At 44.8% G+C, this 288,358-nt stretch overlaps 4 protein-coding genes, 1 long non-coding RNA gene and 1 pseudogene across 12 annotated transcripts in view; 1 reads left to right on the forward strand and 5 right to left on the reverse strand.

The window, feature by feature from the left end:
* The window catches only part of LOC145360870 (uridine-cytidine kinase 2-A-like), an 8,633-nt gene extending 6,123 nt beyond the window's left edge, over nucleotides 1–2,510 (reverse strand). For both annotated transcript variants that reach the window (XM_080216367.1, XM_080216365.1), the window contains exons 1-2: nucleotides 2,346–2,510; nucleotides 56–215 (exon numbers count right to left, since the gene is read on the reverse strand). In XM_080216367.1, the coding sequence (XP_080072493.1) occupies nucleotides 56–215; nucleotides 2,346–2,441 (256 nt within the window). In that variant the 5' untranslated portion in view covers nucleotides 2,442–2,510. The remainder of the gene's footprint in view (nucleotides 1–55; nucleotides 216–2,345) is intronic.
* A 6,009-nt stretch (nucleotides 2,511–8,519) lies between these two features.
* qtrt1 (queuine tRNA-ribosyltransferase 1) lies at nucleotides 8,520–33,114 on the forward strand. The gene is made up of 10 exons (XM_080216695.1): nucleotides 8,520–8,735; nucleotides 14,615–14,683; nucleotides 26,159–26,297; nucleotides 27,815–27,893; nucleotides 28,015–28,130; nucleotides 28,727–28,865; nucleotides 29,102–29,177; nucleotides 29,587–29,696; nucleotides 30,294–30,378; nucleotides 32,086–33,114. Exons 1-10 carry the CDS (start codon nucleotides 8,523–8,525, stop codon nucleotides 32,236–32,238), a joined length of 1,179 nt encoding a protein of 392 aa, XP_080072821.1. The 5' UTR covers nucleotides 8,520–8,522; the 3' UTR covers nucleotides 32,239–33,114.
* Nucleotides 33,115–34,428: 1,314 nt separating this feature from the next.
* ilf3b (interleukin enhancer binding factor 3b) lies at nucleotides 34,429–106,051 on the reverse strand. 5 transcript variants are annotated; one of them, XM_080216688.1, is made up of 22 exons: nucleotides 105,948–106,037; nucleotides 94,807–94,973; nucleotides 92,946–93,108; nucleotides 82,438–82,664; nucleotides 78,931–78,957; nucleotides 77,360–77,543; nucleotides 76,588–76,735; nucleotides 71,904–71,995; nucleotides 71,361–71,456; nucleotides 69,567–69,678; nucleotides 68,894–68,991; nucleotides 68,695–68,806; nucleotides 58,643–58,750; nucleotides 53,693–53,895; nucleotides 51,370–51,510; nucleotides 51,050–51,187; nucleotides 50,811–50,948; nucleotides 48,283–48,445; nucleotides 47,051–47,161; nucleotides 39,027–39,383; nucleotides 35,894–36,004; nucleotides 34,429–35,467 (listed from the first exon to the last, which is right to left on the reverse strand). In XM_080216688.1, exons 2-22 carry the CDS (start codon nucleotides 94,968–94,970, stop codon nucleotides 35,337–35,339), a joined length of 3,024 nt encoding a protein of 1,007 aa, XP_080072814.1. In that variant the 5' UTR covers nucleotides 94,971–94,973; nucleotides 105,948–106,037; the 3' UTR covers nucleotides 34,429–35,336. The 5 variants fall into 5 exon arrangements, with proteins under 5 accessions (XP_080072814.1, XP_080072812.1, XP_080072813.1 ...); XM_080216686.1 differs by having other exon boundaries at nucleotides 53,693–53,898; nucleotides 105,948–106,032; XM_080216687.1 differs by having other exon boundaries at nucleotides 53,693–53,898; nucleotides 106,002–106,027.
* A 2,835-nt stretch (nucleotides 106,052–108,886) lies between these two features.
* Nucleotides 108,887–214,983, reverse strand: LOC145361103 (choline transporter-like protein 2). Of its 3 annotated transcripts, none has more exons than XM_080216693.1 (22): nucleotides 214,902–214,983; nucleotides 170,415–170,463; nucleotides 168,969–169,042; nucleotides 164,455–164,539; nucleotides 163,711–163,795; nucleotides 160,411–160,539; nucleotides 156,354–156,414; nucleotides 154,223–154,346; nucleotides 151,726–151,809; nucleotides 150,834–150,946; nucleotides 147,740–147,871; nucleotides 140,810–140,909; nucleotides 134,391–134,483; nucleotides 133,513–133,600; nucleotides 131,332–131,594; nucleotides 127,465–127,559; nucleotides 125,546–125,649; nucleotides 123,055–123,128; nucleotides 122,024–122,094; nucleotides 117,420–117,508; nucleotides 116,107–116,191; nucleotides 108,887–110,586 (listed from the first exon to the last, which is right to left on the reverse strand). In XM_080216693.1, the coding sequence occupies exons 1-22, from the start codon at nucleotides 214,930–214,932 to the stop codon at nucleotides 110,495–110,497; spliced, it is 2,121 nt and encodes a 706-aa protein (XP_080072819.1). In that variant the 5' UTR covers nucleotides 214,933–214,983; the 3' UTR covers nucleotides 108,887–110,494. The 3 variants fall into 3 exon arrangements, with proteins under 3 accessions (XP_080072819.1, XP_080072818.1, XP_080072820.1); XM_080216692.1 differs by lacking the exon at nucleotides 214,902–214,983 and adding an exon at nucleotides 188,702–188,866; XM_080216694.1 differs by lacking the exons at nucleotides 108,887–110,586; nucleotides 214,902–214,983 and adding exons at nucleotides 110,604–111,461; nucleotides 188,702–188,868.
* On the reverse strand, nucleotides 203,581–203,761 carry LOC145361143 (U2 spliceosomal RNA; annotated as a pseudogene).
* Nucleotides 214,984–239,485: 24,502 nt separating the features above from the next.
* On the reverse strand, nucleotides 239,486–255,360 carry LOC145361011 (uncharacterized). The gene is made up of 4 exons (XR_013889792.1): nucleotides 255,267–255,360; nucleotides 249,865–249,952; nucleotides 244,211–244,240; nucleotides 239,486–239,583 (listed from the first exon to the last, which is right to left on the reverse strand). It is a non-coding gene; the product is annotated as an uncharacterized LOC145361011 (long non-coding RNA).
* Nucleotides 255,361–288,358: the final 32,998 nt, after the last annotated feature.

Below are 288,358 nucleotides of genomic sequence, written 5' to 3' on the forward strand. Positions count from 1 at the left end.
CATCTCTCCCTTTGCACACCCCAATGCCCCTACTACCCATAATGCATGGAGATACCTGGATGATCGAAGTTATACTGTCCTTTACTAGCCTTGGCTTTTTGTTCTGTGGTCAAGACCTTGTAGAAACTGTCCTGGCTGAGGATCACCACCTGTCTCTGCTGCTGGTCCACTTTATTCTGTCCCAGCAGATCAACGATTTTCTGGCACACTGAAGACTGTGACAAAAAACCCCAGATGATTAAAGGATATCTTCAATATTTAATATTGCAGAATTCACCCATTTGTCAAGGGGCAAAAAGGCAAATTTGGCACAGCAGACACAAGCTTCACAACAGGGTTATGAATTGAAGGCATGTCAGCAAATTGCTCATTGTACTTTCACATACAAAGTGATGGGCAGTGGTGTCCTGATATCCCATCCCCCCACCAACTGGGAATCACATTAGACAAACACATTTCGGTCTGTACATTGCAAAATGCTGCATATTGTTCAAAAAAGGAAAAGGAGGGAAAGGCGAGGGCATGCCAAGAGGCAGTGAGGAAGATACTAAGCAGGGCTCCAGAGCTCCCGTTGCAGTTGTAGACTGACCAATCTGTGCTCCTTTTATCTGAAACATAGTTGTATTTCCAAGAATGTAATCGGGAGCAGAAAGGTACGTTACTAAACTAAATTAGATCACCCAAAGAAAATTAAATTGCATCTGCTACATTTTATGTATGAGGTTATCCACATTGGAACATCATTTTCAAAATGATAAGTCAGGAAGTGTGAAGCAAGAAATACAGTTACAGAAATCAAAAGTGATTGACAATTGGGCATCACAGCAGTTAGCGCTGCTGCCTCACAGCACCAGGGATCTGGGTTTGATTTCAGTCTTGGGTCACTATGGAGTTTGCACATTCTCCCCGTGTCTGCATGGGTTTCCTCCAGATGCTCCAGTTTCCTTCTATAGTCCAAAGATGAGCATGTTATGTAAATAGGCTATACTAATAGCTCCAGGATACGTAGGTTAGAGGGATTAGTGGGGTAAATATGTGGAGTTACAGAGATAGGGCCTGGGTGGGACTGTTATTGGTGCAAACTCAATGGGCCAAATCCAGTGTACGGAGCCTATGATTCTAAGTACAAAATATTTTCAAAGGCTAGACTAAAGAATAATGGCCTTTACTTCAAAGCTATTGAAACCACTGGAAAGACAGTGATTTGTGCAGCAAGGAGACACCAAGCATTGTAACTAATGTTACTGTTAATTTGGACAGATAAAAAAAGAGACACATTGGAGGATTCCAAATGGCTTCGATGCCATTTTGAGGACTGCATTCATGTCTGGTCACAGCAACCGAAAGGATGTGTCATCCTGGCGAGGGGCACAATACCAATTCATCAGAATGATACTGGAACAAAAAAGTTAAAATAAGATGACAGATTGGGCAAATACTACTCCCTAGAGTAATGAGGGTAAAGGTTGATCTAATTGGGATGCTAGTTATCAAAACAATCCTTCATACAAAAGGGTAGTCACAAATTGGATCAATTGCTGTCCCAAGACAGAAAAACAAAACTGCTGAATTTTTCCAATATTTAAGACAGTATTAGAATCATAGAATCCCTACAGTGCAGAAGACCATTCAGCCCACCAAGCATCCCTCCCAGGTCCTAACCCCATGTATTTACCCTGACACTAAGGGGCAATTTAGCTTGGCCAATCAGCCTAACCTGCATACCTCTGGAACGTGGGAAGAAACCCACACAGACACAGGAAGAATGTGCAGACTCCACACAGGCATCTATGGCCAGAATTGAACCCAGGTCCCTAGCACTAACCATAATACCATTCAAAGAAGTGAAACAAAACTTAACATTCTGGGTTAGTAACATTCAGCATAACCAAAACGTTTGCCATTCCCCCATGAACAGAGGGAGAGCCAAGGTGGGGAAATGGAGCCCAATCCAAGAGATCAGTAGTTGAAAGGTAGGACAGGCTAGAAGGGCCAAATGGCCTTTTCAGCCGGTATAGTTGGTATTTAAAGCTGGAATAAATAAGTTATCTTTTTAAAGGACAAATATTCTTCAATGGGTATTATATACTTATAATGACAGGCCCTAGAAGTGTTGAGTACAGCATTGCGCATGCACTAGCCCAACCACCCACACTTCGCCTGCGCGCTAGCCCGACCGAATAGTACTGCGCCTGCGCGCTCCGCCCACTCCCCACGAACCGCACCGCGCTTGCGCGCTTCCTGCCATGCGGCTCCTTCTCCTACTCCGGGGAAACGGTCGTTGCCCTTAGGCCGTCCGGCTACACACCAGCGCTGAAGTCACCACCAGCGGCACGGCCACCTACTTTTCCGCTAGCCGTCCCGCCGCTGACGGCGATCAAGAAGGGCCGGTGCTGCGCCTTTCGCTCAAGTAGCACATCATCCGCCATCAGCGCCGACATTGTTGGTACGATCGGCGCATGCGCCGCTTTATATAATGACGGCGGACGGACCCTCTTCTAAGACGCACCGTGATTGGCCGGTCTCGGCAGGGTGGGACTACCGCGTGTTCCCGTTGGTTAAGGTGAACGCCAATCAAACCGGAGCCCCGCCCCTTTTCACTTCATCATTCGGACTGTCCGGACCCCAACATGGCGGATATCCAGAGAGTCTGAGCAACGTGGGCCTGGTGAAGCGCGCCATTTACAGGTCCAGGCAGTGGGCGATCGACGGGGCCGGCCATCCTGACTGTCTGCCCCTCTACCGTGGCTACATTCACAGCCAGGTGTCCCTGGAGAGGGAGCATGCGGTGTCCACGTGTACAGCTGACGTTGGGCACCACAGGGGCTGGGGTGCGTTATAAACCCTAATAATCACATTTTAATGTTTTTAAGTTTCCTTTGTACTTTGATTTTTGTTCACGCTGTTCCCCTTCCTTTTGTGGAGCTGCCCCTTTTACTTTGTCCGTGTTTAACTTGAGTTTGTTTATTTGGTTTGACCTTAAAAGAGGCCAAAGAGTCTGAGCGGCCAGGACAGCCCCTAGACACTGGAGGAGTGAGTAACTATGGTCAAATAACAACTGGGAGCGACACCTCCTCATCATGGGTAAGTACTTGGTCACCCAGAGGTGTGAATCACCCTTGGGTGCCGCAGGTCTGAGTCCCCCCTCAGGGGTGTGAACCACTCTTGGGTGCTGCAGGTCTGAGTCCCCCCTCAGGGGTGTGAACCACTCTCGGGTGCTGCAGGTCTGGCCCATTCCTCAAGACAGATCTAACACACCCTCACCCTTGGTTTCTGGCAGTATCAAGCTGTGTATCGATTCTTGGTACACACTTGCCGGGGTGCTACCTGACCCTGGTTTTATGATGGCTGGATCTATGCACACTGGTGCAGGACCTTGCCATATTACCTGTACTTAGTGGAAGGATTTACAAGAGGAACACCTCTGACTAGAGGTCCATCATGTGGAGATGCCAGCGTTGGACTGGAGTAAGCATAGTTATAAGTCTCACCAAACCAGGTTACAGTCCAACCGTTTTATTTGTGATTTTATTTTACAGATAATAACTCGCATTCCAACCATTAGCTTTAAATTGAGTTTGTGTTTTTATATGCCCTATTTCTGAACGTGATTCCCACTCACCTGATGAAGAAGCAGCACTCCGAACGCTTGTAACTTGTGCTACCAAATACACCTGTTGGGCTTTAACCTGGCATGTTGTGAGGTCCATCAGGCAGTGGTCAGCACGTAATGCCCTAGAGGCCCTACAGGAAAAGGAGATGGTGGATCCTGTAAGTCCTTTTCCATGAGCAAAACTTCACACCCGTTTGTCAGAATGCCCCATCACCAGAACTTCCAAACAAGCACCATGATGAACCTTGGATGGCAGTGAGAAAGCCCCTGCCTGTTAGATCCTTCCTACACACCTGGAGTCCCAATCCCTCTGCACATTGCCCTGGTGGTGACAGTGGTGAGGAGGAGACTGTTGTCCACCTCCTTTATGAAGTCTGGAGAGAGATGAGGTGGTATTTGTTGACATTCATCCCAAGCAGTTCCATGAAGCAGGACTCTGTGCTGTATGGGCAGTTCCCAGGGACACAGAACTCTGCACTCTACAGGCTGTTCCCAGGGACGGGGACTTTGTGCTCTAAGAGCTGTTCCCAGGGATGGGGACTCTGCGCTCGATGAGCTGTTCCCAGGAACACAGGACTCTGTGCTCTACGGGTTGTTCCCAGGGACGCAGGACTCTGCGCTCTACGAGCTGTTCCCAGGGATAGGGACTCTGTGCTCTACGGGCCGTTCCCAGGGACACAGAACTCTGTGCTCTACGGGCTGTTCCCAGGGACGCACACCAACACAAACATCAGCTAGTGCTGGAGGGTCATCAACTCAGTGAAAGATGCTCTTTGATCTGCCCAAAACTTTTTGATCTTCTAGAGCAAACAGTTGTCCCTGATTGAGTGTTGCAGACTGGCACATTCCAAAGCCCAGGAATATGTGCTGAGGGAGGCACTTAAACTTAGAGCTGCCACTGCAGAGGCGCGATGGAGGAAGGTCACTGTCTAAAATCTTGCTTGATGTGGAGATGCCGGCGTTGGACTGGGTTAAACACAGTAAGAAGTCAACACCAGTGTCCGCGGGCACACTTGAGACCTTCCGTGCCTGTTGGGCACCGCAGGGGCTGAGGGGCCTTATAGACCCCGATAGTCACATTTTGATTTGACTCGTCTTAAGTTTCCTTTGTACTTTTTGTTTCCGTTCGGGCCGTTCCCCCTCCTTTTGGGGAGCCGCCCCCTTTTTCTTTGTCCGAACGTAATTTAAGTTTGTTTACTTGGTTCGACCCGCAAGAATTAAAAAAAAGACACAAACTCAATTTACAAAATAATGGTTAGAATGCGAGTCCTCACAGGTAATCAAGTCTTAAAGGTACAGACCATGTGAATGGAGAGAGGGTTAAACACAGGTTAAAGAGATGCGTATTGTCTCCAGACAGGACAGTTAGTGAGATTTTGCAAGCCCAGGCAAGTCTTGGGGGTTATAGGTAGTGTGACATGAACCCAAGATCCCGGTTGAGGCCATCCTCATGTGTGTGGAACTTGGCTATCAGTCTCTGCTCAGCGACTCTGTGCTGACATATGTCATGAAGGCCGCCTTGGAGAACGCTTACCCGAAGATCAGAGGCTGAATACCTGTGAATGCTGAAGTGTTCCCACAGGAAGAGAACACTCTTGCCTGGTGATTGTCAAGTGGTGTTCATTCATCTGTTATGGTAGCGTTTGCATGGTCTCCCCAATGTCCCATACCTCGGGACATCCTTTCTTGCAGCGTATCAGGTAGACAACGTTGGCTGAGTTGCAAGTGTATGTATCGTGTACCTGGTGGATGGTGTTCTCACGTGAGATGATGGCAGCTGTGTCGATGATCTGGCACGTCTTGCAGAGGTTGCTGTGGCAGGGTTGTGTGGTGTCATAGTCACTGTTTTTCTGAAGGCTGGGTAGTTTGCTGCGGAAAATGGTCTGTTTGATGTTGTGCGGTTGTTTGAAGGCAAGAGGTGGGAGTGTGGGGATGGTCTTGGTGAGATGTTCGTCTTCATCAGTGACACGTTGAAGGCTCGGAAAAGATGTCATAGCTTCTCCGCTTCAGGGAAGTATTGGATGACGAAGGGTATTCTGTCCGCTGCATCCCGTGTTTGTCTTCTGAGTGGGTTGGTGCGGTTTTTTGCTGTGGCATGTCGGAACTGTTGATCAATGAGTCGAGCGCCATATTCTGTTCTTTCGGTGTCTGGAGGTGTCTGTTGCGATCCTCCTCATTTGAGCAGATCCTGTGTATACGGAGGGCTTATCCATAGAGGATGTCTCCTTTAACGTGTTTAGGGTGAAAGCTGGAGAGGTGGAGCATCGTGAGGTTATCTGTGGGCTTGTGATACAGTGAAGTGCTGAGGTGACCGTCCTTGATGGAGATGTGTGTGTCCAAGAATGCAACTGATTCTGGAGAGTAGTCCATGGTGAGGGGGATGGAAGTTTTTGATGTCATCGTATAGTTGTTTCAGTGATTGTTCACCGTGAGTCCAAAGGAAGAAAATGTCATCGATGTATCTAGTGTATAGCAACGGTTGAAGGTCCTGTGCAGTGAAAAAGTCTTCGATCGTGTGCATGAAGATGTTGACATATTGAGGTGCAAATTTGGTCCCCATGGCTGTTCAGTGTGTCTGGATGAAGGTTGTTGAAGGTGAAGACATTGTGGTCCAGGATGAAGCGGATGAGTTGTAAAATTGCATCTGGAGACTGGCAGTTGTTGGCGTTGAATACTGAGGCAGTTGCAGCAATGCCATCGTCGTGGGGGATGCTGGCGTAGAGCACCGAGACATCCATTGTGACGAGGAGTGCCCCTGGATCAACTGCTCCATGTGTGCTGAGTTTCTGTAAAAAGTCCATAGTGTCGTGACAAAAGCTGGGGGTTCTTTGTACAAATGGGTTTCAGGATGCCCTTAATGTAGCCGGAGAGGTTCTCGCACAGGGTCCCGTTGCTCAATAGGATCGGACGGCTAGTTGTGTTTCCTCGTGTATCTTCGGGGGGCAGTCGAGATCTCCAACGCGAGGAATACGTGGGATGAGAGCACGGAGGGTGCTCTGAATGTTCGGATCAAAGGTCTTGATCAGTCTGTTGAGTTGACGGGTGTGTTCTTTGGTCAGATCTGTGGGTAACTGTAGTGTCCCTCATTGTTCAATCGTCAGTACATTTCTTTGTGGTAATCTGTTCAGTATGAATAGAAGCGCTCCGAAAGCTAGTGGCTTGTGCAATCAAATAAATCTGTTGGTCTTTAACCTGGTGTTCTGAGACTTACAAAAGTCTTTCAGCCAGAGAGAACGGAGGGACATGGAATTGTATAGACCCCCTTGGCCTGGATAGCTCATATTGATTGTACACAGTGAATATTACATGTATCACAATTGTATTTAAACACCTCAGTGCAACTTGATCAATGTAGAAAATGTAGTTATCATTGCTCTTCCTGTGATGGCCACTTTGTGATGTAATTATTTTAGATGTTTTATAAATAAAGTATATTTTTGCAAAAGAATTCAGAGTCGTGATCTCATCAAAATCATTAACACATGAATCCCACCCTCCACACTGACCCCCTCAAACACTAACCCTCCTCACACATACTGAACCCCACACTTTGATCCCCATACTCACTCCTCCTTACACATTGACCACCTATGTTATCCCCACAGTCACCCCTTCACTTTGACCACCTCCACAGTGAATCCCCCCTCACACTGATCACCCAACTGAGTTTCTCTCACAATGACTACCTCTTCTCACTCTGAACCCTTCCTGCTACCCGACTGACCTCCAGTTCACACTGCTATCAGTCCAGCAAAGTGAGTTGCTTGTGTTCCTCTAGATTCAGTCCGATTCTACTCCCTGACTAATGGAGTTGTGACCAGAGATTCCCAAATTCTTCAGAGGGTTAAATAAATCAATGGACCGTGAATGTATGTTTGGAATTTGGATACGAGATGGATGAGAGCAGGATTGCTAGGATCTTGCTCTGAGGATATTTGCCCCATCTCCAGATGGGAAAGTTACAGATTGACACCCACTGATGCAGTGTGTCATTGTGGCATGCTGGGCAACAATGTTCAATTTGATGCCTTTCCTTTAGATGGGAAAGGGGTGGGGGTAACAGTGGTGTTCTAATTAATGCTTAAGAGAGCAGAAATTGTAGAATCTTACAGCTGTCAAAGTTTGTCCAGGATGAGACAGACCATTGCGGGATAATGACCCAAGGTCAAGCATGTTTGGAGTTGGAATAGGATAAGACATGCTGGGAACTCTGTTTTGAGCCTTGAGTTCACTATCTCACTGGTGTGAGCTCTGCATTAGTTTGTATCACTTGCTCCTCAGTCAGAAGGTGATGGCTTTAAGTCCTGCTGCAGGATCTTCAACATAAAATCAACGCTGACACTCCCAATGCACGGTGCTAAGGGAGCATGGTGTATTCAAAAGGTCAGTCACTGAGGGATCACCACGCCATTGGAGAGTCAATATTGAGGGAGAGCTACACTTTTAGAGGGTCAGTACTGAATGGTTGCTGCACTTTGTGGGATCTTGCTGTGCACAAATTAACTATTGCGCATCTGACACTGCTTTTAATGTCTTGATGCGGTGAAAGGTGGCATTTATCCCATATTATCCTTAGGATGGTGGTGAAATGTGGTCCACACATAGAATCCCTACAGTGCAGAAAGAGGCCATTCGGCCCACGGAGCCTACACCGACCACAATCCCCGTAGCCCCATGCATTTACCCTGCTAGTGCCCCTAAGGGGTAATTTAGCACAGCTCATCCATATAACCCACGCAGACACGGGGAGAATGTGCGGACTGGGCACAGACAGTCCTGGGGGAGGGGGGGAGGCGGCGGCACTGACCGCTGGGACCTCCCCTGGCCGCGTGAAAGGTGGTTTATATCATCCAGGGGAGGATGGTTGCTGTTGTTTCCGGTTCCGGTCGTGCAGTTTCCGGTTCCGGTCATGGCCGCCCCGCTGCGCACGCTGAGCCGCACCGACTGCCCCGTCACTCGGGCCCGGCGCTGCCGCCTGCAGCTCCCGCACGGCACCGTGGACACCCCGGTCTTCATGCCGGTCGGAACCCAGGGAACCCTGAAGGGAATCGCGGGGCCGCAGCTGGAGGCGCTGGGATGTGAAATCTGCCTGGGGAACACCTACCACCTGGGCATGAGGCCGGTGAGGGGGCGGGGGGGGGGGGGTAGTGTGGGGATGGCCGGTGAGGGGGCGGAGGGGGGTAGTGTGGGGATGGCCGGTGAGGGGGCGGAGGGGGGTAGTGTGGGGATGGCCGGTGAGGGGGCGGAGGGGGGTAGTGTGGGGATGGCGGGTGAGGGGGCGGGGAGGGGTAGTGTGGGGATGGCCGGTGAGGGGGCGGAGGGGGGTAGTGTGGGGATGGCGGGTGAGAGGAGGGGGAACACCAGAAGGAAGGGGGATGGGAGGGAAGAAGAGGAGGTGGAGGAAGCAAACATGGGGTGAAGAACCAGGACTAGGTCATTCAGCTCCTGAAACCTGCTCCATTGTTTAATATAAGAACATAAGAAATAGGAGCAGGAGTAGGCCAACTAGCCCTTCGAGCCTGCCCCGCCATTCAATAAGATCATGGCTGATCTGTCGCTGCTCAGTTCCACATTCCCGCCCTCTCCCCATAACCCTTAATCCCCTCTCTTATCAAAAACCCATCAACCCGCGTCTTAAAAATATTTAGCGAGGCAGCCTCCACCACTTCAACGGGCAGAAAATTCCAGAGATTCACCACCCTTTGAGTGAAGAAGTTCCTCCTCAACTCCATTCTAAACCGCCCCCCCTTTATCTTGAGGCTGTGCCCCCTAGTCCTCCTGTTTTTTGAGCGGGAAGAGTCTCTCCACCTCTATCTTATCCATCCCATTCATCATCTTATACGTCTCAATGAGATCTCCCCTCATTCTTCTAAACTCTAACGAGTACAAGCCTAGTATATTCAGCCTCTCCTCATAGCTCAACCCCCTCAACTCCGGCATCAGCCTAGTAAACCTCCTCTGCACTCCCTCCAAGGCCAAAATATCTTTGCGCAGGTGCGGCGCCCAAAACTGCACACAGTACTCCAGCTGCGGCCTCACCAATGCCCTATACAGCCGCAGCAAGACCTCCCTACTTTTATATTCAATCCCCCTCGCTATGAAGGCCAGCATCCCATTCGCCTTCCTGACCACCTGCTGCACCTGCAAGCTGGGTTTTTGCGACTCATGCACAAGGACCCCGAGGTCCCTCTGCACCGTCGCCTGCTGCAGTTTTTCGCCATGTAAGTAATAGTCCTTCCTACCATTATTCCTACCAAAGTGGACCACCTCGCACTTGCCAACATTAAATTCCATTTGCCATTTCCTGGCCCATTCTCCCAGCCTATCTAGATCCTTCTGCAGACTCTCCACACCCTCCGCACAATTTGCCGTTCCCCCAATCTTGGTGTCATCAGCAAATTTCGACACCCTACACTCAGTTCACTCCTCCAGATCATCTATATAAATGGTAAAAAGCTGAGGCCCCAGCACCGACCCCTGGGGCACTCCACTAGTCACCATCCGCCAATCCGAATAGCACCCGTTGACCCCCACTCTCTGCCTCCTATTTGACAACCAATCCTCTATCCACGCTAACACCCTACCCCCAACTCCATGTCCCCTGACCTTCTGCAATAACCTCTTGTGAGGTACCTTGTCAAACGCCTTCTGAAAATCTAGAAAGACCACATCCACCGGCTCTCCTCTATCCACCGCCCTAGACACATCCTCATAGAACTCCAGTAAATTTGTCAGTCACGACTTCCCTTTAAGGAAACCGTGCTGCGTCTGCTCTATCAAGCAGTTCCCCTCAAGATGCCTCGCTATTTCCTCCTTGATGACGGATTCTAACATCTTACCTACCACAGGCGTTAAACTAACCGGCCTATAATTCCCCGCCTTTTGCCTGGCACCCTTCTTAAACAACGGCGTAACATTAGCCATTTTCCAATCCTCCGGCACTTTCCCCGGAATCCAGCGACATCTGGAAAATAACCACCAAGGCATCCACCATCACCTCCGCCATTTCTTTCAGAACCCTCGGATGCATTCCATCCGGTCCTGGGGACTTGTCCACAATCAGCCCCTCCAGTCTGTCGAGCACCGCCTCTCTAGTAACAGTAATGTCGTTAAGACCCTCCAGTCCTACCACCTTTCCATCTCTAACACCCGGCAAATTATTCACGTCCTCCTCCGTGAAGACAGAAACAAAAAAGTTATTCAATACCTTAGCCATATCCCCATCCCCTACCACTAGGTCCCCTTTCTCATCCTCTAAGGGACCAACGTTCACCCTAGCCAGCCTCTTCCTTTTTATATATTTATAAAAACTCTTGCTATCCTTTTTTATATTAAGCGCTAGCCCAGCTTCATAGTTTCTCCTACCCTTCTTTATCAACTTCTTTGTCAATCTTTGTTGACATTTAAACCTCTCCCAATCCTCTTCTCGCCCACTACTCTTAGCTACTCTAAACGCCTCCGCTTTTAATTTAATCATGGCTGATAACCTCAAATCACCATCCTGCCCTCCCCCCCCCCCCGTCACCCTCAAATCACCATCCTGCCCTCCCCCCCCGTCACCCTCAAATCACCATCCTGCCCTCCCCCCCCCGTCACCCTCAAATCACCATCCTGCCCTCCCCCCCCCGTCACCCTCAAATCACCATCCTGCCCTCCCCCCCCGTCACCCTCAAATCACCATCCTGCCCTCCCCCCCCCATCACCCTCAAATCACCATCCTGCCCTCCCCCCCCCCCCCCCCCCCCCCCGTCACCCTCAAATCGCCATCCTGCCCTCCCCCCCCCCCCCCCCGTCACCTTCAAATCACCATCCTGCCCCCCCCGTCACCCTCAAATCACCATCCTGCCCTCCCCCCCCGTCACCCTCTTGTCAATCAAGAATCAATCAAATTCTGCCTCAAAAATATTCACAGGCTCTGCTTCCACCACTTCTGCAGGAACAGAGTTCTAAAGGCTAAGCACCCTCTGAGTGAAGACATTTTTCCTCATCTCCATTTTAATTGGGCAACCCACTACTTTTAAACAGTGATTCCCTAGCTTTAGATTCTCCCACAAGTGGAAATATCTTCAAGATGGCAAGATCTTTCAGGATTGCCCCTTGCTCTTCTAAACTCCAACCTTTCCTCATGACTACCCACCCATTGCTGGTGTTAATCTAGTAACCCTTCATAGGAGAGCATCATTCAGTGCAGAAGATTCCCTTCAGCCCCAATTTGCCCGAATTCCCACCTAATCCATCTACTATTGCTGGGCCCTTAGCCCTCAATGTTATGATGTGTTAAGTGCTCTCATCCAGGTGCTTTTTAAAGGTGGTGATGTAATTCACCTCTACCACCCTCCCAGGCAGTGCATTCCAGTCTGTCGTCACTCCCTGGGTACAAAGCTTTTCCTCACATCTGCCTCCTAAACTTCACCTTGAACTCGCTGCTGCTTCCCAATGTATTTACATCCTTAAAGAAGGTAACATTACCTCAAAGGATATTTTTGCCATAGAGGGAGAGCAGCAAAGGTTCACCAGACTTGTTCCAGAGGTGGAGGCACTGTCTTAGAGAGATTGGACAAACTGGGCCTGTATTCTCTAGAGTTTTGAATGAAGGGAGATGATCTCATTGAAACCTGCAGAATACTTAAAGGAATAGATAGGGTAGATGTGGGTAAGATGTTTCCCCTGGCTGGGCAGTCCAGTACCAGGGGCACAATTTTAGAAGAAGAGGAATGCCACTGAGAACGGAGATGAGAAGTTTTTTTTTACTCAGAGGGTTTTAAATCTTTGGAATTCTGTATCCCAGAAAGCAGTGGAAACTCAGTCAGTGAGACTGTTCACAGCAGAGATTGACAGATTTCTGATTAACAAATAATAAGTTACGGAGATAGTGGGTGTAAAATGCATTGAAGCCATAATATTGAATGGCCAAGCAGACTTGGTGGGCTGAATGGCTGACTCCTGTTACTATGTTCTTATATCTTACACAGTGTTGACATGGGGCTGTGGATAACAATATGACTAAAATAATTCTGTATGACTGAAACATAACTTCCTACTTTTGAATTCAGTTACACTCACAATAAATGGTAACATTCTAATTACTTGCTGTACCTGCATACTAGTCTTTTGTGATTCATGCACTAAGACACCCAAATTGCTCTGTACCTCAGCAGTCTCATACGATTTAGATGATAAGGCTTTTTGTTCTGAACAAAATGGACAATTTCACACTTTCCTAGATTATACTGTATGCCAAATCAAAGATTTTATAGCAAAACCCTTGGTAAACAGTGACAGGATTGGATAGAGTCAGCATGGATTTATGAAAGGGAAATCATGCTTGACAAATCTACTGGAATTTTTCAAGGATGTAACTAATAGAGTTGATGAGAGGGAGTCAGTGAATAAGACTTTCAGAAGGCCTTTGACAAAGTCCCATGTAGGAGATCAGCATGTAAAATTAGGGGTGGCTTATTGAGATGGAGAGAAAACTGGTTGGCAGACAGGAAACAGAGTAGGAATAAATGGGTCTTTTTCCATATGGCAGGCAGTGACTAGTGGGGTACCGCAGTGATAAATGCTGGGACCCCAGCTATTTGCTATATATAAATAATTTAGATGACGAAGAGTGAGCTATGAGGAGGATGCAGTGTGATTTGGACAGGCTGAGTGAGTGGGTAAATGCTTGGCAGATGCAGTGTAATGTGGATAAATGTGAGGTTATCCACTTTGGTGGATAATCTGAAACAAAACCAGGAAAACAGATTATTAACTGTCTATAAATTGAGGGAATGTGCAACGAGACATGGGGTGTCCTCATACACCAGTTGCTGAAGGTAAGCATGCAGGTGTGGCAGGCAAATAGTATGTTGGCCTTTGTAGTGAGAGGATTTTTTGTTTCTTAACTTAAGTATAGGAGCAGGGATGTCTTGCTGCAATTATACAGCACCTTGGTGAGGCCACATCTGGAATAATGTGTACAGTTTTGGTCTCCTTATCTGAGGAAGGATATTCCTGCTCTAGAGTGGGTGCAGTGAAGCTTTACCAACCTGATTCCTAGGATGGTGGAACTGAAGCGTGTGGAGACTTTGACTCAGTCAGGATTGTTGTCGCTGGTGAATAATGGGGGATCTGATAGAAACCTATAAAATTCTAACCAGACTGGACGGGATAGATACAGAAAGGATGTTCCTGATGGTCGGGGAGTCCAGAATCAGGAACCACAGTCTGACAATACAGGGTGAATCTTTTAAGACTAAGATGAGGAGAAGTTTCTTACCCAGAGAGTGGTCAGCCTGTGGAATTTGCTACCGTAGAAGTTCGTTCAGGCCAAAGCATTGAATGTTTTCAAGAAACAGTTAGATATAGCACTTGAGGCGAAGCGGATCAAAGAATATGAGAGGTAGGAGGGATCAGGATATTGAGTTGGGTAATTAGCCCCGTTCATAACGAATGCTGGAGCAGGTTAGAAGGGCTGAATGGCCGCCTCCTCTTTCCTATTTCACAATTTCACAACACGTACCTTTGCATCATCGGTAAATTTGGCAACTCCTTATCGAGCCCTTGATATAAGTTCTAAACAATTGAGATCCCGGCACCATGATACTCATTACATCTCACCAACCTGAAAAAGGCCCATTTATGCCTACTCTCGACTTTCAGTTAGCTAGCCAATCTTCTTTCCAAGTCAATATGATATCCATTACACGTGAGCTTCTATTTTCCACCACAACATTTTGACGTGGCACTTTATCAAATGCCATTTGAAGGAGGGAGGAAGGGAGGGACGGGAGGAGAAGGTGGTGGTGGGAGGAGGGGACACAGAGGGGAGGAGGGTGGGGAGAAAAAGAAGGGGTGTGGTGGACTGTGCTGATGAGGAATGGGAGGAGAGATGACTGTGGGAGGGGTGGGAAGGACATAGTGCAGTGGCTGGAATCATGCTGTTCCATGTTTCAGTACCACATGGAGCTAGGCACAGTGTAGAGCACAAACAGCTGCTTTCCTCTCTCACTCCAGGGACCAGAACTTATCAAAAAGGCAAATGGGCTGCATGGTTTCATGAACTGGAAGAGAGCATTGCTAACGGTGAGTGTTTAACACAAATTCTTAACAACAGGAATAACTGGTGCTTTAGGGAATCCAGACTGAGATATTTCTCGACTGTTAACATCTTGTCTTTATATCATAGGAGCAGCTAGCTGCACAGACCCTAGTCAATACAGTCCCTCTTTCACCATCCTGCATTTTACAATGTCTAACCATCAGGGTCAGCTCTGTTAATGAGTTTACGACACACCAAAACATGAGCTGGGAAAACCCTGTGCTGGAGAGATTGGGGAACCAAAGGTCCTGAAAGCACTCCATTTGATATTGTCATGTCTGAATAAACTGATATGCCCTGGGTAATATCTCTCTAACACCAAAATGTATCAGTACTATCTAATACTCTCTGGGGGATATCTCTCTTAACACTGAAATGTACCAGTATTAACTGATACTCCCTGGGGGATATCTCTCTAACACTGAAATGTATCAGTACTAACTAATACTCTCTGGGGAAATCTCTCTAACACCGAAATGTATCAGTACTAACAGCTCCCAGTGTTTTCTCTGGAGCCCCGCATCCTCAATCTGAGATATTGTGTCCACAGATTTGTTTAGAATTTTGTCCCTATTTTCTCAGGTTCATCTGTCCTGTTCTAGGTTGAGCTGTTTGTCATAGTTGATGTTATCTCATCCCTCTACATTCCTAAAACCAGCAATCGTACCTTTCAATCTTTTTCCAGTGGAAACTTGCCCAAGTTACTGAATCACTGCATAATCCATAATTCTTCGCTTGAATTCTGCTGTCTGCTTTTCTCTGTATCCCTTCAATAGTTGTAGTCTGGTGGCCTGGACAGTATGTGGAGATGCCAGCATTGGACTGGGGTAAACACAGTAAGAAGTCTCACAACACCAGGCTAATGTCCAACAGGTTTATTTGGTAGCACAAGCTACTAGCATTCAGAGATCTGGACAGTACGCAGTGTAAAGTGGCTTTTGCTACCAAATAAACCTGTTGGACTTTAACCTGGTGTTATGAGACGACTTCTTATGTTTACCCCAGTCCAATGCCAGCAACTCCACGTCAGTACACGGTGTACCAGGTCTGTTTGCACCAATGATTTTGGAAGTATTAAGATTCTCCACTATTAGAGTTATCCGTGTATCTGACTTGTGTTACTGTCACTGAGCATCATGGCAGTAGCTTCATTTAATTCTCATTTAGGCCTTGAAAGCAAATCTAGCTGATCTAACACATGTACATTGTGGGATACCCAATGATTCTGTTGATTGTCACATTCAGCCTGGATATTTGGTAGGTTTGGTCTTTGTAGAAATATAAATCTATAAGCCCAGCAAAGACACTGGAATAGCCAAGCCTGAATATACCAACAGAATGCGTATCATTCTGAATAATAGGTCTGAATCCATTGGCCATGCCACTGAATATGATTGCACAGCTCTGCTCAAAAACAAATTACAAAAATGCTTATTGGGTTCTTGCAAGAGTAACAGGCTGCCTGGTGGTGTATACCAATGGGTTGGTCCTCACCAAACACTGCGTCCATGTATGAATGGGCTGCCCAGGACACACACAGTGAAGTCTCCTTTGACCCTATCTTACCTGTGACTAGTTCTGCACAATGTGAATTGGCTGAATGGTTAGAGGAGTTGCACTGGTGAGGCCGCAGCTGGAGTACTGTGTGCAGTTTTGGTCGCCGCACTTGCACAAGGATATTTTGGCCTTGGAGGGAGTGCAGAGGAGGTTCACTAGGCTGATATGGGAGTTGAGGGGGTTGAACTATGAAGAGAGACTAAATAGACTGGGTCTGTACTCATTGGAGTTTAGAAGGATGAGGGGAGATCTCATTGAGACATATAAGATGATGAATGGGATGGATAGGATAGAGGTGGAGAGGCTCTTCCCACTCAGAAAGGACAGTAGGACTAGAGGGCACAGCCTCAAGATAAGGGGGGGCGCAGTTTAGAACAGAGTTGAGGAGGAACTTCTTCACTCAAAGGGTGGTGAGTCTCTGGAATTCTCTGCCCGTTGAAGTGGTGGAGACTACCTCGCTAAATATATTTAAGTCACGGGTAAATAGGTTTTTGGTAGGCAAGGGAATTAAGGGTTATCAGGAGAAAGCGGGAAAGTGGAACTGATCCACTTCAGATCAGCCATGATCTTATTGAATGGTGGGGCAGGCTCGAAGGGCTAGATGGCCGACTCCTGCTCCTATTTCTTATGTTCTCAGGAGTTGCTGCAACCAGTCCTGGGCAAGTTTTCCACATAGACAGTGAAGATTCCTTCATCTTTACAAAGACCAAACAGGACTTGGCCTATTGATAGCAATACCATGTCCATGGGCCCATTCTATATCATTCCCAATTCACCAGTGTACTGCTCAGACCATAGGCATTTGTGCCATAACACGGCGATTTAGATAGAATCCCTTCTGTGCAGAAGGAGGCCATTCACCAGTTTGTTGCCTGGTCCCCGGGGTATTGGCTATGAGAAGAGGTTGAATAAACAAGGATTGTTTTCACTGGAAAGACAGAGGGTGATGGGAGGTCTACAGAATTACAAAAGGCATAGTCAGGGTGGGTGGTCAGAGGCTTTTTCCCAGGGTGGAAGTGTCAATTACAAGGGGGCACACGTTCAAGGTGAGAGGGGGAAAGTTTAAGGGAGATGTGTGGGGCAAGTTTTTCACGCAGAGAGTGGAGGGTGCCTGGAACGCACTGCCAGAGGAGGTGGTGAAGCAGGCACATTAACAACATTTAACAGGCATCTGATGAGTACATGAAAAAGGAGGGAATAGAGGAATACAATCCAAGAAAAGACAGAAGGGTTTTTTTTAAGTTTAGTTAGGGCATCATGATCGGCACAGGTTTGGAGGGCCGAAGGGCCTGTTCTTTGATCTTTGTATTCAGCCTACTGAGCCTGCATCAACAACAATCCCACCCAGGCCTTATTCCCGTAACCTCATGTAATTACCCCACTAATTTAGGACTGAGCTGAGGGAGAACTTCTTCACACAGAGGATTGTGAATCTGAGGAATTCCTTGCCCAGTGAAGTAGTTGAGGCTCCCTCATCGAATGTTTTTAAGGCAAGGATAGATAAATTTTTGAACAGTAAAGGATTAAAGGTTATAAGAACATAAGAAATAGGAGCAGGAGTAGGCCATCTAGCCCTTCGAGCCTGCCCCACCATTCAATAAGATCAAGGCTGATCTGTCCTGGCTCAGTTCCACATTCCCGCCCTCTCCCCATAACCCTTAATCCCCTCTCTTATCAAAAACCCATCAACCCGCGTCTTAAAAATATTTAGCGAGGCAGCCTCCACCACTTCAACGGGCAGAGAATTCCAGAGATTCACCACCCTTTGAGTGAAGAAGTTCCTCCTCAACTCCGTTCTAAACCGCCCCCCCTTTATCTTGAGGCTGTGCCCCCTAGTCCTCCTGTCTTTCTGAGCGGGAAGAGTCTCTCCACCTCTATCCTATCCGTCCCATTCATCATCTTATACGTCTCAATGAGATCTCCCCTCATTTTTCTAAACTCTAACGAGTACAAGCCTAGTTTATTCAGTCTCTCCTCATAGCTCAACCCCCTCAACTCCGGTATCAGCCTAGTAAACCTCCTCTGCACTCCCTCCAAGGCCAAAATATCCTTGCGTAAGTACGGCGCCCAAAACTGCACACAGTACTCCAGCTGCGGCCTCACCAGTGCCCTATACAGCTGTAGCAAGACCTCCCTACTTTTATATTCAATCCCCCTCGCTATGAAGGCCAGCATCCCATTCGCCTTCCTGACCACCTGCAAGCTGGGTTTTTGCGACTCATGCACAAGGACCCCGAGGTCCCTCTGAACCGTCGCCTGCTGCAGTTTTTCGCCACGTAAGTAATAATCCTTCCTACCATTATTCCTACCAAAGTGGACCACCTCGCACTTGCCAATGTTAAATTCTATTTGCCAGTTCCTGGCCCATTCGCCCAGCCTATCTAGATCCTTCTGTAGATTCTCCACACCCTCCGCACAATTTGCCGTTCCACCAATCTTGGTGTCATCAGCAAATTTCGACACCCTACACTCGGTTCCCTCCTCCAGATCATCTATATAAATGGTAAATAGCTGAGGCCCCAGCACCGATCCCTGGGGCACTCCACTAGTCACCATCCGCCAATCCGAATAGCACCCATTGACCCCCACTCTCTGCCTCCTATTTGACAGCCAATCCTCTATCCACGCTAACACCCTACCCCCAACTCCATGTCCCCTTACTTTCTGCAAGAGTCCACGAAAAGATCAGCCATGATCTTATTGAATGGTGGGGCAGGCTCGAGGGGCCAGATGGCCCACTCCTGCTCCTATTTCTTATGTTCTTATGTAATCCCTGTGACTTGAAGGGACAATTTAGATGACCAATCAACCTAAGCTGCACGTCTTTAGAGTGTGGGAGGGAAGCGGAGCACCTGACAGAAACCCACGCAGACACGGGGAGAAGGTGCAAACTCCACACAGACAGTGACCTAAGATTGGAATTGAACCCAGGTCCCTGGCGTTGAGAGGCAGCAGTACTAACCACTCTGCCACCATGCTGCCATTTTCTGAATCTACATTCATTAAATTTACAAACTCAGCAACTTGCACTGTTCACACAAAGAGACGATGTTGCCGTGGGATCCTGTCTAAGCCCAGGGTCTCTCAAACACTTTATCAATTTCCACAATGACCCCTAACCTCCTCGCCCTTACGTATTTCCCAAATGTTTACTATAATTGAATCCACGCGAACCTTAATGTGTTCCATCTTGTGCTCAAATTCACTAAATTCATAGAACAGCCAGTTGCGTTTCCTTGAAACTAATTAAGAAATCTGCTGAAGGGCTCTCTCCTTCTGCCTGCCACAAGCCCATTTTCATTGGCTAATATAGGCACTGAGATTCCTCCAGTTCTACCTGCTTTATCCCGTCCGTAGGGCCTGAGCCATTTGTTCACCATGCAGAACCTGCTGCTGTAATAAGATGCAGGATAATGGCCATGCTGCATTTCACCCAGTTTTCATGACTGGACCCAAGGCTGTTACTTTCAGGCCTGACAAGTATCCAGTCTATCTCAGGAGGCTGATTGGAGCCACAGGTTTTACGCTTTTGCTATGCAGTAACGACATGAGTAATATCCTCCAATAACAGGATGTTGCCATTAACCAAAAAAATGTTCTGTCTACCATACAAATGAGTAATGTGGTACATGAATTTTAGTGCTGGTATGTTGCTAGATACAGTGGCTAAAACTCCCCACGACGGGCGGATCATATCAAACTGCATGTACCTTCAGCTGTTTGCAACAGACAAACTACTGATCATACCCAACCAGCCGTGCTCACTAAACTCAAAACATTCACAACATAGAAACAGAAGATAGGAAGAGGCCATTTGGCCCTTTGAGCTTGCCCAGTAATTCATTATGATCAAAGCTGATCATCCAGCTCAATAGTCTAATCCTGCTTTCTCCCCATAACCTTTGATCCCATTCGCCCCATGTGCTATATCCAGCCATCTGTTGAATACGTTCAATGTTTTGGCATCAGCTACTTCCTGTGGGAATGAATTCCACAGGCTCACCACTCTTTGGGTGAAGAAATGTCTCCTCACCTCCGTCTACCCTGAATCCTCAGACTGTGACCCCTGGTTCTGGACTCCCCTGCCATTGGGAATAGCCTCCCTGCATCTACCCTGTCCTGTTAGAATTTTATAAGTCTCTATGAAATCCCCCTCATTTGTCTGAACTCCAGTGAAAACAGTCCTAACCTGGTCAATCTGTCCTCATACATCAGTCCCGCCATCCCCGGAATCAGCCTGGTAAACCTTCACTGCACTCCCTTGAGAGCAAAAACATCCTTCCTCAGAAAAGGAGACTAAAACTGCACACAATACTCTAGGTGTGGTCTCACCAAGTCCCTGTATAATTGCAACAACACATCCCTGCCCCTGTACTCAAAACCTCTCGCAATGAAGGCCAACATACCATTTGCCTTCTTTATCCCCTGCTGCACCTGCATGCTTACCTTCAGTGACTGGTGCACAAGGACACCCAGGTCCCTCTGTACATTCCCCTCTCCCAATTTACACCCATTCAGGTAGTAAGCTGCCACCTTGTTTTTGCTTCCAAAGTGAATATTACAAACAATCCTGACTGTGCTGAGACTTACACCAACAGCCAATTTAATGTTATCAGTTAGGCTTGTAGTGTGGCTCACTCATGCTAGAAAAGCTACAAATAGTCACATTCACAGGTCTGACCTTGGAAAATAGGAAAAAGCGTCCATGTCTTGCAACTTTTTCAACTAAACAAAAAGGGGATGGCAGTTTCCTGGCTTATTGCCTGGTAATGCCTTGACCAATCAGAGCCAACCTGCCTGGTTTGAATTTAAATAAAAGATTGGCAGTTAACTGTTCCCTGGTGCATTCTCCATGACAATGTCTCTGCCAATCAGTCTTTTTGAGATTTGGTATTCTTGTGGATATGTCCTGTTGGGTGCAAGACAAAAAGCTTCAACATGCCTTTTTCAGCAATGTGTGAGTTCCAGACGACCATAATTAGTAGTATAATTATAAAAAGTTTACATCGCAGAAGGAGTCCATTTGGCCCATCACATCCATACAGATCCCTGTGTCACCTAATGACACACTCCCTGCAGCCTGGCACAGTTTTGTTGCTCCATAATCCTCTAATTCCCTTCTGAATGCCCTGATGGAGCCTGTCTCCTGCACACTCTCAGGCTGCGCACTCTTGATCCAAACCACTCATTTCTTCTGACCTTCGAATCTGTGCCCTCTGATTTCTGATCTCCCCACCAATGGGAGTAGCTTTTCCCAATCTACTCCGTTCAGAGCCTCGTTACTTCTAATATCTTGATCAAATCTCCTCTCAACCTTTTATATTCCAAGGAGAACCATCCAACTTCTCCCATTAATCGATGTAGCTACATTTCTTGCACCCTTCCCCCATGTTCCCTCATTTCTCATTCTCTTACATAAGAACATAAGAAATAGGAGCAGGAGTAGGCCATCTAGCCCTTCGAGCCTGCCCCGCCATTCAATAAGATCATGGCTGATCTGTCGTGGCTCAGTTCCACATTCCCGCCCTCTCCCCATAACCCTTAATCCCCCCTCTTATCAAAAACCCATCAACCCGCGTCTTAAAAATATTTAGCGAGGTAGCCTCCACCACTTCAACGGGCAGAGAATTCCAGAGATTCACCACCCTTTGAGTGAAGAAGTTCCTCCTCAACTCCGTTCTAAACCGCCCCCCCTTTATCTTGAGGCTGTGCCCCCTAGTCCTACTGTCCTTTCTGAGCGGGAAGAGTCTCTCCACCTCTATCTTATCCATCCCATTCATCATCTTATACGTCTCAATGAGATCTCCCCTCATTCTTCTAAACTCTAACGAGTACAAGCCTAGTTTATTCAGCCTCTCCTCATAGCTCAACCCCCTCAACTCCGGCATCAGCCTCGTAAACCTCCTCTGCACTCCCTCCAAGGCTAAAATATCCTTGCGTAAGTACGGTGACCAAAACTGCACACAGTACTCCAGCTGTGGCCTCACCAATGCCCTATACAGCCGCAGCAAGACCTCCCTACTTTTATATTCAATTCCCCTCGCTATGAAGGCCAGCATCCCATTCGCCTTCCTGACCACCTGCTGCACCTGCAAGCTGGGTTTTTGTGACTCATGCACAAGGACCCCGAGGTCCCTCTGCACCGTCGCCTGCTGCAGTTTTTTGCCATGTAAGTAATAATCCTTCCTACCATTATTCCTACCAAAGTGGACCACCTCGCACTTGCCAACATTAAATTCCATTTGCCATTTCCTGGCCCATTCGCCCAGCGTATCTAGATCCTTCTGCAGACCCTCCACACCCTCCGCACAATTTGCCGTTCCACCAATCTTGGTGTCATCAGCAAATTTCGACACCATACACTCGGTTCCCTCCTCCAGATCATCTATATAAATGGTAAATAGCTGAGGCCCCAGCACCGACCCGTGGGGCACTCCACTAGTCACCAACCGCCAATCCGAATAGCACCCGTTGACCCCCACTCTCTGCCTCCTATTTGACAACCAATCCTCTATCCATGCTAACACCCTACCCCCAACTCCATGTCCCCTGACCTTCTGCAATAACCTCTTGTGAGGTACCTTGTCAAACGCCTTCTGAAAATCAAGAAAGACCACATCCACCGGCTCTCCTCTATCCACCGCCCTAGACACATCCTCATAGAACTCCAGTAAATTTGTCAGACACGACTTCCCTTTAACGAAACCGTGCTGTGTCTGCTCTATCAAGCAATTCCCCTCAAGATGCCTCGCTATTTCCTCCTTGATGACGGATTCTAACATTTTACCCACAACAGACATTAAACTAACCGGCCTATAATTCCCTGCTTTTTGCCTGGCACCCTTCTTAAACAACGGCGTAACATTAGCCGTTTTCCAATCTTCCGGCACTTCCCTGGAATCCAGCGACGTCTGGAAAATAACCACCAAGGCATCCACTATCACCTCCGCCATTTCTTTCAGGACCCTCGGATGCATTCCATCCGGTCCTGGGGACTTGTCCACAATCAGCCCCTCCAGTCTGTCGAGCACCGCCTCTCTAGTAACAGTAATGTCATTAAGACCCTCCAGTCCTACCACCTTTCCATTTCTAACACCCGGCAAATTATTCACGTCCTCTTCCGTGAAGACAGAAACAAAAAAGTTATTCAATACCTTAGCCATATCCCCATCCCCTACCACTAAGTCCCCCTTCTCATCCTCTAAGGGACCAACGTTCACCCTAGCCAGCCTCTTCCTTTTTATATATTTATAAAAACTCTTGCTATCCTTTTTTATATTAAGCGCTAGCCCAGCTTCATAGTTTCTCCTACCCTTCTTTATCAACTTCTTTGTCAATCTTTGTTGACATTTAAACCTCTCCCAATCCTCTTCTCGCCCACTACTCTTAGCTACTCTAAACGCCTCCGCTTTTAATTTAACACTTTCCTTCACCTCCTTCGTTATCCACGGCTTATTACCTCTCCTCCTACGGTCCTTTTTGACCATCGGAATAAATTTCTGTTGAGCACCAAGAAAGATCTCCTTAAAGATCCTCCACTGCTCCTCAGCAGACCTACCTTCCAAATCCCTGGCCTCAGTTGTTTCTATCTGTGTCACCTTCTCCAGCCCTCAGATACCTGTGGTCCTCAAACCCTGACAATTTTAATTACTCCATCATTGCTGGTATTCCCTCTGCCAAACTCTTTGCCTCATTTCTCCAAAACCTCACTCTGATGAAGCTTCTGGTCACAGCCTCGTGTGTTTGTGTGAACTGCTCATGTATGTTACATAAGAACATAAGAAATAGGAGCAGGAGTCGGCCATCTAGCCCTTCGAGCCTGCCCCGCTATTCAATAAGATCATGGCTGATCTGAAGTGGATCAGTTCCACTTTCCCGCTCTCTCCCCATAACCCTTAATTCCCTTGTCTGTCAAAAACCTATCTACCCGTGACTTAAATATATTTAGCGAGGCAGCCTCCACCACTTCAACGGGCAGAGAATTCCAGAGATTCACCACCCTTTGAGTGAAGAAGTTCCTCCTCAACTCTGTTCTAAACCGCCCCCCCTTTATCTTGAGGCTGTGCCCTCTAGTCCTGCTGTCCTTTCTGAGCGGGAAGAGCCTTTCCACCTCTGTCCTATCCATCCCTTTCATTACCTTATACGTCTCTATAAGATCCCCCCTCTCATCCTTCTAAACTCCAACGAGTACAGACCCAGTCTATTTAGTCTCTCTTCATAGTCCAACCCCCTCATCTCTGGTATCAGCCTAGTGAACCTTCTCTGCACTCCCTCCAAGGCCAATATATTCTTCCACAAGTGCGGCGACCAAAACTGCACATAGTACTCCAGCTGCGGCCTCACGAGTGCCCTGTACAGTTGCAGCAAGACCTCCCTACTTTTATATTCTGTTCCCCTCGCTATAAAGGCCAGCATCCCATTTGCCTTCTTGATCACCTGCTGTACCTGCAGACTGGGTTTTTGCAACTCATGCACAAGGACCCCCAGGTACCTCTGCACCGTAGCATGCTGCAGCTTTTGCCCTTTAAATAGTAATCCCTCCTACTATTATTTCTACCAAAGTGGATAACCTCACACTTGCTAACATTATACTCCATCTGCCAGGTCCTCGCCCACTCGCTCAGCCTATCCAGATGCCTCTGCAGACTTTCCACACCCTCTGCACAGTTTGCTTTTCCACTCATCTTCGTGTCATCAGCAAATTTCATTACCCTACACTCAGCTCCTCCTCGAGATCATCTATATAAATGGTAAATAGTTGAGGCCCCAGCACCGATACCTGGGGCACTCCACTCGTCACCAACCGCCAATCAGAATAGCACCCATTGACACCCACTCTCTGCCTCCTATTAGACAACCAATCCTCTATCCACGCTAACACCTTACCCCCAACTCCATGCCCCCTAACCTTCTGAAGCAACCTTTTGTGTGGCACCTTATCAAACGCCTTTTGAAAATCAAGAAACACCGCATCCACCGGTTCCCCTCTGTCTACTGCACTAGTCACATCCTCATAAAAATCCAATAAATTCGTCAAACACGACTTCCTCTTAATGAATCCGTGCTGCGTCTGCTCTATCAAACCATTCCTTTCCAGGTGCCTCGCTATTTCTTCTTTGACGGATTCAAGCATTTTTCCAACTACAGACGTTAAACTAACCGGCCTGTAATTCCCTGCCTTTTGCCTGCCACCTTTTTTAAACAGCGGTGTAACATTAGCCGTTTTCCAATCTTCTGGCACTTCCCCGGAATCCAGCAAATTTTGGTAAATAATCACTAAGGCATCTACTATCACCTCTGCCATTTCCTTCAGAACCCTGGGATGCATTCCATCAGGTCCTGGGGAATTGTCCACCATCAGTCCCGTTAGTCTATCAAGCAGTGCCTCTCTAAGTGACAGTAATCGTATTCAGGTCCTCAACTCATACCATCCTTCTATCTTTAATATCCGGCAAACTATTTGCGTCCTCCTCCGTGAAGACTGAGGCAAAAAACTTATTTAAGACCTCAGCCATTTCCTCATCTGCCACCACTAAATCCCCCCTCTCATCCTCTAAGGGTCCAACATTCAATGTTTATTGACAAAGAGACATTGAGATTTGAAATATTGGTTCTATTCTCTGTCCACAGATACTGTCAGACCAGCTGAGATTTCCCAGCATTTTTGGTTTTTGTTTCAGATTCCAGCATCTGCAGTCATTTATCTTTAATGTTTATTCTGATACAGCTGCTACCGTGTGGAGTCACTTGTGCTTTAACTACTGTTTCCTGGACAATTCCTCGTCCCTAAATAAGAGAAAATCAAACTAGGGAAGTCCCTACATGCACTATGTGGATGTCAGCCTGATGTGGTTGTGGCTGTTTTGAGTTTTTCTCTCCTTTTCCGTCCCGTTTCCCTGCAGGACAGTGGTGGATTTCAGATGGTGTCTTTAGTAGAATTGTCAGAAGTGACGGAAGAAGGGGTACGATTCCGCTCTCCTTACGACGGGAAGGAAATTCTTCTCTCGCCTGAAAAATCCATTGAAATACAGAACGCTCTCGGTATTTCTTAGAGGCGGGGAGGGGGGCTGGACGGGAGGGGGTCGGGTTTGGGTTAGGAGCGGGTGTAGGTGGGGGTTGGGTTGGGGGGGGGGGCTCAGTTGGGTGCAGCATGGTTTTGCGGTTTGGGGAGCAGTTTGGGTGCAGTGTGGTTTTATGTTGGGCCGGGTTTGGGGAGTTGTGGGGTGGGGGGGGGTGTCGGTAGTCGGGTTTGAGTTTGGGTGCAGTGTGGTTTTATGTTGGGCCGGGTTTGGGGAGTTGTTACAGAAGGTGGTAGGGTTTGGGGTTGGTGCAGTGTAGTTTTATGTTGAGTTGGATTGGGGGGTTATGGGGGAGTGGGTTTGGTGGGGTGCAGTATGGGTATGTGTTGGGTTGGGTTGGAGGGCTATGGGGGTGGGTTTGGTTGGATGCAGTATGGGTCTGGGTTGGGTTAGGGGGTGTGGAGGGTTGGGGAGTGGGGGAGCTCAGTTGAGTGCAATATGGTTCTGCGTTGGGTTGGTGGGGTGTGGGGGGGGGGGGACCTCGGTTGGGTGCTGTATGGGTCTGTGTTGGGTTGGGTTTGAGGGGTGTGGGGTGGGCTCGGTTGGGTGCAGTGTGGGTCTGTGGGGGGTGGGGGGGGGCTCGGTTGGGTGCTGGTTGGGTCTGTGGGGTGAGGGGGGGGCTTAGTTGGGTGCAGTGTGGGTCTGTGGGGTGGGGTGGGCTCGGTTGGGTGCAGTGTGGGTCTGTGGGGGGTGGGGGGGGCTCGGTTGGGTGCAGTGTGGGTCTGTGGGGTGGGGTGGGCTCGGTTGGGTGCAGTGTGGGTCTGTGGGGTGGGGTGGGCTCGGTTGGGTGCAGTGTGGGTCTGTGGGGTGAGGGGGGGGCTCGGTTGGGTGCAGTGTGGGTTTGAGGGGTGTGGGGGGGGGCTCGGTTGGGTGCAGTGTGGGTCTGTGGGGTGGGGGTGGGCTCGGTTGGGTGCAGTGTGGGTCTGTGGGGGGTGGGGGTGGGCTCGGTTGGGTGCAGTGTGGGTCTGTGGGGGGTGGGGGGGGGCTCGGTTGGGTGCAGTGTGGGTCTGTGGGGGGTGGGGGGGGCTCGGTTGGGTGCAGTGTGGGTCTGTGGGGGGTGGGGGGGGGCTCGGTTGGGTGCAGTGTGGGTCTGTGGGGTGGGGGTGGGCTCGGTTGGGTGCAGTGTGGGTTTGAGGGGTGTGGGGGGGGCTCGGTTGGGTGCAGTGTGGGGTCTGTGGGGGGGGCTCGGTTGGGTGCAGTGTGGGTCTGTGGGGTGAGGGGGGGGCTCGGTTGGGTGCAGTGTGGGTCTGTGGGGTGAGGGGGGGGCTCGGTTGGGTGCAGTGTGGGTCTGTGGGGGGTGGGGGGGGCTCGGTTGGGTGCAGTGTGGGTCTGTGGGGGGGGCTCGGTTGGGTGCAGTGTGGGTCTGTGGGGTGGGGTGGGCTCGGTTGGGTGCAGTGTGGGTCTGTGGGGGGTGTGGGGGGGGCTTGGTTGGTTCCGTTGTTTCGGAATTGCTCCTGCTTTCTCTCCTGCCGGTTGCAGGGTCAGACATTATGATGCAGCTGGATGATGTTGTGAGCAGCACCGTCTCGGGGCCGAGAGTGGAGGAAGCCATGTACAGGTCTGGGAAAACTAACTCATTGTGTTCAGCGCTCTCGAAGCATCAACACGATTTCACGCTAATGCTATCTACCTGTGTCCCTCCGCCTCCCCCCAGTATGAATTCTGTGTGTGTTTGTCAGGTCTGTCCGCTGGTTGGATCGCTGCATTGCAGCCAACAGGAATCCTGAGCAGCAGAATCTGTTTGCCATCATTCAGGGTGGTCTGGATGCTGAACTGCGTCAGAAATGTCTGACAGGTGAGACTTTCACCTCAACGTTTCTACTATTCTTTGATTCTGGAGTCTCTGCCCCTCTCCGTCTGTCTCTGCCCCCCCCACCGCCACCTGCCCCCCCCCCCCCCCCCCACCGCCGCCTGCCTCCGCTGCCCCCACACCCCCCCCCCACCGTTGCCTGCCTGTGCCCTCCCTCACCCTCCCCCACCGCTGCCTGCCTCTACCCCCCCCCCCCCACCCCCAACTCCCAGCACCACTGCTGCCTCTACCTCTGCCCCCGCTCCCGCCTCTCTTCCCCTCTCTGTCTGCCTGAGCAAAGGAGCCAGTATAATTAAGGGCCTCACACACCCCGGACATTCTCTCTTCCACCTTCTTATTTTGGGGAAAAAAATACAAAAGTCTGAGGTCACGTACTAACTGACACAAGAACAGCATTAAGTTGATCTTTCTCTATACCCTCGCTATGACTAACACTACATTCTGCACTCCTTTCCTTCTCTATGAACGGTATGCTTTGTATAGTACGCGAGAAACAATACTTTTCACTGTATGTTAATACATGTGACAATAATAAATCAAATCAAAATTTCTCTCAATTCCTGTTTCTTTTATCATTGCAGAGATGATTAAACGGGACGTTCCGGGTTTTGCTATTGGAGGATTGAGTGGAGGCGAGGAAAAAGATCATTTCTGGAGAATGGTGAAACTCAGCACTGAGCATCTCCCACCTGAGAAACCTCGTTACCTCATGGGAGTGGGGTACGAGACTGTCCATGTATGCAGTGTGCCCCCTGTCCCCGCGGGGCCCCCCGTCCCACCTGTGCATGAGTTTGGTTGGGGGGGAGGGGGAACGTCCCCAGTGGGGATATCTCAAGGGGCCATCGCACCTCCTTCTCAGCCACAGTGTAATTATTGGCAGTTTTACACTTTAATTACTGAAAGTTGTGCACAGTTTATTTAGCGTCTCTGTTTTTCTCTCTCTCTCTCTCCCCCAGGTATGCAACTGATCTGGTTGTGTGTGTGGCTCTGGGCTGTGACATGTTTGACTGTGTGTTTCCCACAAGGACAGCGGTAAGAATCCCTTTGTTTGTAACATTGAGAAACACAGCTGGTTGGCCAGGAGAAGCTGGGATCTGAGTCAGTGATAGCCCCAGATGTGAACAATGACACCAGATGTGGTGCAGGATTTGCCAGAGCACCAATCCCCAGTCCGATCACAGACTGCAAGGTGTGACAGAGGGTTTAGCCAGTGGCTGCTGGGCCTGACTTTGAGCAGAGTGACAATCAAACCCGGAGTTAGGGATTCATTTTCTGGGCCGCTGCTTTGATCATTGAGGAACATACGGTTGTTTTACAGCCAGGTCGTAGGGTGTTGGTGAAACCAAGCTCAGGAATTCCATGGATCAGAGCTGTGGCTGCCTGAAGCTGCTGTTAGACGCCAGCTTTCCCTGTGCTCTGATCTCTCGCTCTGATTTTCCAGCGCTTTGGGTCTGCACTCGTTCCCTGGGGGTCTCTGCAGCTGAAACACAGGCAATTTGCCAAGGATTTCAGGCCCATCGATGAGGATTGTGACTGCCCCACTTGTAAAAGGTAAGCAAGGCCCCGCGACCGCCTCGGCTCCGGCCCCGCGTCTGCCTCGGCTCCGACCCCATTTAAAGGGTTCTGGAGGCGAAAACTCTTTCTGCTGTGTGAGGGAGAGGTTCAGACCCTCTGACCCATGACAAAAGTGCTGTTCTCAGCTGCTTTTCAGCATAACCCTGGCACCCAGAGGGGAAAATTACGCAGTGAGCTCTGCTCACTGTGTGGGGGTACAGCTGGCACTGTATCATAGAACCCTACAGTGCAGAAAGAGGCCATTCAGCCCATTGAGTCTGCACCGACCACAATCCCACTAAGGCCCTATCCCCATTTCCCTACATATTTTACCCACTAATCTCTCTAACCTACGCATCCCGGGACACTAAGGGGCAATTTTAGCATGGCCAATCAACTTAACCCGCACATCTTTGGATTGTGGGAGGAAATCGAAGCAGCCAGAGTGGGGGTGGTGGGACTGTTGGGGAAGGGGGCTGTTGGTGAGGGGCTTTCAGGTGAGGCAGGACAGAATTCTGCAGAAAGCCAGAAATATTAAGGTCTGATGAGCTTCTGGCCATTTGTCTGTCTGAACTGCTGTCCCATATTTGGCAGGTACACCCGAGCGTATCTTCACGCTTTGTTCAGGAGTGACACTGCAGCCCTTCATCACATCACCATCCACAACATTGCCTACCAGGTAAGATGCACTGTATCTAATCCTGTGCTGTACCTGCCCTGGGAGTGTTTGATGGGGGGGACAGTGTAGAGGGAGCTTTACTCTGTATCTAACCCTGTGCTGTACCTGTCCTGGCAGTGTTTGATGGGGACAATGTAGAAGGAGCTTTACTCTGTATCTAACCCCGTGCTGTACCTGTCCTGGGAGTGTTTGATGGCGGGACAGTGTAGAGGGAGCTTTACTCTGTATCTAACCCTGTGCTGTACCTGTCCTGGGAGTGTTTGATGGGGACAATGTAGAAGGAGCTTTACTCTGTATCTAACCCTGTGCTGTACCTGTCCTGGGGAGTGTTTGATGGGGGGACAGTGTAGAGGGAGCTTTACTCTGTATCTAACCCCATGCTGTACCTGTCCTGGGAGTGTTTGATGGGGACAGTGTAGAGGGAGCTTTACTCTGTATCTAATCCCATGCTGTACCTGTCCTGGGAGTGTTTGATGGGGGACAGTGTAGAGGGAGCTTTACTCTGTATCTAACCCCATGCTGTACCTGTCCTGGGAGTGTTTGATGGGGACAGTGTAGAGGGAGCTTTACTCTGTATCTAACCCCATGCTGTACCTGTCCTGGGAGTGTTTGATGGGGACAGTGTAGAGGGAGCTTTACTCTGTATCTAACCCAGTGCTGTATCTGTCCTGGGAGTGTTTGATGGGGACAGTGTAGAGGGAGCTTTACTTTAAAAAGCGTGTGTGAAGTACAGAGGGATCTAGGTGTTCTAGTGCACGAATCACAAAAAGCTAGCAGGCAGGTTCAACTAGTAATTAAGAAGGCAATTGACATTTTGGCCTTTATTACAAAGGTCAACCCTTTGTATTAAAAATAGGGATGTTTTGTTGCAGTTGTACAGGGTATTGATGAGGCCTCACCCAGAATGCTGCATACAGTTTTGATTCCCTTACCTAAAAAATAACATAGTGATATTGGAGACAGTCCAAAGGAGATTCACCAGGCTAAATCTTGGGATGATCGGGTTGTCCTATCAAGAGAGACTAAGTAGTCTGGGCCTGTATTCCTTGGAGTTTAGAAGAGTGAGGGGTGACTTCATTCAATCATTAAGATTCTGAAGAGGCTTGACAGGGTAGAAGGTGAGATGTTTTCATTAGTGGGAGAGTCTCGAACAAGGGTCACAGCTACAAGATAAAGAGCCGGTCATTTAAAACTGAGATGTGTAGAAATTTCTTCGCACAGAGTGATGAATCTCTGGAATTCCCTGCCTCAAAGGGTGGTGGAGACTGGATCATTCGGAGTATTTAAAGTGGAAGTGGATAAATATTTGATTGATTGAGGAATAGAGGGCTATGGGGAAATGGCACAGAAAAGGAGTTGCGGCTGGCATAGATCAACCATATTTGTATTGAATGGTGGGGCAGGCTTGAAGGTCCTGATGGCCTACTCCTGCTACTATTTCTTGTGTTCTTGTGTGCTGTTAACATGTAGTAGCTGTGCTATTCAGTGCATGTGTGCTGTTTGGCATGCACATTTAATAAGAATCTGTGAATGTGAGGGGCTATTTTTCTATGAAGGACATTTATTCTCTTGGATGGCTATATGTTTTGGTGGTGTGATAGATTATCTGCTTCCCTTTCCAGGTATTGTTAATGTCAGTGCTCTAATTTTTCTGAGCTTGGAGAGTCTTTTGGTTTTGTCGTTAAGGAGCTGGTTAATGTTTTTCAGCTGAACCTGATGCGCTTTATTCGTGAGAGTATTCAGCAGGGACAATTCCCAGCATTCATTCAGCAGTTTATGAAGCGGATGTACAGGAGTGTGGAGCAGTACCCACGCTGGGCAGTTGAAGCACTGAACTCTGTCAATGTTAAACTGGAATAGAGTGACTGCAACCAGGAAAGGTTCGTATTTTCAGCACCAATTACCGTGTGAAAATGTGGGATCCACTCAGGGCACCCAGGAATGAGACAATTTCCGTTGCCGAGTCTGTGATCTTTGGAATGGTTGCACCCACCCATGTGTTGCTGTAATATTTGTTCCAAAAATAAAAGTAATTTTTCAGAAATGCTTCATCAATCTACAATACATGTGCAATACATGGCATGACTTGTCCTGTTACATGTCACAGGATCCACTGCAGGAATGTGCTGGTCCTGACTAGGAGGAGGGGATGTGAGCTGATGATTCTCTCATTCAGCCTCCCTCCAAATCTGCACCTCCTCTGCCTGACATGAAAGATCATTTGCTTGAGGTGCTGAGGAATTGTGTGATAGCTTGTTACCTGGGTGACACAATGGATAGCACTGCTGCCTCACAGCTCCAGGGACCTGGGTTCAATTCCCAGCTTTGGTCACTCTCGGGGCCAAGTCTACATGTTCTTCCTGTGGGTTTCCTCTGGGTGCTCTGGTTTCTTCCCACAGTCCAAAAGCTATGGGGGTTAGGGTGATTGGCCTTGCTAAATTCTCCCTTAATGTACCTGGACAGGTGCTGGAGTGTGGTGACTAAGAGATTTTCACAAGATGGCATCAATGTGAGGTGACTTTGTGAGCTGTGCTCAGCATATCCTCTAATTCCATCTTTCCCTCTTGTTTTGTTTCTAAAACTTCATTGTAATATTTTTAAAGTCTCTAACAATCTCTAATTCAATCTTTCTCTACATCCTAGCTATGACTGTAACACTACATTCTGCACTCATTTCTTTCTCTATGAACAGTATGCTTTGTATAGTGTGCAAGAAGCAATACCTGTATATTAATACATGACAATAAATCAGATCAAATTATTGCAATATTAACATAAGCATACTTTGTGACATTAAAATAAACTAACACTAAACTACCTGAAGAGCAGTGATAGCAAGCTGCAAAATGCTGTTGGTTTGACATTGGTACAGCCAAGATGGTCATGGTAATAAACTGCATCAAAAAGGGTCACAGCTCAAATCTCCTTGTCCCATCAGCTCAGCTCAGCTTCAGCCCTCCCTCAAACACTCACTCACCAGAGTGGTCATTCTTCATATATGAGCTTCTGTAACTGTGTATAAACTTGGCAGTCTATCTCAGCAAATACCTAGAGGGAGAGCAGCTGTGTCCTGTAGCCAGTTAATGGCTCAAGTTTCTGACCAGAAGGAGCAGAGCGTTCTCATCAGCTTGTTAACAATTACCAACCGTGTTCTGTCAGTGATTCTCAGCAGTTGCAGTATAAACAGCTCCACTAGATGGTGCCGTTGGTGCAGTGAGGAAAATGCTGAACCATCTCTAAGGCTGGCAGCTACGTGAGGTGGGGAGGAAGGGGGAGAGGGGGGGAGGTGGGTGGGTAGGAAGGGGGAGAGGGGGAGGAGTGTGGGGGGGGGTGGGTGGGGAGGAAGGGGGAGGAGTGTGGGGGGGGTGGGGGGGGGAGGAGTGTGGGGGGGGTGGGGGGGGGGGGGGAGGAGTGGGGGGGTGGGTGGGGAGGAAGGGGGAGAGGGAGAGGAGTGGGGGGGGTGGGTGGGTGGGGAGGAAGGGGGAGAGGGAGAGGAGTGGGGGGGGTGGGGGAGGAGATGGGGTAGGGAGGGGAAAGGAGAGAGAGAGAGAGAGAGAGAGGGAGGGGAGGGGAAAGGAGAGAGAGAGAGAGAGAGAGAGAGGGGGGAGGGGAAAGGAGAGAGAGAGAGAGAGAGGGGGGAAGGGGAAGGAGGGAGGGGGAAAATCCATTTCGTTCCAGTATAAACAGAAATTTGGACCATACAGCTGCCAGGTGTGTGTGTGTCTGTGTTTGACCAACAATCTACTCCACAGACAGAGTTGTTTTCAGAGATGAGAAAGTAAACTTTGGTCTATAATTCATTAAGGCACATCATCTCTCCTTAGTGATCTCTACACTGCAATGGCCAGAGTCATAGGAACACCAAATGTCATTCAGTTACTGTTCCGAGCAGCTTTACCACGGTTACCCACACCCCCGGCCTGTTGTTGCATTTCAGTCAGTTATTCTTGCATACAATCACCTTCAATAAAAGTGTAAAAACCTCCTGAAGACGTGAGCGTCAAGTAAAACATTTTCAAGACAATCCAGTGAATGATGGCATGACATTAGTTTCACTTTATAAACACATTTTATTCAACCACTTTGAGAGGAAGATCAACTGCAATACTGTCCAACTAATACAGAAAAAAAAGTACAAAACATGGTATCTTAAAATAATTCACACAATTATATAAAACTAAACTGGGAAAAGCAGAAATACATTTTAGAACAAAGCTTCACTGCTAAACAACTCTGCAAAAAAAATCTTCAGAGATTATACATTACAGATAGAGAATGGAAAGCATTCACAACTGCCAGGCAAAAATGACATCAAAGTGGACTGTAGGAACCAGATCGTGTTACAGGTTGATTTCGGCACACTTTTACAGAACCGTTGAAGGCATCGAAAACGGGGATTAACCCTCCCCCTCTGGTTAAAAAGAAGTGCTGCCAAAATGATGAAATGAATGGGAAAGGAGAGAAACAGAAACCATTTCAAGCCAACACCAAGTTGCTCTGTTGTAATCTTGTCAATACAGCCACCATCTTACCCAGTGCAGGGCTCTTTATTTGGTCAGTTGTGAGGACATTACTATCAAGGGCTCTGTCCACTACCATGGAGTCACAAGCGTAATAACTTAACATTTTTATACAATTATGACTATGCAGAATGATCTGAACCGGGCTCTCTGTCAAAAGCCACCAAGATTATTCTGGCTAGAAGGCAGCCTGTGCCTCTTAGTGGGTGGTGTTGGAATTCCAAGTCTGGATCCTGAATGTCACATTGAAGCATCACACACCACAGCACTACTTACTACAGGAATGCCACTGAATGCGACCTTAAAAGTACGCAGTGCTAGTGGAAAGTGGTCACACAAGATTTTTTTAAATTTGTCCGCAGTATTTAAGAAAAATAGATACAGCAGTTAGAAAAAAAACACAGAAGGGGATGTAAATTCTTCTGTAACAGAGGCTGTTTATCTGTACTGGTAGGTATTCATGCTGTGATCTCCTCGGCCGTAACCCCCACCTGGGCTTGAATAGGATGACTGACTGGATCCATATCCCCCAGATGTTGATGCGCTGTAGCCACTCTGGGAAGGGTACCCTGTGAACAATAAAGACAGGTATATGCATCGGTGGTGGAGGGAATGAACATGTAAGAGACTGTTCCAAGTCTGAATTCTGGCTACTGGTTCTATCCAATTTTCTCAGTATCAGAATTCTGTCAACAACCATTAGTCAGAATAAGAATGGTGCAGGAAGACTGTGGTCAGAAGAGAGTTTTCAACAGTGCAAGGGCGAGACAAAAAGCAGCTTGAAGGATGCAGGAGGGATATGGTTTGAGCTGAATCTCTGTCCAGAGATTATTCCAAATATTTATAAATAGATGTTGTAGCTGTCCTCCTAATAACCATTTTCCTAAAATGGTTCAGCATAAAAACGCAACCTGTAGCTCATTAAATTTACATAAGGGAAGATTTTATTCTGTAACTAAAGAGCAAGATCAGTTCAAGACATTTTCAGAGCTTACCAGAATATGAACCACCAGCACCTCCACCTCCACCTCCTCCTCCGTAACCTCCCGATGTGTTGGAAGAATAGGAACTACCTCCACCAGAACCATAAGATGAACTACTGTATCCTACAAAAGACATCGCAAAATATTTCACAGTTAGTAGACATAGAACACAGACAAAGAACATTACAGCACAGTACAGGTCTCAATGTTGTGCCGAGCTATGTCCAATCCCAAGATCAAGCTATTCCCCTCCCTATCATTCTGGTGTGCTCCATGTGCCTATCCAATAACCGCTTGGAAGTTCCTAAAGTGTCCAACTCCACTATCACAGCAGGCAGTGCATTCCACACCCCAACCACTCTCTGAGTAAAGAATCTACCTCGGACATCCCTCCTATATCTCCCACCATGAACCTTATAGTTATGCCCTAGTAACAGCTACATCCACCCGAGGAAATAGTCTCTGCATGTCCACTCTCTCTCATCTTATAAACCTCTATTAAGTAGCCAAGAAAACGTTTATAAATCACTGAACCCATATCATGTCAATTAAGCCAAACCTAAATAAGAACATTCTAACTCCATGTCATCCTCCACATGTTGATATCCAATCCCAAATATACATTCTCAGAAACATGGGAGCAGGAATAGGCCACTCAGTTCTTCAAGTCTGTTCCACCATTTAACAAGATCATGGCTGATCTGGTTGTGGTCTCAACTCCACTTTCCTTAGGATGGCACAGTGGTTAGCACTGCTGTCTCACAGTGCCAGGAAGCCGGGATCGATTCTGGCTTGGATCAATGTCTGCACATGACATTACTGTTACTAGAGAGGTGGTCCTCGACAGACTGGAGGGGCTGATTGTGGACAAGTCCCCAGGACCGGATGGAATGCATCCGAGGGTCCTGAAAGAAATGGCGGAGGTGATAGTGGATGCCTTGGTGGTTATTTTCCAGACGTCGCTGGATTCCGGGGAAGTGTCGGAAGATTGGAAAACAGCTAATGTTACGCCGTTGTTTAAGAAGGGTGCCAGGCAAAAGGCGGGGAATTATAGGCCTGTTAGTTTAACGTCTGTCGTAGGTAAAATGTTAGAATCCGTCATTAAGGAGGAAATAGCGAGGCATCTTGAGGGGAACTGCTTGATAGAGCAGACGCAGCACGGTTTCCTTAAAGGGAAGTCGTGTCTGACAAATTTACTGGAGTTCTATGAGGATGTGTCTAGGGCGGTGGATAGAGGAGAGCCGGTGGATGTGGTCTTTCTTGATTTTCAGAAGGCGTTTGACAAGGTACCTCACAAGAGATTATTGCAGAAGGTAACGGGGCATGGAGTTGGGGGTAGGGTATTAGCGTGGATAGAGGACTGGTTGTCAAATAGGAGGCAGAGAGTGGGGGTCAATAGGTGCTATTCGGATTGGCGGTTGGTGACTAGTGGAGTGCCCCACGGGTCGGTGCTGGGGCCTCAGCTATTTACCATTTATATAGATGATCTGGAGGAGGGAACCGAGTGTATGGTGTTGAAATTTGCTGATGACACCAAGATTGGTGGAAAGGCAAATTGTGCGGAGGGTGGTGAGAGTCTGCAGAAGGATCTAGATAGGCTGGGCGAATGGGCCAGGAAATGGCAAATGGAATTTAATGTTGGCAAGTGCGAGGTGGTCCACTTTGGTAGGAATAATGGTAGGAAGGATTATTACTTACGTGGAGAAAAACTGCAGCAGGCGACAGTGCAGAGGGACCTCGGGGTCCTTGTGCATGAGTCGCAAAAACCCAGCCTGCAGGTGCAGCAGGTGGTCAGGAAGGCGAATGGGATGCTGGCCTTCATCGCGAGGGGGATTGAATATAAAAGTAGGGAGGTCTTGCTGCGGCTGTATAGGGCATTGGTGAGGCCGCAGCTGGAGTACTGTGTGCAGTTTTGGGCGCTGTACTTACGCAAGGATATTTTGGCCTTGGAGGGAGTGCAGAGGAGGTTTACTAGGCTGATGCCGGAGTTGAGGGGGTTGAGCTATGAGGAGAGGCTGACTAAATTAGGCTTGTACTCGTTAGAGTTTAGAAGAATGAGGGGAGATCTCATTGAGACGTATAAGATGATGAATGGGATGGATAGGATAGAGGTGGAGAGACTCTTCCCGCTCAGAAAGGACAGTAGGACTAGGGGGCACAGCCTCAAGATAAAGGGGGGGCGGTTTAGAACGGAGTTGAGGAGGAACTTCTTCACTCAAAGGGTGGTGAATCTCTGGAATTCTCTGCCCGTTGAAGTGGTGGAGGCTACCTTGCTAAATATTTTTAAGAAGCGGGTTGATGGGTTTTTGATAAGAGAGGGGATTAAGGGTTATGGGGAGAGGGCGGGAATGTGGAACTGAGCCAAGACAGATCAGCCATGATCTTATTGAATGGCGGGGCAGGCTCGAAGGGCTAGTTGGCCTACTCCTGCTCCTATTTCTTATGTTCTATTCTCCCCACGTCTCCATGAGCTCTCTGAGTGCTCTGGTTTCCTCCTACACTCCAAAGACATACAGGTTAGGTGGATTGGCCATGCTAAATTACCCTTTAAGTATCAGACGGATTAGCAGGGTAAATGCATGGGTTACAGGGATATGGGGCTGGATGGGATTGTGGTCAGTGCAGACCTGATAGGCCGAATGGCCTCCTTATGCACTGTAGGGGTTTTATGATTCTTGTCTGTCCCCATCCAGTCTCTGTAGCAATCTGGGGAAGAGAATTCTTCTGGAAAAAAATCCTCATTTCCATGAGAGAGCTCTTATTTTAAAACTGTGGCTCCCCTAGCTCTTGTCTCAACAGGAAAGATTCCCCCTGGTATCCACCTGAGCCCCCTCTGGATCCTCTTTTCCACTAAGACTCAAATATGACCTTTCTCAGGACAGATGTTACAGTCCTTCCACCCAAACACTGGAAACTCCAAGCTTGGCACAATTATTCCTAATTTCCCACATCATTTATGGATTTTGGAAAGCTGGGGCGGGGGGATGTTTTCCAGTCATTAACAAAATTAGGCAATTTTGCATCTCTGGCCTTAGGCTTCACTCTGCTCCTTCTCAAAAGAAAAGGTTCTGCTATCTAATAAACTCTATGTAGGTTGATTCACCAGATATCCAAAGTTACTCAAAGATAAAATTCACATACGTACCACCTTTACGTTCATAATCCACATTAGTGCCAACACTCTGTCCAGGGTAGGAACTACTGTAGGAGGAGCCGGAATAGGAATAGTTCTGGCTGCTGTAGACTTTCTGTTTTGCTGGGGCTGGAAGTGAGGTTTGGCTGTAGCTACTGTATTGATTCTGGCTGTATGAAGATGGTGGAGGCTGGTAGCTACCCACACCGCCACCTCCACCTCCTCCACCTCCAACATACGATGGCTTCTGCAGGGGAGGTTGTGGCTTGATGGGTTTCTTTGGTGGTGGAGTGTAACCATCATTCTGACTGTAGGAGTATCCCCCTGAGGCACCTGGGCTAGAGTAGCCAGCACTGTTGTAGTAGTTACCTGTAGGATGAAGAATGAAACATTCAACCACGTCCTGTCACTTTATCCAAACTCTTCTGGACTCTTAAGCTCATTTGGACTAGATCCTTAAAACAAGAACTCAATTCATCTGAAGAGACCCCTAAATTCGGGTAAACTTTATGATGGTATTGCCTCGTGCCTGTCTGCTATGGCAGTCCAAGAGACCTCAGATTCCATCTTCAGTTTACACTTCAAGTAGCTGCCATGTGTCCTCTGTGCAGTTGGACTAAGGAAGGAAACTACAAGCCAGTCTCCAATGGCAGCATTGGTATGGATTTGTGATTACTTAATAGTAATGGAGCAAGCAAGATTCTGTTTTCTTTACATTGGATTCTTCACCTATATTTTGGGTTATTACTTCCACATTTTTTTATTGATGAAATCCACAGTGATCTTGGACTTGAGGTAATGTCAAGGTGAGGACAGTCTCAATGTTAAAATACACCAGAATCGCATCAACAGCATTGAGGGACAGTGAAAATTACATTTTGTTCTGATCCGTGGAGCTTAAATGACAACATGAAAAGTTTCAAGAAAACGGAGGATTACACACATGACTGCTTCAGATTAGGCTATTCTGATTAAAAGGTAAACTGGAACCTGTGCCCGTAACAACCATCACAGGTCAACAGTCTAGGGTTAACAGTGCTGACAGTAGGATTTCAGTACAATGCCACATCAACAGAAAAGTATCAATTATAGCCTAGGGAAAAACCTGGATATTGAGGTGTATTGCACTAGGATGAAGTACTGGGTCAGTCAACAGACTGATTTAAAGAAATATATTGAGCTTCAGAAATCAGACCACAATTTGTGAGCGTCTGTAGGAGATGACGATCAGTTTAATTATGGGCATTTATCTTTCAAATAGAAAAATGGTCATGGATTCACACAGATTTAATTAGACAAAATATGACACTGAAGGAAGGAAAATAGGTTCAGTAACCAAACCTTGGTCATCAAGATTGTGTTTAAGGAAGGGACCGAGGTTAAGATATTGAGATTGTTGGGATATTGGTAGTTACAAATGCAGCCAATGACAAGGCAAAAGGAGGGACGTATGACAGGGAACCGGGGTTGGCCATGACCATGTCTAGGGTTGGAGAAGATTGGGCAAACAGGAAATAGCAAGACCACAAAAGGGGGATGGAATTGGTGGCAACAATACAGAGTTAACGGTAGGGGATTAATGACAATGGATTCAGTCTTTACAGTGTTTAACTGGAGCTCATCCACTAGTGGTGTCAGATAAGCGGTATGACAGAGGCAGTGAAGGTCAGCAGATGTTGAAACTAACTCAGTGCTTTTAGATGATGCCACCAAGTGGCAGCAAAGAGAATAAATCCCACTGGAATTCCTGGGGGGAAGGGGGTCACGGGGGGAAGAAGAGAGAACATCAGGTTCCCAGGAGCCAGGTAGGAAGGGTTAACACATTTTTAATATTTTTAAATCTATTTAACTTTACAGGTTATGAATATTAATTATACCTACTTGCACTTCATTGTATTTTTCTGATAGATGCGATCCTACAGAACCAGCTCCAGCTTGTGTGTGAATATCATGGGAAAATCTGATTTGTTGAAAGTTGCACTGTTGAGCAGTGCAACTTTTAAATGAGCAATGACTGTATTCAATGGGTAACTACTGCACTTTATTCAAAATCCCAAAGTGGTCATTGTCAACGTGACATATTTACTCAAAACAACTGAATCAGAATAAAATGCCAGCAGCAGCACAGTGCCACCCCATTCCTGGTTAAAGCCATTTTCACTCACAGCTTGATTTTATTCCTTAGAAACCTTTATTGAACTTGAATAAAACAAATCGGACACCAGTCCTGCTCAGGATGCAATACATTTGTTCTCTTGTAGAAAAAAAAGTTACAACACAAAACACAGCATTAAAATGTTAACCGACAGGGAGGCACAATAAAATAGGTCAGACATTAAATCTCATCAGTAAGTGCAACCCCACTGCTTTACCTGGAACCTGTATTTGCTTTGATGGGGTAGGGCCAGTACATCACTAAGTTTCAGATTACCTAAACTAGGAAACCCTCATTGGCTCAAAATCACATTAAAATCAGGCCCAGCAAAATCAATGGAATCTGTAATGTTGCCACACAAGTTAGCATGTTGTATTTTGCCACAGCTAATTTTAAACACTAACTTTGGAAGAATATAGTCCATTAAAATAACTTCATGTTGCTGCAGCCTGTTAGATCCAGTGCTGTTTATTGCAACACATTGTGAACCATAACCAGCAGTCAATTGTGAGGGCACTGCCTACTGCTGAACATTACTGAAATACTCTAAAGGAAAAATAACCTTCAGAAAATCATCTTCCACAGATGCTGCAGTTATGTTTTCACATATGAAAACCTTACAATTCCTGAATCAAATTGTACACAGTGTATAACATCCAGAGCCACATACACACCTGGCTCAATAGGAAGAAACTGAATTAATTTATTCTAGCATAACGTGGCCGGTGAAGGCTCAAACAATAGGATAAACTAAAACTCGGTTGAACAGTTCAGAAAGGAAGTCAGGCACACCCACAGGAAGTACAGCTTGTTGATAACCACCAGAACAGCAAAACAGTTGAATTTCTGCATAGAGCAGGGATTGAGGTCGAGAGTAATTTAGGTGGAAAGGTTTATTTATTAAAACAGACTTGCAAAAGGCCTTTTCCGCTCTGAGAAATGCTGTCCTGATTTCACATTACAGTTATGACACTAGAACCTTCCATGTACGAGCAGATAAAACACTACATTTATATTTGAATTGACAGATTCATGGGCATAGCTCAAGATAATAGGGTGGAGAGGGGTTTAGGGCAGTGGGTGGAAGTCTGACCATTCGAGTTCAACATCAAATAGAATTCAGCTCCCTGAATCGTACTGAGGTTGTTTCTGGCTGTGACAAGGAAGTTACAACTGCCATGTGGCGATTCAATTCCAGTTCTCTATTTCTAAATCCAACACTAAAACAGAATATAACACTAACAGATCATTCTGGGAGAGGGTGGGATGTGTCATGTAGATAAAGAAGCATTTAAGCATCTTATTAACTAGTCAGAATCAAAGTTTTTAATCTACAACACCTTCCATAAATGATATGCCTCTTCCTGCTGATGTCAACTGAATTAGACACAAGATATGAAACCACAAACAGCTGCATCATTAAAACACTTTGATGCAATATTTTGAGTGAAGCACTACAATCCCAGGTTTAAACAATCTGACTTGGAGAGATCAGGTCCCAAGTCCTGTCTCTGTACACTGTTAGTATGCAAATGTAGAATTGGCCTGATTATTTCTGGGAAACTCTAGTAGGGGAATCAGAATTGCTTCTTTGGACAGTGATATATATCCTTTTGCTTCTCCATTGTTTTAACACAGATTTATTGCTTTTCAGTTGCTGTGGTCTTGTAGAAGCCTCCTCCCCAAACTCCGTCAATACAAAGGTGACAAATGCTGCAGACAAGACACTTCTCTGATGGATGTCAGAATTCGGAGTCAAAAAACCAGTGGGTATTTGCCATTTGAGTGGGCACAAAATATCAGAGTCCAGATGAAGCAGCACAGTCCAGCATGTGTCTGCAGACTTTGGGCGTCAACAGTTCAAATGAATTAGACCAAAATGGGAGGGGCAGGTTTTTGTATGAATTTTCACCCTCTAGCCAGAGGGAAAATCTTGGAAGCTGTCTTTGAAAAAGTCACCTGCAGCTGGGAGACAGAGCAGAGAAAAAAAAATTAGGCGTGCTTGGTAAAAAAGGTTGAATGCCAATTTTTTTTTAGATTTCTCTGCTCCCGTCACCTCGTGCATGTGGCTTTTCTCAGGCAAGCTGCTTGTGTGTGCAGATTTCAGTTTGTTGATAAATATAGTTTGCTTCGTGTGGCTTACAAAGCAGAGAAATATAAAATGTGCCAGCTATAATTCAGCAATAAGCAGCATGTATAACTGCAAATCTAAAAATTACAGACTGGAAGAGTCCTCTGGCATTATCACCGGCACCGCTCGGAGCCAGTGACCAGCCTGTGCTTAGTTAGGTCCCAGATGTTTCTTTTGGGTTTGATTTCATTATCACTCCTCTCCCCAACATTAAGATTGATATTAACCACAGAGGACAACCAGCATTTAATTCCCAGCTGGACAATGGAAGCTACAACCTAGATACACAAGCTACTTGACCTAACCAGTCAATAAAGGCATTTACCCCACTACACAAGCATGAGATACAAGAAAATTCTTGAAATTTGTAGGACCTGCCAGCAGCTCCTCAGAACATCAGTCTCTGAAAGTATGTATAATCCAAATAGAAGGCCAAAGAGAATTGAAGCTTGATCTAATCTGCTTGCAGTTTTATACTGCCAGTTTTGGACATGGGAAACTTTGAGAATTGAGTCCATGCCAGCTCTCAGAACAACAATCCAAAGTCCAAAGATGTGCGGGTTAAGTTAATTGGCCATGACACGAAGATGAGTGGAAAAGCAAATTGCGTGGAGGCGTGGAAAGTCTGCAGAGAGATCTGGATAGACTGAGGGAGTGGGCGAGGACCTGGCAGATGGAGTATAATGTTAGCAAATATGAGGTTATCCACTTTGGTAGAAATAATAGTAGGAGGGACTATTATTTAAAAGGCGAAAAGCTGCAGCATGCCACGGTGCAGAGGGACCTGGGGGTCCTTGTGCACGAATCGCAAAAACCCAGCCTGTAGTTGCAGCAGGTGATCAGGAAGGCGAATGGGATGCTGGCCTTTATAGCGAGGGGGATAGAATATAAAAGCAGGGAGGTCTTGCTGCAACTGCACAGGGTACTGGTGAGGCCGCAGCTGGAGTACTGTGTGCAGTTTTGGTCACCGCACTTATGGAAGGATATATTGGCCTTGTAGGGAGTGCAGAGGAGGTTCACTAGGCTGATACCGGAGATGAGGGGGTTAGCCTACGAAGAGAGATTGAAAGACTGGGTCTGTACTCAGAGTTTAGAAGGCTGAGGGGGAATCTTATAGGGACATATAAGATAATGAAGAGAACGAAGGGGATAGATAGGGTAGAGGTAGAGAGATTCTTCCCGCTTAGAAAGGATAGCAGGACTAGAGGGCACAGCCTCAAAATGAGGCGGGGGGGGGGTGCAGTTTAGATCAGAGCTGAGGAGGAACTTCTTCAAAGGGTGGTGAATCTCTGGAATTCTCTGCCCGTTGAAGTGGTGGAGGCTACCTCGCTAAATATATTTAAGTCACGGATAGATAGATTTCTGATAGGGGAATTAAGGGTTTGGGGAGAAAGCGGGAAAGTGGAACTGATCCACTTCAGATCAGCCATGATCTTATTGAATGGCAGGGCAGGCTCGAAGGGCTAGATGGCCTACTCCTGCTCCTATTTCTTATGTTCTTATGCCATGCTAAAAATTGCCCTTAGTGTCCTGAGATGCATAGGTTAGAGGTATTAGTGGATAAATACGTACGGATATGGGGGTTGGGCTTGGGTGGGATTGTGGTTGGTGCAGACTCAATGGGCCGAATGGCCTCTTTCTGCACTGTAGGGTTTCTATATATAAAAAAACCCAATCAGTCTCACTTTGCAACTCTACAGCTCTGCACAGTTAGTTCCCTAAGTACCCATCCAATTTTCACTTAAAATCACCTATCACCTCTATAGGCGCTAGTTCCAGTTTGGGACCATTTGCTGTTTTAAAACATTCACATCCTCAAATCTATGTACCAAGTCTATATACCATCAGCTCATAGTAGCAGCTTTTCATTGTCTACCTCATCTAAACCTGTCAAACTCAATCTCCCTTGCTCCATGGAGAACAAAGCCAGCCTCTCCAAATTAACCCTGTAGTTGAATGAATTATTCCCTCAACATGCCCTGCTACCATTAATACTTTGTGCATACAAATCCTTAAGCGCCTCTCTCCATGCATACTCTTAAGAACAGCATCATTCCACTTATATTGCCTCTCACTGTTGTCTGTATTACAATTCCAGCTGCCACCAATTATTCTGTTAGACTATACCCTGTCGCAGTTGCTTTTCATCATCCTGAGGCACCTCTAGCATTGGTACTTCACAAATTGTGAAAGGATGTTGTATTCTTAGCGATTGATGTAAAAAGCAGTGGTCCTAGCACTGACCCCTGGGGAATACCACTGTTTTAACCACCCTTCAGTCTGAGAAACATTTATCACTCTTGCTGTTTCGTGTCCTTAAGATGACTTTTACCCAAAGTGAGACTAACCCACCTTTTCCACAAGTCTCACTTGTCTTTTATGTGGGATTTTTCCACTGTATCTCCTTCATCGATCTTCTGTCACTTCACCAAAAGATACAATTCGATTGGTCAAGCACTGTCTGCTTTAATCAAATCAAACTTCTCCAACCGCCTGTTAGTTTTCCCCTGATATATTTCTTCTTCACTTACCCTCCCTGGTAAGTGAATTTAGCCTGATAAGTGCTTGAAAAATTCCCTTGACACACACATATACTTTTTAAAATTTCTTTATATTTGCCATCATGCAACCAGCTTCAGTTCCCCTGCCTTTTCCTCCTGTTGGGATGTACCTAGCCTCAGATCACTCACTGTTCCATTCCCGTTTTACCTCAATATTTGGTTCCAATTCATTCTGGCTAGCCTTCTTCCATGTGAGAGCCTCCACTTTAAATTACGTCTCTCTCTTCCCCATTACGAATGAAATCATACACCATAATGGTCATTCTTACCCAATATCCCCCAGGCACACACTTATTTAGTGCCAGAAGTAGGCTTACATTAACACTGCAATGAAGTTACTGTGAAAATCCCCTAGTCATCACACTCTGGCGCCTGTTCAGGTACACTGGGGGAGAATTTAGCATGGCCAATGCACCTAATCAGCATGTCTTTTGGACTGTGGGAGGAAGCCAGAGGACACCCATGCAGATATGGGGAGAACATACAGACTCACACAGACAGTGACCCAAGCCGGGAATCAAACTCAGGTCCCAGGCGCTGACACACAGCAGGGCTAACCACTGTGCCAATTCATTCCCCAGCACCAGATCCAGCAATGCCCCCTGCCTAGCTGAACCAAGGACATAAATGGCCAAGGAAGGTGTTCTGAACACATTCAGAAATTCCTCCCCTTCTCACATTATCCCATTCAATATTTCGAGTAATTAAGTTCCACAATGTCACCAATCTATAGTTCTTGCATATCTCCGTTTTCCTTGCAGATCAGCAAACTAGTTTGTTCTTACAATCTTTGGTACCACTTACCAGCTCACTCAAAGCAAATAGCTAAATAATCAAGGCCAGTAACTATTTCAGTGGGATACGGGAAATTGTAACTCATGTTTTGGGGACTATATGCTTCTTGTTTTTAAACGTAGCTTCACACATGATATACAGGACTTTATAAATCTTTATCACTTTTTTGTCATATTTAGTCAAATCAAAGTTGAAGCATGCTGCCAGGTTTACAAATTTAAGCTGAAGGCCAATGCCTTTTTAGGGAACAGGTACAGGCAGTTTATTCAGTTTCATTATTCTCCTCTCAAACACACGGGCCCCTAAAGGAATCGTAGTAACTTGCTCAAGAATAATATTTAGTATATAATCCTACAATATTGTCAGCAATATCTACTTTCCAATTAAATCTTACCGTATCCACCAGAAGAATTAGAGGATCCATAACCATAGTTGGCACCAGCCCCTCCTCCTCCACCTCCACTGCCACCACCATATCCATAGTTTCCTCCGCCATAGCCAGTCCCTAGGAAGGGAAGAACACTTGTCACACAAAGGTCCCATCCTGTATGCGATTGATAAGGTACAGTACTTCAAGGCCATTTCTGTGCTCCAGTAATCTACAGCAAATTTTGATGACTGTCCCCAAGGCACTTGAACAGCATTTTTTTTTGATCCAATAACAGAGGAGAAAAGGCAACATATTTCCCAGTCAGGATGGTATATGGCTTGGAGGGGAACTTGTAGATAAAGGTGTTCCCATGATATATTAGCAAATCCACCAATTACACAGGCACTAATCCTGACAACATAAACCGGAGTGTCAACATTCCTTCACAGGGGGTGGCACGGAGGTTAGCCCTACTGCCTCACAATGCCAGGGATGCAGGATCGATTCCTGGCTTGGGTCACTGTCTGTATTGAGTTTGCACATTCTCCCCGTGTCTGCGTGGGTTTCTTCCAGGTACTCCGGTTTCCTCCCAGCATTCAAAGATGTGCAGGTTAGGTTGATTGGCCATGCTAAATTGCTCCTAGTTTCAGGGAGATTAACAGGGTAAATATGTGGGGTTAGGGGATAGGGTGGATTTGTTGTCAGTGTAGGTTCGATGGACCAAATGGCCTCCTTCTGTACTGGAAGGATTCTATGATTCTAACAGACAACACTCAACATTCATTCTATCAGAATTAAACATTTAGAAACCCAGATGCAAGGCCAAAACTATCATTTTTATAAACATTTCACTAGGGACTAAGAAGCAAAGGCAGAATGAAGATCACGTGAATTACAAATCCTCTTTACATCGCCTTGTCAGTGTTGGCTCCTCATTTTACTGTTGAACTGACAGGGAATGAGGCTGCTCATTCTCTTCTGGTCTCCAGTTGGCATAAAACTGCCATCAATGTAACCATGTGAAGAATACCACAAGATGGCTGCTGTCGGGGGAGAGTTTCAGGATTTCAAATGATCATTCTCAAAAAGGTACGTGGAGGCGAACTATTGGCCGGCTAGGGTACACAGCCAGGAAGACACGATGTAATGTGGCATGGTCTCAGAAGGAAGCGCAGGATGTTTGGAGGCACAAGATACAGTGCATGCACACAAAGTTAATGAATAGAAAAATGAAAAGGAAAATCAAAAACTCTTACCAGAAGACAAGTAACCAGAATTGTTGGATGCGTTGAAACCACCTCTGCCAGCTCTGCCACGACCTCGGCCTCTACCTCTCTGCACAGGAGGACCTGCAGGGGGACCAGTAGAGAGCACTCCCATTCCCATACCACCACTAAATCCCATGTTGTGCTGCTGAGGCTGTTTGGAGAGATATATGCATTACTTTGTATCTCAGTGCTGCAAGTTTTAATTACGTCAATATAAGCGAACGTCCTTCCTGGAATAAGCTTGCAGTTGCATGAAAAAAAAAGTGGATCTATTCAAATCAAATATTCCTCATTGCAGAAGCTAAGTCCTAAATATCTACACTTGGTTTGGTTTCACAAAGCACAGTCCAGGCACAGTGGTTAGACCCTGATCTTATTTTTGCTATTTAAAAGGTTCCTTTAAAGGCTAACAACTCAAAGTTACACCAACTGTAAACTGGCCAATCTTTTAGCACTTCACTGAAATTTTATACCAATTAAATATTGGGTTAAGGATATCTTGGAGCGGCTGCAGAACATTCTGAAGGGGGGAGGGTGAGCAGCCAGAAGTCATTATACATGTTGGCGTAAATGACGTAAATAGAAATAGGGATGAGATCCTGAGGAGTGTTCGGAGAGAACTAGAAAAAAAAAAGGTTAAAAAGCGGGATTTCGAGGGTGGTAATCTCTGGGTCACTTCTAGTGCCACGTGCTAGAGAGAGTAAAAACAGGAGAACATGGCAGATGAATGCACGGCTAAAGAATTGGTGCAGGGATTCAGATTCTTGATCTTTTCTGGGGCAGAGGTGACCTGTTTAAGAGGAATGGGTTGAATCTGGAGGGAGACCAATATCCCAGGGGGACAAATTGGCTAGTACTACAAGGGAGGGTTCAAACTAGATTGGCAGAGGAATGGGATCCTCAGCAGCAGGGGAGCAAATGAGGGGCTGAAAGGAGATGCAGTTCTCAGCAACAACAAGCTGAATAGATGATAGGCAGGAGCATGGCAGGGAGTGGGGAAATATTCAGGGAGATTGGAGAGACCTGCAGGAGTAATAGGGTTGTCATTGTAGGGAATTTTAATTTTCCTAACACAGACGTAGGAGACTGAGGGGTGATCTTATAGAGATGTATAAGATCATGAGAGGCATGGATAGAGCAAATGCATTGTCTTTTTCCCACGGTTGAGGAATCGAGAACTAGAGGGCCTTGGTTTAAGAGGAGAAAGAATTAATGGGAACCTGAGGAGCAAAGCTTTTTTTTTTATACAGAGGGTGGTAAGAATGTGGAATGAGCTGCTGGAGGAAGTGGTTGAGGCAGGGACATTGACAACATTTCAAAGGCATTTGGACAGATACATGGATAGGAAAGGTTTAGAGGGATATGGGCCAAATGCAGTCAAATAGGGTCAGCTTAGATGGGCTTTTTGGTCAGACCAGTGTCTCCATGCCATAGATTCTATAAGGTGATATGACCCAGCCAGTCTTATCCTCCAGAAGCAGCAACTCTAAATCTGAGCTTCTACTCTCTCCCAATTCTGTTCCTTTAAGAACATAAGAACGTAAGAAATAGGAGCAGGAGTAGGCCATCTAGCCCCTCGAGCCTGCCCCGCTTTACCCAACTACTGCAAGGCCTCACTTCAACCTCTCACTCTGCCTTACATCTCTTATATTGTTTCATCTTACATCACCTTGCTTGAGGTTCTTAACCATTGGAAAAGTCTATTATTGTCTATTTGTTCCCCTTCTTTTATAACTGTTAACAATAAAACACTAATCTTCTCAACCCTTTGCATTTAAATTTCCTCAGCATCCTAATGAATCTGAGTTTCACCCAGTCTACAACCTTAAACGTCTTGCCCATGTTGTGTACCTAAACCCGCATGGTGCACCGAACTGTATCCTTCTATAAAGCGATGCACAATTGTATCTCCACTTTTATATTCTATACATCTTGCAAAACAAAAGTATTCTACTCGTTCTTTTGTCTTCCCATTATACCTTTTGTCCCTTGTGCATTTTCCTGATGGTGATAGTTCAATCTCCTTTTAATGGATATTAACTCATGAAGGAGCCTAGATCAACAAGCATCAGGTAGTTATTTGATCACAAGGCCATTGATGGGAATCTAATCCCAATTTATCTCAGTAGAGGTTAACAAGTGAGGAGGAATTATCACCCAGATTAAGGTGACCACAGCTTGGTGATCAGACCAGGAACCTCATGGGTATGGTTAGCTTTGGGGTGAAAAAAAAAGGTGGTTGACTTTCTGCTTTGGAACACAATACCATTAACTATTTTAGGAATACAGCGATAAGCAAAGCTGGGTGCAGTTACATGCTCTCCTGTGGTCACCTGGTCTAAGCTCAGGTGAGCACAAAATTATTATCCCAACAAAAGAGCAAAGACAAGTTAGGACAAATCCATGATGATGAAGGTTGTATATTGTCTCTTGGAAGGACGAAGTTGACACTGCCAGCCTGTTCTTAGTCCACATTTGCATTGACGATAAAGACAGAATCTTAAAAGAGGACCTACCTGAACAATTCTCTTTTTCTTGACTTCTACAGGAGGTTGGTGGGGAAAAAGTTTTTCCAGAGCAGCCAGTGCAGCGTGTGCTTTAGCTACTTTCTTATTGGAGCCTGACCCAGTGAATTTCTGTCCATCAACTTCAACCTGAGGAAAAGAAATAAAATAAATTAATTAGATTTAAACAACTCTCAGAAACATTTTACATGTCCCAAAGAACAGCATAGCTCATACAAGTCAATCCATACCTCCATAACAAAACGTTTATCATGGCTGCCTCCAGTCTCAGATATTAATTCATACTTCAGTCCCCTTCGCTTCTCATTCAGCTCCATAACTGGATTCTTTCCTTGTTTGGTTAAAATTGGACCTTGCTGCCGTGTACTCTGAATGGACAAAACAGGAATATACTCAGTCAAATGAAGAATTCAGTAGTTATTCATCTCTGGTGAGTCTGGCTCCCCATCATTTGTACAAATGAGTGAATTGTACTCCCGAAAGCGAACCTTTACCGCTACTGAAAACTGTATCACATGGAGCTTATGTTAAAGCTGTTGCCATACAGTACCTCAGCCTCTGGAGTTACAGCTACTGCCTTGACAGTCACTGCTGCGGGAGCTGGTGCAACTGGCTTGGGTTCAATCTTAACTACAGCTTCTTCAACTTTCTCAGGTTCCACTCCAGTTGGGAGTCCCTTATCCTGCAAAACCTGTCCGAAAACAAGTGGGTTAATTGACAGTTTTAAATGGAACAGGTGGAAAAATGGAAAGTATCATATCCAGTAATTTAATTCTTTGCCAAAACAAGAACAACATATTTCTTTTTGTTCTGTAGATGGGTCACATGGACACAAAATGTTAACTGTGTTTCTCTCGCCACAGACGCTGCCAGACCTGCTGAGTTTATCCAGCTTCCACATTTGCTTTGCGAGTTTTCTATTTATCAGCTTTAACCAATCAAATGTCCATTAGCAGATCCTTCTCACTAGTAAGGCAGACAGCTGCGGCGAGACAATATTTATAGATATCAATTTAGTAAAATGAAATATTGCTCTCATGGCTGTAACTTCCATATTAATGCAATCTCACAACTGTCATACAGCTTTACAGCATGGAAACAGGCCCTTTGGCCCAATATGTCCATGCTACCCTTATTTTTAAAATCCCTAAGCTAATCCCAATAGCCTGCATTTGGCCCATATCTCTCTATACCCATCACACCCATGTAACTATCTAAATGCTTTTAAAAAGATAAAATTGTACCCGCCTCTACTACTACCTCTGGCAGCTTGATCCAGACATCACCATCCTCTGAAAAACTTGTCCCTCTAGAACCTTTTGTATCTCTTACTTTAAACCCATGCCCTCTAGTTTTAGACTCCCCTACCTTTGGGAAAAAATATTGACTGTCCAGCTGGTCTGTGCCTCTCATTATTTTATAGAGCTGTCAGCCTTCTACCCTCCAGTGAAAAAAAGTCCCAGTCTATTCAGCCTCTCCTTATAACTCAATCTATTAAGTCCCGGTAGCATCCTAGTAAATCTCTTCTGCACTCTTTCTAGTTTAATAATATCCTTTCTATAATAGGATGATCAGAATTGCACACAGCATTCCACGTGTGGCCTTACCCATGTTTCGTACATCTTTAACAAGACGTCCCAACTTCTGTATTCAATGTTCTGACCGATGAAACCAAGCATGCTGAATGCCTTCTTCACCACTCTGTCCACCTGTGACCCCACTTTCAAGGAGCTATGAACATGTACCCCTAGATCTCTTTGTTCTGTAACTCTCTCCAATGCTCTACCATTAACTGATTAAGTCCTGCCCTGGTTCAATCTACCAAAATGCATTACATCGCATTTGTCTAAATTAACCTCCATTTGCCATTCGCCAGCCCAATGGCCCAACTGATCAAGATTGGAGATAACCTTCCTCATTGTTCACCATGCCACTAATTTTGGTGTAAGTTTGCAAACTTACTAATCATGCTCCCTATATTCTTACCCAAATCATTAATATAAATGACAAATAACAGTGGACCCAGCACTGATCCCTCAGGCACACCGCTGGTCACAGGCCTCCAGTTTGGAAAACAACCCTCTGGCTTCTGTCAAGAAGTCAATTTTGTATCCATTTAGAAACCTCACCCTGGATCCCATGAGCTTTAACTTTATGCAACCGTTTATTTAAAAACTGTTTAATGACCTCACTTCATTGGAACGTGCACGGAGGACTAATTCTGCATTGTGTTCTGAATCCTGTGATCAAATATGAATAATGAAATATACCCTTCCATTTCACAAACTGACACTTGAATGAGAGCTGAAACGCTCATCAACTTGGCCTGAAATCTTTATCAAACGTCCAGTCATTCAGTGCAAATTGAAGAGCCACCTACACAATACATCTGACGCAGAGAAACTTTTTAAAAAGTGCTCTTTAAAAGAGGAGCAAATGAGTCTGGAGAAAAGGGTGTCAAGGTTTGCCATGTTGTGGAGATGCTGGCGTTGGACTGGGATAAGCACAGTAAGAAGTCTCACAACACCAGGTTAAAGTCCAACAGGTTTATTTGCCAGCATTCCGAAAGCTTGTGGCTTGTGCCACCAAATTAACCTGTTGGACTTGAACCTGGTGTTGAGACACTTCTACTGTCCTGAAGGTTTGCCCAGAGTTGAGTTCTCAGTAGGTTTTAGAAAAGGTAGAAAAAAAGCAAAGTGGTGAAGGTGGCTAGCAAGGAGTGACGGGAGTGCTCCTGCTCTGTTTGGCATGGGGGGGGCGGGGGGCGGGGAAGAGAGAGAGAGAGAGAGAGAGAGAGAGAGAGGACAACAGCCGAGGTAAATAGACATTTACAATTTAACATCCTTGCCCTAAATAAAACAAAGGTATCATACCTTGACTGCTACATGCAGCTTGGCAGTTTTTTTAGATGGCCCCGATGCTTCATAGCTCTTTCCATCTACTTCCACAGACATGGTGAATACAGGAGCATGGACAGGGCCCGTCTGGGATATTAACTTGTATTGAAGACCAGGTCGCAGTTGGTTAAGTCTCATTAATGCATTCATTGCTTGGGCAGGTTCGACCTTTTCCTCTGCTGCTGTCAGTCACAAACCAAGTTTAAGGCATAATCCAAAGCTTGTAGACAAATCCAACATCCCTTTTATAAATGGTTCTTACAGGCAATAGTCCTTAGATATACCCTCCTCCATTAATGATACTAAGCTTGCTCTATGGCAAGTTGTTTGAACAAGGCCAGCATAACCTGGAACAGTTAACTGCAGCAATTCTTTGGCTAGGGAACAAAAAACAGCAAGCTATCTATTCAAAATCACAACCCAATATCAAAACCAGCTACCAACTAAAGGCATTCTCAGGGCCTGGTTGCAATGACCCCACTCCAACAAAATAGTCTGAAGACACCAATGAAGACTTGAATGGTCACACGAGCAAAGTATACCGGACTGCTGGGTTCAATAGGACCATAGCTCGACAACCAGTAACACTAAGAACATAAGAAATAGGAGCAGGAGTAGGCCATCTAGCCCTTCGAGCCTGCCCCGCCATTCAATAAGAGCATGGCTGATCTGTCGTGGCTCAGTTCCACTTTCCCGCCCTCTCCCCATAACCCTTAATCCCCTCTCTTATCAAGAACCCATCAACCCGCTTCTTAAAAATATTTAGCGAGGCAGCCTCCACCACTTCAACGGGCAGAGAATTCCAGAGATTCACCACCCTTTGAGTGAAGAAGTTCCTCCTCAACTCCGTTCTAAACCGCCTCCCCTTTATCTTGAGGCTGTGCCCCCTAGTCCTACTGTCTTTTTTGAGCGGGAAGAGTCTCTCCACCTCTATCCTATCCATCCCATTCATCATCTTATATGTCTCAATGAGATCTCCCCTCATTCTTCTAAACTCTAACGAGTACAAGCCTAGTTTATTCAGCCTCTCCTCATAGCTCAATCCCCTCAACTCCGGTATCAGCCTAGTAAACCTCCTCTGTACTCCCTCCAAGGCCAAAATATCCTTGCGCAGAAGTGGAAACATATTAAAATTAACTTAATTGCATAAATAAGTATGGAACAAATCTTTTCTCTTTTGAGTTCCATGTAATGGCTGAAAGGCCTCCAAATTTACAACAGCAATCAGACTCCCAGCAGTGCCAATCAAATGGAATATGAAGCAACAGGCATATAATGTCACTATCATTTTATGTGGACAGCATCTCAAAATCATTTGTTCCTAAAAGGGTTCAGTAGAGATCAACATGTTTTCAACAGAACATTATTACAGAACTATTAGATTGCAGTAGGAGGCTGTCTGACCCATCATGTCTTCATCAGCTCTCTAAATGACCATTTCACCTAGTACTTTTTTCTGCCTTTTTCCCCATGACCTTGCAATACTTCTTTTAGAATAATAATTTAATTTCTGCTTGAATGCCTCGAATGAGCCTGCCACCGCCAGATTGTGAGGCAGTGCATTCCAGACCCAAACCATTTGCTGCGTGAAAGTTTCTTCTCATATTGCTTTTGCTCCTTTTACCAATTACCGTAAAGCAGGGCTGCCTGGTTCTCGATCCTTCCTCCAACGGGAATAGCTTCCCCCCATTTGCTCTGTCAAGCCTCTCATGATTTTAAAGTACCAAATCTTTCAGCCTGCTTTTCTCCAACAAAAAAAATCTCCAACTTCTCCAATCTGTCGTAACTGAAATGTCTCACCGCTGCAACTACTCTTGTAAATCTCTTCTGCATTCTCTCAATGCCTTCACATCCTTCCCCAAATTTGGCACCCAGAAGGTTCAACTTGTGTCTCATAAAAGCTCAATATAACCTCTTGGTTCTTGTACTTGATGTCCCTATTAATGAAGCTTTATTATCTGCCTTCTCAACCTGTCCTGCCACCTTTAACAACTGATAAGACATGCAGGCCCAGGTCTCTGTCCTGCACTCCCTTCACTTCATATCATTTCCCCATATTCTTCTAACAAAATGTTTCACCTCACAATTCTCTGCACTGAACTTCATCTGCCACTCACCTTCAATTTACCAACTTGTCTAGATAGGCTGGGCGAATGGGCCAGGAAATGGCAAATGGAATTTAATGTTGGCAAGTGTGAGGTGGTCCACTTTGGTAGGAAGAATGGTAGGAAGGACTATTACTTACGTGGCGAAAAACTGCAGCAGGCGACGGTGCAGAGGGACCTCGGGGTCCTTGTGCATGAGTCACAAAAACCCAGCCTGCAGGTGCAGCAGGTGGTCAGGAAGGCAAATGGGATGCTGGCCTTCATAGCGAGGGGGATTGAATATAAAAGTAGGGAGGTCTTGCTGCAGCTGTATAGGGCAGTGGTGAGGCCGCATCTGGAGTACTGTGTGCAGTTTTGGGCGCCGCACCTGCGCAAGGATATTTTGGCCCTGGAGGGAGTGCAGAGGAGGTTTACTAGGCTGATACCGGAGTTGAGGGGATTGAGCTATGAGGAGAGGCTGAATAAACTAGGCTTGTACTCGTTAGAGTTTAGAGGAATGAGGGGAGATCTCATTGAGACGTATAAGATGATGAATGGGATGGATAGGATAGAGGTGGAGAGACTCTTCCCGCTCAAAAAAGACAGTAGGACTAGGGGGCACAGCCTCAAGATAAAGGGGAGGCGGTTTAGAACGGAGTTGAGGAGGAACTTCTTCACTCAAAGGGTGGTGAATCTCTGGAATTCTCTGCCCGTTGAAGTGGTGGAGGCTGCCTCGCTAAATATTTTTAAGAAGCGGGTTGATGGGTTCTTGATAAGAGAGGGGATTAAGGGTTATGGGGAGAGGGCGGGAAAGTGGAACTGAGCCACGACAGATCAGCCATGCTCTTATTGAATGGCGGGGCAGGCTCGAAGGGCTAGATGGCCTACTCCTGCTCCTATTTCTTATGTTCTTTTGAAGTTCTACACTGGCCCCCTCACAGTTTACAATAATTTCAAGTTTGGTATTGTGTGCAAATTTGAAATTGCTTCCTGTACACCAGATTTAGATAATTGACATACATCAGGAAATGCAAGAATCCCAATACCAACCATAGGGAACTCCACTACAAACTTTCCTCTAGCCTCAAAAACATTCACTGACCATTACTATCTGTTTCCTATCACTCAGCTAGTTTTGTATCTATGTTGCCACTGTCCCTTTTAGTGCATGAGCTATAACTTTGCTCACAATACCTACTGTTCAGTGCTGTGTCAAATGCCTTTTGGAAATCTACATACACTGCATCAGCAATCCTACCCTTATCAACTGCCTTGGTTACCTCTTCAAAAAAAAACTCCAGCAAGTTAGTTAAACACAATTTTCCCTAAAAGAAAATCAATGCTGGCTCTCCTGTTTGTCCATATATTAATTCGGTCTTGAATTATAATTTCTAGAACTTTCCCCAACAAAGTTAAACTGACTACTCTAATTACTAGGCTTGTTCAGAAAAGGGTGCCAGGATAAGGGTGCAATGTTTGCAATTTTATCATTCCCCTCAATATCATTAGATGCATTTTATCCAGTCCTGTTGTCAGCTTACAGCACAGTTAGCCTATCTAATACAATCTCCTTAGCAATTTTAAACCTTTCTCATGACTGAATTCCCTGCTTTCACCATGGACAAATGGTAAGGACAAATGCAAAGTATTCACTATCTCTCCGTGTACATTTCATTTTTGGTCCCTAATTGGCCCTACCCCACATTTTACCATGTGCCTCTAATTCATAAATAGATGGTTTTGGAATTCCCTTTTGTGTTAGCTGTTGGTCTCTTCATACTTAGTTCTCTTTTTGCTGTTTCACCTTCCTTTTGCATTCAGCGTGGTTCACAATTGCACTGCAATAGGCACATTTTCTCTTTATTATCTTAATTTCTACCTACTTGATATCCAGGGGGCTCTGGAGTTATTTACCCTACCTTTCCCTTTTGAGTGAACATACTCTGACTGTGTCCAAACTTCTTTGAAAGTGGCCCATCATTCTGCTACCTTTTCACATGCCAACTTTTGGCTCCAATTTATTCTGGCAGATGTCTTGCCCCACTGAGGTTGGCTTTCTCCTGGTTAATTATTCACATTGGATAGTTCATTGTCGTCTCCAGTCATTCTAAACATTATGATGTAACGATCACTGTCCCTAAACGTTCTTCTACTGACACTTGGTCCATCTCATTCCCAATAACTATGGCTAGCAGTGCATCCTTTCGCAATGGACTGGAAACACTCCCCTGAACACGCTTTAGGAATTCTTGACCATCTCTTTCTTCCCGTTACACGGCCACTTTCCCACCATGTTTGGATAGCTTCCCGTAATGCAAGTACTCTACAATTTTTGCACCTCTTAGTAATTGCTTACAGATTTGTTCTCTATATCCTTCCCATCAGTTGGTGGCCTATAAACTATATCAGGCACTGTAACTTTTCTGTTTCTTACCTCTAGCTAAATTGATTCCACCCATGATGCCTCTAGACTGTCCTCTTCTCCATTACTACATTGTTATCCTTAAATCAATATCACCACCCCTGCCCTCTTCTTTCTTGCCTATCTTTTCTGAGCACTTTGTACAGAAGAATATTTAGCACCCAGTCCTGCCCTTCCTCGAGTTACTCACATTCCAATTCCACATCTTCACCAGGAACACACCAATCTTATTTACCTTATAGTAACATTTCACTTTCTGCTAAAATTTCCTCATTAATTGAGCAAGTATACCTCATTTCTATAAATATTAGACACAACATGCTTTGTCTGATGCTGCAACACTCCACTTTCTATTCAAGTGTAATTTTCATTTATCCCATCTCGCCTTGAGGAAGCAGCATTAGTAAATCAGCAACTTGCCCTTTTTTTGAGTTTTCTTTTTCTTTTTGATGGGAGACTTGTCCTCCCCAGAGTCTTCATCCATGGGTCGTTTCACTGGTGTGCTGAATGCACTCGGAGGAATTTGAACTGAAAAATTCAACAGCATCAAATGTTAACAGGCACGGTAAACGGATCACAACAAATACTAAAAAAGCAACAGATCCACATGCACAGGCGGTTTTCTTATTACAGAATACTGAAAGAGTCCTTTTGCCCTTGGTTTATGATACCTTAGGTAACTAATCCACAGAATTAATCAGGGCCAGAGGGATCTCCTACATTAGTTCTCACTGATTACAGGATAGGAGAAAAATTTCCCAGACGCCTCCTGTTGATACACACATAAACAATTAGTCCACTTTGCTATTCCCAGGATAGCAATTTTGGGAAAGATAGTGAGTGTACATACTGTGATAGAATTATGTGGGATGTGTTATAGATGACCCAAAGGATGATTTCCTCACAGTCACTGTTCAAAAGGAAGGAAGTTTTTGTCCTATGCACTCAGATCTCTAAAGTGTAATTCAATGCAAATTGGATAGGGAGGAAAACCAAAGTTGCAGTAGAAGGGAAACGAAAATTTAAAAAGGAGATTGAGATTGCAGCATAAGGGTTTGGTACATACACAGAGCTAATGTGGCTCTGAGTACAATACTGCTCAGTGATGTATGAAGGCACATGGCCCAGACCTGAGGTCAGGATGGTGCTGCCCATAGGTACATTAAGAGCTAGAGATGGAGGTAGAGCTATTGTTACAACCCCAGCTGATGTTACCACTGGACAAGTTAGATCTCAGGGTGGAACTTACTTGACAGATCTTAACTTTTATTTTGAGGATAGCTACTGAACAGAGGATGCTGATGAACTTCTAACAAAGGAATAAAACATTCATTAAACAAGAACTATAATACACAAATCCTTCACTCCAACTATACATTTACAGATATATACAGATTTGTAAGGATAAGTCACAAAATTAATTTTATATTAGTATGCAGGCAACCTGTGATCAGGCACACATTACTTTGAAAAATGCACCACACCCAAAACATCTTCCATGGATTTCTCATCAACTCCCCCAAGAAGCTTGTCACATTGTAAGCCAACTGCTCTCACAGAAACTCTCTTGTTAGCTTGGGTTTTAAATCTCCACTTTTGAAGAACTTGCCCTGGTACATCCTCCCAAATTATGCTTTCATTTGGGCATCTTCAACAAGGATCCACTCCTAGACTCAGTTTCTCGTCTGATGTTTATCTCCCCTGGTTTCCCACGTATATCCAAGCTGCGCCTTCCATACACTCAGGAATTCAGCTGTACCAACAGAGCACTTTTGCTTCATAAACCCATAGTAAGGAGTCACCATCAGTAGGATACCAGATCAGAAACCCCAGCTATATTAGACCTCAACAACTTTTCTATTTCGGCATTGAGAGAATAGAATCTTTCATTCCAGGCACAATTCTACTGACAAACGAGGGAGCTTTATCAAAACAAACTTTACTTATTACAGCTTAGCTATAACAAATGAATTAGCTTAACTTTTGAACAATATTTAAACATAACAAGATATAATTCTTAACTGCTAACTTATCACTATTTGTTCCAATCAACCAATATTTCTCTTAAGTAATTAAAGCTGGCTTAAAAATTAATGAGCAAAACACAAGCACTTAAAGAGTCATAGAGGTTTACAGCATGGAAACGGGCTTTTCGGCCCAATTTGTCCATGCTGTCCTTTATTAAAGCCCCTAAGCTAATCTCAATTGCCCACACTTGGCCCATATCCATCAATACCCATCAAACCCATGTAACTATCTAAATGCTTTTTAAAAGATAAAATTATTTCCGCCTCTACCACCACCTCTGGTAGCTTGTTCCAGACCCTCACCACCTTCTGTGTGAAAAAATTGCCCCTCTGGACACTTTTAGATCTCTCCCCTCACCTTGAACCTATGCTCTCTAGTTTTAGACTCCGCTACCTTTGGGAAAAGATATTGATTATCTACCTTGTTTATGCCCCTCATTATTTTATAGAGCTCTCTAAGGTAACCCTCAGCCTCCTACGCTCCAGAGAAAAACGTCCCAGTCTATTCAGCTTCTCCTTATAACTCAATCCATCAAGTCCCAGTAGCATCCTAGTAAATCTTTTCTGCACTCTTTCTAGTTTAATAATATCCTTTTCTATAATAGGGTGACCAGAATTGCACACAGTATTCCAAGTGTGGCCTTACCAATGTCTTGTACAATTTCAACAAGACATCCTAGCTCCTGTATTCAATGTTCTGATCGATGAAACCAAGCATGCCGAATGCCTTCTTCACCACTCTGTCCATCTGTGACTCCACTTTCAAGGAGCTATGAACATGTACCCCTAGATCTCTCTGTTCTGTAACTCTCTCCAATGCCCTACCATTAACTGATTAAGTCCTGCCCTGGTTCAATCTACCAAAATGCATCACCTCACATTTGTCTAAATTAAGCTCCATCTGCCATTCGTCAGCCAACTGGCTCAATTGATCAAGATCCCGCTGCAATTGGAGATAACTTTCTTCACTGTCCACTATGCCACCAATCTTGGTGTCATCTGCAAGCTTACTAACCATGCCTCCTGTATTCTCACCCAAATCATTAATATAAATGACAAATAACAGTGGGCTCTGCACTGATCCCCGAGGCATACCACTGGTCACAGGTCTCCAGTTTGAAAAACAACTTTCTACAACCACCCTCTGGCTTCTGTCAAGAAGCCAATTTTGTATCCATTTAGATACCTCACCCCGAATCCCTTGAGATTTAATTTTATGCAACAACTTACCATGTGGTACCTTGTCAAAGGCCTTGCTAAAGTCCACGTAGACAACATCAACTGCACTGCCCTCATTTACCTTCTTGGTTACCCCTTCAAAAAAAACTCAAATTTGTGAGACATGATTTTCCACTCACAAAGCCATGCTGTCCCCAATCAGTCCTTGCATCTCTCAATGCCCGTAGATCCTGTCTCTCAAAATATCTTCCGACAATTTACCCACCACAGATGTGAGGCTCACTGGTCTGTAGTTCTCAGGCTTTTCCCTGCAGCCCTTTTTAAACAAAGGCACAACATCTGTCACTCTCCAATCTTCAGGCACCTCACCTGTGACTATCGATGATTCAAATATCTCGGCTAGGGGACCCACAATTTCCTCCCTAGCCTCCCACAACGTCCTGGGATATACCTCATCAGGTCCTGCAGATTTATCAACTTGACGTGCTTTAAGACTTCCAGCACTTCCTTCTCTATAATATGTACACTCCTCAAGACATCAATATTTAATTCCCCAAGTTCCCCAACATCTATGCTTTTCTCAACAGTAAATACTGATGAGAAATATTTATTTAGGATCTCACCCATCCCTTATAGGTCCGCACACAGATTATTTTATTGATCCTTAAGAGGTCCTACTCTCTCCTTGTTACTCTTTTGCCCTTTATGTATTTGTAAAAGCTCTTTGGATTCTCCTTTGCCTTATCTGCCAAAACAAATTTGTGTCCTCTTTTTGCCCTCCTGATTTCTCTCTTAACTCTACTCCCACATCCCCTATGCCCTTGAAGGGATTCACTTGATCCCAGCTGCCTATGCACATCATGTGCCTCTTTCTTCTTCTTGACCAGGGCCTCAATATCCCGACTCATCTAGGGTTCCTGACTTCTGCCAGCCTTGCCCTTTACTCTAAGGGGAATGCACTTATTTGTGCCTCTGGAGAGGGACGCTTTTTTCTTCAACCAGCCCTAGGCAGCAATTGTTGTTTAAAATGAAAATGGAACTGTTTTTCCTGCAAACTTAGCTCCTTCCATTACCCACGAGAGATTCTCATGACTTTGCATGCTTAATCTAAAATCCTGGGAGTACATAAGTAAACTAAAAGCAAATTAACATACCTAGCTAGAATCAGTTCTTAATCCTGCATTCTTAGGACTTACTATATGTTTTCCCAGATAAAGTGACTCTTACAAAACACTGCCTCTCAAAGCAGCCCCACTGTTTACATCAAATATAGCAAAATAGCACTATATCATCACACAATCCTTTAGTTGTCTTTGTTGATGTATTGTCTACTTGCAATCTCATTTTGTTCCAACTTTGCTTCCAGCAGCTTCCTCTGTCTAAACACCAAGTCTCCCTCTAGTTCTCACGCTTGACTTTATCAAACAGGACCAGTTACAGATTTCCACTCTTTTGCTTTTAACTTAAAAACTCCTCTTGGGATCTGTTCGGTTGCAGCGCAGTATCTTGTCTACTTTGTTCTTTAACTTCAAGGGTCGTACAACTTAATTAAAAATATAAGTTGTATAAACTGATTCCAAAACGAAACTAGACCCAGGTTCCACCATTCTAAACCCACGCAAAGAATACAAGTTAAAATTTAAGCCATAACCTATTCCTAATACCCACAAATCCAACCTATTTCTTCTGGGGGTCTGTAACACCATGCCTGTACCCTTTACTGCAAGTTTGTATATAGTTAGAAGTAGTTAATAGGACTGTTAGCATAAGACCTTCCTTAACAGACATATTCTATAACCAATATCATTATGACAGCGTCAGTTGGGACCAAAAAAACCCCTTAACCTCACAAGAATGCCGAAAAACTAAGTAAAATTTCCAACAGATTCTGAACTGAAAGTAGCTGCCAAAGCTACAACTCTGCAAAAATCTGTCAGAAAAAGCTGCGAAGAAAGCAGAGATTCCACCGCAACAGAAAACTCCACTGAATGTGCTTTGGAAGTCTAGCTTCAGTGTGCTGAATTTGCAGAGTCTGCAAGAGTGAGCTAAATCTTTCTCAATTTCCGGACTGCAGCCAATCCTACGTAAAATAAAAACTTGCTCAACTCTCGGGAACAACCATCCAATTCCTTAACCAGCAAACCTGCAGTTAATTTAAATGCATTGCTACTTGACACGCTACATCACTGAATAACTCAAGTTGGCACACAGCCAACCTGTGCATCCTGTTAAAAATTCTTCTTCCAGAAGCCTGCCATCATTATTTCATGAAATCCGCTAGAATTGTTAAGTGCCAGAAAGCCATTGTTTTCAGTGAACGTAAGAGCCAACAAAATATTGGAAAGAGCTAATTTCAATGAGAGTTCAACAGCCTGGGGAACTTCTCAATTCCTTTGGAAATATCGCTGCAGGATGGCAGAGGGGCATGAATATGGAGATTCAGAAACATCATCATGGTGGGCACTGAAGATGATTCACATTCTGATCTCCTACAAGCCAAAGATGAAGGTAAACCAGCTAGTTGGCCTTGAGATATATGAGTAACACAGGATAATCCCAAGGGGGAGAATACAACATGGGGCACAAGACAACCATAAGTCCAGCTCATCAGTTACAAAGGCGCAGGGGCAATCCAAGTCAGGGAAAGTAATTCAGGAACCATTCAGCAGGGTGACCTTGCCAGCATTGCAGTGCAAAGCAATCTCACAAGAGAGGTCCATTATCTGTGACTAAAGCCTAATACAACAGAAATGGATACTTTGACAAACTGGGCAAGTCAAAATCCCAGAACTGCACAGATAATCCACGAGGTCGAGACTGAAAAACGCAAACAAAAGATAGTCATGCTTCAAAGATTTTGGTTTTTCATTCTGGAATGCTGTCATTCTGGTAAATGGTCATCTAATAAATTTTAAATTGGATTCAGGTACAATAATAACAGGCCTGTCAGACAAAGAACAATGGTGCAAAGCTCAATGGCTTCAAATAACAGACGATCGCAATCACTGCCGTGATCTTAGAACCACTGAGGCATGGTAGTGAAAAGAACTTGAGCTAACGTACACCATCCGCAACCAGCCTCTCTCTCTGTCTCCCTCCTGAGTGGAGACACCTATTTCCAATGGCAAAGGATGTCTTCAGCAAGCCAGAATGGCATGGTCCCAAGTACTCAAACATTAAAAAGGGTATTCCCACTTCAATTTCACATTCAATCTCCTCTTATGGTGCAGGGTTGTCCATTATCATTCCAGATATTGGGAAGTCCTTACTAGTTAGATCAACCTACTGTTCACAAGATACCATGAAATCGCTTTGACAAAGGGTCATCTGGACACAAAACGTCAGCTTTTTTCTCTCCTTACAGATGCTGCCAGACCTGCTAAGACTTTCCAGCATTTTCTCTTTTGGTTTCAGATTCCAGTATCTGCAGTAATTTGCTTTTTATCATGATAGCTCCACTGGAAGTGTAACTAAGAAGAATTGGTCTGAGAATCTTCATCTCCAATTATGATGATGGTACAGTGCGTCAAGACAGCAATCCCAGAATGGGTACCTGACAGAACACTAGATCCTGCACAGACGAGCTGGTGGGGGTATTTGCAGACATCTTTAACCGCTCTTTACACCAATCTGAGGTCCCTCTTGGCATCAATAAGACGACCATCATCCCTGTCCCTAAGAAAAGCCAGGCAGCGTGCCTTAATGGCCATCGTCCAGTGGCTCTGACATCCATCATTATGAAGTGCTTCAAAAGATTAAATCACAACACAACTCAATTCTGCCCTCCCAGATTGCCTACAATTAGCCATTCGCTGCAACAGGTCCACAGACAGCATCTTCCCCAGCCCTACACTCAACCCTGGAACACCTAGATAACAAAAACACTAATGTCAGACTCCTATTTATTGACTACAGTTCAGCCTTCAACACCATTATTCCTATGAAACTCATCTCCAAACTCTGAGGCCAAGGGCTCAGTTCCTCCCTCTGCAAGTGGATCCTAGACTTCCTAACTCACAGACCACAATCAGTAAGGATAGGCAACAAATGCTTCTCCACAATCATCCTCAACACCGGTGTCCTAAAAGGCTGTTTACTCAGCCCCTTACCATACTCTTTATACACCTATGACTGTGTGGCCAAATTCCCCTCCAACTTGATTTTCAAGTTTGCTGCTGACACCACACCACCATAATAGGTTGAAACTCAAACAATGAGAAAGAGAATCTGCTGAACTGGTGTGATGACAATAATCTCTCCCTCAATGTCAACAAAAGATTCAGGCACCGATTTTAGGAAACGTAGTGGAGGACATGCCCCTGCCTACGTCGACAGGTCGTACACTGAAGTGGAAGTGGTCAAGCGCTTCAACTTTCTAGGTGTCCAGGCCACCAAAGACCTGTCCTGGTCCCTCCATGCCGGCACTATGGTTAAGAAAGCCCACCAATGCCTCAACTTTCTCAGAAGACTAAGGAAATTTGATGTGTCCACTATGACTCTCGCCAACACTTATAGATAGACCATTTTTCTGGTTGTATTACAGCTTGATTGTTTCGTACTGCTCTGTCCAAGACCGCAAGAAACTACAAAAGGGTCGTGAACGAAGCCCAGCCTATCACTCAAACCAGCCTCCCATCCACTGACACTGTCTACAATTCCCATTGCTTCAGAAAAGCAGCTACCCACGCACCCCGGACATTCTCTCTTCCACCTTATTTCGGGAAAAAGATGCAAAAGCCTGAGGTCATGTATCAACCGACTCAAGAACAGCTTCTTCCCTCCTGCTGCCAGACTTTTGAGCGGGCCTACATTATATTAAGTTGATCTTTCTCTACTGCCTAGCTATAACTGTGGCACAACATTCTGCAACCTCTCCTTTCCTTCTCTGTGTACAATGTTTTGTCAGTATAGTGCACAAGAAACAATACTTTTCTCTGTATACTAATAAATGACAAAAATTAATCAAATCAATCAGCTTCCAGTCAGTATACCATGACCCCAAGGAATACTGGTAGCAGTCTCCCATTATCAACAAAACACAGTTGAGCATAGCACTAAACCACCTTCGCACCATAGGAATACTCTGCCTCAGAGTATCAAGACAGCCCACACAGAGAAAGAAAAGCAGCAGCACCAAGGAAACAAATAGTTATTCTCATCCATCACATACGAAACAAGTGCAAGCAAGAGCCATCATGGATCAACGCAACATGGCCACGTGATTCAACGTAAAACAAAAAGAAAATAATGAATGCATATCCAAATGTTTGTCAAACTTCAAAGCCAAGAAGAACCAGAAGCAACAATGCCTGCAACTCTTCCAACAGAACAGAGACAAAATTTGGAAGAGTTATAAAACACCCAGGCCGCCTGAACCTCTTAACTTAATTTGGAAGGCAGTGGTATAATCAGACAAGAAGTCAGCATGGATTTACAAAAGTGAAATCATGCTTGACGAATGTATTGGAATTTTTTTGAGGGTGTAACTAGTAGAGTTGACCAAGGAGAACCAGTGGATGTGGTTTATTTAGACTTTCAGAAGGCTTTCAACAAGGTCTCACACAAGTCTCCTATGTGAAGCTAAAGCACATGGGATTACAAGTAATGTCTTCATAGGTAGAAAGCTAGTTAGCAGATAGGAAGCAAAGAGTTGGCACGAATGGGTCTTTTTCTGATTGGCCGGCAGTGGCAAGTGGAGTTCAACAGGGATCTGTGCTAGGACCCCAACTGTTCACACTGTATATTAATGATTTGGAAGGGGGAACTGAATGTATTATCTCCAAATTTGCAGCTGATACAAAGTTGGTGGGAAAGTGAGCTGTGAGGAGGATGCAGAGATGCTTCAGCATGATTAGGACAGACTCAGTGTGTGGACATCTACATAGCTGATGCAGTATAATGTAGATAAATGCAAAGTTATCCATTTTAGTAGCAATAATAGGAAGACAGATTATTACTTGAATGGTTGCAAATCGAGGGGTGGATATTCAACAAGACCTTGGAGTCCTCGTGCAGCAGTCACTGAAAATACAGGTGCAACAGGCAGAAAAGGTGGCAAATGGTATGTTGGCCTTCACAGCGAGAGGATTTGAAGATAGGGATAGGGATGTTTTGCTGCAATTGTATAGGGTGCTGGAAAGGCCACACCTGGAGTATTGTGTGCAGTTTTGGTGTCCTTATCTGAGGAAGGATGTCCTTGCTGTAGAGGGAGTGCAGCAAAAGATTTACCAGGCTGATTCCTGGGATGGGAGTTCTGTCATATGAGGAGAGACTAAGTCTGTTAGGATTGCATTCACTGGCGTTAGAAGAGAGAGGGGATCTCATAGAAACTTACAAAATCCGAACAGGGTTAGATAGGTAGATTCAGAAACAACGTTCCCAATGGTGGGAGAGTCCAGAATGAAGGTGAGGAGAGGTTTCTTCACCCAGAGGGTGGTGAATATGTGGAATTCAAGGCCAGTTGGCAGTCAAACTTGATGCTTGAGGCCAAACTGTTGTCTGATTTCTAGAAAAAAAAATTAGATTTTGCTCCTGCAGCTAACGGGATCAAGGAAAATGGGAGGAAGGGGGATCAGGATACTGAATTCAGTGATCAGCCATGATCAAGAAGAATGGTACAGCAGCTTGAAGGACCGAATGGCCTACTCCTGCTTCTAGTTTCTGTGTTAAGGACTGGATGAGGAGAATAGAGATGGAGCAGTGAGAATGTTGTAATGATGTAACAGCATGAAAGCTGTCACAATAAGGTAAATGTGTAAGACTTATAACAATGAAGTAAATAACCTGAAGTAAATGAACATAACTCCATATCCACGAGATAAAGACTTGGCGGAGATGTAGTATAAAGGTCTGGTATATACAGGATTAAAAAAAGACTAAGTACAGTATCATCCACACAGTGATGTACAAAGCCACATGACTAAGGCTTAGGATTGGTGAGATGTTGGCCAGAGATGTCTCAAGACCTACAGATGGAGATAGTTGCTTGCTTGTACCCTTAGCTACCTGCAACTATATACATACATCAGCAAACAAACACATGCTATTAACAAATGAAGATTACAAAGACTTCCTTAACAGGCACTTTCTGTAACCAACATCATTACAACTGAGATCACCTAGTATTTGATTATTACTTAATTAGCACCAATCAGAAAAAAGTTGGAACTTAAATTTGATCTGTAAATATTTAGATGGATAGGTGTGATGCAAATAGTGGAAACACAAAGCTATTTACAATTGAAATGAAACGGCTTCATTTCCTACCTGTATAATCCACTGGATTTTCATTTTTAGGTTTTCTAGGAAGTTTAGAAGGTAGTGGATCCATTCCCAATACTTTATGCAACTGTCCAAAAGCAGCCAGGCGCAGTGCATGCTAAACATACATGAACATTTTAACATAGTTAATGTAATACAATTTAGAAGCACAGAAACAAGCTCATTAAATGCAGGTTAGTTTTACCTGACTGCTTTGGGTTATGTCCTCTCTTTGCTGTCTGGTAAGACTGCCAATAGCATCTGTAGCTTCTTTTTCACATGGATCGTAGATACCAGGTCCATCTATAGCCAGTTCAAAGGAGAGTGTCAGAGGAGGAAAATAGAGATCAAAGCAGAAACAATTTCTTCCAATAAGCTGAAAATACAGACCAATAGAAGCAGCTGACTAACGTCACAACTTAGGACCATGGCATCTTAGGACAATTGAAACAGAAACTGGAAAGCAGTCTATAGACTTGTGCGCCTACTGAAACTCCAACTGAAAAGGCCTCTCAGTGGTGCTATTTCCTCATGTCCTTGCTTCATATGATCTGACATAGAATGGGGAAAAAAGTGACTTCCCCGTTGTTCCAGTGACCTTAACAGTAGCAAGTTGACATCACCATCATGTGCTTCCTTCACCTCAACAAAGAGGTGACCTTGTGGTAAAGTTACATAGGCCAGGCAGGGCCTAGCTTTGGGACTTCCAGTAGCGCCAGCTTGTTGGAACTCCAAACAGCTGCACATCATCAATTTTTTTAACTGATGACTTATAGTTGTACCAAAGAGTCAGAGAGGCAGAAAATAAAATTAAAAGTAGAAATGATAAATATATCTAACAATTTCAATTATTTGTTTGCATTTGGCCAAGCACATACCTAACATTAGAATTCCAGAAGCCAGACACTCCAAGACTCTTCGCATTGCCTCTCCTGCACCCAGAGGTCTGTTAGCAGTTCCAATTGCTTTTTCACAGATCAATTCTAAAGGCTGAAAACAAAAGATCAAATTTAATACTTTGCTATGATGTTTATGTGGCATACTCAAATCAGTCTCTACATAAGTAACATGATACCGGCTAGAAGTATTCACAAACTAAAGCACATATAGACTGGATGCTAATAATAGTCAGTGAAGATAACATCTGATGTCCTACCAAGATAATATTTAAAGTTTCAATACCCAGGCAAACTGGTATTATTCAAGACAGCAATTAAACTTGTTAGAGGTTTGTATGGTGAGGGGGGAAGAATGGAGGAAATAAATAGAAGGTGGAAGGGAAGGAATCAGTCGCTGAAGAAAACAGCTTCAGCTGTTTCAGTAACATTCCCGTCATCGTAAGCTTACGAGTGGGAACATTCACGGATGACTGCTCAAACATTCAGTTCTGTTGGCACCACCTTAGATACTGTACTAAAGCAGGCTCTGTCCACAGCAGGACCTGGGCAATATTCGGGCTTGGGCTGTTAACGTGGCAAGAATCTTACTTGGTATGTAAATAACAGGCAATTCCCATTGGCATAAGTAAAAATCCAACCATTTTCTCAAGCCATTTAATGACATTACAATCACCGAATCCCACATCAACATTCTGGGGTTCACCATGGACCAGAAATTGAACTGAATCAACCAAATACCATGGCTCCAAAAGGAAGCCAGATGCTGGGAATTCTACAGCAAGTAATGCACCTTCTGACTACCCAAGATCTTTCCACCATCTACAAAGCACCAGATGAGTTTGGTGGAAGACTCTCCAATTGCCCGGATTAGTGCAATTCCAGCAACACAGGAAACAATTAAACTGCCGTTTGATTACAATTTCACCCAACATCTTAAACATTCACTCCCTCTATCACTGCAGTAGCAGGAGTATGCACCAGACATGATGCACTGCAACAACTTGGCAATCAACTTTTAAACCAGTGACGTTTATCAGCCAGAAATAAATGTCTGGCTGATTAGAACCATGGAAACACCACTGTCTGCAAATTCCATTCCAAGTCATTTATTCTGAGCTGCAAACACATCTCCATTCCTTCTTTGTCACCGGATCGGACCCCTGCATCTTGACAGCAATGTGGGTGTACTACACTAGATGAAAAGTAATGGTTGAACAATTAATACTAAAAAAAAATTGGAAATTGAATCACATGCAGCTTCAGGCACAGGTGAAGAACCCTGGCTATGTTAAGGAGACCGAGCAATCTCTCAAGGGAAACTAGGACTGGGCAATAAATTCTGCCTTTTCCACTGAGTCCCACAATCCATGAACGAATAAAAAAATACAACTACAAGAACAAACTCCAGTTAGAGTCCAACTGAAAGATAATTTCCCATGCACACAAGCCAACAAGCAGAAAACTTCAAATTAAAGTTTATTTATTAGTCACATGTAAAGCTTACATTAACATTGCAATGAAGTTACTGTGAAATTCCCTTAGTCGTTATATTCCGGCATTCAAATGTACCTAACTAGCCCGTCTTTCAGACTGTGGGAGGAAACCAGCGCACTTGGAGGAAACCCACTCAGATACAGGGAGAACGTGCAAACTCCACAGACAGCAACCCGAGCCAGGAATCGAACCTGAGTCCCTGGTGCTGTGAGGCAGCAGCGCTAACCAAATGATAACTCTGACAACAGGAGTAATAAGCTAGAAAAAATGTTCACATACCCATCCTTTAAGCGGCGCCCAGGTGGGAACTCTTGAACATAAATCCCGGAGAACACGGATGACAATGACACATGACTTCAGCCCGTTTGCCCTGGCCTATAAAATCGGTGAGCAGAAAGTTAGTGTCTCAGTTATTGACCTACAAATAAATTCAGTATAAAATGCCAACTTTCAAATCTGCAGTGCTACTTTGTCAAGGGTAAAAAAGTCTTTACATTTATAAATGAGGGCTACATATCAATCTAGCATTTTAAAAGTGAGCAAAATTACTCTTAAAACAAAGCAGCAACAATGCAATAATACACAAAAATTAACAGATTAATCCCTGAAACCCCCTCCCCAAACGAAGAGCTGTCATCTTACTAAGATTACACTCGTTTACTTAAGTGCTTATTAGCAGCTGTGCAGCGACAGAAGCTAAGTGTTGCACAGAAATTTAAAATTCCAATATCAATTCAACATATAATTAATAACTGAACAGAATCAATAATTTTAATAAAAAACTTTCTACTTTAGACAATAATGTAAGAACAAGATCCAAACCTGGAACCATTTGGCGTGTCGCAGGGACGCCAAGGCGGTTAGGCATTTCTGCCTGTCCAATACATCCGCAGGCTCACTCATCGTTACTGTTTCTATTGATGGAGTGGAATAAGAAGACAGGCAGTTTGACCAAGGGGTTTCTGTCATGCGGCGGGGAGCGGCAGCATCCTATTGGGCAAACAGGGCTCCCCACCAAAGTCAAGTTATAGTGAACACTCTCTCATCATTTCTATTGAATCTACTTTAGTTTGTAGCTAATCTTGGAGAACACTAGTCTACACCTTAACACCAAATGAGCAGACTGAGCTTGAAGGGGTGTACACTATCACCTGTAATATTAAGTCTGCATTATTCATTACTTTAAAATGCTGTCCTACATAGTTGCTATGGGCCTAAATGCATTGTACTGCCGTTGGTGCAGGGAACACTATTCTATCTGTTATGAGGTATTACCTAATATAACAATGTGTTTAATGAGCTAAGCTAGAAACCATAAAAAGGCAACTATCAAGTAGGCTTAGGCCTCTGTCCGGGGGAAACCCCCTCTGCCCACGAGGGTCGACTGCCCAGGCCCCCATGACAGAGAGCGTCCAGTTGGTCAAAGGTCCAGCGTCCCTAAAAGAATTGACAAACTAGAAGGCTTGGTAGACGTGATGAAATAGTAAATCCACAGGCAATATCAAAAAGATCAAAAACACCATAAAAATGTTTATATACAGTGGGAAACTGTTACAAGAGTCTGCACAAAGCAGTTGTGTGTGCTTAAACTGTGGCTGTTCAGATTAAGATCATTATCTCAAGTCTAACAAGTTGATGCATAGGCTTTCGACATCAAATGAGAGATTAGCTCCAACTTTACACTGCTCAGTTTCCCACTGCATATTCAAAACTTGGTGATGTCTGCACTGCAGCAAAACTGAATGGTCTGGTAGTTCCATTACTGACCAGAGTTTCAAATAAGCTCAGTTTGTCATGGGTGTTTGTGAGTAATGAGCCCAAAGCCATCAAGAAACTTATGTAACTGTCCTGACCCACCGAGCAACAGGAACCAGGCAGTTCCAGTAGCAAACTCAAACCTCTGCTGAGTTATCTATCCTGTAGCAGCTGCTTTCAAATATGAAACCAAGGGCAAATGAGCTAAGAGTATATCATATTGACTTTATTGGCTGATAAAATTTGGAATAAACACCTACTGCATAGAACTTAAACAATGTAAAAATAAGGGTAGCAGAGGACAACACAGCAGCTTGCTAATATAAAAACAGGAAATGCTGTGTTGAGTGTAGATCACCCAGAGCTCTAACGAAGGGTGATTTAGACTCAAAACGTTGGCTCTATTCTCTCCCTAGATGCTGTCAGACCTGTTGAAATTTTCTAGCATTTTGTGTTTTTGTTTCAGTTTCCAATATCTGCAGTATTTTGCTTTTAGCTTGTCAAATATATATATGTCTTTTGCATGAAATAACTATACTCAAGGGAAAGCTTAGTTAATAAAGCTAGAACAACATGACCAGTTTTACGCATGGAATCCTGAACTATCATCCAAAAAATGAGTTCTGTGGCAACAAGATGACTGGAAGCATGCCACCTGGCTTATAGCCTATGCACCCCATGATGTTGAAAGCTCAGCAACCAGAGACTTGCACTGGCTTCCTGAACTCCTCCCAACAGAAACTTTCCAACCACTTACATTTGCCAAATAAGTAACTTCCACTGCTTGCTCTGAAATCTGTCAAGTTAAACCAAAGGTTTGATTGCAAAGCAATCAAAGTTTATTCATAAAAGAAGAGTAGCACCTTAAAAGAAAATTCACATTCAAGATGACCAATATAGTCACTTTGGAGGAGAGATATATACTCTGGTACCAAACTGGGGATATTGAATGCTTCTGGCACTGCCCCACAGCACTACTGCTGTGACTGCCTAGACCACTTCACATGGGGCTGAAAAGCTAGACAAGGGAATTTCATCCCAAATTTGTTACATCTAGATGAGTCAAAGATAAAAGCCCAGAGTCCAATTTACAAAGCCGCCCAGTTCCCAAAATATTCTGGAAAGCAACATTTTCTCAGTAGACAGTATTATTCTCCAGTCAATTTGATCATATTACATTGATAATAATAAAACAGAAACCTGTCATAATTCACAATAAGGTTCTAGTCTAATGATAATTGCCAGCCAGGGACAGGTCAGCATTTAAGCTCTTAAACTCATTTAGTTACCATCAAGCCGCTTAATCTTTGCCCTCACTTTCACTTCTACCACAAAATAATCCAAGTTTCTGAGTATACCTAATCAACAGCCTCCTGGAAGAAAACTGTTAGCCTTTAATGGAAAAACCTGTAACTAAAACCTCAAACGAGTGTGACTGCTGATTTGAGATTCCACACATGGTTACTTCAACAGCTCAAAATGGATAAAAATGTTGGATTCAAATCAGGCTATGAAGAGGCAAACTTTACCTAAAACTCTGCCAGCCATGTATCAGGTCGTCTTTTTCAGAAGTTAAGCAACAGTTGAAAAAGACCCAACAGTCATTTTTGCTGCAATGCAAACTTAACTCGCGTATAAACCAGTAGTTTTTGAACAACTTGAATACATGCACAGTCAAGGACAATTCTCAACTTAGTTTGAAGGCTTCTGAACATTTGTTCCGAAGTCTGAAGTCATTTTATTACAAAGAGATTTAAAGTAGCGAGAACACTTAACTGTGTATTGGGCCACCAAAAGGCTACAATTGCAAAGATAACATGTCAAGCAGTTATAGGATGTAAAGCTGCAGTATACTACACACCATGGATGCCTCAGCTGCCATAGGAAGGTACACAGTAAGGCAAGACAATTTTAAAGGGATAGACATAAAAGGTGACCTCTGATGACAACAATCTCAACGTCAATGGATCGTAATAAATGGGATTTTCAGGCCACAACAAAATGATTGGTACATACTCTAATATGGCAGAACTAGACTAGTCACTTTTGGAAGACTTAACACTCAAAAGTGAGAGTGCTATTCATCCAAGACTATGCTCCTCTAAGTGTTGTGCCCATACAATATAAAAGAGCTTAAAAAAATTCACCAGTACAGTAATTCCCCATTTAGTATGTCTAATATGTTTCAGGCAAATAGCGTGCTAAATGAAAATGCATTAATCGGAAAATAAAGTGGGTTACATTCCTGAGTTGGCTGCTCCTCCTCTTGACACAGGAAACACGCCATGGTGGAAAGCAGGAAATGGCAGAATAGTTTCAGCCTTCTCAACCCCACAACACAGGGAGGGTTGAGAGCCAAGCCCGGAGACCAGGATCACTATTGGGCCTGGAGTTCTGGTGCTTTGACTGGCTGTTCAATGGGGACCCACAAAAGGTTACAGATCCATCCTTGCAAATAGCTCAAGGTGGCTGACAGGAGAGGCTGGGAATCAGCTCCTGTTCCATCAGGATAGTCCAGCAATCATTCAGGAATAATGACAGGAGCAATCCCTTGAGATTAATTAATTGTCTTAAACAAAGTACCAATGTTGAGGCTGACAGCACCATTAGAAAATGTTCTCCAACAGGGAACTTACTCTAAAATGAAAACAAGATATCGGAAAGCGCTCTAAATGCGGGATTACTGTATAACCCAGCTCCATATTTGGGTCTGCACTTACAGGTGTAAGTCACCCCCCCCCCCCGCCCCCCCCAGCCATCCCCAAAGCCTACTTGAAGGAAGTCCAATTAATCAAAATATTAACCAGCTGCACATAAATTTATACGATAGGACAAATCCCAAGATAAATATTTGTTTAGGTCCCGCGCCACCTTGAATCACAAGCTATTTCCCAAATTTCTTCTGACAAGCCTGAATCTAAGATAACTTCCGTCTGCAGACCCAATGAAGGAATGAAGTCGGGAGCAAGTGAATTTTCCAAGAGGTTGTGAAGTTTTACATACCAAAGGAATCACATTTTTGAAGAGGATTGTCAGAAAAAACATCTCAGTAAAAGAGCAAAAAATGCACATATCCTTCATGCAATTCTACTGACTGCCAACAGCACAAAAACAGGGAAAATGCATCTCACTGCAAGAAGAATGATCAGTCACTAACATACTCAACTCCAGTTGGCCAAGAGAGGGCTCTTGCCACCAGAGTGAGGATAAATGCCATTGAAAAACTTTGATTATGGCACCCTTAAAGCTAGTGCTCCAATTTCAGTTCCCCAGTATATCAATCTGTGATCTTATTACAGTCTCAGTTTATCTGGCAATTCAACACAAGAAAAGTTAATTAGATTAAATTTACTCAGTCTGGTCTCATAGGTAAAAACAAATTTGACAGCACTAATACTGTCAATTCACTGTTGCGTGGAACATAGTTGTGTTCTCGTATTCATGCCTTAATAAACTGTGAACATGGACAATCAGACCCCAGAGAAAAGAGACCTTCGTCTCCCCTAACTAGATTTGAAACCAGATTGTTTTCAAACAACAGTCTTCCACTAATAAAACACCTTACTGTCCACATTGCACTCAACATTGGGCCCCAGAGAAGGATTTGGCAATGGAAGGGTCATGTAATCAATTGTACCTTAATATATTGCAGCTTTAACCTCAAAGACATGACCCAAGAACAAGCTATATTGACGGCCCAATAAACATCCTATGCTGCGGGTTGGAGTTTGCCACCTACAACCCATCCTACCTCCAGCAGTCTGCTTCTCAAGCTCTTCTCGAACCAGAGGGGAGGTCAACTTGATCTTCAAGGTTAGTGGCTCCTCTTTGTCATTCTTTATAATGATGGCTGCATCTTTAATTGAAGGATTTATTTCATACTTTTCCTCAGTAATGGTCTAGATAAATAAAACAAAAATTAGATGCACAAATTCTCACTATTTTTTCTCTTCACAATCTCAAACTTTTAAAGCAGGTTCAGACCAGCCAGATATTACCTTTTTTATACTCTAATAATCATAGAAACCCTACAGTACAGAAAGAGGTCATTTGGCCCATCGAGTCTGCACCGGCCACAATCCCACTCAGGCCGTACCCCCATATCCCAACACATTTACTCGCTAATCTCTCTAATCTACGCATCTCAGGACACTAAGGGGCAATTTTTAGCACGGCCAATCAACCTAACCCACACATCTTTGGACTGAGGGGGGAAACTGGAGCACCCGGAGGAAACCCACACCAACACGAGGAGAATATACAAACTCCACACAGACAATGACCCAAGCTGGGAATCGAACCCAGGTCCCTGGTGCTGTGAAGCAGCAGTGCTAACTACTGTGCAACTGTGCCACCCCCTGGCCGCACTATCAAGGTCAATTGATTCTTTCAGCCCCTGCCTGATAGAACCATTCTCAATTATCTTTTAAGCTTCAGAACATACGGTCAGGTTTATTTTGTCCAGCATTTTTAAGTTGGACACCTAAAATTAAAAACGTGATCCAGAGGAAAGTGTTTCTTACCGCAAATTGTACAGCCAGATTATCTTTGACCTTTGTCAACAGGGACCGGGTAGGTTTGTCCCGGCAAAGCAGCACAAGTTCAAGGTCAAGATCTCCCTTCAAAAGGAGGCCCTTGGCTACCAACCCAACTCGCATCACCCCACGTAAGGTCCGGCTGGCATTCTGTTCTGTAGACTTCTGCTCCCTAATTTGGGAAGGAAATTAAACATTTCACCTCTAGTCTATTACTGAAACACACGTCATACTCGCACCCAAAAATTTTCCAACATCATTTTCTTGCATCCAAAATTACATAGCACATTCAACAGCCAACATTGCAAAAAAAAAGAAATAAATGGGAGGCTAATATCTAACTTGCCAGTGTTGTCTTCACCCAAGAACAGTTAATCTGGTTCTGACATTCACACTTTAAGATGTCTTTAATAGGAATCTTGCCATATTGGCAAACAGGTACCAGCAAGTGACAGAATCAATGGTTTTGATGGATGTTCAAAGGCAGGACCATCCAAATTCCTAATAAAAAACTCTCAATGAAATTGTTTTTCAAAATAATATCTGCAGCACTTTAAAAAGGCATCCAATCCAACAGCTTGAGTAGTATGCAAGTACTCAATTGCTCCAAGCTTTACGTTTCAGAATTTTGTGTGCTTACAGTAGTAGTGTTGACCGAGAGATAAATATTGGGCATTACACCAGAGCCTCTACTCTTCTTCAAAACAGTGCCGTGAGATCTTATATACAGCTGAGAGGGGACACGTATGAATTGATTAATGTCTCAGCTGAAAGGCAAATCTACATCAAGCTGCTGAGGGATAGTCACTTGGAGAAACAAGGCTTTTAAGAAGTTTCAAGATAAGAAGTTTGTTTATTAGTGTCACAAGAACGAACATAAGAAATAGGAGCAGGAGTAGGCCATCTAGCCCTTCGAGCCTGCCCCGCCATTCAAAAAGATCATGGCTGATCTGAAAGTGGTTCAGTTCCACTTTCCCGCTTTCTACCCATAACCCTTAATTCCCTTAAGTAGGCTTACATTACACTGCAATGAAGTCACTGTGAAAATCCCCTTGTTGCCAAACTCTGGCACCTGTTCAGGTACACTGAAGATAGAATTTAGTACGGCCAATGCACTTAACTAGCATGTTTTTCGGACTGTGTGAGAAACCCACGCAGACGCGGGGAGAATGTGCAGACTCTGCGCAGAGCGACCCAAGCAGGGAATCGAACCAGAGTCCCTGGCACTGTGAGGCAACAGTGCTAACCACATTGAGAGGTTAATGCAAGTCGTTTAAAAATACACCAAAATTGGACTGTAGATTCCATTAGTTAATATTTTTTCTGAAAAAAATACTCTGTACAGAAAATAATTCACCAGGTTTTCCTTTAAATGTTGAGACACCCCCACCAGGTTAGAACAGTGAATCAAATTGTAGTGTAAATAATTTCTATATGTGATGTAGCTGCAGCATGATTATAGGTTTAGTGCAAGGTAACAGAGAGCCAATGTTTTCTCATATGATTTTTGCTTCTGTACACAATCTATCAGTTCAATGATTTTAAAAAAAATGGCATACATGGTAAAGTTGTCATGGTCTTCCGTTCTGTGAAAGAAAAAGAAAAATAACAGGTCACCATAGAAATGTATGCAACTGGTGGTGCTACAGCTAATAGGCTCAACTATCACACCAAGATAAAGGTAAACATACCATATTGGAGCAATTTCAATTTATTCATAGCTGCAAAGTTACCTTTTCAGCAGAGTGTAGCACTGAAGCCCAGAATTAAAGGACAAACCACAAGCACCCCCTCAAGGCAAATATATTTGAGACATTAAACTTTTCTTTCCTCTTTCCAAATAACATTTCACAAGGTTAATGTGCTATATATGCACCAAGCTGCAGAGGATAGCAATGTTACCAATACACTGGGATTTATTCAAAGTCATAATTTTAAAAACCTGACGCTCAAATTTGTGACTAAACTAAATTTTCCACCTTTATTAATCTAAATGTACTTAACTTAGGGCAGCTTGAGTGAATTATTGCAGTTTACCAATTCAGATTAATTACATACTGCTGTACCAGCTTCCAATTCCAGCGTTTTGGGGATATTAGTATTTTTGGGAGTGGGCAACAACAGGAGGTCATACTGATCGATGGTCAACATTCATATGAACAGTAAAAGGAAAGGTGGGACTAATTAGGGGCCAAAATCAAGAGGTTCTTGTGGAACCAGTCAATGGGCACACTTTACACACCTACTGGCACCAGGAAAAAAATGGTTACAATGTCGCAGTTTTAAAAGGAGTACCGATATTGGACAAGATTAAAAATGGATAAAAGGTACTTAAAAAGAATGGCAGTACTCAGCTGACAAATTACTAAGTCCTGATGGGATGTATTACTGTAAGAAGCTAGGCAAAGGCTCTGACCACAATCTTCCAGGCCAGGACCGAAAGATCGTAAATCTTACACCCATTCAAAAAAGGGAGTCATTACAACACAGGATAATTCTACCGAAAATCAGCAAGGTATAATGAATCAAATGGCTTCCCCCAACATGGTATCATTTGAAAATTTGAACACACTGATTATCATCACCTACTGTAGAATGTGACAATAGCCCCGAGTGTAACTACACTCTGTAGGACCCAGTATAAAGCAAGAAATAACATGGACTTGTAAAGAGGGAACTGCAAAAACCAGGGGCAATTTTGACCTCCATTATAGGATGTTACTTTGGGGCTAGTAATTTGGAATAAGACAGGATTAGTAAAGGATCCTTAAGGCAAAAGTGATCATTAGATGAATTTTATGTTCCGTTCAAGTGAGAAATGTGTTTCTGAAACTAGAGTCTTAAGCTCAAATAAAGGCAATTACGACAATATGATGACAAATCTGGCCAAAGGGCAGTGGAAAAAGAACAAAGAACAACACAGCATGGGAAACAGGTCCTTCAGCCCAACGAGCCCACGCCGCCATTTTAACATTATGAGTCCCCTCTCCACCCATGACTCTTGTCTATGCTTATGGTTAAAAATAGGTTAAAAATGTAAGACAGTCGAGAAGCACTGGCAGATATTTAAGGAGATTTATGATATTCAAAAGATAGATTTCATTGAGAAAAAAATAGCCTATAAGAAGGATTCACCATCCATGACTAACTAAAGGAGTTAAGGATGACAGCAAATTGAAAATATAATATTACAAACATTAGTGATAGGCCAGAAGATCGCAAATGTTTTAGAAACCAGAGTAGGATGCATAAGGAGCAAAGAGGAAGAATTTAAGTATGAGACAAAATTACTAAGAAATATAAAAATAAAATCTACAAGTATACAGAAAAGAAACGAGTGATTAATATGAGCATTGGCCCTTAATGCCTTGGGGATTAATAATGGGAAACAAGGGGGATTGTAAGCATTTTGTATCTGTCTTCAGGGTGAAAAATGCCAGAAGCATTCAAAGAATAGAAGAAAACCAAGAGGCAAAAGGAAGGAACCTAAAACCAACACAATGAAAAATTAACAGGATGAAAAGCTGACAAATTCCCTGGACCCTATAGCATGCATCCTAGAGTGATAAAGGAAATGGCTGCAGAAATAGTAGATACATAGGTTGTAATTGCCAAAATTTCCAAGATTCTTGTAAGGTCCCAGTGGATTAGAAAACTACTTAACACTGCTATCCAAGCAGAGAGATAGAAAGCATGAACTTAAATGGCCTAACACCCGAAATTGGGAAAAAGCTGGAACTGATTATTAAGAAGCTAGCAGGTGCATTGAGATAGTCAACATGATTTTGTGTTCTCTGAGGATACAAGCAGCGTGATGAAGGATTATCCAGACTTAAAATGTTGGCTCTGTTTTCTTTCCACAGATGCCGTCAGACCTGCTAAAAGTTTCCCACATTTTCTGTTTCAGATTCCAACATCTGCAGTACTTTGCTTTTATTTTAAGCAGGGTGACGTAGTGTATTTTGACTTCCCAAAGACATTTGATAAGGTGGGCACATGCAAGTCTATTGCACAAGATAAAAGAGTTCAAAACGTTGGGGTGATATTAACATGGAAGTTGGGATAAGTCAGTCATTGTGAGGTTAGTAGAGGTCGAGTATCAGAAGGATCAATGCTAAAGCCCCAGCTATTTAGGAACCAGATCAATGAATTGTATGAAGAAGGTAACTGCATTCAAGCCAAATTTCTATACAAAAATAGGCAGGAAAGTAAGTTGCAAGGGGGACACAAACAGTTCACAAAGGGATATAGACATGTTAAATGAGCGGGCAGAAATTTAGGACAGAATATAAAGCAGGAAAATGAGGAGGACAGAAATTAAAATCATTCAAATGGAGAGAGCCTACAATATGCTGTGGTACTGGAGGGCCGGGTGCCCCTGGGCACGAATCACAACAGTTAACATACAGGTACAATAAGTGATTCGGAAGGCAAACAGAATGTTGGTTTTCACTGCAAGGGGGGTGGAAGTATAAAGTAGGGAAGTCTTGCTACTGTACTGAGTGAGACCACACCTAGGAACTGCATAGTTTTGGTCTCCTTAAGGATATATTTGCATTGAAAGCAGTTAAGAGAAGGTTGATTCCTGGGATAATAGGGTTGTCTTATGGTTGAGCAGGTTGAGGGTTTAGAAGAATGAGAGGTGACTTTATTGAGATATAGAAGAATTTGATGGGGCTTCACAGGGTGGATGCTGAGAGGATGTTCCCTTCATGGGGAATCAAGGGTGAGGGTACAGTTTATACAAACGAGTCTCCCATTTAAGATGTAGACAAGGAGAAACTGATCGCTGTTTGTCTCTGGAATTTACCTCGAGAGAGCACAGCGGAGGGGTAGGTAGTCAAAAGTATAGCAGACAGACAGGAAAATGGAGTTACAGCCACTTTCAGATCAGCCGTGATCTTATTGAGAACAGGTTCAATGGGTTAGATCGCCTATTCTTGCTCCTCTTTAAGATTTTATAGTACATACTGTTCCATCCTCCAACTTACAAATCTACAGTCCCCAAAGTTTTCCACAATACGTGTTACTAACTTCCATTCTACTGTAACATTAATTCTACTTACGCCTCCTTATTCTCTCCTTCTGTTGTTGGTGCCTCAGTCACTTCAGTAGCTTCCGCTTTAAAACTGGCTTTCTCTTGCTCATCCAACCAGTCAGAAACTGCCTTCAGTGCCCTCTCTGTGTGTGACACCATATTCTGTACTGCTTCCAGTTCTTCTTGAGTTGGGTAGATGGCAGCATGTTTTGCCATAACATGCCGGTCATCATTCACAAATATACGCATGGGACGCTGGAAGGAACATAAGTGAATAGCTATAAAACGTATTTATTTAGGGCAGACAAACTATAGACAATTTCCAATAAAATGTTAATGTTTTATTAAGTTCAAATTTTTCTTTCCAATTTAGTTATTAAGAAAATAAACTCGTTTCAAAAGAAGCCAAATGGATGTAGCTCACTTTATGCCTCCTCCTGAATAGAAACCCGTGCATAATGATGTAACTATCAGTAATGTTCATGAAATCTTGTGGGGGATACAATCCTGCTGGGTATGACTTGGTATTCACAAGTCACATCCAACTAAGGATGCATCTTTTGTGAATCTAGACAGAGCACCAACAAATTACTTGACCACAGATTACTGTTAATCTGGATCTTATCCTCAAGCATACATATATCAATTCTGACAGATAAGGCTATATCAGTGGAAAAGTTTAGCCACAGATTGTTGAAGCATTCCGAGCTCAACTGAAACTATTTCAGTATTATAATGATCGTTGAAGAAGTTTTCCTGAATAAATTGAGCATTAGGAAAGCTAATTACTCAGTAAATTACAATCCAAAACAGTGTAAATTTCAAAATCTTGGTGTCCAATATATTAATATTCCAGGTAGAAATCACCACCTGCACTGAGGCTATAAAAAGCAATTTCCATTGCTGTATCCCCCACCACCTATATTCCCACCCTCCCATAGCATTTGATGTCCACACTTCCACTCCCTTTATTTTTCTAACTTATGGATCAGCAGCAGTGATTACTAGCCTTCCTGCATGTTTCACTGTAATATGCTACACTTGCACATTGTTAAGTAGCTATTCATACTGTTTTAAAACATGACAGAAAATTTCTTATTCCTTCAGCAATCATTCGTGGAAAACTTGTTCAGTGCAAAAAATGAAGAATGGATTGCCTCAAACTCACAGGATCTGTTGCAAAGGAGAGAGCAGGATACAAGGCAGGTATCAAACAGGTCAGACAGAATAGTCAGTTTAAGACATCATCATTTTTCCTTAAGTTCAAAGGTTCAAAATGGGAGGCTAACCCTGTTTAATGCAAGAAAATGGAGTTGAGGATTATCATTTCAGCCACGATCTCATTGAATGGCACAGAAGAGTCAATGGGCTGAATGGCCTGTTTCTGCTCCTCCCGTCTTATGGTCACATCCTATGCAATCCATCAGATGCACTTCTGTAACAGCTACCAAGACTGATCTACTTGCCACCCATAAAAGAAGATTGGGGAAAACCCCAATTTTCAGTTTCCAAAAGAATTAGAGAAGTGCTCCTAGAAAATGACCCTCTCAAAACAAAAAGTGACCCACAACCAGAAGATTCCAATCAAGGTTGAAACACAAGAGTTCTTCCCAATGGGTGACAGTACATGGAGGGAAATATTTATGTATCTGCTGAGTAACCAGGCAACAGTTTACAGCTGAGTATGACAGCAGGTTTTGCCAATTGAAATGAATATGTGGCCAAGGAGCTGGTGCAGAGGGCAGTGATTCAGATTTTTTGGAGCACTGGGAACTCTTCTGGGGCAGAAGTGAACTGTACAAGAGGGACGGGTATCACCCGAACTGGAGGGGGAAACAAATATACTGGTGGAGAGATTAGCTAAAGCTACTCTGAAGGGTTTAGTCTGGTGGGGAGTGAGACCCTGAAGAGTAGTAAGGCAAAAGGGGATGTTGAGGCTTACGCAGAATTTAAAGGCAGGCATCAGCATGGCAGGTCACAAGGGAAGACTGATTAATTAAACTACATTTATTTCAGTGCAAAGGGGCCTGACAGTTAAGACAGATGAACTCAGGACATGGGTGGGTACATGTGACTAGGATATCTTGGCTATTACAGAAACCTGGCTGAAGGAGGACCAGTACTGGGAGCTCAATGTTTTGGGGTACAGACACTGTAGGAAGGATAGAAGAGGCAGCAAGGGAGGAGGAAGGAGGGTGGGTGTGGCATTTTTGATTAGGGAAATCACAGCAGTGCTTAGAGAAGATAGTCCCGAGGGATCATCCAGTGAGGCTATATGCGTAAAACTGAGGAATAAGGAGGGGATGAGCTCTTGAACGGGACCTTACTACAGGGCCCAATAAATCAGCAGGAAAACGAAGAGCTAATATGGAGGGAGATCACAGATAGTTGCAAAAATAATAGGGATGTAATCATGGGGGATTTTAACTTTCCAAATATAGACTGGGATTGCCATAGTGTTAAGGGCTTGGACGTGTGTGTTCAAGAAACAATTTTCAATCAATATGGACATGGAAGAGGGAGTAAGTGGTGTGATCAGCGAATTTGCAGATGATACTAAGATGGCTGGATTGGCAGGCAGCGAGGAGCAATGTCTGGCAATACAACGGGATATAGATAGGCTGGTATATTGGGCAGATACATGGCAAATGGAGTTTAACCCTGATAAATGTCAGGTGATGCATTTTGGTTGAAATAACGTAGGGGGGAGTTATATAATAAAGGGTAAACCTATAAACAGTATAGAAATGCAGCGGGACCTGGGGGTGCAAGTGAACAAGTCTTTGAAGGTGGCAGCACAAGTGGAAAAGGTTGTGAAAAAAGCTTATGGTATGTTAGCCTTATAGGAAGGGGTATAGAGTACAAGAGCTGGAGTCTAACGTTGGTTAGGCCGCTTTTGGAGTACTGCGTCCAGTTCTGGTCACCTTACTACCAGAAAGACGTGGAGACCCTGGAGAGAGTGCAGGGGAGGTTTACCAGGATGCTGCCTGATAAGGAAGGGCTGGGTTATGAGGAAAGATTGAACAAATTGGGGCTGTTTTCCCTTGAAAGAAGGCGACTGAGGGGAGATCTAATAGAGGTGTATAAGCTTATGAAGGGTATAGATAGAGTAAACAGTGATAAGCTTTTTCCTACGTTAGAAACGCACATAATGAGGGGCCACGGGCTTAGGGTGAGAGGTATAACACGGATGTTAGAGGGAGGTTTTTCCACACAGAGGGTAGTGGGGGTATGGAATGCTCTGCCAAGCAAGGTGGTGGAGACAGACACGCTGGAGTTGTTTAAGAGTTACTTAGACAGGCACATGAGTGGGTTGGAGATGGAGGGATATAGGAGATTGTTTTTAAATAAGGTTCAGCAGCCTTGGGACGTCCCTGGTAACAAATAAGGATGTGGATAATACTAATGTTTTTCTCTTTAATTCACAGGTGCCTCGGTCCGCCTTGTTGTCCAACAAGGGGCATACATGCGATGGGTTGTACGAGGGCTGCTCCTGGTTGTTTCCAGAGGAGCCTAGTACTTCATGTTGTTAGTGTACACTTAAACTGGACCAGATATTGGGCAACACGACAGCTCAGTGACTATCACTATTTGCTGTGCAGGCAAATGGATTTGGGCCAGTGTTTGTCGGACTTTGCGCATTCTCCCTGTGCTTGTGTGGGTTTTCTCCGGGTGCTCCGGTTTCCTCCCACACCCCAAAGATGTGCTATTAGGCTGACTGGTGTAATAAATTGTCCCTAAATTAGTTTTCCCTCAACGTGGAATGCCATAAGCATAGATAAAGGACACGGGGGGGGAACACGACTCAATGTTAAAATGGCGGCGTGGGCTCGTTGGGCCGAAGGGCCTGTTTCCCGGGCTGTTTTGTTTTTTGATCTATTGATTTTAAAAGTTATGGAAAAAGATTGGACTTGACGACAGGACTGGATATTTCAAGTGCCGGATTTCAGATGTTTCAGAAGGGAGAGGGAGGGAGGCAAAAGAGGTGGGGGAGCAGCACTATTGATCAGAGATAGTGTCATGGCTGCTGAAAAGATGGACACCACGGAGGGGTTGTCTACAAAGTCTCTGCGGGTGGAGGTTCGGAACAGGAAGAAGTCATTAACTTTACTGGGTGTTTTCTATAGGCCGCCCAATAATAACAGGAATGTTGAGGAGCAAATAGGGAAACAGATCTGGAAAGATGTAATAATAAGAGTTGTTGTGATGGGAGATTTTAATATTCCAAATATTGGGGGGGAGGGGGTAAGGTTTGTAGACGTGTTCAGGAGAGTTTCCTGACACAGTATGTGGATAAGCCGATAAGAGGAGAGGCTGTACTTGATTTGGTATTGGGAAATAAACCTGGACAGGTGTCAGATCTCTCAGTGGGAGAGCATTTTGGGGATAGTGATCATAATTCTATCTATCTCCTTTACATTAGCATTGGAAAGAGATAGGATCAAACAAGTTGAAAAACTGTTTATTTGGAGTAAGGGGAATTATGAGGCTATCATACAGAAAATCGGAGCCTTAAATTGGAAAGAGGTTTTCTCAGGGAAATGTACAGAAAAAAATGTGGCAAATTTTCAGGGAATATTTGTCTGGAATTCTGCATAGCAATGTCCCAAAGAGACAGGGAAGTTATGGTAGGTTACAGGAACCGTGGTGCACGAAAGCTGTAATGAATTTAGTCAAGAAAAAAAGCTTACGAAACGTTGAGAGCTAGGTAATGTTAGAGATCTAAAAGAGTATACGGCTAATAAGAAGAATCTTAAGAAGGAAATTAGGAGAGCCAAAAGCGATCATGAGAAGGCCTTGGCAGGCAGGATTAAGGAAAACCCCAAGGCATTCTACAAGTATGTGAAGAGCAAGAGGATAAGACGTGAAGGAATAGGACCCATCAAGTGTGACGGTGGGAAAGTTTGTATAGAACCAGTAGAAATAACAGAGGTACTCAATGAATACTTTACTTCAGTATTCACAGTGGAAAAGGATCTTCGTGATTATAGTGCAGGCTTGCAGCAAACTGAAAAGCTTGAGCATGTAGATGTTCAGAAAGAGGATGTGTTAAGAGCATTTGAAAAGCATCAAGTTAGATAAGTCGCCGGGACCAGATGGGATGCACCACAGGCTACTGTGGGAAGCGAGGGAGGAGACTGCTGAGCCTCTGGCGGTGATCTTTACAATGGAGACGAGAGGGGTTCGGAGGATTGCAAACGTGGTTCCTTTATCCAAGAAAGGGAGTTGAGACAGCCCTGGAAATTATAGACCAGGGAGTCTAACCTCAGTGGTTGGTAATTTGATGGAGAAGATCCTGAGAGGCAGGATTTATGAACATTTGGAGAGGTATAGTATGATCAAGAATCATCAGCACGGCTTTGTCAAAGGCAGATCACTCCTTATGAGCCTGATTGAATTTTTTGAGGATGTGTCCAAACACATTGATGAAGGAAGAGCAGTAGATGTAGTATATATGGTCTTCAGCAAGGCATTTGATAAGGTGCCCAATGCAAGGCTTATTGAGAAAGTGAGGGGGCATGGGATCCAAAGGGACATTGCTTTGTGGATCCAGAACTGGCTTGCCCACAGAAGGCAAAGAGTGGTTGTTGATGGGTCATATTCTGTATGGAGATCGGTCACCAGTGGAGTGACCAGGGATCTGTTTTGGGACCCTTGCTCTTTGTGATTTTTATAAATGACCTGGATGAGGAAGTGGAGGGATGGGTTGGTAAGTTCGCTGATGACACAAAGGTTGGAGGTATTGTGGATAGTGTGGAGGGATGTCAGAAATAGCAGCGAGACACTGATAGGATGCAAGACCGGACGGAGAAGTGGCAGATGGAGTTCAACCCAGATAAGTGTGTGGTGATTCATTTTGACAGGTCAAGTAAGATGACACGCTTGGCAGTGTGGAAGATCAGAAGCATCTTGGGGTCCGGGTTCATAGGACACTCAAAGCAGCTTTGCAGGTCGAGGCTGTGGTTAAGTATGGTGTACTGGCATTCATCAATCGAGGAATTGAGTTTAGGAGTCGGGAGATAATATTGCAGCTGTATAAGAGCCTGGTCAGACCCTACTTGGAGTACTGTGCTCAGTTCTGGTCACCTCATTACAGAAAGGACGTGGAAGCCATAGAAAGGGTGCAGGGGAGATTTACAAGGATATTGCCTGGATCGGGTGGCACGCCTTACGAGGCTAGATTGAGTGAGCTAAGTCTTTTCTCCCTGGAGAGACGAAGGATGAGGGGTGACCTGATAGAGGTGTATAAGATGTTGATAGGTATAGATCGAGCGGATTCTCAGAAGTTTTTTTTCCCCAGGGCTGAAATGGTTACCACAAGAGTACACAGGTTTAAGGCGATGGGGAGTAGGTACAGAGGAGATGTCGGGGTAAGGTTTTCACTCAGAGGGTGGTGGGTGCATGGAATCGGCTGCCAGCAGTGGTGGTAGAAGCGGATTCGATAGGGTCTTTTAAGAGATGTTTGGATAAGTAAATGGAACTTAGTAAGATAGAGGATTATAAGTAAGCCTAGTAGGTAGGGACATGTTCGGTGCAACTTGTGGGCCAAAAAGCCTGTTTTGTGCTATAGCTTTTCTATAATATATTCTATAATTCTATGTAGTCCACAAGTTAAAATTTCTAAATTGTGGCAAGACCAATTTTGATGGGAATGGACAGGAACTTTCAAGAGTTGATTGGAGGAGGTTGTTCACAGGTAAAGTGGCGTCTGGCAAGGGAAATCAGGAAGGCAAAAAAGGAACATGAGATAGCTTCAACAGATAAGGTAAGAGAGAATCTAAAGAAGTTCTACAAGTACATTAGGGCAAAAAAGTAACTCGGGAGGGAATTGAGTCCCTTAAAGATCAATGAAGTTGCCAATGTGTAAAGCCACAGGTGATGGGCAAGTATAAACAAATATTTCTCGTCTGTATTTACCATGGAGGAAGAGGGGGAAGCCAGGGAAATGGGGAATTTTATAGTGATGTCTTGAAAAGCATTCACGTTATAGGTAGTGTTCGAGGTCTTAAAATGCGTAAAGGTAAATTAATCCCCAGGACCTGTGAAGGCTCAGGAAGTAATTCCAGGGCCCCTAGCAGAGATATTTGTATCATTGACAGCCACTGGTGAGATGCCAGAAGACTAGAGGGAGGAAATTTGGGCTGCTATTTTAAGATAGAACATAGAACATTACAGCGCAGAACAGGCCCTTCGACCCACGATGTTGCGCCGACCAATTAAAAAGCAATGACCCTCTAACCCAAACCAACCCCTTTCCATCCATAAACCTATCCACGGATCTCTTAAACACCCCCAAACTAGGCCCAAACTGCAGCAGGCAGGGCATTCCAATCCCTCACCACCCTCTGGGTAAAGAACCTACCTCTGACATCCGTCCTATAACTACCACCCCTTAATTTAAAGCTATGCCCCCTCGTGCTAGCTTTCTCCATCCAAGGAAAAAGGCTATCACTGTCCACCCTATCTAAACCTCTAATCATCTTATATGGCAAGGAAAAGCCAGGGAACTACAGACCAGTGAGCCTAACGTTGGTGGTGGGCAAGTTGTTGGAGGGGATTCTCAGAAACCGGATCTACATGCATTTGGAAATGCTAGAGATAGTCAGCATAGCTTTGTGTGTGGAAATCATGTCTTATAATCTTTTGAAAGGGTGGCCAAGAAAATAGATGAGGGTAGCATGGTAGACATTGTCTACATGAACTTTAGCAAGGCATTCAATAAGGTACTGCATGGGAGACTGGTCAGTAAGGTTAGATCATATGGGATCTGGAGTGAATTAGCCAATTGGATACAAAATTGGCTTGTCAGGAGTAGACAGAGGGTGGCAGCAGCGGGTTGGTAGCCTGTGACCAGCAGCATGCTGCAGGGATCAGTGCTGGGTCCACTGTTGTTTGTCAATTACATAAACAATTTGGATAAGAATATAGGAGGCATGGTTAGTAAGTTTGCAGATGACACCAAAATTGGTGGTGTAGTGGACAGTAAAGAAGGTTATCTAGGACTACAGCAGGATCTTGATCAACTGGGCCAGTGGACCGAAGAATGGAAGATGGACTTTCATTTAGATAAATGCGAGGTGTTGCATTTTGGTAAGAAAAATCAGGGTAGGACTTACATAGTTAATTGTAGGACCCTGGGAAATGTTGTTGAACAGAGAGACCCAGAGGCTTAGTTATAAAGTTTCTTGAAAGTGATGTCACAGGTAGACAGGATGGTGAAGGTGTTTGGCACACTTGCCTTCATTAGTCAGTGCACTGAGTACAGGAATTGGGATGTTGTGTTACAACTGTACAAGATATTGGTGCGGCCACATTTGGAGTACAGTGTACAATTTGGTTGCCCTGCTATAGGAAGGATATTATTAAACTGGAAAGGGTGGAAAAAAGATTTACAAGGATGTTAGCGGAACAGGAAGGTTTGAATTATAAGGAGAGGCTGCTTAGGCTGGGACTGTTTTTCCCTGGCACATAGGAAAATGAAGGGTGACCTTACAGGCATTTATAAAATCACAGGGACATAGATAAGTTGAATATCCAAGGTATTTTTACCAGGGGAGTCTAAAACTAGAGGGCATAAGGTGAGAGAGGAAAGATTTAAAAGGGACTGGAGAGGCAACCTTTTCCACACAGAGGGTGGTGCGTATATGGAAAGAGCCAGAGACGGGTACAATTACAACATTTAAAAAAATATTTGGACAGGTACATGGATAGGAAAGATTTTTTTCAGGATATGGGCCAATCGCAGGCAAATGGGACTACTTTAGATTCGGAAACACAGTTGGCAAGAGCGGGTTGGGCCGAGGGGTCTGTTTCCATACTGTATATCTCTATGACTCTAAACACGAATTAATCAGTTTTTCTCAAATGAAATGGAGACAGGTAGCTAAATCCCTGGGATCTGATGAAGCATATCCCAGGACATTGTAGGAGGTTAGGAAGGAAATTGCAGATCCCCTAGCCAAGATATCTGAATCATCAAGTGTCACAGGTGAGGTGCCTATAGATTGGAGAGGAGCAAGTGTTGTGCCTTTGTTTAAAAAGGGCTGCAAGGAAAAGCCCGAGAACTACAGGCCAGTGAGCCTCACATCTGTGGTGGGTAAATTGTTGGAAGGTATTTTCAGAGACAGATCTACAGGCATTTAGAGATACAAGGACTGATTAGGAACAGTCAGCATGGCTTTGTGAGTGGAAAATCGTGCCCTACAAATTGATTGAGTTTTTTTGAAGGGGTAACCAAGAAGGTAGATGAGGGCAGTGCAGTTGATGTTGTCTACATGGACTTTAGCAAGGCCTTTGACAAGGTACTGCACAATAGGTTGTTGCACAAGGTTAAATCTCACAGGATCCATGATGAGGTATCTAAATGGATACAAAATTGGCTAGAAGATGGTTGTAGAGAATTGTTTTTCAAACTGGAGGCCTGTGACCAGCAGTATGCCTCACGGATCAGTACTGGGTCTACTGTCATTTGTCATTTATATTAATGGTTTGGATGAAAATATAGGAGGCATGGTTAGTAAGTTTGCAGATGACACTAAGATTGGTGGCATAGTGGACAGTGAAGAAAGTTATCTCCAATTGCAATGGGATCTTGATCAATTGGCCAGTGGGCTGACGAATGGCAGATGGAATTTAATTTAGGCAAATGTGAGGTGATGCATTTTGGTAGATTGAACTAAGGCAGGACTTACTCAGTTAATGGTAGGGCGGTGGGGAGAATTACAGAACAGAGATCTAGGGGCACATGTTCATAGCTCCTTGAAAGTGGAGTCACAGGTGGACAGAATGGTGAAGGTGGCATTCGGCATGCTTAGTTTCATTGGTCAGAACATTGAATACAAGAGTTGGAATGTCTTGTTGAAGTTGTACAAGACATTGGTAAGGCCACACTTGGAATACTGTGTGCAATTCCGGTCCCCCTATTATATAAAGGATATTATTAAACTAGAAAGAGTGCAGAAAAGATTAATTAGGATGCTACCAGGATTGAGTTTAAGGAGAGGCTGGATAGATTGGAACTTTTTTCTCTGCAGCATAGGAGACTGAGGGATGATCTTATAGAAATCTATATAATGAAAAACACAGATCAGCTGGATATCTTTTCCCAAAGGTAGGGAAGTCTAAAACTAGAGGGCATAGGTTTAAGGGGAAGAGATCTAAAAGTGTCCAGAGGGGCAACTGCTTCACACAGAGGGTGGTGAGTGTCTGGAACAAGCTGCCAGAGGTAGTAGAAGAGGTGAATACAATTTTGTCTTTTAAAAAGCGTTTAGATAGTCACATGGGTACAGTGGGTATACAGGGATATGGGTCAAATGCAGGCAGCTGGGATTAGCTTAACAGTTTCTAAAAAAAAAGGGCAGCACGGACAAGTTGGGCTGAAGGGCTTGTTTCCATGCTGTAAACCTCTATGGCTGCATGACAGCAACATCCTCAGACAACCACAAATTACTCTTTTAATCAGAAAAAACACACTTAAGATAGCCACAGGCCAACAGAGACAAAGAAAAAATCCTTTTCCCATACTGCTACACTTACCATTTTGGTTTCAGCCTCCACCCGCTCTACCTTGGTGGGTTTCTTTGGCTTCTTGTGTGATTTCTTTGGCGCTTTGGGAAGTTTTTCCAATGCCCTCAGATGATAAGATTTCAGTCTTTCCTCAAAGCACAGACAGTCGTACCACAGACGCAGCTCCTCGTACCTATAATTGAATCGATTAATAAGAACCTGTATCTCTTCTCACTCAGCACCTTCTAAGAGCGTTTAAATATTCAGTTAACATGAGCTCAACTGCAACTCTAATATAAATCTTACGATCCGCCTTAGTGTAGAACAGCAGGGTTAAACCTATACTTGTCTTCTAGTCTGAATGAATTGACTTGTTCCATCAGTCCAATCAAGAGGGTTGAGGAAAACGTTACTGATCAGTTTCTATCCATTACCATATTTAGATACAATTTTTTACTCTTACCACCCACATGACACAAATCTACATCGTTCCCAGGCAGCTGCATTATGTGCAACAGCTACTCAGACAACAGTCAGTACAAGCCACAGTACTTCCAAGCCTAAGAATTTAGCAAATGGGAAACAAAGCACATGCAAGACCCATTTCAACTATGGAAATCCTAGGATTATTCTGTGCAATCAAAATTAAGTTGCCCAAAAACATATATAACCACCAAAATACAGTTCATTCATTACAAAAGCATAGGCTGCAGCCTAGCCAAATAAAGCTGACATAGCTCCTTCTAATGTACATCACTGGCATTTCCTCTGACTTGGAGCAACTCAACAATATGTTTTAAGAAATCTCAGTATTAAAATTTAACAACAAAAACAGCCCCAAACTTTATCCCACTAACTCATCACTGCATGTCCCACCTCATTCTCCTTATTCAGGTTTCAACTATAGAGGCGCAAATTGCAGTTTTACCAAATAAGGACATCTGGATAACCAGATAATAAATATCAGACTCCAATTCAAGCATTGCAATAACTATTTATACCTATAATAAAAAGTAGAAGTGATGATCATCCATTAAAGCATGCTTTAATTTTCATCCACTGCGTTTTATGAATACATCATGCCAGAGTCCGTACAGTTTTAATAGTAACACAGGCAATACCAGACATCAACAGTTTGCCCAATTGCCTGTGTAGCCTTGTGAGAAACTGAAAATATTTGACTGGGCATGCTACCATGAAGCTTTAAACAAAACACATCATCATGTTTACATCTGTTTGGCGATGAACATATTAAACAAATGCTTGCAATGCTGAGCTAACTTATGAATTTGGAATATCACCTTGGGAGTCACAAAGAAGCTCTGCAAATTAAGAATTTAAAGGAAAACACGCAACATAATTAACTAGAGCTGGATTCATTATGGAAAACAACAAATAAAATGAAGTGAGATTGATGTGGAAGTGTATGTTATCATCAAGGCCGGTGAACATTTGATATGGGCATGGGAGACTTTAGAGAGCTATGTGCCTCAAGGACAGGAGGCCAAAGCAGTTCCTGTCAGGTCCTAAAAGGAGTTTGATGACCAATCATGATCTCAGTTAATAGCAGATTTAATAGATTTGGGATTATACAGTCGATGGAAATGATTCAATATAGTACACTGCACATGCAGACTCTCCAATTCTTAACACAAGGGGCGTAAGTATCAATGTAATCATCACATCTCCTACAACATGCAGACAATGTCCCAAGGGCACAATACAAGTAGCAAGGATTCCTTAAAAGGCCACACTTTTAATTAAGACTCACCTTGGGGACAGGAGACTGAGAACAATGTGACACCCATGACCCCTCCCTCCAAGTTACAATATGCTTTAAACAGCTAGATATGAAACTCTGAATCGGCAACCTATGGAGCCTAACATTTACCTATCGTAGTCCTGAGGGTACAGGCGCCTGCCACTGCGAATCAGTTCGTCCCAGTACAGGAGCTCCATGTAAGCCTGCCTCTTGTCCCACACTGGCAGTGGTGGTGCCATCAACTTTAGTTTTCTCTTACCACCTTGAGATTTCTTTGAGCCACCACGAACCATAGCCTGCAAGTAAATGTTTATCCTTTCAAACAAGGAAAGCATTCCACCATCTGTAGAGTTATTACTGCACTGCAATGTAGGTTCATTTTAATACCTACGGCTGCCTAGCACCTGGACACAATAGATGAGCAGGATTTAGGACAAACATGGGCAACACTAATGTTCTTTCATCAAATGGACAACAAAACTACGTTAACTATGAACCAGCCAAACAATCTAAAACAAAAAATCCAATGCTTTACTAGTGAACCAGTCCGTATTGAATCTTCAGGACCAGAAGGTGGCTATTCGGCAGAAAAGGAAAAGTTCAATCAGTCCAGACCAATACCTGTGAGGAGTTGGAAAAGTGCACAGGGACAAAGTTAGGCCATGGTTCCTTACTGTTTTCCTGTTAACCAATGAGCATTTTCTCATAAGTTAGTAATTAATGTACAGACTGTTAACATCTCAGGATAGGTTATGTGCTTGATAGAGGATAAAGGGAAATCGGATCTAGATAGAGGCATTGTTCGTCAGGAGGATAAATAGGGTCAAATTGGGCCAACTGCCTGTTTTGTTTACAATTTTGTAAGCTGTTATTCTGTAACTGATGGATATAAATGTAAAAGAATATTAAAAGAATAAAGTTTAACAAAAAATTGCAGATTAGAACACTGAATGCTCTACGTGGAACAGTACTGGAAGCAAAATAACTATTAGATGTTCGAGAGAGTGTTAATAAATATTGGCAGAGACAAGAGAAAGGGACTAAGTAGATAACTCAAATAACTGATGCAGCTACAATTACTAAATATTCTCACTGCTCTGTAAAATTTTACATTTATAAATATACTTCAAGAATGGTAACACAAGGGATGAAGAAAGATAATGGGGAAATTTTCTTCCCCAAGTCAAACTCCCATATTCCAAAAAGTGGATCCACAAAGATGTACTTCCACTTCCAGAAGACAGTCGTGAATTGCTATTAGTATCAAAAAACAAAAGCCAATTGAACAGCCCAACATTGCCACTCTTCAAAACTTACTAACTCAGAACAATCAACAGAATTAAATCACGGTCTCTGGGTCTGCAGCACTAGTGCCGCATCACATGTAGGAATTCCTACATATCCTAACAAACCCAATGAGGGGAGATGCAATTCTAGACATAGTCTTGGAGAATGAAGATCAAGTGAGTGAAGTGACAGTTAGTGACCATATTGGGGGCAGTGATGACAATTCAGTTAGATTTAGCATCACCATAGAAAAGAACAGAGAAAAAGTGGAAGTTATGAATGGGGAAGGCAGATTTTGCAGGAATGTGAAGGGATAATCAGAGAGAAGAATTTGAAGGGTTGGAATCCTCGAAAGTTGATAAGTTGACAGGGCCAGATAGACTGTTTTCGAGGCTGAAGGAGGTCAGGGAGGAGATAGCAGATGCTGAGGATGATTTTCCGATCTTCACTAGGTACAGGGGAAGTACTGGAGGCAGGAGAAATGCAAACTTAATTCCATTGTTAAAAAAGGATCAAAAAAAAAAGCCAAAAAATTATAGGCCAGTTAGTCTTACATCAGTGGTGGGCAAATTAGTACAATCAATCCTGCGAGATCACCCACGGGATACAGGGTAATGTAGCAAACTGGATAAAATGTTGGCTTAGTAACAGGAAACAAAGGGTAATGGTCAACAGATGCCCTTGCTAATGGCAAGTTCTTTCAAGTAGTGTTCCACAGGCCTCACTGTTGGAACCCTGACAGCGTTATGTACTAACGATTTGGAGGTTATGCAAGGCACAGCATAACATTTTGCTGAGATCTAAACAATAAACCCCACTGCAGAGTTCCAGATACCCATCGACTTCTCTCACCAAGCTCCACAATCTTTAGACAGCTTTATTCTGGGTTTCTATCTTGGCATCCAGTGTTAACTTCGTGTGATGACACCCCACCCCGCCTCCCACCCAACCACAATCCCTTGGCTGTTTGTTTACATGCTTCAATTAAAACCAATACCTGCTATAGAAATCATCATATATCACCAACAGAGCATTGATAATTTGAAGTGCTCCATGGGAGGGGAAAGACTCCCAACAAGAGCAGAGCATAAAAGTATCAATTCAATCAGCAGGAGGTGAATTGCTTCTGCTTTAACCATAATCATAAAGATGTTGAATGCATTTCCCTTGTGGGAGGTTAGCCAGGGGACTTTCAGGGGCATGGTAAACAAACATGAAAACCATATATGAATTTTAAAATCCCACAATAATTGTGTCCAAATCAAACCCTGTTGTTTGAAGGAAAGGAGCTTTTAACAGGAGCTTGCACCATCACAGAACTGTTTTTGCAACCTCGAGTATGAAGTTTTCGCAGCAATGATTGAGTTATTTTATAGTCAATTCAAGTTCAGCTTTACTGCACCTTCAAGTACTGTATTTTTACTCCATGCTCAAAAAGCAGACCTTTTATTCACTGACAGGAATAGGCAATGAAGATGGTTTGCTCTCTGTTAAAGCTGTGTTTCTACCACCCACATACCATGCAAGAATCGCAGGCTAACTTAAACGATACACATGTTCAAAACTCAGCAAGACTTTAAGATGAAAGACACAAACTAAAGAACAAAGACTAGATGTCAAGGAATATAAGTAAGTTTATATGTAGAAAATTTTGATACCAGATTAAATCAGCATCCATTCATTAATTATATAAGCAGAAGTTTCCTAAATCTAGGACCTCTAATCATCTACAGCTATAACATTCCAGCCCTCCATTATGACTATGTACTTAACTGTCATGTAGCTCAAAAAATGAACATGGTCCCAGCATTCAATCAAAGTCCCTCAGAGTATTTGAAGATGTAGATTTAGCTGCGATGGGCACTTTTTCCATTAAAGCCATAGCTCCTCATAATTGTCAAGATTTGTGTCTCATCTGCCAGTGAGAATTATCAGACTTTAAAGAGGTTTGTAGTAAAAGCAAAGATTTTTAATTGGAGACCTCTGAAAGTCTCTCAATTAGGGAACCATTCCTTTAGATTGAAAAATTATACACGTCTCCCCACAATTCATGGAATTATCGGCCAGTTCACCTAACATCTTTTGCTGGGAAATTACACGAATTAAGTTTATAGTTAAAGGCTGCCTAAACACCTTTAAAATGTTCAGCTGATCAGAATACCAGGATGGGTTTGTGAAGAGGTCATGTTGGAGAAAGCTGATTAAAACAGTGGACAGAAGAATGTCTATGATGTTAGTGTGGACTTCCAGAAGACATTTATAAACTGCTGATAAAGCTGAAGCTTACGAAATTGACGACAAATTATAGAAGAGGTCACTCATTTTGGACTGAATGGGGACAGGAAACTTTCTAAACAACAGGGAGTTAGAAGTACTTTTTTTAAAGGAATGGAAATGGAAACCATATCAGTGCAGCAGGAGGCCATTCAGCCTATCCAGTCTGCAGCCACTCTCCAAAACAGCAGCTTATCCAGGCTCACCCACCTTCTCTATGCCGGAACCCTGTCATTTACCATGGCTAATCCACTAACCTACATACACCTCTGGAAACTAAATTTAGCTTGTCCAACCCAACCAGCCATCGATCTCTTCATGACTGTTATTTTACGAATGTTAATTTTTCTGAGTCCTTGGTGCAATATTAAGCCCGTGCGGGGTTTCCAGCACGGCAACTCTTTCCTCTATTGTAAATACTAACCTAAAATATTCAATGTCAGCTATTTTCTTTTTATTGGTATTAAGTGTTCAGGGTACACATTACTCCTGATCGTCCTCTTTTTCCTAATACAATTTTAAAATCATTGTCTTAATGTTGACATCTCTTACAAGTTTCTCTTACAAGGTGACAAAAACGGTTGACGAAGGAAGGGCCGTGGATGTCATCTATATGGACTTCAGTAAGGCATTTGACAAAGTCCCTCATGGCAGGTTGGTTAAGAAGGTTAAGGCTCATAAGATACAAGAAGAGGTGGCTAGATGGGTAGAGAACTGGCTTGGCCACAGGAGACAGAGGGTAGCAGTCGAAGGGTCTTTTTCCGGTTGGAGGTCTGTGACCAGTGGTGTTCCACAGGGCTCTGTACTGGGACCTCTGCTATTTGTGATATATATAAATGATCTGGAAGAAGGTGTAACTGGTGCTATCAGCAAGTTTGCGGATGACATGAAGACGGCTGGACTTGCGGATAGCTATGAACATTGTCAGACAATACAGCAGGATATTGATAGGCTGGAAAATCGGGCGGAGAAGTGGCAGATGGAATTTAATCCAGATAAATGCGAGGTGATGCATTTTGGAAGAACTAATGTAGCAGGGAGCTATACAATAAATGACAGGGCCATCAAGAGTATAGAAACACAGAGGGACCTAGGTGTGCAAGTCCACAAATCCCTGAAGATGGCAGCACAGGTGGAGAAGGTGAAGAAGGCGTATGGTATGCTTGCCTTTATAGGACGGGATATAGAGTACAAAAGCTGGAGTCTGATGTTGCAACTGTATAGAATGCTGATTAGGCCACATTTGGAGGACTGCATCCAATTCTGGTCGTCGCACTACCAGAAGGGCATGGAGGCCTTAGAGAGTGCAGAGAAGGTTTACCAGCATGTTGTCTGGTATGGTCTTAGCTATGAGGAGATTAGACAGACTGGGGTTGTTCTCCCTGGGAAGACGGAGAATGAGGGGAGACCTAATAGAGGTGTACAAAATCATGAAGGGTATAGATAGTGTGAATAGTGGGAAGCTTTTTCCCAGGTCGGAGATGACGATCACAAGGGGGTCACAGGCTCAAGGTGAGAGGGGCAAGGTATAACTCCGATATCAGAGGAACATTTTTTACGCAGAGGGTGGTGGGGGCCTGGAATGCGCTGCCAAGTAGGGTGGTGGAGGTAGACACGCTGGCATTGTTTAAGAATTACCTGGATAGTCACATGAGCAGCCTGAGAATGGAGAGATACAAATGAATGGTCTAGTTGGACCAATGCGCGGCACAGGCTTGGAGGGCCGCCGAAGGGCCTGTTTCCTGTGCTGTACTGTTCTTTGTTTGTTCTTTTCATACTTCCTTTCTATAGTTTGTGATCCCTTACTCTTCTTTGTACCTTTTCCATTTGCCAGTATCTGTTTAATCTATTTTTCCATGCTTTCTCCTTTAGATTTGTGTAGCATCTTACCTCATTAGTCATCCAGTTCCTGATAAACCTGTGTGGTGCTGTCAAATACCTTCAAAAGATACGTATTCACGTACATCCATGTCCACTCCATAACACTCCAACAAAAAGCTTAACCAATAATTTTAAATTTGAGATCAATGAACTTCTGCTAGACATGCACAGAACAGCCGCTGCTATGCTCTGATCAACCTTCAGTGCCCTTAAAGAATTTAATAAAGTTATTCAAATACGATATACCTTAAATTCATGTTGTCATTCCTTGATTAATCCACGTCTTCTCGAATTAAAGTTTATTTTCTCTAAGATGATCCCCAATATCTTCCCCAACCCCAGTATTAGTTTGTAGTTTCTAGGTTTGTGTGTCTCCTCTTTCACAAGGACGGATAAATAATATTAACCACCTCCCAGCATTACTCCTGTATCAATGGGAATTAAAAGAATGGTGATAATCTTGGTCCAGAGAGATTCAGGAGTCCACAGGTAAAAATCATTAAAATGCAGTAGATCCAATGCTTAACCAATGGTTAATTAGGCCACACGTGGAGTAGAGTAGTTACAGAGTTTTACAGCATGGAAAGAGGCCCTTCAGTCCACAGTGTCTGTACTGTCCAGGTACTGTACTGTCTAGGTATTCTAACTCCATTTACCAGCACTTGGCCCACAGCCTCGTATCTGTGCTAATCTTGGGCACGGCATCTTAGAAAGGTTATCCTGATCTTGGAAAGTGTGCAGATTCACCAGAATGTTGTAAGATCCAAAAGTTACATCACAAGGAGAGATTACATAAAGTAAGCTTGTATTCTAATGAATATGAAAGATGCAAAAAGTTACAGGGCAATTTAAGTGAGGATTTTAAAGATTCAGAGAAATCTGGTAGGAGAGCCTAGCGTAAAGTCAGAGCTAAGGCATTAAGGAGGAAGAGTGGTGTGAAACTCTATAACAAAAAGTTCAACCAATAAACTTTTGGTCATTGTTAGGACATAGGTATTGTTGGATGGCCAGCATTTATTGCCTATCCTTGGTTGCCCTAGGAGGGCAGTTGAGAGTCAATCACATTGCTGTGGCTCTGGAGTCACAGACCAGGTAAGGGTGGCAGATTTCTTTCCTAAAGACATTAGTGAACTAAATGGTTTTTTCCAACAATCAACAATGATTTCACGGTCATCAGTAGATTCTTAATTCTGGATTGTTTTTAAATTGAAATCAAATTTCACCACCTGCTGGGGCAGGTCTGGTGATAATATCACTAGGCCATTGCCTCCCAATTTGAGATCAGTGGACTTTTGCTAGTTACACACACACACACACACACACACACACACACACACACAGAACAGAGCCACGAGAGTTTAGCCAAGATACTCCTCAACCATAAATGGCAGAAAACTTAAGGAACGGAACAGCCTACTCTTCCTAGGAAGACCAGGGGGCATTGGTCACCTTTAGTTCCTTTCAATCAGATCAAGACTAGATTAACGTACACCCCCTGACCCCCCCAACACACACAAAGCAGCCACCAATTTTTATACAAACGAAGCGAAAGCACATCCAAACAACATCCCTGCAAAGATTGAATCAAAGAGTCACTACAAGGCAGGAAGTCATTCAGCCCATCAAGTCTGCATCAATTTTCGAACAGAGCATCTTACCCAGTGGAAGTGAATGTGGAGCCCCAGACGGGCCTAAGATCAAGCACGTAAAGCTAAAAACAAAACATTCAGCATTCCCACACCACCCCCATTTTCTGGTCCACCAGTCATTAGGTCAGTTCTATTTCTCAACTCCTTCCTCCTGCTTCCGCTCCATATCTTTACCTGTTTCCAATCATCAGACTTAAGCTGGGTTCCAACAGAATCATGAAAAACACATGCAAGCGGCTGAGCGTATGAGGGACTAAAGGGGCACAGCACACTATCTTTGAAGGCAGCATGACAAGTAGTTGTTTAACAGCATATTGGATCTGTAGCTTCATAAATGAGGAAAAACAAAAATATCATCCTAAATGCTTATAAATCACTGACTATTTTGCTGGAACAGTGTATACAAACTGGAAATACACTTTAGAAAGGATGTTCAGGCCATGAAAGATTTATTAGATTATCAGAGATGCCAGACTTCTGTTATGCATAGAGATTGGAGAAGCTAGGATTGTCTGCCTAATAACAGTACCATTAGGCGCTCAGGATTACAAAGGGTTTAGATAAAGTAACCAGGGAGGAACAGCTTCCATTGAGGACACAAAGAAAATGACAATAGGACCAGAAAGGAGACCAGGAGGTTCACGGAATGATCCTTGGAATGACGAGCTTGTTGAATGAGGAACGGTTGAGGACTCTGGGTCTGTATTTGTTGAAGTTTAGGAGGAGGAGGGGGGTATCTTTTTGAAACTTACAGGATACTGAGAGGCCTGGATAGAGTGGACATGGTGAGGATATCTCTAATAGTAGAAAAAACTAGAACCAGAGGGCATAACTTCAGGCTAAAGGGAAGATCCTTTAAAAAACAGATGAGGAGAAATTTCATCAGTCAGAGGATGGTGAATCTGTGGAACTGTTTGCCACAGAAGGCTGTGGAGGCCAGGTCATTGAATGTCTTTATGATAGAGATAGATAGGTTCTTGATTAATAAGGAGGTCAGGAGTTATGGGGAAAAGACAGGAGAATGGGAATGAGAAAAATACCAGCCATGATTAAATGGCAGAGCAGACTTGATGGGCTGACTGGCCTAATTCTGCTCTTATGTCTAATGATCTTATTTTTATATACAGTGAATTACAATCAGCAATGCACTTCATAAAATGGTGAAAACTGATTAAACAGCAACTTACAAAATAAAATTGATTAAACACCTGAAAATGAAACATTTGCAGGGCTATTGGGAAAATATGGATCCAAGTGAATAGCTCTGGCATTGGCACAAGGGGCTGAATGGCCTCCAGTCTGTGTTGCACAACATTTGAGTCATAAACGTGCACTCAGATCTGTTCTGTTGCCCTGTCAATGCCAGGATTAAATTGACCAGGGTCAGCGCAGGGCTCAATGAACCAGCTGTTGCTGACAGCAATGCTGAGACTGGGGGAGGTAGGGCCAGAGACAGCCATAGCAACTCCAACATCACCCCTCCCCAGTGACTAGCTCCAAGCACCAAGTGTTTCCATCCTAAAACAGTTGCAACAGGACTGTCTTTTGTTGCCCCAAATGTGCATTCTGACAGGGTGGCCATGCAGAGATTCCATGCAAGCTGGGTGCATGGAATTTCCTTGGGTGGATGTAGCTGTTACTAGGGGGCACAACTATAAGGTTCATGGTGGGAAATACAGGAGCAATTCTGGGGTAGATTCTTTACTCAGAGTGGTTGGGGTGTGGAATAGACTGCCTGCTGTGATAGTGGAGTCGGACACTTTAGGAACTTTCAAGTGGTTACTGGATAGGCACATGGAAGGGATAGCTTGATCTTGGGATTGGACATAGCTCAGCACAACATCAAGGGCCGAAGGGCCTGTACTGTTCTATGTTCTATAGCAACCATCTTGAGAAATTTGTACGGCCAAACAGAAATCATCTTTAAAAAAGCCCCAACAACTTTAATGTGAAAAATATGTTAAATATTTAGGGGCTATGGCGCATGTGGCAATTTTTGTGTGTGAGGTAATTTACTCTTCCCACCCCTCCACACTCCTCTCCCCCCACTCACTTTGGAGTGTTTCGATGCAGAGGGATCTGGATGCCCTACTGCATGAGTGGCATTAAACTAATATGCACATAAAGCAAGTTCCAAGGAAGGCAAATGGAATCTTGGCACATATTGTTAAAGGAATAGAATATAAAAGTAGTGAAGTGGGCCGCATGGTGACACAATGGTTAGCGCTGAACAAAGAATAAAGAAAATTACAGCACAGGAACAGGCCCTTCGGCCCTCCAAACCTGCACTGACTATGCTGCCTGTCTGAACTAAAACCCCCTACCGTTCCAGGGACCATTTCCCTTTATTCCCATCCTATTCATATACTTGACAAGACACCCTTTAAAAATCATGACTGTATCTGGATCCACTACCTCCTCCGGCAACAAATTCCAGGCACCCACCACTCCGTGTAAAAAATCTGCCCCATACATCTCCTTCACACTTATGCCCCTAATAATTGACTCTTCCACCCTGGGAAAAAGCTTCTGAACTATCCACTCTGTCCATGCCTCTCATAATCTTGTGGACTTCTATCAGCTCTCCCTCAACCACCGTCGCTCCAGTGAGAACAAACCAAGTTTCTCCAATCTCTCCTCATAGCTAAATGCCCTCCATACCAGGCAACATCCTGATAAATCTTTTCTGCACCCTCTCCAAAGCCTCCACATCCTTCTGGTAGTGTGGAGGCCAGTATTGAACACTATATTCCAAGTGCGGCCTAACGTTCTATAAAGCTGCAACGTGACCTGTCACTGCTACCTCAATGTGCTAGGCACCTGGGTTCAATTCCCACCCGGGGTCACTGTTTCTGTGGAGTCTGCAGTTTGTCCGTGTGAGTTTCCTCCTACACTCCAGCTTTGATGGATTGGCTATGCTAAATGTGTGCGGTTATAAGATAGGGTGGGGGGAGAGGGCCTACATAAAATATTCTGTCAGAGTGTTGGTGCTGACAATATGGACCAAATGGCCTCCTTATGCACTATAGGGATTCTATGACTCACTAGAATGATTCCAGAGATGGAGAGGTTTGACTTGCAAAGAGATTTGTCAAGTCTTATAATTTCTGGTGTTTAGAAGGATGAGATCTAATTGAGGAGTGCAAGATGATGAGGGGGATTGACAAACTAGTTGTGCATGTTCCTGTAGGGCAATGTAGAACAAGGGGTTCATTGTTTAAATCTGCTACCGTGTACCCTAAAGCTGATCTCAAGGGAGAACTCCGTGGAATTCACTGCCCTTCCTGACTCTCCCTCACCCCTGTACATATAACTTTCATGATGTGGGAATGCCAGCGTTGGACTGGCGTAAACACTGCCAAATAAACACTGCTGTAAAACCTGCCGAATAAATCGGTTGGACTAAAACCTGGTGTTGTCAGACTTTATTACCATATAACTTTCACCACCACATGCCAAAAAATTAACAAATAAACTGCAAAAAAAAAACCCACCCAAGATCATCTGTGATACGGGTCTAGTTTAAATCAAGCCGCCACTAGGGCGAGAACTCAGTGACTCCAATGCAGCTTCATTCATGTAAATCTTCCCAAGCTGCAACCACCTGCGCGCATGCGCGCTCCCTTCAGAAAAGTGCACCTCCAACTAGCCAATCATGAGAACCCTCCAGGATTAGCCAATCAGACGGCAAGGTAAACCAACCAGAACCTTCCTCCGCAATGACCAATCAGCGGGCTTAGACCGTGAACCAATCAGATCGGAATGCAGGCAGCCATTGCAATCCATTTTGGGGACACACTGGCGCGCGGGTTCCCTCCCCCGCCGCCATTTTGAGCGCGGCCGCTGACCGCCTCATGGTGCGGGAGGGGGAGGGGAAGCCTATCAGATTCAAACCAGAACGCCGGCTTCAATCTTCAGGCCGGGCTGCTTCCGTCCCTCTTAGCTACCGTTTTCCTCCCCCACCCAAACTCCGAGCACACTCCTTCCCCTCCCGCACAGCGCCCAAACCCCGGCACTCGGGCCGCGAGTGACGCACTTAATGCCGCCGGTGCGGGTCAACACATAGCGCCAGGCTCCCGCTGCCGGCGGTTAGGGGAGCCAAGCGCCGGGACTGCCGTGCCCTGGCCTCGGTGCCAAGCTCAGCCGTCGGTGGCCATAGCCGGGCTTTCTCTCACTCACCGTCGCCCGGCTCCCGGCCGCTCACTCGATGGGAAAAAGGACAAAAAGGCTCACGTGACCGGCGCGCCGTTAACGGCTCCTTTATTGAGTGGAATGCGCAGGCGCAGCTGTGGCTCGCTGGCCCCGCGTCTCCTTCAAACGGACCAATCCGATCGCGGCAAACTGATGACGCTTTGTGCCCGACGCCTCGCCCACCAGTACGTCTGACGTCGTCGGCCGGTGGCCGCTGGGTAGTGTAGTTCTTCAGGTGTAACAATTGAAACAATGAAGATGTTGCAGCAGCTGCTGCCCTGGATCCAGCTCCAAATAAATTACCCAACTTACAAACAAAATAACCTCAAAGCGTTTTCAGAATTAAAATTTGATATTTCATTCATTATTGTCACACTCACTGAGATGCAGTGAAAAGTACTGTTTCTTGCATTAAACAGCCTCCCATCCCTAGACTCTGTCTACAGTTCCCACGGCCTCAGTCAGCATAATAACCCTATGCACCCCAGACATATTCTCTTCCTGCAGGAAAAACATACCCAAGTCTGAGGTCACGTACCAACCAACTCAAGAACAGCTCCTTCCCTACTGGCGTCAGACTTCTGAATGACCCTACCTTAAACTGATGTTTCTCTACATCCCAGCTATGGCTAACACCACATTCTGCACTCCTTTCCATCTCTACATATGGTATGCTTTGTTTGTACAGCACGCAAGTAACAATACTTTTCACTGCACACTAATACGTGACAATAAATCAAGTCAAAAGCATACTATTCATTGAGTACATGGGGAGAAGGAAAGGAGTGGATGTAGAATATATTGTTAGTTGTAGCTAGGGTGTAGAGAATTATCAACTTTCAAGAGGTTAGTAGTGAAAGATTAGTAGTGATGAATTGGAAACAATGGTACTTATTAGGAATTAAAAGCTAAAAGAGAAAGTTATTGCTTCAGATCAACACGAGTCATCAACCTAAAACCTTAAAAGCCATTTCTCCCTCCACTAATGGTGCATGATCAGCTGACTATTCTTGATGTGGAGATGCCGGCATTGGACTGGGGTTACGCTGGCATCTCCACATCATTACTACCATCAACACCGCAAACTGCCAGATCCAATGGAGAGGATCTCCAAAAAGATCGCACATATCGACACAGACATCAAGTTTCAGCTGAGTATTCCCAGCATTTTCTGTTTATTTCAGATTTCCAGTGTCGAAGTGCTGTATTCTAATGACTGGCGACCAATGGCTTGTAACAAACAATACACTGAGCAGCTTACACTCTGCTCCCACGCTGGGGAGAACTCCCCACACTTCCATCACCCGACCCTTTAAGTAGCTGCGTCATCAGGTGACCTCTTGGTCCTTATCTGCCATCTGCAGTATTTTGCTTTTATGTTTTGGGAAGTATTGTAAACCTCCTCGTTCATTACTCTCCTCACTCTGTTACTTTTAAAATCACTAATCCAATACAATCAAGGAATTATGTTTTTAATATTCCACCAGAACCCAGCTGATGTTAAATACTAGAGTATTCCAAGTCCCAGAAAAGATTTTAGAATGTCGGTTAATGTGAGGAAAGAGTTGAAGACCAGTGAGGAAGGTTACAGTCTTGTTTTAATAATTACACAATGTTTATTAAACAGTAAAACACAAGGCAAAAAAAATTACAATAATGGCTACACACAATATTAAATTGACCCAGTTCCAAACCCCTCTACTTTTGTAAACTCAAAAGTTAAACCTCCCTAAATAACATCCCATAAGTTTTAGCACTAAGAAAAATCCATATACCATTCACTATATTCTTTTGGGAATTGCTGCTGGTTTAGAATAGCAACCACTGGCAGTTCAAACAGGATTCCCCAGGCAATGGCTTGTTTAGAATGAGTCCAGCTTCCTGCTGGAGGGCTGTGATTTTGGACCAGCTCAATCTTAGCCTATAGGATGAACCCTGTCATTGACAAATGTGCAAACTCCACACAATGTCCCAAGGCCGAAATCGAACCCGGGTCCCTGACACTATGAGGCAGCAACACGAACCACTGATTCAAAATCACATTTTTACAGCAGATTTCAAAATATCAGAGTTTAGAATTTAAAGAGTAAAGAAATACACTTATATAGCATCTGTCATACTCTCACTCCCACTCCATTCACAGACCCCACACCCCTATCTTAGCACCCTCCTGTCCCCCCCGCCCCTCCTTATCTCAGCACCCTCTGCCTCCCACCCCTCCCTCACTAGAGTCAGGATGGCGACCTCCTCGTGAACCTGCTCCTGGGCCTGGTGTAACGCGCCATTTACAGGTCCAGGTAGTGGGCGATCAAGGGGGCTGTCCATCCTGACTGTTTGCCCCTCTACCATGGCTACATTCACAGCCAGGTGTCCCTGGACAGGGAGCATGCGGGATCCACGTGTACAGCTGACACCTTCTGTGCCCGTTGGGCACTGCAGGGGCTGGGGTGCATTATTGACCCTAATAATCACATTTTAATTTGATGTTTTCAAGTTTCCTTTGTACCTCTATTTTGTTCACGCTGTTCCTCTTCCTTTTGGGGAGCTGCCCCTTTTAGTTTGTCCTGATTTAACTTGAGTTTGTTTATTTGGTTTGACCTTGAAACAAGCCCACCCCTCCCCCTTCTCAGTGGCCTTGTCTGTCCCCTCCCGCTTCTCAGTGGCCTTGTCTGTCCCCTCCCCCTTCTCAGTGGCCTTGTCCGTCCCCTCCCCCACTCAGCACCCTCCTGCCCCTCCCCTCTCCCCCACCATTCTCTTACCTCACCATCATCCTATCCAACTCCCACTTCCTGTCTATTTTTGGACTTGACAAATCTTAACCAGTCCATGTTACTGTGGTTATAATTTATTGGATTTACATTTATATTTATACATATTTTTATGTATGTGTGCGTGTGTGAATGAATGAAAGAAAGTGGAGGCAGAAATGGTTATAAAATAAATGATATTATCAGGCACTTTTAATTGTGTACAGAATGCTGTCTAATGGCAAGAACCAATCCTGTGGAATCAATCTGCTACAGGACAGGTTTAAATTCCAACAATTCCTGGCATTAATACATCCAAAACAATCTCCTTACTTTACAAAATAAACATGAACAATTTATTTGATTGGCTGATAACGATTGCATGCAAAAGAACGATTGGCTGCACACCCAAATGTTGTACACGTACGAGCAAGCAATATCTAGAGACAAACTTATTTAAAGTCAGTCAATATTTCAATCTCATTCATACAAAGCAACATCTTTATTACTGTCAAAAATAACAAACTTCTGAAAACTCAATAAAACAAATAAGCTGCTTCTTAGGCTGTGCCTTCTCTGATTGAACGAGGTTTTTAATCTACTACTCAGAAAAAAAAGTAATTTAAAATAAAGCTTCATTCTTATCTTCAACAGACATATAGGTGGTTCCGTCATCTAACTCCGAGGGCTTAAAGGAATGAACTCAGTATCAAATTTTGTAGGCAAGATGGTAATATTTTTCTTTAGATAAATGTGCTGTCTGTGACAGCAGGAAGAGCACATGATTTAACATCCCCAAACAAATCACTCACTCATCATCTAAAGCCAGCAAACAAACTCACAGCAAGCCTCCAAGAGCTCCACAGGATTGGTTCTATGTTATGTGGCTCGCTGACAGTTAACTTTAACATGACAAAGGGTCATCTGGACTCGAAACGTCAGCACTTTTCTCTCCTTACAGATGCTGCCTGACCTAAGACTTTCCAGCATTTTCTCTTTTGGTTTTAACTTTAACTTCTTGTTTCAAAGACTTCAGACATTTAACACTCAAGTTACTCTCACCATCTTTCTACACTGGGACATCCACTGCACTAACTTCAGGCCTGAGACTAAGAGACATTTCTAAGCAGTTTTAAAGATTCCTCAAATATCTAGCCTCACGCATGAAAGATGAGTATGGGAGATCATTAAGCACTTCTAGAACCTGTACCACAGGCATCAGTCAGCACTGTCAAGACGTGGTGGTGGTTGGGGGGTGGAATTCAGCTTGTGTACATTTACAAGTTGACAGAATGTATGCTGCCTGTGTCACAGCTGAGATCACATCAAATTTATTGTCAATTATAGGAATTTAACAGGCTAAGCAGAGGTATAGTGCATACACATTTAGCTAAAAATACTGCAGTGGAGTTTATTAAAGCCATTTGAACCTGTCCATGATAATCAGAGCAGGAAGTGTGAAGCAAATGTCTGCCAGGTACAACCACAGACATTTGAACATTTCCTTTTTTTTTAATAAAGCACAACCTCTCTGACAATAACAATCCAATTTCATCTCGAACTATATTTGGCATAATAGAGTGCAGCTGGAGACTGCTGTAATGTAGACACGACTCTCACAAGTGGATCCCAGCTCTGGTTGAGTACACATCAAGGCTGGAGCTTTAACATGCTCACTATGGGTAGTTTTGCTCCATGTACTATTTAGAAGACAGGGTAGATCCAGTGAGATGCCATGTCCTTTCGCTACAGGCTTGTCCTGAGCTGCAGGCTGCACTCAAACAGTCCTCATTCGTTTTTCTTTCTCAAGATCTTCAGGAGCTCCTTGGACATGAAATAGGGTCTCTCATTTGAGCCGTCGTTCCTCTCCAGGTCTTCCACTGCATGGACAGCAACATTACAACCACATTTAGCAACAAGAATCCAGCAAACCCCAGTCCAGAAACTGGGTATAATATCAGTACACAAACACTTATTACAGTCAAACCTGTCGCTGCCAAAACAGCAGCAACTTTCTGAGGGTACTACTCAGAGAAGCAAATCTTCAGCAGCTGAAGGTTGATTGAATAAAAATAAATTTGTTTCCAGTGGAAGTGTCTGACTGCAAAGAAAATTAAGGTGTAGAAATGACTGAATTATATTAATAATTGAGTGCCTACCATTACAATATGTGTAGAAGTTAAAGTCTTTATTAAACTAATCTAGAGTGATGTGAGGTGAAAGCTCTGAACGCCTATCAGAATTTTCAGGTGTTGGTAATTAGGCCCAATGGTTTCTCCCTTTCCCATAAATCAAACTCTGCTGATTGACCCCTCACCTTATCCCTCAATTGCTTCTTTCTGCAGACACACGGCTAGTTAATTCTTGTACCCATTAGATCTGTTTCATTTCACTCTCCAACCCTAGCAGCCATTTGTAATCTAATTACCCTTTGGGACAGAAAAGCTTTCCAATGCAGTCCCAGTACCAACAGAAACATTCCCACCTTCGCACCGTTAGTTATTATCACTAACAAGGAGAATTTTTCAGAGACAAAGAAAAGGTTGGTAGCTTAGTGACAAGGTGTCTCGCCCATGGCGCTCATTGTTGGTCTAATAATAGTGACTGTGCTTCATTCCAGAAGCTCTTTATCTCTCCTCCTGTATCTGCTGAGTCTGAGGAGGGTCGTATTCCTTTTTGTACAGGATGTCACGCAGCTCTGGTGACGTGTAATACGGTCTCTCTGGAGAACCATCATTCCGCTCCAGATCTTCACCTGGTTAACCAACAGGCCCAGAGGAAAGGCAGAAGATTCCGAGCACATCCCCGAGCAGAAGTGATGAACGGAGGCAGACAGTGCAAGAGCAAAGAGAGGAATGAAGAGGAAGAGTAGAAAAAAAGAGAAAGAAGAGGGTAATGGTCAGAGTCAGTAAAAGGAAACGGCATCACACAAGAATACAGACAGCCTTCAGGTTCTCAGTGAATTAGAGAGGAGAAAGGCAGATTGGAAATACAATCTGCCATAATCTGCTGAGAGGCTAGAGAAGGATCTACACAGACTATGAACCCATACATTTTTTTCATTTAAATTAAGATTAATTGCTGCAGATTTTGGAATCTGAAACAGGAAATGTTGAGATTTTCTAGCAGGTCTGACAGCGTCTGTGGAGAACAGAACAGATGTGGAGATGCCAGCGTTGGACAAGGGTGAGCACAGTAAGAAGTCTCACAACACCAGGTTAAAGTCCAATAGGTTTATTTGGTAGCAAATGCCACTAGCTTTCGGAGCACTGCCCCTTCATCAGGTGAATGGGATTTCAGTTCACAAACAGGGCATATAAAGACACAAACTCAATTTACAGAATACGGATTAGAATGCAAATCTTTACAGCCAATTAAGTCTTAAAAGGTACAGACAATGTGAGTGGAGAGAGCATTAAGCATAGGTTAAAGAGATGTGAACTGTCTCCAGGTCGGGAACTTGGGTTCATGTCACACTATTTGTAAACCCCACGACTTGTCTGTACTTGCAAAATCTCACTAATTGTCCTGTCTGGAGACAATACACATCTCTTTAACCTGTGATTAATGCTCTCTCCACTCACATTGTCTGTACCTTTAAGACTTGATTAGCTATAAAGATTTGCATTCCAATCAGTGTTCTGTAAATTGAGTTTGTGTCTTCATTTGCCCTGTTTGTGAACTGAAATCCCATTCACCTGATGAAGGGGCAGTGCTCCGAAAGCTAGTGGCGTTTGCTACCAAATAAACCTGTTGGACTTTAATCTGGTGTTGTGAGACTTCTTACTGAGAGAAAATAGAACCAACATTTCAAATCTGGATGACCTTTTGTCAGGGCTCTGCCTTGAAACATTGGTTCTATTCCTTCTCCACAGACGATGTCAGACCTGCTTAGATTTTCCAGCATTTTCTATCTTTGTTTTTTGTTTCATTTGTTCAGTGTTCCTCTCCCTTATTGGAAATCCAGAACCTCACCCATTCCGGCCAACCTCACAATGAAACAACTGCTAATAGATTTTACATATGGAAATTCCCTGAATGTGCTGACAGGACAATCCAGCTGCCCACCTCCAAATAAACCCCAAAAGTTGGGTTTGATACCACAGAATCCATAGAATCCTGCAGTGCAGAAGGTGGCCATTCAGCCCATCGAGTCTGCACTGACCACAATCCCACCTAGGCCCTATCCCCATAATCTCATGTGTTTACCCTAGATAGTAGCAGGGGGACTATGGCCAATCCACCTAACTTAAACATCTTTGGACTGTGGAGGAAACCGGAGCACCCAGAGGAAACCCATGCAGTCATGGGGAGAATGTGCAGGCACCAAATGGACAGTCACTCAAGCCGGGAATCAAACCGGGTCCCTGGTGCTGTCAGGCAGCACCACTAACCACTGTGCCACCCCTGGAGAGATTCAGTATCAAGTGCTGTGGAATGAAGACTATCTGTACTGGTGCCTGACCCAATATTTACAACTGTCTTGAGCTGTCGATGACTTGCTTCAGCTGCGCTGGGAATGCATTGGAGTTAGAGGATCTAACCAAGGCCAGTTTACCCCACGGAGGAATGATCACAGATTACTGTCTCGACTCAAGGCTAATGACCCTGCTGACTGGTAATTTCCAACCGACGGAACAACAGTGTCGGAGAGAAAACACAAGGGCAGAGAGGAGATGACAAAGTAAAATAACAACGGGGGAAAAGGAAATAAATAAGCAGAATCGATAACCTGCTGAGGAATAGACTGATCCTGACAGGAGTTAGATACAAGTAAGATTCGGAAATCAGAAACATTAGTGATCCTGAAAAATATTTGAGCATAGTGTCCTGTCTCTGCTGAATGGAATCCAGGCCAGCAACATGACAAAGAAACCCCGCCAATTTACCTGAAGTTTCAGCTCTGGATTTCCTGGGTATTTTTAATCCTCTCACTGGCACCTATTCTAAATTCAGTATTTATTTTGCCAGTTTTCTCCTTTGTTGGTGCAGAGTCAAAGGGCTGAATGGCCGCCTTCTGCATTGTACGAATTCTATGGTTCCATGTCATACAGCAAGACAGCATGGAAACAGGCTCTTCGGCCCAATGAGTCCATGCTGACCCTCCCAGCTAATTCCAATTGCCCACATTTGGCTCATATCCTCTAAGCCTTTCCCACCCTACCGGAGTTGAGGGGGTTGAGCTATGAGGAGAGGCTGAATAAACTGGGCTTGTACTCGTTAGAGTTTAGAAGAATGAGGGGAGATCTCATTGAGACGTATAAGATGATGAATGGGATGGATAGGATAGAGGTGGAGAGACTCTTCCCGCTCAAAAAAGATAGCAGGACTAGGGGGCACAGCCTCAAGATAAAAGGGGGGCGGTTTAGAACGGAGTTGAGGAGGAACTTCTTCACTCAAAGGGTGGTGAATCTCTGGAATTCTCTGCCCGTTGAAGTGGTGGAGGCTGCCTCGCTAAATATTTTTAAGACGCGGGTTGATGGGTTTTTGATAAGAGAGGGGATTAAGGGTTATGGGGAGAGGGCGGGAAAGTGGAACTGAGCAGCGACAGATCAGCCATGATCTTATTGAATGGCGGGGCAGGCTCGAAGGGCTAGATGGCCTACTCCTGCTCCTATTTCTTATGTTTCTTATGTTCTTATGTACTTATCCAAATGCTGTTTAAATGTTGCCATTGAACCTACCTCAACCACTTTCTCTCACAGCTCAATCCATACACGCACCACCCTCTGCGTGAAGAAGTGCCCCTCTGGTCTCTCTTAAACCTTTCCCCTTTCCATGTTAAACCTATGCCCTCTGGTTTTCAAGCACTTACCTGACGAAGGAACAGCGCTCCAAAAGCTAGCGGCTCTTATTACCAAATAAACCTGTTGGATTTTAACCAGTGTTGTGAGACTTCTTACTGTGTTTTAATTTCCTTACCCTGGGAAAAAGACTGTGTGCGTTCATCCTATCGATGCTCATCATGGTTTATACACCTATTCGTGCTGACTCTCGTTGGGTACAGTTCAGTAGCTAAGTCAAGCGGCCATTCTAGGAACACAGGGACTGGAAGTGGTCACTAACCCCTCAAACCTATTCCGCTGTTCCTTGAGATCAGAACTGATCTGCAGGTACAGCTGAGGCAGTGAGTGTCGGCAAGCTGCTGGAGGAGTATCAAGACCAACACTTACCCTGCCTTCAGTCAACATCAAACAGGGCATAAAAAAGGCACACTCAATTTATAAAATAATGGTTGGAATGTGAGTCTTTACAGGTAATCAAGTCTAAAAGGTACAGACAATGTGAGTGGAGAGAGGGTTAAGAACAAGTTAAAGAGATGTATATTGTCTCCAGACAGGGCAGTTAGTGAGATTTTGCAAGTACAGACAAGTTGTGGGGGTTACAGATTGTGTGACATGAACCCAAGATCCCAGTTGAGGCCATCCTCATGTGCGTGGAACTTGGCTATCAGTCTCTGCTCAGCAACTCTGTGCTGTCGTGTGTCGTGAAGGCTGCCTTGGAGAACGCTTACCCGAAGATCGGGGGCCGAATGTCCGTGACTGCTGAAGTGTTCCCCAACAGAAGAGAACACTCCTGCCTGGTGACTATCGAGTAGTGTTCATTCATCCATACATTGGGGAGACCATGCAGATGCTACGACAACGGATGTATGAGCACCACTCAACAATCATCAGGCCAGGCTGTTCTTTTCCTGTTGGGGAACACTTCAGCGGTCACAGACATTTTGGCCTCTGATCTTTGGGTAAGCGTTCTCCAACGTGGCCTTCACGACACACGACAGCACACAGTCGCTGAGCAGAGACTGATAGCCAAGTTCCACACACGAGGATGGCCTCAACCGGGATCTTGGGTTCATGTCACACTATCTGTAACCCCCACAGCTTGCCTGGGCTTGCAAAATCTCACTTACTGTCCTGTCTGGAGACAATACACATCTCTTTAACTTGTGCTTAACTCTCTCTCCACTCACATTGTCTGTACCTTTAAGACTTGATTACCTGTAAGGATTCACATTCCAACTGTTATTTTGTAAACTGAGTTTGCGTCTTTATATGGTCTGTTTGTGTTTGTTGTGAGACTTCTTACTGTGTTCAGTCAACATCCATATACAAAAGGCATTGCCCAACAAGAATCACTGGATGTCAGGAGGAGATCCATTAATTCTCATCCTTCCCTGAGGTTTGTGCAGCTCTGCTATTCTTCAAATAACAATTCACAAAATTACCCAGAAATGACCAAGTGAAAGCCAGATCTTAAAAATGCCACTTTCCAGTTCATTCTTCTGCAAGAATTAACTATTAAAACTTTCATTATCAGAATTTTCTGGACCCTCCTTTTGTTACAACTGTTCAAACATGGACACAGATTCAAAGTACCCAAGGGGTATATATACTCACAGAAGCACAGGAACAAAGTGTCCACACACATCGCATACACACTGAAGAAGCCGTGTGCAACAAGGTAGGAGCCCACGATCAGAGTCTGTAACAGAGGAACAGCAGAAATATCACTGCTTTAATCAGCCAGCAGTCCTACAGACGGAGTCCCTGAGTTGCTGCCCCATTCACATTGCTGCATGGTTAAGGAATATTCTGCCTGATTCAGCAATAACATACAGCACAGTATGCACGATATCTCACTGGGAGGTCAGATTCTCCACACCGCTCCTACTAATCCACATCTCACACACAGCGAAATCCACAAATAATGCAAAATATCAGCAACTTCTTAGAAAACTTCCCCTCAAGCTATGTTCCTCTCTCATGTCCTGAAAAGGCTGTGTTCCTGGTCCACAGCTGCATGGGTCATATAAGCAGAGAACCCCTTCAATGCAGAAGGAGGCCATTCGGCACATCAAGTCTGCACTGACAACAGTCCCACCCAGGCCCTATCCCCCTAACACTAACAGGCAATTTAGCACGGCCATTCCACCTAACCCGCACATCTTTGGACTGCGGGAGGAAACAGGAGCACCCGGAGGAAACCCATGTGGACACAGGGAGAACATGCAAACTCCACACAGACTCTGACCCAAAGCCAGAATAGAACCCAGGTCCCTGATGCTGTGAGGCAGCAGTGCTAACCTCTGTGCTGCTTGGCTCCTTCTGGAATCTCAGCTATACAAGTAACTATTCAAGTTGTGTGACAGTGAGAGTTGGCAGTCTGTTGAACAACATTCCCTCTAATGTTATGGGGTGCACACAGGCCATTCATTTAAAGTGTTGGCACCTTTAAGTTTTTTTTGTAGCCATGTACACTGTAACTTAAAAAGGGCCAAGTTGTGTTTGACCAGCAGAGGAGTTTTTCCTAACAGGGAATGCTCTGTTGGACTGTGGTGGGCTTCAATCCTGAGAGATTCTGTCCTTGCCTGATGTATTCACACATACATTTTCCAGTAAGGTGTCGCTGGTCATTAGGAGAAAGAACTTAGAGCAGTTTCCCTCTCTTATCCAATATACCAAACCCAAAACTGGTGGTCAGTTAACTGGTAGAGTGAGGTAGGAAAGTTATGGGATCTTGCAGGCTTCTGTGGCTCAGCTACTCACTACAAGTACACCAATCACAATATTTATTTACAATCAAATGTCTACAACACAGCAGGTCCAGTAGGAGCAAGTGTTGTCAAAGCCTTGTTCTTGTTGGACCTGATGGAAAGATGTCCATGTGTAGCAAGCTGTACTCAATGCAAACACGGATTGATCTCTCTTACCAGCAATGGAACCCAGTAATAATTCAGAGTCGGTGCCTTGTCCTCAAACATCCTTATCCGATTGGTGAAGAAGAAGAATCCAAGGATGCCTGGGGAAGAAAAGGAAGAAAGTCTCACTTAACTCCAACCTGAATGGGACAAGTGACCAGTGTTCCATCATGCCTTTTTCCCAGGGTGGAAGGATCAATTACTAAAAGGAACAGGTTTAAGGTGCAGGGGGCAAGGTTTGAAGGAGATATACATAGAACATAGAAAAACTAAAGCACAAACAGGCCCTTCAACCCACATGTTGCACCGATCATATCCCTACCTGCTAGGCTTATCTGTACTCCTCAATCCTATTAAGTCCCATGTACTCATCCAGGAGTCTCTTAAAAGACCCTATCGAATTTGCCTCTACCACCACTGACGGCAGCCGATTCCATTCACCCACCACCCTCTGAGTGAAAAACTTACCCCTGACATTTCCTCTGTACCCACTCCCCAGCAGCTTAAACCTGTGTCCTCTCGTAGCGACCATTCCAGCCCTGGGAAAAAACCTCTGAGAATCCACCCGATCAATACCTCTCAACATCTTATACACCTCTATCAGGTCACCTCTCATCCTTCGTCTCGCCAAGGAGAAAGGACCGAGCTCCCTCAACCTATCCTCATAAGGCATGCCTCCCAATTCAGGCAACATCCTTGTAAATCTCCTCTGCACCCTCTCAATAGCTTCCATATCCTTCCTGTAATGAGGCGACCAGAACGTGGCATAGTACTCCAAGTGGGGTCTGACTAGGGTCTTACAAAGCTGCAGCATTATCTCCTGACTCCTAAACTCAATCCCTCGATTGATGAAGGCCAGTACATCATACGCCTTCTTAACCACATCCTCTACCTGCAGAGCCGATTTAAGAGTCCTATGGACCCGGACCCCAAGGTCCTTCTGATCCTCTACACTGCTAAGAGTCTTATCCTTGATATTATATTCCTTCATCCCATTTGACCTGCCAAAATGGACCACTACACATTTATCTGCGTTGAAGTCCATCTGCCACTTCTCCGCCCAGTCTTGCATCCTATCTATGTCACGCTGCAACTTCTGACATCCCTCCACACTATCCACACCACCACCAACCTTCATGTCGTCAACAAACTTACCAACCCATCCCTCCACTTCCTCATCCAGGTCATTTGTGAAAATTACAAACAGCAAGGGTCCCAGAACAGATCCCTGTATGAGGCAAGTTTTTTTTTACATGAAGGGTGGTGTGTGCCTGAAACTCGCCGCAAGAGGTGGTAGTGGAAGCAGATACGACAGTGACTTTTAAGGGGCGTCCTGACAAATACATGAGTAGGATGGGAATAGAGGGATATGGTCCCCAGAAGGGTAGGGGGTTTTAGTTCAGTTGGACAGCATGATTGATGCAGGCTTGAGGACCAAGGGCCTGTTCCTGTGCTGTAATTTTCCTTGCTCATGCTGTTCCTCCAATTATGGATTCTGCAGCAATTATCTGTTATCAATGTTTACTGCCAGACTCTCCTGAAGCAACAGAATCTCACTGCAGTTTCATTTCTCCTCACGGCTAATGCACTGGCGCAGTGAGTAATTAGGAAAACAAACAGAATGTTATCATTTACTGTGAAGGGAAATTGATTACAAAAATAGGGAGATTATGTTTCAGTTATACGGGGCACTGGGAGGCCACATCTGGAGGAGTGTGTACAGTATTGGTCTCTTTAAAGAAAGATGTAAATGTGTTAGGGGCAGCTCAGAGAAGTTTACTAGATTAATGTGTGGAATTGGCAGGTTATGAGGAAAGGTTGGAGAGGTTAAATTTGTATCTACTGGAGCCTAGAAGAGTGAGGGACAACTTGATTGAAGCTTTTAATATCCTACAATCAAAATCTCCAAGATGCAGGAGGCCATTCTGCCCACTGAGCCTGTATCAACGACAATCCCACCCAGGCCCAATCCCTATAACCACATGCATTTACCCTGATAATTCCCCTGACACTGAGGGGCAACTTAGCCCAGCCAATCCACCTAACTTGCACATTTTGAGAGAAGTATTGATAGGGTGGGTGTGGACAGGATGTTTCTTCTTGCGGAAGATTCTAGAACTGGGGATCACTATTTAAAAAGGGGACACTCATTTAAGAGAAGAATTTTTTCCCTTAGGGTCACAAATCTGAGGAACTCTCTCTTCCTCAAAATGAAGTGGGGGCAGAATATTTTTAAGGCAGTGTGGATTCTTGATTTACGAAGGAGTCAAGGATTATCGGGGGCGGTGGTCAGCAGGAATGTAGGGTTGAGGTTACAATCAGATCTTACTGAATGGGGGACAGGTTCTAGGGGCTGAGTGGCCTACTCCTAATTTGTATTTTATATAGGAGTGTCAGCAGCTTATTCCACACTAGATCTTGAACCAGCTCTCACTACGCACTACATATGCTCACGATACTTTCCTTCCTCAGCCCAGGGGTGCAGAGTGCAATTGCAGAACGAAACAATGCCTCAGTTAGACCAATAAATTCAGCACAGACTAGGCTCAAAGCAAGAGATTTGCTGGATTTGTATGGGCCAATATCACACTTGCCTTGCTCTCACCAAACAGTCAGTTTCCATAATTGTCCAGGCTCAACAGCCCCTGACAGCGAGAGGACAAGGAGGCATTTTGTTCTGTGTAACAAACGGACAAGGCAGCCTGCTTACTCCATTCACTTCATTCAGGTTGAGAGTCAAGCATCAAACTACAATGGGCTACTACAGCTCTACAGAAAGGGTTGCCATATGTGGCACGGTGACACAGTGGTTAACACCGCTGCTTCACAGTACCAGGGACCGGGGTTCAATTCTGGCCTTGGGTCACTGTGTGGAGTTTGCACGTTCTTCCCATGTCTGTGTGGGTTTCCTCCGGGTGCTCTGGTCTCCTTCTACAGTCCAAAAATCTGCAGGTTAGGTGGATTTGCCACGCTAAATTGACCCTAGTATCAGGGGGACTAGGAGGGTAAATATGGGGTTACTGGATTAAGGTCTGGGTGGGATTGTGGTCGGTGCAGATTCAGTGGGCTGAATGGCCTCCTGTACTGTAGCGATTCTATGTAACAACTACTGCATCATCAATCAAAGCGACACAGCCTATAAAGATTGGACAGAAGCTACACACCATTCACCACAGAGCAACATATGTGTGTCTGGCCAAGTATCACAAAAAAAAACATGCCCTTGACAACTTGTGGGCCTCACTCCAGCACAATCCGAAGAGTTCATCTCACTGCCCAAAGCGCACCCGAGTAACCCAGGCACCGAGCGCACAATGGGAACGAGTGCACAACTGAGTTCATGAATTTCAGAATGGTTGGTATTTTAAGTAAATTTATTTGACTGTCACATTAACATTAACACTGCAATTAAGTTGTTGTGAAAATTTAAAAATTTCTGTCATTTATTCAGTATTGTTCTCCTCTCATCTGAAGGCACTAAAACTTGCTGGGAGGTGGGTGGAGAGAGAGGGGCTTTGCAGGAACGCTGGGTAAGGGCAGGCGAGGGGCTGTTGAACAGGGAGCCAAGAGACAGGAAGCCAGATCCCTGATGGAAGAGCCATTTCCAAAATCACCACCACTATCCCAACTAACACCAGCACATACAGTACAGACTACCATTTGGTAGAAGATTCATTTAAAAACACAGGTGAGACCACACCTGGAGTATTGTGTGCAGTTTTGGTGTCCTTATCGGAGGAAGGATGTTCTTGTTCTACAGGGAGTGCAGAGAAGGTTTACCAGGCTGATTCCTGGGATGGCAGGTCTGTCATATGAGGAGAGGCTAAATCGGTTAGGATTATATTCACTGGAGTTTAGAAGAGCGAGACAGGATCTCATAGAAACTTATAAAATTCTAACAGGGTTAGGGTAGATTCAGAAAGAATGTTCCTGATAGTGGGGAAGTCCAGAACTAGGGGTCATAGTTTGAGGATAGAATCATAGAATCCCTACAGTACGTAAGGCAGCCATTTGGTTCATCGAGCCTGTACCAACAACATTCACATTCTGGCCCTTCCGTGTGACACCACATATTTACCCTCACTAGTCCTCCTGACACTAAGCGGCAATTTTAGCATGGCCAATCAACCTAACCTGCACATCTCTGGGGTGTGGGAGGAAACTGGAGCCCTTGGATGAAACCCACGCAGACATGGGGAGAATATGCAAACTCCACACAGACAGCAACCTGAGGCCAGAATTGACCCAGGTCTTTGGCACTGTACCACCCAAGGATAAGGGATAAACCTTTTAGAACGGAGGTGAGGAGAAGTTTCTTCGCACAAAGGATGGTGAATGTGTGGAATTCACTGTCACAGAAAGTAGTTGAGGCCAAAATATTATCTGATTTCAAGAAGAAATTAGATATAGCTCTTGGGGATAAAGGGATCAAGGGATAAGAGGAGGAAGGGGGGGGGCGGGTATCAGGACATTGAATTTGATGATCAGCCATGATCAAGATGAATGGCGGAGCAGGCTCTGAGGGCTGAATGGCCTACTCCTGCTTCTAGTTTTGATGTTTCTAAAACCATCTCCAATGTACAGAGAGCAGATTGCGGAACAAAACAGATACTGACCCACTCCTCCAACAATGAGCAGTTTGCTCAGGAACAGAAGGAAATCCGTGACCTTATCCAGAACAAACACCCTGTCAGAGAATACAGTGACTCAGTAACCAATCACAGCCAAGCCTCCCCGAGCACGCTCCCTCCCCCTCCCCGAGCACGCTCCCTCCCCATCTCCCGCTCCGAGCGCGCGCTCCCTCCCCCTCCCCCGCTCCGAGCGCGCGCTCCCTCCCCCTCTCCCGCTCCGAGCGCGCGCTCCCTCCCCCTCCCCCGCTCCGAGCGCGCGCTCCCTCCCCCTCCCCCTCCCCGAGCGCGCGCTCCCTCCCCCCCCCCGCTCCGAGCGCGCGCTCCCTCCCCCTCTCCCGCTCCGAGCGCGCGCTCCCTCCCCCTCTCCGAGCGCGCGCTCCCTCCCCCCTCTCCGAGCGCGCGCTCCCTCCCCCCTCTCCGAGCGCGCGCTCCCTCCCCCTCTCCCGCTCCGAGCGCGCGCTCCCTCCCCCTCCCCCGCTCCGAGCGCGCGCTCCCTCCCCCTCCCCCGCTCCGAGCGCGCGCTCCCTCCCCCTCCCCCGCTCCGAGCGCGCGCTCCCTCCCCCTCCCCCGCTCCGAGCGCGCGCTCCCTCCCCCTCCCCCGCTCCGAGCGCGCGCTCCCTCCCCCTCCCCCGCTCCGAGCGCGCGCTCCCTCCCCCTCCCCCGCTCCGAGCGCGCGCTCCCTCCCCCTCTCCCGCTCCGAGCGCGCGCTCCCTCCCCCTCTCCCGCTCCGAGCGCGCGCTCCCTCCCCCTCTCCCGCTCCGAGCGCGCGCTCCCTCCCCCTCCCCGAGCGCGTGCTCCCTCCCCCTCTCCCGCTCCGAGCGCGTGCTCCCTCCCCTTCCCGAGCGCGTGCTCCCTCCCCCTTCCCCATTCCGAGCACGCGCTCCCTCCCTCTCCCCCACTCTGCATGCACGCTCCCTCCCGCTCCCCCACTCCGGGCATGTGCCCCCTCCCCCTTCCTCACTCCGAGCACGCGCTCCCTCTCCCTCCCCATCCGAATCTCAGTAATTCATACTCACCGAACAATATTCCTCATTAGTAAGAAAAACGCGTTCTTTGCTGAGGTGCAGAAGTTTTTCCCATAAATTGCAACCTGAAGAAACAGAACAGTTAGAATGTTGGTAAACACTAGTCATTTAAAGCCCCTCCTCACCATGTAAACTCTTGTGGTTTTCCAGCTTTTGATTTGATTTACTTTTGTCACATGTGTTAATATACAGTGAAAAGTATTCTTCTTTGTGCACTGTACGAAGCATACCATTCATAGAGAAAGAAAGAGTGCAGAATATGTTACAGTCATAGGTTTGCTAGGGATAGAAAAAGATTAACACAAGGCAAGTCCATTCAAAGTCTGATAGCAGCAGGGAAGAAGCTGTTCTTGAGTCGGTTGTACATAATCTCAGACTTTTGTATCTTTGTCCCGACAGAAGAAGGCAGAACAGAGAATGTCCAGGGTGCATGGGGTCCTTAATTACGCTGGCTACTTTTTCAAGACAGCAGGAAGTGTAGACAGAGTCAATGGGTGGAAGGCTGGTTTGTGAGATAGACTGGGCTACATTCATGACCTTTTGTAGTTTCTTACAGCCTTGGGCAGCGCAGGAGGCATACCAAGCTGCGAGTTAACCAGAAAAAATTCTATGGCACATCTGTAAAAGTTGGTGAAAGAACATAAGAACATAAGAAATAGGAGCAGGAGTAGGCCATCTAGCCCTTCGAGCCTGCCCCGCCTTTCAATAAGATCATGGCTGATCTGATAGTGGATCAGTTCCACTTTCCCGCTTTCTCCCCATAACCCTTAATTCCCTTGTCTATCAGAAACCTATCTACCTGTGTCTTAAATATATTTAGCGAGGTAGCCTCCACCACATCAACGGGCAGAGAATTCCAGAGATTCACCACCCTTTGAGTGAAGAAGTTCCTCCTCAACTCCGTTCTAAACTGTCCCCCCCTTATCTTGAGGCTGTGCCCTCTAGTCCTGCTGTCCTTTCTCAGCGGGAAGAATCTCTCTACCTCTACCCTATCTATCCCCTTCATTATCTTATACGTCTCTACAAGATCCCCCCTCATCCTTCTAAACTCCAACGAGTACAAACCCAGTCTATTCAGCCTCTCTTCATAGTCCAACCCCCTCATCTCCGGTATCAGCCTAGTGAACCTCCTCTGCACTCCCTCCAAGGCCAAAATATCCTTGCGCAAAGCAAGAAAGCCATAGCTGACATGCCAAATTTCTTTAGTCTCCTGAGAAAGTAAAGGTGTTGGTGAGCTTTCTTAGCTCACCTGGGGACCAGGACAGTTTGTTCGTGATTTCAACACTTAGAAACTTGAAGCACTCAACCATTTCTACTTTGCCCTCATTGAAGTAGACTGGGGCATGCTCACTTTGTGACTGGCTCACACAGGTACATTTTGAGCAGAGTTAAAAAGTGTTTTCAACGTGGAGGTAATTAAATTCAATCCTGCCGTCACTCTCCCTGCAAACTTATGACGGCTCATGACAAAGAGCATGGAGACCAGCAGCTATAAGCCTGACCAACTTTCCTGAGGCCAGAGGCATTAAGATCAACCATAATAAGAAAGACTGGCATTTTAATCATGTCTTTCACAACCACGAGAAGTCCCGAAGCATTTTATGACTCAGAAAATACTTCTGAAGTGTAGTCACCATTGCAGGAATCACAGCAGCCAGTTTACACACACAAAGCTACCACACACAGCGATGCAAAAATGACCAGCTGATATTTTTTGAGATTGTTTTGAGAGGGAGGGAGGAATAGAGGCAAGGAAAGGAGAGAGAGAATAATTCAGGGAGAGAGAAAATTTCAGAGGGAATGTCACTGCTACTATTTCACACAGCACGATTTCAGAAGGGCTTCGAGATAAATGACCAGATGGTATCACAGAATCCCAACAGTGCAGAAGAGGCTATTCAGCCCATCACTCCAAAAATGTGTGGGTTAGGTTGATTGGCCATGCTAAATTGCCCCTGAGCATCAAGGGGTTAGTAGGGTAAACAAATAGGGTTATGGGGATAGGGCCTGGGTGGGATCATTGTTGGTGCAGACTTGATGGGCCGAATGACCTCCTTTTGCACTGTATGATAGTATCATAGAATCCTAACAGTGCAGAAGAGGCCGCTTGGCCCATCGAGTCTGCACCAACTCTTTAATCCAGGCTCTCCACCCCACCCTATCCCTTTAACCCCACACATTTATCATGACTAATCCATCTAACCTACATATCCTGGGACACTAAGGGGCAATTTACCATGGCCATTCCATCTAACATGCACATTTTTAGAGTGTGGGAGAAAACCAGAGTACCCAGAAGAAACCCCGCACAGGGAGAACGTGCAGACTCCGCAAGGACAGTGACCCAAGGCCAGAATCAAACCTGGGTACCTGGTGCTGAGAGGCAGCAGTGCTAACCCAATATCTATCACTGAGCCATAGGAAGCTGCAAATAAATAATTCCCACATGTAGGATCAGAGTGTTGAAAGAAAGAACGCTCACCATTATATAAGCATTCCTGTTCAAAAACTTCAGGAATTTCTCCAAACACCAGAAGCAACATTTCAGGCAGGATAATATAAATTGTGCTGCTTTATTCTTTGCACCTGTAAACCGAAGATGGAAACTTTCATAAAATGCTCAGGACACAAATACAGCCAATGCACGCCATCCATCGAACAGTATATCACAGTACAGGCCCTTTTGGCCCTTAATGTTGTACCGAGCTTTGTCCGAAACCAAGATCAAACTATCCACTCCCTATCATTCTGGTGTACTCCACGTGCCTATCTAATAACCACTTGAAAGTTCCCAAAGTTCCGACTCCACTATCACAGCAGGCAGTGCATTCCACACCCCAACTACTCTGAGTGAAGAATCTACCTCGGACATCCCTCCTATATCTCCCACCATGAACCTTATAGTTATGCCCCCTAGTAACAACTATATCCACCTGAGGAAATAGTCTTCGCACGTCCACTCTATCCATCCCTCTCATCATCTTATAAACCTCTATTAAGTTGTCTCTCATCCTCCTCCACTCCAAAGAGAACAGCCCCAGCTCCCTCAACCTTTCCTCATAAGACCTACCCTCCAAATCAGGCAGCATCCTGGTAAATCTCCTCTGCGCTCTCTCCAATGGTTCCACATCCTTTTCATAGTGAGGTGACCAGAACTGAACACAATATTTCAAATGTGGTCTCATCAAGGTCCTGTATAGTTGCAGCATAACCCACGGCTCTTAAACTCAAACCCCCATTAATAAACGCTAACACACTCTAGGCCTTCTTCACAGCTCTATCCACTTGAATGGCAACCTTCAGAGATCTGTGGATATGAACCCCAAGATCTCTCTCTGTTCCTCCACACTCCTCAGAACCCTGCCGTTGACCCTGTAATCCGCATTCAAATTTGTCCTAACAAAATGAATCACCTCGCACTTAAAGTCCACCTGCCACTTTTCTGCCCAGCTCTGCATCCTATCAATGTCCCTTTGCAGCCTACAACATCCCTCCATCTCACCCACTACTCCTCCCATCTTGGTGTCATCAACAAATTTACTAATCCATCCTTCAGCCCCCTCCTCCAAGTCATTGATAAAAATCACAAATAGCAGAGGACCCAGCACTGATCCCTGTGGTACACTGCTGGTAACTGGCCTCCAGTCTGAAAATGTTTCATTCACCACCACCCTCTGTCTTCTATGAGACAACCAGTTACTTATCAAATCGGCCAAATTTCCTTCTATCCCACACTTCCTTACCTTCTTCATGAGCCAACCATGGGGAACCTTATCAATGCCTTACTAAAATCCATGTATATGAATCAACTGCTCTACCTTCATCTACACACTTAGTTACCCCCTCAAAGAATTCAATCAAATTTGAGAGGCAGGACTTACCCCTCACGAATCCGTGTTGACTATCCCAGATTAAGCTGCATCTTTCCAAATGATCATAAATCCTATCCCTCAGGACCTTTTCCATTAACATACTGACCACCTAAAAGACTAACCGGCCTTTAATTACCAGGGTCATTCCTATTACCTTTCTTGAACAGAGGAACAACATTTGCCACTCTCCAGTTCTCTGGCTCAATCCCCATGGACAGTGAGGACCCAAAGATCAAAGCCAAAGGCTCTGCAATCTCATCTCTTACCTCCCAAAGAATCCTAGGATGTATCCCATTTGGCCCAGGGGACTTAGAGACCCTCAGGTTTTTCAGGATTGCTAATACATCTTCCCTCAGAATATCTACCTCCTCCAGCCTATCAGCCTGTATCTCACACACACACATCCTCAAAAACATGGCCCTTCTCCTTGGTGAGCACTGACAAAGCTTCACATGAACAGACACGCTGAGAAACTCAAGGGTGTAAAGCTAAAGGAAGGTTAGAGTTTAGAGGTTGCGATGGCTCTTACCTTTCACTTTCTGATCTATATATTCCAAAACAACTCTGATAACTTGGACAACGGCCAAGAGGAAAGACCCAAACGCTAAGGAGCCAGTGTGGTATCTGCAAAAACAGAAAAGCAGGTTGGAAAAGGAATTGGCAAGACAATATCAATAGCACAACAAGCAGGATAGGGGCCTCACTGACCCAGGAAACTGGTAACATTCACAAAATAGGAAATGCTGGAGAAACTCAGCAGATCTGACAGTGTATGCAGAGAGAGAATAAAGGCAATGTTTCGAGTCAGAGCTCTGACGAAGGGTCATCCAGACTCAAAACATTGGCTTTATTCTCTCTCCATATACGCTGTCAGACCTGCTGAGATTTTCCAGCACTTCCTATTTATGCTTCAGAGTGCAGCATCCGCTGTATTTTGCCTTTATATTAACGTGCACCTTGATGTCAAGGCAAGTTTTTTTTTACGCAGAAGGTGGTGGGTGCCGGAACTCACTGCGGGGGGTTTGTGGGTGGGTGGGTGGGGGTGGGGGTGGGGGTGGGGGGGAGAAGAAGAAGAATAGTGGAAGCAGATATGATAGTGGCTTTTAAGGGGCATCTTGACAAATACACGGATAGGATGGGAATAGAGGGATACGGTCTCCAGAGGGTTAAGGGTTTTAGTTCAGACGGGCAGCATGGTCGGTGCAGGCTTGGCAGGTCGGGGAGTGGTGGGGGGAGCAGTCTGCAGCAGGGAATCCTCCAATCTGCCCTCCACCCAAATAAGATGGGAGGCCGGGGGGAGAGACAGAGGAATAGAGAAACTATGGCTGTTTTCCAACTGGGGAATAATTCCAACCATCTTTCCAGTGAGGGGTTGGAATCCCGATCATCATTTTGTGAATTCTGATTCCATCTCTTCTGAGACTCAGAGATGGGAACACAAATGGAACAAAAGACAAGATACCTTACCCACTGATAAAACAGAAAATGCCCCAAATACTCAGCAAGTCAAATAGTATCTGTGGAAATTTAATAGATCATATTTCAGTCTGTTGTGTGGAAAATGTCTTTTATTTCTCGATTTCTCCCTCATGGGGTGTCTGCTATTCCTTCCCCCCCACCGTTAAAAAGCTACTTGCGTTTCCCCCAGGAGGTTGAAACTTGCTCCTTCCTGCACTTTCCCACACAGCCACTGGGTGTCACCCAGGCCAAACCAAACCAAACTGGGTGCAGCTCAGGGGCACATTCAGGACTGAGTCAAAATGCTACATTCACCATCCACATTCCTGTAGAACTGACCCACAATCAGAACACCTCTCACTAGGTGCTCCTCAAACCTCACTCACTGTGCTGTCTGGAGACAATATACATCTCTTTAACCTGTGATCAGTGCTCCTTCCACTGACATTGTCGGCCACTTTAGGACTTGAACAGCAGGTTAGGTGTAAAGATTCGCATTCTAATCAGTAATCTGTAAACTGTCTGTGCTTCATATGCCCTGTCTGAGGCCAGAACTCTCCATTCACCTGACGAAGGGACAAACCCCGAAAGCTTGTGAGTTTACTATCAAATAAATCGGTTGGACTTAAACCTAGTGTTGTCAGACTTTTTACTGTGTCCTCCTCATCCTCCCCATCACCATACCCTCCTCTGACCCCAACAAACCTCTCTATAGTTTCAGTTCCCATTCCCTAAAAGGTCAGCTAAAGCTGCCACACCCTGGAGTTCCCTTCATAAACACCTCTCCTTCCTTACAAGGCAGCTCTTCATCCAACTTGCCTCAGCACATTGGAAGGTTTACATTAATACAAGCAGATGTTGCTGTAGAATGCTCAAACAGTGGATTCCTGGGCTGTAGGGATATAATTTCAAGCTTTTCTGGTTATTAAACTATTCAAACTGAACTAGGAAAAAGTACATGGAGTTAAAGTAATAGCCGGGTAAAGCCCCAACACCCTAACACCCCAGGTAAAGCCCCAACTCCTCCTCTCTCCCCAGTAAAGCCCCAACACCCCACCCCTCCCCCCCTCGCTTCCCACCCCAGGTAAAGCCCCAACACCCCACCCCACCCTGGGTAAAGCCCCAACTCCTCCTCCCTCCCCGGTAAAGCCCCAAAACCGCCCCCCCCACCCCGGGTAAAGCTCCAACACACCACCCCCCACCCTGGGTAAAGCTCCACACACCACCCCCCACCCCGGGTAAAGCTCCAACACACCACCCCCCACCCCGGGTAAAGCTCCAACACACCACCCCCCACCCCGGGTAAAGCTCCAACACACCACCCCCCACCCCGGGTAAAGCTCCAACACACCACCCCCCACCCCGGGTAAAGCTCCAACACACCACCCCCCACCCCGGGTAAAGCTCCAACACACCACCCCCCACCCCGGGTAAAGCTCCAACACACCACCCCCCACCCCGGGTAAAGCTCCAACACACCACCCCCCACCCCGGGTAAAGCTCCAACACACCACCCCCCACCCCGGGTAAAGCTCCAACACACCACCCCCCACCCCGGGTAAAGCTCCAACACACCACCCCCCACCCCAGGTAAAGCTCCAACACACCACCCCCCACCTCAGGTAAAGCTCCACACACCACCCCCCACCCCGGGTAAAGCCCCAACTCCTTCCCCCACTCCGGTAAAGCTCCAACACCCCCCTCCCCAGGTAAAGCCACAATCTCTGGATAAAGTTATTAACATCCCGGTAAAGCCACAATGTAGCCACAACCACTAGTTTTTGACCAGAATTATACTTCCAGGAAGCCATTATTATCGCACTAATTAAGCTTTGTGCCATACCACTAACGTACCTTCATACATCAGCACTGCCAGAGCAATGCACTCTCTCATTCCAGCCATGTAAATTTCACTGGGGACAGGGAGTTCTGCAGCTGAGGCCAATGGAACAAGAACTGGAAAGTGTGGTAGGTGTTAAAGGAAGCAGTGTGCCAGCAAATTACTGGTGCAGCAACCGGTGTCATGGACAGCAACACTAAACAACCAATTACTCTTAAAGAGACAGTTTACAAAGTGATCCAGCGTACAGCTTTCTTCAATTGCAAAATCCTTTCCTCAAGGTGCTGACTCCCCCTCCCCCAACTCCCCTGGGGTACCGTTCCCCTCTCCTGAAGGTGCTCATTTACTATCTAATGTCAGGCCTAGAGGCTCAGTAGGACATTAGCTGACACAGGTCTCTGCTACATCAACACTGCACTGCAGTGGTGAAAGGTTCAGCAACAATTTCCACTTGTGTTTGTCACCTGAAGCTGTTCTCAAATTCACACTTGCCCTTCTACAGGCATCAGCTGAGAATAACACCCCTTAATTAAAGGCACACTGTGAGAGATTGAAGACATTAGTGTTATAAACATGTCACTTCCACAGCTAGTATGATGTGTTTATGGAGGATCTTTCTGAACACTGGCCAGCTGTCCTGTTTATCCTCATGGCCATCACACCCCCAATCAGAAGGCACAAGTCCAATCCAAAATCCAAAGCTTGTTCTTGGGTATTCAGGGATACGGAGCAAAGGCAGGAAGTTGGAGTATAGAACAGCTCATCATTTGCCTGAGTAACACGGTGGTTAGCACTGCTGCCTCACAACACCAGGGTCCAATTCCCGACTTGGGTCACTGTCTGTGTGGAGTCTGCACGTTCTCCCTGTGTCTGCGTGGTTTTCCTCCCTCAGTCCAAAAGACGCGCAGGTTAGGCGCATTGACCATGCTAAATTCTCCCTTAGTGTACCCAAACAGGCGCTGGAGTGTGGTGACTACGGGATTTTCACAGTAACTTCATTGCAGCGTTAATCTAAGCCTTACTTGTGATGAATAAACTTTAAAAAACAGCAAAGCAGATGCCAGGGTTTGAATGGCCTTCTTCTGCTGAAATTCTTACCTGAGGGCTCGTCCCATTGAAGAAAAGACAGGGAAAGCTGGTACATCAGCTGGTTTCTTAAAGGCCCAATAGTAGGAGGCAAAAGCTCCCGCAAGTGTGACCTGTCCCAGGGCGATGACAAAGTTGACCAGCCAGAAGAAGAGGAAGACGTTGTAGAATTGAAAAAAGATGAGGTATCGATGATAGTAAGACTCGCCCCCATAGAACGCAAACAGACACTGCGCTTCTGGGCACTGCTGTGTGATGTTGGAAACATTGAAGGTCTACAAGGGCGGGGAGACAACAGTCAATATCTTGGCTTGCAGAAACGATAGCTGCATAAACCGTAACCAAATATCCAGGCCTTGTGGGACAGTAACGCAGCTGTCCAACAACCAACCCTCCCTCTCACCCCACTCCTCCCCCTGCAATCCCTGCCGCCTCCTCACCCACCCCTCTTTCCCTCTCCCTCAGCCTCCCACATCCACCCATCCCTCACATTCACCCACTCCTCCCCCACTCCCCCCTCCCCCCCCACCCACTCCCCCCCCACCCCCCCCACCCCCCACCCACTCCCCCCAACCCCACCCTCCCCCCCACCACACCCCCCACCCCACCCCCACACCCCCCCCCACCACACCCGCTCCCCCCCTCCCCTCCCCTCCCTCCCCCCCACCCCGCTCCCCCCCCCCCGCTCCCCCCCCTCCCCCCCACACCCGCTCCCCCCCCTCCCCCCTCACACCCCCCTCCCCCCCCACTCCCCACTCCCCCCCCTCCCCCCCCTACCCCCCCCTACCCCCCCACCCCCCCTACCCCCCCCACCCCCCCTACCCCCCCCTACCCCCCCCACCACCCCCCACCCCCCCCACCACCCCACCCCCCCCTCCCCCCCCCACACCCCACTCCCCCCCCACCCCCCCCTCCCCCCCCCTACACCCCACTCCCCCCCCACCCCCCCCTCCCCCCCCCTACACCCCACTCCCCCCCCACCCCCCCCTCCCCCCCCCTACACCCCACTCCCCCCCCACCCCCCCCTCCCCCCCCTACACCCCACTCCCCCCCCACCCCCCCCTCCCCCCCCCTACACCCCACTCCCCCCCCACCCCCCCCTCCCCCCCCCTACACCCCACTCCCCCCCCACCCCCCCCTCCCCCCCCCTACACCCCACTCCCCCCCCACCCCCCCCTCCCCCCCCCTACACCCCACTCCCCCCCCACCCCCCCCTCCCCCCCCCTACACCCCACTCCCCCCCCACCCCCCCCTCCCCCCCCCTACACCCCACTCCCCCCCCTACACCCCACTCCCCCCCCACCCCCCCCTACACCCCACTCCCCCCCCTACACCCCACTCCCCCCCCACCCCCCCCTCACCCCCTCACTCCCCCCACACCCACTCCCCCCCCGCCCCCCCCACACCCGCTCCCCCACCACACCCGCTCCCCCCCCTCCCCTCCCTCCCCCCCACCACACCCGCTCCCCCCCCTCCCCCCCCTCCCCCCCACACCCGCTCCCCACACCCGCTCCCCCCCCTCCCCCCCACACCCGCTCCCCACACCCGCTCCCCCCCCTCCCCCCCACACCCGCTCCCCACACCCGCTCCCCCCCACACCCGCTCCCCCCCCTCCCCCCCACACCCGCTCCCCCCCACACCCGCTCCCCCCCCTCCCCCCCACACCCGCTCCCCCCCCTCCCCCCCTCCCCTCCCCTCCCCCCCACACCCGCTCCCCCCCCTCCCCCCTCCCCTCCCCTCCCCACCACACCCACTCCCCCCCTCCCCTCCCTCCCCACCACACCCACTCCCCCCTCCCCTCCCTCCCCCCCCACCACACCCACTCCCCCCCCTCCCCCCCCTCCCCCACCACACCCACTCCCCCCCCTCCCCCCCCTCCCCACCACACCCACTCCCCCCCCTCCCCTCCCTCCCCACCACACCCACTCCCCCCCTCCCCTCCCTCCCCACCACACCCACTCCCTCCCCACCACACCCACTCCCCCCCACCACACCCACTCCCCCCCACCACACCCACTCCCCCCCACCACACCCACTCCCCCCCACCACACCCACTCCCCCCCACCACACCCACTCCCCCCCACCACACCCACTCCCCCCCACCACACCCACTCCCCCCCACCACACCCACTCCCCCCCACCACACCCACTCCCCCGATCTCCTGGCATTTACAACACAGAAACAGGACTCACGTTAGGATCACAGGTCTTCATGTGGTAATCACAGCTTGTCTTGTTGGCAAACACTTTATAAACCGCTTCACCAGAAGTCGACAAGAAGCTTCAGAAAAACAGTCAAGGAAATTGCAGAATTTCTTTAGATGTGAAGTTTGAAAATTAAAAAGCAGGAACTTGCTCCAAGGATTTAATACAGAATCTCATCACGGTTCCCACCATCAACTTCATGTGGGTAATTAGGATAAGCAATAAGCACTGGCCAGCTAGTGACTCCCACATCCCATGAACAAATATAAAAAATATACATTGAGTGAGTCTGAGCTGTTAGGGTAATGAATACATCAACTACAGTCTGAAAGAAAGCAATAAGTGAAGGAACAGTTTCTTCATATGCAATTGTTTCAGAGATATATTGGTCAAAATAACAGGCAACTCCTTCAATGTGTGCAAGGCAACAAGGAATAAGCGGGGAATTACCCTGCAAGGAGCCAGCATCACTGCAATGGACCATATGGCCTCCTTCTGTGTTGGAAATAATTCTGTGGCATCACAAGTACCTTAACACAAGCTTTGGGTCTCTGACAGCACTTGCTCGCCACCCCCCACCCACCCCACCGACAGCGTGGCGCTCCCTCAGCACCCGCCTGCCGCCCCCCCCCCCACACCGACAGCACGGCGCTCCCTCAGCACCCGTCTCCCCCACCCCGACAGCACAGCACGGTGCTCACCCCGCACCCCTTGACAGCGCAGCACTCCCCCCCCCCCCCAACCCCCGGAACAGCACAGCACTCCCTCAGTGTTCACATCCACATTAATGAGTTAGATAGGAAATGGTCAACACGACATGGTTAAATTAAATCCCAGTGATAAGCAGCTAGTTAATGTCAGGATACACAGCTGTAACAGCCCAGTAAGCAACACAGAGTAACAGCAGCAGGAATGTGATGATCGGGTAGAGCAGAGTTGACATAATACATCCAACGGCCCTGTGGGAACAGGAACATTGACAAGTTTAGTGCTGAAAAGACTCTTTAAACCCAATCATTTTTTCACTCTCTCTCATAAAGCCAGATACAAACAACAGTACAGCACAGGGACAGGCCCTTCGGCCCTCCAAACCTGTGCTGATCATGATGCCCTAACTAAAAAACCTTCTGCCCTTACTCGATCCATATCCCTCTATTCCCTCCCTATTCACGTACCCGCTCAGATGTTTCTTAAATGTTGCTAATGTGCCTGCTTCACCATCTCCTCTGGCAGTACATTCCAGGCACCCTCCACTCTCTGTGTGAAAAACATCCCCCACACATGTCCCTTAAACTTTCCCCCTCTCACCTTGAACCTGTGTCCCCTTGTAATTGACACTTCCACCCTGGGAATAAACCTCTGACTCTCTGAAGAAGTGGGGACCGGAGGAAAGAGGGTGGGGACCAAATGCCTCAGCCTCTCAATCTGCATAACAGGTTTGAGGTTCTTGCTTCCAGTGTGGACAAGAATGAGAGCTGTGAGGTTGGTGAGCAAACTGCACACGGTACGGTGATGCAGACACAGGACATAGGCAAAGAGAAGGTGAAAAGGAATGTAGTGGTAATTGGGGATAGTGTGGTTAAGGGTATTGACACTGTCCTTTGTCACAATGACAAAGATCACAGAAGGGTGTGTTGTCTGCCTGGTGCTCGGGTCCAGGATGTTGCATCTGGGCTGCAGAGGAACCTGGAGTGGGAGGGTGAGAACCCGGTCGTTGTAGTACATGTGGGTGCCAACAACGTAGGCAAAATGCGAACTGAGGATCTGGGGAGGGAATATGAAAAGCTGGGAATGGAATTAAAAAGTAGAACCGACAAGGTGGTTATCTCTGGACTACTGTGTGCAGACGGGCGTAGGGTTGATAAGATTAAAGAAGTGAATGGGTGGCTCAGGGATTGGTGTGGGAGGAATTTATGGGGCATTGGCACCAGTATTCTCACCCTCCCACTCCAGGTTCCTCTGCAGCCCAGATGCGACATCCTGGACCCGAGCACCAGGCAGACAACACACCCTTCTGTGCTGTTTGTCACTGTGACAAAGGACAGTGTCAATACCCTTAACCATACTATCCCCAATTACCACTACATTCCTTTTCACCTTCTCTTTGTCTATGTCCTGTGTGGGACGGGGTTGGTCTGAACCGTGCTGGGACCAGAGTCCTGGCGAATCGTGTAGATAGGACAGTAAATAGGGCTTTAAACTAATTAGGGGGGGAGGGGAGAGGGTGCGAGGGTAGGTGAAATTACAGGGTCAAAAGTAAAGAAGAGGGCACAGGTATGGGAAGAGGCCAAGGATATCCCAATGATAAAGGGAGTAGGGGGCGTGAGTAAGGTTGGTGGCGTTCCGGCAAATAGGGTACAGGGGAAGGCTGGGATGAAGGCACTTTGAATGCACGAAGCATTCGGAATAAAGTGAATGAGCTGGTGGCTCAGATCAGCACAAATGGATATGATCTGGTGGCCATTACAGAGACGTGGCTGCAGGGTGACAGGGACTGGGAGCTGAATGTACAGGGGTATCAAGTGTTTAGGAAGGATAGACGGGAGGAAAAAGGCTGGGGGGGAGTAGCTCTGCTGATTAAGGGTAGCATCAGGGCGGTAGTAAGGGAAGATATAGGCGCCAAAGAGCAGAACGTGGAATTGTTGTGGATGGAGATAAGGAACAGCAAAGGGAGGAAGACACTGGTGGGTGTCGTCTATAGGCCCCTAAATAATGATCTGGAGGTGGGGCGGGCTATTAATGCGCAATTAAATGCGGCGTGCAGGAATGGAACGGCGATAATTATGGGGGATTTCAATCTACATATTGATTGGTCGACCCATGTTGGACGCGGTGGGCTTGAGGAATGCTGCCGGGATAGTTTCCTTGAACAGTGTGTGTTGGAGCCGACGAGGGAGCGAGCTATCTTGGATCTGGTGTTATGTAATGAGGCAGGTAGAATTAGGGACCTTGCAGTGAAGGATCCTCTTGGGAAGAGTGATCATTGTATGGTGGAGTTTCTGATGCAGATGGAGGAGGAGAAAGTGGATTCCCGGACCTGTGTCCTTTGTTTGAACAGAGGGGAGTACGATAGGATGAGAGAGGAATTGGCAAATGTTGATTGGGGGAGCGCACTGGAAGGTAGGTCTGCTGAGGAACAGTGGAGGATCTTTAAGGAGATCTTTCTTGGTGCTCAGCAGAAATTTATTCCGATGGTTAAAAAGGATCGTAGGAGGAGATATAATCAGCCGTGGATAACGAAGGAGGTAAAGGAAAGTGTTAAATTAAAAGCGGATGCGTTTAGAGTAGCTAAGAGTAGTGGGCGAGAAGAGGATTGGGAGAGGTTTAAATATCAACAAAGAATGACGAAGAAGTTGATAAAGAAGGGTAGGATAAACTATGAAGCTGGGCTAGCGCTTGATATAAAAAAGGATAGTAAGAGTTTTTATAAATATATAAAAAGGAAGAGGCTGGCTAGGGTGAACGTTGGACCCTTAGAGGATTGGGGGGGGTGGGGTGGTGGTGGTACTTAGGGGTAGGGGTAGGGGATGGGGAAATGGCTGAGGCCTTGAATAACTTTTTTGTTTCGGTCTTCACGGAGGACGTGAATAATTTGCCAGGTGTTAGCGATGGAAAGATGGGAGGAGTGGAGGGCCTGAATGACATTATTGTTACTAGAGAGGCACTGCTCGACAGACTGGAGGGACGGATTGTAGACAAGTCCCCAGGACCGGATGGAATGCATCCAAGGGTTCTGAAAGAAATGGTAGAGGTGATAGTGGATGCCTTGGTGATTATTTTCCAAACATCGCTGGATTCCGGGGAAGTGCTGGAAGATTGGAAAACGGCTAATGTTACGCCGTGTTTAAGAAGGGTGCCAGGCAAAAGGCAGGGAATTATAGGCCGGTTAGTTTAACGTCTGTTGTAGGTAAAATGTTAGAATCCGTGATCAAGGAGAAAATAGCGAGGCATCTTGAGGAGAATTGTTTGATAGAGCAGACGCAGCACGGTTTCGTTAAGGGAAAGTTGTGTCTGACGAATTTATTGGAGTTCTATGAGGATGTGTCTAGGGCGGTGGATAGAGGAGAGCCGGTGGATGTGGTGTTTCTTGATTTTCAGAAGGCGTTTGATAAGGTGCCGCACAAGAGGTTATTACAGAAGGTTAGAGGGCATGGGGTTGGGGGTAGGGTGTTAGCGTGGATAGAGGACTGGTTGTCAAATAGGAGGCAGAGAGTGGGGGTCAATGGGTGCTATTCGGATTGGCGGTTGGTGACTAGTGGAGTGCCCCAGGGGCCGGTGCTGGGGCCTCAGCTATTTACCATTTATATAGATGATCTGGAGGAGGGAACCGAGTGCAGGGTGTCGAAATTTGCTGATGACACCGAGATTGGTGGAATGGCAAATTGTGCGGAGGGCATGGAAAGTCTGCAGAAGGATCTAGATAGGCTGGGCGAATGGGCCAGGAACTGGCAAATGGAATTTAATGTTGGCAAGTGTGAAGTCGTCCACTTTGGTAGGAATAATGGTAGGAAGGACTATTACTTACGTGGCAAAAAACTGCAGCATGCAACGGTGCAGAGGGACCTGGGGGTCCTTGTGCATGAGTCGCAAAAACCCAGTCTGCAGGTGCAGCAGGTGGTCAGGAAGGCGAATGGGATGCTGGCCTTCATAGCGAGAGGGATTGAATATAAAAGTAGGGACATCTTGCTGCAACTGTACAGGGCACTGGTGAGGCCGCAGCTGGAGTACTGTGTGCAGTTTTGGTCGCCGCACTTACGCAAGGATATTTTGGCCTTGGAGGGAGTGCAGAGGAGGTTTACTAGGCTGATACCGGAGTTGAGGGGGTTGAACTATGAGGAGAGGCTGAATAAACTAGGCTTGTACTCGTTAGAGTTTAGAAGAATGAGGGGAGATCTCATTGAGATATATAAGATGATGAATGGGATGGATAGGATAGAGGTGGAGAGGCTCTTCCCGCTCAGAAAGGACAGGAGGACTAGAGGGCACAGCCTCAAGATAAAGGGGGGGGTGGTTTTGAACGGAGATGAGGAGGAACTTCTTCACTCAAAGGGTGGTGAATCTCTGGAATTCTCTGCCCGTTGAAGTGGTGGAGGCTGCCTCGTTAAATATATTTAAGACGTGGGTAGATAGGTTTTTGATAAGAGAGGGGATTAAGGGTTATGGGGAGAGGGCGGGAAAGTGGAACTGAGCCACGACAGATCAGCCATGATCTTATTGAATGGCGGGGCAGGCTCAAACGGCTAGATGGCCTACTCCTGCTCCTATTTCTTATGTTCTTATGTTCACCCTGTCAATCCCTCTCAATTCTGTAGACCTCGATCAGGTCTCTTCTCAACCTCCGTCTTTTCAGTGAAAACAATCCTAATTTAGTCAACCTCTCCTCATAGCCAACACTCCCAAGACCAGGCAACACCCTGGTGAACCTTCTTTGCGCTCTCTCCAAACCTTCATGTCCTTCTGGTAGTGTGGTGACCAGAACTGCACACTATACTCCAAATGCAGCCTAGCCAAGGTTTTATAAAGCTGCAACATGATTTCCCAACTCCTGTATTTAATGCCCCAGACGATGAAGGAAGCATGCTCTATGCCTTCTTAGTCACCTTGGCCACCTACGTTGCCACTTTTGGGGAACTGTGACCCTGCACGCCCAGATCCCTCTGTATGTTAATGTTCCTAAGGGTTCTGCCGTTTACAGTATAATTTATACCTAAACTTGATCCTCCAAAATGCATCACCTTGCATTTGTCTGGAGTAAACTCCATCTGCCATTTCTGTGCCCAAGTCTCCAACCTACCTATATCCTGTTATATCCTCTGACAATCCCCAGCACTGATGTGGAGATGCAGGCGTTGGACTGGGATAAACACAATCTGTAATCCTGTGCACTACCAGCAACTTCATCAATCTTTGTGACACCCACTAACTTACTAATCAGACCACCCACATTTTCCTCCAGATCATTTATACATATTACAAACATCAGAGGTCCCAGCAGAACACTATTTGCTACAGATCTCCATTCTGAAAAACACCCTTCCACTGCTACTCTATCTTCTATAACCAAGCTAGTTCTGTATCCATCTAACCAGCCACCCCGAATCCCATGTGATTTTAGTTTTTGTACCAGTCTGCCATGTGGGACCTTGACAAACCCTTATTAAAGTCCATATAAACTACATCCACAGCCCTTCCCTCATCAATTATTTTCGTCATCTCTTCAAAAACTCAATCAAGTTGGTGAGACATGACCTTCCTCGTACAAAACCATGCTGCCTGTCACTAACTGGTCCATTTTCCTCCAAATGTGCATATGTCCTGTCCCTTAATATCTTCTCCAAAAGCTTCCCCACCACTGACGTCAGGCTCACCGGCCTATAACTTCCTCAATTATACCTGCTTCCTCTCTTATACAGGGAACAATATTGGCTATTCTCCTGTCCTCTGGAACTTCGCCTGTGGCCAAAGAGGATGTGAAGATATCTGTTATTTCTTCTCTTGCCTCCCGCGGTAACCTGGGATAGATCCCATCCGGCCCCAGAGACTTGTCTACCTTAGTGCAATTTAGGATACTCAACACTTCTTCCTTTGATATATTGACATTCTCTAGAGCATTCACACACCCATCCCTGACCTCAACATCTGTTGTGTCCTTCTCCTTGGTGAATACTGTTACAAAATACTCATTAAGGATTTCACCCATCTTCCATGGCTCCATGCACAACTTCCCTGTTGTGAATGTGAACCAATATCAGTGAGGAACTCCACTGTACACCCACTACCCTACCCCCACGTGAACATCCAAAAATCCTCATCCCCAAGTTTCAGCCCTTTCCCCAACTGAACCTGTTCTCTCCCCCCCAACCTGTTTTAAAATCACCAACTGTGCCTCAACCCCCATCCCAGCCTCCCCACTTTCAAACCAATGCACGTCTCCATGCCGTCCCATAACTGCGCCCCCCACAACTCCCCCACCCCTTCCCAAAACTCCCCACGCCCTGCCTTAATCTCTTTGAAATCCACACCTCCAACAACGCCAACTCCAAATCCCAATCATTTCAAGGCCCATTACCCCACCTTCCCCTGCCTCAAACCCCTCCTTGCTTTTGCCTCAGACAAACATCCCCATCTCCAATACCCAGACCACACTGCCTCAGACCTCCAGACACACCTCCAAACTTAGTGCCTCAACTCCCTCTCCCTGCCTGAACTCTGGTCAAACCCACCCCCTTCCCCACCCTGTCTCTGCTTCAATCCTAACCCATTCCTCTGTACATGCTGAACTCACCTGCTTGCTTCCTTTATCAGGGCAATCGCAATCAGAATCCTTTTGCGTAGGAATATTAACAGCAGAATGATGATAACCTCCACAATTGTCAGGATGATTACTGCAATTAAAGACAAAAAGCAGTCAATCCCTGGCTCCGAGATTGTGAATCTGAACTTCACACACTGGCTATAACCACCATACTCAGGATGCCAATTTCAACGTCTGTCCACTGAACACGTTACTGATTACATGAATGCCTCCTGTATCTAGCATGATTGACTGTGACTGAGAAGAGGCGAATAAGAAAGTAAAAGTCACTAAACATCTCCATGATAAACAAGCAATCCGCCTCCCATTGCAAGGTATTGTCATTACCTGCAACACCCACCTTCCTGGTCAGCCCTTACCAATTGGCAGCAGCTTTAACTCTCGTTTAGACTGATCGCCAATAGAGGACAAGAGTAAAAAAAATCCTGCCAAATCATTTGAATTAGAATCATAGAAACCCTGAAAGGCCAACATAAAGACACTTTACCTGAATGCACATAGCATTCGACACAAAGTGAATTAATTGATGGCACAAATCAATACAAATTTGTATGATCTAGTGACCATTACAGAAACGTGGTTGCAGGGTGACCAGGACTGGGAACTGAATATCCAGGGGTATCAGACATTTCGGAAGGATAGACAAGAAGGAAAAGGAGGCGGTGTAGCTCTGTTAATTAAGGATAACATCAGGGCAGTAGTGAGAGACGATATAGGCTCTAAGGAGCAGAATGTGGAATCAATGTGGGTGGAGATAAGGGATAGCAAGGGGAAAAAGTCACTGGTGGGCATAGTCTATAGGCCCCCAAATAATAACTTTGAGGTGGGGCAGGCTATAAACAAACAAGTAACAGATGTGTGTAAAAACAGAACAGCAATAATCATGGGGGATTTTAACCTCCATATTGATTGGTCGACTCAAGTCGGACGCAGTGGACTTGAGGAAGAGTTCTTAGAATGCTGTTGAGATAGTTTCCTTGAACAGTATGTTACAGAACCTACGAGGGAGCGAGCTATCTTGGATCTGGTCCTGTGAAATGAGACAGGTAAAATTAATGATCTCCTTGTGAGGGATCCTCTTGGAATGAATGATCACAATATGGTTGAATTTCTAACACAGATGGAGGGTGAGAAAGGAGGGTCCCAAACCAGTGTCCTCTGCTTGAACAAGGGCAAATACAATAGGATGAGGGCAGAGTTGGCTAATGTAGACTGGGAGCGCAGACTAGTTGGTAGGACAGCTGAGGAACAGCGGAGGATTTTTGAGGAGATTTTTCTCAGCACTCAGCAAAAATATATTCCAGTGAAAAAGAAGGAATGTAAGAAAAGGGATAACCAGCCACGGGTAGCTAAGGAAATAAAGGAGTATCAAATTAAAAACCAATGAGTGGCCAAAATTAGTGGGGAACTAGAAGATTGGGAAAGCTTTTAAAAAAAAAACAAAGAACTACTAAGAAAGCAATAAAGAAAGGAAAGATAGATTATGAAAGTAAACTAGCACAAAATATAAAAACTGATAGTAAAAGTTTTCACAAATATATGAAACGGAAAAGAATGGCTAAAAGTAAATGTTGGACCCTTCGAAGATGAGAAGGGGGATTTAATAATGGGAAACGAGGAAATGGCCAAGGCCTTAAACAAGTTTTTTGTGTCGGTCTTCACAGTGGAGGATACAAATAGCATACTGATAATTGACGGTCATGGGACTGTGGGGGGTGAGGACCTTAAAACGATTACTATTACTAAAGAGGTAGTGCAGGGTAGGCTAATGGGACTAAAGGTAGACAAGTCCTCGGGTCCGAATGGAATACATCCCAGGGTACTGAAAGAAACAGCAGAAGTAATAGCAGATGCGTTAGTTGTAATTTATCAAAATTCGCTGGACTCTGGGGAAGTGCCGGCTGATTGGAAAACAGCTAATTTAACATCACTGTTTAAAAAAGGAGATAGACAAAAGACAGGTAACTACAGGCCAGTTAGTTTAACATCCGTAGTTGGGAAAATGCTGGAATCCATCATTAAGGAAGAAATGGCAGGACACCTGGAAAAGAATGGTTCAGTCAAGTAGACGCAGCATGGATTCATGAAGGGAAAACCGTGTTTCACGAATTTACTGGATTTTTATGAAGCTGTAACTAGTGCGGTTGACAGAGGGGAACCGATGGATGTGCTGTTTTTAGACTTCCAGAAAGCATTCGATAAGGTGCCTCACAAAAGACTACTGCATAAGATAAAGGTACACGGAGTTGGGGGTAAAGTGTTAGCGTGGATTGAGGATTGGCTATCATTGGCTATTCGCATTTTAATCAGTAATCTCTAAACTGTCTGTGCTTTATATGCTCTGTCTGAGGCCAGAACTCTCCATTCACCTGACGAAGAGGGTAACCCCTCGAAAGCTTGTGAGAATATTATCAAATAAATAGGTTGGACTAAAACCTGGTGTTGTCAGACTTTTTACTGTATCTAACAGAAAGCAGAGAGTGGAATAAATGGGTGCTTTTCCGGTTGGCAATTGGTAACTAGTGGCATGACGTAGGGATCTGTGCTGGGGCCTCAACTGTTTACCGTATACATAGACTACCTGGAGGAAGGGACTGAGTGTAGGGTAACAAAGTTTGCGGATGACACAAAGATGAGTGGGAAAGCAAATTGCATGGAGGGCACAAAGTCTGCAGAGAGATTTGGATAGGCCAAGTGAGTGGGCAAGGATTTGGCAGATGGAGTATAACGTTGGCGAGTGTGAGGTTATCCACTTTGGAAGGAATAATAGTAAAATGGACTATTATTTAAATGGTAAAAAAATTACAACATGCTACTGTGCAGAGGGACCTGGGGGTCCTTGTGCATGAATCACAAAAAACTCAGTTTACAGGTGCAGCAGGTGATCAAGAAGGTGAATGGAATGTTGGCCTTTATAGTGAGGGGGACAGAATATAAAAGTAGGGAGGTCTTGCTGCAACTGTACAGGGTACTGGTGAAGCCGCAGCTGGAGTACTGTGCGCAGTTTTGGTCCCCTTATTTATGAGGGGGGATATCAGCTTTGGAGGGGGTGCAGACAAAGTTCACCAGGTTGATTCCAGAGATGAAGGGTTAGCTTATGAGGAGAGATTGAGTAGACTGGGCTTGTACTCATGGGAGTTTAGAAGGCTGAGGGGAGATCTTATAGAGACAATTAAGTTAATAAAGAGGCTAGACAGGGTAGAAGCAAAAAGATTAATTCCACTTAGAATGGAAACAAGAACTAGAAGGCACAGCCTCAAAATAAGGGGGAGTCAACTTAGAACAGAGTTGAGGAAGAACTTCTTCTCCTAGAGGGTACTGAATCTTTGGAATTCTCTGCCCACTGAAAAGGTGGAGGCTACCTCATTAAAAGTGTTTCAGTCACAGATAGATAGATTTTTGACAAATAAGGGAATTAAGGGTTATGGGGAGCAGGCAGGTAAGTGGAAGTGAACCACTATCAGATCAGCCATGATCTTACTGAATGGCGGGGCAGGCTCGAGGGGCTTGATGGCCTACTCCTGCCCCTATTTCTTATGTTCTCATGTTCTACAATGCAGAACAAGGCCATTCAGCCATCAAGCCTGCACAGACAACAATTCTACCCAGGCACTATCCCTGTAACCCCTTGTAATTACCCTGCTTATTCCCCTGACACTAAGGGGCAATCCACTTAACCTGTACATCTTTGAACTGTGGCTGGAAACCCAAACACTCAGAGGAAACCCACACAGACACGGGGAGGACATGCAGACTCCACACAGACACTGAATTGAACCCAGTTCACTGCGAACTGCCGCAATGCCCTTATATAAACCGCAAAGGATTGATGAGGCTAAAATTCAAATCAATGCGATGAGTAAAACACTGGACAGAGCAACCCATTACTTTTGAACCACAATATAAATTAACCTAATGAAATAACACTTTTCACTCATTTAATATTCTCAACATTTCCCGTGAGAACTGAACCATCAATAAAGACAGTCACTCAAAGGTTAATTTTGAAATTCTTGAAAACACAACAATGAAAATAATGGAAGGTGGAACTAAGTGTTTTATTGCAATCACTCCAAGATCAAAAACTAAAACATCCCCATTAATTATGCACAGGAAATGAGGCTGGAATTTGAAGTCTATCGAGGAGATGGGAATTAAAGCTATCAATGGCCATCAGACTTGGTGCCACAACTGAGTTATGTTGCTGAACCTCTTGGGACAGCGTTACAGACAGCAGAAAACTGCACTAACCAACTCTCCCACTTCCTGTGCTGTTTACCTTTGTCAAAGTGTCATCTGGACTAGAAATGTCAACTCTTTTCTCTCCTAACAGATGCTGCCAGACCTGCTGAGATTTTTCAGTGTTTTCTGATGACACGAGGATGAGTGGTAAAGCAAATTGCGTGAGGGTGTGGAAAGTCTGCAGAGGGATCTGGATAGGCTGAGTGAGTGGGCGAGGACCTGGCAGATGGAGTATAATGTTAGCAAGTGTGAGGTTATCCACTTTGGTAGAAATAATAGTAGGAGGGATTATTATTTAAAAGGCGAAAAGCTGCAGCATGCTACGGTGCAGAGGGACCTGGGGGTCCTTGTGCATGAGTCGCAAAAACCCAGTCTGCAGGTGCAGCAGATGATCAAGAAGGCGAATGGGATGCTGGCCTTTATAGCGAGGGGGATAGAATATAAAAGCAGGGAGGTCTTGCTGCAACTGTACAGGGTGCTGGTGAGGCCGCAGCTGGAGTACTGTATGCAGTTTTGGTTGCTGCACTTGCAGAAGGATATTTTGGCCTTGGAGTGCAGAGGAGGTTCACTAGGCTGACACCGGAGATGAGGGGGTTGGACTATGAAGAGAGACTAAATAGACTGGGTCTGTACTCGTTGGAGTTTAGAAGGATGAGGGGGGATCTTATAGAGACATATAAGATATTGAAACGGATGGATTGGGTAGAGATAGAGAGAATTTTCCCGCTTAGAAAGGATAGCAGGACTAGAGGGCGGCAGTTTACATCGGAGTTGAGGAGGAACTTCTTCACTCAAAGGGTGGTGAATCTCTGGAATTCTCTGCCTGTTGAAGTGGTGGAGGCTACCTCACTAAATATATTTAAGACACGGGTAGATAGGTTTTTGACAGGCAAGGGAATTAAGGATTATGGGGAGAAAGCGGGAAAGTGGAACTGATCCACTTCAGATCAGCCATGATCTTATTGAATGGCGGGGCAGGCTCGAAGGGCTAGATGGCCTACTCCTGCTCCGAGCTCTTATATTCTGTTTTGGTGAAAGCAGATCAAATCTCTCTGCATTTCACAAACGGTACGTTGTGCTTGCATAGCAAGCAAGAAACAATCCAAAGGACTGAAGGAACAGGAGTTAATGTTGGGGAATTGGGGAAAGACTAATTTTACTAAGCTGAGGCGTGATTTAGCAAAAATGAACAGAAACAGCTACTTGAAGGTTAATCAGTATCAGAGCAGTGGGAGGCATTCAAAGGGGAGGTTCAAAGGGTTGAGAGTAAACAGGAAACAGGGTGGGACGGCCACATCTAGAGCTCTGAATGTCAGAGTTTACAGAGAAAGCAAAGGCAAAAAAGGAAAGCTTATGTCAAACACCAAGAAGTGGAAACTACAGAAAGCCAAGAGGAGACTAGAAAGAGCAGGGATGAAATCAAAAAGGAAATTGGGAGAGCAAAGAGAGGGCATGAAAAAATATTGGCCAGAAGAATCAAGGAGAAACCCAAAGATGTTTAATCAATACATTAAGCATAAAAGGATAATTAACGAAAGAGTAGGGTCCATAAAAGACCAAAAAGGTAACATTTGTGTCGGGGTGAAAGACGTGGGTAAAAATAAAGTTTATTTATTTTAAGGTTTATTTATTAGTCACAACTAAGGCTTACATTAATACAGCAATGAAGTTACTGTGAAATTCCCCTAGTCGCCACAATCTGGCGCCTGTTTGGGTCAATGCACCTAATCAACACGTCTTTCAGACTGTAAAGGAACCAGGGCATGCGGAGTAAACCCATGCAGATACGGGGAGAATGTGCAAACTCCACATGGACAGTGACCCAAGCCGGGAATTGAACCCGGGTCCCTGGCACCGAGAGGGAACAGTGCTAACCACTGTGTCACTGTGCCGGGTACGGATGGGATTCTAAATGAACACTTTGCATCTGTCTTTACAAAGGAAATCGTTAATGCAGAGATTGTAGTTCAGGAGGGAGTGTGAAACATTGGATGTGATAAACATCGGGGAAGAGGAAGTATGAATGGGATTAGCATCAATGAAAGGGAATTTCACTGGAATTGTACCTCAGAAACCAGGAAGGAAATTGCAGAAGGGTTGACCATTAATTCTCACTGAAGAGGGGTGAGGTGCCAGAGGATTGGAGAACTGCTGACATTGTATCTTTGTTTAAAAGGGAGAGGGGAATCGAGTGAATAATTACAGGCCAGTCAATCTGATCAATATAAACCGTCACTAAGAAAGGTACGGATTAATTAAGGACAGTCACTCTAAAAGCACAGCCCCCAAATGGAGAGAACTTCGGAAAATAAAGTTTAGGGAATCTGAAAGATTCTGACCTACTTCCATTAAAACCTTGGGATGAACCATCTGGGCCTAAGGATCTGTTACCCTTTAGTGACGTTGTCTTCTTTGCTACTTTAAATGCTAAGAACTCCACTCTAACTCCAGCAGGTTGGTGATATCTCAATCTCATACTTACACAGAGCGGGACTTTCCAGCACCACTTGCTCCAGAAATGGAAAATCCCACCCAAGGTCAGTGGACCTTTCCATAATTGGCCCCCTGTCCGCTCCATTCCACTGGCAGGCGGAACAGGAAAATTTGCCCCACAGTTTAGAACTCGAACTCAGGGTTGTGAAAATAATTGCTACTTACTGAATGCCAACCAGGTCTGTCGCAGGTGCAGGTACACTCTGAGGTCGGTCTGGAAGCCCAGATCATGAATTGTAATCTCTGATCCTGGAACTCCTTTTAATTCCCTATACTCCATGATACAGTGAAAGATACCTGCAACAACAAAGCAAATTCCCAATGTGATATGGGCTAAGGTGCCAATAGTTCAGGCCTCTCAAACTTTCTACAGAATTCTTTTTTTTGCCTTTCTCCCTCTCCCTGGGTCACTTGAGGGTTACAAGGTAGCTGGGAATGAGTTTAAACAAAAAGGGCTTAGGAGAGCTAGGAGGGGGCACGAGAAGTCCTTGGCAAGTCAGATAAAGGAAAACCCCAAGGCTTTTTACTCTTATGTGAGAAGTAAAAGAATGACCAGAGTGAGGTTACAGCCGGTCAAGGATAGTAGTGGGAACTTGTACATGGAATCAGAAGAGATAGGTGAGGCATTAAATGAATACTTTTCTTCTTGATCTTGTTGAGTGGCGGGGCAGGCTCGAGGGGCTGGATGGCCTACTCCTGCTCCTATTTCTTATGTTCTTATGTTCAGTGTTCACTAAGGAGAGGGGCCACATTTTTGAGGATGAGTGTGAAATACAGGCTAATAGGATGGAGGAGGTAGATGTTCTGAAGATGTATTAGCAATTTTGAAAAACCTGAGGGTCGATAAGTCCCCTGGGCCTGATAGGATACATTCTAGGATACTTTGGGAGGCAAGGGATGAGATTGCAGAGCCTTTAGCTTTGATCTTTGGGTCCTCATTGTCCACAGGGATTGCACCAGAGGACTGGAGAGTGGCAAATGATGTTCCTTTCTTCAAGAAAGGAAATAGGAATGACCCTGGTAATTATAGACCAGTCAGTCTTACTTCAGTGGTCGGTAAGTTACTGAAAAGGGTCCTGAGAGATAGGATTTATGACCACTTGGAAAGATGCAGTTTAATCTGGGATAGTCAGCACGGTTTCACGAGGGGTAAGTCCTGCCTCACAAATTTGACTGAATTCTTTGAGGAGGTAACTAAGTGTGTAGATGAAAGTAGAGCAGTTGATGTATTATACATGGATTTTAGTAAGGCGTTTGATAAGGTTCCCCATGGTAGGCTCATGAAGAAGGTAAGGAGGGGTGGGATCGAAGGAAATTTGGCCAATTCGATAAGTAACTGGCTGTCTCATAGAAGACAGAGCGTAGTGGTGAATGAAAAATTTTCAGACTGGAGACCAGTTACCAGCGGTGTAGCACAGGGGTCAGTGCTGGGTCCTCTGCTATTTGTGATATTTATCAATGGCTTGGAGGAGGGAGCTGAAGGGTGGGTCAGTAAATTTGTTGATGACACCAAGATTGGTGGAGTAGTGGATGAGGTGGGGGGCTCTTGTAGGCTGCAAAGAGACATTGATAGGATGCAGAGCTGGGCCGAAAAGTGGCAGATGGATTTTAACCCTGATAAGTGTGAGGTGATTCATTTTGGTAGGACAAACTTGAATGCAGATTACAGGATCAACGGCAGAGTTCTGAGGAATGTGGAGAAACAGAGAGATCTTGGGGTTCGTATCCACAGATCTCTGATGGTTGCCATTCAACTGGATAGAGCTGTGAAGGCTTATAGTGTGTTAGTGTTTATTAACAGGGGGTTTGAGTTTAAGATCTATACAGTTATGCTGCAAGTATACCAGACCTTGCTGAGACCACATTTGGAATATTGTGTGCAATTCTGGTCACCTCACTAGAAGGATGTGGAAGCATTGGAAAGAGTGCAGAGGAGATTTACCAGGATGCTGCCTGGTTTGGAGAGTAGGTCTTATGAGGAAAGGTGGAGGGAGCTCTTTAGAGCAGAGATGAGAGGCAACTTAATAGAGGTTTATAAGATGATGAGGGGGATAGATAGAGTGGACGTTCAGAGACTATTTCCTCAGGTGGATGTAGCTGTTACTAAGGGGCATAACTATAAGGTTCATGGTGGGAGATATAGGAGAGATGTCCGAGGTAGATTCTTTACTCAGAGTCATTGGGATGTTAAATGCTCTGCCTGCTGTGGTAGTGGAGTCGGAATTTTAGGAACTTTCAAGCAGTTATTGAATAGGCACATGGAGCACACCAGAATGATAGGGATTGGGATAGCTTGTTCTTGGTTTTGACATAGCTCAGCAAAACATCGAAGGCCGATGGGCTGTTCTGTGCTGTACTTTCCTATGTTTCCCCTTTGGAAGACAGAGAATTTTCCTACAAGAGGGTGTAAAACTTTCCAATGTACTCAGAGATTAGACAGTGACTGCTGTCTGAGCAGAGACAGCCAAGTATTATCTCCATTTCATTAAGTAAATATAGCTCTCTCACACACCATGGTAGCTGGATATTGAGCTGACAGGGTTTCCCTTCGTTGGCATCCGCTTATGCGGAGATTAGATCAGTCCAAATTAGGTATCTACCCTGGTCTGTGATTTCCATTCTAGACAATGTTCTCTTGCTCTATATACTCGGTACTGCACTGGGTAACACTCTCCTGGTCTGTACACTCGGTACTGCACTGGGGAACACACTCCTGGTCTGTATACTTGGTACTGCACTGGGTTACGCTCTCCTGCTCTGTACACTTGGTACTGCACCAGGTAACGCTCTCCTGGTCTATACACTCGGTACTGCCCTGGGTAACGCTCTCCTGCTCTGTACACTCGGTACTGCCCTGGGTAACGCTCTCCTGCTCTGTACACTCGGTACTGCCCTGGGTAACGCTCTCCTGCTCTGTACACTCGGTACTGCCCTGGGTAACGCTCTCCTGCTCTGTACACTCGGTACTGCACTGGGTAACGCTCTCCTGCTCTGTACACTCGGTACTGCACTGGGTAACGCTCTCCTGCTCTGTACACTCGGTACTGCACAGGGTAATGCTCTCCTGGTCTGTATACTCGGTACTGCACTGGGTAACACTCTGCTGGTCTGTACACTCAGCAGTTCTCCCATAGTCTAAGCCAAACGCATGTTGATGCTTTGGCTAATCTGGGAACGTGGTAGTTGAGAAAAGATTTGAATACACCGTATCAATGAATAATGACAGCAGTAATGACGTCATCCCAATCTGTTAACATACCGTAACCCAGGACAGCAATGACCAGCAGGATGCTTAACCACACCATAAACGTGGCAATGAAACGCAGCAAGACGACAAAGATCAGACTAACCACCAGAGCGATACTCATACCTCTGCAATGCAAATGGACAAAACTCAATCAACAATAGCTTGCATTGATCTAGCACCTTACAATGTAGCAAAACATCCCAGGGCATTTGGCAGAAATGTTATCAGACAAAATTTGACACAGAACCTTCCTAAGGAAATATTTTTGAAGGTAGATTTTAAGAAGCATCCATTTAGGAGGGAGGAGAAGTTTAGAAAAGGAACTGGCAAAAGTTTAGCTCTTGGCAGCTGAAGGCTCGGCCACCAACGAAGAAGCCATGGAAATCAGAGATGCCAAAAGGACCAACAGAATTGGAATACGGATATCACAGGCAGTCCTGGGGCTAGAGGTGATTATAGAGATAGGAAGAGGCCAGGCCATAGTGGGATTTGACAACTAAACCAAGAATCTTAACATCAAAGAATTGGCAGATCAGTTATCCGTAGGTCAGCAAGAACAGACACACATCGGTGACCAGAGACAAGATTATTGTGATGGAATCAACAACAACTCTTCCCAATATTTAACTGAAGGAAACTTCTTTCTACGAATGTGAACCAACAGTATAAGAAAACAGAGGCAGTGGAGGAGCCATGAGATGTGGTAGTGAGGTAGTGCTGGGCATTGTCAGTGCACACATGGAAAGTGATGTTACATGTTCAGACATGCACTCAGGTGAAAAATAAGAGGGAGTCCTTGGGGAGATGGGGAGGATCCAAAGATAACGGTGCAGTACAACTATGAGCAAAACTTCATCCCATCTTATAGGCACACATACAGGGGAAAATTAATAAAAACACTTACATCAAAATCCAGTACCAAGATTTGGTGTAATCTTCAAATATCTTCATCGCCACTTCTCTGGCTTCACGGACTATATTCGCTCCCCTGCAGAACAAAAATAGCTCACTCATAATTGGAGTTAGAGGATCACAGGGAGGAAAGAGAACTGTGTTGTTGTACGCTTGGAGACTTCGACAGGATATATGGGAGGAGGGTGGAAATGCAGAATCAGAGAAGGGGAGGCTGGTAAGATATCCAGAAAACAGGAGATCAACAGAAGTGGGATGGATTCCAGCATCACCAAGGCCATTTGTAGCATCCGGACTTCTATCTATTGATGTCTCTTATCTGGTCAGAGTACAGATGGGAGTATAGAACATTCCAGGTTTGCTGGATCAGGCACTCAGTGAATTAACAAAATGTCACTTGGCCAGAAAGCTAAAACTGGTTTCAACGGTGGGAACATTCAACAAGTCAACGTTGTCATTACTGTACAACCCTTGGTTGGCTTTTGGTCAGGAGGGCTGGAAAGAGCTGGTCAGGAGGAGGGCTGGAGAGCACAATAGTTTGGAACAGGTTCAGATCCGAGCAAGGTTCAAGGCTCAGAAGCTTCCTTTCTCTCTGCTGGCTGTAAACACAGGCACAGTTCCAATCCCATGAGTAACAGGCATGGGTCGAAATAGTTAATGCATTGTTAAGATGGCGGCACGGGCTCATTGGGCCGAAGGGCCTGTTTCCCGTGCTGTGTTGTTCTTTGTTCCTCCCACAGCGGCAGGATGACACCATTTAGCCCCTCTAGCCTATTCCATTTAATGAGATGGGCAGGCACAGTGGCACAGCGCCCAACACCCTGCCTCACTGTGCCCAGCACTGCTGCATCACTGCATTCAGGACACAAGCTCCGAAAGAGAAATTCTCCAGCTTTCTCTCTCAGTCCGAAGACAGGTTCAGTGTACTAGCCATGTCAAATTGCCCCGTAGTATAACGATTATGTACAAGTTAGATGGATTAGTAGGGGGAAAGGGCCTGGGTAAGATACTATCAGAGAGACAATGAAGACTCAATAGATGGACTGAAAGGCCTCTTCTGACTCTATGAGATTATTGTTGATATATGTATTTAATACTTTTTGGTTGACAAAAATCTGAGTTTTAAACTCAAGTGATCTTACACAAATGCCATTTGCAGAACAGAGCTCCAAACTTGTGAGTAGAAATGCTTAAATTCTATATCTGTTCATGACATATTTATGATCAATACACCTGGACCCACCTTTCGCTGCATCTTGAGTGATATGAGCTTTCCCCTAGTTCAAAAGTGTCCTGTTCCAGTCACCCTATCTTTAATTACAGATCCAGTGATTTACCTAATAGATGTTTGGTTAACTGATCTATGACTCCCCGGTTTCCCGGTCTGGAATTTTCCCACCCCTCCTGCCAGCAAGGTCTGCCTAAGTGAACAGACATTTGACTGGCTTTTCACATTTTCCAGTCCCACACCCTGCCACGCCGGAAAAATAGATCCCACCTTATTCTCTGTTCACGCAACAGTGTCACTAAGGCAGCTCACAGAACAGCCAGTGTACAAAGTGGAAATATCTCACAGAGACGCTTCTCGGGAGTTTTTCCACTGAGAAACACTGATGCTGAGAGAAGTGTGTTTGGAATTAACATGTTCTGTGGAACAAAAATTGTCTTTCACACAATCAGGATTATTTTTTGGGCAAATGTGGCAGCAAAACTGCAAGGACAGCAATGTGATCAATCAGGTAATGGCATTGCGCTGGGTTGGTTGAGAGGGCAGCACATTGGCACAGTGATTAGTATCACTGCCTCACAGCGTCAGGGACTCAGGTTCGATTCCCAGCTTGGGTCACTGTCTGTGCGAAGTCTGTAGGTTCTCCCCGTGTCTGTGTGAGTTTCCACCGGGTGCTCTGGTTTCCTCCCACAGTCTGAAAGATGAGCTGGTTAGGTGGATTGGCCATGCTAAATTGCCCTTTAGTGTCAGGGGGACTAGCTAGAGTAAATAAGTAGAATTGTGAGGATAGGGCCTGGGTGGGATTGTGGTTGGTGCAGATTCAATGGGCTGAATGGCCTCCTGCACTGTAGGGATTCTATGATTGTCGACATGGGTGTAGGGGACCACCATACTTTTCTTTGAATAGTGCTTTGGGATCTTCTCTGTCCATCTGGGCAGGCAGACACAGTCTTCAGAATGGTGAAAGATGGCACTTCAATTTTGCACTGAGTGATCAGCCAACATTGCATGGAAGAGAGTTTAAAATCGGCAATTTTCAGATTGAGTGTGAAGAGTGCAGCCAGTGAGCTGACATTTGCCTGATCTGAAAGCAAACACTGGGCTTTCCTCTACAGCTAAACCAAACTGTACCTAACCTGGGAATGGTTAATACTGGCACTGCGTAAAAACTCATGGTGGAAGATTATTCCTCCCTCTCGCCCAAACACTGCCCAAAACTCACATAAAACACACACCACAAAATGAAAAAAGAATTACAAACTTGGCTGCATCCAGCAGACGTGTAGCATTTATAGATTCACCATTCGCGTCACTGAAAGAAGTCTTGTTGCCAACTTTAATCACACCTTTATCGGTTGTTAAGTCAGGAAAGCACCTTCGGGTAACTGGAGGATAAACATTGAAATATAAGAAACCCCGATAGCAGCAGACAAAAATCTGGCTCAATAGTAAACTGTCCATACAGATCCTCGTCATTACCCAGGCATCCCGTGTGGCAGGGATTCACTTACACACAGCTATGGCACTTGTTTTAATTTCAGTCCATTGACAGTCACAAGAAGAGTTAGAGATGAAACTTCACCTATAGACACCCCTCCTGCCCTGCACACTGTCCCCTATAGACAGCGGTCCCGCCCTGCACACTGTCCCCTATAGACACCCCTCCTGCCCTGCACACTGTCCCCTATAGACACCCCTCCTGCCCTGCACACTGTCCCCTATGGACAGCGGTCGCGCCCTGCACACTGTCCCCTATAGACAGCGCTCCCACCCTGCACACTGTCCCCTATAGACAGCGCTCCCGCCCTGCACACTGTCCCCTATAGACAGCGCTCCCACAATGCACACTGTCCCCTACAGACAGCGCTCCCACAATGCACACTGTCCCCTATAGACAGCACTCCTACAATGCACACTGTCCCCTATAGACACCGCTCCCGCCCTGCACACTGTCCCCTATAGACAGCGCTCCCGCCCTGCACACTGTCCCCTATAGACACCCCTCCCACCCTGCACACTGTCCCCTATAGACAGCGCTCCCGCCCTGCACACTGTCCCCTACAGACAGCGCTCCCGCCCTGCACACTGTCCCCTATAGACAGCGCTCCCACAATGCACACTGTCCCCTATAGACAGCGCTCCCACAATGCACACTGTCCCCTATAGACACCGCTCCCACAATGCACACTGTCCCCTATAGACACCCCTCCCGCCCTGCACACTGTCCACTATAGACACCCCTCCCGCCCTGCACACTGTCCCCTACAGACAGCGCTCCCGGCCTGCACACTGTCCCCTATAGACAGCGCTCCCACAATGCACACTGTCCCCTATGGACAGCGCTCCCACAATGCACACTGTCCCCTATAGACAGCGCTCCCACAATGCACACTGTCCCCTATAGACAGCGCTCCCACAATGCACACTGTCCCCTATAGACAACGCTCCCACAATGCACACTGTCCCCTATAGACAGCGCTCCCGCCCTGCACACGGTCCCCTATAGACAGCGCTCCCGCCCTGCACACGGTCCCCTATAGACAGCGCTCCCGCCCTGCACACGGTCCCCTATAGACAGCGCTCCCACCCTGCACACTGTCCCCTACAGACACCGCTCCCACAATGCACACTGTCCCCTATAGACACCGCTCCCACAATGCACACTGTCCCCTATAGACAGCACTCCCACAATGCACACTGTCCCCTATAGACAGCACTCCTACAATGCACACTGTCCCCTATAGACACCGCTCCTGCCCTGCACACTGTCCCCTATAGACACCCCTCCCCCCCTGCACACTGTCCCCTATAGACAGCGCTCCCACAATGCACACTGTCCCCTATAGACAGCACTCCTACAATGCACACTGTCCCCTATAGACAGCACTCCTACAATGCACACTGTCCCCTATAGACAGCACTCCTACAATGCACACTGTCCCCTATAGACAGCGCTCCCGCCCTGCACACGGTCCCCTATAGACAGCGCTCCCGCCCTGCACACTGTCCCCTATAGACATCGCTCCCACCCTGCACACTGTCCCCTATAGACAGCGCTCCCACAATGCACACTGTCCCCTATAGACAGCGCTCCTGCCCTGCACACTGTCCCCTATAGACAGCGCTCCGACCCTGCACACTTTTGACTTTTATACTTTTAATCATTTCTCTCAGCAGTAAATTTCTCAGCTCCCTTTTGAGTTGTCTCTTAGTCTTTCTGGAGTATTATTCCATATACACTCGCTCAGTGTGCCAATTAAATCTGAACTGTCTGTGGATGTTGGCTTCTCTACCCTCTGCTGCCTCGTTCAGATCTTGTTGTTAGATCAGCAGGAACTTGGAAAGTGGGAGAACTCTCCTAGCAAAAGAATCTAAGAGCAATAAACACTTACAAGGCTTGCTGGGAGTTAAGAAGCTCGGACAGTCACGATCCTTAAACACTCGAGCAGGCGTCTGAAAGGCAAAGAGTCAACGTACAGACGGTTAATACCCACTTACGGTCAGAATTCTGTTCCATTCAACATTTATGTTAATTAAAATGAGGGTATCTGCAATCTGGAGTTCAGAGTGTTGCGGATCTGTATTAATCACCAGAGTAATGTCGCTACGCGAGCCAGTCCTGCGTAATGTTAAAACGTGAGCTTCAGGCGCTTGGACTGTGCCCGTTGCTGAAGTTGGATCCTGAAAGTTTTTGAGTTTACAAAGGACACCGGAATAATCCAGGACCATGCCAAGGTGGCCAGACACCAGTGATTCCACCCTCCTCTATCCTTCATGTGGAGGGAAAACAGAAATCCTGGCAGTAATTTTCTGTGATCACCAATCAGAGATTGACACTGAGAACTTACAGATGACAATAAAAAACTTTTCATCTTAAAAAGATGTGCAAGTTTAGTCATTGTACTTCAGTACCATCCTGAGTCGTTTTGCTTCAGTTACTATCCATCATCTATAAATAAATCTGACCCTGAATCTTAACCTGTATATTTTGCTTTTACTACTCCCACTTTCCAAGGCGATGGAAGAATATGATGGGCTTCCTTCATACTCTGAATAATGGGTTTATAACTGTTTGCTATCAATTATAAACAAGGGGTCACTTATCTGAAAATTATTTCACAAAACACTTTGAAGTTGTGTCCAAGAAAAGTATTTTGATCCACAGGACAAATTGGAATTTTGACAGGTTTGGAAATTGTCAGGTCATCCAGCAGTGTTCATAAAGCTGTCTTTGTGAGAATTTTCGTTGGCTCAGTTAAGTAAAGCACTGCCCAGTATGGTATTGATCCAGGTGCTAAACAATATCCCCAGGCTGTGCCAAGTAGCTGCAGGAGACAGAAATCAGCGGCACTTCCTGATCAGAACAGTGTAGACTGTTCATAATTCATTCTTGGGACATGGGCATCGCTGGCTGGCCAGCATTTATTGCCCATCTCTAGTTGGGCAGTGGAGGGCAGTTGAGAGTCAACCACATTGCTGTGGCTCTGGAGTCACATGTAGGCCAGACAGGGTAAGGGCAGTAGATTTCCTTCCCTAAAGGAACCAGGTGGGTCTTCCTGACAATTGACAATGGTTTCAGGGTCATCAACAGATTCAGAATTCCAGATTTTACTTTAATTGAATTAAAATTCCACTGTCTGCCGTGGTGGGATTCGAATCCAGATGCCTGCAACATAAACTGAGTTTCTGGATTAATAGTCTAGCGATAGTACCACTGGGCCATCTCCTCCCCAGTGAGTGAGGAGAGTTGGGGCACCCCGGGGAGAGTCAAGGGAAGGGGGAACTGCACCCAAGGGACAGTCAACAGAGGGGGGACTGCACCCAAGGGACAGTCATAGAGGTTTACAGCATGGAAACAGGCCCTTTGGCCCAACTTGTCCATGCCACCCTTTTGTTCTGTAAAACCCCTAAACTAATCCCAATTGCCCACATTTGGCCCATATCCTCTATACCCATGTAACTATCCAAATGCTTTTTAAAAGATAAAATTTCCTGCCTCTACTATTACCTCTGGCAGCTTGTTCCAGACACTCACCACCCCTTTGTGTGAAAAAATTGCCCCTCTGGACACTTTTGTATCTCTCCCCTCTCACCTTAAACATGTGCCCTCTAGTTTTAGGCTCCCCTACATTTGGGAAAAGATATTGACTACCTATCTCATCTGTGCCCCTCATTATTTTATCGACCTCTATAAGGTCACCCCTCAGCCTCCTAAGCTTCAGAGAAAAAAGTCCCAGTCTATCCAGCCTCTCCTTATAACATCAATCCATCAAGTCACTCTTTCTAGCTTAATAATATCCTTTCTATAAGAGGGTGACTAGAAATGCACACATAGTATTCCAAGTGTGACCGTACCAATTTCTTGTACAACTTCAACAAGACATCCCAACTCCTGTATTCAATATTCTGACCAATGAAACCAAGCATGCCGAATGCCTTCTTCACCACTCTGTTCACCTGTGACTCCACTTTCAAGGAGCTACAAACATGTACTCCTAGATCTCTTTGTTCTGTAACTCTCCCCAACACCCTTCCATTTACTGAGTAAGTCCTGCCCTGGTTCAATCTGCCAAAATGCATCACCTCACATTTGGCTAAAGTAAACTCCATCTGCCATTCGTCAGCCCACTGGCCCAATTGGTCAAGATCCCATTGCAATTGGAGATAACCTTTTTCACTGCCCATCATGCCACCAATCTTAGTGTCATCTGCAAACTTACTAACCATGCCTCCTATATTCTCATCCAAATCATTAATATAAATGACAAATAACGGTGGGCCCAGCACTGATCCCTGAGGCACACCGCTGGTCATAGGCCTCCAGTTTGAAAAACAACTTTCTACAACCACCCTCTGGCTTCTGTCAAGAAGCCAATTTTGTATCCATTTAGATACCTCATCCTGGATCCCATGAGATTTAACTTTATGCAAAACTTACCATGCGGTACCTTGTCAAAGGCCTTGCTAAAGTCCATGTAGACATCAACTGCACTGCCCTCATCTACCTTCTTGGGTACCCCTTCAAAAAACTCAATTAAATTTGCGAGACATGAGCTTCCACTACAAAGCCATGCTGACTGTCCCTAATCAGTCCTTGCATCTCTAAATGCCTGTAGATCCTGTCTTTCAAAACACCTTCCAACAATTTACCCATCACAAACGCGAGGCTCACTGGCCTATAGTTCCCAGGCTTTTCCTTTTTCAAACAAAGGCACAACATTTGCCACTCTCCAATCTTCAGGCACCTCACCCGTGACTATCGATGATTCAAATATCTCGGCTAGGGGACCCACAATTTCCTCCCTAGCCTTCCACAACGTTTTGGGATATACCTCATCAGGTCCTGCAGACTTATCTACCTTGATGCACTTTAAGACTTCTCTGTAACATGTACACTCCTCAAGACATCATTATTTATTTCCCCAAGTTCCCTAACATCTATGCTTTTCTCAATAGTAAATACTGATGAGAAATATTCATTTAGGATCTCACACATCTCTTGTGGATCACACACGGATGACCTTGTTGATCCTTAAGAGGCCCTACTCTCTCATTTGTCACTCTTTTGCCCTTTATGTATTTGTAGAAGCTCTTTGGATTCTCCTTTACCTTATCTGCCAAAACAATTTTGTGTCCCCTTACAGAGTTGAGAGGGGGAACCGTACCCCAGGGAGAGCCAGGAGAGGGGGAACCGTACCCCAGGGAGAGCCAGGAGAGGGGGAACCGTACCCCAGGGAGAGCCAGGAGAGGGGGAACCGTACCCCAGGGAGAGCCAGGAGAGGGGGAACCGTACCCCAGGGAGAGCCAGGAGAGGGGGAACCGTACCCCAGGGAGAGCCAGGAGAGGGGGAACCGTACCCCAGGGAGAGCCAGGAGAGGGGGAACCGTACCCCAGGGAGAGCCAGGAGAGGGGGAACCGTACCCCAGGGAGAGCCAGGAGAGGGGGAACCGTACCCCAGGGAGAGCCAGGAGAGGGGGAACCGTACCCCAGGGAGAGCCAGGAGAGGGGGAACCGTACCCCAGGGAGAGCCAGGAGAGGGGGAACCGTACCCCAGGGAGAGCCAGGAGAGGGGGAACCGTACCCCAGGGAGAGCCAGGAGAGGGGGAACCGTACCCCAGGGAGAGCCAGGAGAGGGGGAACCGTACCCCAGGGAGAGCCAGGAGAGGGGGAACCGTACCCCAGGGAGAGCCAGGAGAGGGGGAACCGTACCCCAGGGAGAGCCAGGAGAGGGGGAACCGTACCCCAGGGAGAGCCAGGAGAGGGGGAACCGTACCCCAGGGAGAGCCAGGAGAGGGGGAACTGTACCCCAGGGAGAGCCAGGAGAGGGGGAACCGTACCCCAGGGAGAGCCAGGAGAGGGGGAACCGTACCCCAGGGGTCCATGGTTTCAGAAGGGAACAGGGAAAATCTGGAAAAAGTCACAAGTGAAAGCAACATTACCGTAACTCACCTTCGTGGAATCATTAAAGCCTGGTTTACAGAATTGTATGTAATATTTCCATCTCTCTGGTTTCACCCTGAGCAAGGCATATGAAGATATGAAACTTTCAAATCTGTCTGGACATTTACTAACACAGATCTGGAAAACAAAGTCAATGGGTTATCAGAAGTAGGCTAACTATCAAGATTTCTTACAATAGCTTTATTCTGTTCATCAAAATAAGGTGAATTAGTTTGGAAGTGGATCTAATATCATCATCAGGTTAGGTAAAAAGTAAAGCTCCCTCTACACTGTCCCTCATCAAACACTCCCAGGATAGATACAGCTCAGGGTTAGGTAGAGTAAAGCTCCCTCTACATTGTCCCCAGCTGACATTCCCAGGACAAGTACAGCACGGGATTAATGAGTTAATGAAACAAAACCGTGGCAGCATGGTTACAAAGTTAGCTGAGTAATTGGAAACAGGCAGAATCAATTTTATTATAAGACAGTAGTTTTGACTGGAGTAATGTATATACTGGGATTACACAGGAATCGATATCTGGACCCCGTTGCCCTCATGAATCTATATTAAGAACCAAGATAATGACCTAGGTGCCAAGGCACAAATTCAAAGTTTTCAGATAACTAACTCCAAACTTGGAGGCATCATGAACTGAGAGGAGGATCCTGTTCGGCTTCAAGTGGACACAGAACTGAACGGGTGGTCACACAGCAGCCAGACTGAACGCAGATGTGTGCAAAGTGATGCTTTACTTTATTCTTCCCACGACAATTTAATAAAATATAAAGGGTACAATTCTAAACAGCATTCAGGAACAGAGAGGGGATCCTGGCTGTGAATGTGAACAAAGAACAATGCAGCACAGGACAGGCCCTTTGGCCCTCCATGCCTGTACCAATCATGATGCCCTAACAAAACTGAAAAAAACACATCTGCCCTTATTTCAGGGCATATCCCTCTATTCCTTCCTTTTTCATGCACCCATCCAGATACCTCTTATTTGTTGCTAACGTGCCTGCTTCACCACCTCCTCTGGCTGTACGTCCCAGGCACCCACCACACTCTGCGTGAAAAGCTTACCCCACACATCTCCCTTAAACTTTCCCCCTCTCACCTTGAACCTGTGCCCCCTTGTAATTGACACTTCCAGAGGAAAAAGTCTGACTATCCACCTTATCTATGCATCTCAATTTTGCAGACCTCTATCAGGTCTCCCCTCAGCCTCCATCTTTCCAGTGAAAACTATCCTTGTTTATTCAACCTCTCCTCATAGCCAAATTGCTGAAGATAATAGGGTAGATTCAGAAAGCATATGGGATTCCAGGCTTTAATGGAGAGAGGCACAGATTACAAAAACCAAGGGAGTTATTATGATCTGTTTGTTCAAGTATTATGTCCAGCTGTGGGGATCACACTTTAGGAAGGATGTGAAGGATTCTGGGAGAGTAGAGAAAGAATGAGAATAATTCAGGCTTCAGTTATTTGGATAGATTGGAGAGGCTGGTATTGTCCTCCTTGAGGGAGGCTGAGAGGAAGATTCCGTTGAGGTGTTCAGAATCATGAGAAATATAGACAGTGTAGATAAAAACCCAAAACTGGCATCACCTTGCAGCCCCTAAAACCCAGTCTTGTAACACCTACCCCTAAATTTAGTCCAGAAATACAACCCGGCATTTTTACATGATCCCCTGTCCTGTAACTGTTTCATGTTTGGAAAGTAACATTACTATTGCTGCTCAAGAAATTCTGCTAAAATGATCAACAGGAGGCATTTCACTTTTGTTGCCAAAGGAGACTTTTTTGTTGAAGCTTTTCATCTTGCACTCAACAAGACGTTTGTAAGAATACAATGCAAGGGAAGCCAACAAATTTATACCATATGAGAAGAAAATGCAGATTGGTTGGCAAGTGAACTCTGAACTGGAGAGGTGTCACCATGGAGAATGCACAAGTTGATCATGCCAGTTACCTGCTGAGCGCACAGTTTGAAATTTAAACCAGGCAGCTTGACTCTGATTGGTGAAGGCACTGCCCTGAGGATTGAATCAGCAAATGGCTGTCATTTATTTTGTTTAGCTGAAATAGAATCTGTCTGCAAAGAACAGGCCTTGTGTATTAATATATGTAGCTTCCACTATGCACAAGTGCACTGCAAGCCCAACTGATGACCTTAAATTGACTTGAGTGTAATTCTTAGCACACACAAGATTATTCAGCAAATGGTGTCCAATCACAGATTCACTATGTTTTGAGTTTTGCAAGCATGGGCTAGCTGAGTAAGGTCTGTAACTTGCCCATTGCGAACAGCAGAAGAGATGTGCTGTTTGATATGATCCACCAGTCTTTGGAATGTACCAGTGCAGTGTTCGGTATATAGGCTGTACAGACCTTAGCCAACCAGCTGGTGCTCACGAAACTCAAAACAACGTCCAACGTTAGATACAATCATAGAATCCCTACTGAACAGAATTAGGCCATTTGGCCCATCATTCGACTACAATCCCATCCAAGCCCCATGCCCTACACATTTAACCTGCTAATCCCCCGACACTAGGGTCAATTTACCATGGCCAATCAACCTAACCCACACATCTTTGGACTGCAGGAGGAAACTGGAGCACCCAGAGAAAATCCACACAGACACAGAATGTGCAAACTCCATATAGACAGTGACCCAAGGCCGGAATTGAACCTGGGACCCTGGCACTGTGAGGCAGCAGTGCTAATCACTGTGCCACCGCATGGTGATTCTATGATTGGACAACATTTGCTAAGTTACCCTCAGTGTGCCGAAAATTACTCTGACAATCAATTTAAGATCAGGCTCATAGTGTGCGCATGTGTGTGCCTTGTAATCTACATATAAATACACAGGGCCCTGTTCTTTACAAAGAACATGTACACAGATTGTGCCCATTTCAGCTAAACAAAATTAGTGACAGCCATTCGCTGGTTCATTCCTGAGGGAAATGCTTGGCCCAGAGTCAAGCTGCCCAATTTAAATTTCAACAATGCTTGGCAATTAACTGTCAATCATCATCAACTAATGCATTCCCCATCACAACATCCCTAACAATCAGAGTCCATTTGACCACCAATCCACAATTTCTTCTCAGTATAAATTTGTTGACTTCCCTTGGATTTGCATTCTTGTGAACGTCCTAATGCATGCAAGACAAAAAGCTTCCACAAGAAATGTCTGTTTTTTTTCAGCGTTACTCATGTTCTGTGCTACCAAACAACACTTTGTATACAGCAGGAATTTCAATCCCTTAAACAAGGGACAGCAACATTAATGTTCTTACCTGTGGGGTTGGGCACTGAAATTCCAGCAGCACCAGAGGGCTGGCACACTTGAGGATGTTGAAATAAAAAAGAAATGGTTTGTGTCTGGGAAAAAAAAGGACAATGTCACTAAATGTTTGCAAACCAAGGTTTCAATCTCTTCATTTCCTCTCCCCACTCACGTATTTATTTATTAGTCACAAGTCGGCCTACATTACCACCGCAATGAAGTTAATGTGAAAATACCCTGGTCACAACACTCCGGTGCCTGTCCGGGTAACACAGAGAATTTAGCATGGCCAATGTACCTAACCAGCACGTCTTTATGAATGTGGGAGGAGACTGGGGCACCCAGAGGATAAGGGGAAAACGTGCAAACTCCGCAGTGTTAGTGATCCAAGGCCAGAATTGAACCCTGATCCTTGGCGCTATGAGGCATCAATGCTAACCACTGTACCACCCCTCTTTCTCTCTCTTTGTCTTTCTCAAACACTTGGACACTAAATGCTCATCTTTGAGCTTGAATACCACACTGAGCGGAGATTAGGACCTTATTGTTTTAAATGTTACTAAACAGGCAGTGTTTTAACCTGGAATGTGAATGGTGAACTAACTCACAGGCGGCTCAATGTTTTATGGTGACTTGAGACTGTTTGACGATATTGGTTTTATGGACTGTAGTCTTCATATTGAGAAGATCATTCCGCAACCCCACCACTTTTTAAGTCACTGGGTTGGTGCCTGATGAAAAGAAGAGAACTCACTCATTCTGGCTTCCAACTTGACCACAGAATTCACCACGGCTGTTAGTCGGATAGATCACTTTCCGAGGGTCTCCATGTGTCCATGCTAAAAACAGACCATCACCAAATAGCCATCATACACTGAGCAGAACCACAGAAAACAGTCTATGCAATGACTCTACCTTTTCATGTAACCAACTAACCCCATGGTAAGCAGGCAAATACCTCAGGAGCCAGCCGAAACCATCTCCCGCCAAGGAATTAACACCACCCTCAATCATAATCTGTTTGGTGCATCAAGTACTCAAAGGGATGAGTACCCCTATAGTGTGGCTGTATAAAACATTCTTTAATAAATAGTGAATAGCTTTTCCTCTGGTATATTCACCCTTCCCTAGATAAATTGAGGGTATAACACTGCTTTAAACTGGGATGAAGGGTAAATGCATCATAGAATCAACAGTGCAGAAGGAGGCCATTTGGCCCATCGAGTCTGCACCAACAATAATCCCATCCAAGTCCTCTCCTATTCCTGTAACCCCACATATTTACCCTCCTAGTCTCCCTGACACTAAGGGGTAATTTATCATGACCTATCAACCTAACCTACATATTTTTGGACTGTGGGAGGAAACCAGAGCACCTGGAGGAAACCCACACAGGCATGGGGAGAACGTGCAAAATCCACACAGTCACCTGAGGCCAGAATTGAATCTGGGTCCTTGGCGCCATGAGGCAGCAGTGCTAATCACTGTGTCACGGTGCTGCTTGTGCCATTATGCAAGGGGTTTGTATTAAAAACTTACTGTGGAGTAATGTACTCACACAAAGGGCTACCTGAGTGTGGAATACATCAGCAGTAGCTATAAAATCTGGGTCAATCGTGATGTTTATCAAACATATTTAAGAATGTCAAATGATCATGTTACTTGAAATGAGCAGTGAAATGGGGTTAGAGTGGATGCCCTATTGCTGGCACAATAAAAAGTCAATGTTGCTTTGAATTCGTTTATTTGCATAATTAGATGGATCGCGTCCGGAGGGAAGCGATGTACAAATCTCCAGAGAATGGAGGGAAAAATGTTCCCAACGCCGCCCTCATCCTGATGGCTACCTTTGTGTGCGGCTGCATCAAGCTGTGCGTAGATCCTCGGCACACTAACAGCAAGTGCCACTTTGTTTTGAGGTTCTACCTGTCCCCAGTGTTGCGAAGGATGGGTCTGGCCACACTGCCGTGGAACGCTCCAAGTAGTTGGACCGTCCCGCAGCACCTGTCCTTCGTGGAGGAATTTTTCCGGAAAACTCCTTTGACCACACGGCGATTAAGCAGTGGTCAGCGCGTGACGTCCTTGGGGCCCTGAGAGAAAAGGAGACGGCGGATCCTGTCGGAAGGTTCCCTGAGCGGACTGTCAGTGTCATCTGGCAGAACGCCTCATCACCAGAACTGACAAACAAGCACCAAGATCTGGCTTGGCTGGTGGTGAGAAGGGCACTCCCTGTCAGATCCTTTATGCACGCTCGAGGTCTCAACATCACCGCACGCTGCCCTCGAAGCGGCTGCGGAGCTGATGAGACGGTCGCACACCTCCTAATGGAATGTGCCTTTGCAAAGAAGGTCTGGAGTGAGATGCAGTGGTATTTGTCGAGGTTCGTCCCCAACAGCTCGGTGACGCAGGACTCTGCTCTACGGGCTGTTTCCGGGGACGCACACCGAGACAAATATCAACTGCTGCTGGAAGGTCATCAACTCGGTGAAGGACGCACTTTGGTCCGCCCGGATCTTGCTGACCTTCCAGCTGAAAGAACTGTCCTCGACCGGATGTTGCAGACTGGCACATTCCAAGGTCCAGGACTACGTGCTGAGGGACGCGCTGAAGCTTGGGGCAGCTGCCGCAATGGCACAGTGGGGAAAGGCCACACTGTAAGGCCTTTTAACGGAGGCAGACCGAGGGCCCGGGAACTGCAGAATACCCTCGACCTGCGGAGCTGTGTGCCAACCTGAGCACTAACAGCACACAGTAATTTATTGAGGCATGTAGAAAGTTTTAGGTATTGAAATGTAATCATTGTAATCAGCACAAATCTGTAAATATTGAGGCATGGATATAGTTTTTTAAGTTTTGAAATGTAGTCACTGTAATTTGTACAGATCTGTAAAAATATTTTGATTCCACGTTGTATTTGCTATTCAAAGCCCTGTAAATTTGGAATAGATTAATCGAGATTTTTTTTATGAATAAAGTATATTTTTGGAAAAAAAAATTTACAGGAAATTCACTTCCTGTGTCATCAAATTACAAGTACAGGCGATGATAAGAAACCTCAGCTCCTCCCTAACAATGGCAAACACATGAAAGCAGCCAGCTTCTCTTCTTCATCACCCAGTTAAAACCTCAGAACAAAAGCCTCATCCCTGTGGAGCTGTGAGAACACTGCACAGGCTGACTCACCACCACACCCTACACAAAAACAACTCGAGACAAGCAATTAATTCCAGCCCATATCCTGGGAATGAAAAATAATCCCAACCTTCTTTCTTCATGTGGGATAACATTCCTACTCAGCCAAGCCCAGACAGCTGTGAGCAGGCCGACAATGCATTTTGTTTCACCTCCTCTCTGAAATTTAACCAAGAGGTAGGTCCAACTGGATCCACCTTGCATTAAATTGATCTTTCTCTACACCCAAGCCATGACTGTAACACTACATCCTGCACTGTCTTTTTTCCTTCTCTATGAACAGTATGCTTTGTCTGAAAAGTGTGCAAGAAACAAATACTTGTAAATACATGTGACAATAATAAATCAATTCAAAACTCTATATTCAGCCTGGTTTTCCATCGGATTGTCCATCTGATATTTGTCATAAGCAAAATGTTTCTTCTTTATCTTAATCTCTAACTCTATCATCATCCAGGAAGCTCTGGGTTTGTTTGCTCTATCTTTGCCCCAGAAGGGTGGTGTAGTTTATGGACTACCAACTAACAAGAAGGATGAAGAGGAACAAATTTGCAAGAAAATTAGAGATGTGCAAGAATTATGGAGAAGTTATGGATAGGAGATTTAATTACCAAATATACCCTGGGGTAGTGGGAAGGTAAAGGGTAGAGAGGGTCAAGAGTTAGTGTGGTCAAGAAAGATTTCTTCAGTATGTGTCCAACCTAATGAGAAAGGAGCCACTGCTGAACCCGGTTGACTGGATCTGAACCTTGCCACCTTTGAAGTCGCCCATTGTTCAGCTCCCATTCTTCCTGCCAACCTTTGATTCCAATTTGTTTGTCCAAGATCCGTTCTTACCCCCATTTAAATTGGCTTTCCCCAGTTGATGGTTCCTATTCTAGGTAGTTCAATGTCCTTTTCCATAGCCATCTTAAAACTTTGGATGCAGCGATCACCATCCCACTGATATTTAATCTAACTGGCCCATCTCGCTTCCAAGAACCGGGTTCAGCAGTGGCTCCTTTCTCATTAGGTTGGACACATACTGAAGAAATCTTTCTTGACCACACTAACTCTTGACCCTCTCTACCCTTTACCCTCCCACTACCCCAGGGTATATTTGGGTAATTAAAGTCCCCTATCCATAACTACTCTATAATTCTTCAGTATCTCTTATTTTCTTGCAAATTTGTTCCTCTACATCCTTGTTAGTTGGTAGTCCATAAACTACACCAAGCAACATTTTTGCCCCTTAGTTTCAGCCTCCGTCCTTAACCACTCTGCATCATCCTCTTTCTCCAACACTGCAATGTTCTCCTTCATCAATGTCACCATCACTCCCTTTCTTGTCCCTTTCCTGAACCCATTGCCGTCTTTAATGGAAGATCTCTTATTTTAGTAACCGTGCCTATTTGTTTGAGATTTCCCCAAGAAACATCTTCTCAATATCTACCCTGTCAAGTCCCCTCAGAATCTTATACGTTTCAATAAGAACACTTCTCATTCTTCTAAAGCCCAATCAGAATAAATCAACATTTCCCCATAAAGCAATGCCCTCAGCCCACAGAGTACGGAGTTAACCTTTCAGGTTGATGACCATTCAGCTGTAAAGAGCATGGACCTGAAACATTAATTCTGTTTCTGTTCATCGACTCTGCCTGACCTGCTGAGTATTTCCAGCATTTACACTATTTTGTTCTTCTATCAGCCAAGTAACCTTCTCTGAACTGTCTCCAATGCAAGTTTGTTCCTGCTTAAACCAAAGCTCCAGGTGTGATCTTCATCCTCTTGGCAATAAAGGCCAAAAATTGATCTCAGTGGAATTGGACGTCCATCCATCGAGATCGCCGATGGGATGGAGTTCCCTGCCTCTAAATCAATAATCACTGCGGAGGCTCCTAAAGAGCAAATAAACATTTTTGCAAGGTGGCAATAGCAAGAATGGGGAAGATCCTATTTCCACATCTTTCACCACAGCTAGGGAGGGCAAGAATGAGCCAAAATGTTGCAGCACACAGTTCACAGAGACTGGTCTGACAGTAACAATGAGATAGGTGACTTCCACATCTACACCATCAGCAGCAAGTGTTTCCTTACCTACGATGCCCACGATGAAATACAGTACGATGGCCAGGAAGAAGATTAAGCAGCAGATGATGTCAGTGCAGCTCCTGTGGGGGCAGGGATAGGACAACGTTACTAACAAATTCAGGCACACACTGGATACTCCAGCTTTACATCACATCACTGTCCTACTGCGCTCCCTGATCACAAACTGATACCATGATTGGAGAGAAAACAAACATATTTTCACACAGCAACCTCCTACCCCCTCCTCTGGTCAGTCTCCATATCATCTCCCAGGTCGATAGGACTGCAACCTTCAGCTAGTCCCAAACTGATCTGGGATCAGGACGAGAACAGGTTTGAGTTTCGCTTTGCTGATGATCAAAACGGAGTTGGTTTTCCAGGTTCTCAGTTGCAAAGGCAACACGTAAGAGCACTAAACGGCCAAGGCTCAGCTGCTGGCCTATTGCCACTTGCCGGTCAGCCTCTTTTGGTCTCCTTAGTTGAGAAAGCATATACTGGCACTGGAGGGGAGTGCAGAGGAGATTCACTAAGTTGATTCCGGAGTTGAGAGGGTTGGCTTATGAGGAGAGACTGAGTAGACTGGGACCATATACACTGGAATTCAGAAAAACAAGGGGGGATCTTATAGTAACACATAAGATTATGAAGGGAATAGATTAGATAGAAGCAGGGAAGTTGTTTCCACTGATGAGTAAAACTAGAACTAGGGGGCACGGCCTCAAAATAAGCAGATTTTGGAGCAGATTACGGACTGAGTTGAGGAGGAACTTCTTCACACAAAGGGTTGTGAATCTGTGGAATTCCCTGTCCAGTGAAGCAGTTGAGGCTACCTCATTGAATGTTTTTAAGGCAAGGATAGATAAGCTTTTAAACAGTAAAGGAATTAAGGATTATGATGAGCTGGCGGGTAAGTGGAGCTGAGTCCATGAAAAGATCAGCCATGATTTTATTGAATAGCGGAGCAGGCTCAAGAGGCCAAATGGCCTACTCCTGATCCTAGTTCTTATATTCTAAGCAGAGTTAATGGAATTCAGCAGCTAAGGGGAAAAACCTGCAGAGGTTCCTGCTCTTCATTACCACACAGTGAAAGATATTGGACAGCACATGTCAAACTTGGGACTGCTAAATCCATGGGGGTGATTCACCCACCTCGCTATGTTTCTTTATAGCATGGCGAGCCAGGAGACTCGAGCAGAGTCTGGTTCACGGGCTCCCCGCTGGGCATCACAGCCTCCCTGTGTCTCCAGCACCATCAGCTCTGCACCGGAAACTGGCGTGGAGCAGAGTGAATTATTTAAATCTTCTCTGAATCTCATTAGCAGGCTTGGGACTGAAGTCTCCAGGCCCACTCCACACACCCCACCCCATAACCTTTAATTTAGTTGAAAGAAATAGTGTTGGAAATCTTAAAATTACTGATGGGAGAAAATTGAAAGCTATAGTTCATCTGACCTGTTTGAAATCGGCCCTCTGAATGATGAATCAAATTTCTTTGGTTCACCTAAAACACAAAAAAATTAAATATGCATACACAAGATTTATGTGAAATAACGTACATAGCATGCTATCTCCACTGCAATGAACAACTTCATACTATAGTAAGATACAAATATAGACAAACATTGCCAGATATCATTGGCACCTTGCTTGCTGACATACAGTTTCACCGCAGAAACTTGGTGGTTCGGTAGAATGACAATGAACCTGATTTGTATGCCATTTGCACTATGGTGAGGGAGGATGGCACATCATCAGCCTCATTCATGGATTGAGATGCAGTGGGAGCTCAGGATCAAGCTCTGCGTGCCCTACATCATGGTGAGGACCCACCATCAAAAACGCTAGACATCCGATTGGTCTCATCTATCCAGGCCGCCAGAATCAGTCCTCAGAATCGACCACAGCAATCAAATCCTTAAACCGCCAAGGATAGGAGATGTGACAACTATCCTGCCTGGATTGACCTGTCAAAGTGGTTTACCAGAGTGCAGTCACTGTCTCACGCTAACAATTATTTGGAGTCAAGGAGGTGAGAGCTGGGTGGCAGAGAGGAACAATACACCATGTCCAAGACAGTGCAACAAGCCTGCCTGTGAGGGTCTATCCCTCCATTAGACCCAGTTAGTAAATAGATAGCTCCTTGTCAATACTGTGACAGCTTTGACAGTCTATTATAAAGAAGTGCTATAAAGTGATGACACGTCTAGTTGTAAGTGATAAGCCCTGAGGCAGCCATTAAACGGAGGCATGACGTTTTCTTGCTGTATGTTCTGTATAACGTCTGACAACACCAGGTTTTAGTCCAACCGATTTATTTGATAATAGACTCACAAGCTTTCAGGGTTAGCCCCTTCGTCAGGTGAATGGAGAGTTCTGGCCTCAGACAGAGCATATAAAGCACAGACAGTTTAGAGATTACTGATTAGAATGCGAATCCTTACACCTAACCTGCTGTTCAAGACCTGAAGTGGCTGACAGTGTGAGTGGAAGGAGCACTGATCACAGGTTAAAGAGATGTGTATTGTCTCCAGACAGTACAGTAAGTGAGGTTTTGCAAACCCAGGCAAGTCATGGGGGTTACAGATAGTGCGACATGAACCCATCTGTAACCCCCGTGACTTGCCTGGGTTTGCAAAACCTCACTTACTGTACTGTCTGGAGACAATACACATCTCTTTAACCTGTGATCAGTGCTCCTTCCACTCACACTGTCAGCCACTTCAGGTCTTGAACAGCAGGTTAGGTGTAAGGATTCGCATTCTAATCAGTAATCTCTAAACTGTCTGTGCTTTATATGCTCTGTCTGAGGCCAGAACTCTCCATTCACCTGACGAAGGGGCTAACCCTGAAAGCTTGTGAGTCTATTATCAAATAAATCGGTTGGACTAAAACCTGGTGTTGTCAGACTTTTTACTGTGTTTACGCCAGTCCAACACCGGCATACCCACATCATGTTCTGTATAAGCCAGGGTTTCCACATTGACTGAAGATCAGACAGAAGCTTTGCAATTACTTTTCCGTGCACTACATGTCTGCATCATAATTCAGAGTTTTTTTAAGAAGTCATCAAATTGTTTAAAAGGGTTACCAATTTGGTTTAAATAAACCCCACACTTCAACAGTCTTATTCTCTGCTCTGGTTTCTACAGGAGCTAACAGCTGCCATGTCTGTCACCTCCTCATCAATAAGACAAAAGAATGGAAGTGATAAGTTCTTTAAGGTCTCTTTATGATCCATATAGCTTGATGCACAATGTTACTGTACAGAATTTAATCCAGAAGATTTGGCAGGGTGGTTAACTGTGGACAGTTTAATTCCTGGGAAGGGCGGTATGTATCTGTTTACTGAGTATTGACACTATCACACTGACAGCGAGTCTGCTGCCTGCAGATAAGCAGGAGGAAACAATTAAAAACATCCACAGTTTCTGTTTTTGATGCCTGTTCTCTGCTGCAGAGTGAGTTTGCATGAATGGCAGGTGAAAACAGAATTGGGTATGGGAGTACCCGTTCTACAATTAAACAATGTGCAGATATTTATAGACTTGATTCATGTGAAGACTGTACATTCCAGCAATGTACTGTGAGGGTCAGTGCCAATGATGGCAGATACAAGCAGAAAAACCTAGGGTAATAACCGGGGGAGGCGATGGCCTCATGGTATTATTATGGTATGTTGAATTTTAATCCAGATATCTAGCTAACGTATGGGGAGCCGGGTACAAATCCCATCACGGCAGATGGTGAAATTTGAATTCAATAAAAGATACCTGGAATTAAGAATCTACTGATGGCCATGAAATCATTGTCGACTGTTGGAAAAACCCATCTGATTCACTAATGTCCTTTAGGGAAGCAAGTCTGCTGTCCTTACCCGGTCTGACCTACATGTGACTCCAGAGCCACAGCAATGCGATTGAATCACCTGCCCTCGGGCATCAAGGAATGGGCAATAAATGCTGGCCAGCCAACGATGCACACGTCCCATGAAAGAATAAGAGCAGCTGACGACAGGACAGGTCCTTGATTACGATATTGTACTGGCCCTCACACACCCACGCCCTTACAGGACACTGGCCCTCACCCACACCTCTCTGGACACTGACATTCACTGCAAACAGCCCTTTCTTGCTCTGAACTATCCCTGAATAATGATACAATCTTCATCTTAAGAAAAGTTTTTTGGAAAATGTGACCATGTCTTTGCCACATCCTCGAGAGGAATGAATCAACTGGAAAAAATCTACACTGCACAATAATCAAAACCAGAGAAATAACAGCACACAACAGGACGCAGATTGGGCCCCGCAAACCTGTTCGCTAATTCTGAAAATGAAGTAGATTTTATTCTGAAAACAGCTTGCAACCAATTCCTTATAATTCTAGTTGAACGATATTTATGGACGGCACAGTGGCACTGTGGTTAGCACTGCTGCCTTACAGTGCCAGGGACCCGGGTTCAATTCCAGTCCTGCATCACTGTCTGTGTAGAGTTTGCACATTCTCCTCATTTCTGCATGGGTTTCCGCCAGGTGCTCCGGTTTCCTCCCACACTCCAAAGATGTGCAGGTTACGTTGATAGGAGCAATTTAGCATGGCCATAGTGTTGAGAGGGCTAGCAGGGTAAATATGTGGGGTTACAGGGATAGGGATTAGGTGGGAGTGTGGTTGATGCAGCCTTGATGGGCCAAATGACCTCTTTTTGCACTATGATCTCTTATCAATGGGGTTGAGGGGCTGTCAACCTGGTCAATTCAGTTAGAGAGTAATAGAGGTTTACAGCATGGAAACAGCCTAACATGCCATCCAGTTTTTACTACTAAAAAAGTTCCAATTGCCCGCATTTGGCCCAAATCCCTCTATACCCACCTTACCTGTGTAACTGTCTGAATGCTTTTTAAAAGACAAAATAGTACTCACCTCAGCTACAACCTCTGGCAGCTCGTTCCAGACACTCACCACCCTCTGAAAAAATAGCTCCTCTGGAAACTTTTGCATCTCTCCCCTCTCACTTAAACCTATGCTCTCTAATTTTAGACTTCCCTATCTTTGGGAAAAGATGTCCCAGTAGCATCCTAGTAAATCTTTTCTGCACTCTTTCTAGTTTAATAATATCCTTTCTATAATAGGGTGACCAGAACTGTACACAGTATTCCAAGTGTGGCCTTACCAATGTCTTGAACAACTTCAACAAGACATCCCAACTCCTGTATTCAATGTTATAACCAATGAAACCAAGCATGCCAAATGCGTTCTTCGCCACTCTGTCCACCTGTGACTCCACTTTCAAGGAGCTATGAACCTGTACCCCTACATCTCTTTGTTCTATAACTCTCCCCAAAGCCCTACCATTAACTGAGTAGATCCTGCCTTGATTTGATCTTTCAAAATGCATCATCTCACATTTATCTAAATTAAACTCCATCTGCAACTCATTAGCCCACTGGCCCAATTGATCAAGATCCTGTTGCAATCCTAGATTTAATCTTCAATGTCCAATGACCAATCTTCAAACATATTAACCACTTCAGTTCAACGCCAGCATCTCCACATCAATCTCTACCACGCAGAAGGAGGCCATTTGGTCCATCAAGTCTTCACCAATTCTCCAAAAGAGTATCTTACCCAGGACCTATCCCTATAACCCCACACATTTACCTCACTAATCCCCTTAACCTACACATCTTGGGATACTAATAGGCAATTTGGCATGGCCAATCCATTTAACCTGCACCCCTTTGGACTGTGGGAGGAAACCCACACAGACACGGGGAGAACGTGCGGACTCCATACAGACACTCGGCTGGAATTGAACCCAGGTCTCTGGTGCTGAGGGGGAGCAGGTCTAACCACTGTGCCACCATACAAACTCCCAAAGATGACTAGGTTTATCATTTCAACTTAAAACCAGCATCTCTGGCAGTGCAACACTCCTTTGGTGCTGCATTGGAACGTTAGCTTGAATTGGGTGAATGTGCTTCTGGAGTCAGGCTTAAACACACAACCTTCTTTCATATAAGGACTCAACATGGGGGTAGATACACAGCAAGATCTTGGACTCCTCGTACATCAGTTGCTGAAAGCAAGTATGTAGGACTGATGGCATGCAGGGCTGGGCAGAAAAGTGGGAGATGGAGTTAACCCTGAAAAGTGCGAGGTGATTCAATTTGGTAGGACAAACTTGAATGCGGAATACAGGGTCAATGGCAGGGTTCTGAGGAATGTGGAGGAATAGAGATCTTGGGGTTCATATCCACAGATCTCTGAAGGTTGCCACTCAAGTGGATAGAGCCATGAAGAAGACTTGTAGTGTGTTAGCGTTTATTAACAGGTGGTTTAAGTTTAAGAGCTGTGGGGTTATGCTGCAACTATACCGGACCTTGGTGAGATGGCATTTGGAATATTGAGTGTTCTGGTCACTTCATTATAAGGATGTGGAAGCATTGGAGTGAGTGCAGAGGAAATTTACCAGGATGTTGCCTGGTTTGGAGGGTAGGTCTTATGAGGAAAGATTGAGGGAGCTGGGGCTTTTCTTTTTAGAGCAGAGGTGGATGACAGGCGACTTAATAGAGGTTGATAAGATGATGTGAGGGATAACTAGAGTGGATGTGCAAAGACTATTTCCTCAGGTGGATGTAGCTGTTTCTAGGGGGCATACCTATAAGGTTCATGGTGGGAGATATAGGAGGGATGTCCGAGGTAAATTCTTCACTCAGAATGGCTGTGGTGTGGAATGGACTGCCTGCTGTGATAGTGGAGTCGGACACTTCAGGAGCTTTCATGCGGTTATTGGATAGGCACATGGAGCACACCAGAATGATAGGGAGTGGGATAGCTTGATCTTGGGTTTGGACATAGCTTAGCACAACACTGAGGGCCGAAAGGCCTGTACTGTTTTATGTTTTAATTATGTTTATGCTAGGTACAACAGACAGTAAAGAAAGCAAATGGTATGTTGGACTTCAGAGCGTGACAATTTGAGTATTGGGATAGGGATTTTTTGCTGCAATTGCGTAGGGCATTGGTGAGACCACACCTGGAGTATTGTGTGCAGATTTGGTGTCCTTATCTGAGGAAGGATGTCCTTGCTATAGAGAGCGCAGAGAAAGTTTACCAGGCTGATTCCTGGGATGGTAGGTCTGTCATATGTGGAAAGACTAAGTCAGTTAGGATTATATTCACTGGAGTTCAGAAGAGTGAGAGGGATCACAAAAAAGTTACAAAATTCTAACAGTGTTAGGCAGGGTAGATTCAGAAAGAACGTTCCTGATGCTGGGGAAGTCCAGAACTAGGAATCATTGTTTGAGGATAAGGGGCGAGCATTTTAGAACTGAGGTGAGGAGAAATTTCTCCTCCCAGAGGGTAGTGCAAGTGTGGAATTCACTAAACAGGTCCAGAGTACGGTGACTGGGGGATTTTTCCACAATGGCTTCGTTGCAATATTAATGTAAACATACTTGTCTCTAATAAATAAACTTTACCTTTAGTTGAGGACAAAATGTTGTCTGGTTTCAAGAAGAAATTACATATAGCTCTTGGCGTTAAAGGGATTAAGAGATATGGGAGAAAGGGGGAAAATCAGGATATTGAATTTGATGATCAGCCATGATCAAAATGAATGGCAGGGCAGGTCCAAATGGCCAACTGGCCTACTTCTGCTAATCGTTTCGATACTGTGGTGTGTGTATATGGAGTTCCAATTGTTCCTTTGGTACTGTTGAATTCCACAGTGCCCTCTGGTTTGAGGTAAGCCAAGAATAACCACGGTCTCCGCTTTCTGCGCAAAGCAATCATCAGTGCAATGTTTAGAATGTGCATCCTCCACATGTGACCTGGTGTTCAACATTAGATCCTAGAAATTAAATCATAGAGAAATATACTGAACGCTCATCAGCTGTGCTAACATCAACTTCTGATCAAGATTCTCTGCACAAAACATGAACCCAGCTTTGTTCTTTACAGTTTTGTTTAGTAAATGGGAAGGGGTTAGTTCATCTCCACAGACAGCCTGCAAATATGTTTTTATTACAGACACGCAGCCTTCAATGTTTTTGTGGTTAAGTGTTCAATATCACCAGAGGAAACTCACTGCCCTCTGGGCTCTGATCTCACCAGTTTGCATGTGGAGGGCAATATTATGCCAAACATCAGGCAACATGGCAAAGCCAAACAAAAGGATGCAAAATCAATTATAAAATTAAATACCCTCAAATCGGGTTGGAAAGGGGCTGTTACAGGCAGAGAACTATAAAAACAGCAAAAAGATGAGTGGGAAGTCATGGCTGCTGACAGGAAAGTAAGACAAGAGGAAACAGTTTCTGCAATGGCTTCTCATAAATTATCTGAGTCAGATTATGAGTTACTCTGGAAGCGTAGTAAAAGTCTCACAACAGCAGGTTAAAATCCAACAGCAGCGTAACAGGCAAGACAGAAGAACTTAGGGCCCTAATGCTTATGTAAAATTTGGATGTGGTTGCGGTGACAAAGACTTGGTTAAAAGAAGGACAGGACTGCAGATGAATATTCCAGGGTATAAGTGTTTTAGGCGAGACAGAGGAGGGGCTAAAAGAGGTGGGGTAGTAGCAATACTGGTTAGGGAGCATATTACAGCAGTGCAGAGGGTGGATAATTTAGAGGGGTCATGTAACAAGTCACTGTAGGTGGAGCTCAGAAACAGGAAGGGCACAGTCACTATGCTGGGGGTATACTACAGTCCTCCCAACAGCCCACAGGAAGTGGAGGAACGGATACGTAAGGAGATTCTGGATAGGTGCAGAAAAAAATGGGATTGTTGGAGTAGGAGACTTTAATTTTCCTGGTATAGACTGGAAATTGCTTAGGGCTGGGGGTCTAGAAGGGGAAGAATTTGTAAAATACGTACAGGAAGGTTCTTTGGTACAATATGTAGATAGCCCAACTAGAGAGGGGGCTATACTGGACCTAGTACTGCGAAATGAGCCCAGTCAGGTCGTCAAAGTTTCAGTAGGGAAACATGTGGCAAATAGTGACCACAATTCTGTTAACTTTAGGATAGTAATGGACGAGGATGAGTGTTGTCCTACGTGTAGGGTGCTAAATTGGGGGAAGGCTACTATAGCCGGATTAGGCAGGAATTAGTGGCTGTTGATTGGGAGAGGCTGTTTGAGGGTAAGTCCACGTCTGGCATGTGGGAGTCTTTTAAGGAACAGTTGAAAAGGCTGCAGGACAGGCATGTGCCTATAAAAAGGAAGGAAAGGAAAGGTAGGATTTGAGAGCTGTGGATAACCAGGGAAGTTGAAGCTCTGATTAAAAAGAAAAGAGAGGCATACGTTAGGTCCAGGCAACTGAAAACAGACAGTGTGCTGGAGGAATACAGAGAACGTAGGACAGAACTCAAACAAGGAGTTAGAAGGGCAAAAGGGGGACACGAAATGTTCTTAGCAGACAAGATTAAGAAGAATCCTAAGGCATTTTATACATAGGGTAGGAACAAAAGAGTTGTCAGGGAAAAAAAATCTGACCTTAGAGACAAAGGAGGTGAATTATGCTTAGGACCAAAGGAAGTAGGTGAGATCCTAAACAAATACTTTGTATCAGTATTCACAAAGGCGGGGGATGTGTTGACTGGGAGTGTCTGAGGGATGTGTTGACCTGTTAGAGAAAATCTCCATTACAAGGGAGGAAGTGTTAGGTTTCTTAGGAAACATTAAGACAGACAAATCCTGATGACATCTATCCTAGACTGCTCAGGGAGACAAGAGATGAAATTGCTGGGCCTCTAACAGAAATCTTTGTTTCTTCATTGGACACAGGTGAGGTCCCAGAGGATTGGAGGATAGCGAATGTGGTCCTGTTATTTAAGAAGGGTAGCAGGGATAACTCAGGTAATTATAGGCCGGTGAGCTTGACGTCCGTGGTAGGGAAGTTGTTGAACATAAGAAATAGGAGGAGTAGGCCATCTAGCCCTTCGAGCCTGCCCCACCATTCAATAAGATCATGGCTGATCTGTCGTGGCTCAGTTCCACATTCCCGCCCTCTCCCCATAACCCTTAATCCCCTCTCTTATCAAAAACCCATCAACCTGCTTCTTAAAAATATTTAGCGAGGTAGACTCCACCACTTCAACGGGCAGAGAATTCCAGAGATTCACCACCCTTTGAGTGAAGAAGTTCCTCCTCAACTCCGTTCTAAACCGCACCCCCTTTATCTTGAGGCTGTGCCCCCTAGTCCTACTATCCTTTCTGAGCGGGAAGAGTCTCTCCACCTCTATCCTATCCATCCCATTCATCATCTTCTACGTCTCAATGAGATCTCTCCTCATTCTTCTAAACTCTAACGAGTACAAGCCTAGTTTATTCAGCCTCTCCTCATAGCTCAACCCCCTCAACTCCGGCATCAGCCTAGTAAACCTCCTCTGCACTCCCTCCAAGGCCAAAATATCCTTGCGTAAGTACGGCGCCCAAAATTGCACACAGTACTCCAGCTGCGGCCTCACCAATGCCCTATACAGCCGCAGCAAGACCTCCCTACTTTTATATTCAATCCCCCTCGCTATGAAGGCCAGCATCCCATTTGCCTTCCTGACCCCTGCTGCACCTGCAAGCTGGGTTTTTGCGACTCATGCACAATGACCCCAAGGTCCCTCTGCACCGTTGTTGGAGAGGATTCTTAGAGATTGGATGTATGCACATTTAGAACAGAACAGTCTCATTAGTGACAGACAGCACGGTTTTGTAAAAGGGAGGTCGTGCCTTACAAATTTGGTGGAGTTTTTTTCGAGGAGGTGACAAAAACGGTTGACGAAGGAAGGGCAGTGGATGTCGTCTACATGGATTTCAGTAAGGCATTTGACAAAGTCCCTCACGGCAGGTTGGTGAAAAAGGTTAAGGCTCATGGAATACAAGGAGAGGTGGCTAGATGGGTCAAGAACTGGCTTGGCCACAGAAGACAGAGGGTAGCAGTTGAAGGGTCTTTTTCCGGCTGGAGGTCTGTGACCAGTAGTGTTCCACAGTGCTGGGACCTCTGCTATTTGTGATATACATAAATGATTTGGAAGAAGGTTTAACTGGTGTGATCAGTAAATTTGCAGATGACACAAAGATGGCTGGACTTGCTGACAGCGATGATCATTGTCCAACAATACAGCAGGATATCGATAGGCTGGAAAATTAGGCGGAGAAATGGCAGATGGAATTTAATCCAGATAAATGCAAAGTGATGCATTTTGGTAGAACTAATGTAGGGCGGAGTTATACAATAAATGGCAGAACCATCAAGAAGATAGAAACACAGAGGGACCTAGGTGTGCAAGTCCACAAATCCTTGAAGGTGGCAGCACAGGTGGAGAAGGTGGTGAAGAAGGCAAATGGCATGCTTGCCTTTATAGGACAGGGTATAGAGTATAAAAACTGGAGTCTGATGTTGCAGCTGTATAGAACTTTGGTTAGGCCACATTTGGAGTACTGCGTCCAGTTCTGGTTGCGACACTACCAGAAGGATGTGGAGGCTTTGGAAAGAGTACAGAAAAGGTTTACCAGGATGTTGCCTGGTTATGGAGGGTCTTAGCTATGAGGAGAGATTGGGTAAACTGGGGTTGTTCTCCCTGGAAAGACAGAGAATGAGGGGAGACCTAATAGAGGTGCACAAAATTATGAAGGGTATAGATAGGGTGAACGGTGGGAAGCTTTTTCCCAGGTCGGAGATGATGATCATGGGCTCAAGGTGAGAGGGGCGAGGTTTAACTCAGATATCAGAGGGACTTTTTTTTAAAAAACACAGGGGGTGGTGGGGGCCTGGAATGCACTGCCAAGTAGGGTGGTGGAGGTAGACATGCTGGGATTGTTTAAGACTTACCTGGATTGTCACATGACCAGACTGGGAATGGAGGGATACAAACGAATGGTCTAGTTGGACCAATGAGCGGCATGGGCTTGGAGGACCAAAGGGCCTGTTTCCTGTGCTGTACTGTTCTTTGTTTGTTTATTTGGCAGTACAAGCCACTAGCTTTCAGAGCACAGCCCCTTCATCAGGTGAGTGGGATTTCAGTTCACAAACGGGGCATACATAAACAAACAAACTCAAATTTACAAAATAATGGTGGGAATGAGAGTCTTTACAAGTCTTAAAAGTACAGACAATGTGAGTGGAGAGAGCGTTAAGCACAGGTTAAAGAGATGTGTATTGTCTCCAGACAGGACAGTTAGTGAGATGTTGCAAGTCTAGGCAAGTCGTAGGGTTTACAGACAGTGTGAGATGAACCCAAGATCCCGGTTGAGGCCATCCTCATGTGCGCGGAACTTGGCTATCAGTCTCTGCTCAGCGACTTTGCATTGTCATGTGTCGTGAAGGCCGCCTTACCCGAAGATCAGAGGCTGAACGTCCATGACTGCTGAAGTGTTCCCCAACAGGAAGAGAACATTCCTGCCTGGTGATTGTCAAGCAGTGTTCATTTATCCGTCGTTGTAGTGTTTCATGGTCTCCCCAATGTACCATGCCTCAGGACATCCTTTCCTGCAACGTATCAGGTAGACAACGTTAGCAACCTGTCTACCTGCTACGTTGCGGGAAAGAATGTCCCGAGGCTTGGTACATTGGGGAGACCATGAAACACTACAACGACGGATAAATGAACACTGCTTGACAATCACCAGGCAGGAATGTGCTCTTCCTGTTGGGGAACACTTCAGCGGTCACAGACATTCAGCCTCTGATCTTCAAGTAAGGCAGCCTTCATGACACATGACAAAGCAGAATTACTGAGTAAAAACTGATAGCCAAGTTCAGCACACGTGAGGACAGCCTCAACCGGGATCTTGGGTTCATGTCACACTATCTGTAAACCCCATGACTTGCCTGTACTTGCAAAATCTCACTAACTGTCCTGTCTGGAGACAATACACATCTCTTTAACCTGTGCTTAACCTTCTCTCCACTCACATTGTCTGTACCTTTAAGACTTGATTACCTGTAAAGACTCGCATTCCAGCCATTATTTTGTAAATTGAGTGTGTGTCTTTATATGCCCTGTTTGTGAATAGAACTCCCACTCACCTGATGAAGGGGCCATGCTCCGAAAGCCAGTAGCTTGTGCTACCAAATAAACCTGTTGGATTTTAACCTGGTGTTGTGAGACTTCTTACTATGCTTATCCCAATCCAATGCTGGCATCTCCACATCATGGCTACTCAGGAAGGACAGTGGGTGACATATTGTAGGCAGACTACTGCACACTATAACCTCACGGTCAAGCACTGGAATAAGCCAGGAGTTAATTCATTTGATTGGGTATTTACTGAGAAATAAACTCAGATGAAATAAAACATTGGGTGGCATAGTGGTTAGCACTGCTGCTTCAAAGGACCAGGGACCCAGGTAGAATTCCAGGCTTAAGTCACTGTCTGTATGGAGTCTGCACGTATCTGTATCTGAGGGGTTTCCTCCAGGTGCTCTGATTTCTTCCCATAGTCCAACGATGTGCGGGTTAGGTTGATGGGACAATTTAGCATGGCCATTTTTGTCAGGGGGACTAGCAGGGTAAATATGTGGGGTTACGGGCATAGGGCCTGAATGGGATTGTTGTCAGTGCAGGCTCGATGGGCTGAATGGCCTCCTTCTGCACTGTAGGGATTCTATGATTTCCTTCTGTATGGCTGACTTGCCACATGATCTTAACATGCATCTCAACTGACTTAACCGACCTGATGTACTCCTCACAGCCCAGTGCTCCCTCAGTAGAATCCAGTTAAATCATACACCTCTGGAGTGGGGCCCACAAATGTGCGACTTAAAGACATGAGTGATACCCAGAATGGTAGAACAGAGTGTGGTGTAAATGATTTAAATGAGGCGCTCAGTTTCTCCTTAGGAAGTTGGACAAACGGCAGACTGTTCCAGTGGGGGAGCTCACAGTTGAGCAAGACCACATTGTCCAAACAGCAGGTCCCCACACTTCAATGAAGGTCAACCAGCACAACAACCAGAGGAACATTCTGATAAACCCACTGGTCCCGACTGTAAAACATGTGTCCAGTAAGATGGTGCCGACAAGCACCTCAAATAACTACTGGTGCAGAACACAAAACACATTTACACAAGAATACAAGAATTTGGATTGGAAATGGGCAATTCAGCCCTTTGAGCCCACTCTACCATTTAACATTATCACATTGTTATTGCTGTGTCATATCATACAGAAACCCTGATCCATGTACAAAATTTGCTGACTTTGTGTTATTTCATATGGACATTCAGTCATTACTAAGAATACTTGGAGAATGTACGTGCAGTCTCTGAGCAATGAACTGGAGTAGAAACGTGTGGACAAAAGGAATAGAATGTGCTGCACAATGTTGGATGAATTGGACAGTGCATCTTGTAGCAGCGTGTTCCTCTGTGTCCTTTCAGAGTAAGAAGTCTCACACCACCAGGTTGAAGTCCAACAGATTTATTTGGTAGCCTGAGTATTCAGCGATATCCATGAAGAATTATTAACATGATTTTGCCTTTCTGGTTGTCAGGACAGTGAGGTCAGCTAAAGCCCCCAAAGCTGCCTTGTCTGAGGAATTGCAAGGGCTGATCCTGACATCTTCCTGTTCTGTGGTACGTGGCTTTGTCCAAACTCCTGATCTGTCATTTGAACCCAACTGCAGCAGTACAAGAGTTGTATATCCTGTAGCTAAACCTCTTCTACTTTGGGAACTTAGTCAAGTTTCAATGGAAAATGATTAGAATTTCCTGACCCCGCACCCAAAGGAAGACAAGTTATTAATTCTGCACAATTTCCTGTCCTCTCCTCTGCTGTTTGGCCAGTCACAGAATTACAGGAAATTATCCAGGTTTATTCTGAAAATCTCCACTCTCAGCAATACAGCTCTTTGCTTCCCTCAATTTTCTCTCCCTTCTCACAGAATCCCTACAGTGCAAAAGGAGGCCGTTCAGCCAACTGAGCCTGCACTGACCACAATTCCACCTAGGCCCTACTCCCATAACCCTACATATTTACCCCAGCTAGGCTCCCTGACATTAAGGAGCAATTTACCACGGCTAATGGATCTAATTTGCACATCTTTGGACTGTGGGAGGAAACCCACACAGACATGGGGGAAAAACGTGAAACTCCAAACAGACAGTGACCCGAGGCCAGAATTGAACTTGGGTCCCTGGTGCTGTGAGGCAGCTGAGCTAACCACTGTGTCACTGTGCCATCCCACCACCAGTTCGCTGGAAAGTGTTTTATCATGGCAGGGATAAAATTCACCCCAAGCCACCTGGCCAACAGAGCCTCATCAACAACTCTCCCATCCACTGACTGTCTACACTTCCCACTGCCTTGGAAAAGCAGCCAGCATAATTAAGGACCCCACGCACCCCAGACAGACAGACAGACAGACAGACAGACAGACAGACAGACATTCTCTCTTCCATCTTCTTCCTTTGGGAAGAAGATACAAAAGTCTGAGGTCACATACTAAGTGACTCAAGAACAGCTTCTTTCCTGTTGCTGTCAAACTTTTGAATGGATCTACCTTGCATTAAGTTGATTTTTCTCTCCATCCCAGCTATGCTGGAACACTACATTCTGCACTGTCATTTCCTTCTCTATGAACTGTACACTTTGTCTGTTTAGCCTGCAAGAAACAATACTTTTCACTGTATGTTAACACACATGACAATAATCAAATCAAAACCATCAGTCAGCTCCTGCAGGGAGCCTAGATGGTAACTGCTGACAGACTATTCAACTGTGAAGATATTGAGCCTAGTCTGATTTTATCCAAACTGCAACATTAAACCCCAGAAGAGGAGAGATCAAGATGGACATAACAAGCAAGAATCCCTGCTGCTGGAGGAGTTTTCACATTTCCATCAGTGGCTGACTACTCAGAGAACTGGGTCTGAATCAGATAAAAGTGCTGGAAAGCCTCGACAGGTCTCACAGCATCTGTGGGGAGAGAATACAGCCAACGTTTCGAGTCTGAAGACAATAGTAAATAACACAAGACTTTTACTGTTACGATAAGGGAGTGGTGGTGGGAGGGTGGGGGAGGCGGCGGTGATTGACAAAGATGTCATGGACAGAAGGGCTAAGAGAACATAAATAGTGATGACAGTGGCCATTAAGAGATCAGGATTCGAATAGCACTGACCCAGGACTTCATTCATGTTACGGGACGTGAGTGTCACTGGCTGGCCAGCCAGCATTTATTGCTCATCCATAACTCCCTCCATTTCAGGAGGGCATTAAGAGTCAACCACATTGCTGTGGATCTGAAATCACATGCCTGCCAGACTGAGTAAGGACAGCAGATTTCCTTCCCTAAAAGACATTAGTGAACCAGATGCAGTTTTTTTCTTAAAATGGCAATGGGCTTCATGGCTATCTGGACTTTTAGTTCCAGATTTATATTGAATTCAAAATTTCACCAACTGTCTTGGCAGGATTTGAACCCAGGTCCCCAGACCTTGTTCTGGGTTAGTCGCCTAGTGACAATATCACTGTGTCACTGCCTCCCTAGGATTCCAATATAGCAGGCAGTGTTTGATTCACTAAGCCTGTGACAGCAAGTCTATCGATGGGCGAATGGCCTCTTCTCAATCCACTTCAGTTTTCATTCGTTTCCAGGATGTTGTTTTTAATCCATTGTGGACATCACTGGCTAAGCCAGCATTTACTCCCCATCTCCTATTGCTCTCTGGAAGATGGTGTGTGATATATTCTTCAACAGCTGCAGTCCCTGAGATGTTGGTGAACCCACAGTGCTGTTAGGAACAGAGTTCCAGGATTTTGACCCAGTGATTTTGAAGGAGTGACTTCATATTTCCAAGTCAGGATGCTGAGTGGCTTGGAGCGGAACCTCTGGTGGTGGCGTTCCTGTGCTTGCTGTCCTCTTAAGGGGTAGAGATCACAGGTTTGGAAAGTGTTGCTCAAAGAGTCTTGGTGAGTTGCTGCAGCACACTGCACATTGACACAGCTGTGTGTGCTCATTAGCAATGGAGGGCGTTTGTTTAAAGTGGTAACGATTGGATGCCGATCAAACAGCCTATCTGAATGGTGCCAAAGTGAGAGTGTTGTTGAGGGTGCACTCATGCAGGCAAGTGGAGAGCATACCATCACACTCCTGACTTGTAGATGGCAAGGATAGCATTTGCTACCCATCACTGAAGTTAGTAACTCAATGACTTGCTAGGTCACACCTGAATGAAGTGTTAATAACACGTTGCCTCATGATAACCATCTCTGAGCACTTCTGGTACATGACCCATGGACTTTAATCCACCCAAACTATCCATCATGGCAAATCCATTCTCCCTCATCTTAACACAGCATGGTGACCAGGTTTGAGTCTAAACAGTGACTGCTGTCAGGATATTCAGCCTAGAGGGCATCACAATTTTTTCTTTAGGAAAAGTGCATTTTCCAGTGGAGTCACAAAGACAGAGGAGAAGCAAGAACTCATATCCCAAGCCCAGGTGCAGCAGAAAGTCCAGCAGCATGCATCTTGCTGCTCTCTGAGCCCAACGCCAAACTTCCAGATCCAGACACATCAACAATACCCCAGATTGAAATATCATAACAGGTTCAACTGGCTGACAAAACTTAATAGAGCATTATTGCAAGAAGAAATACTTTTCTTCCCTGGTCTAAGAGAAAGTATTTTATTTCACATTCCAAGGGAAACCTGGCTGTTAGCATGAGCTGTGGGAGAAACCTCAGCTGCCAAATAAAAATCTGCCCACCCAGTGAATCTGCTGCACTCTCTCATTACTCCGTCAGCATTTTACAGACAACCTCAAAACAACAATTCCAATTCAACATTTTGGATGTTATTGAGAAACAGAGGGAGAGCAGTGGCTATATCACTTCAAACTCAGGATACTCACAACATTTTACAAATGTACAATGCAAAACTCTGGGCAAGCTTTTCCAAAGCCAGCATCTCCACATCAAGTCTTTCAATCCTGAGCATTCTGAGAGTTAAAGTCAAAAATCACCACTCTTCAGCTGGACTTCACTACCGCCGTCCATCCAATACCTCAGCCTTGCCACTCACCGTCATTCTGATATCCCAGCCTTCGTCAAGAGAACGGTGCACCGCCAGTGTCACTGAAAACACGGTGCTATTTGCCAGCAATGCACGACCACAGGTCCAAGTTCAGGATCAATGACCCAGGCCAGGGGTAAGTGAGGATAAGATGGGAGAATGCAGGGTGCAGGGTTGCTGGTGGGGGTGGACCCAGAAGTGGCCCTTCTCTCCAATGCTGGGTCTCTCGATCAAGCTCTGAGTGCCTGACATTCCCTCCCCATGACCCCAACAAAGTGCGTTTCTCAGTATGCCCAGCCTCCCACTGGTCAATATCGATGGCAGCAGGATGGGGCCATAAGGTGGACGTTAACTGGCCATTTCAGGGACTCAGTTGGGTATCGGGACAGGAAGGCCATCCACGATCTTTCCCACACCGGACTTACCAGAGCGGAGGTGTGAAGGTGGCATAGTCCCCATCAGCAATCTCCTACCGGGGGCAATGAAAGTCAGTCCACCTTGTCTGTCCCCATGCTACAGTAGCTTATCTTGTTGCAGCAGATCAAGAGCTGATGTTTCCCCTCATTAATAGAAAACTAATAAGTTCACACACAGCAGTTACTGTACACAAAATAATCCATTGGACATCAAGAGCTTCAGGGTGTTTGCAAGGGATGCAAAGTACCAGATAAATACTGTTTGCAACACTTGCATAACACTGGCACCCAAATTCAACAACACCCAAATCTACAAACCAAAAAGCTCTGGAGCTTCAGTCACCAACATAATTTCAAAGGATTTCATGTTTTGGCAAAGTTGGTGTTATACCTCATACACTTTTAGCAAATGAAACATGCAATTAAAATGATCTCCTAACATGTACTCTTCCCTCTGTCAGCATTTACATCAGTTAGTGGCAAACCCTGGGGCAAAGGAGATGCACACCGTTTGTGCAGAGTCTGCAGTTTTTCAGTGTCCTCCTGGTGCTCCGGTTTCCCCCCTCAGTCCAAAGTTGCGCAGGTTAGGTACATTAGCTGTGTTAAATTGCCCCTTAGCGTCAAGGTAACTCGCTAGGGTAAATGCATGGGGTTATGGGGATAGGGCCTGGGTGGCGTTGTACTCCATGCAGACTTGATGGGCCAAATGGCCTCCTTCTGCACTGTAGGATTTTGTGATTCTATGATTCTAAATTCTCCCTCAATGTACCCAAACAGGCGGCACAGCGCGGCGACTAGGGGATTTTCATAGTAACTTGCTGCAGTGTTAATGCAAGCCTACTTGTGACACTAAAAATAAACTTTAAAACTACATGCACACCACCCACACACTTCCCAGCAACTGTACTTCAAAACAGGAGATTCCAAAAACAAACAAGTTAGAGTGAGGCTTTGGCAAGTCTTACTCATTCCAGCTACAAAGTTTGAATTTTAAAAAGCTAAAAATACATGATAATAAGTCGGCAGCATATACCTGTCACTTAAATAAAGTCACATTTAGTTTCACTCCAACTGATTACAATTTCAGAGCTTTATATTTCAGGCCCAGCCTGTCTGTCCCACTCTCACTGTGCTCTCATCAGCACAAAACAGAGATAAGATCCTGGGAATATGCCATGACAGCAAATACTATTTTGGGCCTGTCTGCTTAACTGCATTCCTCACACACGGCAAACAGCAAGCGTAAAGCATCAAGAAACATGCGCTTTCAGACACAACTGGCACAAGGTTCATGAACAATTACCATATTTCCCATAGAAATTATCCTCCGTGCTCATGATCGCCAACTCTGCAGGTTCTTCACACGATGGACTGTGTTATATCCTGCAGTTATCTGCAATGCCCACCCTGTAGCCTGCTGTACAACATGCCGTTCTGCTCAGCCCCGTTCAAACCAGTTTAGCTGGAAACTCAGTAAAGGCGCAGTTACAATAAAGGAAATACAAGCCCAAAACTGTTTCCGTCTATTATTGATTGGGTGGTGACTGAGATTATGCAAGGACCTCCCCTCTTTCCTTTTTATTTGAACAGAACTTAAAAACAACTTAAACTGAGGTGCGCACATTGTATTATTCAAATATTAATGGTACAGAGAGAGATTAAGGTTTTTAAGTGTGATTTTGGGAGTGGAGTTTGAAAACTTTCATGCAACACGGTGACATGTGGCACGGTCACACAGTGACTAGCACTGCTGCCTCAGCGCCAGGGACCCGGGTTCGATTCCCGGCTTGGGACACTCCCTGTGTCTGCGTGGGTTTCCTCCCACACCCCAGAGTGGGTTAGATTGATTGCCAATACTAAATTGCTCCTGAATGTCAGGGGGACTAGCAGGATAAAGGTGTCAGGTTACAGAGAGTGGGATTGCTGTCGGTGCAGGCTTGATGGGCTGAATGGCCTCCTTCTGCACCGTAGGGATTCTATGATCTTAAGGGACAGGCTAATAAAGAGGAAATATAATGCCAGTAGAAAGCAAAAAATGACAACTTGTCCTAATTTGAAAACTTAGCAATGCAGCAAATGAGAAGCATTGTTCAGTTTATTAAAGATTTATTACTGTAGACTGTTCCTATCTGCCCTTAACGAGCTTAACAAATGGGAGAGGTCCAGAGGTACTACTTCTCCAGAACGAGAATTATTTGCTTCGAAAGTTCGATGGGTTTCAATGTGGCAGCTAAGTTCCACACGGAATGTGCAGATCCTGCCACACACGGGGCAGGTGCTGCTGGAATGGTTGGGCAGATGAGTTATTTGAAGATTTGTGCGCTCTCTCCAATGCCTCGACTTTGTCTGTTCCCAACAAAGTCCCGCTTTGCAAAAATAAAAAAAGTGGGGCGAACTCAGCTGGTCAGGCAGCCTCTGTGCAGAGAATTAAAGTTCAGGTCGAGATGATCTTTCAGCAGTTGTGTTTTGAGTTCAGATTTCCAGCATCTGCAGCTCTTTATTTTTGTACAAGTCTCCCGATGTGTTTGGTGCCTTCACTGGCATAACTACTCCATCTTGGTCAGTTCCAGGCCAGGGACTTCCATGTGCCAGCAGCTATGCCTGATCTCTTCAGTGATGCTTTGAGGACATCCCTTAAGTGTTTCCACTGTCTTCCTGGGCACCTGCTGCAACCACAGAATCCCTATAGTGCAGGAGATGGCCATTCTGCTCATCAAGTCTGCACCAACCAAATTTCCACTCAGGCCCTATCCCCATAACCCATGCATTTTCCCTAGCTACTCCCTTGACACTAATGGGCAATTTTAGCATGGCCAAATCAACCTAACCTGCACATTTTTGGACTGTGGGAGGAAATCGGAGTACCCAGAGGAAACCCACACAAACACAGGGAGAACATGCAAACTCCACACAGATAGTGACCCAAGCCGGCAATCAAACTCAGGTCCCTGAGCTGTGAAGCAGCAGTGCTAACCACTGTGCCAATTAGCACAAACGTGGGGAGATTGGCTTGGGGGAGGACACTACTTTCAATTACCTTTCTTACCATTGGATTTGGAGTATATTGAGAAGGCACTTCTGGTGGATTTTCCTCAGTGCTTTGAGATCATAGAACACTACAGCACAAACAGGCCCTTCGGCCCACAAGTTGCACCAATCACATCTATACCTACCAAGCCATTGAACCCTCTAACTTCCAATCCCATTAGATCCCATATACTCATCCAGAAATCTTTTAAAAGACCCCCGCGTGTTCGCCTCTACCACCACCGACGGCAGCCAATTCCACTCACTCACCACCCTCTGAGTGAAAAACTTACCCCTAACATCTCCTCTGTTCTTGCTTCCCAGCACCTTAAACCTGTGTCCTCTCGTAGCGATCATTTCAGCCCTCGGAAATAGCCTCCAAGAATCCACCCTATCTATTCCTCCCAACATCTTATAAACCTCAATCAGGTCGCCTCTCAACCTTCGTCTCTCCAGGGAGAAGAAACCTAGCTCCCTTAACCTATCTTCATAAGGCATGCCTCCCAATCCAGGCAACACCCTTGTAAATCTCCTCTGCACCCTCTCATAGCTTCCACATCCTTCCTGTAGTGAGGCGACCAGAGCTGTGCATAGTACTCCAACTGGGGCCTGACAAGGGTCTTAAAGTTGCAGCATTATCTCCCGACTCCTAAACTCAATCCCTCGATTAATGAAGGCCAGTACACCATACGCCTTCTTGACCACATCCTCTACCTACGAGGCCGATTTAAGAGTCCTATGGACCCGGACCCCAAGATCCTTCTGCTCTTCAACACAGCTAAGACTCCTACCCTTGATATTGTACTCCTTCATCCCATTGGTCCTGCCAAAATGGACCACTACACACTTATCCGCGTTGAAGTTCATCTGCCACTTCCCCAACCAGTCTTGCATCCTATCTATGTCACGCTGCAACTTTTGACATCCCTCCAGACTATCCACAACACCACCAACCTCCGTGTCGTTGGCAAACTTACTAACCCACCCCTCCACTTCCTCGTTCAGGTCATTTATAAAAATGACAAACAGCAAGGGTCCTAGAACTGATCCCTGGGGCACTCCACTGGTGACTGACCTCCATGCAGAAAGAGACCCATCCACAACCACTCTCTGCCTTCTGCAGGCAAGCCAGTTCTGGATCCACAAGGCCAGAGCCCCTTGGATACCATGCCCTTTCACCTTCTCAAGGAGTCGTGCATGGGGGACCTTATCAAACGCCTTGCTGAAGTCCATGTAAACCACGTCCACCACTCTTCCTTCATCAATGTGTTCAGTCACATTTTCAAAGAACTCAACTAGGCTCAAAAGGCACGATCTGCCCTTGACAAAGCCATGCTGACTATTTCTGATCATTCTAAACTTCTCTAAATGCTCATACGTCTTGTCCCTCAGAATCCTCTCCATCAACTTACCAACCACTGAGGTCAGACTCACCGGTTGGTAATTTCCCGGGCTATCCCTGTTCCCTTTCTTGAAAATAGGAACCATGTCCTCAATCCTCTGGAACCTCTCCCGTCTCCATTGACGATGCAAAGATCATCGCCAGGGGCTCCACAATCACTTCCCTCGCCTCCCACAGTAACCTGGGGTACATCCCATCCGGTCCCGGCGACTTATCTATCTTGATAGAATTTAAAAGTTCCAACACATCCTCTTTCTTAACATCCACATACTCAATCTTTTCAGTCTGCCGCAAAGCTGTAGTACAGCCTCCCAGATCACTTTCCACTGTGAATACCGAGGCAAAGTACTCATTAAGCACCTCTGTCATTTCTTCCGGTTCCACACAGACTTTTCCCCCCTTCACCTTTTATAGGTCCCTTCTCTTCTCATCTTTTTACTCATCACATATTTGTAGAACGCCTTGGGATTCTCCTTAATCTTACCCGCCAAGGCCTTCTTATGACCCCTTCTAACTCTCCTAATTTCCTTTTTAAGCTCCTTTCTACAAGCCTTATACTCCTCTAGATCCTAAACATCTCCTAGCTCTCTGAACCTTTTATACACCTTTCTTTTCCTGACTAGGTTCACCACAACCTTCATGCACCACGGTTCCTGTGACCTACCAAAACCTCCTTGTCTCATCGGAACGTTGTCGTGCAGACCTCCAGTCAAACATTCCTTGAAAATCTGCCACTTTCCTTCAGTACTCTTCCCCAAGAAGACCTCCTTCCAGTTTACTCATCCAATTATCTGCCTGATGTCTTCATATTTCCCCTTACTCCAGAATTATCTGCCTGATGTCTTCACATTTCCCCTTACTCCAGAGATGTAGGTTGCCCAAGTCTCTGGACATACAGAAACATGGGAATCACTGCTGTCCGGCAAACCACAGCCTTCACCCTGGTCTGAGATCCTCGGCCTCAAATACTCTTTTCTTCAGTCAGCCAGATGCTGAGATGACACATCAAAGGCGACAGTGAACTTTATCCTCTTTGTCGGCCTTTGTCAAGAGGAAGGTCCCCGAGATATGGAAACTGATCCACACTTCCCAGGATCTTAATCGATGGGGAAAGGCACTGTCCCTCTGATCTGGTTGGAAGAGAATCTTAGGGTGAAAGGACCACTTTCTCAGAGGTTTCAGAGGAGTCAACAATGACATGGAGTTCAGCATGCACACAAGCATCATCTGCAAACTGAAACACGACCAAGGCTGGAGAGAGTCTGGTTTTGGACTGAAGGCAGCAGACGTTGAACATTTTTAAAAATCTTGTCTGCAAATGCTTGTTGCTTGAGGGTGATTTGCTGGGGGGGGGGGGGGTTTGCAGTAATGCAGTGAGGAAAGTGGGGAACAGCTGAAACAGCCCATTTGATCCCAGTTTTCATCAAGAAACAGACTGTTGTTGTTTCATTGGTAAGAATTGCTCAGTGGCTTCCAAAGCAAATAAATCCCTCCTTATGCAAGGAGACCAAAACCATTAAAACTATTGTGATGATACTGTGCATTTCGGAAATGTATTTTCCCCATGTTCCCAAGCAAGGTTTTATTGTTGGTGTAATGTCTGTAGCCGGTGTCCTCAAATTGTTGCTGAAGCGTTAGAATGGACATCCTGCTTATTTTTAATCTGGGCGAGGGTTTTGAGAGTTTTTGGAATTGTTGGATGGAGCCTGATTGATTGGTCAGGTGCTGCAGGGGGACAGATTCTTTTCCACAGAAAAGTCCAAGGATTTAGTTTCATTTTTCTCCGGTGTGAGACAGAAAGCAGTAGCCCTTCTTTTCCCCTCTCTCTGGAATTTGGAACTTCTGCTGTTTGAGTTGCTAGCTAGAAGCTGGTGGAGGCAGGCAGCTGCTGTCTCTTTCGCAGTAAAAAGTCTTTTTTACTGTGTTTACCCCAGTCCAACGCTGGCACATCCACATCACATCTTTCTCTCGCCCCAGAGGTATGTTCCAGGACTGGGAAGCCGCAGTTTTAATCCAACATTCAAAGGACAAGTACACAATAGGTGTTAAAAACTGCAAATCCAACATCATATTAGCATAATTGATTTTTTATGCGGAGTCAAGAAAGAGGTTGTTTGTTGGGTGTTGTCTGACTTGGAATATCACAGTTAACTGTTAAGGTTTATGCTATATCACAGTTGATTACTGTAATTGGTCAAAATTATGCTAATTTTTCTTATTATCTGTTAACTGTGTTCTTAAAGAAGCTTTGTTTAATAGAATTCTACAGTGCAGAAGGAGGCCATTCAGCTCATCAAGCCTGCACTGACAACAATCCCAAGCTCTATCCCTCTATCCCCATATATTTCCTCTGCTAATCCCCCTGATACTAAGGGGCAATTTTAGCATGGCCAATCAACCTAACCTACACATCTGTGGAGCGTGGGACGGAACCGGAGAACACAGGAAAGCCATGCAGACATGGTGAGAACATGCAAACTCCACACAGACAGTCACCCGAGGCCAGAACTGAACCTGGCTTCCAATTAGCATTTGCAGAAATGAACTACCTTAATTATGTATAATACATTCATGATTTATCACTTCACTATTACGATACTTTTAAAAGTCAAAATAATTTTGTTACTTGCTTTACAAACCAACAAAACGTGAAATCATTTAAACTACTTGAAATTACAAAAAACCTACAAGGTATTGGGACTAGTTATTGATGGACATGAATAATGGGAGTTTAAAGATTACTCAAACAGGAAGGGCAATGCAAATTGTATCTTCACTAACTGTTGCAGTCGAACTGCCCCACAGTTTAACCCTGCAGTACATCCTTTCAAGTTCCTTTAACAGCACTGGAGCACAACTGCAGCTGGTTTTGCACAGTTATAAATAAATGCCACCGTGCCGCCCCAAAAGCTTCCTAGTGGGTCGCTTGAATCATAGCCAGAGTGAAACATCTTATGCTCACCTTGATGTCAAAATCAAATGTAAAATAGCAAACTAGACAAAACACCTTGGGATTTCTGGCCTGGGTCATAACACTTTACACAACACACTAGCTGCAGTTTCACCAATGTCCTGTACCGTTGTAACAAGACTTCTCTACTTTTATACTCCAGCCCCTGGCGATGAAGGCCAACATTCCATTTGCTTTCCTCATTACTTGCTGTAGCTACAAGCTAACTTTTAGTGATTCATGTGCAAGGACAGCCAGATGCGCCTGAGCAGTATCCTTCAATTTAAATAATATTCTGTTTTTCTCTTTTTCCAGCCAAAGTGGACTGCCTTCATATTATACTGCAACTGTCAAACATTTTTCCACTTATTTAACCTATTATTATCCCTTTGCAGACATTCTGTATCCTCCTCACAACTTACTTGCTTTTCTCCTTCAGTTTATGTGCTGCTGCCAAGGTACCCGAGTGAGCTCCTGCAGTGTATCTTGTTAATGATACCCACTGCTACCATTGTCCACTATTTATATTGGGAAATACAGGTCAGGATTTTCTGGTCTTCATGCCCTACCACCGCTGCTGCCAGCAATGAACAGAAAATTTGGCACTCAGCCAAAACTCCAGTCATTGCAGTAGGACCGGAAAATCCCAGCAGCAGGTGAGGTTGGAGAATTCTAGCCATTACAAAATTGAACCTAACCAATCTTTCCCCACCACACTACCAAATACTCTTAATCACCTTTATCTGACCTCTTTGGCCATGGTGCAATGGGTGCTTGATGAGAAAGAGCAGCCCTTTAGTAAACTGGGTTGGATCGAACAGAACGATCCAAGACAACACTTGTCTGCTCCGAGTGTCAGTGCTCTGGCTTTCTCAATGGTGGCAGTTGAGACAGAGATAGATAGGTTCCTGATTAAGAGGGAAAAGACAGGAAAATGGGGAGGAGAAAAATATCTAAGATTGAATGACGGAGCAGACTCGATGGGCCAAATGGCCTAAATCTGCTCCTATGTCTTATGTCTGTCTGAAATGTTCTCCTATTTCTGGTTCCTGATGATCATAGCAAGTAATACATCTCCAAAACCCTCTAAAGATTTCTGCCTTCAGTATAAACAGGAAAATAAACAGCCACCTAAAAATCAAATCTTGGATAAAATAAAGCAATCTGTCAGATTGGTAGAAGAGTGAACAGGGAAAGAGAAGTTAAGTGGGGTAATAGTATCTTCACTATCCATTGCAGTTGAGTTGCCACGCAGTCTAATCCTGCTGTACACCTTTTCAAGATCCTTTAACAGCACTAGACTAGAACTGCAGCTGGTTCTGTACAGTTATAAATAGCGACCACAAAAACTGCTGCCCAGAGATGCAATTTATTTTGAAATCCAAATGTTTTCACAATAGAGGAATTACCCCTCACTTGCTCTGGCCCAACAGCCCTCCAAGTCTTTAAGTTCCTCCAATTCTGGCCTTTCTTAGCTGCTGCAGCCCACATGGTGTAGGTACAATCACTGTGCTATTATGGAGGGAGCTCAGGATTTTGACCCAGCAACAGTGAAGGAACAGCAATATATTTCACAATCAGGGTGGTGAGTGACTTGGAGGGGAACCTCCAGGTGATGGTGTTCCCATTGGCTGATGCCTTGTCCTTCTATACGGCAGCTGCCATGTGTTTGGAAGGTGGATCCTACAGGCAGGCAAGTGACTTGTGGTTTGTAAGCGGATGACAGATTTTGGGGAGTCAGGAGGCGAGTTCCCCTCCATAGAATTCCCAGCCTCTAACCCACTCTTGTAGCTACAGCATTTCTAGATTGCTGGTCCAGTTCGGTTTCTGGCAAATGGTAACCCCACAGGATGTTGAAAGTGGGCTGGATTCAGCAATGGTAATATCAGTGAGTGTCAAGGGGAAATGCTTGGATTGTTTCTTGCTGGATATGATCATTACCTGGTTCTCTAGTGTCATAGAGTCATAGAGATTTATAGCATGGAAACATGCCCTTCAGCCCAACTTGTCCATGCCATCTTTTTTTTAGAAAGGAAATCACAATTGCCCACGTTTGCCCCATCTTATAACGATGGATCGTTATAACGATCTTATCGATATAACTGTCTAAATACATTTTAAAAATCAAAATTGTACCTACTTCTACAACTACCTCAGACACTCACTACCCCCGTGAAAAAATTGCCCCTCTGGACCCTTTCGTATCTCACCCCTCATCTGAAAGCTTTGCCCTCTAATTTCAGACTCCCCTATCTTTGGGAAAAGATATTGACTATCTAGTTGATCTATGCCCCTCATATTTTACAGAGCTCTATAAGATCACTCCTAAGCCTCCTATATGCCAGGGAAAAAAAGTCCCAGCCTCTCTAGCCTCTCCTTATAACTCAATCCATCAAGTCCCTGTGGCATCCTAGCAAATCTTTTCTGCACTCTTTCTAGTTTAATATCCTTTTTATAATAGGGTGACTAGAACTGTACCCAGTATTCCAAATGTGGCCTTACCATTGTACAACTTCAACAGGACGCCCCAACTCCTGTATTCAATGTTCTGGCCAATGAAGCCAAGCATGCCGAATGCCTTCTTCACCACTGTCCACCTGTGACTCCACTTTCAAGGAGCTATGACCTGTACCCCTAGATCTCTTTGCTCTATAACTCTCCCCAACGTCCTACCATTAACTGAGTAGATCATGTCCCAATTCGATCTACCAAAATGCATCACCTCATGTTTATCTAAATTAAACTCCATTTGCCATTCATCAGCTCACTGGCCCAATTGATCAAGATCCCGTTGCAATCCTAGATAACCCTCTTCACTGTCCACAATGCCACCAACTTTGGTGTCATCTGCAAACTTACTAACCATGCCTCCTATATTCTCATCCAAATCATTAATATAAATGACAAATAAACAGTGGACCCAGCACTGATCTGAGGCACACCGCTGGTCACAGGTCTCCAGTTTGGAGAACCCTCTACAATCACTCTCTGGTTTCTGTCATCAAGCCAATTTTGTATCCATTTGGCTACCTCACCCTGAATCCCACGAGATTTAACCTTATGCAACAACCTACCATGCGGTACCTTGTCAAAGGCCTTGCTAAAGTCCATCAACTGCACTGTCCTCAGGTACCTTCCTGGTTATCCTATCAAAAAACTCAATCAAAATTGTGAGACATGATCTTCCACTCACAAAACCATGCTGACTGTCTTAATCAGTCCTTACTTTTACTTTTCTATATGCCCGTAGATCCTATCTTTCAAAAAGTGACCTAAATGTTACTTGGCATTCATCAACCTAAGCTGAATATTGAGTAGATCTGGCTGCATATGGGCAAGACTGCCTCAGTATCTGGGGAGTCGCGCATGGTACCAAACATTGTGTGAACATCCCCACTTCTGACCTTATGTTGGAGGGAAGGTCATTGATGAAGCAGCTGAAGTTGTCTGGGACTTGGACACTACTCTGAAGAACTCCTGCAGTGATGTCCCAAAACTGAAATGACTTGCTTCCAACAACCATCTTCCTTTGTTCTAGGGATGACTCTAACTCCTGGAGAGTTTCCCCCTATTCTCACTGACTCCAGTTTTGCTAGGGCTCCTTGACGCCGTCAAATGCTGCCTTGATGCCAACAGCAATCGTTCATACCAGTTCCTTTGCCTCAGTCGCATCTGTCCTGATGATGCAACTTACCAAAATGACACTGCTGGCATAGAAACCCTACACTGCAGAAAAAGGCCATTTGGCCCATCAAGTCTGCACCGATCACAATCCCACCCAGGCCCCAACCTCATATCTACCCACTAATCCCAGTAACCTATGCATCTCAGGACAGTAAGGGGCAATTTTAGCGCGGCCAATTAACCTAACCCACACATTTTTGGATTGTGGGAGGAAACTGGAACACCCAGAGGAAACCCACGCAGACGAGGAGAAAGTGCAAACTCCGCACAGAGTGACCCAAGCAGGAAATTGAACCCAGGTGCCTGTAGCTGTGAAGCAGTGCTAACCACTATGCTGCTGTGCTGCCCTCAAATATCTTCCTTAGTCGTGGTTTTCAACCTATTGTGGTAGAGAGGGCTCTCAACTGTGTCCAGCCCATCTCCTGCACCACTGTTTTCAGCCCCTCCCCTACCTCCTAAACCAAGAGAGGGTCCCCGTTGTCACTCCACTAGCTTCCACATTCAAAGGATCATCCTCCACCATTTCCAACAACTCCACCATGATGCCTTCCCCTCATTCCCTGTATCAGCATTCCACAGGGTCTATTCCCTCCAAAATACTTTGCCCACTCCATCATTCCCAACACCTCATTACAGTATCTTAGGTAGGGATACTACATTTTGTGATTGGCATGATAATTAGCATTGCTAACTCACAGCACCAGGGACCCAGATTCTATTTGAGCTTGGGTCATTGTCTGTGCAGAGTCTGAACGTTGTCTCCGACTCTGCGTGGGTTTCCGTCAGGTGCTCTGGTTTCCTCTCTCGGTCCCAAGATGTGTAGGTTAGGAGGATTAGCAGGATGAATACGTGGGGTTACGGAGATAAGGCCCGGGTGGAGATGCACTGGTTGGACAGACAGGGCAGGCTCGATGGGCTGAATGGCCTCCTTCTGCTCTGTAGTATTCTATGATTCTCACCCTTTGCCTGCAGCACCATCTTATGCAACTGCAGAAGATGCAACACCTGCCCCATTTCCTCCTCCCTGCTCACTGACCCAGGGCCCAAACACATTTTACAAGTGAAGCAGCACTTCCTCTAATCAAAGAGGAAATAGCTAATCATTTCAGAAAGCTGAATATAATCAAACTTTGTCAGCATGGTTTTATGAAAGGTAAATCACATTTGACAAATTTGCTCAAGTTCTTTGAGGATGTAACAGAGTAGTTGGAGGAGAACCTGTAGATGTAGTATATTTATATTTCCAAAAGACATTAGTCAAGGTGCTACCTAGGAGGCACCAGCATAAAGTAAAAGCCCATGGAATTGGAAGAAGTGTGTCAGCATGGATTGGAAACTGGCTGTCATATAGAAAGCAGAGAGTTGGAATAAATGGGTTATTTTCAGAGTGGAAAGATCTAACTAGTGAAGTACCACAGGGATCAGTTCTTGGCCCATAATTGTTCACTATTTACACTAATGACCTGGAAAAAAAGAACAGAATTTGCCAATGATATGAAGATAGGTGGAAGGGCAGGTTGTGATGAGGATACTGTGATTCTGCAATGACAGAGATAGATTGGGTGACTGGCAAAAACCTGGCAAAATCCTGGCAAATGGAGTTTAACGTGGGGAAGTGCGAGGTCATGTACTTTGGTAGGAGGAATCAAAAGGCAAATTATCTAAATGGAGACAGACTGCAGGTAAGTACAGAGGATCTAGGTGTTCTCATGCATGAAATACAAAAAGTTAGCAAGCAGGTCCAACAAATAGTTAAGAAGGCAAATGGCATTTTGACCTTTATTACAAAGGGGTTGGAGTTTAAAAATAGAGAGGTTTTGTTCTGATTGTACAGGATATTAGTGAGGCCATACGCCACATCTGGAATACTGCATACAGTCTTGGTCCCCTTCCCTTAAAAAGGGGATAGTAACATTGGAGACAGTCCAAAGGAGAATCCACCAGGCTAAGACTAAGGTATTGTTCAGAAAAATTGCAGGGAGAGTGAACAAAGTGTTCTGAATTCAAGAGACAATTGCATGAACTTGATTATAAGTGGGGAACAAACCCTTACAGTGAGATAAAATGTCTGATGTCATTTTGATAAGAGTCTGGGAATTGGCAGTTTCAGCAACTGTGACCAGTTTGGACAGCAATCAAGACAAAGAAATTGTAACTGGATTGATGCAAAATCCTGGAGTGGGTTCACTGGCAAAAGATTTGCTTAAAACTGTAATTTGAACTTCTGGGACTGGAATTGGAATGTAAACTGCTGAGTGAAAGCATTACTGAGAGAGATTTTGAAAGCGTGATTTTGGGAGTGGAGTTTGAAAACTTTCATGCGTCACGCTGACATGTGGCATGGTGACGCAGTGATTAGTACTGCTGCCTCACAGCGCCAGGGACCTGGCTTGGGTCACTGTCTGTGTGGAGTCTGCATGCTCTCCCTGTCTGTGTCTGTTTTTTCCCTCCAGGTATCCCAGTTTCTTCCTGCAGTCCAAAGATGTGTGGGTTAGGTTGATTGGCCATGGTAAATTGCCCCTCAGTGTCAGAGGAATTAGCAGGATAAACATGTGGGGCCACGGGAATGGGGGCTGGGAGGGATTGTGGTCAATGAAGACTCAATGGGCCAAACAAACACAGTCTCCTTCTGCACTGTAGGGATTCTATGAATCATCTTGCGATTCTGAAGAGAAAATCACAGGCAGTAACTTGAGTTCAGAGCGGAGTGCTTACTTGACCATAGTCGTTTTGGGTGTGTCAAAAGGACTGTGTGCTAATGAGACCATTATAGCTTCAAATGTGCTATATCATTGTGTTAGTCTTAAAACCCCTGTGTATTTGCTAAGCCAAGTGGGGAGTGGAGGAGTGTAGTATTAAAATCCAACTTTTTCACGTTTAGCATTTTTTCTTGTTGTTAAATTAACAATCCCATGATTCTATTTTTCCACTTTCTATAAAAAAGTAAGTTACAGTCTTTTGATCCAGGGTTCAATTCTAGATTCATCCAATCCAGTTATATCATTAGACATCCCACACCATTAAAACTTCACCCGAATATACCAACCCTAACCTTTCCTGGCATGTTGGGTGGGTAAATTTCACAGCTCTATCCACTTGACTGGAAATAAAGCCCGAGGAACTTTTGCAGAGCTCTTCCACAAGTCTCGGTTCTTAAAACTGTTACTTCCAGCTTTGGTCAAAATTTTCCAATGCCCAAGAATGGATATATTCAGATAAAGAAATAAGTTGAATATACAACACAAAATGAAAACATTAAAAATGAGACATGAACACTGAGGAAGCTGACACGCTCTTTTCTCACAATTCATCTCATGGATTTCCCATTAATAATTAGTTCTTTCAAACCAAACTAGACAAGACAGTCTGTGCCGAAATACTTACCAACACCGCAACTAAAGCTGGAGCTTTTACTGATGAGATAATTCTCTAAGATTAATATTTAATTTCTATATTAATGTGCAATTTTATACTCGCATTAACCTATTTCCCAATTCCACACAGTCAGATACATTCTTTTAAGCGTTCTTTATAATGTACTCTGTTTGATTATAATAGTGAACATCAGCAGAGTATTTGACCATTCGGACATTGCAGTCAGGCTTCACAAACTGTCCAAACTATTCATTAGACCATCTCCTCATCTCCCACATTAGACCATAAAGTGGAGTATGACTCAAGCTAGCTTCCCTTCCTCCCTCACCCAAGGACACTGGAGCCAATAATAGCCCCAAATGCCGTTCTGACTAAGATCAACTAACAGCTCAAGTCAAAGACTGAGCTGGAACAGTTCACATCAGGGACTGACAGCTCACAACATACACATCAAGGAAATCCCCCACACTATTCCCCTTTTAAGAAGATTCAATGGATGAAAACCAGAATCAAGAGCTAGTTTGAGTGTCAGCTTCATAGAATCATAGAACCCTACAGTGCAGAAAGAGGCCCTTCAGCCCATCGAGTCTGCACCAAACATAAGCCCATCCAGGCCCTACCCCCATATCCCTACATATTAAACCCACTAATCCCTCTAACCTACACACCCCTGGACACTAAGGGGCAATTTCTTAGCATGGCCAATCAACCTAATCCGCACATCTTTGGACTGTGGGAGGAAACCGGAGCACCCAGAGGAAACCCACGCAGACACGAGGAGAATGTGCAAACTCCACACAGACAGTGACCCGAGCCAGGAATCGAACCCAGGTCCCTGGGGCTGTGAAGCAGCAGTGCTACCCACTGTGCTACCGTGCCGCCCATACAACTAAGCTTGGCTTAGTTGTAGCACTGTGTCTGAATCACAAGATTAATCCAGCAATTAAGCACATAATTTAGGCTAACACTCAAGTACCAGTCTGGAACTGCAGCCTTGGTGCTGCCGTACTGAGGAAGTCCCTCACTATCCAAGGGGCTCTGCCAGGGTAGTGTCGCACTGTTTATGGCCAGCAATAAGGTTCTAGTCTTTTATTGTCTTTGAGCATCAGACGATTGAGAATAGATTACAGATGGCATGAATAAATGAGCCTAACAATACCATAAACTTAAGTTTATTTATTAGGGTCACAAGTAGCATTAACACTGCAACGAAGTTATTGTGAAAATCTCCTCGTCGCCACACTCCGGCGCCTGATCGGGTACACTGAGGGAGAATTTAGCACAGCCAATGCACCTAACTAGCACATCTTTTGGACTGTGGGAGGAAATCAAAGCAGCCGGAGGAAACCAACGCAGAGTGATTCTACCTGCCTGCTTTTGTTCCAGCCGCACAGAGACAGGTCTGGCTGCCAGTCCCCATTTTCCTGACACCGTCAGTCATTGAGCCACTCCTGGATTGAATCTCCCGAGTCGCATGGGGAGAACATGCAGACTCCACACAGTGACCCAAGCCGGGGTCAAACCCGGGTCTCTGAAGCTGAGTGGCAGCAATGCTGACCACTGTGCCACCATGCCACCCATTTTCATAGACGAAATGGCGGTTTAACTTGTGTTTTTTTTTGTTTTTATTCCAATTCAAGCAAATCAAGTCCAACTCAGAGTCTCAACAAGTTGGGACATTCCCGATCCAAGCTGTCAAGACAGGGCTCTCACCTCCTGTCTTAGGCTTGATCTACATGATCCAAGCTGATTGGAGTAGGTGTAGCTCTCCTCCAAGACTCAAACTCATTTGCATCTTAGTCAAAAGGTCAAGATGCCACTTTTAAAAATTGCTTCAAATGAAGCTGAAATGTAACCTAATGACTTCAACCAAGTGCAGCATGTCCATACTACACTTGATCTTAGCCAAAAGGCCAAGAAGCGACTTGTCTTTCTGTGATGTTAAGGCAGAGTCCGTCTGCTTACTCAGCTGATGTTAAATGACATTACAGGGACCAGCAAAGGGGTCAGGTTACCCTGATCACATTTCAATTAGACTGACCAATTAACTCACTGTTATTAGTGGGGTCCTGCTGTGCACAAATGCTTTAAATGGAAGATCTTCAGCCCATCTAGCTATGCTATCCACAGTATTCCTTTGGAATGTTCCTAATTATTCCAAGCTCCATTTGAAAAGAATCTGCTGAATTCCATCTAGAAAGTGGTTAAAATGTCTTGCTGCACCACCCATGTCAGTAATCTGTTTTACTAACTGCTGTAATTTAAAACATCCCCCTGCATTTCCTGATTTCTTTTGTTGTCCTATATATAACAGGTAACTAAAGTCATTAATGAAGTCCTTTGGGATGCACCAGGTTGAAAGTGTGAGATGCTTCATGAAAACAATTCCTCCTTCTTCTTTGGCTGCAGCGCCCCAAGCTGCAGACACAGTCAGTGTGACTTGGAGATTCAATCCAGGAGCAGCCCAGTGACTGACGGTGTGATTGAGCAGGAAAACGGGGACTGGCAGCAAAACCCACCTCTGTTCAGCTGGAATAAAAGCAGGCAGGTAGAAACTTCTCCTTTTTATTACTCATACATTCATGGACGTAAAGGCAGCAAAGGCCCAGGTACAGACAACCCCTAACAGGTTCCAACGCCTTAATCTGGAATTGCTCCAGTGAGGACACCTGCCATGCAACATGCAGAAGGGAAAAGAGTAATACTACACAGCTAACTTTCCAGATGTTCTGCGTATTTGTCTGCTGTAATGTCTGACTGGCCCATTCAGCTGTTACGTCAGGTGAAGCAATACACAACTTTCTTTACTCATTGTGACCCAAATAAAAAAACTCCAACTGCCACATTATAAACCAGGCTAGCTGTAAACACACTATGTTAAACAGACTATTTAATAAGCCTCACTTTAGCATCATCTTGCCTCTTCCTCTCTCACAGTTGATCATAACGTAGGCTAATATTCGAAAGCAGAACTGAGGAAGTCACCCATTCTGACAGATGTTGCTTTTCAAATGATAAAAGTGACTGCTTATACTCACTGTGTATAACCCACCGTACCCAAAGCAAACACTCCTGAAACGTAGGGTCAGGTATTATATAAATGGCTGTCTTTACATTAAACATTCTGCCTGCCAATATATTTTTACTAAATTGCAAAAAAAATAATTATTTGGTCATTAATTGGTTGATTGTTTCACATCGAAGACCAGCACCAGATCAGTGTGTGTCAGTCGTTCTACTCGTTACACCTAAACAATTCTATAATGTACAATTTGATGGGATTCATCCAAGTAATTGCCCTCTCCGGTGAGTATCTGTCTGCCAATCAACTAGGAACTTGGTTTGTGTTCCCTGGAGTTTAGACGGTCAAGGAATTTCCACTGTGAAGTGTTAAAATGATAAACGAATGCAGTAAGAACAGAGAGGAATAATTTCCTCCAGCGTGGGACCCAGAACAAGGGGAACAATTGTAAAATTAGGAGCAAGTCTTCAAGCAGAAAGGTTGTAGGAATCTGCAATTTTCTACTCCCAAAAAAGGCTGTGGATGCTGAAGAGCCATAATGTGGAGATGCTGGAGTTGGACTGGGGTAAACATGCCGAAGAGACCTTTGTTACACTCGGACAAGTGCCCAGCCTTGACTTAATTGCTTGTCGCTGGTGAGATTTTCAAGCAGGCTTTGTCAATCTCTTGGTACACAAACCACAACAGGCTCATCGTAATTAGTGAGTACTGAGAATGTTATGTGGGTCACAGCACTACCCACATATGTTCAGCTAAAATTAGCTGAATATACAAATTTAAGTCTGACCACACTCTAAAAGCACAAAAATAGTAAACTCAGAGAAAGTGCAGCTCAGATTACACTTCTAGGCAATATACAATAAATTAGCATCACTAGCTCCAATTAATTCTTTATAACTAGCATTAAGATACTCTTCAGATTGCTACCACTGACTGTAATCTTATGATTATATATATTGCCCTTAACCTGAGCCATGCTCAGTTATCCAACACAAATGTCTTTCAGTTAAAGCTTTTGCCAAATGTTTGATCCCTGCTTTATATTTTGAGTAAATTTCAGCCAGGACTTGGCTCCTCTGGTCCCACAGGAGACAATAAGCAGCAAAAACACCACCACTGGCACCAGTCTATCACAATCGCTTCCCTCCAGCCATGGATGTGTCTCTTTCTTGCCCTCCTTGAATGTACTTCACTAAGTCTTCATTGGCCTCTTCTCCTTCCATCTAGTGGTGTGTACGATAGAGGTGATGTACGTGCCCTGTCAGCCTCAGGTGTGTCTCTATTACAATGTTGGCAGATACCCAGCACTAGTCTCCCGTAGCACTTGTTGATGCTTTGATTTATTATTGTCATATGTATTGGGATACAATGAAAAGTATTGTTTCTTGCGTGCTATATAGACAAAGCATACCATTCATAGAGTACATAGGGGAGAAGGAAAGGAGACGGTGCAGAATATAATGTTATAGTCACAGCTAGGGTGCAGAGAAAGATCAACTTACTATCAGGGAGGTCCATTCAAAAGTCTGATGGGAGCAGAAAAGAAGCTGTTCTCGAGTCAGTGGTACATTACCTCAGAAGTTTGTATCTAGCTGCCTCTCCAGGATCTTACATAGGCAACACAGGTGAAAGTCTCCAACTAACATGATATCTTTGTTGCTCTCTTCCACGCCAGACTGGCACATTGCAGTTGCTACTAATACAGGCATGTGGAATGGCAACTCCCGGGACGCAGCAGGCCACCAGAGGCCCAGAGCAAACGGAATTCATTTTGGTAGGACAAACTTGAATGTGGATTACAGGGTCAATGGCAGGGTTCTGAGGAACAGAGAGATCTTGGGGTTCATATCCACAGATCTCTGAAGGTTGCCACTCAACTGGATAGAGCCATGAAGAAGGTTTATAGCACGTTAGCATTTATACAGGACCTTGGTGAGACCACATTTGGAATATCGTGTGCAGGTCTGGTCACCTTGCTATAAGAAGGACGTGGAAGCATTGGAGAGAGTGCAGAGGAGATTTACTAGGATGCTGCCTGGTTTGGAGGGTAGCTCTTATGAGGAAAGGTTGAGGGAACTGGGGCTTTTCTCTTTAGAGCAGAGGAGGATGAGAGGCGACTTAATAGAGGTTTATAAAATGATGAGGAGGATAGATAGAGTGGATGTGCAGGGATTATTTCCTCAGGCTGATATAGCTGTTACTGGGGGCATAACTTTAAGGCTCATTGTGGGAGATAAGAAGGATGTCTGAAGTAGAATCTTTACTCAAAGTGGTTGGGATGTGGAATGCACTGCCTGCTGTGATAGTGGAGTCAGACACTTTGGGAACTTTCAAGCGGTTATTGGAGAGGCACATGGAGCAGACCAGAATGATAGGGAGTGGGGATAACTTGATCTTGGGTTCGGACGCAAGAACACAAGAAATAGGAGCAGGAGTAGGCCATCTAGCCCTTCGAGCCTGTCCCGCCATTCAATAAGATCATGGCTGATCTGAAGTGGATCAGTTCCACTTTCCCGCTTTCTCCCCATAACCCTTAATTCCCTTGTCTATCAGAAATCTATCTACCCATGACTTAAATATATTCAATGAGGTAGCCTCCACCACTTCAATGGGTAGAGAATTCCAGAGATTCACCACTTTTTGACTGAAGAAGTTCCTCCTCAACTCCATTCTAAACTGTCCCCCCCCCCCCCACCTTATTTTGAGTCTGTGCCCTCTAGTTGTGTTTTCCTTTCTAAGCAGGAAGAATCTCTCTACCTCTATCCTATCTAACCCCTTCATTGTCTTATAGAACACTACAGCACAAACAGGCCCTTCGGCCCACAAGTTGCGCCGATCATATCCATACCTGCCAGGCCTATCTATAACTCTCAATCCCATTAAATCCCATGTACTCATCCAGATGTGTCTTAAAAGACCCCAGCAAGTTCACCTCTTCCACTTCCGACGGCAGCCGATTCCACTCACTCACCACCCTCTGAGTGAAAAACTTCCCCTGACATCTCCTCTGTACCTGCTCCCCAGCACCTTAAACCTGTGTCCTCTCGTAGCGACCATTTCAGCCCTGGGAAATAGCCTCTGAGAATCCACCCTATCTATACCTCTCAACATCTTATAAACCTCTATCAGGTCACCTCTCAACCTTCGTCTCTGCAGAGAGAACAGACCTGGCTCCCTCAACCTATCTTCATAAGGCATGCCTCCCAATCCAGGCAACATCCTTGTAAATCTCCTCTGCACCGTCTCAATAGCTTCCACATCCTTCTTGTAGTGAGGCAATCAGAACTGCAAGTGAGGTCTGACAACGGTCTTACAAAATTGCAGCATTATCTCCCGACTCCAAAACTCAATCCCTCGATTAACAAAGGCTAGTACACCATACTCCATGCTTTTCCACTCACCTTCGTATCATCAGCAAATTTTGTTACCCCACATTCAGCCCCCTCCTCCAGATCATCTATGTAAATGGTAAACAGTTGAGGCCCCAGCACCGATCCCTGCAGCACTCCACTAGTCTCCAACTGCCAAAGAGAATAGCACTCATTGATTCCAACTCTCTGCTCCTCAACACTGCTAAGTGTCCTACCCTTGATATTGTACTCCTTCATCCCACTGGACCTGCCAAAACGGACCACTACACATTTATCCACATTGAAGTCCATCTGCCACTTCTCCACCCAGTCTTGCATCCTATGTCTCACTGCAACTTCTGACATCCCTCCAGGCTATCCACAACACCACCAACCTTCGTGTCGTTGGCGAACTTACCAATCCATCCCTCCACTTCCTCATCCATGTCATTTATGAAAATGACAAACAGCAAGGGTCCTAGAACAGATTCCTGGGGCACTCCACTGGTGACTGGCCTCCATGCAGAAAAAGACCCATCCACAACCACTCTGCCTTCTGCAGGCAAGCCAGTTCTGGATCCACAAGGCAACAGCCCCTTGGATCCTATGCACTCTCACCTTCTCAAGAAGTCTTGATGGGGGTATCTCTATAAGAACCCCCCCCTCAGCCTTCTAAACTCTAACGATTACAGGCCCAGTCTATTCAATCTCTCTTCATAAGCTAACCCCCTCATCTCCGGTATCAGCCTGGTGAACCTTCTCAGTACTCCCTCCAAAGCCAATATATCCTTTCGCAAATAAGGGGACCAAAACTGCACAGTACTCCAGTTGCAGCCTCACCAGTGCCCTGTACAGTTGCAGCATGACCTCCTTGCTTTTATATTCTATCCCCCTCGCTATAAAGGCCAACATTCCATTCACCTTCTTGATCACCTGCTGCACCTGCAGACTGAGTTTTTGCAATTCGTGCACAAGGACCCCCACGTCCCTCTGCACTGTAGCATGCTGCAGCTTTTCACCCTTTAAATATTAATCCCTCCTACTATTATTTCTACCAAAGTGGATAACCTCACATTTGCTGACGTTATATTCCATCTGCCAGGTCCTCGCCCACTCAGCCTATCCAGATCTCTCTGCAGACTTTCCGTGCCCTCCACGCTTTTCCACTCATCTGAATGTAGGGTAACAAAACTTGCTGTCATCAGCAAATTTTGTTACCTTACATTCAGCCCCCTCCTCCAGATCATCTATGTAAATGGTAAACAGTTGAGGCCCCAGCACCGATCCCTGTGGCACTCCACTAGTCTCCAACTGCCAACCAGAATAGCACTCATTGATTCCAACTCTCTGCTTTCTATTGGACAGTCAATCCTCAATCCACACTAACACCTTACCCCAAACTCTGTGTACCCTAACCTTCTGCAGCAACCTTTTGAGGCACCTTATCAAATGCCTTCTGGAAATCTAAAAATACCACATCCACCGGTTCCCCACTGTCTACTGCACTAGTCACATCCTCATAGAAATCCAATAAATTTGTTAAACATAACTGCCCCTTAACGAATCTGTGCTGCGTCTGCTTGATCAAACAGTTGTCTTCTAGGTGTCTTGCTATTTCTTCTTTGATGATGGATTCTAGCATTTTTCCAACTACGCACATTAAGCTAACCGCCCTATAATTCCCTGCCTTTTGTCTGTTACCCTTTTTAAACAGCGGCCTAACATTAGCCATTTTCCAATCCTCCACCACCTTCCCAGAGTCCAGCAAATTTTGATAAATAATTACTAAAGGCATCTGCTATTACTTCTGCCATTTCCTTCAGAACCCTGGGATGCATTCCATCCGATCCCAGGGACTTGTCTACCTTCAGTCCTGTTAGTCTACCAAGCACTACCTCTCTAGTGACAGTAATTGTATTAAGGACCTCATCTTCTACCATCCCTCTATCTTTAACATTCGCTAAGCTATTTGTGTCCTTCTCCATGAAGACCAACAAAAAACTTATTTAAAATCTCAGCCATTTCCTCGTTACCCACCGCTAAATCCCCCCTCTCGTCCTCCAAGGGTCCAACATTCACTCTAGCCAGTGTCCTCTACTTTATATATTTGTAAAAACTTTTAATATCATTTTGTATATTAAGAGCTAGTTTAGCTTCATACTCTAGCTTTCCTTTCTGTATCACTTTCTTAGTCATTGTTTTTTTTTATATCTTTCCCAATCTTCTAATTCCCCACTATTTTTAGCTGCTCTGTACACATTGGCTTTTAATTTAATACTGTCCTTTATTTCCTTCGATAACCACAGCTGGTTATCCCTTCTCTTAAAGTCCTTCTTTACCAGCGGAATATATTTCTGCTGAGTACCGAAAAAGATCTCCTTAAAAATCCTCCACTGTTCCTCAGCTGTCCTACCAACCAATCTGCGCCCCCAATCGACAATTGCCAATTCCGCCCTCACCTTATCATACTCCCCTCTGTTCAAACAGAGGACACTGGTTTGGGACCCTACTTTCTCATCCTCCATCTGTATCAGAAATTCAACCATATTGTGATCACTCGTCCCAAGAAGATCCCTGATTCTACCTGCCACATTACACAGTACCAGATCTAAGATAACTCGCTCCCTCGTAGGTTCCTTTACATACTGTAAAAGGAAACTATCCTGACAGCATTCCAAGAACTCTTCCTCAAGACCACCACGTCCAACTTGAGTCAACCAATCAATAAGCAGGTCAAAATCCCCCATAATTATCGCCGTTCCGTTTCTGCACGCATCAATTATTTGCTTGTTTATTGACCTCCCCACCTCAAAAGTTATTATTTGGGGGCCTACAGACCACACTGACCAGCGACTTTCTCCCCTTACTATTCCTTATCTCCACCCACAACGATTCCACGTTTTTCTCTTTGGACCCTATATCTTCTCTTACTACTGCCCTGATATTATCCTATATTAACAGAGCTGCCCCACCTCCTTTTTCCTCCTGTCTATCTTTCCCAAATGTGATACCCCTGGATATTCAGTTCCCAGTCCCTGTCACCCTGCAACCACATTTCCGTAATGGCCACTAGATCATATCCATTCGTGATTTGTGCCATCAGCTCGTTCACTTTGTTTCAAATGCTTCATGCATTCAGGTAAAGTGTCTTTATACCAGCCTTTATCTGGACCTTATTTGTAGAGACGCTACTAACCTCTCTCATGCCCCCTACTCCTTTAATTAGACATAACTCGGCACAACAAAGGCCAAAGGGCCTGTACTGTGCTATACTGTTCTATGTTCTAATTGAATACCAGCTATAGTCTGTTTCTGCAGGATAGGAGAAAGAAAATTGGCAAAACAAACTTATTTGAATCTTAACAACTACATGACGTAACCTGCAGATATCAGTGAATACCTTTACCAGGTATTCAGGCGTGTCAGTAAAATTTTGAGGAGTGAGTCTGGACATGAATACAGAATCACTGTCTCTGGAATGGAGAAAAGCATTTCTCCATCAGGACAACTGCATCTAATTTATCTGGTGTTGTCATCTCATGTTAAAGTTCAATTAGGGGGAGGAAGAGACTATAAGTGCTGCATTCCTGATTCAGAAACACTTCAATAAAATCTGATGTGGAAATGCCAGCATTGGACTGGGGTGCACACAGTAAGAAGCCTCGCAGCACCAGGTTAAAGTCAACAGGTTTATTTGGAATCACAAGCTTTCGGAGCACTGCTCATTCATCAATAAATTCTGACTCGGAAAACTCATCTGTATAAATCAAACAACAGAATTATGAGCTCTGAAACCTCCGCTTAATAACCCAGACTCCCAGGATGCGAACCACATCACCACAAGTAAATACCAGCTCCTCACACATTTAATTTTCCTGATGTAAAGCAACTCTTTCTCCAAAGATTAACATTCAATGGTGACTATGTAGAATAGACACATGGTTTACTATGTGTTCAGTGTTTACAAGTTGGATGAGATCAATTATAACCCATGGGTTAATCATTTTAATTCGTCCCTTAAACACTCAAAGATTTCTGGCACATTTTAAACATGTTCCAAACTTGAGAAAAAGAGTTTTAAAATCAAATGGAAATGGAGAAAAGCAGTTAAGCACTTCAGGCCAATTGCCAAGTCAGAACCAGGGATATTAACTGCCTGAATGAGAAATCTGCTAAACATTTCCAGAATTGATGGAAAAAAACCATTAGTAAATCTTAAAGTGGAAAGAGAATCATCAACCAGCACAACAGGAATTATGCTGAAGACCTGCCAATTATTCAATTAAGAGGAAGTGGGCATTTCTTTAAAGAAATGAAAGGGGCTCGCTGGAAAACATGAAGACGATTTACATCTGTTGCCGAGAGGGCAATTCACTGATTTAGGATCATTCAGATAGCAATGTAAACAAGGGAATGTTCAAGTAGGCCTTTAGTTTTGTAGATATTTTTGGATTTGTAAGGAAAATTAAAATGCCATGACTGTTTCCATCATGCTTTTCCTATTAACAAAATGAGCTGGCACGGTTGTGAAAATTTAGCACCATAACATGTTCTCAATTTTCACTCAGAGGCTGAGTTGAATTGGGAACTGGACCCTTTGTCAAAACTCATTTGTTAAAAATAAATCATTAATTGTTTTGATGAATTAAATGAGGAGAAACGGTTTTGACACAAAACACAAGTTTGTGCAGGAGTAAGGCCATTCAGCCCCTCAAACCTGCTCCATTGTTGATAAGGTTACTACTGATCTGACTGTGATGTCAGTTCCACTTTCCCATCCCTCCCTCATAATTAGAATCATAGAATCCCTTCAGTGCAGAAGAGGCCATTCAGTCCATCGGGTCTGCACTGAATCTCTAAAACAGCATCTTACCAAGACCTTATCCCTATAACCCCACGTATTGGGCTCACTAATCTCCCTAACCAATACAGTTTGGAACACTTAAGGGGCAATTTAGCCTTGCCATTCCACCTAACCTGCACCTCACAAAAGCTATTTAATCCATCCTTGAACATAATCAATGGCGCAGCTTCTGGTGGCAGAAGGGTCTCACAAGCTTTCAAGGTTAAACTCTTCAATAGGCAGATTGTAAACTGATTATCTGTAAACGGTCTGTGCTTTATATGCTCTGTCTTAGGCCAGGACTCTCCGTTCACCTGACGAAGAGTCTAACTTCGAAAGCTTGTGAGTTTACTATCAAATAAATTGGTTGGACTTAAACCTGGTGTTGTCAGACTTCTTACTGTGTTTACCCCAGTCCAACACTGGCAGCATTCCCACATCATCTCCACATCATGGCAGAAGGGTCACCAGCCAGTAGACATTGACTGAAGGGAAATGCCAAAAGAACCAGGGGAAACATAGAAAATTTGTGCTTTGGGCACAATAATTTGGGCACATAAAGTCACACACAGTTTACAGAATATTGATTAGAATGCAAGTCTTTACAGCTAACCTACTATTCAAGTCATAAAGATGCAGACAATGAGTGGAGATAGCTATCCACTGTGTGTGACTTTATATGTCCTTCTCTGATCCAAACCTTCCACGCACCTGATGAAGGGACACCGTTTCCGAAAGCTTGTGGGATTATCAAATAAACTGATTGGACTTTAACCTGGTGTTGAGAAACTTCTTACAATCCATCTATCTCAGATGCTGCAACCAGACTGGACTGTGCTGAAGAAGGTGGCTAGAGTGGGGGGTGGTGGATGAGGGGTTGGGGGGGGGGGGGCGGGGGGGTACAGGGTGGGGGTTGGATGAGGGGCGGGGGGGGTACAGGGTGGGGGTTGGATGAGGGGCGGGGGGGGTACAGGGTGGGGGTTGGATGAGGGGCGGGGGGGGTACAGGGTGGGGGTTGGATGAGGGGCGGGGGGGGTACAGGGTGGGGGTTGGATGAGGGGCGGGGGGGGTACAGGGTGGGGGTTGGATGAGGGGCGGGGGGGGTACAGGGTGGGGGTTGGATGAGGGGCGGGGGGGGTACAGGGTGGGGGTTGGATGAGGGGCGGGGGGGGTACAGGGTGGGGGTTGGATGAGGGGCGGGGGGGGTACAGGGTGGGGGTTGGATGAGGGGCGGGGGGGTACAGGGTGGGGGTTGGATGAGGGGCGGGGGGGGTACAGGGTGGGGGTTGGATGAGGGGCGGGGGGGGTACAGGGTGGGGGTTGGATGAGGGGCGGGGGGGTACAGGGTGGGGGTTGGATGAGGGGCGGGGGGGGTACAGGGTGGGGGTTGGATGAGGGGCGGGGGGGGTACAGGGTGGGGGTTGGATGAGGGGCGGGGGGGGTACAGGGTGGGGGTTGGATGAGGGGCGGGGGGGGTACAGGGTGGGGGTTGGATGAGGGGCGGGGGGGTACAGGGTGGGGGTTGGATGAGGGGCGGGGGGGTACAGGGTGGGGGTTGGATGAGGGGCGGGGGGGGTACAGGGTGGGGGTTGGATGAGGGGCGGGGGGGGGTACAGGGTGGGGGTTGGATGAGGGGCGGGGGGGGGTACAGGGTGGGGGTTGGATGAGGGGCGGGGGGGGGTACAGGGTGGGGGTTGGATGAGGGGCGGGGGGGGTACAGGGTGGGGGTTGAATGAGGGGCGGGGGGGGGGCGGCGGCGGCAACGTCTCAGCCTGTGGATCTCACCCCTCGCAGCATCGACCACGAGCCGAGCGTTGCCGCTTTAAGCTACCCGATGCTGAGTGACTGACCGTGCGGCTGCTGTTTGCGACGGCTGCCCATGGCCCCGCTCCGGGCCTCCCGCTCTCTCCCGACCCCCGCCGCTCCGCTCGCGCTCCCTCAGCAGCCGCGAGACCGCCTTCAGCTGGGGGGGGCGGGACCCCGCTTAGACTGGCAGGCCGGTTAACCAACCCGCGCAGGGGGGCGGGACTAACGCCTCACTATACCCAATCAACGACGCCCAGGTTGTGAGAATTGGCCAATGAGCATTCAGGGGCGTATCTAGCCCAGGTCTTGTATATAAACAACACGAGCGTCCCGTTACTCCGGAGGAATGTGGTCTGGAGAGCTGAGAGGTTGTGGTAAGACCGGGGGAGTTTCCCCTTCCCCCCCCCCCCCCCCCCCGGGGGAGCCTGCCCACTTCCCTGCATTAAACCAGTCAATTATAAATAAAACAAAGGAGGCTATTCGGCCCTTCACATCTGTGCTAGCTCTTTTCTGCTTCCATCAGAGTTTTGAATGGACTTACCACTTATTAACTTTCTCTACACCTTATCTCTGACACCTTCCTTTTCCTTCTCTCCTATGTACTCTATGAACAGTATGTTTTGTCTGTGTGGCTTGCAAGAAACAATATTTTTCACTGTGTTCCAATCCGTGTGACAATAATAAATTGATTCAATCATTCTTTACTCTGTACTGTAAATTTTTCTTTTTCCAAATCCTAGTACGATATGAGTGCACAGGAAGCTACTTAGAAACACCCTTCCTGCTGTTTGAATGTGTGAAGATAAAATAACCAGCTGACTTCACCATATCTCAATTCGGCTGTGGAATTATTTTTAGGAAATGACACTGTTCATTTAGAGGGAAATAAAACCAAAACACTTTCCTGTTAATGGATGGTAAGAGTCCTGTCTGCAACACAATTTTAAATATACTTCACATCTTTCCGGCCACTGAAAATCATTAACTCCATGAAAATTATTCGTGATTTTGAACACTTCTATTAGAGACCCTCTTAATCCTTTCTGCAAAATTAGAACAATCGAAGTTTCTCTCGTCTCTCTACATAAATCCCTCATTTTGCCTAGCGTTCTAGTAAATCTCCTTTGCACCCTCTTTAAGGCCTTGACATCTTTCGTAGAATTCTGACAGCGCAGAAGGAGGCCCTATTCCCGTAACCCAACTATTTACCCTGCTAATCCAGGCATAGCCAATCAACCTAACCCACCCATTTTATGGACTGTAGGAGGAAACTGGAGGAAGCCCACACAGATGCACAGTGCAAGCTCCACACGGGCAGTGACCCGAGGCTGGAATTGAACCTGGGTCCCTGGTGCTGTGAGGCAGCTGTGCTAACCACTCCCTAATGTAGTGGCTAGAATTAAACAAATTTGCAATCCTACTGGTCTTTTACAAAATTTCAGCAAAATTTCCTTTTTTGTACTTTGTAGGTGAAATCTGACCAGAAAATGGCAGTGTGTTGGCTCCGGCATGTTTCTGGGTCAAATCTTGCTGTTCATTCATATTAATTTCCATTCCCACTGCTTCAGCAGTGTGTTCCCTCTGAATCACCCACAGCGTAACGATTTAATTGTTGCAAACACTGGGGAGTGCCATGTAATAACCCCCCCCCAGCACTTGTTGCACGGCTGCAAGAGGTGGCAGCCAAGAAACACAGCACCATGCTTTTCAGAGGGAGGGAGTGGCACAGATGTGGGATACCCTATACCCCTGCTCCAGGAGGCAGCCTTCCAGTGTCACCAAATCCGCCTGGGATGCAGAGGCAGCCCTGGTCAGTGCAAGTGCACTGCAGAAGAGGACAGGGCAACAGTGTGGGAAGAGGATGAATGCTCTTCACCCAGCCTGGGAAGTGAACCACTCCCCAGTTACCCACTGGACCCCCTCACGTTCCAATCCTTTCCCCTCACTCAGCCACTTTGGTCTTTGCTAACACCAAACACCAGGTCCTCCCCTCCCTCCCACAATCACCCCATTTCCCCCAGTAGCTGTTATGTTTCTGACACTTCACTTCCCAACCAAATCTCCTCGCCTGCCACACTTCATCACTATGTTAACTGTCAATACTCCCATCGACACTCTCCCTTTCTGTATCATTGCAGGACAAACTCTACCACAACAAGCGTCAAAGGCGCAGCCAGCTGTGAGGGCGTGCCCGAACTGAGAACCCTCACAGCAGCGAGCAGCGAGTCCTCGAGTCAGAGAGGAGGAAGCCTGCACTGCTGGTGATGTAGGGCAGCAAAGTGAGAATGCCCAACACAAATGCTCTCATTCCTCACGACTCAAGTGAGTAATCAATGTTCCCTCTGTATTACCTATACTGCACTGAAGCCATGTCCCTTCTCTTGCAGGTCAAATGTCAGGCCATCATTGGGCCCCCTGGAACCACTGGACTCCAGCAACTCTGTGGGGAATTTCTCCAACTCTACCGTGGAAGAGGCGTCACAGCTTTCACCCGCGCCAACGCAGATATTCATATCTTGGCAGGTTTGAAAAGTAGAAAAGTCTCTGGGTCACTCACTGGTGAGCATCTCACAGCTGAAGATCAGGCAGATTGTTAATCTTCAGGCAACCTGGCACTGCCAACCTGTGCCAAGAGGTGACCCCTATGGGAACCTCATGAGGGAAGGAGGGACTCCTATGTATGGAGTGGTGGCTGGGGACAAACAAAAGAGAGAATTCCAGCAATGGCCACTACAGCACATAATCAAGGGGAGGGGGGGAAGGAGCCTATAATTAGGGGCGAATGAATCAGCAATCGGGGGGGGGGGGGGAGTGGCTGATGATCACGGGTGGGGGGGGGGGAAGGGGCCAATGATTGGAAGGGGGAAGTGACTGATGATTGGTGGGGTAGGAGGGAAAGGGGCCAATGATTGTGAAGGGGGGAGGGGGGGGCCAATGATTGGGGCGAGGTGGGTGGGGAGAAGTGCTGACTCTGATCAGGGTGGGGAGGGGAGCCCCTGAGGTCTCCATGGTGGGCTGGGGAGAGGGGAAATTTATATACGTTCTGATTAGGACACCTTTTAAAGGTGGTGCCCTGATCTCAGTGCAGCCAGGTTTTGCTAATACATTGAGGTCTCGACCCCTGCATGACACACACCCACTGATTTTTTTTTGGCAGAGTCTGGAGAGAAACACACCAGCTTTCTCACCAGAAAAAAAATCACTCTGCCTATTCTTGGTAAGATTTCTAAGCAGGATTCTGTTTAACTGCAGCCCCTTTAACTTCCCTTTACATTGTATTCTAGCTCCAATGTTGTAATGACTATCATTCGCCTATTTAATTTTTTTTGTATGTAATTATTACGTTTAGTGACCAATGTGCAACCATCATTATAGAATCCCTACAGTGCAGAGGGGGGGCATTTGGCCCATTGAGTCTGCACCGACCACAATCCCACCCAGGCTCTGTCCCCAATAAGCCCACATATTTGCCCCACTAATCCCTGTAATTCACACATCCCAGGATACTAAGGGGATTTAACATGGCCAATCAAGCTAACCCACACATCTTTGGACTGTGGGAGGAAACCGGAGCACCCAGAGGAAACCCACACAGACACAGGGCAAATGTGCAAACTCCACACAGTCACCCAAGCCAGGAATTGAACCCAGGTACCTGGTGCTGTGAAGCAACAGTACTAACCACTGTGTCACCGTGCCGCCCAATGAATCTCTTTGGACCTTCATTCACTGTTTAGATTTTCCTTTCTTGGCCAAAATGGCTTATTTCACACGTGAAATCCATCTGTCAGAGTTTTAGCCTCTCAATTAAGCTATCAATGTCCCTTCTGTAACTTTAGCTCGTTTACACTACTTACACTGTCACCTTATTTTGTTTCATTAGCAAGCTCAGATATATGGCTCTCAAATGTAATAAACATACTGAATGGTTGAGATGTCACCACAGATCTTTGTGGGATGCCCCTAATCACTAAAAAAGGGACTGAGTACTTTTGTGGTAAAGGAAATATTAAAAGCTAAGACAGAGCCTAACCCACAGATCTTTAGACCGTGGGACGAAACCAGATCACCCAGAGGAAACCCACACAGACACAGGGAGAATGTGCAAACTCCACACAGACAGTGTGAGAGTATGCAAATCATCTAAATACAAGCGCTAAATATAAAAAAGGATAGTAAGAGTTTTTCTAAATATATAAAAAGGAGGAGGCTGGCTAGGGTGAATGTTGGACCCTTAGAGGATGAGAGGGGGGATTTAGTGGTGGGAGATGAGGAAATGGCTGAGGCCTTGAATAACTTTTTTGCTTTGGACTTCACGGAGGAGGACGCTAATAGTTTGCTGTTTGTTAACGATGGAAGGATGGTAGGAATGGAGGGCCTGAATGAGATCATTGTTACTAGAGAGGCAGTGCTCGACAGACTAGAGGGACTGATGGTGGACAAGTCCCCAGGACCGGATGGAATGCATCCAAGGGTTCTGAAGGAAATGGCAGAGGTGATAGTGGATGCCTTAGTGATTATTTTCCAAACCTCGCTGGATTCCGGGAAAGTGCTGGAAGATTGGAAAACGGCTAATGTTACGCCACTGTTTAAAAAGGGTAGCAGGCAAAAGACAGGGAATTATAGACTGTTTAGTTTAACGTCTGTTGTAGGAAAAATGCTTGAATCCGTAATCAAGGAGAAAATAGCGAGACATCTTGAGAAGAATTGTTTTATAGAGCAGACGCAGCACGGATTTGTTAAGGGGAAGTCGTGTCTGACGAATTTATTGGAATTCTATGAGGATGTGTCTAGTGCGGTGGATAGAGGGGAACTGGTGGATGTGGTGTTTCTCGATTTTCAGAAGGCGTTTGATAAGGTGCCGCACAAAAGGTTGTTACAGAAGGTAAGGGAGCATGGAGTTGGGGGTAAGTGTTAGCGTGGATAGGGGATTGGCTGTCAAATAGGAGGCAGAGAGTGGGGGTCAATGGGTGCTATTCGGATTGGCGGTTGGTGACTAGTGGAGTGCCCCAGGGATCGGTGCTGGGGCCTCAGCTATTTACCATCTATATAGATGATCTGGAGGAGGGAGCCGAGTGTGAGGTGTCAAAATTTGCTGATGACACAAAGATAAGTGGAACAACAAATTGTGCGGAGGGTGTGGAAAGTCTGCAGAGGGATCTAGATAGGCTGAGCGAGTGGGCGAGGACCTGGCAGATGGAATACAATGTTGGCAAATGTGAGGTTATCCACTTTGGTAGGAATAATAGTAGGAAGGACTACTACTTACAGGGCAAAAAACTGCAGCATGCTACGGTGCAGAGGGACCTGGGGGTCCTTGTGCATGAGTCGCAAAAACCCAGCCTACATGTGCAGCAGGTGGTCAGGAAGGCAAATGGGATGCTGGCCTTCATAGCGAGGGGGATTGAATATAAAAGTAGGGAGGTCTTGCTGCAACTGTACAGGGCACTGGTGAGGCCGCAGCTGGAGTACTGTGTGCAGTTTTGGTCGCCGCACTTGTGCAAGGATATTTTGGCCTTGGAGGGAGTGCAGAGGAGGTTTACTAGGCTGATACCGGAGTTGAGGGGGTTGAGCTATGAGGAGAGGCTGAATAGACTGGGCTTGTACTCGTTAGAGTTTAGAAGGATGAGGGGGGATCTCATTGAGACGTATAAGATGATGAAATGGATGGATAGGGTAGAGGTGGAGAGGTTCATCCCGCTCAGAAAGGACAGGAGGACTAGAGGGCACAGCCTCAAGATAAGGGGGGGTGCAGTTTAGAACAGAGTTGAGGAGGAACTTCTTCACTCAAAGGGTGGTGAATCTCTGGAATTCTCTGCCCGTTGAAGTGGTGGAGGCTGCCTCGCTAAATATATTTAAGACGCGGGTAGATAGGTTTTTGGTAGGCAAGGGGATTAAGGGTTATGGGGAGAAAGCGGGAAAGTGGAACTGAGCCACTTCAGATCAGCCATGATCTTATTGAATGGCGGGGCAGGCTCGAAGGGCTAGATGGCCTACTCCTGCTCCTATTTCTTATGTTCTTATCTTCAAAAACGAAACTGAAACTCATATTCAGAGACAAAAGTGTTTCTTTTCCATCAAATTAAAAATCAAACTTAGAAGCATTTAGCTAGCCTGTTTGTAATATGTTATTGTGTCTTTTTGTACCTTCCTCACAAAAATACAACTTTGTTTAAAAAAATACTCAATATAAACTTAATCTGAATAAAACTCTGCTTCGAATAATTTTAAAAAACAGATATTGTTAGAAGCTGCATCAATTAGACCAACTGAATGTTACCAATACACAAGGAAAATATGAATGTGTTATCTGTCCAGCCTGTAGAATCTACCAGTAAAGTTTATTTATTAGTCACAAGTAAGGCTCAGACTAACACCGCAATGAAGTTACTGTGAAATTTCCCCACTCACTACACTCCGGCACTTGTTCGGGTCAACGTGCCTAACCAGCACAAGTTTCAGACTGTGGGAGGAAACTGGAGCACCCAGAGGAAACCCATGCAGACATGGGGAGAACAAATTCCACACAGAGACCTAAGCTGAGAATTGAACCTGGGTCCCCGCTAACCATTGTGCCACCATGCCACCCTTACCACAACTCTGGACACAGTATCAAGACCTGGTTTTTGAGAAGAGGCACGGACCTTCAAATAAAACCTTTACAATAGTTTATGAAGTACATTCATAATTGTTATTTGGGTGAACATGTAAACCACTTGGCAAACATTAACAACTTACATTTTTATAACACTTTTAGTGTTGTTGAACAGCAAGGCCCCATGAACAACAATGAGGTGATTAACTAGTGAAACTATTTTTGTAAGGCGGTGGATGCAGCAAGAACACTGGCCAGAATGCCAGAGCTCCTTACTCAGAGAGCACGATGGTATCTTCAACGTTAATGGGGAATCAGGAACAGAGACAGAATGTGCTCAGGTTAGGCCACTGCAGCACTCTCTCTATATTGTGCTGCAGTGTCAGCCTGGATTAAATGTATTGCAATGGGTCCTGAACCCTCAACTTTCTAACTCCAATTATTTAAAAAAAAACAGAAAAAGAACACGACAAATCTCAATTTCTTGTTGTTTGGTTATTTATTGTCTGCCTTATATTTTGGGTTTTGCGAATGACAATATTACCTTACTGAAATAAAAACCCAGGAAGGGACAGGTTATCAAACCTGATGAAGGTCATGCTAGGTAGTTTATGTCCATTAATAATTCAGGGAGCTAGGTGAGTTACACTGTCAATTAATGCAAAACATGCATGAGTGAACATCAGCGTCTGTTTATCAATAGTCATTTGTTTGCCTTTAATGGTAAAAATTCCTGATAAAATCTTCTACATTTACCAATAAATTCCTCCTGTTAGTCAGTTGCCAATACAATCTCACAGAAATTGGTATTGAAATGTGTGCAATGCTAGGGGGAATAATGGTATTCAATTTGTACAAGTGCAATGTTGTGCATGTGAGCAGGAGTAATGTTAGATGTACATATTCTGCAGAGAGATTGGGACTGAAATGAAAGAAACAATCCTATTTATATGAAAAGCTTGGAAACTGTCAGAAAGCTGTTCAATCATTCAGCCTACCCGATCTGATTCTCATTGATATCCAAACCTCTACTTCCCCAGACATGACAGTGTTCAGAAGTAGGGATCCCTTCCTAACCCAAGGGAGTTGAAGCTTTTTTTAATTTATTCAAGGGATGTGGGCTTCATTGTCGAGGCCAGTATTCATCCCTAATTGCCTTTGAGAAGGTGGTGAACTGCTGTAGTCTATGTGGTGTTGGTATACTCGCAGTGCTGTTAGGGAGTGAGTTCCAGGATTTTGGCTCAGTGATACTGAAAGCACTGCAATATATTTCCAAGTCAGGGTGGTGAGTGGCTTGGCAGCAGAACTTCCAGCTGATGGTGTTCCCATGCATCTGCTATCCTTGTCCTTCTAGATGGTAGTGGTCCAGAGTTTGGAAGGTGCCATCTAAGGAGTCTTAGTGAGTTCCTGCAGTGCATCTTGTAGATGGTACACACCTCTGATTAAAACCCTGATTGAGATTAACTAAAAATTCAACTATGTAGTCCTAGTTCAGGACTCTCTTAAGGTTAACATGTAGATTAGTTGGCAGTTAGGAAGGCAATTTCAATATTAGCATTAATTTCTGGAGGGCTAGAATACAAGAGCTGTCAGATCCCATTTGGAATACTGTGAGCAGTTTTGTGTCCAATATCTAAGGATGTGCTGGCCTTGGCAGGAGTCCAGTGGACTTTCACAGGAGTGATGCCAGGAATGAAGGGTCTGCCAAACGAGGAGCGGTTGAGGAATCTCGATGGAGTTTAAAAGGATGAGGGGGGGATCTAATTGAAACTTACAGAATGTTGAGAGGATGTTTCCACAAGTGGGAGAGACTAGAGAGGATGTTTCCACAAGTGGGAGAGACTAGAGGGGATGTTTCCACCAGTGGGAGAGACTGGAGAGGACGTTTCCATGAATGGTAGAGACTAGAACACCAGGGCACAACCTCAAAATTAATGGATGCTCCGTTAAAACCGAGGAGGAATTTCTTCAGCCAGAAGGTGCTGAATCTGTGGAGCTCATTGCCACGGAAGGCTATGAAGGGCGGGTCATTGAGTGTCAAGACAGAGATAGATAGGTTCATGATCAACAAGGGGATCAAGGGTTATGGGGAGAAGGCAGGAGAATGGGGATGAGAATCATATCATCATGATTGAATGCCAAACTTGATGGGCTGAATGGCCTAATTCAGCTCCTATATCTTATGGTCATTATAACATTCATGTATATGGTGCTTTTAGCATGACAAATTCCCTGAAATGTTTTGTGGTGGCAAAAAAATGTACCAAATAATAATATATCTATTGTCATGTACTCCCTGCTTTTATTTATAAAACCCAAAATGTTGCTGGTCTTTATTGAATAAAGTTAGTCAAATTTGGCTGAACGGTGGCACTATTGCCTCAGAGTCAGAGATTGTTAGTTTAAGTCCCTTGTAAGTAATTTGACAAAACCTCAGCTCACTTCAGCACTGCACTGTCAGAATTGCCGATTTCCCGATGAGACTTCAAACTAAGGTGCCCCTTGTCCTTCTCAGTAAGATATCCCATGGCGCTCTTAGAATAACAGGGAGTTCTCCTGGTGGCCAAAACCTGTTTATAGGAACATAGGTAATAGGAGTATGGGGTAGTCTATTCAGTCATCGAGACTGCTTCACCTTTCAAACAGATCATGACTGATCTGCTACCTCTTATGCCATTTTCCCCACTATCCCCACATCGCTTGATGTCATTTGTATCCAGAAATCTATTAATTCCTGCCTTAAACATACTCAATAACCGAGTCCTCTGGGGTAGAAAATAACAAAGATTCGTTGACCTCTGAGTGACGAAATTCCTCCTCAGCTAAGTCTTAAATGTCCTACCACTTACTATGAGACTGTGTTCCCTGGTTCTTGGGCCTAACTATTCCTGTTTCTCATTAGTTCTTTGCTGTTTGTGAACCTTACTGAACACAAAGTGGTTGCTACATTACAATAATGACCATGTTTCAAAATACTTTAGCATCTGTCAAGGGGCTTGAGAAGTGAAATCTAATATAAAAAGACAAAAGCATTTCTTTACAGATTCATAATTTCAAAGGATTATCCATTTAAACCCCAGGCCCCCATTTTCATCCATACCCTTCGATGGCTGGGTTTCCCAGTATAAACTAAAACCTAAATGGAAGAAAATCAAAATAAATTTAATGCTAATAGTTAGTGCGGAGGTGCTCGAAATACAGCCTGGGATCATTAGTGCCTTGCCTCTCATTTATCTGTACCCCTAGGCTGCACTACGTACCTCTGGTCTTCCAGTTCTGACCAGGCTTAGCTGGTGCTGTTCGGTTAAATGCTGTCTTTTTCTGGTGCTTGTCCCTTTAATGATCACATGACCAGGGAACCAATGAGGGAGCAGGTTGGGGGGGGTATCACCCTGGTAGCTCAGGTTTCTATTTCAGAACGTTCTCAGAAGCTGATTGCAGCCACGTGGCTGTAAGCCTCCGCTTAATCGCTACCTGTAAATAAATGTTTTTTCTTTTCTAGCTGGTGACAAGGGTAAAAGCAGGCCTTGAGCTATGAGTAGACAGTTTCCATTGAAGTTCAGTGAAGCTGAGACCAGGAAGAGTAATTACAAAAATGTCCCTAATTGGATGGATAGATTGTCCTCCATGAATCCTTGGACACAATAAAACATTTGGGCTATTACTTTCAGGGAAACGGAATAAAGATGGAGAGGAAGAAAAGGCCATCCTCTTGAGTGGCACAAGACTTATAATTTGATTTGCAGTCTCACAGCCCTAACCGCACTCAACTTCTAGTCACTCAGTAAGATTGTTGAGTTGGTAAAGTGACAATTCTATCCAAAACCACCAATCATATTGCAGAGATTTAAGTTTAATTCAAGAGGGAGAGTCCCCAGGGGAAACTATTGCAACTTGTATCACCAGGTTGTAGCAAGTTTCGGAGCATCGTGACTTTGGAGTCGCTTTGAATGAAATGCTATGGGACAGACTAATCTGCAGGATAAATAATGAGGCTATTCAATGGAAATTACTAGTATAGGAGATAGCATTGGCATTAGAGAACGCTGAAAACAGTGTAGAAGAGTTCCAAAGTGCTTACGTGGATACAGCCACAAAAAAAAATTTAAAAGAGATCAATTGAGAAAGATTGAAGCAGAAGATTCAATCAATGGTTACCCCCACAATACAAAGATTGAAGCAGAATGTTGTGGGGGTAACCTTGCCCCTGAACCCTGCAGCAATAAAAAGTCTGAATGTTTTATCTGTCACTGGAAAAGCCATTTAAGGGATCGGTGCAAAAGCAAGTCAGGTCTACTGAGCAGCCAATTAAAGTAGAATGGCTCAAGTATATAACATGGAAGAAGCAAGCATCACCAATTTAGATGTTCACTCCTTGTTTAATGTAAAAGATGGCAAGTTAGCCCGCATTACTGTTCAGTTCCTGGTAAATGGAAATCCTCTTAAGATAGAAATAGATACTGGGGCATTTGGTACTGTGATAGGTCAACATATATTTTGAGAGGAGCCCAGTCATTGAATTTAAAAAGTACTGCAGCAAAGTTAACAGAAGAAGCTATAAAAAATAATGGGCACAACAATAATAGGCTATGAGCAAAAGTCTGCCCAGTTCCTAGTAATAATAGTGTCAGGTGAAGGATATGGGTGCAGAATGGACAGCGCCCATAGTTCCCGTGTTAAAACCAGCCAAGACCGTCCATATTTGTGGAGGCTACAAGTTAATAGTAATATTGCTGTCAAGTTGGACAAATATCCAATCCTAGGTGGTCCACTTTGGTAGGAATAATGGTAGGAAGGACTATTACTTACGTGGCGAAAAACTGCAGCAGGCGACGGTGCAGAGGGACCTTGGGGTCCTTGCGCATGAGTCGCAAAAACCCAGCCTGCAGGTGGGATGCTGGCCTTCATAGCGAGGGGGATTGAATATAAAAGTAGGGAGGTCTTGCTGCAGCTGTATAGAGCATTGGTGAGGCCGCAGCTGGAGTACTGTGTGCAGTTTTGGGCGCCGCACCTGCGCAAAGATATTTTGGCCTTGGAGGGAGTGCAGAGGAGGTTTACTAGGCTGATACCGGAGTTGAGGGGGTTGAGCTATGAGGAGAGGCTGAATAAACTAGGCTTGTACTCGTTAGAGTTTAGAAGAATGAGGGGAGATCTCATTGAGACGTATAAGATGATGAATGGGATGGATAGGATAGAGGTGGAGTGACTCTTCCCGCTCAAAAAAGACAGTAGGACGAGGGGGCACAGCCTCAAGATAAGGGGGGGGGGGAGCGGTTTAGAACGGAGTTGAGAAGGAACTTCTTCACTCAAAGGGTGGTGAATCTCTGGAATTCTCTGCCCACTGAAGTGGTGGAGGCTGCCTCGCTAAATATTTTTAAGACGCGGGTTGATGGGTTTTTGATTAGAGGAGGGATTAAGGGTTATGGGGAGAGGGCGGGAAAGTGGAACTGAGCCACGACAGATCAGCCATGATCTTATTGAATGGCGGGGCAGGCTCGAAGGGCTAGATGGCCTACTCCTGCTCCTATTTCTTATGTTCTTCTTATGTTAAAGATTGAAATAACTGGACCAGGCTTAACAAATGGACATTAGAGGATCAGTCAGAAACATGTCAATGGTTTCAGAGAGTTAGAATTGCCACCAGGAGCTATATTGCCAGCTGGAAATGTTGCTGACTATCCAAGCACTGAGGTACCTGGTCATCTCCAAGGAAACAGATAGAATTGAACTGCCTGTGCCTGAAGAGGTGTCTTCAGTGTGGTTTCACCTTACGGCAATCCCTTAGAAGGGACCCAGAGCCGTTACACTGCTCCACAAGGATTCAGAAGCCCCCTGGAAGACTTAATTTAGAATTGTTTAAATGTTTAATTATCTTAGACTGTGTAAACTGAGTACTGACTTTTGTATAAAAGGACTTAGATGGGGAGGAGTGTGGTGATTATCCCCTTAAAGATCCATTTGCAGAGTAAGGGTCACATTTTACAGGAAATCAATCAGGGTGCAGTGCGGGCGTCACCCTGCTCAGCTGGGGTTTCTGTTCCAGAACTTTCTGAAGAGTTGACTACAGTCAACAAGCTGCTGTATAGGTTCTACCTGCAAATAAGCATATTGTTGTTTCCCCTAACTGGCGAACAGAAATTATTACACTTTCTTAATCCCCAGCAAAATGAAAATGCCAAGTGGATAATATTAGGAGGTAGGGTTGCCACATCAATATTCCAACAGTAAGTGAAAGGGACATATTAATGTATTTATTTATAGGTCACCATTTCCTGTTGGCACTCAGGTCTGCAGCTGACAACTGCCTACATCTACAGTCATGGTGTGGATGTGCCGGTGTTGGACTGGGGTAAACAGTAAAAAGTCTGACAACACCAGGTTTAAGTCCAATCGATTTGACAGTACATTCACTAGCTTTCAGGTTAGTCCCTTCGTCAGGTGAATGGAGGGTTCTGGCCTCAGACAGAGCATATATGAAGCCAGAACTCTCCATTCACCTGACGAAGGGACTAACCCGAAAGCTAGTGAGTGTACTATCAGTGAGTGTACTATCAAATAAATCGGTTGGACTTAAACCTGGTGTTGTCAGACTTTTTACTACATCTACAGTAACATGACCGAAATCCCAAATTTAAGGAAGTCACAGGCACAGGCCTATTACTTCTTGGCACATGTTGAGTAGAAATGTATTAATGTAACCAAAACACTGCAAACACAGAAGATACCAAAGCTAACACAATTTGAGGCTGCATTCAAGGGTTTTATTTCAAACTGTGTTTGTTGTTCTGATTCCCTAATAGTCTGATAGAATTGATGTGAATTGTTGGACTATTGTATATCACATATTTCTTTGTTCTGTAACTATTTCCGGTCCATCTTGATTTTAATTTGTGTAGTTGCACAAACAGGGAACTGCTTATTTTTGCTCGTTGGTTGCAACATCAACTGAAGGCACAGTGTTTGTGGTTTCGTGTACACTGACAACACCCATTTCCACCTCACCATTGCCTCTCTTGATTCTTGCTGTTTGTGAACCTTACTGAACACAAAGTGGTTGCTACATTACAATAATGACCATGTTTCAAAATACTTTAGCATCTGTCAAGGGGCTTGAGAAGTGAAATCTAATATAAAAAGACAAAAGCATTTCTTTACAGATTCATAATTTCAAAGGATTATCCATTTAAACCCCAGGCCCCCATTTTCATCCATACCCTTCGATGGCTGGGTTTCCCAGTATAAACTAAAACCTAAATGGAAGAAAATCAAAATAAATTTAATGCTAATAGTTAGTGCGGAGGTGCTCGAAATACAGCCTGGGATCATTAGTGCCTTGCCTCTCATTTATCTGTACCCCTAGGCTGCACTACGTACCTCTGGTCTTCCAGTTCTGACCAGACTTATCTGGTGCTGTTCGGTTAAATGCTGTCTTTTTCTGGTGCTTGTCCCTTTAATGATCACATGACCAGGGAACCAATGAGGGAGCAGGTTGGGGGGGGTATCACCCTGGTAGCTCAGGTTTCTATTTCAGAACGTTCTCAGAAGCTGATTGCAGCCACGTGGCTGTAAGCCTCCGCTTAATCTCTACCTGTAAATAAATGTTTTTTCTTTTCTAGCTGGTGACAAGGGTAAAAGCAGGCCTTGAGCTATGAGTAGACAGTTTCCATTGAAGTTCAGTGAAGCTGAGACCAGGAAGAGTAATTACAAAAATGTCCCTAATTGGATGGATAGATTGTCCTCCATGAATCCTTGGACACAATAAAACGTTTGGGCTATTACTTTCAGGGAAACGGAATAAAGATGGAGAGGAAGAAAAGGCCATCCTCTTGAGTGGCACAAGACTTATAATTTGATTTGCAGTCTCACAGCCCTAACCGCACTCAACTTCTAGTCACTCAGTAAGATTGTTGAATTGGTAAAGTGACAATTCTATCCAAAACCACCAATCATATTGCAGAGATTTAAGTTTAATTCATGAGGGAGAGTCCCCAGGGGAAACTATTGCAACTTGTATCACCAGGTTGTAGCAAGTTTCGGAGCATTGTGACTTTGGAGTCGCTTTGAATGAAATGCTATGGGACAGACTAATCTGCAGGATAAATAATGAGGCTATTCAATGGAAATTACTAGTATAGGCAATAGCATTGGCATTAGAGAACACTGAAAACAGTGTAGAAGAGTTCCAAAGTGCTTACGTGGATTCAGCCACAAAAAAAAATTTAGAAGAGATCAATTGAGAAAGATTGAAGCAGAAGATTCAATCAATGGTTACCCCCACAATACAAAGATTGAAGCAGAATGTTGTGGGGGTAACCTTGCCCCTGAACCCTGCGGAAATAAAAAGTCTGAATGTTTTATCTGTCACTGGAAAAGCCATTTAAGGGATTGGTGCAAAAGCAAGTCAGGTCTACTGAGTAGCCAATTAAAGTAGAATGGCTCAAGTATATAACATGGAAGAAGCAAGCATCACCAATTTAGGTGTTCACTCCTTGTTTAATGTAAAAGATGGCAAGTTAGCCCACATTACTGTTCAGTTCCTGGTAAATGGAAATCCTCTTAAGATAGAAATAGATACTGGGGCATTTGGTACTGTGATAGGTCAACATATATTTTGAGAGGAGCCCAGTCATTGAATTTAAAAAGTACTGCAGCAAAGTTAACAGAAGAAGCTATAAAAAATAATGGGCACAACAATAATAGGCTATGAGCAAAAGTCTGCCCAGTTCCTAGTAATAATAGTGTCAGGTGAAGGATATAGAACATAGAACATTACAGCGCAGAACAGGCCCTTCGGCCCACGATGTTGCGCCGACCAGCTTCTAAAAAAAAACACTAACCCACTAATCTAAACCAATCCCATTTCGTCCATAAACCTATCCACAGATCTCTTAAACGCCCCCAAACTAGGCGCATTTACAACTGCAGCTGGCAGGGCATTCCAGTCCCTCACCACCCTCTGGGTAAAGAACCTACCCCTGACATCAGTCCTATAACTACCCCCCCTTAATTTAAAGTCGTGCCCCCTCGTGCTAGCTTTCTCCATCCTAGGAAAAAGGCTATCACTATCTACCCTGTCTAAACCTCTAATCATCTTATATGTTTCAATAAGATCCCCTCTTAGCCGCCTTCTTTCCAGCGAAAACAACCCCAAATCTCTCAGTCTCTCCTCATAGGATCTCCCCTCCATACCAGGCAACATCCTGGTAAACCTCCTCTGCACCCTCTCCAAAGCCTCTACATCCTTCCTGTAATGTGGGGACCAGAACTGCACACAATACTCCAAGTGCGGCCGCACCAGAGTTGTGTACAGTTGCATCATGACGCTGCGACTCCTAAATTGAATCCCCCTACCAATAAACGCCAAGACACCGTATGCCTTCTTAACAACCTTATCTACTTGATTCCCAACTTTCAGGGATCTATGTACACATACACCTAGATCCCTCTGCTCCTCCACACTATTCAAAGTCCTCCCGTTAGCCCTATACTCTACACATCTGTTATTCCTACCGAAATGAATTACCTCACACTTCTCCACATTAAACTCCATCCGCCACCTCGCGGCCCAGCTCTGCAAACTTTCTAAGTCACCCTGCAAACTATGACACCCTTCCTCACAATCTACCACACCTCCGACTTTGGTGTCATCAGCAAACTTACTAATCCACCCAACTATACCCTCATCCAGATCATTAATAAAAATTACAAACAGCAGTGGCCCCAAAACAGATCCCTGAGGCACACCAATCGTAACCGAACTCCATGACGAATATTTACCATCAACCACCACCCTCTGTCTCCTATCTGCTAGCCAATTCCTGATCCAATTACCTAGATCACCCCCAATCCCATACATCTGCATTTTCTGCAGATATGGGTGCAGAATGGACAGCGCCCATAGTTCCCGTGTTAAAACCAGCCAAGACCGTCCGTATTTGTGGAGGCTACAAGTTAATAGTAATATTGCTGTCAAATTGGACAAATATCCAATCCTAAAGATTGAAATAACTGGACCAGGCTTAACAAATGGACATTAGAGGATCAATCAGAAACATGTCAATGGTTTCAGAGAGTTAGAATTGCCACCAGGGGCTATATTGCCAGCTGGAAATGTTGCTGACTATCCAGGCACTGAGGAAACTGGTCATCCTGAGGTACCTGGTCATTTCCATGGAAACAGATAGAATTGAACTGCCTGTGCCTGAAGAGGTGTTTGCCAAAATAAAGCAAACCTTATAGTCATCAACACTACTCGTACATTTTGATCCAACCAAACTGTTGGTAGTTACCTGTGATGCATCGCCATATGGAGTGGGAGCAGTCCACATGATGTCTGATGGAATTCAGAAGACGATTGCACTCACTGACGAAGTCAAGAATCTTATCAGATGCTGAGGAGAAATATTCTCGAATTGACAAGGAGAGTCTTATGGTAATCCATTCTGTAAAGAAATTTCACCTATATGGGAGAAATTTCACTATTGTATCGGATCACAAACCACTGTTGAGGTTATTCCAAGAGGATAAGCCTGTCCCTCTGACAGGGTTCAGAGATGGGTCTTGCTGTTGGCTGTGTACTGCTTTTCCTTCTAGAATAAACCAAGGGTGCAAATTTCAAATATAGATGCACTGAGCTGCTTCCTTCTGCTGCAGACTATAACATCACCACTTGTTCCAGAAGGAACAGTATTGGTGTTACAGCTGCTAGACATTCATAGAAGAAGCCTTTTGACTCATCAGGTTGGCACCAACATGCAAGAAACACCTGAATTCCCACCTACTCCCATCTCCAGCATTTGGCCCATAGTCCTGAATGTTATGACAATGCCAAGTCCTCATCCGGGTACTTTTTAAAGGATGTGAGGCAACTTGACTCTACCTCCCTTCCAGGCAGCACATTCCTGTCACCATCCTCTGGATAAAATGGTTTTTCCTCACATTCCCTCTAAACTTCTTGCCTCTCGCCTTGAACCTACAGCCCTTGTGAGTGACCCTTCAACTCAGGGGAACAGCTGCTCCTTATCCACTCAGTCTATGTCCCTCAATCTAGTACGCCTTGCCAGTCTCAGTTTCTGAGATAACGTTCTGGACTGATAGGCAAAGCTGTCCAAAGTTAAGATGGTGCTACAAAGTTGACACTATGATAAGTTAGAGTAGATCAGACTCTATCTACAATGCAGGGCAGAGATAACGGGTGAGATGGTGTGATATTGTTGGTGGAGGGGTTGTGTTATAGCACCACCCCAAGGGCAGTGGCAGGAGATGCATGATATAGAGAGATAAGATGAGTTCACTGGTCCAAAGCTATGTCTGGCAAGCTGACGTCAACAAAGAGATTAAATAAACAGTCAGTCAGTGCCTCAGTTGCTGCCATCAGAAAATATGTATCCTTGGGAGTGGCTGGCCAGCTATATTTGCGTTTGAATATAGATTTTGCTGCACTGTTCACGGGGCACATATTCCTCTTCGTGGTTGATGCACATTCAAAATGGTTAGATGTCCAGCTAATGGTCTACCATGGCCACCATGAACAGATTGCGGCAGATCTTTGCCATCCATGAAGTCTTAGCGTCTGACAATGGCATAGCATTTATGACTGAGGAATTCCACCTATCTGCCAGGTCAAATGGGATATGCACTTTTGGTCAGCTCCTTAACACCCAGTCTTGAAAGGTGAGCTGGACAAACATTTAAAGCCTTTAAGCAAGCTTAGCAATACTACCATCAAGGTCGTGCCAGCTGAATTATTAATAGGATGATGCCCACGAACCCACTTAAATTTTGTGTTTCCAAGGGGAGGCTGGAGGCTCAGCAAGCTCTCAGAAAGAATACCATAACTTGAAGAAAGCAGATAGAGCACTCAAGGTTGACAACCAATTCACGGCTAGAAATTTGGCAGTGGATCTGTCTGGGTGCCAGAAGAATTTGTTTTACACAAAGTACAAGGTCACTGTGTAACAAAAAACATGTAAATCATTTGAGGCAGAGATTCAGGGACCAACAGATGTGTCCTGCTGTGGATTCAGGAGTACAGCGACAGAGCCAGGGATATCTGCAGCCATTATGGTGCCAAGGCAGCCTCCAGCTTCTGTAGCCGAGGAGGCTGGGGGTCCTGGGGAAGATCTTGATCCTGAGCTGATGAGTTTGCCTTTTGCTTCTCTACAGGACAGGGATTGATGGCTGCTGAAGGACTCTATGGAGATGCAGCGTTCCACAATACTCAGGAAGTCTCTGGACCGACTGACTTTGAGAATGGATTTCCTGTACGTGTCCCTAATGTGATATTGTGTCTGTATGCCCAAGTGTAATGGCATTGCTCTTTTGTTTTCGCTTATATGTGCTCTCAAGGAGTCAGGGGGAAAGGAATGTGGTAACGTGGCTCCTTTAATAGGTGATCCTTGGCAGGCCTCGTGAACGGACTGGATCCTATGGAACGGCAGCGTGGAAAGCCGGGCCAATTGGGAATGGAAGCCCATGTCCTGGTGACTGGGAAGAGTTCCGTTGGAGCCAGGGAGGCAAGGAGAACAGATGTTTATGTCGGACCCTACAGTGTAAATAACTATCATAGGTGAATAAGCTCTTTTGTTGTTGGAGCCAAGTCGAGCCGCCTCCAGTTACCACTGACCTAAAATCTTATGTGGTTCAGTTTCATATTTTCTTTTATTATGCTCCTTTGAAGGACCTTGGGACATGTGAAAATGAATATTGCTGAAAAGAAACAAAATGTTTACTGTTAGATGTGATTCAGGATTAAGCAGCACTTGTTGAGCAATCCTGAGCATATTAGTAGTTACACCAACAACTAATTTAAGATAATTAGTCAAACTCATAGTGAGGCTCATTTTCATCTTCAAGAAGCAACATACATTCATATGCAGGGAGCCATTCTCTGCAAACAAGAAATATGGTCAAGCTTTGCTCCTTATTACAATTGCCAGGAGCTTATAGCTCCAGTTTTTTCCCTCCAGGCTTATCTAATGTACGCTCCACAGGTCAGAGCTCATCTGTGTGATCCCTGGAACCAAGGATTCAACATGCTGGTCAAACAGGTAAGTTTGAATGGAAGGTTCTCCATGGAGCTGCTCCTGTAATCACATCCTGTTTCTCTCCCATTTCTAACACGACTAATTATAGGCAGGTGAGCTTGACGTCTGTGGTAGGGAAATTGTTGGAGAGGATTCTTAGAGATAGGATGTATGCACATTTAGAACAGAATAATCTCATTAGTGTTAGACAGCACGGTTTTGTAAGAGGAAGGTCATGCCTCACAAATTTGGTGTTTTTGAGGAGGTAACAAAAATGATTGACAAGGGAAGGGCCGTGGATGTTGTCTTTATGGATTTTAGTAAAGTGTTTGACAAAGTCCCTCATGGCAGGTTGGTGCAAAAGGTTAACTCTCATGGGATAAAAGGTGAGGTGGCTAGATGGGTGGAGAACTGGCTTGGCCACTGACTTGGCTGATAGCCAAGTTACGCACACATGAGGACAGTCTCAACAGGGATCTTGGGTTCATGTCGCACTATCTGTAACCCCCGTGACTTGCCTGGGTTTGCAAAACCTCACTCACTGTGCTGTCTGGAGACAATACACATCTCTTTAACCTGTGATCAGTGCTCCATCCACTCACATTATCAGCCACTTCAGGTCTTGAACAGCAGGTTAGGTGTAAGGATTCGCATTCTAATCAGTAATCTCTAAACTGTCTGTGCTTTATATGCTCTGTCTGAGGCCAGAACTCTCCATTCACCTGACGAAGGGACTAACCCCGAAAGCTTGTGAGTCTATTATCAAATAAATCGGTTGGATTAAAACCTGGTGTTGTCAGAATTTTTACTGTGTTTTGGCCACAGAAGACAGAGGGTAACTGTGGAAGGGTCTTTTTCTGGCTGGAGGTCTGTGACTAGTGGTGTTCCGTAGGGCTCTGTACTGGGACCTCTGCTGTTTGTGATATATATAAATGATTTGGAAGAAGGTGTAACTAGAATGATCAGTAACTTTGTGGACGACACAAAGATGGCTGGACTTGTGGGTAGCGATGAACATTGTCAGAGAATACAGCAGGATATAGATAGGCTGCAAAATTGGGAGGAGAAATGGCAGACGGAATTTAATCCAGATAAATGTGAAGTGATGCATTTTGGTAGAACTAATGTAGTGGGGAACTATACAATAAATGGCAGAACCAGCAGGAGTATAGAAACACAGAGGGACCTGGGTGTGCAAGTCCACAGATCCTTGAAAGTGGCATCACAGATGGTGGTGAAGAAGGCATTTGGCATGCTTGCCTTTATTGCATGGGGTATAGAGTAAAAGTTGGTGTCTGATGTTACAGCCATATAGAACTTTGGTTCGGCCACATTTGGAATACTGTGTCCAGTTCTGGTTGCCACACTACCAGAAGGACATGGAGGCTTTGGAGAGAGTACAGAAAAGGTTTACCAGGATGTTGCCTGGTATGGAGGGTCTTAGCAATGAGAGATTGGGTAGACTGGGGTTGTTCTCCCTGGAAAGACAGGGGATGAGGGGAGACCTAACAGAGGTGTATAAAATTAAGAAGGGCATAGATAAGGTGAACAGTGGGAAGCTTTTTCCCAGATCGCAGGTAACAATCTCGAGGTTCACAAGTTCAGGATGAAGGGGGCGAGGTTTAACTCAGATATCAGAGGGACGTATTTTACACAGAGGGTAGTGGGGGCCTGGAAATGCACTGCCAAGCAGGGTGGTGGAGACGGACATGCTGGGATCGTTTAAGACTTATCTGGATAGAACAAATAACAGACTGGGAATGGAGGGATACAAATGAATGGTCTAGTTGGACCAATGAGAGGCACAGGCTTGGAGGACCAAAGGGCCTGTTTCCTGTGCTGTATTGTTCTTTGCTAATAAGCTCACCAGTAAGACTATCAACAGCAAGTGTAGCAGAGAAATAATTTGTGATTGGAGAAGCAACGAACATCAGAAGCGGTGAGTTCAGGGTCTGGGGAGCTGAGGAATGGGTCCCTGGCAGAGGGGCCCTGAGAACGAAGAGCCAGGGAGCTGAGGGATGTATAGTAGGGCCTGAGCAACTGAGGAGCAAGTGCCAAGGAGTGAAGATGCTGACGACTGTGGCCCAGGAAGCAGAGATACCAGGAGCCATGACTCAGGCTTCCAGAATGGGGCCAAATGGGCCAGACAGGGATTTAGGTGGGCTAGGAGGCAGCAGGAGTGGGGTCCATCTGTGACTGAGTAAGCGAGTGACTGAAGACTGAGAGGGTGAGGGAGAAAGTGTCTGAGGATGAAAGAGTGTAAAGTGGACAGTGTGAGGAGGTCAGAAAGTGAGGGATTGGTGAGTGTGAGGGGCTCAGAGAGTTAGGGGTGGTAATTGTGAGGGGTAATAAGTGTGAGGGGGAGAAATACAAGAAGTGTGGACAATGCTGGCTTCCTGAATGGCAAAATCACAGCCAACTAGAGTTGATTGATGGGCAGTACATTGTTAGCACCCTGCCTCACAGCACGAGGGATCTAGGTTCAATTCCCGGCTTCAGTCACTGTCTGTGCGGAGTTTGCACGTTCTCCCTGTGTCTGCGTGGGTTTCCTCCAGGTGCTCTGGTTTCCTCCCACAGTCCAAAAGATGTGCATGTCAGGTGGATTAGCCATGCTAAATTGCCCCTTAGTGTCAGGGGAACTAGCTAGGGTAAATGCATGGAGTTATGGAAATAGGATCTGAGTAGGGACTGTGGTTGGTGTGGACTTGATGGGCCAAACGGCCTCCTTCTGCACTGTAGGAATTCTATAGAATTTACTAAAATGTACCCCAACTAATCACATTCAGATGTTTTTTGTTCTAGAAATTAAAAGCCCATATATTTTCTCACAACTTAGAGCCTTGACATTGAGAACCACCCCGATAGCTCTTCTCTGTACACACTAAGTGTAGAAATGCCTTCTCTGTTTTTCACTGACTGGAACTGAAAAGTACTGAAGAATTAGTCTGGCCAGGGCAAGGCTGGCCTGCGTTGTGTTTCATGCAGTTCAGCATTTAATTACCTTTGGGGCAGCATGAGTCAGAGTGGGCTCTTTTCAATTAAAAAGACAATACGTGACTGCTGGCTGGAATAGCAGCACAGGAGACAGCTGAAGGCCTCATTTTTCTCAGCTAATGGCAAGCTTGATTTCTGACCTGTGTGGCATGGTTGACTCTTAGTATCATCAGGGCACTAGGGGATGGGCAACATCTTTTGTCTGTGTTGTCCGCATTCCGTGAGGTAATAAAAGAAACATAAAATTATCTCCATACTTTACAAAGGGGGTGATTTATCATCTTTCAATGACAAATCTCATCCTTTATTTGGTCCAACCACAGTAAAATGGAGCTAAAGGCTAACAGGAAAATCTGCAAACAAGGGGAGTCATTTTCACTGGCTAATGCCAACAAGGGTAAAATCTAAGAGAACCAAAGCCAAGACTCCTTGGGTGGTGAGGGAGATATAATGTGGGATGAAATGAAAAAAGAGGACACATGATGCATGTCAGGTTAATTCTTCATGCGCAAATCTGACCAAATACAATAAGTTCAGAAGACAAGAGAGACTTGTAAAGAGAGAATTTAGGAAGAGAATTAACATTTCATTCCCAAATGATGTAGGCAATGAAAAGCTGTTCCCATTAGTTGATTGTACAAGGATTAGGAGATGAAGGTTTTAAATTTTGGGTGAGAGATGCAGGAAGAATGTAAGGAAGAACTTTTAAGGCAGCAAGTGGTCATGACTTGGAATTCAATGCCTACGAGGACGGTGCGGATGATCAATGATTTCAAAAAGAAATTGGATGGGCACCTGAGAGAAATAAACTTTCTCTGTACTCTGTTGACTCTGTACTCGTTGGAGTTTAGAAGGATGAGGGGGGATCTTATAGAATCGTATAAGAGAATGAAGGGGGTGGATAGGGTAGAGGTAGAGAGATTCTTCCCGCTTAGAAAGGATAGCAGGACTCAAGGGCACAGCCTCAAGATAAGTGGGGGGGGGCCGGTTTAGGTCAGAGTTGAGGAGGAACTTCTTCACTCAAAGGGTGGTGAATCTCTGGAATTCTCTGTCCGTTGAAGTGGTGGAGGCTACCTCGCTGAGTATATTTAAGTCACAGGTAGATAGGTTTCTGATAGAAAGAAGAATTAAGGGTTATGGGGAGACAGCGGGAAAATGGAACTGATCCACTTCAGATCAGCCATGATCTTATTGAATGGCGGGGCAGGCTCGAAGGACTTGATGGCCTACTCCTGATCCTATTTCTTATGTTTGTATGTTCAGATGAGGCAGAGAATGCAATAACTGGATCACTCTATAGAAAGCTAATGAGTTCGATGGACTTGATGCATTTTCTCTGCTGTAATAAAGAAATTTGGCATGTCAGCTATAACTCTCACCAATCTTTACAGTTCACCATAGAAAGCATCCTTTCTGGTTGTATCACAGCTTGGTATGGCTTCTGTTCTGCCCAAGACCACAAGAAACTAGAAAAGGTTGTGAACGTAGCTCAATTCATCACAGATCAGCGTCCCACCCATTGACTCTATCTACACTTGCTGTTGTCTCAGCAAAGCAGCCAGCATAATTAAAGACCCCACGCACCCTGGACATTTTCTTCCACTTTCTTCCTTCAGGAAAAAGATACAAAAGTCTGAGGTCACGTACCAACCAATTCAAGAACAGCTTCTTTCCTGCTGCTGTCAGACTTTTGAATGGACCTACCTTGCATTAAATTGATCTTTCTCTAGCTATGAATGTAATACTACATTCTGCACTGTCTCCTTTCCTTCTCTATGAATGGCATGCTTTGTCTGTATAGCACGCAAGAAACAATATTTTTCACTAATACATGTGACAATAGTAAATCAAATCAAATAATAATTCTGTAACTTCTAATACCTACAGAGGTATTTCCAAATATCAAGTTGATTCTCTAGTTTCAATAATGATACATTTTCAAGTAAAACCGTTCAGCCAATAATGATTGAATACAAAGGGAATATGAAAAGTTTCCTGTTTATAGCTACACACCAATAAAATATACTTTGTGAACTGATTAAATGGTTAGTTTCCATGCTGCCAGTCCTTACTGGATAGTATTGAGTTTCCATCCTGATAAGATTCAAATTCCTGTGAAGGATAAAATGGAACATCAGCATTAAAATGTTTTGTTTTGATTAATTTTCTCCCTTTCCTCTCCCTGCACAGTTTATTGGAGGCTAGGAAACCCCCAGTTTCTCATTCCAATGGCCATTTTTCACATCTGAACCTGGGCACTTGGCAGACAATTCTCAGGTCGGGAACATGTCCTGTTCTCACCCAACATCCAAACATGTAGACCAAAATTTTCCCGTCCCACCTGCCACAGGAATCGTAGCAGGCAGGTGGGCGGACCATGCAAAAGATTGTCCACCGCGGGCTGGGGCATGGGTTTGGGAAAGATTTGGCACTTTGGGGGCAAGCACTACTGGAAAATCCTTCCCATAATTTCTAGCAGGGTTCAGGTCCCCAGCTGATATTAACCTTCCTAATATAGGGTTAATGAGACCAATTGTAGCACTCCAACTACTGCCCTTCCTGAGATCAACCAACAAAGCGCAATCTAAGAATGGAACCTGCAACATACTGCACTTTTAGGTTACAGCAGATCTAAACCCCAAATGACAAATGGAGATTTCTGTATGGGAAGGGACAATAGACAATGCAGCAATTTTAACATTACAAGGAATTGTTTAATGCTACACAGCTGAGGCTCTGATCTGAGTAGGACTTGGAAGGTTGGGAAGGGTAGTGATTAAACATTCAGTCAATAGTTACATTTTAAGAAGGCTTTTAAAGATGGAAAAGGAAGAAACAGAGGGGCATTACAAGCTGTGGGGGAGAAGATGAGGATTGTGTTGCAGATGATAAAGTTGGCAGACTGTAATAGTGAGGTACCTCAAGGATCAGTTCTTGGGCCCCATCAACAATTTTGATGCGGGGACCAAATGTAGATATCCAATTTTGAAGATGACACAAAATTAGGCGGAAATATGTGTTGTGAGCATGATGCAAAGAGGCCTCAAAGGGATTTGGACAGGCTGAGTGGGAAACAACAAGGCAGATGGAATATAACATGAAGTTATTCATTTGGGTAGCAGGGACAGAGGTGTGGAATATTTCTTAACTGGCAAGAGACAGGGAAGTGTTAATGTCCAAAGGGACATGGGTATCCTTGCTTACAAGCCACTGGAAGCTAATATGCAGGTGCAACAAGCAATTAGGAATGCAGATGGTACGTTGGCCTTTTTGCAAGAGATTGGAGTACAAGAGTAAAGAGGTCATGCTTCAATGTCTTGGAGGCTACCATTGACCAGAAACTGGACTGGACTAGCTATATAAATACTGTGGCTACCAGAAAAGGTCAAAGGCTAGTAGGGTTCCTGGGGTGAGTAACTCATTTTCTAACTCCCCAAAGTCTGTCTACCATCTACTAGGCACAAGTATGAAGGAATGCTCTCCACTTACCTGGATGAATGTAGCTTCAACAACACTCAAGAAGCTCAGCACCATCCAGGGTCAAAGAAGTCTGCATGATTGCTGCCCCTTCCACAAACATTCGTTTCTTCCAGCACTGACTACAAGATACACTGCAGGAACTCACCAAGGTTCCTTAGGCAGCGCCTTCCAAACCCACGACCACTACCATGAAGAAGGACAAGAATAGCAGATACCTACTGTGACATTATTATACCTTTAAGAAATTTTTTTAAAAATTATGTTCTCTGCACCTATAAAAGCTTTGGTTTTCACTGTTGCTGTGCTGTCTGGAGAAGTCCTTTAATTGCAACTTCAATGGCTTAAATGAGGTTTTATTTATTTTTACTCTGGGCCTCAGGTACTTTCTGGAATTGTTTTATAATCCTGCACTGTTAAGCGGAAGACTGGTTGGCAGGTCACGTGTTTTGGACAGTTTTATTTTCCTTCCTAGTGAATTCAAGGTTTCATTTTCTGTATGGTTGCTGCCTGCAGTTTTCGTTTAGAAGAGAATGGACATCAGTCTGAAAATAGTGTTTTTCTCTCTCTCATATATTGGAAATTCTGCTGGTTAACTGAAAACAAGGCTTCTTGCCTTTCTGGAGTGGAAAATCTGCTACTGATGGTTGGCTTGCCTAGAGTCTGTCTCTCCTTGGTATTCTGGGAAGCTGTTCGGACTTCAAACTGATCTGGGTGTATCCAGAAGGCTGGAAGAAGTTACAAGGCTGATAAGTCAGAGTTTCAATTCTCCAACCAAAATACTCAATTCCAGCATCACGTGAGCATTCATATTTTCTGTGCTTAACATGCGGCAAAGGTTTTGTTTATGGGATCCGTTTTGTTGGAATGGTGTTGAGCTATAAAGGTCGATACTACATCATGATTGTTTTTTCCTTGTTTGTCATTGGTAAAAGGTATTACTAATTTTCTTTCTATACATGTTAACTGTATTCTTAAATAAACTTTGTCTGATAGAAACTCCCTAGTGGGCCATTTGAATCATACCCAAAGTGAAATATCTCTTGCTCACCCTAGCCAAACTCAAGTGCAAAACTTAGGAATCAGTGACCTTCATAAAGCACTTTGGAGTTTCTGAGCCGAATTCTAACACTAGGAACGCCGCCACCTAGAATTTCCCCTTCAAGCCACTCACCATCCTGAACTGGAACAATATTGCCATCCTTCACCACTGCTGAGTCAAAATCCTGGAATTCCCTCTCTAAGAGCACTGTGGGGTGTATTGACATTGCAACGGTTCAAATAATCACCTTCTCAAGGGCAACACGGATGGACAATAAAAATGCTGGTCAAGCCAGCAAGGTCCACATATTATAAAAATCTATTTAAAAGTATAACTCCATTGTGTATTGTGTACAGTTTTATTCTCCTTACCCAAGTAAGGACATTATAGCCAATGGGAGAGCGTAGGAAAGGTTAATCAGACTAATCCGTGGGATAGTGGGACTATCATATGAGGAGAAATTTAGAAGACTGGGTATTGGTCTTCCCTAGAGTTTAGCGATTGAGAGGTGATCTCATTGAAACATATAAAATTCTTAAGAGGCTACTCAGAGCAGATGTGGAAAGGAAGCTTCCCTTAGCTGGGGGCTCTAGAACCCAGGGAAACAGTTCCAGATAAGGGGCAAGCCATTTAGAACAAAGATGATGAGTGGTTCTGAATCTTTAGAATTCTCTGCTTCAAGGCAGCTGAGAATGCTTAGTCACTGAATGTATTAAAACAGAGATTGATAGATTTCTAGCTATTAATAAAATTAGGAGATATGAGGATTGGGGAGAGAATGGCACTGAGATAGATGGTCAGTATGATCTAATTAAATGGAGGAGCAGGCTCAAGGGGCTGAATTGCCTATTCCTGCTCATAATTGAGGCTAACTATACTGAATGGAGGTTAGTAAGCACTGGGTGGTGTTGGTGGGTGGAGTTTAATCAAGGGGAGGGTAAGAGGACAGTAGAGTTCTGGAGGAATTGGAGTTTATATTGAATGAAACTCAGGAGCACCCCCACACCCCCCTGCCTGCGACGTAATCAGGTTCACATCCACAATAGGCATGAGCCTGATTTCCATGCACTTAAATCTCTTTATACAGCTTAACGCTACCAGATTGTTCGATGTTCACCCCACCAATGAGGTACATGGCAGGACAGTGCCTTGGCACTGCTCCCTGCCAGTGCCGAGGAGGTGAGGGGTTCCCTTAACTGAGGGGGCCTGATAGATGATTTGGTATGGGGGGGGCACGGGAAGCGGCACTTTCAAATTTAGCAGAGAGCGCTTCAATCAGGCTAGAAAAGGGAGCTGCGGAATGAGTAAGTTTCACACTGCTTTTCTCATCTGCCTCAGCACTCTGTAATTTTGGGAAAATTCCTCCTGCTAATTGCCGTATTGTCTATCTGCATCCTCACCCAAAGTAGAGGGCAATTTGGATAAACAGTCTGTAAATATGAAAGTGGATGGTTTGTGATGGGTAAGGGGTAAGGTCTAAATCTGAGCTCTCGGCTCTCGGCTCTCACACAACATTGTGGCCATACTCCACTGGCAAGAACAGGAATGGAAGTTTATAAAAGCCCATGATGTGAAGGTTGTGATAGCAGCTGAACAGAACAGAATCGATCACGCCAACATCTAGCCTGACTACACAAATGCAATCACACAGCACAGCAACAGTCATAGAATGGAGGGTGATGTGAAAAGATAAGACTGTGTAACATTGGCCTTGACATGAAAATAAATGGACCCCAAGCTTATTTCTGAAAATTAGCAGACTGAGGCTAAACTCATTGGAATTAAGATTATGAAGGGAATAGATAAGACAGAAGCAGGGAAGTTGTTTCCATGGCAAGTGAAACTACAACTAGGGGGCATGGTGGCTTCAAAATAAAGGGCAGCAGATTTAGGACTGAGTTGAGGAGAAACTTCTTCACACAAAGGGTTGTGAATCTGTGCAATTTCCTGTCCAGTGAAGCAGTTGAGGCTACCTCATTGAATGTTTTTAAGGCAAGGATTGATAAATTTTTGAATAGTAAAGGAATTAAGGGTTATGGTGAGCAGGCAGTTAAGTGGAGCTGAGTCCACAAAGAAATCAGCCATTATCTTATTGAATGGCGGAGCAGGCTCGAGGGTCCAGATGGCCTACTCCTTATGTTCTTATAATTAGAAGGCCCAGCGTAGATAGAGTGCGTAGAGAGCATGCTTGCAAATATCTCTGCAACATAGATCACTCACTTCATTTTATGCCATCACTTTTTGCTCCGTCTGAAATGTAACAGAAATATCAATTAGAGTGAACAGGCAAATGTTAATGTGCCAATTTGTTAAATGTAATTTCACACATTCAGAAAACAAAATTCCATTTAGATATGAGCAGCCCAAATTGAACAGACAAGGTTTGTCTTGAAAAGATTTAAACAGTTTATTTTCCTCCCAAATTAATGTTTTAATTAAATGTTAGTTATAGAGTCATAGAGTCACAGAGGTTTACAGCATAGAAACAGGCCCTTTGGCCCAACTTTTCCATGAAGCTTTTTTTTTTAAAAAGACCCGTAGCTAATCCCAGTTGCCCGCATTTGGCCCATATCCCTCTATACCCATCGTACCCTTGTAACTGTCTAAATGTTTTTTAAAAGACAAAATTGTACCCACCTCTACTACTACCTCTGGCAGCTTGTTCCAGACATCACTACCCTTTGTGTGAAAAAATTGACCCTCTCTCCCCTCTCACCTTAAACCTGTGCCCTCTAGTTTTATATTCCCCTCCTTCTGAAAAAAGATATTGACTATCTACCTTGTCTATGCCCCTCATTATTTTACAGACCTCTATAAGGTCACCCCTCAGCCTCCTACGCTCCAGGGAAAAAAGTCCCAGTCTATCCAGCTTCTCCTTATAACTCAATCCATCAGGTCCCAGTAGCATCCTAGTAAATCTTTTCTGCACTCTTTCTAGTTTAATAATATCCTTTCTGTAATAGGGTGACCAGAATTGCACACAGTATTCCTAGTGTGGCCTTACCAATGTCTTGTACAACTTCAACAAGACATTCCAACTCTCGTATTCAATGTTCTGACCGATGAAACCAAGCATGCCGAATGCCTTCTCCACCATTCTGTCCATCTGTGACTCCACTTTCAAGGAGCTATGAACACGTACCCCTAGATCTCTTTGTTCTGTAAATCTCCCCAACATCCTACCATTAACTGAGTAAGTCCTGCCCTAACTCAATCTACCAAAATGCATTATCTTGCATTTGTCTAAATTAAACTCCATCTGCCATTTGTAGCCCACTGGCCCAATTGTTCAAGACCCGTTGTAATTGGAGATAACTGTCTTCACTGTCCGCTATGCCACCAATCTTCGTGCCATCTGCAAACTTTCATAAGAACGTAAGAAATAGGAGCAGGAGTAGGCCATCTAGCCCTTTGAGCCTGCCCCGCCATTCAATAAGATCATGGCTGATCTGTCATGGCTCAGTTCCACATTCCCGCCCTCTCCCCATAACCCTTAATCCCCTCTCTTATCAAAAACCCATCAACCCGCGTCTTAAAAATATTTAGCAAGGTAGCCTCCACCACTTCTAACCATGCCTCTTGCATTCTCATCCAAATCATGGATATAAATGACAAATAACAGTGGCACTGATCCCTGAGGCACATTGCTGGTCACAGGCCTCCAGTTTGAAAAACAATCCTCTACAACCATCCTCTGGCTTCTGTCAAGAAGCCAATTCTGTATCCATTTAGATGGATCCCGTGAGATTTAACCTTATGCAACAACCTACCATGCGGTACCTTGTCAAAGGTCTTGCTAAAGTCCATGTAGACAACATCAACTGTACTGCCTTCATCTACCTTCTTGGTTATCCCTACAAAAAACTCAAATCTGTGAGACATGATTTTCCACTCACAAAGCCATGCTGACTGTCCCTAATCAGTCCTTACATCTCTCAATGCCTGTAGATCCTGTCTGTCAAAATACCTTCCAACAACTTACCCACCACAGATGTGAGGCTCACTGGCCTGTAGTTCCCAGGCTTTTCCCTGCAGCCCTTTTTTAAGCAAAGGCACAACATTTGCCACTCTCCAATCGTCACGCACCTCACCTGTGACTATCGATGATTCAAATATCTCGGCTAGGGGACCCGCAATTTCCTCCCTAGCCTCCCACAATGTCCTGGGATACACTTCATCAGGTCCTGGGGATTTATCTACCTTGATGCGCTATAAGACTTCCAGCACCTCCTTCTCTGTAATATGCACACTCTTCAAGACATCATTATTTATTTCCCCATAACATCCATGCTTTTCTCAACAGTAAATGAGAAATATTTATTTAGGATCGCACCCATCTCTTGTGGATCCACACATAGATGACCTTGTTGATTCTTAAGAGGCCCTACTCTCGCCCTTGTTATTCTTTTGCCCTTTATGTATTTGTAGAAGCTCTTTGGATCCTCCTTTGCCTTATCTGCCAAAACAATCTTGTGTCCCCTTTTTGCCCTCCTGATTTCTCTCTTAACTCTACTCCTGCACCCCTATACCATTCAAGGGATTCGCTTGATCCCAGCTGCCTATGCATGTCATGTGCCTCTTTCTTCTTCTTGACCAGGGCCTCAATATCCCAAGTCATCCAGGGTTCCCTACTTCTGCCAGCTTGCTCTTCACTCTAAGAGGAACGTGTTTACCCTGAACCCTGGTTAACACACTTTTGAAAGCATGCCACTAACCAGATGCTCCTTTGCCTTCCCATAGACTCTCCCAATCAACTTTTGAAAGTTCCTGCCTGGTACCAACAAAATTGGCCTTGCCCCAATTTAGAATATTAACTTTTGGGCCAGACCAATCATTCTCCATCGCTATCTTAAAACCAATGGAGTTATGGTCACTGGTCCCAAAGTGATCCCTCACTAACACTTCTGTCACCTGTCCTTCCTTATTTCCCAAGAGGTCAAGTTTTGCCCTCTCTCTACTCAGGCCATCTACATTCTGAATGAGAAATTCCTCCTGAATATGCTCAACAAATTTCTCTCCATCCAAAACTAGGACTGTCCCTGTCAATGTTGGGAAAGTTAAATTTTCTGCGAATATTACCACCCAAATTTTCTTGGAGCTATCTGTAATCTCCTTACATATTTGCTCCTCAATTTCTCACCGACTAGTTGGGAGTCTGTAGTAGAGTTCTATCAAAGTGATTTCCCCCTTCTTATTTCTCAGTTCTACCCATATAGATTCAGTGGCCGAACCCTTGGATATATCCCCTCTCAGTACGGCCGTGATGCTTTCCCTAATCAAAAGTGCGACTTCCCAAATGCAACTAATGACCTTGAAGGAAGGTCCTGAGGAAGGAGCAGTGCTCTGAAAGCTCATGATTCCAAATAAACCCGTTGGACTTAACTTTGTATTGTGAGACTTCCTACTGTGCCCACCCCAGTCCAACGCCGGCATCTCCACATCATATTTAAAAAGATCACCTTACATTTATACAACACCTATCACAACCTCAGGAGTTCCCAAAGAGCCTTTACGGCTAAGGATATACACTTTTGAAATGTACTAATTTCAAAATGTACAAAATGCGATTATTCATTTGTATATAACAAGGTTTCACAAATAGCACAGTGATAATGGACATTCCCTCAATGCTGCTTTGGGAATGCCATTCAACATTTTGTGCTCAGTTCTCTACATTGTGATCTAATCCTGCAGTTTTCTTAATTGGAAGTTCCTGAGGTTTGTATATGTAAAATAGCCATTCTGGTGACGTACCCAAGATCCGCCCATGGCACCTCAGCTCAGCAAAGGACTGAATGCATTCTGAACGTGAGGGGAGAAGGAAATAGCCCTGTGCTGTGCATTTAGCCATACAAATGTGGAAGTGCAGTGGCTATGTTGCTGGACCATTAATCTGTAGCTTTGCTGTCAAGTTCAAATACCAACACAGCAGCTAAGAAATCTAAATTCAACAAATTAAATAAATCTGGAATAAAAGGATATTATCAGAAATAGTCACAACAAAGTTACCAGACTGTCACAAGAACCTCGAAATTTGCTGATGACACCAAAATTGGTGGAAAGGCAAATTGTGCGGAGGGTGGGGAGAGTCTACAGAAGGATCTAGATAGGCTGGGCGAATGGGCCAGGAAATGGCAAACGGAATTTAATGTTGGCAAGTGCGAGGTGGTCCACTTTGGTAGGAATAATGGTAAGAAGGATTATTACTTACGTGGAGAAAAACTGCAGCAGGCGACGGTGCAGAGGGACCTCGGGGTCCTTGTGCATGAGTCGCAAAAACCCAGCTTGCAGGTGCAGCAGGTGGTCAGGAAGGCGAATGGGATGCTGGCCTTCATCGCGAGGGGGACTGAATATAAAAGTAGGGAGGTCTTGCTGCGGCTGTATAGGGCATTGGTGAGGCTGCAGCTGGAGTACTGTGTGCAGTTTTGGGCGCCGTACTTACGCAAGGATATTTTGGCCTTGGAGGGAGTGCAGAGGAGGTTTACTAGGCTGATGCCGGAGTTGAGGAGGTTGAGCTATGAGGAGAGGTTGAATAAATTAGGCTTGTACTCGTTAGAGTTTAGAAGAATGAGGGGAGATCTCATTGAGACGTATAAGATGATGAATGGGATGGATAGGATAGAGGTGGAGAGACTCTTCCCGCTCAGAAAGGATAGCAGAACTAGGGGGCACAGCCTCAAGATAAAGGGGGGGCGGTTTAGAACAGAGTTGAGGAGGAACTTCTTCACTCAAAAGGTGGTGAATCTCTGGAATTCTCTGCCCGTTGAAGTGGTGGAGGCTACCTCGCTAAAAGACGCGGGTTGATGGGTTTTTGATGAGAGGGGATTAAGGGTTATGGGGAGAGGGCGGGAATGTGGAACTGAGCCACGACAGATCAGCCATGATCTTATTGAATGGCGGGGCAGGCTCGGAGGGCTAGTTGGCCTACTCCTGCTCCTATTTCTTATGTTCTTATGACCATTAAGGAAGGAAATCTGCCTTCCTTCCCTGGTCTGGCTAATCTATGACTCCAGACCCACAGCAATGTGGTTGATTCTGAACTGTCATCGGAAATGGCCAAGAAGGCCATTCAACCAGCTTCTTTTCAAAGACAATTAAAGATGGGCAATAAACATTGACCTTGCCAGTGATTCCCACTGCTGATGAAGAAATTAAGACAAGAATAGCTTTTGCATAGGGAAAGGAAAATGGAAAATTAACCTAAAAAAAGTGACTAAATTAACAACCTTGCCTCATTCGGTAACATTCTTGACTTGTTCAGAAAAGTATGTGTTTTAAACCTGATTTCTGTAGTTTGAGCTCATAATCTTGGTACATGCTCCAGGGCAGTACTGAGGGAGTCCTGTTGCGTTGGAGGTGCGGTTCTTTGCAAGAGATAAACTGAGATTCCACCTAATGGTCATTAATGATGTTTTAAAGATTGTCTGGTATTATTTAAAGATGAGCGGGAAGGTGTGTTGATATCCTGGTCAACATTCCTCCTCCAATCAACATCATCAAAAACAGATTAACTGTGTATTCATTTTATTATCTCCTGTGAGATAATGTGTGTATTATGATCATACAGGCCTATGTAATATTTGTTGCACCTAAGAGTAATTTCAATGTTTGTGAGACTCTTTGAGGCATTCTGAGAGATATGATATTAATGCAATGTTCTCTAACATTCAGATGATGCGGTCAGAGTGTCACAGCAGAGTTCTGAAACTTCAGCTTCACATCTGTAATTCTCTCTTTCAATCAGGTAAAGTAAAATGTTCTTATTTCTATTCGGGTCAAGGCAATGTTTGTAATTTATAACTCAGGCATTTCCAAAAGCTATCCCATTTAATGTGGTGCTTTGAATGTGTACAATGCATCTGCATCAGACTTACGTTTTCTTTCCACTCGTATTCTTATTTGAATTAAGAAAGCAAGCCAATATCAGTATTATAATAAAACACACGATAACAGCTAACATAACTGGAAAGAAAGGGAGAAAAACGGGTTACCACAGCAGAAATTAAAACTGGAGCAGGGGAAGTCCCCTGCACTATACAACATCTACTTGATGCACAAATATATTCATAAAAAACTGTGCACTAAAAATACTCCCAATGAGGGAATGTTCAATTCACTACTCCATGAATGTTCTGCTCCATCACGTAACAAGACAGGCCCCCCCTTTTCTGATATAAAACCAAAATACTGCAAACGCTGGAAGTTTGAAATAAAAGCTGAAGGTTCTGGAAAAACAGCGGGTCTGGCAGCATCTTTGGTGAGAAAAAGAGGATTAATGTTTCAAGTCAAAGAAGAACAAAGAACAACCCAGCACGGGAAACAGGCCCTTCGGCCCAACGAGCCCGCGCCGCCCCTTCAACAAAGCATTTTCCTACACCTACCCTGCCCTGTGTGTATGTGAATGGAACCCCTAATGTAGCCAGATTCAGGGGAGAATAGTGTCAATTTGTTACACCAATCAGCCTAAGGGCACATCTTTGGGGTGTGGGAGGAAACCGGAGCACCCAGAGGAAACCCACGCAACCACAGGGAGAATGCGCAAACTCCCACAGACACTGGCCCAAATCCATGTATCTGCACAACTAGCAGTGATAGTCACTGAGCTGTTGTGGTGCTCGTCTGCTGGTCCAGGGTTAAGCACACACAACGACACAAAGTACTAGGCCACTCTCGAAAAAGTTCCGAAGAAGTTATTTTCAACATGAAACATTAACTCTGGTTCTCTCTCCACAGATGCTGTTAGATCTTCTGAGTTTTTCCAACATTTTCGGTTTTTAATTACTGTTTATCCTGATTGATAGATTCACAAGTTGAGTTATTGGAATAAAGTAGCTTGTTTTGGTTATTTAGTCATGGGTAGATGTTATGGTGCAGTGGGTAGCCAGAAGCTTTGGGTTTGAGTCCCACTCTGGGAGTTGATGTTCATGGATGGTGCATTCATAACAGCCAAGCAGGTTGATTATCAACTTGCAAATCCTTCCATATGTTTATGGCAGGTGGTAAGAGAAGGATAATCTCCTGGTCTGCCAGAACCCGCAGAAAACAACAGTAAAACACTGTAGTACCATAACAGTGGATCAAAACATAACAGTCTATGGTCACCAACGCCTTCTTAGGGATTGGTGCCTGAAAAGAGAAAGAGAGTATCATGGCAGACCATGATCGTGAAAGAGTGATGCATGGAAGCATTGTTTAAAACTAGGTGAAATTAATCTTCAGATATAGATGCACTTCACATTAGTTGGTTGTGTACGCTATTTCAATCTTTCTGTACTCCCCAAGTATATCCCTATAATGCAGCAATATGAAAAACAATATTAATAGGAAATGTATCTATCCCTTCCCATCAGCAGTAGCTGAGCAATATTCCAGGATGTTCTCTATTGAACGGAGACAAATGGTTCAGCTTTTAACAGTATCCAGTTTCAGAAAGAAAGGAAGTTGCAGATCTCCATTTTAACATTATTCATCAGCACTCTAGGATCACTGTATGTTAAAGTTGCAAATACATGCTCTCAATACTATTTCTTAACCAGCTCCTGCGAGTTACTTCAAATTAGTGCAGCAGCACTGGAAATGAGCACATAATCTCATCACCCATGGTGTGAATTTATGGGAGAGTGTGCTGGGTAATTTTCCCCATGTGGAGACTGAAAGGTCTAGGAATGGGCAAAAGTTTCAGCCATTCAGAATAGAAAGTCCCAGAGCAATCTCTAGTTTGTGGAGTTTGCTGATCTTACCCAGGACAATGTTAGGGGAACCACAACTATCTGTAAAATCTCTGGTTAGGAAGCTGGGGAGGGCGCTATGGTGTAATGGCCAATGCGATAGCCCCATCCTCCAACCTGCAAAGGCACCTCTGGAGGGCCATATACTCCAGCCCATGGCTCTGCGGAGATGGGTTGGCAAGTTGGGGGTGAGGAGAATGGGACTATCACATGGTGTCGCATTGAGCTGTACAGACCAGGAAGGTTTAATCCTTGTTTGGTGCTGAGTTGACTGATCTCAGCCTGAGCAGCAATTGTTAAACTGACGACCATAATGAAAAGGGAGCCAAAATGTTGCCTGACTAACTTTCTACCCTCAGCATTTTATGATTTTTTTTCTACTTATAGCCACAAATAATTCTGATCTTTGGGTCGTTGTTGGTACTAGCTTTTCAACTGGATCAGTCAACTACAATTCCATTTACCAAACCTTCTCCTGTGTTCCTTCATATTCCTTCTTTTACAAATACTTACACAATTCTATTTACAATATTCCAGTCTCTGTTTGGGTTTCTGAAAGGAACTTCATATTCCCACAAACTTGTGTGAAAAAAATCTTATTTTACCTTTGTCCTACTAATCTTACATTCGTGTACCTTACTACAAACTCTCATTCCAGGAATCATTCTGTTGCGTTCTTGCTTAGCCTTTCCATGACTCTAAAATTCTCTCTATCATGGGATTCCCAGAGCTGCATGCAACTGGCTAAATGGAGCCTGATGGATGTTCAGAGTTGGGTATAAAGCTCAGAATTCCACTTATCTTTTGGAATGACTCCATCAATTCTACTAATATGTCAAACTTGTTAGCCTGGATTTACCCATGGGTGCAATATCAGCAGAGTGGTACAGTAATCTTCCAATTTAAAGTCTCAACCTCCTGAGTTATCTGCATTAAGGGGTGGGCAGCGCAGTCTCTGCTGAGGATAGGGGTTGAAACCTGCAGCAACAGACCTTGGGAGCTGGCTGTAAAGGGAGGAAGAGGCAGGCAGCCACTCAATTGCCTGTAAGTATGTTTATTTTGCTTGCTGGTGCATTAAGAATGCTTATGTTGATTGCTTCTTATTGAAACCCTTGCCATACGCGATACACAGTCAATAGTCTCACAATACCAGGTTAAAGTCCAATAGGTTTATTTGGTAGCATGAGCTTTCGGAGCATTGCTCCTTCATCAGGCTGGTGACTCACCTGATGAAGGGGCAACGCTCCGAAAGCTCATGCTAACAAATAAACCTGTTGGACCGTAACCTGGTATTGTGAGGCTACCTACTGTGCCTGTCCAAGTCCAATACTGGCGACTGCACATCATACTCGATACAGGGGACTAACAACATCCAACTGGAAATTAAACTTTGGACTTTTCTGTAGTGGAAGGGTATTTTATATAACAACATAAGAAATAGGAGCAGGAGTAGGCCATCTAGCCCTTCGAGCCTGCCCCGCCATTCAATAAGATCATGGCTGATCTGAAGTGGATCAGTTCCACTTCCCCGCTTTCTCCCCATAGCCTTTAATTCTTTTGTCTGTCAAAAACCTATCTACCCGCAACTTAAATATATTTAGCGAGGTAGCCTCCACCACTTCAACGGGCAGAGAATTCCAGAGATTCACCACCCTTTGAGTGAAGAAGTTCCTCCTCAACTCTGTTTTAAACTGCAACCCCCTTTATCTTGAGGCTGTGCCCTCTAGTCCTGCTGTTCTTTCTCAGCGGGAAGAATCTCTCTACCTCTACCCTATCCATCCCTTTCATTATCTTATACATCACTATAAGATCCCCCCCATATCCTTCTAAACTCCAATGAGTACAGACACAGTCTATTTAGTCTCTCTTCATAGTCCAATCCCCTCATCTCCGGTAACAGCCTAGTGAACCTCCTCTGCACTCCCTCCAAGGCCAAAATATACTTGCGCAAGTGCGGCGACCAAAACTGCACATAGTACTCCAGCTGTGGCCTCACCAGTGCCCTGTACAGTTGCAGCAAAACCTCCCTGCTTTTATATTCTATCCCCCTCGCTATAAAGGCCAGCATTCCATTCACCTTCTTGATCACCTGCTGCACCTGCAGACTGGGTTTTTGCAACTCATGCACAAGGACCCCCAGGTCCCTCTGTACCGTAGCACGCTGCAGCTTTTTGCCCTTTAAATAGTAATCCCTCCTACTATTATTTCTGCCAAAGTGGATAACCTCACACTTGCTAACATTGTACTCCATTTGCCAGGTCCTCGCCCACTCGCTCAGCCTATCTAGATCCCTCTGCAGACTTTCCACACCCTCTGCACAATTTGCTTTTCCACTCATCTTTGTGTCATCAGCAAATTTCGCTACCCTACACTCAGCCCCCTCCTCCAGATCATCTATATAAATGGTAAATAGCTGAGGCACTCCACTAGTCACCAACCACCAATTAGAATAGCACCCATTGATACCAACTCTCTGCCTCCTATTAGACAACCAATCCTCTATCCACGCTAACACCTTACCCCCAACTCCATGCCCCCTAACCTTCTGAAGCAATCTTTTGTGCGGCACCTTATGAAACGCCTTTTGAAAATCGAGAAACACCACATCCACCGGTTCCCCTCTGTCTACCGCACTAGTCACATCCTCATAAAAATCCAATAAATTCGTCAAACACGACTTCCTCTTAATGAATCCGTGCTGCGTCTGCTCTATCAAACCATTCTTTTCTAGGTGCCTCGCTATTCCTTCTTTGATGACGGATTCAATCATTTTTCCAACTACAGACGTTAAACTAACTGGCCTATAATTCCCTGCCTTTTGCCTGCTACCTTTTTTAAACAGCGGCGTAACATTAGCCGTTTTCCAATCTTCTGGCACTTCCCCGGAATCCAGCGAAGTCTGGCAAATAATCACTAAGGCATCTACTATCACCTCTGCCATTTCCTTCAGAACCCTGGGATCCATTCCATCCGGTCCTGGGGACTTGTCCACCATCAGTCCCGTTCGTCTATCAAGCACTACCTCTCTAGTGACAGTAATCGTATTCAGGCCCTCAACTCATACCATCCTTCTATCTTTAATATCCGGCAAATTATTTGCATCCTCCTCCGTGAAGACTGAGGCAAAAAACTTATTTAGGACCTCCGCCATTTTCTTCATCTCCTACCACTAAATCCCCCCTCTCATCCTCTAAGGGTCCAACATTCATTCATTCTAGCCAGCCTCCTCTTCTTTATATATTTGTAAAAACTCTTACTGTCCTTTATATTTAATGCTAGTCTAGCTTCATAGTCTATCCTTCCTTTCTTTATCAACTTAGTCATTCTTTGTTGATTTTTAAACCTCTCCCAATCTTCTACTCGCCCACTACTTTTAGCCACTCTAAACGCATCAGCTTTTAATTTAATACTCTCCTTTATTTCCTTCGATAACCATGGCTGGTTATCCCTTCTCCTACATTCCTTCTTTACCATCGGACCGTATAACCGTAATGAATATTGCTGGAGTTGTATGGGGTTTCATAATTACCAGTCACTCCACTACTCACTGATAACAATCATTCTGAAACGTTTTTGCCCGATTATCCAATAATTATTATGTTCAACAGTTGGCCGATGTTCATGCTCATGTTTATGTCCGTGGTCATGAGCAACATTGTGGTGCTTTCTGGCCTCCTTCAACTTTTCATGTTCTAAGTCTGGAAAATAAGGAAAAATTAGTTTGAAAGGAATGAATCGTGGACTATGACAACACCAAGCCGGGGTCTGAGTAAGGATAAAAAGCAAAAACAATCTGTTGGTGGTTGAAATCTGAAATAAAAATGCTGAAATCACTGAGCAGGCCAGGCAGCATCTGAGCAAAGAGAGATGGATGTTTGTTTCCCCCACAATGCTGCCTTTCTTCCAGCATTTTATGCTTTTCTTTTAGGGTATGTGAATTTGTGTGCATGTGTTTCAGTGTTTGAACTTTGCTTACGCTTGTGACTGGTACCTCTGGCCTACATTGAGAAAAGTAAGTAACTGGGAAAAAAATATATAATTTGGAATTTGGGAACATTTTGCTAAAATATAACAATTCTTGAAGTATGAAACAACTATTTTTATATCAGGAATGTCCTGTTCCATGACGTAACTATATGCAGACACACACACACACAGAAATGCAGACACATACAAGGACATACACACAGGAATGCAGACTCTCACACACACACACACACACACACACACACACACACACACACACACACACACACACACACACAGAAATGCAGGCACATGCAAGGACACACACATACATACAGGTGATTTCATATTCTTTCAGCTGTATCACATCGTAGCAATTTTTTCAACAGCATCTAATAAGCAGCTGACAAACAATTACCCCACAAGAATCTACGTGTTGTTGGTTGTATTTCTTAAGCTTTTATTTTTATTTTCACTCTCATGAAGGTACTGACTAGCTTTGGGAAATTTTTCCTGAGACACTGGCAGTTTTTCCTTGCCTTTTACAAATGACCTTTTATGTGTGAGTTTAGACAATGAGAACTGGCAGGACACCTGATCACTGGGAACTCAGTTAAACCAGTTCCTCCTCCATACACATTCACACTTTTCATCAGATAGCATTGGATATTGATCAGACGTAATACTGAGGGAGACACGCAATCCTACAACTGTGGAGCTGAGAATCGCAAACTCAACACGTGTACTGACGATGAGAAATCTGTGTTAAATAACTGACTACCAGTTACCCACTGTGCCGTTGGGGGACTCAAAACCATCTCAAGTCTGCCTGGCAGCCTCTCGTCCCTCCAATCACTTCCGCCAACATGTATAGCAAAATCTTAAGTGATTGTTTTGTCTTATGGAAGTATGCTACTGGCATAAAATCTCCATTTTATAACATTACAACCAGAATTGCCTGTAATTGGCCAAATGTGGTCTAACCAAGATTCAGTACATGTTATTTTGCATCAATTGCATAGAAATGATTGTCTGCCAGTTAGTCATAATGCACTGACTGCAGGGGAGAAACAGAACAATGATTTCCTTAAATCATATAATGATAATATGTATGAATGGGCCCAATCCTGTCACGTCACTTCAGGCAATCAGATTAAGCATGAGCTTTGTTCTCATGTTACGTATTAAATCACTCACAATATTAACAACTATTTAAGTTTGATAACTTTCTGCAGGACTCTCCAGTCCATTGGATCGGTGTATGCAGAGGAAAAAAAAGTCATATTAAAGCTTAGAGGTTATTTATTATTGTCACAAGTAACACTGCAATGAAGTTACTATGAAAATCCCCTAGTTGCAACACTCCAGTGGCTGTCTGGGTACACTGAGGGAGAATTTAGCATTGCCAATGCTGTGGGAGGAAACCGAAGCACCTGGAGGAAACCCACACAGATACAGGGAGAATGTGCAGACTCCACACACACACAGTGACCCAAGCCAGAAATCGAACCCTGATCCCTGGTGTTGTGAGGAAGCAGTGCTAACCACTGTGCCACCGTGCCGCCTACAATTGTTTGTAAGGGGCAGGTAATAACTGCAAGTAATGTTCTAAATGGATTTTTATTCATATTAAGGGGAACAGATTACTCTGTAAGGAAGAAAGAAGGAAATAGATGTTGGCAGTTGACACAGTCAGAGCCAAATTAAAAATTTTCATTCAGGCTTTTCTTTGAAGGTGTAGCTGCCTGTCCTTGATTCTTTGGAAAGGTAAACTGTAATGAAAGTGATGTCCTCCATCCCCAATGTTTTTGTTTGAAGTCAATGAACCAAGAGACAGTTTTTGGCAATGGCAATGGAAATGCAGGTAGGCTGCACCAGTCTATCTAGTTTGGCTCAGTTCAAAATGTATTGTATCACAGCTCTAACCTTATCAAAGCTACGAGTGACACTGAAATAAATAAATCAAATAACTTGGCTGGATCACAGCTGAGTAAGGACTGTTTTCTTTGTATTTCGCTGTCTTTATATTCACTGTCAACACAGTTATTACATCTCTTTGGGTGTTTTTTCTTTCTGCGGTTGCCCATACAAAATCCTCTTCTTATCATTAATGAGCAATCCCTCATTTGTAATATCTGCAAGCATTTGGTTAGCTTCCACATGGGAAGGGTGATCCTGAGTCTGCATTAGCAGTCTGTAGGATCGCTAATGCAGGTGGAAAACCAGAGAGTCGCATCTCCCGATTTTCCTTCACTGGTGATGTCACGAAGCTCACATTCACAAAGGCTGAGAACTTCATTTTAATGGATTTAATTACATTTTATTTTTAGTAAGCTTCTCAGCATCTGATGGCCACTCATTGAATATTGGCAATGTTTACAATGGATTTTTCAAGACAAGGTTCAGTCAGGGGTTCCCTCAAGGAAGCAAAAGGTAAGAGGGACATGCCTGGGCTGTACCCTGGCACTGCCCCTTGGCACAGGTTGGCACAGCACCAGTGGGGGTCAACGGGTGCTATTCGGATTGGCGGATGGTGACTAGTGGAGTGCCCCAGGGGTCGGTGCTGGGGCCTCAGCTTTTTACCATTTATATAGATGATCTGGAGGAGGGAACCGAGTGTAGGGTGTTGAAATTTGCTGATGACACCAAGATTGGGGGAACGGCAAATTGTGCGGAGGGTGTGGAGAGTCTGCAGAAGGAGCTAGATACGCTGGGCGAATGGGCCAGGAAATGGCAAATGGAATTTAATGTTGGCAAGTGTGAGGTGGTCCACTTTGGTAGGAATAATGGTAGGAAGGACTATTACTTACGTGGCGAAAAACTGCAGCAGGCGACGGTGCAGAGGGACCTCGGGGTCCTTGTGCATGAGTCGCAAAAACCCAGCTTGCAGGTGCAGCAGGTGGTCAGGAAGGCGAATGGGATGCTGGCCTTCATAGCGAGGGGGATTGAATATAAAAGTAGGGAGGTCTTGCTGCAGCTGTATAGGGCATTGGTGAGGCCGCAGCTGGAGTACTGTGTGCAATTTTGGGCGTCGCACCTGCGCAAAGATATTTTGGCCTTGGAGGGAGTGCAGAGGAGGTTTACTAGGCTGATGCCGGAGTTGAGGGGGTTGAGCTATGAGGAGAGGCTGAATAAACTAGGCTTGTACTCGTTGGAGTTTAGAAGAATGAGGGGAGATCTCATTGAGACGTATAAGATGATGAATGGGATGGATAGGATAGAGGTGGAGAGACTCTTCCCGCTCAAAAAAGACAGTAGGACTAGGGGGCACAGCCTCAAGATAAAGGGAAGGTGGTTTAGAACGGAGTTGAGGAGGAACTTCTTCACTCAAAGGGTGGTGAATCTCTGGAATTCTCTGCCCGTTGAAGTGGTGGAGGCTGCCTCGCTAAATATTTTTAAGACGCGGGTTGATGGGTTTTTGATAAGCGAGGGGATTAAGGGTTATGGGGAGAGGGTGGGAAGGTGGAACTGAGCCACGACAGATCAGCCATGATCTTATTGAATGGCGGGGCAGGCTCGAAGGGCTAGATGGCCTACTCCTGCTCCTATTTCTTATGTTCTTATGTTCAACTCATGCCAAAGGACAGGACAAAGGGGGGAACCTTTCCTGCCAAAGTGGATAACCTCACATAATGTTAGCAAGTGTGAGGTTATCCACTTTGGCAGGAATAATAGTAGGAGGGATTACTATTTAAAAGGGCGAAAAGCTGCAGCATGCTACGGTGCAGAGGGACCTGGGGGTCCTTGCGCATGAGTCGCAAAAACCCTGTCTGCAGGTGCAGCAGGTGATCAAGAAGGCGAATGGGATGCTGGCCTTTATAGCGGGGGGGATAGAATATAAAAGCAGGGAGGTCTTGCTGCAACTGTACAGCGCACTGGTGAGGCCGCAGCTGGAGTACTGTGTGCAGTTTTGGTCGCCGCACTTGCGCAAGTATATTTTGGCCTTGGAGGGAGTGCAGAGGAGGTTCATAGAACATAGAACATTACAGCGCAGAACAGGCCCTTCGGCCCATGATGTTGCGCCGACCAGTTACAAAAACAATGACCCACTAGCCTACACCAATCCCTTTTCGTCCATAAACCTATCCACAGATCTCTTAAACGCCCCCAAACTAGGCGCATTTACAACTGCAGCAGGCAGGGCATTCCAATCCCTCACCACCCGCTGGGTAAAGAACCTACCCCTGACATCCGTCCTGTAGCTACCCCCCCTTAATTTAAAGCCATGCCCCCTTGTGCTAGCTTTCTCCATCCGAAGAAAAAGGCTATCACTATCCACCCTATCTAAACCTCTAATCATCTTATATGTTTCAATAAGATCCCCTCTTAGCCGCCTTCTTTCCAACGAAAACAACCCTAAATCCCTCAGTCTCTCCTCATAGGACCTCCCCACCATACCAGGCAACATCCTAGTAAACCTCCTCTGCACCCTCTCCAAAGCCTCCACATCCTTCTTGTAATGTGGGGACCAGAACTGCACACAGTACTCCAAGTGCGGCCGCACCAGAGTAGTGTACAGTTGCAACATGACGCTGCGACTCCTAAATTCAATCCCCCTACCAATAAACGCCAAGACACCGTACGCCTTCTTAACAACCTTATCTACTTGATTCCCAACTTTCAGGGATCTATGTACACATACACCTAGATCCCTCTGTTCATCCACACTATTCAAAGTCCTCCCGTTAGCCCTATACTCGACACACCTGTTCACTAGGCTGATACCGGAGATGAAGGGGTTGGACTATGAAGAGAGACTAGATAGACTGTGTCTGTACTCGTTGGAGTTTAGAAGGATGAGGGGAGATCTTATAGAAACGTATAAGATAATGAAGGGGATGGATAGGTAGAGGTGGAGAGATTCTTCCTGCTCAGAAAGGACAACAGGACTAGAGGGCACAGCCTCAAGATAAGGGGGGGGGGCAGTTTAGAACGGAGTTGCGGAGGAACTTCTTCACTCAAACGGCGGTGAATCTCTGGAATTCTCTATCCGTTGAAGTGGTGGAGGCTACCTTGCTAAATATATTTAAGACATGGGTAGATAGGTTTTTGGTAGGCAAGGGAATTAAGGGTTATGGGGAGAAAGCGGGAAAGTGGAACTGAGCCACTTCAGATCAGCCATGATCTTGTTGAATGGCGGGGCAGGCTCGAAGGGCTAGATGGCCTACTCCTGCTCCTATTTCTTATGTTCTTATGTAACCTGCAAACACAGGAGGAGGAGACCAGAGATACATCCATGGTGGTGGTTGGAGGAGACCCCAAATGATTGTGCCAGGGGAAGTGGGGAGCCCCTTATACCCCTGTGATGGTGGTCGTTGTGGTGGATAGGGGGTGGAGTTTCAATTCAGTGCTAATCAGGGCTCCTTTTAAGTAAACCCTGGCCACTAATTTTTTTTTAACTCAGAGGCCCAAGATCTGGTGAGTAAATCAAGCTGTGCAGCTGGAGCGCTACATGCCAGTGTTCAGTCTGAGCTTAACACTTTGAAAAAATACAGTAAGATTCCACCCTATCTGCTGCTGTATTGAGCATGCCTGGCATCACTCCTTCAAGTCCTGGTTAAGCCAAAATTTCCTGTAATTTAGTATGAACAAAACAGAATCTAATAGACTCTGATCAACATCAATGTGTTTCTGGGTTCAAATGCGTCAACCTCCAAGGAAGAAATGTGTGCAGTTTCAGGATTCATGTCAAATTCTCTCCTACACATTGTCACTTGTGGTTTTGCCAGGAAACATTCATCTTTCCAGGAGCTGTTCTGCCGTCTCGTAAATGTCTAGCCGTTCAGATGTCCAGCTGGTTAGGACATGTCCAACTCTCAAACCTGTTAAAGCTGTCCATGAAGTGTCAAAGAACTGTCCAAGGATATTGGGTGAATTCTTATTAAGGACAAAATGTAGTGAAGGGACATATGTTGGCACTAAATTGGTATGGAGGAAATGGGAGTGGGTAGATGGGCAGTAAGTTGGCATAAAGTTGTGAGAAATGATGGGATGGACAGAAGATAACTAAGTTGGCATAGTGGTGCGGTAGCCATGGGAGCTGGGTAGAGGATTGGTATGGACTGAGCACAGGGAATGTGTTGGGGCGGGGGAGGGGGGGGGGGACAGCGGAGAGGGTTGAAGGGAGGAACATTTGTTGTCTGGAAGGATTTTTTTATTTAAACAAAGTGCCCAGACACAGATTCAGACCGGATGCTCAGCGTGCCTTCACCGTCAGCAGCCTGAGCATTAATTCTGGAGTTGTCTGCCCTGACTCCTGTTATGCTGCTCCCAGCCAACCAAAACTCCCAGTTGCAGGCAGCCATTTTTAAAGGTTTGTTTTTCCGAGCCAGGAAAATCAGTTGATTCTTTCAACCTGGGAACAAAAATCTTGGTCACATGTTCAAATTCCTTGCTCTACCATGGAAGATATTCAGTAGCCCTATTTCCTAGGTCACCATGTTCTTTTGACTCTAGATTACTGTCTGTGTCCGACTTCTGTACACCATCAGAAGTAAATCTTTCAAAGTGAAAAAATGTTTTGGTGTGTTCTGTTCACAAAAGCAACACAAATCGAATCAAGCTGAATACAATCCCATCAGGCCACTCTCAATCATCAGCAAAATGACAGAAGAGATTGTTTCCAGGACTATCCAGTGGCACTTATGCATCAACAACCTTCTCATGGATGCTCAGTTTAAGTTCCACCAAGATGTTTCCTGACCTGCTGAATATTTCCAGCATTTTCAGATTTCCAGCATCTGACGTATTTTACTTTTGTCTTGTTACAATTTTGATCCAAATATGAGCCACAGAGCTAAATTCCAGCGGTTAAGTGAGAGGGACTATCCTTGACATCAAGACAGCATTTGACCCATCAAGTAGCATCAAGGAGTTCTTTTACAACTGAATTAGTGGAAAACTCTCCTCTGGCTGAAGTTATACCCAGCACACAGGAAGATGGCCACTGCTGTTTGAGGCCAATCATCTCAACTACAGTCCTACCAAGGCTCAACCAACTGTTTCATCTTCTCTCCTTCCTTTTTTCTATCATAATGTCAGAAGTGAGGCTGTTCACTGATGAATGGATAATGTTCAGGTTCATTTGCAACTGTCGATAATAAAGCAGTCCACAATTGCATTCCGCAAGACTTGGACAACATGCCAGCTCGGAGTAAGTGGCAAATAACATTTGCGCCACTCAAGTGCCAGGTAATAACCATATTCACAAAAACAAAAAGGATGGTAGCATCAGGGTTATATTAATGTGCAAGAAATCTGGCCTAATGATCCCAAGATGCATCAAAGGAGTTGGGGGTTTAAATTCCATTAATTAATTAAATCTGGAATAAAAGATGGGTCTAAGTAATGGTGATCATGAAACTACTAGATTGTTATAAAAACTCACTGGATTCACTAATGTTCTTTTTAGAGAAGGAAATCTGCTGTCCCTATCTAGATGGTTTATATGTGACTCATGTACTTGGGACATCCTGAGGTTGTGAAAGGCATTTTGTAACTACAAATCCTTTGTCTTTCTAATTTTTTGACATATCTTTGTTCTTGCATCTCTCAAAACTCTTTAATTTCCTGTGTTGTTGTTTGTGTCTTCTCTTGTGAAGCATTTATCTAGTTAAGGTACATCCTTCTACTTCTCCTTGAGTTATCTGTCCAAAGGCAGCTCTGACCCATCGCGCCACAAACTCCCCCAAGGATAGAGAAAAGAAGCAGGTCCTGAATCCACCCAGTCACATGTGGAATTGGATCATTGCTGCTTGTACCAATCTGGCCGATGCAGATCATCAACCAACTGCTTCTCACCCCCAACTGAGTCCAAGTTACTGTGGTAACATACAATGTTACATGCATGTTGTAGCCGTGGATAATGACAGTAAACACTCCAAGTTTTTTCTGTCATGCAGCTCACCAGGAATCTCTACCAATCTGACCACTGGCATATTTTGAAAGGATTTAAAGTTAATATTTGCTTGGCTATCAAGTCCTGGAGTGGGATCTGAACTTGGAGCTTCTGGTTCAGAGGAAGGGATGTTACACACTGTGCCACAAAACCTCCTAAGATGAGATGTATTATATGAATATAAATTCTTGTTAGGTTGAATTGAGTAACACCGACAAGCCCTCACAAGCACCTCTATGTACACAGTTAGTATTCATTACACAACATATGGATTATATTAGTACGGCTGTGTCCATGATCCAACACGCGAACCAACAGAATCAAATATACACATTTCAATCAGTCCACTGTCCTGTTGCCTTCAATGCCATTTGTTCACCCTACAAGTTTGAAACGGGGGGCATCAAGCAAGGCGGGGAAAGAAGGTGCAACATTAAAAGTTATGTTAAATAAACTGATCCTACCCGATGCAGTAAAACCAGAAAGGAGGGGTTCCTGTGCCCTTTGTAGATAACATCTTCATTCTCCACAACCATCAAACAAATTTCAAGGTTAGAACTTCTTTATCTTTTGGCATGGTGAGTAATTTACTTTTGACTACAATTGTTTCGCACACCTTCAAACGTCTCTTCAAATGACTCATGATGTGGCATTCTGTTCCTATACTGGACTCTTCCATGATTTTCACTCCATTCATTTCGAAAAGCAGGCTCTGAAATGAAATATTGGGTAACTGTACCATCAGGATTTGTCACATGCATCAAGGTAAGAGATTAGTTTTCTCTCACAAATTGCAACCACACTACTCTAGGATTATTGCATTCCTCAGTGCATTGGGACAATCAGAAAAGGAGATCAAAGTACAGTCTCAGCTGACTTTTGTGCTTAGTGAGTTTAAGTTTAGGTTTATTTATTAGTCACAAGTAAGGCTTACATTAACACTGTGATGAAGTTACTATGAAATTCCCCTAGTTGCCACACTGCGGCGCCCTTTTGGGTCAATGCATCTAACCAGCACGTCTTTCAGACGGTGGGAGGAAACCACGCAGACACAGACACAGGGAGAATGTGCAAACTCCACACAGACAGTGACCCAAACCGGGAATCGAACCCGGGTCCCTGGCGCTGTGAGGCAGCAGTGCTAACCACTGTGCCATCGTGCCGCCCCACGATTGTCTTTGGTATATCACCTGCAGCGCAAATAACTGCCTGGAAAGCAATTTTTTAATTTTCATTTAGGTTGCCCCAAGGAATGACATAAATACTGTTTGTGGAGATGTGCATGGGCTGGAAAATTCCCTTGGTCTGACCAGTACAGACACATGACACTAGTGTAAATGTCTAATAGTCTAAAAGGAAGATGGAAACAGGAAAGAAAATCGAAGAATGCCATGGTGCTAGAGTTAGAAAATAAGGAGAAACAAAATATAGGAAATAAGTTTCATGTGATATTGTGGACAACATCTGTTGAATCAAGAGCTGGCCTAATATGACAACAGCTGGATAATGGGTCTCATTATAGTCCACCACTGTGCTTTGCAACAGAGTAACCAGAAGCTAAATTTCATTGTTGAACAGCTTGATGGAATGGTTTAGTTTCAGCAACATAAGGTTTTCTCCAATCCAGTTTTTTTTTATCCCCATCGTGCTGGCATATTGTCCCATGGCCATTAGCAACCATGCAGTACCTCACTAACGTGGCTATTCTTCATGTGAAAACTTAAAGCAGCGAGCATCAACTATGGCATCACAGGCAAGTCCAATCCTGAGTTCACTGGTAAATGTGCCTTTTCATGCAGCGGCTACTGGCTAGCAACCAGGAGTAGGGACAACATCTCATTCCCCTTTCCTTGGTCATAGCATATCAAGCCCAAATATAGTATCCCTCCTGACTCAAATCTGAATGGAGAGAGAATCCTCAGGTTTAGTTACAAAATTGAGCTCTATTTTTATTCTTTGTTGGCATTTTTATAAATATTTTTACTACATCCTTAAAGTTACAAAGCCAATGCTCAGAATGAACTGGGCAAACCCCAATCCATTTCCTCCTTGCTCCAAAAATTCAAAATCCAACTGAATCCAATTCAAGATCCCCATAAGACAGACAAGCAAATCCAAGCTGACAAGGTGAGACATTGCACCCCATTTTGGACTTGATCTGATGCTTAATCTTAGCCAAAAGGTTAAGAACATCATTGGCCAGGCCAGCACTTGCTCCCCTCGAACTGAATGACTTCCAGCCATTTCACAGAGAAGTTAAAAGTGAACTACATTTTCTATTAGCTGTCAGGGTAGAAGTTGAGCCCGTGTCTCCAGAAGACTCGATTACAAGTTAGTGACATTACCATCACATCATCCTCTCCCCAAGCTAGCAACAATACAAGACAAATTAGCTGGCTTAATAATCAGACCTACAAAAATCACATGACCTTTGTTAATTACTTTGGCTCACAAATGAGGGGGCACGGCTCAAGAAAGGCTTTGGGCAGCAGGGAGCTTTTGTATGGTCTCACTGTTCTTTTCAACACTTTTCATTCTTTAAACAAAGGACAAAGAAAAATACAGCACAGGAATTGGCCCATTGGCCCTCCAACTCAATTCTGATCCCGATGCCCTAACTGAACTAAAACTAACTAAACCTCTACATATAAACCATATTTCAACAAAATAACGCAAGAACTTTCTGCATGTCAGCCCAAGCATTGGTTAATTGCACTATAGAATGATCTCTCATCTTCTTCAGTGAGTTTTGCATGGTAACACACAGAGACGCACTCTATTAGCCTATTTTCTCACATACTCAATGACTAGTTTATTCTCTCCACTGTCATCCAGTTGCACTGCTTTGCCTGGTTCCATTCTTATTCAAATAATTATTTCCACAGAACCACCTGTAATGACCTAGTCTCTTCCAGCTCCTATAGTTACCTCATGTCTCCCAAGGATCTATCCTTGATCCCCTTTATTTCTATACACATTTTCATCCCCCTTGCCCACTGGGACAACATTCAAAAACATGTAAAGTTCTACATATACGCTAGGATATCCATCACCTCTGTCGACCCTCTAAATTCAGTAAGAAGTCTCACAACACCAGGTTAAAGTCCAACAGGTTTATTTGGTAGCAAAAGCCATTAGTTTTGCTACCAAATAAACCAGTTGGGCTTTAACCTGGTGTTGTGAGACTTCTTACTGTGTTTACCCCAATGCAACACCGGCATCTTCACATCGTGACCCTCTAAATTGTCAGATTGCTTATCTGACATTCAGCCATGAAAAAGCAGAAATTTCCTGTAAGGAAAACAAACACTGTTCCTTGGTCACCTACTCCATTCCAAGGTCTGAAGCTGAATCAAACTGTCTACAGATCTGGCATCTCCTTTGACTCTGAGATAATCTTCCAGCCACATAGGGAGTGGGATAGCTTGATCTTGGGTTCGGACATAGCTCGGCACAACATCGAGGGCCGAAGGGCCTGTACTGTTGTACGTTCTATATCACACCATTACGAAGACTACCTAAAACCATCTCCTTAACATTGTCTGACTACACCCCATTTCAGTTCATTTGCTGCTGAAAACCTTTGTTATCTGTATCTTACCGTATTCTGACATACAAGAATAAACATAGAACATAGAACACTACAGCACAAACAGGCCCTTCGGCCCACAAGTTGCGCCGACCACATCTATACCTACCAAGCCATAGAACTATCTGTAACTTCTAGTGCCATTAGATCCCACATACTCATCCAGAAGTCTTTTAAAAGACCCCAGCAAGATTGCCTCTACCACCACCGACGGCAGCCGATTCCACTCACTCACCACCCTCTGAGTGAAAAACTTTCCTCTAACATCTCCTCTGTACTTGCTTCCAGGCATCTTAAACCTGTGTCCTCTCGTAGCGATCATTTCAGCCCTGGGAAATAGCCTCCGAGAATCCACCCTATCTATACATCTCAACATTTTATAAACCTCTACCAGGTCGCCTCTCAACCTTCGTCTCTCCAGGGAGAAGAGATCTAGCTCCCTTAACCTATCTTCATAAGGCATGCCTCCCAATCCAGGCAACATCCTTGTAAATCTCCTCTGCACCCTCTCAATAGTTCCACATCCGTCCTGTAGTGAGGTGACCAGAACTGCGCACAGTACTCCAAATGGGGTCTGACAAGGGTCCTATAAAGTTGCAGCATTACCTCCGGACTCCTAAACTCAATCCCTCGATTAATGAAGGCCAGTACACCATATGCCTTCTTGACCACATCCTCCACCTGCGAGGCCGATTTAAGAGTCCTATGGACCTGGACCCCAAGATCCTTCTGCTCTTCAACCCAGCTAAGACTCCTACCCTTGATGTTATACTCCTGCATCCTGTTGGTCCTGCCAAAATGGACCACTACACATTTATCCGCGTTGAAGTCCATCTGCCACTTCCCCACCCAGTCTTGCATCCTATTCATGTCACGCTGCAACTTCTGACATCCCTCCAGACTATCCATAGCACCACCAACCTTCGAATCGTCAGCGAACTTACTAACCCACCCCTCCACTTCCTCATCCAGGTCATTTATGAAAATGACAAACAGCAAGGGTCCTAGAACAGATCCTTGGGGCACTCCACTGGTGACCAACCTCCATGCAGAAAAAGACCCATCCACAACCACTCTCTGCCCTCTGCAGGCAAGCCAGTTCTGGATCCACAAGGCCAAAGCCCCTTGGATCCCATGCCCTCTCACCTTCTCAAGAAGTCTTGCATGGGGGACTTTATCAAACGCCTTGTTGAAGTCCATGTAAACCACGTCCACCGCTCTTCCTTCGTCAATGTGTTCAGTCACATTTTCAAAGAACCCAACTATGCTCGTAAGGCACGACCTGCCCTTGACAAAGCCATGCTGACTACTTCTGATCATTGCAAACCTCTCTAAAAACTCATAAATCTTGTCCCTCAGAATCCTCTCCATCAACTTACCAACCACGGAGGTCAGACTCACCGGTCGGTAATTTCCCGGGCTATCCCTGTTCCCTTTCTTGAAAATAGGTACCACATCCGCAATCCTCCAATCCTCTGGAACACACCTGCAAGCTTCTCATATTCTACTCTTCATCAACTTCAGGTCCTCCATAACCTTATTTTTTAAAGGCACTATATAAATACAAGTTGTTACCCAGGAAGATTCTCTCCTTAAAAACAAAACTGTTTAGATTAATATAAATTATGGATCAAGCCATATCAAAGTCAAAAGCTTGAGTGGATCTTTACCCAACAATTTACAGCGCCATTCTTAATTTGCTTCAACGTGCCACTATAACTACATGTAAATTGTGATGTTATGACTCATTTAACATTCTGAAACCTTGTTAATGCAAATTAGTGAGAGTTCCATCCAGGGCTTAATTTGTTGTAAGATTCCACCTCTGAGACCTTGATGAACATAACTTTGGATAAGTCAGGTCTCAGGGTGGGATTCAGCTTGATAGTTCTTAACTTCTACTTTTTGTTTCAAAATGTGGAGAGGTATTCAGGGTCACAAGATCAGCTAGTGAACTTTTAACAAAGAAATAACACATCTATTAAACATGAAAAGATGAACTATGATACACTACAACATAGTGTATTCATATTCCTAACTTACAGGAAGTCACTGGCTAGGCCTGCATTTACTGCCCATCTCTAATTGCCCTTGTGGGTGGTGAAGGTGGTGGTGAACTGCTTTCTGTAATTGCTGCAATCCTTGAGGTATAGGTACACCCATAATGCTGTTAGGGAGGAAAATCTAGGATTTTTGATTCAGTGACAGTGAAGGAATGGCGATATAGTTTCAAGACAAAATAGTGAGTGACTTGGAGGTAGTGGTGTTCCTCGGTATCTGCTGCTCATATTCTTCAAGATGGTGGAGGTCATGGGTTTGGAACATGCTGCCTAAGGAAACTTGGTGAGTTCCTGCAGTGCATCTTGTATATGGCTGCCACTGTTTATCAGTGCTGGAGGAATTGAATGTTTGTGGAAAGGACAGCACACAAGTGGGCTGCTTTGGGGAGTTACTCATAGATTCACAGATGTTTACAGCACAGAAAAAGGCCATTCAGCCCATCATGTTCATACCTGTCAGCAAAGATCTGATTACATTAACTCATTTTCCAGTGCTTGGCAAATACTCCTGATCTAATCTTACTCAATTATGGTCATTATCTCTTCTAATTCCGCCTTAGCTTCTCTCCCCTCTGAACTATTTGTCATGATCCCAACTCCCTGTCAATTTAAGTCAGCACTAGCAAACATCCCCATGAAAATGTTGGTCCCATTCCTGTTCAGATATAACCTGTTGAAATTGTACAGGTCCAACCAACCTCACTCAGAAAAGGCTGCAATGCTCTAGGAATCTAAAGCCTTCCTCTTGCACCAACTCTCCTTGTATTCACCTGTACCACTCTTCTGCTCCAATACTTACTATTGCATGGCACTAGGAGTAACCTAGAAATTATTACCTTTGAAGTTCTGCTTTTTAATTTCCTACCTAACTACCTAAAGTCTGCTTGCAGAACTTCATTCCTCTTTCTTTCTATGTCATTGGTCCCCAACATGGACCACGACCTCTGGCTGTTCACCTTCCCCTTCAGAATTCCCTGCACCAGTTCCATGAAATCCTTGACCCTGGTAGTTGGGATGTAACACACTTTACTGGAGTCATGTTCAGTCACAGAGGCATCTGTCTATTTGATGTCAAGGGCAGTCACTTTCACCTCACCTCTGGTATTCAGTTCCTTTGTTCATGTTTGAATCAAGACTGTAACGAGATCAGGAGTTGAGCGACCTTGACAGAACCCAAACCGAATGTCAATGAGCAAGTTAATGCTAAGTTCCACTTGATAGCATTGAGGATGACCCTTTCATCATTTTGCTAACGACGGACAGTAACTGGCTGGATTGGATTTGTCTTGCGTACAGGACTTAGGCAATTTTCCACATTGCTGGATAGACGTCAGAATTATAGCTGCACTGGCACAGCCTGACTATGGGCATGGCAAGTTCTTGAGCACAGGTCTTCAGTACAATTCTCAGAATATTGTCAGGGCCCACAGCTTTTGCAGCATCCAGTGTCTTTAGCCTTTTTTTGATATTACTACCCCCTTGCCTACAACTGTACTTTTGCAGATTATATAAAGATTTGTAAGGATAATGTAAGTTACAAAATCTATCTGGTACTCTAATGTTCATAGTAAGTACACTAATAGGTGACTTGTGGTCAGACAAACCACACTCTGAAACCAAGTGACGGATGCCACCTCAAACAAATGCTATGAATCTCTCATCAACTGCTACCACCTCTCCACATCTGTCACACTGTGAGCTGATCGGTCTCACTGGAATTTTTACACAAACGTTTCCAATCTTTGCTCTTGAAGAACATGCCTTGGAATTGTCTCCCAAACAAAGATATCTCTTGAATGACTTCTCCAAGGATCCATCTCCAGGTTTTCAACCTGGATTTCTGATGTTCCTATCCCTTGGATCGCCACGTGTTCTCAAACTTCGCCTTCCACACAATTAGACTCTCAGTATCCTGTCAAAATACTCCTGCTCCAATGGCCTGTAGTAAAGTTACAGACCTTTGGCTGTCTCCTTGGACCTGCTGACTTCTCAGAAGGCAATATGCTTCAAGTCTGTTCCAGATTTCTGTTCTTATTCCTGGACTCAAGTATGTTCCAGGGACTTTTCTTTGTGCCCACTCTCTGGTTTCTTGGACTTACTTCTGTTTTCCTAATGAATTTGCTCTCTGTACCTCCCATCCTGCCCCTTTGTGCTTCACTGTGTAATAGTACATTTCTACTCAGATATCTAATCTTCATTTCGCCCTGTTTCACTTTTGTCTTGGTTTCCCATGCTGCGCCGGTGCTGGGATCCCTTTAAATCTAAAAAAAAGGCAAAGAATAAATTGCGCAAGTGCACAGGGCTTGAAAGTGAGGATCCCGAGCAAAGTTCCTAGCCTGAAGGTAAGGATCTTGATCAATTGCACGTGTGGTTCCAAAGCTCAGAAAGCGTAATGACCTCTGCATGTACAGCCAATCCAGGGCTGGTCCATGCCCAGAGTCTGATGATGTTTTAAAGGTATTTATTTTCTTCTTTAGAGTTCTGTAACAGTATACACAGATATACAAGACTAGAGGTATCATTTGGTCAAAGCTTGCCATGTGTGTCTCTTATATCACGTGAGTAGTCCTGTTTCTCCAGCCTCATATTAACCCTTTCAATCCTACACAACCTCATACTACATAATTCATCAATAAAAATTGCATAAATTAGTCTCTCAGAGGCGCTCAAGTAGTATTTAGCACAGTACAGACCAAAATGAAATTAGTTCAGAGTTTCTAGAGCACCTCTTTCTCATATTTATTATCACATCATTCCTGTACTAAGTTGAATCTGCTCATTAAGGCTGTCAGTTTCATTTGGATCGAGGAGCACTTGAAAGAAGAGGAGCATCAATTAGCCTCAGCAGCCACCAACTGAGCCTGTTTTAAGATAGAAGGAGTTATTTGTGGGAGGTCATGAGCAGGAGAAGTGGTGTACAATAAAAGACAAGTACAAGGTTTATCCAAGGAGCATTGCATCAGAAGGTTGCCCTTCTCCAGACAGAACTCCACAGCCTCCTGCAACGTCATCAACAAAAAGTAATTCAACAATAATCTTCTACAGAGAATGTGCAGTTTAGAGTTGTGCATTCATGAATCTTACATTTAGGCTTTGACTCATTCAGTAGCACTCTTGCCTCTGAGTTACAAGTTTGCAGATAAAGTTTATTAGTGTCACAACTAGGCTCCTTGCGATATACCCTAGAACACTGGAGAGGCAAAGGAGGAAATTGCTGGGGCCTTGAAAGAAATCTTTGTATCCTTACCGGCCACAGGGGAGGCCCAGAGGATTGGAGAATAGCCAATGTTGTTCCTTTGTTTAAGAAGGGTAGCAAGAATAATTCAGGTAATTACAGGCCAGTGAGCCTTACAGCAGTGGTAGGGAAATGATTGGAGATGATTCTTCGAGACAGGATTTATTCCCACTTGGAAATAAGTGGACGAATTAGCGAGAGGCAATATAGTTTTGTGAAAAGGAGGTCATGTCTCACTAACTTGATTTGAGTTTTTCAAGGAACTGACAAAGATGATCGAGGAGGGTAGGGCAGTGGATGTTGTCTATATAGACTTCAGTAAGGCCTTTGACAAGGTCCTCATGGCAGACTGGTGCAGAAGGTGAAGTCGCATGGGATCAGAGGTGAGGCAGCAAGGTGGATACAAGACTGGCTCAGTCAAAGAAAACAGGGGGTACCAGTGGAATGGTGCGTTTCTGAATGGGGAGCTGTGACAAGTGGCATTCCTCAGGATCAGTACTGGGACCTGTGCTGTTTGTAATATATGTAAATGATTTGGAGGAAAATGGGTTGATTAGTAAGTTTGTGGATGACACAAAGGTTGGTGGAATTGTGGATAGCGATGAGGACCATCAGAGGATACAGCAGGATATAGATCGGTTGGAGACTTGGGTGGAGAGATGGCAGATGGAGTTTAATCTGGACAAATGTGAGGTAATGCATTTTGGAAAGTCTAATGCACGTAGGAAATACACAGTAAATGGCAGAACCCTTAAGAGTATCGATAGGCAAAGGGATCTGGGTGTACACAGGTCACAAAAAGTGTCAATGCAGGTGGAGAAGGTAGTCAAGAAGATATACAGCATGCTTGATTCCATTGGCCAGGGCACTGAATTTAAAAATTGGCAAGTCATGTTGCAGCTTTATAGAACCTTAGTTACGCCGCACTTGGAATATAGTGTTCAATTTTCGTCACCACACTACCAGAAGGATTTGGAGGCTTTGGAGAGGGTACAGAAAATATTTATCAGGATGTTGCCTGGCATGGAGGGCATTAGATATGAGACTTCGGAGAAACTTGGTTTGTTCTCACTGGAACAATGGAGGTTGAGGGCGACCTGATAGACGTCTACAAGATTATGGACAGAGTGGATAGTCAGGAGCTTTTTCCCAGGGTGTGAGGGTCAATTACTAGGGGGCACAGGTTTAAGGTGCAAGGGGCAAGGTTTAAAGGAGATGTACGAAGCAGATTGTTTACAGAGCGTGATGGGTGCCTGGAACTCATTGCCGGGGAGGTACTGGAAGCAAATACAGTAGCGGCTTTTAAAAGGCATCTTCACAAATACATGAATGGGATGGGAATAGAGGGGTGGCACGGTAGCACAGTGGTTAGCACTGCTGCTTCACAGCTCCAGGGACCTGGGTTCGATTCCTGGCTCGGGTCACTGTGTGAGTTTGCACGTTCTCCTCGTGTCTGCGTGGGGTTCCTCTGGGTACTCCGGTTTCCTCCCACAGTCCAAAGATGTGTGGGTTAGGTTGATTGGCCACGCTAAATTGTCCCTTAGTGTACTAGGATACTGACGTTAGAGGGATTAGTGGGTAACCATGTAGGTATATGGGGGTAGGGCTTGGGAGGGATTGTGGTCGGTGCAGACTCGATGGACCGAGGGGCCTCTTTCTGCACTGTAGGGTTCTATGATTCTATGATATGGTCCCCGGGAGGGTAGAAGGCTTTAGTTAAGTCGGGCAGCATGGTCAGTGCAGGCTTCCTGTGCAGTAATTTTCTTTGTTCTTTGTAAATTAACACTGCATTGAAGTTATTGCGAAAATCTCCAGTTGCTACACCAGTGTACACAAGTGTTTGGGTACACTGAGGGAGAATTTAGCTTGGCAATATACTTAACCAGCGCGTCTTTCGGACTGTGGGAGGAAACTCACGCAGACACGGGGAGAATGTGCAGACTCCACAAGACAGTGGCCCAAGCCAGGAATCGAACTCGGGTCTCTGGCACTGTGAGGCAGCAGTGCTAACCACAGTGCTACCTGCCACTCCATAAGTAGCAGCAGGAATTTGGCCCATCAAGTCTGCTCTGCCATTCAGTAAGATCACGGCTGATCTGTTTGCAGCCTTAACTCCTGCCTTTCTCCCATAACCACTGACTCTCTTATCGATTAAAAATCTGTCCAACTCAGCCTTGAATATATTCAATAATCCAGCCTACACTGCTCTTTGTGGAAGAAAATTCCAATGATCAACGACCGTCTGAGAGAAGAAATTTCTAATCATCTTCATCTTAAACAGAAGACCACTTTTTTTTTGAAACTGTGTCCCCAGTTCTATATTGTCCTATGAGAGAAAACTTTTCTCAGTATTGGCCAGGTTTCCCTTTCCAACCTCAGAATCTTGAGTGTTTCAATAAGATCACCTCTTATTCTTCACAACTCCAATGACTATAAGCCTAACCTGCTCAATCTTTCCACATAAGACAACACATTCATCCCAAGAATCAGCCAAATGAACCTTCTCTGAACTGTTTCCAATTAACTAAATCCTTCAAGTAAGGAGACCAACACCCCTGGCCTGTATAAATGTCGCAAGACTTTCCTACTTTTATATTCCATCCCGCTTGTAATGAAGGTCGGCATTCTATTTGCCTTCCTAGTTACTTGCTGTACCTGCATTCTAACTTTTTGAGATTCATGAACAATGACATCCAGATTCCTCTGTCCTGAAACATTCTGCAGTCATTTTTTACTTAAATCAGATTCTATATTTTACGATTCTTCTAACCCTAACCTCACTATTTTCTAGACTATATTCCACCATTTTTTGCCACTCACTTAACCTATCTAATTCCAGTCCCTTTGACGGCACGTCCCCACCGTGAGTTTTCTGGTGGAGAGGGGAGCATTCAACGAAAACCATGTTGACAATGGGCAAAAAAAGAAGATACTGCTGCTGGCCTCTGACGGACTGCCTCCACCATGGGTTGTGTAGAAAATCCCATCTTCGTATCTTCCTCACAAATTGCTTTCCTACCTATCTTTGTATCATTAGCAAATTTGACTAAGAGGTTCACCAGACTGGTTTAACTCCATAACCTGAGCAATAAAAATTAAGTCTGACACTCTGGTGCAGTACTGAGGGAATGCCGCACTGTTGCTGCTGTTTTTCGGATTGGACTTATCATTTTTTTTAAAGTAAATATCTCATGTTATTATTTCAAAGAAGAGTCTGGGAGTTATCTCTTGTGTCCTGGCCAATATTTAATCCTCAATCATCATTACAAAAATAGATTAATTGATTACTATCACATGTTGTTTGTGGGATAAAGCTATACATAAATTGGCTGCTGGATTTCCTACATTATAACAGTGACTACACTTCAGAAGTACTCAATTTGCTGTAGGGAGGTTTGGAACATTTGGTGGTCACGAAAGGCACTAAGTGAGTCTGGGGGGCAAGGGAGATTCTCCCAGCTTGCTATGCTGCTTGAATAGTGCAGCGAGCTGGGAGACATCAGTGGCAGCCGTTTCGCGGGATTCATGCTGGGTGCCATGGCCTTCATGTGTCTCCCAAGCTAAGTTTTTCAGCATCAGTTGCTTTGTGCCAGAAATCAGCAGGGAGCTGATTATCATATGGAAATGTCATGGAAATACTGACATTTCCATATATATATATATACATAGCAGGCTACTGTGTACGTGCCGATCTCTGTTCTGACAGATTGGTGCATGTGCAATGGCCACTCAGCGCAATGCTGCCAGCCACGCCCCCACATACCAAAGGGAATCCTGCTGAGGCACTCTGCAGTGCAGGGTGTCAGAGATTCGCTCTGGTAAGTACACCCAAAAAACAGGCAGGAAATACTCCTGTTTTCCCACATGTTGGGAACTTGAAATTTTTTTTGGGAGAATGCCAGCCCAGATCTTCCATTTTTATTCTTTCTTCCACATCCAAAACCAAAGTTGAATCTTCAATGAATCTATCAACAGGCCTGAAAAAGAACAAAATAACTTGGAAGATGGGGAGGAAGTGAAGAGGATGGAATCTTGATGTCTGGAGATGCAACAATCAAAAGAAAAGAGTAAATCAAAAAATTCAGGAGGACCATCACCCACTGAACCACACTGCAAAAAAATGAACATCTAAGCAAACATCTGAACATTGTTGAAGAGTCACACAGCTATGCAGGTTATCCCTTTACACACATTACACAGAAATTGAGAGAGGAAAAGAGAAAATGGCTGAAGTACTGAAGAGGTGAATGCTACATGTGTCGCTTGCACCAGTTATGCAGGGACACTCTATCCTCTCATAACAACACACAAGTTGAATATTTAGCTAATTACGTTGGTTCCAATGTCAACCTGCGAAGTAATCTGGTCCATTCAAAGTTGTTGGAACATCTTTCATGCTAGTATACATGAAATTGAGCACTGGAAGATGCTAAGAAACCTTATTCTTGGATCTGTACTTTAAATAGTTTGACAAAAGAGATAGTCAATAGTGAAATTCAATTTGTTTGTTCAGACTTTGAAAATACAATTAAAAAGAAGTTTGCTTCTAATTGGTCAATTATAGAAAATTAATTACCTTCCAAATTAACATCATATAGAATATAATATGAAGTAGCCCTATTATAGGTTTCCTTTTAAGATTCTGCAACCCTCTTTAATTCTCTGGGTCCTCATTGTCTTCTATATGTAAGGTTTGTCGTTTACTGAGATAATTCAAATCACAAAATCATACAGTGCAGAAAAGTTTTTTCTTGCACCAGCATAGCTGAAACATCTCAACTCCCATCTAATCCCTTTTACTAGCATTTAGCCCATAGCCCTGAACGTTATGATGTGCCAAGTGCTCCCCCGAACCTCCTGCTCCTCAATAATCCATTGTGCACAGTGCAATTTCCACTAACACCATACTTTCATTGAAGTTGACCCTGAAATTTAAGTGATTATCATAAGCTCAGTGAACCCACTTAATTGCAAATACTCACGGAAACTTGGAACAATTCAACAAAATAGGAATTCTATGTAGGAACAAGATCAAGCATAATGCTCAACCTTTACTTCTCTGAGGTTTGTTCAACACATTGCAAACATTACACACCTTGAAAAGGTTAAAATAACTCACATCTTAAAAATTCATATCTCCTCAACATGATTCATGGTACAGAGAATATAATGATTATTTTTGGTTGTCAGCCTTTGCATTTATTCATCCAATGAATAAAAATCAACAACTGTTTCACTATCCTGATTCAATGATTTTAACTAGCCCTCTGAGGATCTGCTGGGACGTTGGATGTGTGGTGGTGGGTGGCTGGAGGTGTCTGTAAAATGGCATTAGAAAACAGGGAGGGGCATCTTTCTCTGCCATGCCATCATGTCAGCTGCAGAGTTCAACTGAGTCAATATGAAGGCCTCTTCCCACCTCTGCTAGTATTTAGCCAAGGATAGCAAGATCCTCTTCCATTTTGGCAGATGGTTAGATGGTTCTCCAGAGGACTGTCCTATTTTGGCATACTATCCTACAGAAGGACTTCTCGGCAGCAATGACTGCTCGCATGCAGAGGGGACGTGTGTCCTCATCAAAACCTCTTTTTCAGCTCTTTGGATCTTGCCTCACTGGCAGCAGTGCCTCCAGACCTCACTTTCCTGGTTGTGAGCCGCTGCATCCACTTCCTCCAACTACAGCCCGAGTTGTGCTCACCACTTACTGTGGCATTCCGCATGTTCTTGACCTGCTGCCTCTGTGATTGGCTGTCATCCTTAATAAGGATGGTTGTGGTGGTTTTCAGGCAGTGGGTAGCAACCACAAAGCCAGAGATTCAGAGTCTGAGTCCCACACCAGTACTTGATAGCCACAGAAAGTGCATTTATAATGTTGCCAAACCATTTGTTTGATTTTTTTAACTCATGGGATGTGGGCACAGCTGACTTGGCCAACATTTATTGCCCATCCCTAATTACCTTTGAACTGAGTGGCTTGCCATGCAATTTCAGAGGGAGAATTTAAGAGTCAACACATTGCTGTGGATCTGGAGTCACATGCAAGCCAGGCAAGCCCAGCAGATTTTCTTGCTCAAAGGAAGTGAGTGAACCAGAAGGATCTTTAATGACAATCAACAATGGTTTAATGGTCATCATTAGATTCTTAAACGAATTCAAATTTCACCATCTGTGGTGGTAGGATTCAAATTTGGATCCCTAGAGAATTACTGATCAGAAACCGTTCCTTCGTATAAATTGGTGCACTTTTAGCTGCCAAGATATAGCGCCAGACCAGTTGATCGCTTTGGAAGAGTCGACCCTGCTTTTGGGCAAGTTGGCAGGATTCCTGCTGCCACGGTAATGTTCAGTCAGATTAATCAAAGCAATACACACAATGAATGCAAAATCTAACTCAAACTTTGTGAATTTCTAGCTGGGGCACATCTTGGTTACATTCCTTGCAGCCTCTGTTTCTGTGTTTTTGAGAGAAGGAATAATTTCTGCACAGGTCATCTACACACTTGCTGCAGCAAATTTTTTGGCAAGTTCATTAGCTTTGGTCATCAACAGGCAGGAATTCTAGCTCTTTTTATGATTAAATCACACAATAAATATCTCATCAATATTGGCCACCTTAATTTTACACTTTAGTTTCCAGTTCAGCGTCTCATTTCTTTTCCCATTCTTGAAACTGCCGCGTTTCTCTCAGAATTCAAGAAACATGAGATTTCAAAATGCATGCTTCTGTATGGCTGCTATATCAATATTCAAGTTCGTCACACTATTCCAAATACTCACCTGCCAAAATAGTGACAAATCACAACACTTCTTTTGTTGAACCATCTGGAAATGAGACTTTCACTTATTCTCACTCACAGTGAAAAAAAACAGATCAATCTGATCTTTGGGCACATTGACTACTAAATCAATCATTATGAGCAGTGAAAGATGACATTTCTTGATAAAGCTGGGTTTCTATTCGGCACTTTTAAATAGAAACAGAAACTGCAGGGAGACCATACCTGAAATACTGTGTGCAGGTTTGGTCCCTATATTTTAAGTAAGGATATACTTGCATTAGAGGTAGCGCCGTGAAGATTCAGTAGATTGGTTCCTGCAATGAGAGGGTTGACCTATGATGAGAGGAAGAGTGAATTATGTTTATTGTGTACTCTCTGGCATTTAGAAGATTAGGCAAGATTCTGAAAGGGCTTGATAGCGTAGACACAGAGGTTGTTTCTCTTGGCTGAGGGAATCTAAAACTTGGGCACAGCTTCTGCATAAAGGAAGATCAAGAGAAATTTCTTCACTCAGAGGGTTAGGAATATTTGTAATTCACTATTCCAAAGTGTTGTGGATGTTCCATTGTTGAGTATATTTCTCTCCACAGATGCTCTCTGACCTGCTGAGAATTTCCAACACCTGGAACTCCCTCCCTAAAAGCACTGTGGGTATACCTACACCACAGGAACTGCAGCAGTTGAAGAAGGCAGCTCACCAATAACTCAAGGAAAATTAGGGATGGGTAATTAATGCCAACACCCCTTGAATGAATAAAAATCTTTGATTTTCTTTCAGATTACCAGCAACCTCAGCATTCTGCTTTTCTGCTGAATATATTTAAGTCTGAGATAGTAGGTCTCTGAGAGAAACAAGGGGTACGGTGAGCAGTGGCATTAAGGCATAAGATCAGCCATGATCAAACTGAATGACAGAACAAGCTATGGGGTCATATGGTTTATCCTACTGCCAATGTGTTCTTAAAATAAACTTTCGACAACTGGAAATAAAGGGATTTTAGAAATGACTGTGTTAAAACGGGGCTTACACAGTGAAGAAATTTGCAAATAAGTCAATACAACGTGGCTTAAAAGTCATATTTTAAAATACATCTCTTAAGATTGCAGCATTTTGAAGCTACTTCATAGCATGAAATTTAGCACAAACAAAAATACAGCAAAAGGCAGCATAAGTATTTTTGCCAGAAATAGCCTTCAATAATTAGTTTTTTCATGTATTACTCATCACTGAGTGGGAGTTCTGCATAATTGACAAGAGCCACACTGCTCTAAGCAGCAAGTGTCTGAAATCTTTACTATACACAGTATGGTATTGTAATAACCTCACCGCGGCCAGTCTTTTGGTATAATACTGCTTTACTGAAACAAAGGAAAGGCCATATCTGCAGCTTACAACAAATCAAGGCCTATGCTCTGGAATTACATAACCCACGGTCCACAGAAAATAGGAGCAGGAGGAGGCCATTCCATGATATTGGAATAGTGTAGGTTAGATGGGCTTTAGATCAGTTTTCATAGGTTGGCCCAACATCGAGGGCCGAAAGGCCTTTGCTGTGCAAAGAAAGCAGACAGTTCTTCAGAGAACCATCTCCACTCACCTGACGAAGGAACAGCATTCCGAAAGCTAATGGCGTTTACTACCAAATAAACCCGTTGGACTTTAACCTGGTGTTGAGACTTCTTACTGTGTTTACCCAAGTCCAACGCTGTCATCTCCATGTCAGAAAATAAAGTCAGGGATCCTGCATTTGATCACTATCTGGTGATTTTTATTTAAGATATTTATGTGCATGATTAATAAACTAAGAACTGAAAGAGGCTAACCCCTGCTATCCTCTGAAGTGATTGCTTAGGATAACACAAATGATGATAAGCACTATGAGGTACTCTAAGGGCTCTAGAATCGATGAAATAATACCCAATTAAAGAATCAGCATCTTTAGATTTGAAATCTTATTATTAAGAGTATCACTATTTGTCTATTTGACTATCTTTCCATTCCGTGATAAAGACACTCATTTATTTCTCACTTTATTCGAATTTATATTTGAAGGTATTTTCTATCTTCTCATAGGTGTGCACTTACCCAAGACCCATGCAAAGTTTTCTAGAAAAGGCTACAATCAGGGTTCATCCTTCATTTCAACTCGCTCAGATTCACCATGCAACAAATGCCTGGTTATTGCTCAGGCCAACACTGCCAAATCTATAATGTGCTATCAATTTTTAATGTTGTGTTACTCCAAACACTTAATTATTTAGAGAATGTTGCTTTTCAAACCTTGATATATATGCGGAGAGACTCCAAATGAAGATTCAGGAAGTATAACTTCTCTGGCTCCATCTCTGATAACTTCCTCTTCAGCATAATGGACAGGATCTAAAATTATATTTTTTATAACTATCAGAATTTTTTGTGCAAATTACTTATGTTTTACTTTTTTATTTAGAAATGCAAATAAGGATGATGTTTCCAACTACTGAGATATTTATCAGGAGTATTTGTTCGGCAGTATCTGTTCAATTGCTGCCTCCATCCCTTTTGCAGTGAATTACTGTAGAATTCTCAGCTAGTGATAACCACAATTTAATGTGTTCACAGTAAGAAATTAGGTCACTCTTCATAACTTCACAGCATATTCAATCATCCAGTTATATAGATGAGACAATTTATAATTCTTTATATAGAATGTAATGATGCCAAGATGCCTCAAAACTCTGAATAAAATTAAGTATTTTTGAAACGCAGTGACTATAGTTATGTAAACAAGGTTACCATGCCTTTTCCTTTTTGAGAAGGGTACCAAGAGCAGAACTATCTGGTCATTATCTCATTGTTGTTTACATTATGAGGTCCACAATACTTTGTACACTACACGCACTTTGAAAGTATATCATTGGTTGTGAAGTGTTTTTAGGACATTGTGAAATTATAAAAGGTGCCAATGAATTACAAATACTTTCTTTTCTAATGATTGCTCTAATGAAGACTAAGTAAGACATCTGAAAAGGAATCATTCGGACAATACTTCCTCAGGAACCATCGGGATGAATGCTTGAGTCTGGAACTCTGAAAAAAGTATTTTTCAAAGTTCCACTGTGAGAGAATGTACATCGGCAAATACTATAATCGATTAACATCTTGACATAGACAATGGCCTGACGTAAAAGAACATTTAGAACATTTGGTGAGAAACATTAAACTAATTTGTGACCATAATTCTATTAGTTTTAAGATAGCTACGGAGAGTGATAGGTCTGGCCCAAAAGTTAATATTCTAAATTGGGACAAGGCCAATTCTGATGGTATCAGGCAGGAATTTTCAAAAGTTAATTGGGGGGGAGTCTATGGGAAGGAAAAGGGACGTTTGGTAAGTGGCATGCTTTCAAAAGTGTGCTAAGCAGGGTTCAGGGTAAAGACATTCCTCTCAGAGTGAAAGGCAAGGCTGGCAGAAGTCTGGAACCCTGGATGATTCGGGATATTGAGGCCCTAGTGAAGAAGACAAAAGAGGCAGATGACGTACATAGGCAGCTGGGATCAAGTGAATCTCTTGGAGAGTGCAGAGGTGTAGGAGTAGAGTTAAGAGAGGAATCAGGAGGGCAAAAAGGGGACATGAAATTGTTTTGGCAGATAAGGCAAAGGAGAATCCAAAGAGCTTCTACAAATACATAAAGGGCAAAAGAGTAACAAGGGAGAGAGTAGGGCCTCTTAAGGATCAACAAGGTCATCTATGTGTGGATCCACAAGAGATGGGTGAGATCCTAAATGAATATTCCTCATCAGTATTTACTGTTGAGAAAAGCATAGATGTTAGGAAACTTGGGGAAATAAATATTGAAGTCTTGAGGAGTGTACACATTACAGAGAAGGAGGTGCTAGAAGTTTTAAAGCACATCAAGATAGATATACCCCCAGAATCTGATGAAATGTATCCCAGGACGTTGTGGGAGGCTAGGGAGGAAACTAGCTGAGATATTTGAATTATTGATGAGGTGAGGTGCCTGAAGATTGGAGAGTGACAAATGTTGTGCCTTTGTTTAAAAAGGGCTGCAGAGAAAAGCCAGTGAGCCTCACATCTGTGGTGGGTAAATTGTTGGAAGGTGTTTTGAGGGACAGGATCTACAGGCATTTAGAGGGATTAGGGACAGCATGGCTTTGAGTGGAAAATTATGTCTCACAAATTTGATTGAGTTTTTTGAAGGGGTAATCAAGAAGGTAGATGAGGGCAGTGCAGTTGATGTTGTCTACATGGACTTTAGCAAGGCCTTTGACAAAGTATCACACGGTAAGTTGTTGCATAAAATTAAATCTCATGTGATCCAGGGTGAGGTATCTAAATGGATACAAAATTGGCTTCTTGACAGAAGCCAGAGGATGGTTGATGACAGTTTTCCCAAAGGTAGGGGAATCTTAAACTAGAAGGCATAGGTTTAAGGTGAGAGGTACAAAAGTGTCCAGAGGGGCAATTTTTTCACACAGAGGGTGGTGAGTGTCTGGAACAAGCTGCCAGAGGTAGTAGTAGAGGCGGGTACAATTTTATCTTTTAAAAAGCATTTAGATAGTTATATGGGTACGATGGGTATAGAGGGATATGGGCCAAATGCAGACAATTGGGATTAGTTTAGGAATTTTAAAAAAAAGAGTGGCTTGGACAAATTGGGCCGAAGGGCCTATTTCCATGCTGTAAACCTCTATGACTCTAATTCAGCAATCCATAGGAGAGCACTAACAATTATGTAATATGTGAATGCATTTTGTGTTGTAGAGGCCAACATGTGATTTAAATTAGGCGATTAGAATTCTGTATGGCAATGCAGACACAGATGGTATTAGGTTAGAGATTGTGGAATAACTATAACTACTGAAGTTTTAAGCTAACATGTTTACATTTCAACTCTATCATTTTGTTAATGCGTGATATTTAAGCATAAAATGTCTTATTGATAAATAGAATCACTATTAGTATCGTAAGACTGGAGTGCATGTAGTGCAACTTTGCCATCTACTGGTGTAATAGCATATGACATAAAGACCATAAAGGAACTAATATGTTCATAGCAAGTAATCTAATATTGCTTACCTAGACATAAAAAAAATTAAGTTCCCTGTCTTAATTCTTTGTATTCCATGTTTACAGCTTGCTCAGATTTGTTAATTAGAACATGATATAAAAAATATAAGTATAACTATAAACCTTGCACTTAATAAAACCAACAAGTTTACTATAATACAAAAACAGAAAATGCTGAAAAGACTGAGCAGATCAGGCAGCATCTGCCAAGAGAAACAGAGTTGATGGTTCCTGACCTGCTGACTGTTTCCAGCGTTCTCTGTTTTTATTTTAGATTTCCAGCATTTTTGTTAAGTTTATTTATGTTTGCTTGCCTCTGCATTTCAGCTGAAATGTCACTTGCACAATGAAGATTTACATCCACTGGTATAGTTGCCTATGATAACGAGCACATGACAAACTCAGAATTGATAGGTTCAGATACTGAACAGAAACTGTTCCTCGATATAAATTGGTGTACTTTAATAGCTCTTCACTATTCACACAGAGGCTTGCCTGGATAAGTTAGTAGTTCATAAACTTCAGTGGATCGCCTACACCTAACTGTGTGGACATACTGACTTGTTTGCACTTTCTGTTCACACTAATAAAGCCATCCCTGGTATTCAAAAGTAAATAATTTGGGTTAATCTGTTCGATTCACCTAACAATATACTGACAATGTGAATTATGTTAACTGTATATTAATGTTGCTCAATTATACACAAATGGTGGGCATTCACTTGTCACAGAATCATAGAACGCTACAGTGCAGACAAGAGGCCCTTCGGCCCATTGAGTCTGCACCGACTACAATCCCACCAAGGCCCCTACCCCCATATCCCTACATATTTAGAACATAGAGCATAGAACATTACAGCGCAGAACAGGCCCTTTGGCCCACGATGTTGAGCCAACCAGTTAAAAAGCAATGACCCTCTAACCTAAACCAATCCCTTTTCATCCATAAACCTATCCACCGATCTCTTAAACGCCCCCAAACTAGGCGCATTTACAACTGCAGCAGGCAGGGCATTCCAATCCCTCACCACCCTCTGGGTAAAGAACCTACCCCTGACATCCGTCCTATAACTACCCCCCCTTAATTTAAAGCCATGCCCCCTCGTGCTAGCTTTCTCCATCCGAGGAAAAAGGCTATCACTATCCACCCTATCTAAACCTCTAATCATCTTATATGTTTCAATAAGATCCCCTCTTAGCTGCCTTCTTTCTAGCGAAAACAACCCCAAATCCCTCAGTCTCTCCTCTAATATTTAGAACATTACAGCGCAGTACAGGCCCTTCGGCCCTCGCTGTTGCACCAACCAGTGGAACCAATCTAATGACCCTCTAACCTAAGCTATTCCAATGTTATCCATATGCCTATCCACTGACTATTTGAACGCGAGTCCACAACTGCTGCAGGCAGGGCATTCCACGACCTTACTACCCTCTGAGTAAAGAACCTACCTCTGACATCTGTCCTATAATTACCACCCCTTAATTTAAAGCTATGTCCCCTTGTGTTAGCCATCACCATCCAAGGTAAAAGGCTCTCACTGTCCACCCTATCCAATCCTTTGATCATCTTGTATGCCTCAATCAGGTCACCTCATAACCTTCTTCTCTCCAATGAAAATAACCTCAAGTCCCTCAGCCTTTCCTCATAAAGCCCCATACCAGGCAACATCCTGGTAAACCTCCTCTGCACCCTTTCCAATGCCTCCACATCTTTCTTATAGTGTGGTGACCAGAACTGTACGCAATACTCCAAGTGCGGCCGCACCAGAGTATTTTACAGTTGTAACATGACCTCGCTGCTCTGAAATTCAATCCCTCTACCAATAAAAGCTAACACACTGTACGCCTTCTTAACAACCTTATCAACCTGGGTGCCAACTTTCAGGGAACTATGCACATGTACCCTGAGATCTCTCTGCTCGTCAACACTACGAACAGTCCTTCCATTAGCCCTATATTCTGTACTCCTGTTACTCTTACCAAAGTGAATCACCTCACACTTTTCCGTATTAAACTCCATCTGCCACCTCTCGGCCCAGCTCTGCAGCTTATTTACGTCCCTCTGCAAACTGTAACATCCATCCTCACTGTCTACAACTCCTCCAACTTTGGTGTCGTCAGCAAATTTACTAATCCATCCTTCTACACCCTCATCTAGGTCATTTATAAAAATGACAACAGCAGTGGCCCCAAAACAGATCCTTGAGATACACCACTTGTAACTGCACTTCAGGTTGAATATTTCCCATCAACCACCACCCTCTGTCTCCTATCAGCTAGCCAATTCCTGATCCAAACTGCTAAATCACCCTCAATCCCATGCATCTGCATTTTCTGCAACAGCCTACCATGGGGAACCTTATCAAACGCTTTGCTAAAATCCATATACACCACGTCAACTGCCTTACCCTTATTTGAGGTTCTTGCTTCCAAGTTGGACGAGAACGAGGCAGGTGAGGTTGGTGAGCAAGCTGCACACGGTACAGTGCTGCAGCAGGACACAGGCAAAGAGAAAGGGAAAAGGAACGTAGTAGTTATTGGGGATAGTGGGGTGAAGGGTATTGACACTGTCCTTTGTCACAATGACAAAGTGCACAGAAGGGTGTGTTGTCTGCCTGGTGCTCGGGTACGGGATGTTGCAGCTGGGCTGCAGAGGAACCTGGAGTGGGAGGGTGAGAATCCGGTCGTTGTGGTACATGTGGGTGCCGGCGACGTAAGCAAAATGCAGACTGAGGATCTGGGGAGGGAGTATGAAAAGCTGGGAATGGAATTAAAAAGTAGAACCGACAAGGTGGTTATCTCTGGGCTACTGCCTGAACCGTGTGCAGATGGGCGTAGGGTTGACAGGATTAAGGAAGTGAATGGGTGGCTCAGGGATTGGTGTGGGAGGAGTGGGTTTGAATTTATGGGGCATTGGCACCAGTATTGGGGTAGGTGGGACCTGTTCGGGAGGGATGGGGTTGGTCTGAACCGTGCTGGGACCAGAGTGCTGGCGAATCGAGTAAAGAGGACTGTAGACAGGGCTTTAAACTAATTAGGGGGGGGAGGGTGTGAGGGTGTGAGGGTAGGTGACCTTACGAGGTCTAAAGTTAAGGAGAGTGTACATGTAAGGGAAGAGGCCGAGGATGTCCCAATAATAAAGGGAGTAGGGGGCGTGAGTATAGTTGGTGGCATTGCGGCAAATAGGGTCCAGGTGAAGGCTGGGATGAAGGCACTTTATCTGAATGCACGAAGCATTCGGAATAAAGTGGATGAGCTGATGGCGCAGATCGACACAAATGGATACGATCTGGTGGCCATTACAGAGACGTGGCTGCAGGGTGACAGGGACTGGGAGCTGAATGTACAGGGCTATCAAGTGTTTAGGAAGGATAGGCAGGAGGGAAAAGGGGGGGGGGCGTAGCTCTACTGATTAAGGATAGCATCACGGTGGTAGCAAGGGATGATATTGGAGCCAAGGAGCAGAGGGTGGAATCGTTGTGGGTGGAGATTAGGAACAGCAAAGGGAGGAAGACGCTGGTGGGTGTCGTCTATAGGCCCCCAAATAATGATCTGGAGGTGGGACGGGCTGTTAACGCGCAAATAAGTGCGGCGTGCAGGAATGGGACGGCCGTAGTTATGGGGGATTTCAATCTGCATATTGATTGGTCGACCCATGTTGGACGTGGGGGGCTCGAGGAAGAGTTCTTGGAATGCTGCCGGGATAGTTTCCTCGAACAGTGTGTGTTGGAGCCGATGAGGGAGCGAGCTATCTTGGATCTGGTGCTATGTAATGAAGCGGGTAGAATTAGGGACCTTGTGGTGAAGGATCCTCTTGGGGAGAGTGATCATTGTATGGTGGAGTTTCTGGTGCAGATGGAGGAGGAGAAAGTGGGTTCCCGGACACACGTCCTTTGTTTGAATAGAGGGAAATACGGTAGGATGAGAGAAGAATTGGCGAATGTGGACTGGGAGAGCGCGTTGGAGGGAGGGTCTGTTGAGGAGCAGTGGAGGATCTTTAAGGAGATCTTTCTTGGTGCTCAATGGAAATTTATTCCAATGG

Source organism: Carcharhinus amblyrhynchos, chromosome 33 (genome assembly GCF_965287045.1).
Source record: "Carcharhinus amblyrhynchos chromosome 33, sCarAmb.v2.hapA, whole genome shotgun sequence".
Taxonomy (NCBI): domain Eukaryota; kingdom Metazoa; phylum Chordata; class Chondrichthyes; order Carcharhiniformes; family Carcharhinidae; genus Carcharhinus; species Carcharhinus amblyrhynchos.

Bases quoted from the DNA above. Each gene is read 5' to 3' on its own strand.
- LOC145361103 (XM_080216694.1), bottom strand. From the start codon at position 188,735: ATGAGCACGGAGGATAATTTCTATGGGAAATATG. The intron at 156,415-160,410 runs GTGAGTTACGGT...TTTGCCTTTCAG, and splicing joins GCTTTAATGATTCCACGAAG to ACGCCTGCTCGAGTGTTTAA. The intron at 147,872-150,833 runs GTATGTTAACAG...TTGTTGTTGCAG, and splicing joins CATTGCTGTCCTGGGTTACG to GTATCTTTCACTGTATCATG.
- qtrt1 (XM_080216695.1), top strand. From the start codon at position 8,523: ATGGCCGCCCCGCTGCGCACGCTGAGCCGCACCGACTGCCCCGTCACT. The intron at 26,298-27,814 runs GTATTTCTTAGA...TGCCGGTTGCAG, and splicing joins TGAAATACAGAACGCTCTCG to GGTCAGACATTATGATGCAG. The intron at 29,697-30,293 runs GTAAGCAAGGCC...CATATTTGGCAG, and splicing joins GACTGCCCCACTTGTAAAAG to GTACACCCGAGCGTATCTTC.
- ilf3b (XM_080216686.1), bottom strand. From the start codon at position 94,970: ATGGTTCGTGGTGGCTCAAAGAAATCTCAAGGTGGTAAGAGAAAACTA. The intron at 51,511-53,692 runs GTATGATACCTT...GTTTTCGGACAG, and splicing joins AGCTGCATGTAGCAGTCAAG to GTTTTGCAGGATAAGGGACT. The intron at 47,162-48,282 runs GTAAGAGTTTTT...TTCCCTTCCTAG, and splicing joins TTCTGGTTACTTGTCTTCTG to GGACTGGCTATGGCGGAGGA.